Source organism: Sminthopsis crassicaudata, chromosome 1 (assembly GCF_048593235.1).
Source record: "Sminthopsis crassicaudata isolate SCR6 chromosome 1, ASM4859323v1, whole genome shotgun sequence".
In the NCBI taxonomy this organism is placed as follows: Eukaryota; Metazoa; Chordata; class Mammalia; order Dasyuromorphia; family Dasyuridae; genus Sminthopsis; species Sminthopsis crassicaudata.
In genome coordinates, this window is record NC_133617.1 from 750,466,987 (window position 1) to 750,755,344 (window position 288,358).

The following is a 288,358-nucleotide window of genomic DNA, read 5'->3' on the forward strand; positions in this document are numbered from 1 at the left end:
TGGACAAAACTTGTTGTGGCTTTTGGGAGTACAGTGAATTATGCAGGATACAAGCCCAAGGCAATAAGCAAACTGGAGTTAATATACAAATCACCTTTGACCAACTAGAAGGTGAAGGTCAGTAGGCAGACAATTCAGCACAGATTAATTACTCCATAGCAGCTTATGAGCAAATTGCTGCTGCTGCAATCAAAGCTTCGGTGCTTCCTCCTGGGTGCTTCCAACATGATTCCTCATGTTGATTCATGTTATTTGTTACATCACTACTAGCCTGGTGTTAGTATGTGTGTATGTAATTTATGTAACTATGTGTAATTCCTCCCATATTGATGGATTTATGTATACCTGTTTTAAGAGTGAGCCCCTTCAATTCAGGAGGACCCGAGTTCAAATCTGGTCTCAGACACTTAACACTTCCTAGCTGTGTGACCCTGGGCAAGTCACTTAACCCCAGCCTTAGGGAAAAAAAAAAGAGTGAGCCCCTTCAGAAGCCTGCTAATCTGATTTCCCATTTCCTTTGATGTTTTCGTCTCCCTTCCTGAGACAGGGAGGGTGTCACCTCCTTTTATGGTGTTTCCACCCCTTTTTTGAGGAATCGGGAAAGGTGTGATCACCTCCTTTTTGGGGGTGCTCATCTCCTTAAGATCAGGGAGGTCATGACCACCTACGTTCTAAAACCAAAAGAAATCGGGAGATGTTATGGGCCAGAATTTGAAACAAGGTACTGAGTGGAATTGAGGAGACAATGGTTAACTCTAGTTTAGCATTGATTTCATCCTACAACAAGTAATGGTTTCCTAGTGATATAATGATTGGTGGATACTCAGGGGGGAGCATATAACGTAGAAGCCTCAGCCAAGGAGATTCAGAGAGATTCAGAGAAAAGGCAAAGGACTGGTGGAAAGAGGTTAAGCTCTCAAAACCAAGAGGAGAAATTCAATTCCATTTTCAATCTTCCTGGTGGCTGGCCTGGACTCTTGTACTTCCCCAACTAAGACCAAGGCCAGACTGAAAGGCTCTCCAGAAAGCTGCCCAGCCCTAGGAAGGAGATAATAAAGGATCTGGACTCTAAGAAAGCTAACCGGGCCGCAGGAAAGGAGACAAGACTTTGCAAGAGACAAAGGATTTGGACTTTAACACCTGGCTGTACTTGTGGTGATTCCTGAACTGAAATGAAGGCCTCCAGAGACCCCAAGAAAACCTCAACAGAGAACATTATACTTTAGAGAGAAATTACAGGTCTGGACGGCACAATTTGCAAAAGTATACTTGTAGCTAATGTGGATTTGAAAAAAAATGGATACAGCAATAGTGTTGCAGTTCAGCACTATTTTTCCTTAATATTTTAGCAACTTCTTTAAAAGTTTAAAAAATGTTTCAAAAATGTAACGTTCCGGGGAGCTAGGTGGTGCAGTGGATATAGCACCAGCCCTAAAGTCAGGAGGACCTGAGTTCAAATCTGGTCTCAGATACTTAACACTTCCTAGTTGTGTGACCCTGGGCAAGTCACTTAACCCCAATTGCCTCAAAAAAAAAAAAAAAAAAAAAAAGAAAAAAAGAAAAAAAAAAGAAAAGAAAAGAAAAAAAATCGCAACCTTCTTAAATGACAATAAATATGTAGAAGTTCATTAGGACGGTTTTAGTGTATATGATTATTCTAGTCCTACTTGTTTAACATTAATTAGATAATTAAAAGATAATTTTATGCTGTTGTTGAAAATATAAATTTTATAATATAAATATACAATTTTATTCTAAAGCAATATTCATTCAGTATTAAACCAAAATAATATGCTGTCAATAGAATTCAAAGATGATCTTTAGTTTACATTGTATACATTTAATGGATGTTTCCTTTTCAATGATGCTTTGTATTAGCATGCTCCAAATCAAAATGACATTTAATACAATTAGCTGATCTAAAGGCCATTTCATGAAAAATTTATTCATAAATGTTACACATGTAACAAATTTTACTTCATTTTTTAGCATGGCTTTGTAATTCAGACAACTTTTATTCTTTTGGTTTTGACCAAATGAAAATCAGTTCTTTGAGAATAAGTTTTTTGTCTTTCTGAAAGTTAAATTTGGAATTTGAAACAAATGAGCAAACAATGTTTTATGTGTCTGTAAATGAAAAACACATTGTAACATAAAATTGTCACTATTATGTGGGACTATTATTTCTAAATGTTATTATTATGTGCATACAATAAAAGATATCTCTTGCAAAAAAAATCAAAAGAAAAGAAATGACAAGAAGGATACTTTCAGAAAAAATTGGAAAGACTTACCTGAACTGAGCAAACAGAAGTGAGCAGAACCAGAACATTGTACGTAGTAACGGCAATATTGTATGATGATCAACTATGATGACTTAGCTATTCTCAGCAATACAATGATCCAAGACAATTCTTTAAGGACTTATTATGAAAAAATGCTATTCACCTTCAGAAAAACAACTGATGGAGTTAATGCAAATCAAAGATTTTTTTATTAACTTTGTTTTCTTTGTTCTCTCTCTCACATCTGTTTTCTTTTACACCATGACCAATATGGAAATATATTTTGCATGACTGCACATGAGTAACCTATATCAAATTGTTTTAGTTTTCTCAAAGAGAGGGGAGGAAACAAGAGGAAAGAATTTAGAAATCAAAAGTTTTGTGAAATTAAGGTCAAATATTGTTTTTACATATAATTGGAGAAAACAAATATTTAGGGGCAGCTAGGTGGCGCAGTGGATAGAGCACCAGTCCTGAATTCAGGAGGACCCCAGTTCAAATCTGGTCTCAGACACTTAACACTTCCTAGCTGTGTGACCCTGGGCAAGTCACTTAACCCCAGCCTCAGAAAAAGAAAAGAAAACAAATATTTAATTTTTAAAAGTCCTTCAGGCTCCAATTCTTTGCATAGCCATAAGACAATGTGACCTGGATTACTTATCTGTGACATCATGCCCACATGAAATGTAAGGTGGCCAGCTGGGTCACAGTAAGTCATCCAGTTATCTGAGGTGAATGACTTAGCTCTGGCAACTTTGGGAATAGAGCCAATGAGATTTAGCAGCTGCAAATTTGATAATCTGGGGGAAGGTCTGTCAGGAAGATTGATTGGTCATGTGTTGACATTTTGGTTTTGTGACAAAGCATTGATCTGCCATTTGGAGGGTCAGGAACATAAATGATAGTGAAGACATGAAAACCAAGGATAGTACTGAGCCTCTGGGCTGTCTGCTGGTGCTACATTCTTAGAGCTGGTGTGGATGCACTACTGGCTTCTCCACACCTCAAAGGCTGCCGTGAATATTTATGGATCATTTCCCTAAATTGCACAGCATTGGTCATTAGGCCAAAGCACTGGAGGAGGCTGAGAGGATGGAGACAGAGAATGTAGCTGGTTGGAATGAGATCTTCCTGCAGATCTGGATATGTCAATATGAGAACTGAAACGAACCCGTGGGTGAGATTATTCCAGGATTATTCTGCTTGTGCCATCTGTGAAAAAGTACTGAGTTGTTTCTGGAGATCAGAGGCATTAAATATGACTTCTAAATGCAGTTTCATTACTTTGTTGAAAAAAAAGTTTCCTAATCTCTATTTGTCCAGACTTGCTTCCATATTCCAAAGTCCTGCATGCAACTTGGTTAATGTGGATCTTGCTCCCTAACAGACTGTCACAGCTACCACTCCCACCCTCAGAAATGGATCTTTGAGCAGTTCTGTGGCCAAAAAAAATCTCACTCAGATTCCAAAGGGAAGAGGAAAACGCCATCCACAGAAGTCTTGTAGAGGGGAAAAAGGTCTTATTTCTTTTTTCAAATTTAATTTCTTATAGCTTTTTATTGACAAAACACATGCATGTGTAATTTTTCAACATTGACTCTTACAAACACTTCTGCTCCAACTTTTCCTCTCCTTCCCCCCACCCCCTCCCCTAGATGGCAGGCAGTCCCATACATGTTGAATATATTATATGTTAAATACAATATATGTGTATATATTTATTTATACAGTTACCCTCCTACACAAGAAAAATCGGATTTAGAATGAAGGTAAAAAAAAATCTGGGAAGAAAAACAAAAATGCAAACAGACAACAGAAAGAGTGCAAATTCTACGTAGTGGTTCACACTTATTTCCCAGAGTTCTTTCGCTGGGTGTAGCTGGTTCAGTTCATTACTGCTCTATTGGCGCTGATTTGGTTCATCTCATTGTAGGAGAGGGCCACGTCCATCAGAATTGATCATCATACAGTATTGTTGTTGAAATATATAATGGTCTCCTGGTCCTGCTCATTTCACTCAGCATCAGTTCATGTGAGTCTCTCCAGGCTTTTCTGAAATCATCCTGATCATTTCTTACAGAACAATAATATCCCATAACATTCATATACCACAATTTATTCAGCCAATCTCCAATGGATGGGCATCCACTCAGTTTCCAGTTTCTGGTCACATCAGTAGCAGCCAGCCCAGTGCCTGATATATAGTAGGCACTTAATAAATGCTTATTCACATAGGATTCTGTAATGAGTATGTGCTTACATATACTCCATAGCAAGTAATTCCCCAATTCTAAAAAACAAAACTGTGCTCTCATGGAAAAATGGGAGAAGAGAAGAGCTCCGCAGAGGGAAGGTGCTGCCCTCCCTGCCGCCCTCGCCCAGTCACAGAGCCCACACCGCCCTCCATCCCTGCCCTCCTCCCTGGCCTCCCCTCTGCAAGCCCCAAGCAGGATCCCCTGACTGGGCAGAGCTGGTGTCCAATGAATCGTACCAGGCCTGTCCCGCACTGCTGCGCCCCAGACCGTGGGGGGGACTGCTGGAGTTGGGATGCCGTGAAACCCCAGTCCAAAAGAGGAACTCTCGGCTCAGGAAGAGCAGGCATTTATGGACCTGGACAATGTCCCTGCTCTCCCCAGCAGATCCTCAGCAGGCTGCAGGCAGGACTGGCACCACTGCCTCTGTCTCCCCAGTGCCTGGGACAGTGTCTGGCTCCCAGTGGGGGGCTAGTGGTCGGTCACCGATGGAACTGATGGCAGGAGTCGGGGCTCTGGAAAAGGCCAGAAAGAAGGGGAAGGGGAAGCCCCTCCGAGCCAGAGCGCCTTGGGTCCCGGTGGCCAGCAGAGGGCGACAGAGCGTCCTCCCCACAGGAGCCAAAGGCCCCTTGGGAGTCTGGTTGTCACTCCTTCCTCAACAAGTCCTATGGACAAAATGCAGACTTCTGTACAGCCAAGGAGCAGCTTCCTTAGAACACGGAGCCAGGATGGCTTTTCTGAGGTTCCTAAAGCCAGGAGTGTGGGTGCTACTGAAACCGTGGGAGCCTAAATGCAGCCTTTTCTCATCATCTCCCATGTCCTTTTATAAACCATCATCAGTCCTCGGGGCAAGAGAAATGAAGAAAGCAAGTCAGGGTCCAGGGTGTCATCTCTGCCCGAGAGCTGAGGACAACGGTAAGAGTCACCCACGGTTAAGGACCAGCCAGCACAGGCCCTGCTCTTGCCACAAGGGTGCTTTTGTTCTCCTCTTGGTTTGGGAGAGGGATTGCTTTAATGGGCCCAGAGAACTCCAGGATGTAAACTTCTTCTTCCCCACCCCCATGCAGAAACTCATCGGAAACTTCCTAGATTTAGGGTTGGAAAAAAACTTGGAGTCGGGTCGTCTAGCGGTCTCCTTTTGGATGAGGAAATTGTGTCCAAAATGGGTAGGAGTGACTCAGCTGAATGGGTCTGAGCTGGGTCCCCTGCTCTTCCTGCTCACGCCACCCTGCCCCTCCCAAGACATAAAGGTGAACAGAAGCAGACAATCTAGGAGCCGTAATGAGCGGTCTATGGGCATTGGGATACTCAGGGGAACGGGATATGCTCATTAGAACACAGCGAAAAAGCCCGTGGGAATCCCAAGGGCCCTTGCTTCCAGGTTGGGGCAGGGTCTATGGAGAAGGAGCAGGGCAGTTGAACCTAGAAGGACTTTACTGGCTGGGGTGGAGATGGCAGCAGTGGATCCTGGGCATCTTAGCAATAACGCAGCTGGCGGCAAAGCGGCTACAGCGCTGGTCCCACAGTCAGGAGGATGAGCTTTGAAATCTGGCCGCAGACACACACTAGCCGTGTGATCCTGGCCAAGTCACTTCCCTCCGTTTGCCTCAGTTTCTTCAACTCTAAAATTCTGGGATTCTGTGCAATGCTCTTGCCTTATGAAAGTTGGGCAAGGTCACCGTTGAAATAAGGCAAGCAAACAGGGCAGCTAAAGGCCACAGTTGTTACTGGGCTAGGGTTTAAATCCTGTGACTGTGGGCAAGTTGCTTCACCTCCATTTGCCTCAGTTTTCTCATCTGTAAAATGGGGGTCATGATAGAACCTGCCTCCCAGAGCTGTTGTGAGGGTAAAATGAGAATGTTTCTAATTAGCACAGTGTTTAGCACATTGTAGGCACTTAATAAATGTTTGTTCTTCCCCTCACCCCCCCAAAACTGTCTCCACTACCATTCCCTATCTCTCTGTCTCTCCTTGTGTCTCTCTGTCTCTGTCTTTTTTTTCCTTTCTGTCTTTTTGTCTCTCTCTCTCCTTTTTTTCTTTCTTTTTCTCTCTGTCTCTGCCTGTCTCTCTCTGCCTCTCACCTTTAATATCTCCTTTCCTATTATCATTTTCTTGTCTATCTACATGCCCCAGGCTCATGTACTTCCATAAAAAGCTCACTGAGGCAACAACTCCCCCAAACTGGCCCCTGCTGTCTCTCCTCTCTTCCTTGGAGAAACTGTGGAAAAGCTTCCTGTGCTCAGGGTGCCTGGGCCACTCCCCTCACTCCCTTCCTAAAGCCATTTGGCTCCCAAGCTCCTCACTGAAACAAAAGCCCCTCTCCAATGTATGGAGCCTTCCTGCCTTGGGACCAAGGAATGGCACTCAGGGCTCAGCTTCTTGGCCTTGGCTTCAGTGTGGAACAGCTGAACACTTGCTGTGTCTGCGTCTCTTGGGATCCCAGCACTGACTTCCTCCTGACCCTGGGCTCCTCCTCAGTCTCCAAGGCTTATTCACCAGCCCTGTCACAGCCACCAGCTGCAGACTCACACAGAGCCCCATCCCAGCCCATTTTCTTCTCCCACTTGCTCTTTGTGACCTCATTGGCTCCTGTGCGTTTGGGTATCATCTCCACATAGGTGACGTCCAGGGCTTCCCACCTACTTCTAGTCTCCCTGAGGTGACAGCTCCACAGCTCTATTCACCTCTTGGACGTTCCAAACAAGGCAGATTAGTGATAGAATGGACAAGATGCTGTCCCTGGAATCAAGAAGATCTGAGTTCGAATCCCATCTTACACACTAGTTGGATGACCCTGGGCAAGTCACAACTCCTCAGTTTCCTCGATTGTAAAAATAATAAAAAAAGAGAGAAAAAAACCCCAAAACCAAAAAACAAAACTGTGGGATCCCTTCCAGCCCTTAAATCCAAGATCCCAGGGCTGTCCCCAAGTCATTTCAAACTTAATGTCCAAAACAGGGCCAACTTCTGGTCCTGCTCCACAATGATTCTCCTTCTGAACTTCCCTGTTCCCATGGAGAATACTACAAACTCCCACTCACCCAAGCTCACAGCCTTAAGTCTTGGGCTTCCCACTCTCAGTCACTGCACCCACTTAGCCAGCTTCCAAATCTTAATCTTGCTCTCTCCACACCATCTCTCCAACTTTCCCTTTTCTTTCCCTTTTTCCCAGCTTTCCCTTCACTGACACAGCTCCCACCCCATTCAGCTCTCAGCACCCCAAGCCCTCCTTACTCCCCAAACTCTCCCCATTCCTAATTCTTCTCCCCCCAAATGTAATGATTTTCCTGAGAAAGAGTTCTGATAGCCCTTCCTCAACAGCAACAAATTGGCTCCCTATTATTTCAACTGTCACCTTTTTCTGGCACTGAAAGCTCTTCCTAATGTGTGTGAGAGGGGATCCTGTCTCCAGTCTTTCTACACTTGACTCCTCTCCTCGCAGGCTGCATGACCACAATTGCCCCTTTGCAGACATTCACCTTGCCCCTTCCCTTGCCTATCTCCCGGAAGATTATCAAACTAGAATTGCATCTGTCTGCCACCCCTCAAAAATCTCTAGTCTAGGGGTAGGAGAGTTTGAAACGCCCAGTTAATCAGCTTTTCCTGATTGCTTTTAGTGGGGAGAGTCACCCTCAGCTTGTCTTCATCAGTGCAGATCCTTCCTGTTATCCAAAAGATACACAGAGAACAGTGAATTCACCTGGTTTTTTTCCCCCAAGCAAACAATGGGAAGTGAAGTTCTATAGACGAAAATATACAAAAATACCAAAAAATGGACTTTTTTGCTATGAGCAATACAAGAAATTAAAGAGAAAGAAAGAGGCAGAGACAGAGATGAAGAGAGAGAGACAGAGAGAGAGAGAGAGAGACAGAGAGACAGAGAGAGAGAGAGAGACAGAGAGAGAGAGAGAGAGAGAGAGAGAGACAGAGAGAGAGAGAGAGAGAGAGAGAGAGAGAGAGAGAGAGAGAGAGAGAGAGAGAGAGAGAGAGAGAGAGAGAGAGAGAGAGAGAGAGAGAGAGAGAGAGAGAGAGAGAGAGAGAGAGAGAGAGAGAGAGAGACAGGGACAGGCAGAAAGAGAGACAGAGACAGAAACACAACACACACACACACACACACACACACACACAGAGAGAGAGAGACAGAGAGAGATACAGAGACTGAGATAGCCTATTTTAATGTACCTAGAGGGCAAACTGAAATCAGCAACAGGTGGAAGATCTCGTTTCTCCTCCTTGTTCTCTCCACATGTCTCTCCTGAAGAGTCTCTGGAACCCAGTGGTTCTTCAGAAACACTGGGTTGCCTCTAGCCCTTCCCCAGGCACAGAGTGTCCTCTCAGCATTCTCTCTGTCTGACTGGAGTCATGCAGCAGCGTGCAGCACACTCCAGATTTTGGAACACAGTTGGATAGAAATATAGTTTCCTACATAAATGTGAGGTCCTTGAAGACAGGGTCTGATTCATTTTTCTCTTTGTCTTCTCGCCACTTAGATCAGAGTGAATGTTTAATAAATACTTGTTGTCTCTACTGAGTGACACTAAAGACTTCCTCTGTCCCGGACGTGGCGTCCCACCAAAGTCCCCCTTTTTCTTTCAGCAGAGACGGGAACCTCCTAGTGCCAGCGTCATGTTCTGTTACAATAATATAAGTGGATTCTAGGAAAAAGTGAGTGAACTCAAATATCTTTTCTTTTTTTTTTTCCTGAGGCTGGGGTTAAGTGACTTGCCCAGGGTCACACAGCCAGGAAGTGTTTAGTGTCTGAGAGCAGATTTTAACTCGGGTCCTCCTGAATTCAAGGCTGGTGCTCTCTCCACTGCTCCATCTAGATGCCCCCTCAAATATCTTTTCAAAGCCTGCCATCATATTATTGAATATGAAGCTCATTAGAAGAGGATATATGTCCAAGGAGGAGCTCCAGAATTTCAGCACTGCCTTTCTGGAGGACATAATTTGGGAACTCAGCGTGAGGAAGTCAGCAGTGTCCAAGATATCACTATTGCTTCTTGGTGGTGTGTAATAGAAGTCTACAGGGTTTTTGTCCTCATTGTTGTTCTTGTTATTTCAGTTGTGTCCTCCTCTTCATCACTCTATTTGGGGTTTTCTTGGCAGACATATTGGACTGGCTTGCTATTTCCTTCTCCAGCTCATTTTTCAGATGAGGAAACTGAGGTAAACAGGGTTCAGTAAGACTTGAACTATGATTGACTCCAAGGCCAGCTTTCTATCCATGCAAGAACTCACTCCTACCCCAGAATAATTAGGTAACCGTGAGAAGTGTTGGGGTTGAATTCTTCCTTGTCCAGTAACTGTACCTCAAGGGAGCTCTTTCCTAGTGTCATCCTACCTCAGGGCTTCTTCCTCTGTGGTCTCTCCAGAGGTGACCTTGTCCATCGTTGGATCTCTCCAGTTGCTGCCCCAACTGAAGTGAGAGCCAAAGCATCTAATTGTGTTTGTTTAACTGAGGTTGTGTTTTGTGTCCCCCTTGCCCTGAAAGGCAAAATATAGCTCTGGCCCTAGAGATATGCATGAAAGAATACACCTGCAATTCAGAACCACTTACAGGAGATGTGGTACCCATGGGAGGGCATGGACTCTCATGTTTTTTGTTTTTTTTCCTCATGTTTTTTGCTTCTCTTCCTTATCTCCTCTCACTCGGGTGCCTTCTGCCTCAGTGTCCCCCTTCACTCCATCTCACACAAAGTGGCTTTTCTCCTTACCAGTGCTAACAAGCAATCCCATTTCATTCCATCTCCTCCAACAGCCTGCTTTCTCTGTCACTTATTTTCAATTTCCCCTCTCTATTGTCTCCTGCCCTCCTGCCTACAAACATGCTCATTTCCCCCCTTCCCATCGTGAAAAATCCCTCCGTGTTCCTTCCATTCCCCCTATCATCCTGTATCTATCTCTTCTGTCTTTTGTGATTAGAGTCCTTGAAAAGGCCATCTACAATGTGCCTCCACTTTCTCTACTTTACAATCTGACTTCTGACTTTAATATTCCACTGAAACTTCTCCCTCTGAAATGACCAGTGAGTTTTCAGGTGACACATCGAATGGCCTTTTCTCAGTTCTCATTCTCCTTGATCTCTCCTCAGCCTTTGACTCTGTTGATCACCAGCACTCTCTTCTCCCTATTATTAGGAAGTTCCTCTCTCTCCAGTTTTCATTCAATCCCTCTGTCCTCTCCTTCTTTATTGGATTCTCATCCAGATCATCCAGGTCCCCCAGCACTCTGCACTCATCCCTCTTCCATTTTCCCCTTATAGTAATTCTCTTCATGATTTAATTACCATCTTTATGTTGGAGATTCTCAAATCCACCTATCCTGCACCACAGTCTCTGCCAATCTCCAGTCTCACACCTCCAATTGCCTTCCAACATCCTGAATGGGATGTTCAAAATGGTGCTCATTATCTTATCCCTAAATCTTCACTCCCTCCCACCTTCCCTGAGACCATAAAGGGTACCACCATCTTCTCGGTCTCTCAGGCTCTCACCCTAGATTTCTCACTACCCTTCCTCACCTAAATCCAAGCTATTCCCAAGGCCAGTCAGTCTCAGCCCCTTTTCTCCTTGGACACTCCCTCCATCCTGGAGGGAACTCATCATCTCATGCCTGGATTATTGCAATACCCTGCTGCTGGCTCTGCCTGCTTCAAGCCTCTCCCCACTCCAATCCATTCAGACCCTAACGTTATTTTCCTAAAGCTCAGGTCTCAGCTTATCATGTCATCCCCCCCCCACACACAAAGTCCAGGGGCTCTCTTGCCTCTACAATCACATGCCAAATGCTCTATTTGGCATCGAAAGCTCTTCATAACCTGCCCATTCTTCTTACACCGTACTCCCCGCAATGTACCCTGATCCACTGGCCTCCTGCAGTTCCATGAACAAGAGCCTCCATTTCTCAGTTCTGGACATTTTCTTTCCTGGAATTCTCTCCTTCCTCGACTTCCCCTAGTGGCTTCCCTGACTTCTTTTGAGTCCCAATTAAAATCTCTTTACAAGAGACTTTCCCAACCCACCTTAATTCCAACGCTTTCCCTCTGTTAATCATTTCCTATTTGTCTTCTCTATGAGGACTTTGTATATATTTGTTTGCATGTGGTAAGCTATTGAGGGGAGAGACTCTTTTGTCTCTTTTGGTCTTTCTAACACTTAGCACAGTACCTGGCCCAAAGTAAATACTCCATAAATATTGTTTGATTGCTGAGTTTACATGATCTGACTCACCAAAATACACATTAGTGTTGTCACTAACATGAGTCCACCTCCTCCCAATCCTTCCTTTGCTTTCTTCTGTCTCTCCACAGCTCTCCACATAAAATCCCTCACAAAAAGTAAACCCTTTTCTGATCTTTTTGTGCAGAAGAGAGGAAGGGAAATTGGGGGTGGGGGTGGGGAATGGAGCGCAGGGTAGAAGGGGGCAATCACATGAGCAAAAATCCTTTGTGATGCTCGCTGGGAGTTTTCCTCATGATATGATGAAGTTACTGACAGCTAGCATCCTGGATGCAAATGTAGAGAGAAGCTAAAGTTCACTAAGTATGCAAAATAGACCTTCAAAGCTTGTTAGTGAGATCAGGGGCAGTAACAGCAGTAAGAGGAAGTGGAGTCGTGGAAGGACCTTCTCAGGTTCCAGAGGCACGTGGTAGATGTTGCTTCATCAATTACTTCATTTGAAATAAAAAGGTTCATGGAAAAACGATCTGGACTTCATTCTAGGTTCATAACAAGAGTTTGAAAGTAGGATTAGATTGGAAAAATCAACATCCAAATTACGGGAGTCATCAGAATCCTGCTAAGTTAGGTGCCCCAGTGATGGACTCTTTATTTTCTCAAGTTCAACACACCAGGGCCATAGCTCAGAGGGAGAGCAAGAAGAAGAGAAAAATGACATTTTGTACTGGCTCCTCTTAGCTTCCGTCATGGCTGACTCCAAGGCAGAAGTCTTTTAAGGCACTCATTGCATGCAAGTCAACAACAACATTCTATATCTTTCTTCAGCTCACCAATTGGGTTGCTTTGGATCTTGAATAAACCTGCCTCTCTCCAGTAGTTTTTGAAAATAAAAAGCTACTATCTTTTTAATACTAGTATCAATTCTGACTTTCACCCGTCCATTTGGTATCTTCGCCCTTTGATGTCTTGAAAGTCAAATCCTTCATTGCTTTTAAAACTCTGTTGGGCCAAACTAAGTACACAGGGAAGAAAGGTACATCGAGGATGACATAATTTTGAAGTCACTGGGGATTGATTTTCTTTTTTTTTTAATTAATTTTTTAATTATAATTTTTTTTGACAGTACATATTCATGGGTAATTTTTTTTTTTTTTTTACATTATCCCTTGTATTCACTTTTCCAAATTTTCCCCTCCCTCCTTTTACTCCCTCCCCTAGATGACAGGTAATCCCATACATATTAAATGTGATACAGTATAAGGGGATTGATTTTCAAGATGCTTCAACTATGAAGAAAAAAAATTAATGTAGGGATATTTGCCCTGACTTATCTTACACCTTACAAAATGTTAATTAAGACAATATTGTATGGAATTGTAGAAGCACACAAAGTCCCCCTGTCCTCTTCTTTTAGTAAAATCAAGAATTAGAATGAAAAATTTATCAGCAATTCTAATTTCCAGAGAAATGTCCTGAATTTAATCTTCTTCAAATAATTTTTTCCTGAAAACCTAACTGATTTCTAAAGGAGAAGACTGGTCATGTCTGGAAGGAATTCACTCGGAAATTGATTAAGCTAATTGACCAATCTAAAATTTTTGTTGATCTGTTTTGACTAGGAAATTTAATCTTTTTGAATCCTACAAATTTTAAGTAGAAAAGGACTTGGGTTAGAAATTTTTATAGGCAGAATGAATCTTTGTCCATTTAGATTTCTCTTTTCTTAAAATCAGATATACTTATATAACACTTAAGGGGGAATGCTTTCCCTAATCAGTCTCAATATTGACTCATTCACACTGGTAGATCTGGATTCCTAGAGATGAAACTCTTATCATATAGCTATACTCAATCGCTCACAGGGGCAAAAGAAGAACATCTTACCCCTTCTTACTATTATACCTCGTAAGCTCTTCACCACTGTGATTCCCATTTATTAGCCTTTTTCAATGATGGCACCATTTGACCTTGAATATAACTATTTACTCAACAATAAAGCCAAGGCAATAATAGTATCACAGGTACTCAATATAAAATGAATTCAGTAGTAATCATTATATCACATTACCTGAGTCATTCAACAATGCACACAGTATCATTGGGAGAAAGTGGATAGACAAATGCATATGCTCATTTCTTGTTCAGTCACTGAGTCATGTCTGACACTTCTTGACTTCAGGTTAACCCACAGTTTTGGATTATAGATCCTGATGTAAGGGTTTCCTTTAGGAATTTTTTCTATAATATTATCACTTATTCTGTAAATCACTGTTCTGAATTTCTCTTCTCTCCTGCTGGGCAAATTCTCTTTTTTATCTACTCTCAGATAAAGTAGTGACAAACTCTTTCAATTCACAATCACTCTCTCTTTCTGTCTGTCTCTTTTTCTTTCTCTCTCTCCCCTCTCTCTTATCTTATATTTTCTCAATTATGTATAAAAAATATTTAACATTTACTTTAAAAAAAGAGAGCATTCCAAACTCTCTTCCTTCTTTCCCTATTCTCCTCCTTGAAAAGGCAAGAAATATGATATAGATTATAGATTGGCAGAATTGCAAAATATATTTCCATATTAGACATGTAGCAAAAAACAAACAGCAACAAAAACATAAATTAATTAATCCCTTCAAAAATTTATTATTATATTTTCCTGTCATCTTAGCCAATCTGAGAGGTGTCTAGTGGTACCTCAGAGTTGTTTTAATTTGCATTTCTCTAATCAATAGTGATTTAGAGCATTTTTTCCTAAGACTAGTAATGGTTTTAGTTTCTTCATCTGAAAATTGTTCATATCCTTTGACCATTTATTAATTAGGAAATGGTTTGTATTGTTATAAATTTAAGTCAACTCCCTATATATTTTAGAAGTGAGGCCTTTGCCCTTGGATGTAAAATTCCCCCCCACCCCGTTTTCTGCTTCCCTTCTAATCTTGGCTGCATTGATTTCATTTATGCAAAAAAAGTTTTAATATAATTATCTATTTTGCATTTCATATCATTATCTAGTTCTTCTTTGATCATAAATTCCTTCCTTCTCCACAGATTTGAGAGATAGAATATCCCTTGTTCTCCTAACTTGCTTATAGTATCAGCATAGTATAGTATAGCCTTTATATCTAAATCTTGAACTCATTTTTACTTTATCTTGGTATAGGGTACACAAGTTTTTCTAAAACCATTCTGCACATTTCTTATAGCACAATTATATTCCATCGCAATCAAATGCCACAATTTGTTCAGTCATCCTTTAAGTGAAGGGCACTCCCCCAATTTCCAATTTTTCATCATCACAAAAAGAGTAATCTGAATATTTTAATTTATTCTTTAATTTTGATATTGGGAAGCTTATCTCCATTATAGAAAATGCTTGCTAATGGTTTTAGATAGATACCATTAAGAATGATAGTTGTCTATCAGAGAGGTTTTTGTCTAGAACAACTGAGTCAAGTTGAGGGGAGAATATGAATTTCTATTTTGCATCTCAGGTATTCAATTTGTTATATGCTTTAAAAAATACAAGCTGTACATGGTAACTGTGGAAATATGTTTAAAGTAACTGATGTTTTTAATCTCTATTGGATTATTTGCTATCTAGAGGCATGGGGTAGGGAAAAGTGAGGGAGCAAAAATTGGAACACAAGGTATTGCAAAGGTGAATGTTGAAGCTATTTTTGAAAACTTAGCTGTAGGCAATAGTGACTCATAATTTCATATACAAGCCTTTTTCTCTTCTTCTATGCTTTATTTAAGGAAATGTTAATGTTTATTGATGTTTGCAGAGTACATAATAAAAAGAAAAATTAAAATACAGTTAAGAAGCCTAACATAACAACAATGAAAGAAATTGAGAAAATTATGAGAGTAACCAATATGTGACTTGGAAGATGATAGCAAAAAGGATGAAAAAGACAGCATATATAGATAGTGTTGACTTACAAAGGCAGTTTTGTTGAGGAAGGGTCTAAAAGCAATTAAAGGGAGCAAGGACAAAGCCACTTCCTTTTCCTGGAGCTGTAAGTTAAGGGAACTAGGAGTGGTGTCCAATGGAAACAGATACAAAGGAAGGAGTGACCTTAGGGGAATTCTAGGTTCTACTTACTTTGAGAAAGTAGAAATACAGTTTTTGACTGGTGTAAGGGTGTAGGAGAGCTTGTGGAAGTTAGAAAGAATGGAACTTTAAGAGTTGGTAGTAGAGGCATGTAGTTTTCATGTAAAGGAGAACAGGTGATCAGGACTTGGGAACAAGATTATGTGAATGGTGTATTGGCAATATGGAAGAGAAATTTTTTTCACAATAGAAAAAACTCATAAGTTCCCTGAGAAGTTTTAGACAAACACAATTTTGTAATTCTCTCTAACAAAACTCGAACTTGGGAACAGGAACTTTGTGTCCTTGTGATACTTTTGTATCTATTTCATTTAAGCAGAGAGCCAGTGAAGTCTTTCACTTACTTTTCAGTCTCTTTCTCTCTACTGGTTCCTTGCCGAATTCCTACAAACACCCTCCATCACTTGATCCCCCCATCCCTGCTGACTACCATCCTATTTTTCCTACTGTCTTTTGTAGGTTAACTCTTTGGAAACAGTCTGAGATCAATGCTTGCACTTTTTCTCTTCTCATATCTCTTCTTAACCCTCTAGAATCTGGCTTATTATTTTACTGAAACCACTTTTTCCGAAGTCGATGATTTCTTAGTTGCCAAATCCAATGGCTTTTTTCTTAATTTTCAATCTCTTTCACCTCTCTTCAACCTTTGATACTGTGGATCACCCTCTTCTCTGTAATGGGCCAGAACTCTGGAGAAAGGTACTTGAAGCAAGGATTCTTACAAGATATTAACTCAGTGGAATAGATAAGACAATGGTTATCTAGTTTAGTATGTTGATTAATGGTTCTCTAATTCAGTGTTATTGATTTACACTTACAACAAATAATGGTTCCCTAGTGATATAATGATTGGCTTATACTCAGTATGATGAATGGATTTAATTGCAATAAATAGAGTATTTAAGAGGTCAGAGACAGACCCCTTAAATAGAGGACTCTAAGAGACCCTCATGGTGGCTGGCCTGTTCTCCTTCACTTCTCCACTGAGACCAAAGCCCTTCTGAAGGTCCTCCAAAAAGCTAGCTTGGCCCCAAACCAAGAAGACAGACTGTGAAGGAGACAATAAAGACTTTGGACTTTATTCCTGACTATTCTTGTGGTGATTAGTCTGCTGAGAACAAGGCTGATCCTGAGACCTCCAGAAAGGTAACAATAACATTTTACTTCTTGCTACTCTCTTTTAAGTTTTTAGGACATGCCCCACTCCTCTCCTGGTTTCCTTCTGCCTGATGTGACCTTGGGTATAGAGGCATATGAAATAAGCATTCAAATCAAACATTTATTGATAATAAATCAGAATTTCATGACTCCCACATTCAGTTGAGATACTTTGTAGTCATGATACACAGTTGAAGAAGTTGGATGCTAGCTCATACCTTATATTTGCAGGTGTTCTTCAGGATTATGTTCTGTGTTTTCTTGTCTTCTATCCTTTTCCCTTAGTCATCTCATCAGCTCCCACTGATATAATCACCATCTCTATGGTGATGATACTTAAATCTCACTTTCCTGCCTCAGTTTCTTTGCTGCCTCCAATCTCATATTTCCAACTATCTTTTATATATTTTCAACTAGGTGTCCAGTAAACATCTGAATCTCAGTACATCTAAATAGAACTCTTTATCTTTCCCTCTAAACCCTCCCCCCCCCCCCCCATCCTGCTTTCCCTATGATTGTATCCTCCCAGTCCCTTAGACTAACTCTAGGCGTTGTCCTGGGTTTCTCTCTATTTTTTACTCCCACATTCAATATGATGTCTATTGATTTCACTTTTGCAACATCCCTCAAATCTGTTCCCTTTTCTCCTGTATAGATACTCTTTGTCTCACACCTGGATCACTGCAATGGTTGCTGGTGGATCCGTCCACCTCAATTTTTCTCTATACCAATCCATGAATGTGAATTTGCTAAAACACAGGTCTTTCTTTGTCTTTACTCATATCTTTATTCAGTAAATTCCAGTGGCTCCCTATTGACTTCAAGATCAAATACAAAATGCTGTTTGGTATTCAAACATAATCTAGCCCCCTCCGACCTCTTCAGTATTCATGTACCTTACTTCCCACATGTATTCTTTGATCCAGTAACATGGATCTCTACATAAATAAGACATGAAACTATTTCTTGACTCTGGGCACTTTTTCTTGCAATCCCTCATATCTGGGGTGCTCTCCCTTCTCTACTCTATTTACCTTCCTGACTTAATTTAAGTCCCATGTAAAATCCTTCTCCAATACCCTCTCTCTGTTAATTATTTTTTATTTATCCTGATGTAACCAGCTTTATATTTGTTGCATGTTGTCTCCCCTCACCACCATTAGAATGTAAGCTTTTTGTGGGCAAGGATTATCTTTTGCTTTGCTTTGTATTCCCAGCATTTAGCAATGTTCCGGGCACACAGTAAATCCCTAATAAATGCTTATTGAATTGAATTTCAACAAGGCCTCTTTATAAGAGTTCTTGAAAGACATTACTGGGATAACCTTGAGGGCCCAGAATAATAACAAAAAACCAGGAAAATCTATGCCTGTCTGTGGTGTTTACCATTGTTATAGAACATGTCCATTGCAAAGTCCCCTAGTTGCTGAAATCTCCTATTGGAGCTCCCATTTGCAGATGGCTCTATTCTGATTGCATTGAGCCCTGGAACACTAGTCTCCTAAAAAGGATCTACAATCACTCATAGTTTAACTGTTCATAGAGGAAAAACTATAGATGAAGAATGATCATTTCCAAAGCCGTAATATTCTCTACAGTTGGATGTAAAACTGATAAAACTGGTTGTTGTATACCTCATTCTTTAATAGTTATGGAGGAGGAGACAAACAATACGGTGGGCCCATAATTAAACAGGATGTGAGGAACTCTCTTTTTTTTGTTTTTTGAGGCAATTAGGATTAAGTGACTTGTTTAGGATTACATAGTAGTATCTGAAGTTAAATTTGAACTCAAGTCCTTCTGATTTCAGGGTTGGTGCTCTATTCACTCTACAACTTAGTGCCTCATTAACGTGTCTTTAGGAAATCACAGTACTTTGAATGACCTCACACTTTTAAAACAAAGGCTCAATTTTGGCATGAAACACTGTGGGCCATCCAAAAGACAACAGAAAAAAATCATGGGAAAAACACACAATTTGCAACATTTTTCCAATGGATAAATGCATAGAAGCAGAGAAATACAAAGGAACATCCCTTTGGGTTGGGTCCATATTTCCTGCAGGCTAAGAATGAGCAGATAACTAAGCTCTCTGAGCGGTTTTGTAGATAAGATTACTAGACTGTAGGTGGGTTTACTTAGTTGATGGTGGCTTCATCAAGGTTCAGAAGTTGCTAAGGAGGAGAAGAAGATGGAAGTAGGGAGCAAGGTGATTTCAGAAACCTATATTGCATACATGTGGGGCTATGAAAAAAGGGTAGAGGTTCTGGCCCATTACAAAAGAGGAATGAAAGGAAGGGAGAAAAGGGAAGAACAACAAGGGAGAGAGTCCCACATCAAATTGATTCAAGAGGATGAGACACAGCAGACTGAGGTTTTTGACACAAGCCTCTTTCAGGTTGAAAGGGGTGGAAGAGACACAATTATCAAATAACTACAGTGACATGTAGGAATTTCAGATGAAATCAGATATATAAAGTAGATTTCTAATGGAAATGGCTATAAGGAATGTTGTGTTGGTAGGGGAAATTAAGATTTCAGTTAAAGTGAAGAGGGTATTGATTGAATGCAGAGTTTGTTGACCATAGAATGGGGACTCCAAAGAAGACAACGGTATGGCTAAAATATGGACAAACCAGATTTCGATGGAAGTGGGGAGGAGCAAATATGGGTCAGGATATAAAGTCAATGAAATCATTGAGAAAAACCCCATCCATATATGGGCATAAAGAAAGGCTTCTTTGAGGAGTTAGAATTGGAAGGAATTGGTGTTAAATTGGAATTGGTCATGAAGGAAGGATAGGGCACTACCATGAACTATGCTTAGTACTGAAAATACAGGCAAAAAGGAAACTCTGCCTTCGAGGATTTTACATTTTTTTAAAGTTATTTTATTATCAATTTTTAATCCTCCCCTCTCCTTTCCAATGAGAAAAATAAGACATCACACACACACATACATTTGTGAAAAATACTTTTCTACATTAACCAAGTTTCCCTACCTCCCAAAGCATGAGTATACCTGTTTTTTGTGTTTTTTTTCCCCCTGAGGCAATTGGGGTTAAGTGACTTGCCCAGAGTCACACAGCTAGGAAGTGTTAAGTGTCTGAGGTTGGATTTGAACTCAGGTCCTTCTGATCTCAGGACTGGTGCTCTATCCACTGTGTCACCTAGCTGCCCAAGTGTACCTATTTTCTACATCCCTTTTAATCTTTATTATTTTCCTTTTCTGGTAAGTTTGAGGTATATCACCAGAGAATTGTTTTAATTTTAATGTTATTATTAGTGATTTAGAGTATTCCATATGTATTAGCTTTAATTTCTCTCTCTGAAAATGGCCTATTCATATCCTTAGACTGTGTGTCAACTGAAGATTGATTCTTACAGTTGCAAATTTAAGTGTTTTATGTATATTTTATAAATAAGATTTTTATCAGAGAAATTTGCTGAAAAGATTTGCAACTCCCCATTTCCTGCTTTTCTTCTAATTTTAGCTATGTACAAATTTTTAAAAAATTTATGTAATTGAAATTATTCATTTCACCTTTTGTAAATCCCTATCTCTGTTTTGGTCTTCCTTTATCCATAGATCTAACAGGTAATTTCTTCTGTTTCACAAATTTGCTTAAATCTAAATATTTATACATTATCTTCGTATATGTGAAGTGTTGACCTATGCCTAGTTTCTGGCATATGAGTTTACAGTTTTTCCAACAGTAGTTTTATTGGGATAGAGATCCACTTTTATAGGTATTTGGTCATAGTTCTAAATTTTCTTTTTTTTCTTTCTGAGGCTGGGGTTGTGACTTGCCCAGAGTCACACAGCTAGGAAGTGTCTGAGACCAGATTTGAACTGGAATCCTCCTGAATTCAAGGCTGGTTCTCTATCAAATGCGCCACCTAGCTGCCCCATAGTTCTAAATTTTCTCCAAAATAGCTGGATCAGTTCACAACTTCACCAACTATTCATTAGTGTAGCTATTTCTCCCTCATCTTCTGCAGCATTTGGCATTTCAGATGTGTGTGAGATGGCACTTCAAGAGTTGTTTAATTTTTATTTCTCTAATCAATAGTGATTTAGAGTATTTTTTTTCGTATAACTATGGATTGCTTTGCTTTCTTATGAAAATTGCCTATTTATATTCTTTGGTTATTTATCAATTGAAAAATGACTCGTGTTTTCATAAATTTGACAGTTCTATGCATAGCATATATTTACGAAATGAGGTTTTTACTAGAGAAACTTGCTGTAAACCTTTAAAAATATTACTGTATTTTCTGTGATAACTTTTAGCAAAGTGCAGTTTTTTTCTGAATATCTTTTAAAATTAGATTTACTTTTGCTTTTCCTTGGTCTGAAATAATGCTTGTTACTTCTGTCTTTTTCAATCTTAACAGAAATATATTAAATTCTGCTCTAGCCCTTTAATTTAACTCCATGTATGTCTTTCTGTTTCAAACATGTTTTTCATAAACAACATATTGTTGGATTCAGGTTTTTAATTTTATCTCTAATTTCTAATGCTAATTATCATTTTGTTGATGAATTCATCCCACTCATATTCACAGTTATGATTACTATGTATTTCCCTCCCGTCATCTCAATTTTTGTCTTGTCAATAGACTCCAATGTCTCTGAAGGAGAGAGTGAAGCTGATGACTTTGCCCAGATTTGCCTAACTCAAAACCAATTCATGTGTATGTTCTTCCATTTTTTACTTTACCCTCTGGATCTAAGATACTGGGTTAGTGTTCCTTTGCAAATTTTTTGATATATCTAAGCTCTTTCCTTAATAGTCTTTTAAGTAGTCCATTAATTCTTAAATTATCTATCTTTAATCTATTTTCTAGGTCACTTGTTTTTTCCAATGAGATATTTCACATTTTCTTCTATTTTTTCATTCTTTTAATTTTGTTACATTATTTCTTGATGCTTCATGGAGTCATTAGTTTCTGCTTGCCAATTCTAATTTTTAAGGAAAGATTTTCTTCAGTGAGTTTTGTACTTCTTTTTCCATTTAACTTATTCTGATTTTGAAGGAATTTTTCTCTCCATTGAAGTAGTGACTACTTTACTATTTGGCCAATTCGTTTTTTAAATGGCATTTTCTTTAGGTGTTTTTTTCCATCTGTTCATTTTCCCCCCCATAATTTTGTTATATTTCTCTCATTCCTTTTCCATTTTTTTCCTCTATCAATCTTACCACTTTCTTTAATGCCTCCAGGAATTCTTATTTGGCTTGGATCTAATTAGTATTTTTTCTTTGAGTCTTTGTTTGTAATTGTTTTGACATTATTGTCTTCTTAGTTCATGTCTTTGCCTTCCCTGCCACTATAGTAGCTTTTTCATAATGAAGTTCTTTTTGTTATTGTTATTTCTTGTCTTTCAACTTGATGTTAGACTTGGATTCTGCTCACTCAGAAGTGGGGAGGCACTGTCACAAGCTTCATGCTTTTTCACACTGTTGTTTTCAGAGCTAGTTTGGGAGTCTGCAAGTTTTTGGTACTTCCAGAAGTATGCTCACCTGATCTGCATTCTGATCTTTATCTAGGAAGGGACTCTGATGCCCTGCAGCTGCAAGTGCTAGCATTCTCTTTTCCTTGAAACTGAGACAAGGCCTCTGATCAACAGTATTTATTCCTCTTTATCCTGGAACTGTTACTGAGAACTGTGTAGGAGCACTACAGTTGCCAATCAACACCAGCTGTGCCCAGTGTCAGACTACTTGTCTAACTTCTCCCCCAATCATCTCTGGATTGAGAGCTCTTAAAGCTTATGCAGCTACTGTTGTTGCCATCAAGAGTATGTACTCTATACAGAATTCCACTCTAATGTCAAAAATATCTCCTGTCAACCTCCCATGTTCTCTTAAGTCTGAAAAAATGTACTATTCGGATCTTTTGTTTTGTTGGTTCCGCTTTTCCAAAATTTGATGTAAGGTATTATTCTGAAGTTGTTTGCAGAGTTCAGCTGAGTTGCAGCTTCAGATCTGCTTTCTTGGTTCCAACTCACTGCTAACTTTTCTAATATCCTATTCAATTTAATATTTTAATTGTTTAATTTGTGGTTAGATTTATTTAGATCTGAAAAGGAGGTAAACTGAGATCCCTCACAATTTTGGTTTTACTATTTCCTTTTAAAATTTCCCCTTTAATTAGATATTTTCTTCAAACTTTAGTTGAAACACAATAGATTTTGCTTAGGCCTCTTATTTTAATTTTCTGTGTATCTCTCTGCTTCAAATGTGTTTATTATAAACATACTGTTAGATTCTATCTTCTAATCCATTATGCCAATTTCTTTTATGGGTGAGTTCATCTCATTTACATTCACAATTATGATTGCTGTTTATTTGTCTTCATCCTATTCTCTTCTACTTATCCTCTCTCCCTCTATTTAAATCTCTTTTTTGCTTTCCTTTTTAAAATAGTATTTTTTTCCCCAAATACATGCAAAGATAGGTTTTGACTTTCATCTCTGCAAAACCTTGTGTTCCAAAATTTTCTTTCTCCCTACTTTTTCCCTTCCCAAGATAGCAAGCAATTCAATAATAGGTTAAATATGTGTGGTTCTTCTAAATGTATTTCCATATTTGTCATGCTGAACAAGAAAAATCACATCAAAGGGGGGAAAATCACAAGAAAGAAAAAAACAAAGCAAACAACAACAAAAAGGTGAAAATACTAGATCCACATTCAGTCTCCATAGTTCTCTCTCTGAATGCAGATAGCACTCTCCATTCTAAGTCTATTGGAATTGTCTTAAATCACCTTATTGTTGAAAAAATCCAAGTCTTTCATAGTTGATCATCCTATAATTTTGATGTTACTATGTACAATGATTTTTAAATTCTGCTCACTTCAGTCAACATCAGTTCAGGTAATTCTTTCCAGGCTTTTCTGAAATCAGCTTGCTCATCATTACTTATGGAACAGTAATATTCCATTACATTCATATATCACAACTTATTCAGTCACTCTTTTTTTTAAATTAATTTTATAATTATAACTTTTTTTTTTGACAGTACATATGCATAGGTAATTTTTTTTTTTTTTTTTTTTTTTTTTTACAACATTATCCCTTGTACTTCCTTCTGTTCTGAATTTTTCCCCTCCTTCCCTCCACCCCCTCCCCTAGATGGCAGGCATTCCCATACATATTAAATATCTTGTAGTATATCCTAGGTACAATATATATGTGCAGAACCAAATTTTGTTGTTGTTGCAAAGGAAGAATTGGATTCAGAAGGTAAAAATAATCTGGGGAGAAAAACAAAAAATGCTAACAGTTTACACTCATTTCCTAGTGTTCTTTCTCTGGGTGTAGCTGATTCTGTCCATCTTGATCAATTGGAATTGGATTAGCTCTTCTCTATGTTGAAAATATCCACTTCCATCAGAATACATCCTCATATAGTATCATTGTTGAAGTGTATAATGATCTCCTAGTTCTGCTCGTTTCACTCAGCATCAGTTGATATAAGTCTCTCCAAGCCTCTCTGTATTCCTCCTGTTGGTCATTTCTTACAGAACAATAATATTCCATAACATTCATATACCATAATTTACCCAACCATTCTCCAATTGATGAGGATCCGTTCATTTTCCAGTTTCTAGCCACTACAAAAAGGGCTGCCACAAACATTTTGGCACATACAGGTCCCTTTCCCTTCTTTAGTATTTCCTTGGGATTATTCAGTCACTCTTCAGCTGATGGGCATCCACTCAATTTCCAGTTTCTTGCTATTACAAGAAAAGGCTGCTACAAACATTTTTGCACATGTAGGTCCTTTTCCTGCTTTTATCCCTCTGCGAGATACAGATCCAGTAAAGACATTGCTGAATCAAATGTCCTTTGGGCATAGTTCCAAATTCCTCCCTAGAATTGCTGTATTATTTCACAATTTCACCAACAATTCATTACTGTTCCAGTTTTCCTACACCCCCCCCCCAACATTTTCCCCCCAGTGATTCAGTACTACATTTATTTACTTCTAATTCAGTTCCAAATCTTCCCACCCCATGACCAATGAATAGACAAGGGAAAACATTTTAAATACATATAGATATGCAAAACAAATTTCCCATATTACATGCGGAAAGAGGGAAAAAAAGAAAGAAAGCAAAGAACACATGTATCAATTTTCTGATCGGAATTCACTCAGATACATTTTCTAGATCTGTATTAAAGAGATGTAAAGGGAGAATTGGATTTTTATGTTTCCTGTCAATCACTATCTTGACTCCACTTCAGTTTGAAACTTTTTAATTTTGTGAAATTGAAGCAGACTCTTTTGTCTTTTATGATCATTTCTAGACTACCTTGTTGTATATATTTTTTCTACCTTTTTATTATTATTCCTTTTTTTTTTTCTTTTGCTCTTTCTTGGTTCTTTTTCTAGATGCCTTACCATTACTTTTCAGTCTTCTTTGCTAGATCTTCACCTGTTTCAGACCTGTATCTGCCAGTGTTCCCCAAGGCATTGTCCTGGATCTTTAATTCTCCCTCTATACTATTATATTTGGCAATCACATCAGTTCCTATCATTTCAATTATCCTTTGTATAGGGATGGTACTCAAATGAATCTATCTAGCCTTGATCTCTCCTGAAACTATTAAATATTTTGAAATTGAGTTCTAAACACCTTAATCTGAACATTTCTAAAGCTTAGCTACTTGTATTCCCCTCAGAATTATCTTTTCTTTCTAATTTCCTTACTGTTGTCTAGAGTACCATCCTTCTTTCAATGTCAGGCTCACATTTTGGATGTTTTCTCTGACATCTCACTTTAAAAAAGAAAAATTTATTAAAGCTTTGTATTTACAAAGCATATGTATAGGTAATTTTTCCAACACTGACTCTTGCATAACCTTTTATTGCAAATTTTCCCCTCTTTCCCCCCACCTAGCTGGCAGGTAGTCCAATACATGTTAATTATGTTGAAATACATGTTAGATCCTATACACACACACACATATACACATATTTATACAGTTATCTTGTTGCTCAAGAAAAATTAGATCAAGAAGGAAGAAAAAACTTAGAAAGAAAACAAATGCAAGTTAATAACAACAGAGAGTGAGAACGTTATGTTGTGTTCCACATTCTGTTCCCACGGTTCTCTCTCTGGGTTTAGACGGCTCTCTCCATCACTGAATAAGGGGAACTGGTTTGAATCTCAATGTTGAAGACAGCCATGTCCATCAGAATTGATCATCATATAGCCTTGTTGTTGCCATGTATAATATCCTGGTGTTATTCACTTCATGTAGCATCAGTTCATGTAAGTCTCTTCAGGCCTCACTGAAATCATCTTGTTGGTCATTTCTTACAGAACAATAATATTCCATAACATTCATACACCATAACTTATTTAGCCATTCCCCAATTAATGGGCATCCACTCAGTTTCCAGTTTCTTGCCACTACAAACAGGGCTGCCACAAACATTTTTGCATATGTGGATCCCCTTGCCTCCTTTAAGATCTCTTTGGGATAATAAACCCAGTAGAAACACTTCTGGATAGAAGGGTATGCACAGTTTGATAACTTTTTGAGCATAGTTCCAAACTGCTCTCCAGAATGGTTAGATCCATTCACAATTCCACCAACAATGTATCAGTGTCCCAATTTTCTTATAACCCTTCCAATATTTGTCATTATCTTTTCTTGTCATCTTAACCAATCTGATAGGTGTGTAGTGGTATATCAGAGTTGTCTTAATTTGCATTTCTCTGATCAATAGTGATTTGGAGCACCTTTTTATGTGGCTACAAATGGTTTCAATATCTTCATCTGAAAATTGTCTGTTCATATCCTTTGACCATTTATCAATTGGAGTATGGCTTGAACTATTATAAATTTGAGTCAATTCTCTATATAGTTTTTAAATGAGGCCTTTATCCGATCCTTTGGATATAAAAATGTTTTCTCAGTTTATTGCTTCCCTTCTAATCTTGTCTGCATTAGTTTTGTTTTTAACTTAATATAATCAAAATTATCTATTTTATAATCAATAATGATCTCTAGTTCTTCTTTGGTCACAAATTCCTTTCTCTTCCACAAATCTGAAAGGTAAACTAATCTATGTTTTTCTAATTTGTTTATAGTATCATTCTTTATGTCTAGATCATGAACCCATTTCGACCTTATCTTGATATATGGTGTTAGGTGTGAGTCTATGCCTACTTTCTGCCATACTAGTTTCCAATTTTCCCAGCAGTTTTTGTGAAAGTGAATTCTTATCCCAAAAGCTGTGGCCTTTGGATTTGTCAAATACTAGATTGTTATAGTTATTGGCTATTTTGTCCTGTGAACCTAACCTATTCCACTGAGAAACTTCTCTTATTTCTTAGCCAGTACCAAATGGTTTTGATAACCACTGCTTTAAAATATAGTTTTAGAAAAAAAATAGATACATATATATATATATATATATATATATAGTTTTAGTACAGTTGAAGCTAGGCCACCTTCATTTGCTTTTCTCTTCATTAATTCCTTTGAAATTCTTGACCTTTTTTTCTTCCAGATGAATTTTATTATTTTTTTGTAAGTCAGTAAAATAGTTTCTTAAGAGTTTGATTGGTATAGCACTAAATAAATTAGTTTAGGGAATAGTGTCATCTTTATTATATTTGCTCGACCCATCTATGAGCACTTGATATTTTTCCAATTGCTTAGATCTGACTTTGTGTGGAAAGTATTTTGTAATTTTGCTTATATAGTTCTTGACTTTCCTTTGGCAGATAAATTCCCAAATATTTTATATTATCTACAGTTATTTTAAATGGAATTTTTCCTTGTATTTCTTGCTGTTGGATTTTGTTAGTGATGTATAAGAATGTTGATGATTTATGTAGATTTATTTTGTATCCTGCAACTTTGCTAAAGTTGTGGATTATTTTTAATAGTTTTTTGGTAGATTTTTGTAGATCTCTGGGGTTCTTTAAGTATACCATCATATCATCTGCAAAGAGTGATACTTTGGTTTCCTCATTACATACTTTAATTCCTTTAGTCTCTTTTTCTTCTTTTATTCCCAAGCCTAGCATTTCTAATACAATACTGAATATCAATGGTAATAGTGGGTAACCTTGTTTCGCCTCTGATCTTATTGGGAATGGTTTTAGTTTACATATTGATTACATATGATGCTTGTTGATGGTTTTAAATAGATGCTACTGACTATCTTAAGAAAAAGTCAATTTATTCCTATACTCTCTAGTGTTTTTAATAGGAATGGGTGTTGGATTTTATCAAATGCTTTTTCTGCATCTATTGAGATAATCACTTCTTGACACTACAAACTGCACTACAAAATAGACTTAGTGAAATTCAAAAAGGATATAACTCATTAAAAAATAAATTTGATAAAATGGAAAAAGAAAGCAACTCCCAGAAAAACAGAATTGGTGAAACAGAAAAAGAAAATAACTCCTTAAAAAACAGAATTTGGTTATTGATATAGTCAATTATGCTAATAGTTTTTTAAATATTGAATCATCTCTATTATTCCTGGTATAAATCCTACTTGGTTATGGTATAGTATCCTGGGGATGATTATCTGTAATTGCTTTGGTAATATTTAAGATTTTTGCATCAATATTTATTAGGGAGATTGGTCTATAATTTTCTTTCTTTGTTTTCAACCTACCTGGTTTAGGTATTAGTACCATGTCTGTGTCATAAAGGGAATTTGGTAGGAGTTCTTCATTCCCTATTTTTTCAAATAATTTATAGTATTGGAGTTAATTGTTCTTTAAATGTTTAGTAGAATTTACATGTAAATCCATGTGGTCCTGGGGATTTTTTCTTAGGCAGTTGATTAATAGCTTGTTCTTTTTCTTTTTCTAAAATGGGACTATTTAAGTAATTTATTTCCTCTTCTGCTAATCTGAGCAATATATATTTTTGTAGGTATTCCTCCATTTACCTCTTTAACTTCTTTATTTGTGGTTTGGTTTATCTAATTCTGAGAGAGCAAGGTTGAGATCTCCCACTATTATAGTTTTGCTGTCTATTTCTTCTTGAAACTCTCTTAACTTCTCCTTTAGGAATTTAGATGCTATACCACTTGGTGCATATGTTTAGTGTTCATACTGCTTCATTGTCTATGCTACCCTTTAGCAAGATATATTTTCCTTCCTTATCTCTTTTAATTAGATCAATTTTTGCTTTTGCTTGATCTGAGATCAGGATGGCTACCCTGCTTTTACTTCTCTTGAAGCATAATAGATTCTGCTCCAGCCTTTTACCTTTACTCTGTATGTATTGCTCTGCTTTAAATGTGTTTCTTGTAAACAACACATTGTACGATTCTGACTTTTCATCCAGTCTTAGGTTTTATGGGAGAGTTCACCCCATTCACATTTACAGTAAAAACTAGTAATTCTCTATTTCCTGCCATCTTATTAACCCCAAATTATAGATTTTTTCCCCTTTTTCTCTGTCCCTCCTTATTGTGGTTCCCCAGTATTTGAATTGTTTCCTTCTGCTGCTTATAATACTTTTTCCTTGGTCTGGTAGTTCTGAAATTTAACCACAATATTCCTTGGGGTTTTAATTTTGGGGTCTCTTTCAGGAGGCATTTGGTGAATTCTTTCAATGGTCATTTTACCTTCTGTTTCTATGATATCCGGGCAGTTCTCTTTGATGAATTCCTGACAGAATCATAGAAAGGAAATATGGAAGGTATCTCACTTCTACTTTAACTCCTTTATTTTGTAGATAATTGAGGAAGGTTAAATCATTTCCCAAAGTCAAGTGAATAGTGTCAGAGGCAAGCTTTGAACTGTGAAGATAGTGTTTAGGCTCTTTTTTCATCATTTTTTCAGGAAGCCTAATAATCCTTAGACTGTTTCTCCTAGATATATTTTCCAAGTCGGTTGTTTTCCCAATTAGGCATTTTACATTTTTTTGGTTTTGCTCGACTAATTCTTGTTCAATTCTGAATTTTAATGAGTTATTTTCTTAATTTACTTTTTTTACTCTTTTTGTATTTGTCCAATTGAATTTTTAAATGAGTTGTTTTGTTCTATGGAATTTTTTTTTAAATTTCACAAATTTTGTTTTTAAAGGAGTTATTTTCTTTTTCTGTTTCACCAATTCTGTTTTTCTGGGAGTTGCTTTCTTTTTCCATTTTATCAAATTTATTTTATTTTATTTTCCTGAGGCTGGGATTAAGTGACTTGCCCAGGGTCACACAGCTAGGAAGTGTTAAGTGTCTGAGACCAGATTTGAATTTGGGTCCTCCTGAATTCAGGGCTGGTGCTCTATCCATTGCCCCACCTAGTTACCCCCCAAATTTATTTTTTAATGAGTTAATATCCTTTTTGCATTTTACTAAGTCTATTTTGTAGTGAATTTTCTTCAGATAGTTTCTGAAACTTTTCTAAGCCCTCTTGTAAAATTTTCATTTCTTTTCCCAATTTTCTTCTAGCTCTCTTTTAAAATCCTTTTTAATTTCTTCTAGGACAGACTTGTGTGATGCAGACCAGGTTATATTGCCTTTTGGGACTTCATCTGGAGAAAATCTCTTTAGTCTCCTCAGGGTTTTAAATCAGTTCTTCTCTTTCACCATAAAAACTGTGTTCATTAATTCTTGGTTTTGTCTTGGCAGGTAGATTTCCAAATATTTTACATTGTTTGCAGTCATTTTAAATGAGATTTCTCTTTCTACCTCTCGCTGCTGGACTTTGTTGGTAAAATAAGAAATGTTGAGGATATATATGGGTTTATTTTATATCATGCAATTTTGCTAAAGCTGTGAATTGTTTCTAGTTTTTTAGTTGATCCTTTATCTGCAAAGAGTTTTATTTCCTCATTACCTAATCTAATTCCTTCAATTTATTTTTCTTCTTATTGCTAAAGCTAACATTTCTAGTACAATCTTTAGGATTAGATTATTTGATTTCCAATTAATTTTTGGTCTACTTTTTCTATAGCCCTTTATTACACATAATTTTTATTGCATCATGATCTGAACAGGATGCATTTACAATTTTTGCTTATTTTGCATCTTATTGCAAAGTTTTTAATGCCCTAATATGTGTTCAATTTTTTGTAGATGCCACATCCTATTGAGGAAAAGGTATGTTCTTTTCTATTCTCTTTCAATTTTTTTCTCCAAAGGGCTATCATAGCTAACTTTTCTAAAATTCTATATATCTCCTTCTTGTTTATTTTGTGGTTAGATTTATCTAGTTCTTATAAAAGGAGGTTGAGATCTCCCATAAGTAAAATTTTGCTGTTTATTTCTTCTTGTAACTCACTTAACTTTTCTACAAATATGGATTCCACCTCATTTGGTACATATGTCTAGCATTAATATTTCATTATCCATAGCTTTCTTTATTATCTCTTTTAATTAGATCTATTTTTTCTTTTCCTTGGTCTGAGATTAAGATCACAATTCCTGCTTTTTTTGACTTCAAGTGAAGCATAATATATACTACTTTAGCCTTAGACTTTTACTCTGTATGTATCATTTTACTTGGTATTCTACTCTATGGTTGCAAAAGTATCTCTTAGTGATTAGTCTATTATCACAAATTTTATGAAGATCTGGAATCCTTTATCATTAATGTGCCAAAGAACACAAGCTTATAATTCTGGACGACTTTAATGCTAGAGGAGGCTCAAATAACCAGACATGGCAGGAAGGAATGGGGTTGGAAATGGCACCAGTAATCATCATTTACTATTGAAGACTTGTGGATCTCATGATCTCATCACCAACCCTGTATTTTACTTATCTAAATGCAATAAAACTTTGTGAATGCATCTTCAGTGCATATTAATAGAGTATGTGATAATAGACCAATCACTAGTGTGATGAAGGAGAAGAAACATACAAGATGTGAGAATGATAAAGGCAATGTATAGTTCAAAGTAAGGTGCTGGAGTGATCATAGACCTCTCTCCAAGCTGAATATTCACATTCAACAAAAGTGACAGTCCCAAGGCAAAAAGACTACTAGAATTAATGCCAACAGATTAGAGAAGGAACAGTTTGTTGAGAACTTGGAGACTAAGTTGAGCCAACACAGAGTTGACAACTTTCAGAGATTTGACGTACAGCACTGCATTTGCTCATCTGGGTCAGAACACTTGCAAACATCAATATTGATGAAAATGATGGGGAAATTTAGATGAAAAATGAGAACTCCATAGGTTGTACTAGAAGGATAGTCCATCCATCTCTAAAAAGGTAGCATTCAATTCCATCAAAAGTAAACTACACTTGAAACTTAGAGAGATGCAGGATTCTTGGCTATTACAAAGGTAGAGGAAATTTAGTTTTAAGCTCATAGTAACAATCCAAAGTGTTTTTATGATGCACCGAGGGCTATTTATAGACCAAAGACCTCTGATGCATCTCAACTACATAGTGCTGATAGTGCCACACTGATTAGTGATAAGGACATGATCCTGGAGAGATAGATTGGACACTTCCATAGTGTTCTCAACAGACCATCATTAATCAATGCTGAACCACTGATCATTTACCTCAAGTTGAAATGAGTCACTCCCTAGCTGAAGTTCTAACTGAAGAAAGGTTTTGAAGGCCATTAGGCTACTTTAATGTGGTGAAGCACTGGATGCTTCTATTGCAGCTGAGATTACAAAGTAGAGAGTCCATTGCTCATACAAAGCTAAGATTTTCCAAATTATATGTCAAGAAGAAATTATGCCCTAGGAGTTCAAGGATGTCTCCACTGTCTATCTTTATAAAAGTAAAGGGGATAGATGGTGAGGTTCCTCACCCTTTTTAAAGCACTTCTTTCTTTTGGAGTAGTGACTGTTAAATCTTGTGTGATATTTATTATGATTCCTTAGTATCTGAATTCTTTCTAGCTGCTTTCAGTATTTTCTCCTTGACTGGAGAGTACTGAGTTTTGATTATAATATTCCTAAAAGTTCTCATTTTGTCATTTCTTTCAGTAAGTGATTGATAGATTCTTTAAATTTATACTGTTTCCTCTAGTTCTAGGATATCTGACTAGTTTTCTTTGTATATATATAATTTTTTAAAACAAGAGGTCTCAGCTCTTACTCTTCCACTCCCCAATGGCTTTCATCCAGTGATCCTTACATTGTGTGTCTTGTCTTTTTTCAGGCTATTTTCTTATGAAACATAACATTTTCTTTTAATTTTCTTGGTTGCTTGATTTTGATTTATATTTTTTTGATATATCATTGAGTCATTAGCTTCCTGATGGCCAATTCTAATTTTAAAGAAGTTATTTTCTTTAGTAAGGTTTTGTACTTCTTTTATTAAGATATTCTTTTGTATCTTCCTTCCATATCTCTTCTTTGCTTTAAAAAATATTTTAAGCTCTTTAAGTCTTCAAGGAATTCTCATTGGGTTTGTGTCCAATATATATTTTTCTTTTGAGGATTTGCTTGTAGCTATTTCCAAGTCATTGTTTTCTTCTGAGTTTGAGTCTTGACCTTCCTTGTCACCATTTTTTTAAAAAAATATTTTATGGTTGGATTATTTTTTTGTTTGCCAGTCCTTCCAGTCCTTCTTTACTTTGGATTTTAACATTGTGCCTCTTGTTTATTTCCAGGGGAAGATGTCTGTTTCTTATGTCCTTATGCTTTCATAGCTCAGTCTGAGGGCTTGAAAATTTTCAGTGTGAACCTAGAAAGAAAAACATATCAAGAAGATGACACACTAAATTTTCAATCTCTTAAAGGACCACAGCCTGGTCAGAAAATCATTATTATGAAATAAGTTGAATATAAATTTTTCCATAGAGCTGTCTTAGTAATCTTTAAAACTTTAAAAATCTTATACAAAATAAGAAGAAACTTTAAGAAAAATAAGAAGATTTACATAGCACTAGATTCTATTTTGCCCTATTTTGCTTGGAAAAGTGTGAATGAGCTCTTCTAAGGAAATAAAAATTTCTATCTTTTTCTTTCCTTCCAATTTTTGCTTAACTATTAATAGGACCTGGTTAAAAAAACCCAACTTGGCTATAGTAAATTGTAAAGAATTAGGATGAGATGAAAGGCATAATCAGATACTGTTGATGAGGCAGTGAATTGGTCAGAACGTTCTGGAGATGAATAAGGAATTATACAAGAAATGTGATGAAAACTATCCATATCCTTTGATCTGGCTACTGGGCTTCTATATCAGGAAATTCAAAGATAGATTCCAGGTGCAACAGATATAAAAACATTCATAGCAGCATGTTCTATGGTTGTATTATTAAATTGACTGTGATATAACAACAAGCAGTATCAATAAAAGATTTGAAACAAACCAAATCAGGCTAAAATTCCTGTCAAGACCTTCAGTAGCACCTTCTATACAAAAATGGATGATTTAATCACAATATTCCATGGTTATGCCTTTTTTTCAGGGCTTCAGATAACTTTAGATAGGTTCTCAACACAAGTTATTCAGCTTTTTTAAAATAAGTTTTCAGTCTCTGACCTCTTATTTCCAAATGAGGTAAGCGTATCATTATATTACCAAAGAACATTATCATCCTTGAGTATTTTCACATTAACAATGTGTAACAATTTTCATGCTCTCCAACTCCAATTAACCTAATTAGCTACGCCTCAACATCTTTATTAACCTATGAGTTACAGAACCATTCAAAAATATAAACTGGTGCTTCAAGCCATTGGATGGAATCACATGACAAAATTTATCAGGATTACTTAAAAGAATTAAGACACACTTCTAGACTGATGTATATGAAAGATTTCAGTGGGAGGGTTCCCCTAACTGCTTTGAGAGTTATAGGCTTTAGGAATGCTTTGAGAGGCCAGACCCTTACAACTATAATCAGAAGGCAGGAGGGATTATCAGCCCAAAGGAAGTCCCATTCTCTTCTTTTCAAAAGAAGTCTCCCCCATGAATCAGCAAAAGACACTAAACTTGTAGGAAACTAAGATGACAAGACAACTAGACAATGTGGAGAAAAAGCACCTTCAGGACTTTATAGGAGCACAGATCCTTGGGTACCAGCAGAAAGACATATACATCTCAGAGGATAATTATTATTAGGATTCGAACAAGGGAGAAAAGTTCTGTAAATCAAGAGCAATGAATTATTTCTCTGCCATTGTGTCCTCTAAGCCTGAGTCCACTTTCTCCTGGACTCTGTTATTTACTTGAAGGAGTACCCACATTTTTAGGGGGAGTGCCATATGCCAGCTATCTTTATAGCAGCAAATACTCCTAAAAGCTTAGCCCCCCCCCCCAAAAAAAAAAATCAGGTAGTTGACAACCAATTGTGATCACAGAAATTGGCATTGTGAGAAATAGCATTAAAAATAACTCAACCCTTTAGGTTTTTATCTAGAATCCTAATGGAACTAGACAGTTGTCCTCTAGGAAACTAACCTGCCAGTAAGAGTGGAAACTGGAAGAGTAAGCCCAGGGATGGATTGATAGCAATTAAGATTTTTTGGTATGGGAGTAGGGGAGAATCTTTTAATTAGCATGAAGAAATATTTACCCTTTAAAAAGAAAAGGTATTTGTGTTTTTCTCTATAAAAAGATCTTTTTATCCTTAAATTCAATCAGCATTTATTGAATGCATATCAAGTGCAAGACTTGGTGCTTTTGAAAAAATTCTAGATCACACATTCTTCAACTGAATTTTAATAGGTAGAAACTGGTACTAAGAAGTCCTTTATTTTTAGTACAATAAATTTTGGCTCTGCAACAGATAGTTTTCTATTTCATTTTGTCCAAAATCAAAATAACTGGTGAATATTAGAGGTAGTCACATGCCCAATCCTTCTCTATAAAGGACTCCCCTGATCTAGCTCTATTCATGTGGTCCAAATTTGGTTCAGCTCTGACTTCTAAGGTGGGGTCAGCATCCCTTTTCTCAAACTTTGACTTGTTAAATTTTCTTCCCCCATTTCCATATCCAGGGGGAAATTCTTATTTGCAGTTTAGTATCAGACTCATTTATAAGGAGTCCCTAAAATGGGAGAACAAAAAGGTGCTAAATGTACAGCATGACCCAGAAATGAAAAAAGTTATCTATTTCCTATACACAAGGGGAAGACTAAACCCAGAAGACTAACATATCCACATGTGACCAAACAAGTTTAAAATGATTCAGTAACAATTTATAATGGATTCAGTAACAATTTATAACATTTGTTACAATCTGCTGGGAGACTTGATACTTAAACTCAAAACATGAAGCAGTCTGTGGGATTGGTGAGTTTTCATTTCACTTCAGCTCCAAAATGTCCAAATATTTTCTGGTATAACAGACTAAGCTTGGACTGGTCCTCTTTCTAGAGGTCATTTGCTTTAAGAGAACTGGAATAGTGGTTACTATTGAACTACAACATAAACAATTCAGAATCTCTCTCTTTCAAATTTATAAGTTTACCTCCAAACCTGGGACATGTCCATCTCAGCAGAGGTATTTTCATCTGAGATCCAGAGAGGAGAGAAAAACAAAAAACAATCAAGGACTCAGGGATGAGTTTCTCAGTTCAGTCTCTAGCTTTAGCTAACGTATGGCTAGTAGTACCACGAAGCTGGGATGAAGCTAATTGGCTTTTTTGCAAATCCATTGGAAGTTTTCAAGTCATATGCTATTTACTTTGTCCAAGAAAGCAACATAATCAAAAGCTGGTTCTTTTTAAGTAAAATCATCCCCTACCACTATTATAATACATAGGAAGTGTAAGGGACCACTCTAGGTTTGCTATATCATACCAAAACACCAAGTCTTTTATTTGAGTTTACCTCATGGCAAGAAGCAGCCAGGTATTATCTATAGATGCTTTGTATAATACATATTTGTTGAGGAGAAATCTTTAAAATCCTTATTCTTGGCTTTCTTTTCTTTTGACCATAAATGTTTATCATAGTTGTTTTTTTTTTTGTGGTTGAATTTTTTTTTATTAATCTTATAATTTTTTTGACAGTATATATGCATGAGTAATTTTTTCTTATAACATTATCCCTTGTATTCATTTTTCCAAATTTTCCCCTCCTTTCCTCCCCTAGATGACAGGTAATCCCATGCATTTTACATGTGTTACAGTATAAACTAGATACAATATATGTGTGTAAATCCAATTTTCTTGTTGCACATTAAGTATTGGATTCCGAAGGTATAAGTAACTTGGGTAGAAAGACAGTAGTGCTAACAGTTTACATTCAATTCCCAGTGTTCCTTCTCTGGGTGTAGTTGTTTCTGTCCATCATTGATCCACTGGAAGTGAGTTGGATCTTCTTTATGTTGAAGATAACCACTTCCATCAGAATACGTCCTCATACAGTATTGTTGTTTATCGTAGTTTTCAATAGTTTTTTCTATGGTGTAGTGAATAGAGTGCTAGGTCTGGAATCAGAAAAATCTGAGTTCAGAGCTTGATAAACTTACTTCTGAGGTGACTATGGGCACATTATTTAACTTCTCTGCATTTGAAGTAACTCCCTAGGACTTACTGCTAAGTTACAAATGGAGGAAAGTCCTACATGAATAAAGTTGGAGATTTAATCACATTTAATCATGTTCCATTTACATTTTATGCATTGTCATAAGGTTGTTTTAATGTCCACTAAAGTTGGACTTTGACTTTTCAAAATTATTTGGAAGAGATCTTAGATTCTTATAGTGTGAGTACCAGTCTAGAAGGAAACAATTCTTTTTTTTCCTTTCATTCTTTCTTTCTTTTGTTCTTCAGTGCCTGGTACACAATAGGCACTTAAAAATGATTGATTACTGTCTGAGGATGAGCTTTCTCAGGCCCAGACTCACCATCAGATAGTTGGACATCAGGTAAAAGTGGTCTACAGTAAATATCAAAGCAGAAGAAAAAAGATGACAAGGCATTAATTCACAACGTCTAAACCCTGGATATTTTCAGCTTAAGTGCTTCATCCCTGAAATCAATGAGCCTTGGATATGGATCCAAAGTGTGACATAGGTAACAAGTTTTGGAATCAGACATCTTCCAAGTCAGTCATAAAGATTATCCCAGAGCAGAATATTCTCAGGAACTGATAATTCTTGGAAATTACGCATTCCCCTCTCAGTTAGATGTGGGCACCAAATTCTAACAACACTTTGAAAAGTCATTTTTTTAAACATAATTAACAAATGATGCTTCTCTTTCTATTATTATTTCATTTTGCTGCTGAAGATATAGCAAGAAATCCTATGGGCTTAGTTTCAATGTGAAGTAAGTGTATACTAGGATCTACAGCCCTCAAAGAGCAGCAAAAAGCAGAGCAAAAAGTTCTACCCTTGGAACTCATCTTCATGAATTTAAATCTGGCCTCACAACACTATATACCTTGGAACTCATCTTCATGAATTTAAATCTGGCCTCACAACACTATATATATATATATATATATATATATATATATATATATATATATATATATATATATATACACACACACTAGGAAGGATATAAGACTCTCCAAAATCTATAAAGAAATAAGAGGGGCAGCTAGGTGGTGCAGTGGATAGAGCACCAGCCCTGAAGTCAAGAGGACCTGAGTTCAAACCTGGTCTCTGACATTTCTGCTTTCTAGTTGTGTGACCCTGGGCAAGTCACTTATGCCTCAGAAAAAAAGGGGGGGGAGGGGAGAGGAGGAATAGGTGGATAGGAAAGCAAAGGATGAGAGAAAAAGACAAAAGAGGGATCTCTGGGTGGGAGGAGTTAAATTAATAGTAAGCCAAGTTATGAAGCAGAATTTAGTGAGAGTCAGAAGGGATAGGAAAGGTGTGTATGTGCCCATGTATTTATATAACTACATATGTATACATATATTTTTCTTATCTGTAGAGCTTGGGTGTGGTGGGAAGATGAAAGGGAAATGTGTATGTGTATGTATATATAAGCATATCCTTTCTTGGTGGTGGGCGGGGATTAAAGGGGGGAAAGAATAAAGTAAATAAGATGTGCAGCAAAGAATAAAATAATTTATAAGGAAGTAAAAATGAACACTTATGAATATAATTACTTCTAACATATACTTTCTTAAATTTGTTGTGATATGGGAGCTACTTTCCAGTGGCTGCTGGAGGTCTATCTCAAACCTCTAAAATGGATCTCTTCATGTGAGAGGATGTTGATGAGAGTATGTTGATGATACAAGAAGACTGAGAGGCAGTTGCTGTTCTCTGACCTCTCTCCTCTTCCTCCAATTTGTTTCATTGCCAATTCCACAAAGAACATTTGTGTTATTAAAGGCTGCTTTGGAACTCCTTCAAATGTTGTCCTGTGCAGGCTCTAGGAGAATTGACCTGCCCCTTCACCTAGGCATGGGCCTTAACAATTCCCCCTTTTCTGTTTTATGGGAGTGTGATTATTTTCTCCCCCCAGCATGGTCAGTAAGTTTGTAATCTAAGTCCACATGCTAGGGAGTGCAAACAGCACTATAGCAGGTGTTGAATCTTGTGAGATGTCATGGAGGCAAACTTTCAAACAGAGAAGAGGATTATAGTTAGAACAGGCATTTTTCTTAAGTCTCTCATCAGTCTCCTGGCTTGGCCCTTTAGATGTGTCGGCCCATTTAATCACCTTGACTAAAAAAAGTTATCCAGTCTTTTCTCCCTTTCCTTCACCTCGGGTTACTGAAGGAACTCTGGGAGGATCCTACTCATGAACAGCTCTCAAGTGCTGCTGCTTCTTTATTATGCTTCTTGTGCCCCACGTTTGGGCACCATATGTTGTGAGATGGGAGCCACCTGCCAGTGGCTGCTGGAGGTCTAATTCAGACCAATTTTTACTGTGAGAAGATGATACCAGATTGAGAGGCAGTTGCATTCTTTGATCTCCTTTTCCCTCCAATGTATTTCATTCCCAATCCACAAGGAACATCTGCATAAGAAAAGGCTGCTTTGCAACTCCTTCAGATGTTATGATTCAGAGTTCTTTTGACCTGCCCCTTCACCTAAGCATGGTCCTTAACACTTCTTGATGTTCTGCTAAACACATGACAATGTTCTGTTTTATTTGGTTTCATTTTGTTTTGTTTGTTTTTTTTTTTTTTTTGGCTTATTCTGTTTCTTCAAATAAAATACACTTGAAAATAAAAAATAAATAAAAAAATAAAGGTTTTTAAAAAATCTTAGCCTCAGATTTAAAATCACTTAACATGCCTCAGTTTCCTCATCTGTAAAATGACCTGGAGAAGGAAATGGCAAACCATTCCAGTATCTCTGGCAAGAAAACCACAAATGGGATTACAGAGAATTGGACATGACTGAAAAAAATAACAGGGTGGTCATTACTGGAATATTTTTAGTAGGGCTAACATAACAATATGGCTTTAGTCAACTGGACAGAGGATGGAGGAGTGATGAGATAAGAACATAAGTGTCAAGGTTAAATTGAGAAGCCAGGGAGAGAGAGAAAAATAGGATGTTATGAATCACCAAAGTCATGAAAGAGGAAGTTGGTATAATGACTACATGGGGCAAAAAACCCCCAAATGGGGTCATAACTGGATCCAAATGAAAAACTGAATGATTATGAATGGTTAAAAGACTCTTGCTAGATACATCTTCTTAAGCTCTCTCATAAAGATGACCACCGATAACCCTGGCTGTCCCTCAAGAGAAGTTTTATGATCTCCACCCCAGCACATTCCTTGTCAATGTAAGGAACAGGGTCTGACAGCTGACTCAGCAATTTGCAAGGCAAACCAATTTGACTCCTCAGCTCTTTTAATAACTCAGGAGGACAGCATGGTGACCTAGACTTTGGGATATGTCTTAGTTGGATACATGTGGGGTAAGCACAAACTCATTAGCTTCCATGGGTTCAATGACCATAAATAACCTTAAATCTACATATTCAGTTCTAATCCATCTAATAGATATACCACAGTTTTCATGCCAAACCTATCCCTTTTTTAAATCTGTTTCTATTCAAGGAAACCATTATTCTTTTCATCACCCAGACAGGTAAACCCGGAATATTCTTTGCCTTCGCTTTCCCTCAGCTCTGCCATATTCTGTCAGTTATCAACCTTGCTGAACCTATCCTCATGAAAATTTTCCTTCCTATACTTTTCCCTCTATTCACATAGCTTCTACATCACAGGTCAGGCCTTTATCAACTCAAATAGATTATTATACCAGTTTTCTAATTGGTTTCCTTACTCATGTTTTTTAGAAACTCCCAAGTCATCCTCTACATGGCTGTCAAGGTGATATTCCTAAAATGTTGTATCTATATTTTCTATATTTTCTAACAATCAACGGTTTTTTATTGCTCTAATGATATGCAAAATTCTCAGCCTGGAATTTAAAGTACTTTACGATCTGGCTTCCCCTTATCTTGCCAGATTTATTTCATGTTATTTCCCTTTATATATTCGTTGTTCCAGTGAAACTTGCCTATTAAATGTTCATGTGACATTTCTGCCTCTATACAAATAATCTACCATAATATTGTAAAAATAGAAACTTAAGAAACTGTAATTAATGCAATGATCAATCTGAGGACTGATGATGAATATTACTATTCACCTCCTGAGTCACTTAGGACTAACGAATAACAGATTTCCAAGCATTCCTGATAAAAAGGCCAGATCCGAATAAACAATGTAAAATGAAAATGTAGGTACCAAGAGAAATAAAGACGTATTTGTTTAATTATAAGGGGATATGTGGAGATTAACTGTTTAGATGTAATTAAGGAGAAGAAAAAACAAATGCCTTCTCAGAACTCTAATATCTAATAGGAAAGTAAAAATAATGGGTTTGATAGGTTTAGATGAAAGAAATGTGAAGGATTGTTGACTATGTTGTGGAAGAATAGAAGGGAATGATAATCTCTATCATATGACATAGGTACACAAGATAAAGAGTGAATAATCATGGAGGAAAGAGTGGGAAAATGAACAAGTATGTCATGAAACTCATTTTTATTTTTTAAAAATTCTTTTTCAGTTCCATATTCTTCCCCTCCTACCTCCCTATCTTCCCTCCCTCATTGAAAAAAATCAGAAAAACAAAGTGTGTTACAAATATATAAAATCAAACAAAACAAATTCCCACATTAGTCATTTTTTAAAAAAAGTATACCTTAATCTGCCATCTAAAACCATTAGTCCTTTAGCTAGGGACAGCATGTTTCATCATGAGTTCTTTGGAATTGTAGTTGTCTTTGGATTGACTAACATTAAGTTTTTCAAAGTTGTCTTTACAATATTGTTATCATTATGTAAATTTTTCTTCTGGTTTTGCTTACTTCACTTTGTATCAGTTCATATGCTACAAACTTTCATACAGATACAAACATACTGATTCAAACTACTCAAGTTTCTCTGAAACCATCTCCATCATTTCTTACAGTGTGATAGTATTCCCTTATATACTTGTACATCGCAATTTGTTCAGCCGTTCTCCAATTGGTAGATGTCCCCCTTAGTTTTCAATTCTCTGCTACCACTAAAGAGCTGCTATAAATATTTTTGTACATATGGCTCTTTCTCCTCTTTCTTTGATCAGACTTAGTAATGGTATGGGTTAAAGAGTATTCAGTTTTCCAGTTTTTTGGCCATCATTCCAAATTGCTTTACTAATTCACCATTCTGTGAATTACTTCTACCATTGGTGCAATATGGGCCTACCTTCCCATATTCCTGTGAGCATATATTAGTTTGATGGGTGTGAAGTGGTACTTCAGAACTGTTTTGATTTGTATTCCTTCATTAAGTCACTTTTTTCATTAGCATTTTTATAAATGACAATTTAAAACTTTTATTCCTTCCTCTAAAAACTGCCTATTCATACCTTTTTCGAATTTTCAATTAGGAAGTGTTCTTATTCTTATAAATTTGAATTAGTTCCCTATATAGCTTTGAAATAAGACTTTATTAGGAGAGTTTAAGAAAAATTTATTCTGGGGGCAGCTAGGTGGCACAGTGGATAGAGCACCAGCCTTGAATTCAGGAGGACCTGAGTTCAAATCTGGTCTCAGACACTTAACACTTTCTAGCTGTGTGACCCTGGGCAAGTCACTTAAACCCAGCCTCAGGAAAAAAAAAAAGAAGAAGAAGAAAAATTTATTCTGCTTTAAATACAAAAAAAAGTAAAAACAAATATTATGTTTTCAAATAAGAACATGATAAACATAGATATAATAAAACAAGCAAAAAAAATTATACCATAAAGGCACCAAAGATAATAAGTAAAAATTGATACTTAAGATATGTGTCCAAGAGCACAGCATCTAAATTCTTAAAGGAAAAGTTAATAGAAGTGGAAGAACATATACACACACACATAATAGGGGATCAAGGTTTTCCTATAAATCTAAAGACCCTAATATAACTATAAAAATTAGAGATGATAGATCTTTGGTAATTATTGAATGGAAGAGAAAGGAATTTAGTGAGGCAGCAAAGTAGCATACCGGATAAAGTGCTGGTGTTGGAGTAAGAGTAACCTAAGTTCAAATCCTTGTTTAGATACTTATTAGCTGAATCACTTTAATAAGTCACTTAACTTCTCAGCCTGTGTTTCCTCATCTACAAAATGAAGATAATAACATCACCTCACTATTTAAGTAACCTACTTAACCTAAGAATAAATAGAATGTTTCCATCTTGTTCAATTTATATTCATTCCCAAAGGGGGGGAAAATACCTTTTAGGACCCAAAGGATATTTAAGGAAATTCTATATGCAAAGAACAATTAATTCTAATATTATGCCAACTGTTTGCAATAATAAAAAAGCACTCATTCAGTCTCTTACTTTTAAAACAACATTTAAAATAAAATCAAGAAGGCTACACCACCACATAAGAAATCACGCTGGATGTATAATAAAACATGGGGATAGTTTAACATAAGGATGACTATAAATATAATAAATCATATTAATACAGCATAAATAAAATCTATTATGTTTACATCAACAGATACTGAAAATGGATCTGACAAAATCTAGCAGCTGTTTCTATTTTATAAAATCTAGAGAGCATAAGAAAATCTGGACCTTTTTTTAATATAGCAAATAGCATCTATTTAAATTCAGTAGCAAATATGTAATGGAGAAAACTTAAGAAGCCTTTATAATAAGATCAAGGGTAAAGCATGGATGTACTTTTTATCCACATTACTGAACACAGCACTAAAAATGATAGCTGCAGCAATAAAGAGCAATAAAAGGTAGAAAAAGGTATACAATTTTTTTGTTGTTGTTGCTTTTTTGGAGATTACATAAAGGCTTACTTATAACTAAATGATTAAAGAACAAAACTTTTAATTGAAAATGTTTTTAAAATTCATCAAAATTGCAGGCTATAAAATACATTTGCACAAATCATTAGTATTTCTGTATGTTACCAATGGATAACAATTTGGATAAACAATGGATAAAATTTGACACTATGCTTGTTGTTAAGTGCTGGAAATACAAAGTGGCAAATGACAACTCAACTTCCAGGAGCTTACAAACTAATGAGAAAAACAACATGCAAACAAATGCAAAACAAGATATACCGGATGAATAGGAAATAATTAAAAGAGGGAAGACATTGAAATTCAGAGGGTAAATTCAGAAAAGCTTCCTGGAGAAAGTAAGATTTTAGCTGGGATTAAAGTCAGTAGTTAGAGCAGAGAAGAGAGTGCTCCAGGCATGAAAGCAAGCCAGAAAAAAATGCCTGCAGCCAAAAGAGTATTTTTTGTTCATGAAACAGCAAGGTTATCAGTGCCACTGATTGGAAAAGTAGTTATCAGGAAGGTGCAAGAAGACTGGAAAAGTAGAAAGGAGCTGGGTTATGAAGGGCTTTCAATATCAAAGGATTTTGTATTTGATCCTAGAAGTAATTGGAGTTCATTTTATGTATGTGTATGTGTGTGTGTGAGAGAGAGATGTTCAGATCTGCGCTTTAGGAAAATATGGTTGAATGAAGGAGGATTGCTGCGTGAAGTGTCTTGAGACAGGCAAACCCACTAACACCTATTATAACAATCAAGTCATAAGTTGATGGGGGCCTGCAGCAGGGGTGGTAGTGTCAGAAAAGAGCCAGCATATTGGAGAAGCTATAAAGGTGAAATCTACAGGCTCTGATACAATCCTACTATGGGAGAATGGTTTTGAGATAGTGAGGAATGCAAGATGACTCCTAGATTGGGGGCCTGAGGGACTGGGAGGATGGTATTGCCTTCCATAGTAATAGGGAAGGTGGAAGGGAGGAGGGTTTAGGGGAATTAGAATGAGTTCTGTTTTGCACATATGCCTACTGGACATATAATCTGAGATATCTGAGAGCAGTTGGAGACATCAGGCTGCAGTTTAGCAGAGAAGTTGGGGCAGGAAGGATAGATTTGAAAATCATCTGTATAGAGATATAATTAAATCTCTGAAAATTGATGAGAGAATCCAGTGATGTAATATAAAGGGAAGAGGGCCCAGAGAACCATGAAGAGCACATATGGTTAGCAGCCATGACCTGGAGAAGGATCAAGCCAAGGAGTTGAAGGAACAGGTAGAAAAGTAGGAGAACCAGAAGGTCTAGAGAACAGTTACTTGCAATCTCTGGCAAAGTTCACATCCAACCCCCTCCCCCACCTCCCTTCTCTGCTCCCCCAAGTCATCTTATAACAGCTCAGGGACTGTGGTCAATGAGTAAAGACTAATTTCTCTTCATTTTTCAGTGGGAAAGTGTCACAAGCATAGACAGGTTGCACTTTTGCAACCAGCCTGAACCCTGCCTAATAGTGTATCAATTAAGGGCTACCTCATCACAACAATAATCCAAGGATCCCTGGGGCTTTCAATCTTGCAGTTAAAAATCTCTTAAGTTTTTATGAACAAGTCAAGAAGTAAGTAAATCTGAGGAAAAGCAATTAGATCTGGAAATTTAGAGATTTCTGGTAACTTTGGAAACAGTAGTTTTGACTGAATGAGGTCAGAAGCCAGAAATGCAGAATTCTGAAGATTGGGAGAGGAAGTAGAGGCACTCATTGTGGATAATTGGCTCAAGTAATTTAGCCAATAAATGGAGAAGAGAGCAAGGACAATAGGTAGTGGGGATGGTTTTAAGGTAAGTATGCTTTTAAGGATGGGGGAAATATGGATATGTTTGTAAGCAGCTGACAAGTTGCTTAATGAGATAAAGGGGGCAATCTGCTGGAGAAGGGGGATAGAGTGGGATTAACAGTGCATGAAGCAGGGCTAACCTTTGCCTCTTCACATGAGATGGGGTGAAGGAGAGAATGAGAAAAGATATCAAAATAGGAGATTATGTGGGGAGAAATGAGAATTCTTGGTGAATAGCCTCAATGGAGAGAGTAAGGACAGGGGAGCCATAGAAAGTTTGAAGAGGGATGAAAAAGTCTGAAATGAGCCAAACTTTTTGGAACAAAAATTCATTACTTGATAAAAATTACTAGGAATAAGTGGAAAGCAGTATGGCACAAATTAGGTATGGACCAAAATTGCACACTGTATACTAAGTTAAGGTCAAAATGGGTACATGAATTCACATAAAGGGTGATACTATAAGCAAATTAAAAGAGCATGGAATAATTTATCTGTTAGATTTATGCATAGGGAGGAATTAAGGACCAAAGATGTAAACATTACAAAATGCAAAATGGATGATTTTGAGGATATAAAATTATAAAGTTGTTGCACAAACAAAATCAATGCAACCAAAATTATAAAGCAAAAAGTGGGAAATTTTTGCCACAAATATTTCTGATAAAGGCCTCATTTCTTAACTAGAGACCTGAGTTAAATTTATAAAAATACAAGCCATTACCCAATTGATAAATGGTTAAAGCATATGAGCAGGCAATTTTCAGATGAAATCAAAGCTATCTATAGTTATACAAAAAAATACTCTAAATCACTATTGGTAACAACTTTGAGGTACCATTTCATATCTATCAAAGTAGACAATGTGACAAAAAAGGAAAATGTTGGATGTGGGAAAATGGGCACACACTGTTGTTGGTAGAGCTATGAACTGGATCCAACTATTCTAGAGAACAATTTGGAACTATGTCCAAAGAGCTATAAGTTTGATCCAACAATACCACTGTTATATCTATATCTCAAAGATCAAAAAAAGGGGAAAGGACCTATCTGTACAAAAGCATTTACTAATTGTCTAAGAATTGAAAACCAAAGGGATCCTCATCATTTGGAGAATGGCTAAACAAGCTGTGGTATGTGATTGTAATGGATTATTATGCTACCAGAAGGGACAAGCAGGATGACTTCAGAAAAACTGAAAAGATTTACATGTACTGATACAAAGTAAAGTGAGCAGAACCAAAGAACATTGTACACAGTAATAGCAATATTGTTCAAGGAAGAACTATGAATGACTTAGCTATTCTAAGCAATCCAATGATCCAAGACAATCCCAAAGGCCTAATGAGGAAGCATGTTGTCTGTCTCCAGAGAAAGAACTGATACAGACTAAAGCTTGCTATTTTTCACTTTCTTTTATTCAGGTCTTCTTGTACAAAATGACTAATATAGAAATGTTTTACATAATTATACGTGAATAACTTATTATCTGCTATATCTCAAGGAGGGGCTAAGGGAAGGATATATTTTGGAACGCAAAATTTTAAATAAAAATTATTTTTAAAAGATCTGAAATGGCTGTTGTAAGTAATGGCTGTTGTAAGTACAGTAGTAAATGGATGATGACAAAAGAGACTCCCTTTTTGCAGTGAAGGCTCAGCTGAGATCATTTAACCATGAGTGTGAACATCATGTCCTAATTTTCTCCAGCTCTATTTGGTATCATATGATTAATGTTAGTGTGTAGAAGTAACTCCAAGCTGGGTCTTGATAAGGCATGATGGGTGGTAATGAGGTCAAAGGACAAGAGCGAAATGTTCCCTAAGGAATAGGGATAGGGAAGGACCAAGAAGAGTGGAGCTGTAGCATGTATAATAGTGTAGGAAAGAATTGGAGAAGGGGATCTTCCCTAAGCCCTCCTCCTGCCAGTCTTCCAGTTTCATCGGCTCATTATCTATGTCCTCCTACTCAAGGAAAACTTATCTCTTCAAAGATCTAATTGTCAATTGTGATAGCTTCTCAAGCCTCATACTTCTTGGCCTATCTGCAGCATTTGACACTATTCCACCCTTTCCTCCTATAGTTATTCTCTCCTCTATGGGTTGTTAAAGATGTTATGTGTTGCTTATAAAAAAATCTTATCTGTACACTTAAAAAATTTAGCAATAAAATTCACAGTCTATTTAAATTTTTTTAAACAAAGAATTTCAATGGGTTTCGAACTAATTTATTAAAAATATAATGTCTTCAGTTTAGCTTGCAGGAACTGACATCAAAGCAAACAAAAATCTAATATCCAACAATAACCTTTACATAATTTTGCATTATGATGATGCATAATTATCAAGATGAGTTTTTTTTTTTAAATCATGATTTTTAACAAGCTCGGCTGATATGCTTGTTCCCCCAGGTGAAGCTACATATCTTTGTAGATAATTTTTTCCACAGATATAATTCTTCTTAAAAGGATCAAAATAAAAGTGAACTCAGAACCATACCTTTAATTTCTAGATCACAAAGTGCTAAGCCAAGGTTTTCAAATATAAGCATATTCAATCACACAATTCTCAGTAAAACTGGTATGTTCAGTTTTAGTGCTGCTAATACAATAATATTTTGCCTTTATTTCACCCTTTTAAACTTATATTTTTATAATGCATATAATTTATCAGTTATGTAATACTCTCACTTTAAAAAAAATTGCTGTACATTTCAGGGAAGATAGTGAAAGACAGTGAAATAAATACAAGGTCAATGAGAACTTGCTTTTTCACTTTCTCCCTCAAAAAGAATAATACTTCAAAAAGGAAAAAAAAGTTAGAACTCCTCATACAATAAAATAAAGCTTAACACAAAGGTGCTGAACAAATAAGAATTTCAATATTATGAAAAAATTAAAGCATAAAATATAGTAAAGAGAAAAATATCATAAGATTGATATATCCTAACAGTATCAGAAATTTAGAAACCATGACATAAATCCTGGGAGATACAATTGAGTAATAACACATGCAAAGAAAATCAGAAAAAACTACAACAGGCATTATAGTAGGAACTGAGTTCAGCTCCCAGTCCAGGGAGACAGTGATGAAATTTGGCACAAAATATATGGAAGATATTATGAATACTGGAGGAAAGAATGGCAGAAAGCACAGTTTAGATGGAGAAATAAATTCAGAAATAAAGTCTGAAAATAATTTGACTAGGAAGGAATGCAGATGAATCTACTAATCAAGGAAAGAAAAGCTCAGAACTGGTAGCATATTAGAAACTATCAAAGAATAATTAATCATCCCAAAAATCCCCCCAAAGAACATAAACAATAATGGTTAATTGTAGGCGTTCTGTGAGAACCAGAGAGTGACTGAAGTTTAGTATTGCTTTATTTAATCAGTGATATGCTGTTAGAAAAAACAATCATATTTACTGAAAACTTTTAAGATTAGCCTTTTTGTTCAATAAACTCAAAGACAGGGAGGCATTATGAGGCAATTGATGTGCTAAGAGATTAGGTAATTTGTGCAGAGTTACAAAGATAAACATGGGCAGGATTTCCTGATTCTAAGTGAAATCCATTTAATTTTTAGTGGGAAACAGCATGGAAAAGAGAAAAAAAAAGAGGTAAATTAAGTCAAAATATACAATTAAAAGATCATTCAAATAATCAGAGAGCAATAACTAAGAATGCAAAAAGGAATAAGATGACTGGAAAGAAAAGCACAAATTGAGAAGTGATTATGAACTTTGGTGATAATGATTAATAGTACAAAACATAGGAAAACTGTGTTTAAGTTTAGTTAAGGATCAGAAATCAAGCTCAAATCTAAAGAATGCAGCAAAGCATACTCAGTGCAAATTAATAGCACTGAATGTCCATATTAAAGAGAGAAAATGAAAAACTCCTTCAGCTGATTCTGTATTTAAAGCACTTTGAGAAAGTCAGGGAGATAAGAAATTGAAAATAAATTTGAATAAAGGAATCTATCAAAAGCAGCAGGAATAAGATGCATCACAAAGGAGAAAGAACTGGCCAAGCCCTAATAATAAAATAACATTTTCTTAGGGCTTTAAAGCTTACAAAGTACTTTTAAAATAATGACTTTGGGAGATCAGAACGGCAAGAACTACTTAAAGTTTTGGAAAGTTAGGAAATTTGCCAATGAATATATGTAGTGTAACCTAGAGGCTTCTAAGCTTCTAATTTTCAATAATATATAAGTGACTATACAAGTCACAAGCTATTTCTATTAAAGGACCAATAAGAAAAGAGAAAAAACTGAGACTAAATTAGGACAAATCCTTATGATTCAACAAACAAAATCTGCAGACTTGTGCTTAGTTTTGAAATATTCTGAGAACTCAAAAAGACATGACTGAATATCAAACATAAAATCCCCAAACTGAAGAAACAGAAAATCTCTTGAACTGGCCTATCTTAAGAGGAGAAATTATAGGGATCAGTAATGAACAACATCTGGACTTTCTTAAAATATCATTTTAAAATGTAAAAAACAAAAACACATAGGATTACAAAGGAAATAGTTATGTTTATCAAACTTTATATCCAGGTTAAGAACACTTGTTTTATAAATTACCAAGAAGCAAAGTCAGGATTAAAATAAATTCTTTGACTTGTGTTTGAACAGTAAAAACAGCTAATTCCTACAAAATGACTGTTAGTAGATATAAAGATAATATACCACTCAATTCTTTTTACCTGACAAACGCATAAGGCTGAAAAAGATAACTACAGGCCAATATTATTGAATACCAATGTAAAAATATTAGAGAATTGGCTAAAGTATAGCAACAAATAAAAACATTATTCATTTTGATAAAAGGAATTAATGGGAAATCAAGTATACTTCTACATTGAGAAAATATAAGAATCTTATAAAAAAAAATTTGATCTGGACCTGTGATTTCTTTAGGAGATTAAAAAAAAGAAGTTTTGAGAGCAGATACTCCTTTCAGTCAGGAAGAATGTCATTCCACAACTCAAGCTAAGTGTTACCCAAAGCACTGAATAGACAGGTGATTTATCTCGGATCCTACTGAGGAGCCAGTTATTTCAAAGCAGACCTTCTATCCATGGTACCACTATACACCCTCATCACAGCAACATAAAAAAACAGGATTATATCAAGAGATGTTGATAAAATGCAATGTTCATTTGTTTAAAAAAGTAACAAAAATCTGTAAATAGAGTGATTTTTTTTTCTTTTAATAAATAAACAATCTGGCTTTTCTTAATTCTGGCATACAAAGGCACTGCTTTGCAAAGTTTAGATCAAAGCACCTAATTGGTCTTAAGGAATTGACAATGCAGCAGAACTATCCACTGTCATCCCTCCTGTCTGGTATAATTTTGGGAATGTTAGTTCTAGCAAGGAGACATGAAAAAGATAGGAACAATGACGATGCTAAATCTCTACTCAATCTCTTCCTTTTACAGATGAAGATCTGAGGTGAAGCAATCAGCTTAAGGTGACAGAATTAGTAAACAGCAAAGCCAGGGTGTAGAAAGCTTTGCTGCTTTTTCACCAGTAAAATCTGGATCCCAAAGGGTGCACACTTTCGGGGGGAGTTACAATTTTAAAACAACTTGAATTTAATTAAAAGTGGGATGTGAGGAGCCATGCCGATCCGCTGTGGCTCACTGTATCATCAGAGATTTAAAACAGCCATTGAGAATTAAGTGGTTAAACTTTAACCTCTAAAAGCTATATCTTATTAAGGCTATTAGGGAGGTTGCATTACTAATTATAGCCATGTGGCAAGGTATTGGAGTTAGTTGTTATTGCATAAATTGAACAAGATTGTAGGGTTAGAATAACTGACTATAAATTTTGAAAGGTAGTACAAGGTAAACCTGTAAATACAGTGGGGTTAGTTTTTGAGTTAATCCTGCCAATACACAAGTAAGCTCTATAAAGACACATTTTTAACACTGCTGACAGAAATAAAGGAAAGCTGAACTAGAGTATCTCCAACCAACCTTTCACAAATTAAAAAATTGATGCACTAACAATCAAAATATTAAGGGACTAATGTGGGAGATGGTCTTACTGGAGAAGATTTGAAAAACACACAGTAAAAAATTCCCTCCTCCAGTTGTAGAAAGGTTTTAAACCTAGAAACACTATCAGATAGAAAGAATACAGCTCTCTGGGAGGCAGAGGGGCAGCAGAGCCTTTTGTGTCAGTTACTTTTACATCTTCTTCAAGTTTGTTCACATCCTTGAGGGCTTGTTAACCTAAGTGCTTGTATGGGACCTGGGGGCTCATTTTTTTCTTTGAAACCCAATTTTGATGTTTGAAAGGAGAAACCCTAGGAGAGGGAAGGGAAGCAGGTTTAAACCAAACAAAAATTATATAGTCTGATTCTCCTGTGACAAAATTACATTTATAGAATTAGATAATAGGAGAATCTAGCCAATTCCACTTGCAGAAAAAACCTGACTGTTCTGCCGAATTTTAACATATAACAAAACAGAACATTATCTAACCCTGAGACAAACATAAACATGAAAAGATAAAAAGGATCAGGGCAAAAACATAACTAGGCCTTGTTAAAAGGAGCTTCTGAATGTTCCTATTTCACAGTAATTTTAGAGTTCTAAGTTTTTTTTAAAATTTTATTGTTAAGTTTACAATAGAAAGCTAATTCATTCCTAAAATCCCACAACAGATGACCTCAGCCCCACGGCTGGAGTTCAGTTAACAGACTAGACCCTTCTTACTGGGGGTCCGGCTCCCCGAGGACAGCCGTGGACTCCTGCCCAGCACCTACCGACTCTCCCGCGCCTGCCCTGCGGGATTGAATCTCGGGGCAGGAGGCCCTGTGCCGGGAAGGCGCCGAGCACTAGGCGGCCTCCCGGCGGGAGGACTTCAGCCTAAGAGGCGGAGAAGGGGCTCCTCAGAGCCGCTACCTGGGGCCTCCAGGACAAGGCCAGAGGACGGGGTAGAGAACACCAGGGCGTGGGCGGGACCGACTATTCCTCCCTCTCCAGGCTTTCCCCTCCCCCCCGCCCCCTAGGGCGGCTGCGGACGGCTCCAAGCGCCCAAAGGAACGAGGGCCCATCACAGACGAGCCCAGGAAAGGCAGGGACCGCAGCGGGAAACGTAACGAGGACGAGGGTTCGGCCCCGGGGGCAGACGCGCTCTCTCGAGCTTCCCGAGGCCGGGGCGGGGTCTCTTTTGCGGCTCCCGCCCAAGGCCGCACGAAAGAAGACCGGCGCTGGTGCGTCCCTGGGAAGGGAAGCCCGGCCGGGGCGGGCCTCTCAGGCCTCTGCTCCCTTTCGCCTTTCCGACCCCGAAGGACGACTTTCTTCGGGTCTCGGGAGCCGTGGCTCCCACACCTCCCGCTCCCGCCCTGGCGCCGGTGGCGGGGCGGGGTCCGAGGGGAGGCAGCGGCCTGGGCCTCCGACCCTCGTCTTTTCCTCCCTTTCCGGTAACGCTTCTTCTCCCTCTTCTTCCCCGCCCCACTTCCCCGGAAGTAGAGCGACGTCGCCTCACGACTTCCGGCGCACGCACAAGGCGCGAGCACGCCGAGGGCGTCGACGAGGCGACCCAGAGGGCACTCGACTACTTGCCACAGCCGCCATTCATCTCCGCTTATGTGTGTGAGGTGTGCGTGCGCGCTCCCGGCGCAGCGTCCAGGCTGGGCGCGCACGCGCACCGAGGACACGCGAGGGAGCTAGGGGAGGGACCGCGGAGCCTCTAGTTCCCGCCCCTTTTCCCGCTCCTCCTCCTCATCTTCTTTCAGACAAGGGGAAGGACAAGAGGCGGAGCAGCCCGCCGCGCTAGTCCGTCAGAGGGGAGGGGCGAAAAGTGAGTCCAGGAGAAGGAAGAGTGTGTCCTGACTCTATTCCCCGGGCCGCCCCCACCTCCCAGCCCAGTTGGTCCGAAGCCTTGCCCCTCCACCCATTCCCCTCCACACCCTCCACACCCTCCCCCAACCCCGTCCGTCAGTCCATCAGCCACGCTCTCCTCGGTCAGGCTCACGCACCCGCGCGCCCCGCCGTCGCCGTGCGCGCGCCCGTCAGTCCCGCTGGGGCCGCTGCGTGCGCGAGGCTGCAGGCCGGGAGTTGTTGTCAGGCCCAGGCCTCCGAAGCCGCCGACGCCGCCCCCCGCCGCCGGACCGGGACCGGGACCGAGGCCGAGATCGGAACCGGGACCGAGACTAAGACTGAGACCGAGATCGCGGCTGAGTGGGGAGGAGCTTGAGCACGCGCGCGCGTGCGACCGCCGCCGCCCGAAGAGGACAGCCCGCCCGGCCGGCCGAGGCTCCGCGCACACTCGCACGCCCGTCCGCCCGCCCGGAGCCCAACGTCGGGGCGGAATGGAGTGAGGCGCCGGGGCCGCGGCCGCGCCACTTCCGCCTTGTGCGGCCCGAGCAGGAGCCGCGGCCGGAGGATCCCGAGCTGAGGCCACCGCTGTTGTTGTCGCTTCCGGCGCGGGCATGGCCACGGCCCGGCTGTGAGCCGGGCCCGCCGGAGTCAGAGCCGAAGCCGAAGGAGCCGAAAGAGGAGGAGGAGGAGGAGAAGAAGGAGGAGGCCGCGCCCGCCCGCCCCGCCCGCCCGCCAGCCGCGTCCGGCCCGTCCCGCCGCGGGCCCGCAGCCGCCCCCCCATGCCGAGCAGCTCGGACACGGCCCTGGGCGGCGGCGGCGGCGGGTCCGGGTCCGGGGCCGGGTTGAGCTGGGCCGAGAAGAAGCTGGAAGAGCGCCGCAAGCGCCGGCGCTTCCTGTCCCCGCAGCAGCCGCCGCTGCTCCTGCCGCTCCTGCAGCCGCAGCTCCTGCAGCCGCCGCCGCCGCCCCCGCAGCCGCCGCCACCCCCGCAGCCGCCGCCCTCGCTGCTCTTCCTGGCGGCCCCGGGCCCGGCCGCCGCCGCAGCCGCCGCCGCCGCGGCCTCCTCGTCCTCCTCCTGCTGCTTCAGCCCGGGGCCGGGGCCGGGGCCGCCGGGGCTCGAGCTCAAGCGGCTGCCTAGGGGGAAGAGGCGCGCCGCGGCCCGGCAGAAGCGGCGCCGCGGGGCCCGCGTCGGGCAGGAGGCCGAGCGGCGCCGGCTCTTCGCGCCGCAGCCCCCGCCGCCGCCGCTCCCGCCGCTGCCGCCGCCGCAGCAGCCCCCGCCGCCCTCGCCCTCGCAGCCCCCGCAGCCCCCGCCGCCGCCGCGGCGGCCGCAGGACGGGGGCGGCGGGGCCGGGACCGGGGCCGCCAGCCCGCCCGCCGCCGACTACGACGACGTGAGCTCCCAGTCGGAGCAGGGCCTGGGGCCGCCCGGAGCGCCGGGCGCCGGGGCCGGGACCGGGACCGGCGGGGGAAGCCCGGCCTCGTCGCCCGGGGCCCCGGCACGGCGCGGGGACGGCTCGTCGGAGCGCAGGCCGCGTCGGGAGCACCGGGGCGGCGGCGGCGGCGGCGGGGGCCGCAGCAAGGAGCGGCACCGGGAGCACCGGCGCCGGGACGCGCAGCGCGCCGGGGCCGGAGAGGCCTCGGCCAAGTCCCGCGGCCGCCACGGCCACGGCGACGACCGCGCGTCCGAGGCCTCGGCCAAGGGCGGCGGCGGCGGGGGGCGCCGCAAGAGTGCGTCGGGCGCGTCGGGCCGCAAGGAGCGGGACTCGAAGGCGCACCGCAGCCGGACTAAGGCGGCCAAGGAGCCGCCCTCGGCCTACAAGGAGCCGCCGCGGGCCTACCGCGACGACAAGAGCGAGCCCAAGGCCTACCGGCGCCGCCCGCGCTCGCCCAGCCCGGCCGGCTCCCGCGAGGACGGCGCCCTGCGCGGCCGCAAGTCCCCGAGCAGCCCGGCGGGCGGCGGCTCCGGGGCCAGCCCGTACTCGCGGCGCGGGCCGCGCTCACCCAGCCCGTACGCCCGCCGCCGCTCGCCCAGCTACAGCCGCCACAGCTCGTATGAGCGCGGAGGGGACGTGTCGCCCAGCCCGTACGGCGGCAGCTGGCGCCGCTCCCGGAGCCCCTACAGCCCGGCTGTCAGGTGGGTGCTCGGGTGCTGGGGGGGGGGGTGGGGGGAGGGGCGGCTCCGGACCCAGAACCCGGGAAGGGGGGAGGGGCGGGGGAGGGCAAGGAATCCGGCCTCGGCCGCCGGTGCCCTCTCCTGCGGGGGCTGGGGGAAGGAGGGAGGGAACTTCGGACCGAGCCCCACTCGGAACCCCGCTGTCCTTGCCCCGAGGTCTCCCAGTCCGTGCTTGGTCTTCCAGACCTCCTAAAGCTGGCCTCGGGCTTGGGCATCTCCCTTAGACTCCAGGGGTAGCAAAAAGCAAAGCTCTTTAAAAACGATAAAAAAGCCCCGTTTTCTGGCGCTGAAGCATCCTCAGACCTGGAGAGGCGCCGCACCGGGTGGGGACGGCTTTCCAAATATTCCTCCAAGCAGAAGAAAACTGCTCTGGAGTACTGCAGGGTCCAGTCTGGTCCCTGCTAAAGTGCCTGGTCCCCAAGCTTGGTGCTTGTTTGTGGTCAAGCATCCACATAACCCGAGCCCACAAGGTAGCGGGCATTTGTTGGGCACATACAGTGTGCCAGGAATTAGGGCAAAAAACGGCTCCAGAGAGCTCCGAGGGCTCCTGGAAGCACTGGGGACATGGTAGAGTGGGGATATTTTTAGAGCAAAGAAAGATAGGAACTAATTTTCACGGCACCTCATGGTGCCAGACACTCCCGTGAAAAAAGGTGCCCTATTGAAACAAAGTGAATCGCATTGACCAGGTTTATGCAGTCAGTAGGACTTGTGGTATTAAGTCAGTCAGAAAGTGGATTCAAGAGCCGCTGGCCAGTGGCGAGGCTTTAGATTTGTGTGAGGCTGGCAGTTGAGGCTAAGAGCTGCCCATCGGAACGGTTGCCTGAAGTTTCCCCCCTTAGGAGTGTCTTTGACTAGAGCAGTTACAAGTTAGGTCCTCGCCACCCCTATTCCTCCTGCCTTTAAAGAGAGATGTCAGTGCACACTTTGTCTGTGGAGTATCCAGCACGCGCCTGGAGGTTTGAACCTTGTGGAATGTGATTGCATGGACACTGGTCCTGCCCAGTCCCAGAACTTAAAGTCCCTGACTTGGGCCTAGGGCAGCTCCTGGCTTGTGTTTTAGATAGCGAGTCTATTTGTGGGCTCCTTACGCTTGTTCCTCTGAGTTTTAAAGAGGACGATGATGGCCCTCCCTGTGACTTTGTGCTGAGCACTGCTTGTATTCGTGGAGGGGAAGAGTCTAAGCAGTTCGGAAATCCTCTCCTCTTTAGTGAAAACTCCCAGCTCTGGAGGAGTTTCTTTTCTCTGAGCTCCCTGATTCAGTCTTTCAGGTGAGAGGAGACTGGGCGGGCTGCAAAAGGCTCTCTGGCACTGACACTGCGCTTTGCTTTGTTGGACAGTTCCAAGTGTTTATGAGGATGGCTTCTGAGGCCTGTGGTGAAATCTGCCTTTCTCTTTACTTCTGTTCTCTGGAATAATATAGAAGTGAAGTCTAGTCCTTTTCTGGAGCCGGATAGTTAAAGAAACCCACTTTGTCTTTTCTTACACTTCTCTCAGCTAAACTTACCTAGTAAATTCGTCTTTTTCCCCCTTGTTTCTCTTGCAGCTATATGCTTTTTTTAGACTTGGAAATTATCCAGCTCATTCATTTCAAAGATGAGGAAAACTGAGGCCTGTCACCAGGAAGTTAATTTGGCCAAGATCTTAGAACTAATCAAGAGTGGGTCTGGGAATGGCCTTCCAACACTGTGCCCCGCTTAGATCAGGCTGGTCACCTGACTCTGGGCACCTTCTGGTTTGCTGATGTTCTGCTTAAAAGGCAGCTGCCAGAATTGCCCACGGGCTGCCTGATTGCAGGGCAGGGATACTCTTGGTTATCTTTTGCTTTATTTGAACATTTTTGCCTTTGAGGAAAAGTAAAATGTAAAAAAGTTAAAATGGGTGAGCCATTCTCATAGCTCCAAGACAGACAGGAATTGTGGGGTACTTACCACTTCTGTCCAGGATGGCTGCGATTTCTTGGATAATTTTACATGGAGACATATATCTTGTAAGGGGGTGGGGTGGGAAGCATTTATTGATTTCCTTTAAAAAGTGACATTAATTAGGTGGGATCATCTTCCCGGGTCATCTAGATTCATTGGAGCAATGGTATAAATGGATGGTTATCAAATGATGTTGCATCAGATCTTTACAATGTTATGTCAGCTGTCAGTGTATTGACAGCTTTATATTCTTGGCCATGATTGGTCGGGTTAGTGTTGTATGTTCTGTCAAAGAATTGCCCCGTAGACTTTTGTTTATTATACCTGTTGGAAAATTAATTTAATACTATGTTTGAGCCAGAGAGCAGATGTGATTTATAATGCTTTTAACCTCATGTGAGGTTTAATGTTAGATAAATCATTAGATGAAAACTCATGAGAAAGTAGTTAAGTGAATAGTTTGTGGTTAGTTATGAAAATTTCTTCAGGGAAAATTGTGAGGGGTTTGTTGTTAAATAAGCCTTCTGGGATCCTTTTTAAGTGCTTTGCTGTTAAGTGAAAAGAATGAAGACAAATCAAAGAAATTTAGGATCCTTTCTTCAGGAATAATTGATTTCCCTAGTCCTTGTTAAATTTTGAGTATAATTTGTCACAGTTTTTTTCTTAAGTATTTGCATTTTAAAATTTCATGATAAACATGTTATTTCACACATACTGTTTTCAGGGCCTAATATGTACAAGGAAAGGTAGATTATATGCATAAGTAGTATATATATACTTGCTGGAAGCTATCCCAAGATTTTAGAAATAGTTCATATGAACTTGTATTGCCATGAAGTTTTGTAGAGACTATAAATAACTGTTTGAGTACATGCCATATGCATAAGTAATCTCCAGCTTGTCACTGTAGGTCTTATAAGTACAGCAATGTTGGCTGTGGCAAAGTGCTAATAATTGTAGGTTAGGGAAGAGAAAAAAGCACGTGGAAATGAATCTCTGAACTAGATAGTATAACAGGTACTCTATTCTGTAGTTCAGACAGAAAGTTGTTTTGAAAGTGCTAATGGTGTCGTATATTAAAGCCAAAAAGTTATAATAAAGAAGGTGAAAGTTCATCATAGGCTGGAGTTGTCAGAGATGGCTTGAAGCATCCAGATGGGGTCGCATAATTGCACGCCACTATCATGACATATTAATCAGTGAATAATTAATCAGTATTTACTGATTTTTGCATACGTACATACCTGAGGTCTTATAAAAATTTCTCAGGGGTCCTGAGTGGAAAGTGTTTAAGAAGCCCCGCCTAAGGGATCTGGCCTGGGTTCTGTAGTTCCTGGGATCCATAAACTGAAGGGGGGCTTAAGAAAGGACTGAAAAGCCTAGTGCTCGGCATGGGGCCAAATCCTTTGCTCACATTCAGTCTTTTGAAACTCTGATGACTTTTCTCCTTCCCTAACCCATAAATGTAGCAATCTCCCAAATCTCTGTCTCGTACAATTACTTAATTACTTAAGTACCTACTCTGTGCCAAGGTATCCAAACTGGGTGCTGAAGGACTTTCCCCTTCATTGGTTCTGGATGACCTTTGCTTTTTGTACATGTCCCCTTCTCTCCCTATCCTCCACTTTTAGTAGCAGGGTAACCTTGAGGGCAGACATTGTTGAATTTTGTCTCCCTGCTCTCCTGAAGGGGTGGGAAACTAGACAAATGGATCCAGGCTATTTGAGGGAAGAAGCACTAATCTCACCAGGGAAAGAGAAAAGCTATTTGGAGGAGCAATCACACAGCAGTCTCTCCAGGTTTTGCTTCCTTTGTCCCAGACCCCTCTGCTTGCCTTTGGTCCTAGAGTTTAGCTGGCAACTCATTGTACCTGGAAGGCTCCTGCTCCAATAGGAGGTTTCTGACCTGCTTTTCAGCTCCTCATCCTTTCCTGCTTCAAGTCCCTGTCAAGTTATCATAGGCCAATTCAAGCTGAAAATGTCTAGAATCCAATTTACTTTTTCCTCAGATCCATGTTCTGTTACTTCCTTATCTGTGGAAACTGTTCTTTCTCAAGTAACCACATCTTGGGTCCATTCTCAGGCTTGGTCTTTCCTGATCCCTCAGCTGCCTTGGTCACTGGTCATCTTCCCTTCCTAGATTCTTCTCTCTTCTCTTTGGACCATCACCTTTTTTCTTGATAGTAGTTCTCTTGTCGCTCTGGCTTTGCTGTATCATTATCTGAAGGCCATCCTCCGTGTTTGTATTTGAGGACTTTGTCCTTTCCTTTCTCTATTCTCAGTGATCTCATTAGTCCCATGAGCTTAAATTTCATCACTGAAGATGATTCCCAGATGCACATAGTCGGCTCTCATTTAGACACTACTCTTGAGTGCACTTTTTTAGAGCATTTTTTTTTTTTACCTCTTGAGTTTTCAAAGTGATTATTTTGTAGGCATTTCAGACTCAACATGTTTGAAGCAGAGCTTTGCCTTGCCCACCAGCTTCTCAAACCTACCCCTCTTCCAAACTTTCCAGTTTCTTTTGAGGATATCAACATTCTGCCTGTCTCCACTTATCTGACTTCAACCTAACCTTTAACTCTTTACATATTTGCTCTTTTCCCACAGAGCCAATCAGCTGTTAAATCTTGTCATTTCTAGGAATGACATATCTCTGCAAACATTTCTTCTTGTGTTTTTAAACTTGAGGTGTGTGAATTAAGAAAAAAATTTTTTTTTTGATATCTATAATTCAGTTCAATTGGTTTCCTTGGCAGCCCTTTAGATTTTGTTTTGTGCTTTTAAACTTGTCCTGACAAAGGGTCCACAACACAAACTTAATTTAAAACTTATAGGATCTGGTGGCCTCTGATCATTTGAGTTGATCATCAAATCTAGTTCCTGCCTGCACAGGCTATTTTAAATGCCACAGAGGTCCAGGCTTTCAACATGTCCACTGCGTGACTGTAGTAGTCCTTGGTCTCTCTGCCTCTGTTCTCCATATTCTGACCCATCCTCCATGTGATTGCGAAATATAAATCTCTCCATGTTATTTCAGGTCTCTACTGCCAGGATTGGATAGAAGGGCCTTTATGCTTTAAAACCCTATATAACATGACTTCTTTTTGGACCGGAACAGCGCCCTTCAGGCGTTCTTGAATTTGGCTACCCTTGAAGGTCCTCCAGCATCTCTCTTTGTTTTCCCCCCCCTCCCATGCCTTTCTCCTCTCCCTTATCCATGAATTTGGCCTCCAAGCCTCTGCCTTTTCCAGACTTAGCTCATCCCACCAAATTGGAGGGATGATTCCTCCCTCGACTTAGACTCCTTTAATTCATAGACTGTGGTTTTTGCCTTTCTTTGTATTTGGAGCATTTTGGGCAGTGCCTGCATAAAACAACCACTTAAGAATTGCTTTTTGACTGACTGAAGAGTAAATTGAGGGAGCACTGACAAGAGCTGGTTAGTAATGGCCCCTGAGGTGACCTTTGAAGGAAGCTCCAGACTTTCAAGTACAGATGGAGAGATGGGGAAGTGGAATGCTAAGCTTACTGTTGGCCAGTTAGCTGGAACAGAGAATCCCTGGAGGAATCATGGAATATGTCTAGAAAAAGTGAAGCCATATTGTGAAGGATTTGAAAATGTCAAGTGAAGGAGTTGGGGTTGTACTGTACAGTCGGTGAGGAACTTTTTGGGTATCTAGATGTAGGTATTTGTAAAGACACTCATGATGTTTTTTTGGTAGAATCACTTAAATGAGTTCAGTATTTCCTCTGTAACTTATTAATTTATCCCCCGACCATGGAGATTTGGCACGAAAATGTTTTCACATCGAGTTCTGCTTCATCTCGCAGCTCTGTCCAAGGAAATGAAAATTGGAGATGGGCTTGTACTAGTTAAAGCTCAGACCTGTATGGGATTTCGGTCAAGTCATTTTGTGTGTAGCACGACGCCTTCTCTATAGTAGGCACTATACAAATGCTTGACACAAGCCTCAAACCTACTTTTTATGTTTATTTATTTATTTTTTTTTGGTAAACTCTTTAATAATAATAATACTCTCACACATTTATGAGACTTCAGTATGTGGCAGGCACGGTGCTTAAAGATTTTACAATTATTATCTCATTTGATACTCACACCAGCCTTGCTGTTACCCCATTTTGCAGGTGAAACTGAGGCACACAGATTAAATGATTTGCTCACACACAGCTAGTAAGTGTCTTAGGTCAGATTTGAACTTGCGGATTCTGGACTCCAAGTTTGGCACTGTGTTTACCCTATCCCCTAGCAGCCGAATTTCCTTATTGAGCTCACCAAACAGGTGTTTGTTTAGCTGCATCAGGAGAGAATTTTCAAACTAGTCTAATCTTGGCTCACTCCTTTCAGGACCCCTCCCCCAGGGATGCTCTTCCAAATATTCCTTCAGGAGTATTTGCCTTGTAGCTGTTTGGAAAGTTACTGCTGATGATCAGTGGAGCTTTCACTTCTGCTGTTGGGAGTCACTTGGCCTGAAGGCTGCTACTCTTGGTAGGGCCAGAAACCTGATTTCCTGTGACCTGTACTATTCTTCCTCTGGACCCAAACTTTTTAGTGATTACTTAATTTCTCCTGCCTTTGTACTACCTTATTTAGAGACGTGGAGAGGACCATTAAAAAGTGAATTCTTCTAGGGCAAGGGCAGAGTTTTTTGTCTTTCTTCTTGATTCTATGGTTTGTCTGACTCTCATGAAGTGATGGATGATTGACCTCATACGGTTGGCATTTTTGAGGATTATTACCGAGTTTGGGCTGAGCAGGGTTTTCTTCCAGGTTAGAAATCTCAGATGATGCTGGGCACAGGGAGAAGTCTAATAATAGGAGCTGGGTGAACAAGCTGATTAGCTCAAAGGATCCCATTGAAGATGTGAGAGTAGGGCAGGAAGAAATAGGGTAACTCAGTGGCAGAGAGAGCCGAAGGCTTTAGCTGGACGAGGAATATCATTGTAATTTTGAGGTAAAGACTGTCCTTACCCCTTTCAGGGATGTTTCTGATACCCTTTGTTCCCAAGGCTGAGGATAAAAGGCTTTGAGGCTAGATCCAGATGTTCTGCCAGTATCCTCATTCCATCAAATACTATAATACTATTGGTATACCTAAATACTCACTCCACTTCCTTCCCCAGGAATTCTTTACCTTTTCAAACAATGTTGAGGGTGGGCAGGGTCAGTACTATAGGAAAAGTTGGTTGAAATTACAGTCAGTTGGCATTTATTAAGTACTTGTTGTGTGCCAGGCCCAAGCCCCATGCTAAATTCTGGGTAAAGAATAAACATAGGCTGACCAGATTTCACAATTTAGGCAGTGAGGAAGGAGACAGACTCTTCAAGGCAAGTGAGTCTAGAGGATCTGCAAGGGCCAAGGATCTCCCAGAATGTTTTGGTTGTCTGGCATATTGGTGTTAGTACTTGGGTGCACAGTTTCTCTCATAAATCTTTGCCATTTCTGGCTCCTAGGTTATCATTTTGGAACAGAGAGTGTGAACCCAAATACTGAAACAATCTTTTGTGAAAAGACTTACTGTTTTGTGAAATGAGTTTGTGTGGAGTAAAGGAACATGTGATTGTGGCCAAACTCCATGGAGTGGAGGGAAGTTGACTAGTTGCCCTCATTAGGAAGGGGCTATTGCCAAGGTCCTGCTTTCATATGCTTTTCATTCTGCCTTGTTGAGTAAAGGATTAGGGGTGGTATTCTGCCAATAATATCTGTCTTAACTTGGAGGATGAACCCAAAGAAGGGACCATTATCCTCAGGGAGGTGAGAGTGCAGGTAGAGCTTTCTTGAGCTTCTATTATTGTGGGTGAGGAATGGGGGTGATCATTACCATGAGGTTCTGTGTGCAAAGTTGGCAGCTCTGTTGAGGGTCTCTGCCCAGAAGTACCAACAGTCTTGAATGCTTTAGAAAAAAATCCAGAGCCTTTCTCATTGTTTCAACTGACATTGTTCAGCCACAAGAGGAAGTAACATAAATCTTCTTGAGCCACTAAGCTAGTTTGGTTCTGCTCTGTCTGCCAGCAAGAGATTTTCAGGAAGGGTCCCATAGCAACCTTAATGCCAGTCAAACACCTTCCTGCTACCATTAGACCAAGGTACCATTAGAGTCATCCAGAGCTCTATCATGAGATGTCTGAGAAAGGGCTGCCAGAACTTTAGCACAAGGAACCCGAGGTGAAGAGCTACAGCAAGCCTAAAGGCTTGTGGTCTGGCTTCCTTCTTTTATAGATGAGGAAACTGGGCTAAGGCCTTTGCTAGTATGTGTCCCCCACACAGATACATTCACACATACATATATTCATACATGTGTTGTTTCCCTCATTAAAATGTATACTGCTTGAGGACAGGGACTCTTTTTGCCTCTCTTTGTATCTCTACCATTTAGTTCAGTTTCTGGCACCTATTAAGAACTTAATAAATGTTTATCACCCCTCTGTTATTTACTACTTCTGTGATTTTTGGCCAATCATTTAACTTCTCTGTAAAATGAAGGCTTTGTGTTTGAGCCCTTCTGAGGTGCTTTTAGCTTTAAAGTCTAATCTTGAGAACCTTTTGCCTTGAGCCCTTGCCTTTGCATGGGTCCCATTTGCAATAAGCTTAACTTCTTTATTATGTCAGTCCCTCCTCTGGATTTTATGGCTTTTTGAGATGGGAAGTATGGAGAAAGGAACAGAGGAGCAGTAGCAATCTAGCTGGCCATTGAGGCAGGTCTTGTTTGAGGCTCTGTTTCCGATGATTTCTAGTGGCTGCTTGCTGGTTCAATAAAATGAGGAGATACCTCATTTTAGATGGGATCTGTCAGACTTTGATCAGCTAGTCTATCCGAGTTCCCTGATTCCGTCAGAAGTCTTGGGCCCAGAAGCTGCTCATAGTGCTCCTTCCTTGATGGGATTGGATGGTTAAGCTTATCGAAAACTCACATCCTCTGATCAAATCAGGCTTCAGTTGCAGTGCTCCTTGATCTGCATTGCCCTTTCCTGGACTCTGCTGCCGTACCACACTTTTAAAGACAATTCATTTAATCCAAGTGTTTCACGCAGCCAAGATTCTGGTAGCTGTAATCTGCCAAACTATAGGACATTCTCCTGTCTTTCTCTCTTAAAAAACAAAAAAAAAATAGTATTTTGTTTTTTAAAATTACATGTAAAGAGAGTTTTTAGCATTGTTTTCTAAGATTTTGAGTTCCAAATTTTTTTCTTTCCTCCTTCCCCAATACAGCAAACAATCTGACTTAGATTATACATTTCTATATTAGCTATGTTGTGTTAGAAAAATCAGAACAAAAATCTCCTTCCTTTGTCAAAAAATTCATTGCTTGATTTACAGCCTTTCCTCTTGATCCCAACTTCTATCCTCAGGGGACTTTAACTTACACATGGATACTTTTGTCTGACATCCTTCTGAGTTCCTCAGTCTGGTCTATTCCTGTGATTTATTCCTTCACTCCAATTTAGCTGCATACTGATTGACTATACCTCCTTGTGTTATTACGCAGTAGTTTTCTGAATCAGAGAAAATGAATATTTTATTGGTGCAGTATCATAATTTTTAGTCATCCAGGCACTATGGAAACTCATCTCAAACAATCAATGATGGGGTTTTAGGATCTCAGTAAATTATGTATATTTTGGTCAATTTATTTGCATCATTCCAAACGGTTTTTACAAAATGGTTGTGCTGATTCTCAACTCCACCAACATTGCGGGAGTGTATCTATCTTCCCACAGCTCATTCAGCATTGTCTCTTGTCTTATATAATTTACTGGGTGAAGTAAAATCTAAGGATTGTTTTGATATGTATTTTCCTCCCCCCCCCCCCCCCCCTCTGATTAGTGATTTGGAACATTCTTTTATATGGTTATTAATTAGTTTGGAATTCTTCTTTTGGGAACTCTTTGTTCAAAGCCATTGACTACTTATTTATTGAGGGCTGCTATTATTATATTTTCCCCTCTGCCTCATGAGCTCTAGCCTTGCTCTTCATGCTCACAGTGACCTCTAGTCTATCTCTTATACAGAGATAGTTCTTTCCCATGTCATCACCCCTGCACTGACTGGACTTTCTTCCCTTTCCTTTCTTCCCCCCTGGTGAAATAGTTCAGCCCTGCACTTGAGCCGCATGCCACATTATTCTGTTGCTGTCCATCATGTCTTGCTAAGTCCTAAGTTTAGGTTATGTCAGCCACATGCTACTTTTGCTCCTATGCTAGTCCACTACAATTTTATTTTATAATTTCTACCAGGCTAGTTGTATTAAGGCAGTCCTTGTAAGTTTCACTAATTGATTCACTGTCCCACTCATTACAGCCTCCATCCCCAAACTTTTTGTTCTCCCCTAAACTTTACTGGACACCACTCTCCCTTTCTGTTGAGAATCTTTCCCATGTTTTATTGAAAAATTTTGAGGTGATTTGCCTTATGTTACTCTGTCTCCTGTGAAGGGGTAGGCTTTCTTGCCAGGGCAAATCCTTCTACATGTTGCAATCAAGCTTATTTCTCCAGCAAATTTGTTCTTTCTTCTCTCTTATCAATACCCATTATCTTTAAAAAACAAACCATTCTCTTGATCAAAAAACAAACTGCTCTTGATCCAAGCATTCTTGCTACTTCTTAATCTTTCCTTCTAATTCTAATTGGAAACTGGACATTTGGAGTTGCTTGTCTTATTACAACATCTCAGACTCAAAATGCTCAAAGCTGACCTTATCTTTTCTCTAAAACTCTCACTTCATCATAATTACTTCATTACTCTTAAAGGCACCACCGTCTTCTTAATTTCTCAAGCTTGTAACTTAGGTTTCATCTTCTACTCATTTGCACTCATCCCAAAATAATCTAATCCATTGCTAAGTCTCTTGTCCCTCCACAGAATTCCATCTTGCAGTCATCACATCTTGTCAGGGCTACGTGCCATTGCTTTCTGCCTAGTTTTAGGCCATCCTCCACTCAGCTCTCAAAGGGATTTTCCTAATGTGCAGCTCTTTGAACACAGCGATCCACCTCCCAGTCCCTTTTCACTGGTTTTCTGCCATACCTAGCATTGGCTCCCTCCCCACCTCTGCCTCTTGGCTTTCTCCAGCTCAAATTCTTTTGTGCTTTCCTCTCCCTAGCCCACCAACCTCATCGTTAACCTCAGTTTTTAGGGTCTACATCTTACATGGATCTACTTACATAAATAATGTCCTCCAAGTGAGTTGAGCTCTTTCCTGAATGTGAAGGCAGGGATTGCTTTTGCTTCTCATTGCCATTACTTAACACAGTGTCTGACCTATAAGAAGTGCTTAGTAATGCTTGTTCACTATTGACACTAAGCAAGACAAATGGTTTTATTTTTTATTTTTATTTTATTTTTTAATTTTTAAAATTTCAATGTATTACATTTTCCCTAAGTATATGTAAAGATAATTTTAAGACATTTTGGAAAGACTTTTGTGTTCTAAATTTTTCTCCCTTCATCCCTTACCTCCCTCCCCCTCTCCCAAAACAAGTAATCTGATATAGGTTAAATATATACAGTTCTTTTAAACATTTCAATATTTGTCATGCTGTGCAAGAAAAATCAGACCAAAAGGGAAGAAACTATGAGAAACAAAGAAACAAACAAAAAAGGTGAAAATACCATGTCTTGATCCACATTCAGCCCCCACAGTTCTCTATGGCATTTCCATCCCAAGTCTATTGGAATTGGTTTGAAACACCACATTGTTGAGAAGAGCCAAGTCCATCATATTGATTATACATCTTGTTACTGTGTACAATATTGTCCTGGGTCTAATCACTTCACTTAACATTAGTTCATGTTAATGTTTCCAGGCCTGCTCATCATTTCTTATAGAACAATAATATTCCATTACATTCATATACCATTCATCCATTCCCCATTAATTCAGTTTCCAATTCCTTGCCACTACAAAAAGAACTGCCTTCTTAATAATTACTATAAATATAATTCTAGTTGGCATTTATATAACAGCTTCCATGTGGCAGGTATTCTGTGAAGCATTTTATAAATATTATCTCATTTTATTCTCATAATAGAATTTTTTGGCGAGAGTTGCTAATGTCCCCATTTTACAGTTGAGGAAACTGAAGCAAATAGAGGTTAAATAACTTGTCCAAGGTCACATACTTTATAAGTGTCTGAAGTTGGATTTGAACCCTGACTTTCCTGCTTCCAAGGCCAGCACTCTCTCCATTGTGCTCCTGGCTCCCAGGTCAAAGGAGATGATAATTGTAAAGTGTTTGGAACAGTAGGTACTATGTAAATACTAGCTATTATTAAATTTGATAATAATGGACACAATGTCTAATCACAGAGGTGTTCAGTGGTACTCTCATCATTTTATTCCTGAATGCTTTGGTTGTTTTGGTTATGAAGTTACCAGCTTGGTTGTCATATCACATTGCTTCTAAAATTGAGTTTTTAATCTAACACCCTCCACTCCACCCCAAGCCGTCTTTTAAAAACGAAAAATTGTTGCCTGTCATGCTTTCCCTATCTTGTCTGTAAGGTTGATTTCTTTAATTAGGTGTAAAGTTTTATATTATCTATGTTAAATTTCATCTTACTTGACTCAGTTCAGTGTTCTTGTCTATAAAGATATATTTGAATGTTGAAACATGTCTTAAAATCTCTAGGTGAAAATGTTTCCCACTGTTTAAGGACTGCAGGCTAGTAAAGCAATTAAGGCTAGTTAGGTAGATTTGAGATCCTTATCTCTGTTGAAGACAATGAACTCTTGGGAAATGGTAAAATTACTGAGAGAAGAATAAGAAAAGGGAGCAGGAACTTGACTTATGTTTTACTTGGACTATATTGACATATTCTGGTCTTAAGATTTGACCTGTACATTGTCTGATCCTTTTATTACAGCCCTTCCAAAAGTTTTTGCCTTTTGTAAAGCTAGGCCACTGTGGGGTTGTCTGTCACATAGAAATCTGTGTGCTACATTTGGCTTGCTAAACTTTTAGGGAGCTTATAGAGTCACACATAGTAGTCCCCAAATCTAAGTGTAAATTATTGAAAAATGTGCCAGTTTTGTTTCTGGAGCCTTGTGGGTCCAAGTTGGGATAAGAGTTAGGAAGTATCCCTGTTCCATCTTTTTCAGTAGCATTGGGAATTTTTTGACTGGTGCTGCCTAATCCAACCATAGTTTAGGACTCCTTGAAGGTTACTTCTTCCTTGTGGTAGGCACTTTATCTAGAACTGTATGCTGCATTTTAACTATTCCCCAGCTGGACCTCCAGTTCCCTTCCCATTATCAGTATTATTAAGATGTGTATGGTGCAGTTCAATCAGTGAAAGATACTGCATATGGCACCTCAATATCCGTTCATTTGTATAAGCAATTTTTTCTTGGTGCTTTAGTCCTGGGTAGCTGAATCTCCTGGTTGACCAGCACAGAGATGGTAGCCTTGCAGAATTCTTGAAAAAGAATTAGAAATCCATCTTGCTTATAGAACTAGTATTATTAAGACAAAAAATGGTAATCCCCTGCATTGGGGTCAGTGCTCTCATTGCCATCTAGAATTGCTTCCCCAACCCTTGATCCCAGACTTGATGATCTAATCAGCAGGATGTGGATATGGACCATTGGAGACTTAATGTGGATAGATACAACCTAAAAACTTTTCATCTACTTGTTTGTCTATAAATTTTCTTTATAAGAAAGCATCTTGACATTATTTCCACGATAAAAGTATTTGGAGAAAGAAAATGGAGTAGACTCAAATTTCAAATTCTTGAGTACCAAAATAACTTCTTGAATCAACAGAAAATTTCCTGTATCTGATGAAAACTAGCAAATTTGATTGTCATGGTACAGTAGTAATTGAAAATTAAGAACGTCCATTATAAACTATTTTGCTAAGACAAAGAAAGAGGAAAAGAACCTATATTATCCAAAAGCTGGAAACTGAAGAAGGTAGGTTTGCCCATCCATTGGAGAAAGGTTAAGAAAAAAGTATAATGGAACAGTATGGCACCATAAGAAATGATGAAATGGTTTCAATGAAATCTGGAACCATCTGTATCAAGTGAAGTGTGAAGACCCAGAAGAACAATTTTTATAGTTCTAGCATTATAAAGCTATAAATCCAATATTGTAACTTTGAAAGACAGTGAGCTGCCCAGTGGACTAATAAGGAAGAAAGCTTACCCATCTCTATTAAAAAAAGATAAAGACTAGAAAATAACCTTCCAGCCAGGTATAGTTTATATGAATATCATATAGATCTAGTATACTTGTAGTTTTAGTATTTTATAGATGACCACATTTTTTAATTTAAATTTTATTTTTTTCACATTCTCTTCCCATCTCCCCTCCCTCCAACTCATTGAAAAGGCACATTGCAAAGGCAAGAAACTTGATACCCATTTTACATATGCAGTGATGCAAAACATTTCCACATTATACATGTTGGGGGAGGGGACACACAAAATAAAGGAAGGAAAAAATAATCTTTAAAATCTTCACTCAGGAAGTGAATAGCATTTCATATCATGAGTCCTTTGGAGTTGCCATATTTCACTGTATTGAATAGAGTGGCTGAGTCTTTAACAGTTGATTGTCGTTACAGTATTGTAGTTACTGTGTGGATTATTCTCCTGGTTCTGCTCATTTTCCTTTGTATTAGCTTCTTTAGATCTTCTCAGATTTTTGTGAACCTATCTGCTTCCAGACCTTAAAAGACCTAGAATTGTTTGGGCAGTACATTTTTATGTTCATTTTTATAAGTGAGATTCTATTGAGGATGCCAAATTAATCTGAGTTGTTTTCCAGCTAATCCATACTACTTTTCATTAATTAAACTGATGTGTTAAGAGTTTTCTTAAATCTCTGGGTAGCAGACATAAAAACCATGCTGATATACCATCCCTTGTATGCAAATTGAATGCCCTGTTAGGGATGCATTGCACCTTTATCCTATTTTTCTTGTTCAAATTTTAGAATCCCAAGATGGGTTTTGAGCTGGAAGGGAATTAAGATTCATTGAGTCCAGCCAAAATAAGGAAACTGAGCAATTCCCTCAATGACTGTTGCAGTTTGGTAAACTTTTAATCCTTTGGGTCCCAGTATTCCATGACTTTGTCATGTCTCATAATGTCGCCAGGGAAATATTGATGTTGCTGTTGTAGGTCTTTGTTTTGTGGAAAATTTCAAGTGCATTAAAAACAGCCCTGTTTTCTACAACAGTCCAACCATCTCTGCTAGTTAATTCTGGGCCCACTTCATGGGCCATTTGCAGTGTCTGTCCAGGATGTCTTGTCCTGATGAACAAGCTCTGCCCATTCCTACCTGCTAGTGATAGACTGGACAGCAGGGCTGGCTTGAGCCCGCTTGTTTTTTCATACGTTGATAGTTGCATCATATGCTTGAGTGATTGTGGATCTCATTTAGCATGCTTTGCAGTGTTGAAGGGATTAATTGAATCAAAACAGTGTTATCTGCCAACATATATGTCAGGAGGACCTAATTTGAACTCGTTCCACAGTATTATAGCAGTAGCAAACACCCCTGAACAGCACACATCTGTTTTAAGCTTGAATTGATAGTAATAATAGAGAATTAAAAACTCTTTTACATCTTTTAAGGATTCTAGTAATATTTTAATATATGAATGGGACATACTTTGATATCTAGAATAGTACATAATCTGTATCATATTCCATAAAAGCTACCAGAAAAGCCTGGTCTTCTCATTGTGCACAAATAAACCATGCACATTTCTATCCCTATTCCTTGATTTAGTCTGCTCTGGACTGAGGCTCTTTTGTTGTCATTGTGACCGCATTATTGATCAAGTGAGGAGAAGACTTGTGGTAGTGCTGTTGAGAAGTGACAAAGGAGTAGTGCAGGGATAGCTATATGAGTGGAATTAAGGGGATGGAGGTGAAAGATGTTGTGGCAGTGAAAACAACAAGGTTTGTCAACTAATCTTTGTGTACTGAATTAATTTTTGTGGACTGAAGGAGGAAGGAGAGTTGATGATACCAAGCTTATGAAATGAGGTAACTGGAAGATTATGTAACTCTTAACAGCTGTAGGGAAAGTTTAAAGCAGAGGTGCGTTTGGGGAGAAACATTATGAGTTGTGTTTTAAACATGATAAGTTTGACATGTTTATGGGATATCCATTTTGAATTATCTTTTAGGCAATTGATGTGGGATTGGAATTCAGGAGAAGAGGACAAGAGATACAGATTTATGGAGAGATAGTAATTGAATAATCCATGGCAGTTGAGTGTAGAGAACAGAAAAATGAATCTTTTTCTGAATGGTTATCCAGCAAAGGAGACTGAGATAGTGGGATCATAACTGTGAGAGAAGTGTCATCGAAACCCAGAGAAAAGGGACTATCTAGGAGTCAGAGCCTGGTCATTGATGTAAAAGGTTGCAAATTGACCAAGAAGAGAAAGTAAGAAAAAACTATGAAGTTTGGTAATTAAGAGATCAATCATTGCTGATCTTGAGAGAGCTTTCTCATGTCTTTAATAATTTGTTTCTGTCAGCCTTGCTGTAGAGTGATTTTGTGTATGTATATATGTGTGTGTGTGTGTGTGTGTGTGTAATAGTGCTGTTATGTTATCTCTTTGCTAGTATTTTATTAAAAAGTTGCATCAGTATTAGAAAAATTAATCTAGAGTTTTCTTTCTGCGTCTGGTTTAGGCATTGACCATATATGTATGATAGAAGGAACTTGGCAGGATTCCTTCTTTAACTATTTTTTCAAATAATCTATGTAGCACTGGAATTAATTGTTCCTTAAATAAAAATCCTGGTAGAATTTGCTTCTAAATCCATAAGGTCCTGAAATTTTTTTCCTTTTGGAGTTCATTTATGATTTATTTAATTTCTTTTCCTAAGATAGGATTGTTTTAAGTATTTACTTCCTTTTTTAGTAATAAATAAAAGAGCTGGTTTAAAAATAAAATAGATAAGCAATTATCTAATTATAAGACAAAAACCAGATAATGTATATCAAAAGTGGAAAAAATAATCAGTGAGAAATAAAACAGTTATCAAGAACTATTTTGCCTAAATATGGGGTAGTAAAACTGAAGGTCTTTTTAAAAATATAAATTGCTCTGATTAATAGGAAAGGAAAAGTAATAATTTACTGCTTCCTTCTACAGCTGAACTTTTCTATTATGAATTTAGATGGTATGTCATTTGGTACATATATTCATTGGTGTGATATCTTTTATCAAAATGTGGTTTCCTTATTTATCTTTTTTAGTTAGGTCTTTGCATTTGCTTTGTCTGAGCTCATGGTTGAAGAATATTTTGTTGGATTCTGATCCATTTTGTTAATCTCCTTCCTTTTTATGAGTGAGCTCATTCCGTTTACAATTATTGCTATTGTATATTTCCTTCTGTATTCTTTTTAAAATGCTTTTCCTTCTCTATTTTGCTTCTCACTAATACCTCTCTTAGTTTATCCTCCCTCAGTATCCTCCCCTTTCCCTTAATTCCTTTCACTCCCATTTCTCGGTTGGATGAGATGTATTTCTATACCCAACTGTGAGTGTGTGTTTATACTTTCATTCTTGAAACAGTTCATATCAGAATGAAGTTCTGGTGTCACCTGCTCCTCTCAACCTTGAATAATCTCATTTATCTGAAATAATCCCCTCCATTCATGCTCCCGCTTCCACCCTCTGCCAGTGCCTTCTTTCTTGCCCTTTCCATTCTTTAGAGAATATTCAAACATAATGGCATTACATCCAGCTCCTCTGCCTAATTGAAATCCCTCTGACACTTGATGATGGTGAAGTTCTGAGGGGGATACTTGTATCATTTCCTTATATAAGAATGTAACAATGACAGCTAACATTTATATCATGCTTACTATGTATTAGGTATGTGCTAAGATTGATCTCATTTCATTCTCACAATAACTCTGGGAGATAAGTACTATTAACTTTTCTCACTCATAATAACCCTGGGAGATAAGTACTATTAACTTTTCTCATCTAATAGTGAGTCCTTGGATCTGAGGTAAAGGACTTGCCTTGTTTTATACAACTAGTCAGTGTCTGAGGCAGGATTTGAACTCTTCTTGAAGTCTTCCTGACTCCAATAGGAACCTGACACTCTCCACTGCAACATCTAGTAAAGAGCTATTAAATCTTGTGTGATCCTGACTGTATCTTCTTGGTACTTGAGTTCTTTTTTCTGTTTGTGGTATTTTCTCCTTGATCTAACCTTTGAAGCGATAACTTAATTCCTGGAAGTTTTCATTCTGGTGTTTCTTTTAGAAAGTTACTTATGGATTTTTTTTCCTCCAATTTGTATTTTGTCTCTGATTCTCAGATCTGAGCAGTTTACATTTATCATTTCTTGAATATGATGTCTAGGCTCTGTTGTTGTCGTTAGCTTTCAAGTAATCTAATGATTGGTAACTTATGTCTCAGATCAATTTTTCAAGCGAGATATTTTTTTCCTTGAGGTATTTCACATTTTCTTCTATATGTTCAGACTTTTGACCTTGTTTTAGTATTTATTTCTTTTTTTTTTTTTTTTTTTTATTTTATTTTATAATTATAACATTTTTTGACAGTACATATGCATGGGTAATTTTTTACAACATTATATCCCTTGCACTTACTTCTATTCAGATTTTTTCCCTTCCTCCCCTAAACCCCTCCCCCAGATGGCAAGCAGTCTTATATATGTTAAATATATTACAGTATAATTTAGATACAATATATGTGTGTAGAACCGAATTTTTTGTTGCACAGGAAGAATTGAATGGGAAATGAATGTAAACTGTTATTTTTACCTTCTGAATCCAATTCTTCCTGTGCAACAGTATTTATTTCTTAATGTCTAATGGAGTCATTGGTTTCCATATGGCCAGTTCTAATTTTCTAAGAATTTCATTGCATTAGAGAATCTGGGTGGTACAATGAAAAGAGTACTGGGGCTTAGAATCAGGAAATCTGGCCTTAGACCCTGTGCAAGTCACTTAACTTTGTTAGCCTTAGTTTCCTCATCTTGCCAAATGAACTAGAGAAAGAAATAGCAAACCACTCCATTGACTTTGCCAAGAATACTGAAGATGAAGTTGGACAGGATTGAAAAACAACTGAACAAATGCCGCTAAAATTTTGTTCTTTTTCCAAGCTACTAAATTTTTTGTCATTTCTTTCCTTGCTTTCACTTATTTTCCCCATTTTTTTGGTCTACTTGTCTCAATTGGTTTTTAAAATTTAAAAATAATTTTAATTCTTTAAAATTTCTGCTTTAACTCTTCTTTAAATTCTTGAAAGTTTTTCTTGGAAGCTTTGCTTGTTGTAGACATTTTCAAGTCCATTATTCCACCTTCTCTCAGTTCTCTTTTGTGTTTGTGCCTTGAATTTCTCTGCCCTTTAAAATAGTTGTTGGGTTTTTTCAGGATGGTGTTATTTCAGTGTCAGGTATAAATGTTTTCAAATTCTTCGTTTTTTATTAGAAACATGTAGTCCATGTGAAAATATTCCTGCAAAGCAAAACACAAAATATACCTATTTTTTTTTTTTTTCAGAAATACATGGAACTTTATTGTATCTTCTTGGAAGTTGTTTACTTCCCCCCCCCCCCCAAGCAATTGGGGTTAAGAGACTTATCCAGGGGCACACAACCAGGAAGTGTTAAATGTCTGATCAGATTTGAACCAGGTCCTCCTGATGGTAGGGCCTGTGCTCTTATCCACTGTGCCACCTGGCTGCCCCAGTTGTTTACTTTTGAGATTCAAATATTTGTCAAATTTTTTTTTTAAGTTCATAGCTTCATCTGATCTTGATATCCCTAATAGCAGAAATATATTTTGTTTTATGTTGTGAAAGAAAAAAGTGATTTCATAGATTTTTTTTTTTAAGTTAATTGAAGCATTGACATGTTTTGAGTTTGAGGAATCCTAATGCTTGTGAAGTTATTGTTTCTTATAAAAAAATTTAAAAATTGAATATCAAAAATATTTAGAGAAGACGCTTAATTTTATTAATCTCAAAGTTTCCTTTTTGGACACAGTCAATTACTTCCAATTTATCCTGAATATGGTTTATGCATAGCTGTTTCCCTGTTGTCTCTCCCATATGATTGTGGCTGTCTTGAGAGCAGAAACTGTCTTTTACCTATTAATCTCCAGTGCATAAACAGTATTTGGCAAATAGTTCGTATTTAATAAATGTTTATTGGCTGACTGGTTATTATACTCAATTATTGTTTAATATTTTATCCTTTTTTTTTCCCCAGAATACTTAAAAAAGAATCTCACTTGATTGCTGTTTCACTGACTACTTTGTATACTTTCATTTATTTTCTAACTTTAATATCAGTTTTCCAAAAGATAAGAAAATTTTATACTTGTTGTAATTTAGGCAAGAACTTAGTGATAGTCTCTGGCTGTATTTGAATGCATTTTTCCTTATAACTATGAAAATTTTTTTTAAAAATTGGCACTAACTGGGTCAATTCTTTTAGTAAATGCTTTTTGGGGTTTGTGATTTCTTTGGTGAAACTCCTCTAGATCACAGATTACACCCCACTTGTGCTTTCTCAGCCTCTGTTACCTGGTAATCGGATTTCTACAATTTCTTGGTACTAGTGGCAGAGATTGGTTTGGGCTACCCTGCCTTGGAAGCTTTCCTTCGGGACTTAAAAACATGAACCAATTGAGAGGAAGGGTAGCGTTGGGAAGTGGAGGGGTAGGGTTGGGAAGGGGAGGAATCAAACATTATATAAGTAAAAGATGGTTTACTTTAAATTGCTTTTTGGCTTTTATTTGTTTTGAGGAGGAAACCTAAAACATTCCATTCATCTGTTGTAAAAATTAGAAATAAGAAGCATAATCTCCTTGTTAACAATCAGTGGTGCCACATTCTTTTTAGAAAGACTTCCAGGTTTTCAACCTCAGCTCTTTATTTTTCTTCATATGAAATAATAAACCACTTGTCAAATCTTGTTACTGCTATAAAAACTTTTATATCCTATAACTTCTATGTAGCCATTATCAAAATTCAGGACTTTATCATTTCTCACCTCTACTATTGAAATAACTTTTTTAAAAAAAAGATTTATCTCTCCAATTCCTTTTTTTTTTTTTTTTTTTTTGAAAAATTTGTTTATTAAAAACAGAAAAAACAGAAAAGGAAAATAAATCAAACAAAAATATCCTAGAACATTGTCATATGCCATGCCCAGCAGAACATCAGGGAGGATTCAAAATATATAACAATAAATTATCAGTTCAAGAAAGGATATATAATACCAGAAAAATTTCACGAGTATCCATCTTTTCTTTGGTTACTTATTTTGTTCTCTGCTGCACACTTTTTACTTTATTCTTTTCCCCTCTTTCATCCCCCTTCACTTTTCCCAAACAGGCTGTAGTTAATCACAGATATATTTATATATACATACAAACATGTACATCCTCCCCACACATATACCCTTGCCCACACACATATACATTCACGCCCATTCACAGACCCACACACATAGCTATATATACACATATTTCTTTCCTATCCCTAACTCTTCTACTTTAATTCTGCTCCTTAACTTACCCTATTTCTTGACCTACCCCCACCCTTGGATCCCTCCCTTGGCTTCTCCTGGCTTTACTTCCCCCTCCACCCATCCCTTCCTCTTATTTCTTTATAATTTTGGAGGGTATTATACCTGTACAATATATATGTAGTGTTAACAGTTTAATCTATTCCAGGTTTTCAGATCTAGGAGCTCTCATTTCCCCCTCTAATGCTTCTGTGTATATTCTGTGTATATTCTTCCTCTGCACCTCATTTGTATAGCATGATTACTATTTTTACCTTTTCCTAGGCAGGTTTGCTTTTTAGAGTCAGATCATAGTCAACTCTCCAACAGTCTTTTTTTTTTTTTTTTTTTTTTTTTTAACTACCCAGTCAATTTTAAATGTATGGTATAATTTCCACATAAAAAAGTCCATGTTAAGTTCCTTGAAATTAATCTTTGATATTGGCTCTAATATGTTAAATTTTCTATTTGGTTGAAAGAAAGTCTGAAAATTTCCAAGTTTGTTGAATGTCCTTTTTTTTCCCCCCATTCAAAATTATTAGTAATTTTGCTGGATATGATATTTTTGGTCATAGGAGTCCCAAATCAAAAGCTCCTCCCTAGGCAGCAGTGCCCCTGCCCCTGCCCCTGCTGCTTCTGCACCCACAGTGGCCCCTGCAGAAATCTGTTCAGCAAATTTGGGCCTGGTGGTTCCTGATCAGCTGAGGTTCCCTCATTCTTCCAGAGTCCTCATGTGGTCTGGGAGGTGAAAGTTTCTATGATTGCTCCAGCCACACTCAGCTAGCTGGAAGGGTTCCCAACTAGCTAATCTCTGACCTTCCTCAGTCTTGGGTGTTTTCTATGATTGTTCCTGGAGGACCCTTGTTCTGGTTCAAGTCTTCTTATTTTTCACCAGTCTTTGTTTGCCCTGATGCAAATTTATTCTGTTTGTGGGGGAAATCTGGAGAGCTTGAAATTTACTGTTCTACTTCATCTTCCCAGTATCTTCCTTCAAAATATTAATTTGTCATCTTTCTTTAGGTTTCTTCCCACTCTAATCCATCTTTGTCAGTTGCCAAAGTGATTTTTCTAAAGCACAAGAGGGGATCAAATATAAATTTCTCTATTTGAAATTTAAACTTTTCATAATTTGAGTCCACTTAACCTTTCCTACTTGTAAAGGCCTCTTCCCTTCATGAATTCTATGAGTCAGCCAGTCTGGCCTCATTGTTTTTCATCTATGTGTTTCCATATCTCATCTAGATGCACTAAAGGCCATCTCCAGCCATGCTGAGCTATGTCTTGCTGCCATTTAAATGGCTCTGGAGGAGAAAGCTAGTCTGGAGACTTTGCATAGTCCTTTCTCACTTAAATCCATGTCACTTAGATGTCATGGTATCACTTCCCTAATGTCATGGTCCCTCTTCCAGAACAAAAGACAAATAACAAGGATGTTCTCCACAGATGGAGTTCTCCTTCCCTTCTGCTTCTTAGAATCTCTAGTTTCCTTAGATTTTAGGCCAAGTGCTCCCTTCCACAGAAAGCCTTTCACGGCTCTTCCAGATGCTGGTTCTCTCACTCAACACTTTGTATTTAATTTGTCTCCACCTGTATTTGTTCTGTTCCTCACTTAAAATGTGTGCTCTTCCAAGGTGATTGAATGTTTGTATTACTACTTTCTAGCACAGTACTTGGCACATAAGTAGACAACTAGTGATTCCTAAAACTGACAAATGTAAATCTTCTGTTTGGGGAAGTTCTTTTAAGAGGGAATTAAAAAAGAGAAGATGAAGTAGAAAGGATAGCTATTGACCAAATATAATCTAAAGCAAAAAGTCATGCAGAAATGGTTAGTTTTAAAATAAGGATGTCATTATGGTCCTTTTAAATCAATGCTATGTTTGCAAATTAAAAGTGGTATTCTACAAAAGTAAGCATTTCCTTAGTTTCAGACCCTTGACAAGGGATTGGAGTTCCAATTCTGGCTATGCCATTTATTTTATGCTTTTTAGCAAATCACTCTGTCCCTTATGATTAAGTTTCTGCATCTCTGAAATGTAATACCTACCTTAACCATTTCCCAGTCTTTTGTTAGTATAAGAAAAATAATGGTTGTTAAAATATCTTGAATGGCTGAAAACAAATATGTTGCCTTTAAAGATTTTCTAATAATTCTGTTGTTATTAAATGTTTAATTATTTTTAATGCCTTAGATGTTAATAGAATGCTAATTTGGTAAGAATCAAATCACTTTATTTTGTGTGTAATTTGCTGTGCTGTGTGTGCTATAAGATTAGTTTAGGTGCTGCTTAGACAGGGATCCTTTACTCTGTTCACCAAGAGAAGGCAGATGTAATTGAACTTGAAGTTGGTGTGGTTGTTTCGCTTTGGCTGCTACTGAATTTGATTACTACTGTAACCTTGTCTTGCTTGGATTTCCTGAGGCATCATACTTGTCTCCTGGTGGTCTCGTGGCTCTTTTATCTATTACTTTTTTTCCCTCTCAAAGACTACCTCTGCCTTTTATGGGCCAGACAATCTTGGGAAGCCTGGGCAATTCTATTCCCATGACTTCTTTAAATTCTTAGTCAGTAATTACACTTTGTATTGGTACTTTCTACTCTTTGTTGTTGTTCTGTGTATATTTTTGTTTCTGTTGTTGCTGTGGCAGAGCTAAAATGTTTCTGGATCTCACTTTCTATCATCTGTGAAGTAAAGCAGCTGAACTTGAGTTCTGTGCTATAACCTTGCATGTAGAAATTCCTGGTCTTACAATAATTCTAAGTGGAATTGGTAACTGTGTTTCACTATACAGTTGGGGAGTACGTAGTGGAATTTGAATATCAACCCTCCCCATTCTTATTCCCCCCCAAAAAACCCAAACCTGAACATTTGCTAATGCAATCTTTACTGTTTTTCAAGCAGGCGATCTGCCAAGTCGCGAAGCAGAAGCCCTTACTCATCTAGGCATTCGAGGTCCCGCAGCAGACATAGATTATCTAGGTCCCGGAGTCGCCACTCTAGCATTTCTCCTAGCACCCTGACTCTGAAAAGTAGCCTGGCTGCTGAGTTGAACAAGAACAAGAAAGCCAGAGCCGCGGAAGCAGCCAAAGCTCACGCCAAAGCGTCTAACACCTCGACGCCCACCAAAGTGGGGAGCACTGACCCTGCAGGTGGCAGCGCGCCTCAAGCCAACCATGTGAAGGAGCTGAAGAAGCTCAAGGCTGAACACACACCTTCTCCCACAAGTGGCGGGACTCTGAAAAATGACAAGACAAAAGTAAAACCCTCTCTGCAGGGAGCAAAGGTAGAAAATAATTTGATTGTAGACAAAACCAAGAAAGGCATTGTCGTGGGCAAGGAGAGTCAGCCGACTGTGGTGAAGGAGGAGCCGGCAGTACTGAAAGAGAAAAGCAAACCACGTACCCCAAGCTTGGGCACCAAGGAGAAGGAGCACCATGGACCATTGGTGACTTCCACTTTACCACCTTTGCCTTTTCCTCCTCTGCTGCCTGAAGACAAAGATGCTGACAGGTGAGTTCTGAAACTTTTCAAGGTTCTGGGGGGAAAAAAAGGATGTTCTGTGGGGAAAGACTGAGCAAAATGCAAGTTGTAATTAATGCACTCTAAGGAATCAAATTGCTTTTTACTGTCTACATTTTGACAACAAATTAGTTATTGCAGAATTATCGAATAAAAAGGAACATCAGCTAGAAAACTGCCACACAAATCCATTGTTAAGGGCCAGAGTTTTGTGTAGTTAGAATGTCGTTTAAGCTGTGCTGCCTAGGTCTACACATCTCCTGAAAAAGACTCCCAAAAATGATGGGGTAGGCCTGGCCTGGTCCATCTGGGACCATTGACCTTAGCTTCTGGGAGTAGCACTGGGTATGTTTTGTGGGAGAACTTTATTGTCCTCAAAGTGTGAGGTATGGCTCCCAAATGTCTCTCAGATGTTCCTGTCTCCATAACAGTTTGTGATAGTCCCTGTGGCTAAGCCTCCATGAGTCTGTGCTGTATGTTAAGTTGATGATGACTGGGAGATTATCATAGTACTTGCCTTGCCAAGTTGTGAGACATTTATATACTTGGAATATATTGCAAAACTTCAGGCACTAGAGAAATGTTAACTATTAGAATTATGATGAATAACAATTACACAAATTTCAGGGAACCTCATTGTTGATATTTTATAGAAATTTCTTTTTTAATGAATATTAAATAAGTCATAACAGAATAGCTTTAAATGTAGTTGAAACATGAGAATGAACTGAAAGATCTGTTAGGGTGTTTTCAAGGGATCTTTGAGTATAAATATAGAAACTTAAGAATGTTTCCTGTAAGGCCTTTGCTTCCATGAAGCAGGCAGGCCATTTGTTGTCTTTCTTGGGTCCTTTTTAACAGTTCCCTTTTGTGATTTTTTATTTTTATTTTTTTATTTTTGAAAAGAAGCCAGAGCTTTGTGATTCTGTTCCTGTGCTTTATATCCTGTTGTCCTTCCTTATTCTCCCCTTTTGCTCCCTCTCCACCTTTTCAATTCGTTTCCCTTCCCCTTTCAGTTTTTCCAGTCTAATCTCTTTTCCAGAATGTGAGTGCAGGCTGCACAAAAAAAAGTCAAATTTTGTTTCTTGGTCTTCATACCAGTCTCCCTTTCTGTATCCAGATTGTTTCTCTGTGCTGGCCCTCCTTTCCCCTCTCCATTTCTGCCTCTCTGCCTTTATTCCTTTTTTGTTTTTCACAATACAGAATATCCTTTAGGGAACACTTCTGGAGAAGACAAGATGATTGTGTTCCATTAGTGAATATGCTTTGGACCAGCGATTGCTTTACCATTTTTCAGCAATTTGTTCATTTCAAGTGCCATCAATTAAATTGATCTTCATTCTCCAAAAAAAGTTTTTTTAGCTGCTACTAAATTATTAAATTTTAATTTGTCTTAACTAGAATAATAACCATTTAAATCTTTTAATTGGTTACTGTTTTCCCCTTTTATTTTGGGAAGCTGATGAGGTCACTACCCCACTGCCTAATCCCTCCTTTTCTTGATATCTTCAGCATTGAAAGTTTCAGCTTTTTTTTTTTTTTTAAAGGATAACTATTTTATGCCATAAATTGATTTGAAGGGACAACAAAGAAATAGGAAAATGACTTATGTCTCTTGTCTTTTTGATTAGAAATCATACATCCTTTTGGTTTTCTCTTTCCCAGAATCCTATGGGTTTGTATGTGTGTTTCTCTTTAATAAATGAAGCTTATAAAGAAAAAGGACTGTAGCGTTTTTTATAAAAATTTTCTTTTCCCTCAGAAGTTTGGCTTTGACTAATTTTTTCATGTTTATCTTCCTTAAAAGGACTTTTCTTCTCTTCCTTTTCTCCCCCTTCATCTGCTTTGGATTGATTATGTGTGTGGAAGTTGGCGGTATCATTAAAAATAAAGTGCTCTTTAATTCCATGCTATGATAATTTGAGTATTTTTCTTAAAAGCCTTTCAGTGAGGAGCATAGATTTGTTCTCTGGTTACAGGCAAAGCTGCATAGACCCAGATTCTGACATATCTATTTCATGGGGATCCACTTGGAATGTTTGTGATCAAGTTCTTTTTCGTTTCTCTCAGGAGCCAATTAATTAAACACGTTGAAATATTTTTTATTGTGATGATATTTTAGGTTTCTTACAATTTTAGTCAATTTTATAACTAGATTCTTTATAAAGGGAATGCTGTAGATAAAGCTTAATTAAACTTGTAGCAAATGAAAACATTTAAGTGGGGAGCAAATGAATTAAGCATTTACATAGCCCCTCCTATGTGCCAGGCATTGTGCTAAGTGCTTTATAACTATTATCTCATTTGATCCTTACAGCAGCCCTAGGAGGTAGATATTATTATTATCCTCATTTTACAGATGAGAAAATGGAGGCAGACTGAGGTTATAACCTGCCTGTGGTCATATGGCTAGTAAGTTTGTAAGGCCAGATTTGAATTCAGGTCTTCTTGATTTCAGTTCTGCTGTTCTGTGCTGTGCCACAAGTTATCTCCTTATTGTGCCAGTCATTGTGCTGATAGGTGCTAGGGATTCAGTCACAAAAGCCAGACAGCCCTTGTTTTCCAGGAATTCATATTCTAGTAGGAAAGATAGCACAGATTAGAAATTTTAGCTTCAGGTCACACGGAAAATCTTCATGATTTTTAAGAATGAATGACCAGGCTAATGGGGAGGCCTCTTCTTTAGTGTAATTTCCACTGATAAAACCATGTTTGTTTCTGACATTGAACCGTTGGATAGTGTCAAGGACTTTGGTGAGAAGAGCTTGGTTTTCCTGGTCTTGAGGAGCTGAGACTGGTGAGGAGGCTGGGGTCGCAGCTCCACTTTTCTCCCCAGGATGGATTCCTGGGGTGGTGGCTATCAGGGCTGCACTGGAAGAGAGCCATTGGTTTGGCTCTGAAGCTCCTTCCAGTGATGAAATTCAGTCTTTCTATGTGTATATTTGAGAAAATATTCATTCTTGAAGATGCTGAATGCTTTTGATCACATATTGCTGTGGGGACGATATGATTTCTTTACTATTGTGCCAAGAAACATCTTTCCCCTGCTCCTCCCCTCAACTTTGCTGAAATTTATCTTTTATTTTTAACAGTAATTTTAAAAATACTTTTTGAGTTCCAAAATCTCTCCCTCCAGTCTTTCCTACCCATTGGGAAGGCAAGTAGTATTGGTATCAATTATAGGTGTGAAATCATGCAAAACATACTTCAGGAAACATTCTTGACACTTTAGTTTGATATAAATAATTGTAACTGAGTTTTTAAATCCTCCATAAAATTGAGAATTCATTTCCTTTCCTGAAAATTACTTAATAAGTGTGATTTGACTTTCAGACAAACTTAAGAATTGTTAGCTTGCTGGAGCTTGGATTACAAAATGAAATTTGGCAGAAGGAAGTAGTAGCTGCCAAGGAACTAATATTATATATTAAATAGACATTGAAGCTGAGAAATAAACATCATGAGGTATCAGTGAGAACCAGAGAAGTTACAAATATACCATCCATTATGTTCCTTGGACCATAAATCATTTCAGTAAGAGTTCTTTGAAAAAACATGTAATTTAAAAATTAATTACTTTACCCTGTTTTCTTAGGATCATTTTTGTTTTAATGAAAAAACAAACTGGTTAGTATGGAAAAAGAGAAGGAAAATGTGACAATATTAACAAAATACGCTGATTATTTTTTTAAATTGTAAAATAACTTAGTCTCTTCAATCAGAATGAAATCAAGTGCTTGGTAGTCTGCTGGCAACTCAGTGTTCTTTTTACTTGGAGCTTGTATGTTTGGGGTACACATTGTGGGGTGCCGCCATTCCCTGCATGAAAGGTCAGTAGTAGGAAGTGCACCATCCAGGCAAGTGGGCGTGAGTGTGACATTCACCTATGACCCTTTCTTTTCTAGTTTAAGAGGGAACATTTCTGTAAAGGCGGTGAAAAAAGAAGTGGAGAAGAAGCTGCGCTGCCTGTTGGCAGATCTGCCCCTGCCCCCCGAGCTCCCAGGTGGGGATGACTTCTCGACCAGCCCTGAAGAGAAGAAAACCTCTACCCCGGCGCACAGTAAGAGAAGGCCCAAGTACGTGCCGCCCAGCTCCGGGCCTTGCTTTCTGCCTGCTGTTAAAATTTACCTCAGATATTTCTGCTTTATCCAGAAAAGTTGAAATGTAAAGTCGGATTTTAAAATTAAAACAAAAACAAAAACAAAAACCAACTCCCCCAAAGAACCTCAGATCCTTTATGTTAGCAGCTTAAGTTTTTAAATGCGATTTTTAGTGTACTAAAATAATTAAGATTACTTTCATAATTACATGGTGTAATCTGTCAGTGAGTTCCAATAAAAAAAGAAACCCAACAAAGCTATGAATTGCTGTCACTTGGAAGAGGTATTGGACTTTTTTGCTTGGGAAGAGAAAGCTAGGAGCAATGGGGGAGGGGGACAGTTTCAAGAGGCAAATGTGACAGAGAAATGTGTCTTCAATCAGTTAGCACTGTCAGAAAGAGAGGTGGGCTCCTTGTGTTCTTCCAGGACAGGTTAGAGCAGTCATTTGCATGATGGGGGAGCATGGTTGGGCTGTTGATGCTTTCTAACCCTAAGATTCAGTAGTCTTTTTATCTTGCTAATTTCCTATGGCTCCAGTAAATATGATAATATTATTTTCTGTATAGGATATTCTAAACAAAATAGAAACAATAAGACTTGGAGGCAAGGAAAAGTGTTTATAGTCAGCTCTCAGTGAAACCACCCACTGTGAATTGTGGGAAAGTCAGTACATACCTTTGCTTTTAGTTTCTGATTCTTTTTTTTGGCCTTTGATTATCTCCCGTGTATTTTGTTTCTAAAACAAGAACTGGAATTTAAAATAGATTTGAAGTCTTATCCTAGTGGCTTCAGTGAAATAACCGAAGGAAGTCTCCCTGCAGCCTAATTTAGTCTACAAACATAGTTCCTCTTTCTCATGGCTTTCTTTCCATCAAGGGAATTTATTATTTAGATGTGAACTAAAAAAGTAAAACATTCCTTAATATTAATTGAAAAAGTATCCCTTTAATAGCATAACTAATAGCCAGTTTCTCCTTCTTTGAGCATTAATAGGTGATGATAATATTTCATTTAAATAGCTGTAGGCATTAAGACTAACCAAGCATTTCAAATAGAGAATATAAAATTGTTCTGCACTATTCCTATATCTAACTAGAAAGAAAGTTTGGGGGTGGCTAGTAGGGTGGCTAATGGAGTTGATTGAAATGAAGAATTGCTTATAATTATTCCCTGACTTTAAAGTTGAGTACTGATGTGTACATTTGTCAGTGTAAATTCCCAGGGACAAAACTCCATATTAATTTCCAAAGTCCAATAATTAACAAACACTTAGCATAAAGCTTTAACTTTATGAAAAGAGATGTGGTTGATAACTGAAAAGAAGGGAGCCCTTTTCTATAACAGTGAAGGCTTAAATCATTTGGGTTTTTTGCCCATGAATGTTGATTCTTTGGCTTTACTACTGTTTTGAAAAAACTTTCATGGAGCTTCTTTCTTCTTATTCTTTTTTAGTTTATATACAAAATGAATAAACGTTCTGGGTGATCCAATGACTCTGTAGCATTATTATGATATAGGGTCCCAAACCCATTTGTCATTATGAAGATGGGAGGTGGGGTGGGCTAAAAGGGAGGACTGGTTTTTTGTTTTGGGTGTTTAGTATTAAAGTAGACTTGCTTGACTGCATATAAAACTTCAGAACTATATTTACTAGAATATGTGGGCCTCGCTATGGTGAAATAAAAGAAAAGGATATTGACTGGGGAAAACGCTGCGTGGATAAATTTGATATCATTGGAATTATTGGAGAAGGCACCTATGGGCAAGTTTACAAAGCCAGGGATAAAGATACAGGTAAGAGCTCATCAGATGTGCTTCTATTGGGCTGTGCTGTGGCTTGGTTTCATCTTCTAAAAACAGTTTGAGGAATGTTCAAGCATATAGTTGATGTAGAGGGAATAATTCTGTCCTAATCATATCAGCTTCTTTTGCAACATTGTGATTCTTAATGAAATCAAATGTTTCTTATTTGGATTTTTTTTGTTTTTAGAGAGAATTTTCTATACATTCATATGTATATATTTCCTTTGTTAGCCTTAACCATAAAAGTATTTCAGCCTTAATGGTTTTGGTTAAGTATCTTTTTTATGAGTTAAAAAACTGTAAGCAATTTTTTTTATAGAAAAAGATGAGGAAAAAAAGCTTGCACAGGATGTTTTTATGTAGCAGATTTTATTGTAGCAAGTTCGGCAAAGTACTTTTGCTTTTTATTGGCAGTGGTCCAGTTTGAGAAAATACTTTTTGATTATTTATGGCCAATGTTTAGAAACATTTTATTTACATAGTAACTTTATGCAGTCTAACCCTATGGAGGTGAGGTGTTCCACAGTCAAACTTTGGAAATGTAGGTGGGACTCAGAAGTAGGCAAGAAATGATTGGAGCATTAAAGGATAAGAGCAGGTTACATGGACGGAAAAAAAAATGAACAGAAAAATCCCTAAATGGTTCCAGGTCATTTATTCTGTTCTATTTTCTTGTCATAGGCTCTGACCACTTCATCATCTAGTTAAACAATTAATATTTATGATTCCCTGGAGTCATTAGTCAAGCGTGACATGGATTTTAAGATGATTAAAATACAATACATGAAGCAAGTATACTCTAAATGAAATTTTGGTTATAACAATATTATAAATTAGCATATATGTACATTCTAGTAGTTTCTTTACACACGCACACCTCTGAAAGGAGAGAAGACTACAGTGTACTTTGTGAGCATATCCTGTTGATAAACTATAAAAAAAAGAAAAGAACCCAAATTAGATCATTTACTTTTTAAAAAATCCTGTATATCTCCAGTTACTTGTTTAATGCAAGATAGAGAATGATTCCATTTTCAAATTGGAGCAAAAGAATATGGACTAATTATTTTTAAGATTCATCAGTTTGAATTAGAATTTTTGACTATAATTTTCTTGGATATAGGTTATCTGGGTCTCATTTATGTATAAATAATCTGATAAAGAAAATATGTGACATTAATTGTGGGCTGGAACTTCAAGTAATAGGGATTAAAAATCGAATTAAAATTTAAAATTGAGAAAAAATATATCTGGCTTGCCCAGTTATGACAAATTGTGATTTGTTTAATTTTATAACAGGAGAAATGGTGGCCTTAAAAAAAGTCCGGCTAGATAATGAAAAGGAAGGCTTCCCCATCACAGCCATCCGAGAGATTAAGATCCTTCGACAGCTTACCCACCAGAGTATTATCAACATGAAGGAAATTGTGACTGACAAAGAAGACGCTTTAGATTTTAAGAAGGACAAAGGTACGTGATGTTTATTTAAAATACTGGCTTTTTTTTTTTTAGTGATAGTGACACCAATTTACAGATCTAGTTTGTCATTTGATTAGAAGTACATTTTTGGGGAGACAATTGGCCTTTTGGTAGTAAACAGTTAAATGAGAGCCTGTTAACCTAAGGAAAGCCCTTTATTTAGAATGTTAGTGAAATTGAAAATGCTTTAGTATTTCAGTGGGTCACAAGCCATCCATACCTTCTCATTGTGTGCCATTCTTCTCCATGTCCTTCCATGAATCTTTTATTTTAGGTTCTAGAAAACCTTCTTTGTGCTGTCATACTATCTCATTGATACCAAGAGAGCATCCTCCATTCCGCCCTTCCCTATTTATCTCTTCTCCTTTGTTCCAGCTCTGGGACTAGCCCATCTTCTTTTCTGGTCCTACATTGCCTTAAAGGATGTCTTTTATCCTTTTCCCATCTAAGCCATAATCTGGAAGTTTCCTGCATTCTCTTCCCAGTATACATCACTGCATTGCCCTCTAGATTCCTGTAGGTCTTCTGGGATCATGGTGGTCTGTGATCCATAGCCTTCTTAGGATTTTATCTGTTTTAAAAAGATACTCATTTGAACAGCTGAGCATCCTGCAGCCAATGAAAACACTACTCATTGTCCCAGGTATTGTAGCCTACCCTCCCCGTCCTGTTTTCTGAGTCTAGTTCTCTGTCACAGAGAAAGGCACTGATTGATTCATTGGGCTACCTTGCTTACTTCATTCTCTGTGTTGGATTATATGCCTTTTTTCATCCACTTGGTTTTTCCTGTGTGATTTGCCATCTTGTTCAAGGAGTTTGTGGACTCACTGAGGAGGCTTGTGGTATTCAGGGGCTCAGTGTATTCAGCACTATGTCATCTGTAAGCAGCATCTGTACAATTTGATAAGAAGCTTATTTCTTTTTAGTGGCTTCTTTGCGTCGGCTAAATAAATAGCAGGCACACATATAGTGTATGTAATCTCTTCAGTCTTAGAGCTGTATTTTCAAATCCAGTTACCAATTTGGACATTGCTTTTAAAGATGAAAAAGCTTTTGCTAGAAGGCTGCTTTGGGAATTTATGTGGGCAGATCTTGGAATAAAGGCAAATGTTTTGCAATTAGCTCTGTATATCCCAATTTTACTGACCTTTAAGAACTTAAAATAACAATAATAACCTTCAGAGCACCTTTGTCCCTCTCTCCCCAAAAGAACTGAACAACCTTCTGAAAATGGGTATTGACTGTTGAGTCCCACTGAGTGGCTTGTTGCAGGTCTTGACGATGAGCAGCAGAACTAACAGTTCTCAGCTCCTATTGGGCTGGAACTGCTTCCTCTCCATGTGGGGAAGTGTGTGTCTACATACTGATTCTCTTTAGTGACAGTGTAAGTGCTGAGAATGAGATGGAGAGAAGAGCCGGAGTTTGTAGCTCATGATGTGGGGCACTTATGTTGAAAGAAAAAAAGAACTTATTTGAAAGCATTCTTATTCGGCATTCCATTCTCACATGAATATTTCCAGTAATACTGCTGGATCCTGCTCTTCCATTCAGAAGCCTTCTCTACAAAAGGAGATAAATCTGTAAGACAGAAATTAAAAAACTAGTTATTATTTTTTTCCCCTTTTTTAAAAATTAATTTTATAATTATAACATTTTTTTTTTTTTTGGACAGTACATATACTTAGGTAATTTTTTTTTTTTTTTTTAACAACATTATCCCTTGGACTCCCTTCTGTTCCGAATTTTTCCCCTCCTTCCCTCCACCCCCTCCCCTAGATGGCAGGCATTCCCATACATATTAAATATCTTATAGTATATGCTTGGTACAATATATATGTGCAGAACCGAATTTTATTGTTGTTGCAAAGGAAGAATTGTATTCGGAAGGTAAAAATAATCTGGGAAGAAAAACAAAAAAAAAATGCTCACAGTTTACACTCATTTCCCAGTGTTCCTTCTCTGGGTGTAGCTGTTTCTGTCCATCATTGATCAATTGGAACTGGATTAGCTCTTCTCTATGTTGAAGATGTCCACTTCCATCAGAATGCATCCTCATAAGTATCATTGTTGAAGTGTATAATAATCTCCTAGTTTTGCTCGAAAAACTAGTTATTTTAAAAAATGCTTTTCCTCTTTGTGAAAGTTAATAATAAATTGTTTTTTAAGCTCTCAAACTTCTGCAGCTTCTCCATTGCTTATACGTTAAAATCTCCGAAGTCCTTAGCTTGACCATTTCCTCAGTATGGTCCTGTGTACTTTCTAACTAGAATCCCAAAACTTCAGGGATCCGCTAGTTCAACTCGTTCATCCCTTTCCCTCATAGCAGCTCCTTCCCCAAACTGATTTGTGTACATTTTGTATTAGCTTATTCAGCTGCATTCAGGGAACTCCTGCTCTGGGTTGAAGGGCAGTCTTGTCTTTTTTTGTGTTTGTGTCAGTAGTCCTCAGCCCAGTACCTAGTGCTTCAGTTACAGCCGTGGAATAGATAGTTGTAGATAGATACTTGAGGGCTACACAGTCAGCTGGGAGCCCAGCCTTTACTAAGTGAGGAGCCAGGTTACATTCTTGTGTTTGCTGGTCTGGATCTAGTCAGGAGCCCCAAACACCTGTGTTCTGAGTTTGATGTGTATTCTACCATGATATGATGTGGGAACAGAGATGGCACCAAGTGTGAGTTCAACCTTAGCCCTAAAGACCTAAATCACTAGGTATCACTTGGCGCAAGAGCCTCATTCCCTCCAGTGCCAGCTCCTTTGTTTTAGGGAAGAGAAGACCTTAGTACAACTACTATGCCTATATGCTTATGTGATACTGGACTGGGACCTGGTACTTCTCCTATCCAGTGGATAGCAGACCCCCCAAAATCTGTTTCCTGAATTGCTGTAATTCTGAGTTGTACATTTCTGTTTAGTCATTAAACCCCACTTTCCCTGCTAGCTCTTGTGGTTCTGTCTTCGTTATTCAATGTAGCCCTGTTTCCCCAATGTTTCCTTTGATTGTGCCCCGTAGATCTCTTCTTGGGACATACTCTCCAGCTTAATGCTCTCCTGGGGACTGCTGACTCCACCACAGAGTCCTCTTTCCCATCTCTGAGCTCTTTAACTCTAGTCCTATTTTTGGTGTTTAATAATCTACATAATTCTGAAATAGAAACTTAAGGCCTTAGGAACTAGTCTAATTTATAACTGAGATTCAAACTACCATCTATGACATTGCTTTGAACTGGCCCCTGAAGAATGGGTATAGGACCTAAAAGAATGATCTGAGATATGGGGAAGAGTGAGGAATGGAGTATTTTTCTTAAGGAACAAGTTGGGGAAAACAGCATGTGTTTGAAAGAGAGAGGCAGTTTGTTGGGAGCTCTGTTGCAAAGTAATGGGAGGTTGAGTTTGAGTAAGTGTGATTGTTTGGGCCTGGAGACAATTAAGACATTTTTCTTAGAGGGAATGAAAGACACTGAAGGGCTTTGAGGAAAATTGGTATATCTGGGTGATAACAGTGGCACTAGAAGGGAGGATCAAGGAACAGGACAATGTGGCAGAGTGCACTGGTCATAATAACATAGATTGGGGAAATCCTGGTTTGAAATCTGATCTTTAAGGTTAAGAGTGAAGCTCCCTGACAATGGGGGATGCATGGACTTCTAGGGAAGCATAGGCAAGTCGTCATTTTATCCAACCTTTGATCTCTGTAGGCTGGGTGTATTCTTAGGTCTAACACTGAAAGGGTGGGAAAATATCAAGTGCAATGTTCTCATTTTACAGACAAGGAAATTGAACCCCAGAGAAGTTTCCCTAAAGTCACACAGGTAGAAAGTGGCAGACTTAGTATTTAGATCCAGCACCATGGCCACTGAAGATCTTTCCCACCAAGAATTAGGAGTAAGTCAGGTCAGCTCACTCATGCCTTTATTATTTGACAGAATTCTAGAAACTCCTTGCAGGCACCAACTGACTGTCTTTTTTTTTTTTTTTTTTATCCTTAAGATATGGTAGGCACGTGATAACATTGATTGGTTGAAATCAGCTGTAGTAATAACAATGTAAAGAATTTTTAGATAATGACAGTTTCTTTAGCATTCTTAGGTGAATCTACAAAAAAATGAGGTGATTTTAGCAAAATAGCAGAAAAAAATAGAAATCCACTAGTCATTGATTTTATTCTGTCAATAATGAAAATCAGAAAGTGATAGCAAATTACTAATTGAAAATAATTCATTGTATTCAGTATCAAGAGATTATCAAGATATATGCAGGATTTTTGTAAAGATTACTATAAAACACACCATTGAAATTAAGGAAGAACGACTTTCATTATTTGCAGCTATCACAACCAAATATGGTAAAGATCCCAACCCAACTTAATTGATAGATTTATTACTTTAAAGATCAGTAGAGCTAATATAACTTTATCAAGATCACACATCAAGGGGGCAGCTAGATGACATGGTGGATAGAGCATCGGCATTGGAGTTGGGGACCTGAATTCAAATGCGGCCTCAGACATGCATTTTGTGAGCAAGTCACTCAACTCTGATTACCTAATCAAAAAATCAAATTAACAAGCAAACAAAAAAAACCCCCAAAAGATCACAGATCAGGCCAGGGTAATCAAAATCCTTATTTTGACCAGATTCTAAATTAATAGATCCAGCTGTGTTTCAAACTTATAAAGTTTTACAAAACATTCTAATAGAAATATTGATCAGAATGACTTTAATGAAACACTTAAATATTTTTTTAAAATCTTTTTTATTGTTTTTCTTTTGAAAAAGTGTCTTATTTGAGGCTTTTGTTTTTATGTCCTCTTTAATTCTTTTACATAATAAGTCATTAAGTGTGTAACAAAGTTTAAAAAAACCCACAAAAATCAGTAGAGTGAAACAAAACTGAACTTCATGGTATATGACAATACAGCCACTGGTTCATACCTATAGTTTTCCCTCATGTAGTGAAGGGAGAGAGCTATATTTTCTTTTTTTTTTTTTTTTTTGCTTTCCTTTTTAAACAGTGTTTTTATTGTAATCTTTTGTTTTTTTATATATCATCTTCATTTATACTTTTCTTCCTCCCTGTTCCCTTATCTGGAGAGTCATTCTTAAAAGAGAAGAATGCAGAAAAAGGGAAAAATGCGTGTTAGCAAAACTAACCAGCATGTTGTCTTTATCAGTCCACATAAATCTTCACATATTTCTCTGAATTCTTTGCATAATCCTTGTTTCTTATGGTATAGTCATTGATGTGATTTCCCTGTTCCTTCTAGGTATCATGGATTTTTATTTTTACTATATCTGATAAGTATAATGACAACTTCTGTTTTCATGGAATCATCCAGTGTGTAAAGAATTTGATTCAGTTGGTTTTCTTTCAGTTATGTGTCTTTATGTTTTAGATTTATATTTTTGGTTTTTTTTTTTTTTTTTAACCTACTTTGCCATTTTTTCCTAAAAATTGTATAAACCATTCACATTTATACTTAAGCATGTGTTTTCCTCATTGAATTCCCTTTCGTGTTATTGTTGTTGGTTTTGGTCAGTATTTTGTCTCTGAAGTTATTTTGGCTTATGCTGCCTTGATGCTTGTCTCTTCAAAGGTTCTTCCCTTTGTTTCCTAGTCCTATTCCTGCTCCTTTAATTTACTTAAATTAATTTCTTTTTTTCTCCTTTTAAAATTCTGTTTTTCCCTGTCCTTTTTGCCTTTGTTTTCCTCTTCATTTAAGCTTGCAGCAAACTCTCTCCCCCCAAAAATTACTTCCCCTTCATCTATTTCTAGCAAGCTTTTCTTTATTTAGTTCTTTTCATTTCTCTTTTCTTCTTACCTATTCTAAGTTGTTTTTTGATTCATTTGCTACATGCTTTTTACTTTCTGTGCCCCCAGAGTGGAGCTTCTGAAGTACTAATTTTGGCTTTTCTTCTCTATTTCATTTCTTTGTTATTGTTGATCTTATTCTGTTCAAACTTTTTTGCTTTTCCTTAATCTTAGAAATATTAATTCATGGGGGATGCAAATGGAAACATTATGTGATTAGAGTTATTCCCCATTCTTACCATGACTACTTGATTCAAAATAATGGGTTATCTGATTTCTGGATCTCTGTCTGAATGCTAGCTACCTTTAGCCTCACATATCTCTTCTCCTTTGGTTGGTCAAGTCCTGGCAAGGATGCCCATTTTCGAAGGTGGTCTTCAAATGTGCAGTTTTCTCTTCCTCCCCCAACCCCCATGGAATGCACTATAGGGTTTCTGTCTCTTACCACAAGCATATATCTTTGCCTCATACAAATATCTTTTGATGACACTCTTCCCTTTTTCCCTTTGGGACAACATTTTTCCTTCTATTTCCCATTCCCCCATCCCCATCACAGTCTATTTCTATTTAGAGGTGAAAGAAATTATTCTTTGTTCACCTATGGACTTGTTGGGGATTTATCTCCCATCTCCTCTCATAGTCTTCCTATTCTGACCTCTCACAATCACAAAAAAAGTTGATTTACTATTGTAGAATGGGAGGAGACACATTGGGTATTGGGGGCCACCTCTTTTCTTCTCTTAATATTTAAAATTCTCTTTAACATTTTAGTTCTTTAGGTCTTTTTTGTCCCTTGATTTTTTTTTTTATCTCAATTAAAATCTTTTGAGTAATAGGATATAAACATAAGAAATTGATTTCATTATTTAGACTTGACAGTTATACTTATTGACCTTTCTTTAATTTGGAAATCAAATATTCTGCTTATGTTTTTTTAACTTTTTGTAGGAATGCCTCAAATGTGTCTGCTGAGGGTTCTCTTCATTGTGTCAGTTTTTTGTAAAAAATTAATGTTATCTTGGATTTAATTTGAACTTCTGTGTTTTTTGCAGAATATATTATTCTATTCCCTTTGATTATTTGAGAATATTCTCTTGACCGCTTTCAGTGTCTTATTTGTTGTTGAATTTAACCAGTAAATGCCCTGCAGTTTTAAATGTTGTCCTCCCAACACAACCCTACCCACATTCAAAGAGCCAATTAATTAGTAATTTGTCTTTATTCAAATGTCCTAGGTAGTTCATTTGTAATTTTTCCTGCTATGTTATATTCGTTTTTTTGATGTATCATGTTTACCTGGCAGATCTTGAAGTTATGTCAGTACATTTTGTTAATCAAAGAAAATTCTGTGATTTCTGAAGAACTCATGTGCCCTTTCAATATTCTTGCCTTTTTCTTTCCTTTTGTCAAATTGTTTCTTTTTTCTATCCAAAATCTGTCATTTGCCCTTTTCATATCTAGAAATTGTCCATTCTAGCCAAAATGTTCTATATCTTGTAAAAGTCTGATTTCTTTGCCCCCTTCTTTCTATTGAAAGTTCTTACAGCTAACCTTTTTTTCTAACATCTTTTAGCCTTATTATTTGAAACCTTCTGGATTCCTTGCTGTTGCTTAATGATCTCTGAAATGTCCCCAAATGCTTTCTGATAGAGGGCATTTTAGTTCATCTTGTTTTTTTGTTTTCCATGTTTTAGTACATGTGCATAGTGTTCAAGCCTTTCTTTGAAACTTATCCTTGTATCTTTATGAGCTCCTTTGTTGGTTTTCCTGTTTGAGTGATGTTTTTGCTCATGGGGTCTCCCTTGATTTGTTACATTTTTCAGTCTTTCTCTTATATTTCAAGTCGCTTGTCTGATTTCTCACCATTTACTTTCCCACTGTTTACAGTCTTGTCCAGTAGCAGATGTAGAAACCTAGCCTGAGTCTTTAACCAGAGTCATTTCTGATTGGGAAAGTGCTGGCTCTAGGTGGGTTTCTAGTCCCTTCTTCCTGAGCAATAGCTCTTTCTCCTTTTTCCCTTCATATGGCTGTATAGAACCTGAAAATCTGGCTTTTTTTTTTTTTTTTTTTTTTTAAAGTTAATCAGGGCTAATTGACTTGCCCAGTGTGGTACTACTGGCAATTGTCTGAAGCTGGGTTTGAAATCAGGCTTGGTGCTCTATCCATTGTTCTACCTAGCCATTCCTCTAACTGCCTCTAGTTGGACTTAAATGCACATGCTTTGAAGGTTGTTTTTGTATTCTTTGTATTGAGTGAGGGCAGGGAGAGATGGGGAACTACACTGGCTCCATGACTTGAGAATTGTTTTGTTTTGGTATTTTTACCATTTTCTTATGATTTCAGTTTTGTTTACTCTGATCCATAATTCTCTTTGTGCGGAGATTTTGAGGTTCCACAAATTTTCAGAAAACAACTAATTTGCTATATTGTTGAGCATGTGTTTTGTATTTACTTAAATGTGGGCAAATCATTTGAGAATATCTCATGCTTTAATGGAAAATAAGGAGAGTTGTGGGCTAGATGATAGTACAGTTAGGTGGCTTTAGAGCTCACTGAACAACCCTATCTAAAGAGTAGTATTGATAGTTTAGTGTTTTCTTGGCAGAGTATCTTGCATGGCATTCCCTGATGATCTGTGCCTTAGCATTCGTATAAAAGTTTTTAATAAAATCATAGATGGGATGACTCGACAGGCTGGAAGACGGCTAGAATTTCCTAATAAGTTTTTCACAGAACATTAGACTGAGCCTAAAAAGATGAAATTTCATGGGAGAAATTGTAAAACCTTGGGGTTTTAGAGCTGGAAAGAGTTATCCGGTCCAGTGTTTGCATTTTACTAGTGAGCTAAAAGAAGGTCAGAGTAGGTAAGAGACATTTGCGGCCTTTTGGATGACTTGCAGCTTTTTGGAGATAGTGTGCCATAATGCTGAGTCATATAATGTCATCAGAAAACTTGTGATGTTAAAATGAGATGGCCCTTTGTTCATGGAGAAACTTGGGTGGTTAAAAGCACTCTGGTTTTCTAAAAGGCATTCCTGCCAACTTTCATCCCTTTTAATTCTGGACCCAGTGTCTTGTCTATCAGAGTGCTGAAAGACCAGCTTTATGAGCTATTTGGGTTAAAAACACAGTTTTGGGGGGAAGACAAGGTGCGATTGCAGTTCATCTGAGAAAAAGGGGAGGGGACAGTTGCCTTATGTTCTTTATTGTCTGACATTGATTTGATATCATTGCCAAGAAAATGAAGGTGATTATAGGTTACATTGCTAGCTTCCCTAAATAAGAAGGTGCTCGTTCTGCGGTAGTTTGCCCTGGTGTGAGCGCTTCTGTAGAATTCTATTTCATCCTGGGGATTTAAATGACTTCTGTGGAAAAGTGATTAATCTTGTTTCCTTTGGCTACAGAAGAGTCATGGGTGGAAGTTGCAAGAGTCAAATATAACTATGTTGTCAGGAAAAACTACCAAAAAACTCAGGTAATTCAATTAGTTGAATGTGATGGAAGCAGATCCTCGGTGAGCATCTCCAAGGAGTAACTTTAGACCATTTGTTGGACTTGTTATAGAAGAAATTCCTTTTTGGATATGGAATAAGCTAGGTGATTGCCGAGAATCCCTTCCAGCTCTAAGATATTGTCATTTTGAGATTTTCATTGGATAATAAAAATCTCTGCTGGTATGACAATCAGATAATCAGCATGCATTTTGTAAGCACTGATTATGTGCCAGGTGATATGCTGAGCATTAGGACTACAAAGAATGGCAAAAAACCAGTCCCAGCCCTAGAGGAACTTTTGAGTTTAACGAAGGAGATAACATGTACATTTCCACGTACATCTAGGACCCATACTGAGAAAATTAAGGTAGTGTTGAGGAAGCAGGCTAAGGATTCTGAGAATGGCTTCCAACAGAAGGAAAAATTGGAGTAGACTCCAGAAGGAAACCAGGGTGACTGAGAGGCTTCCATTGCAAAGACATGGAGAGAGAAGGTAAAACAGCATGTTTGAGGAATTGAATTAGGTGATTATAGTAAAGATGTAATTAGACTAGAAAGGTAAAAAGTCTAGGTTATGAAGACCTTGAAATGCCAAACAAGAGTTTTAAGTTTGATCCTGGACAGTGGTCCTCAAACTTGTTAAATAGGGGCCAGTTCACTGTCCCTCAGCCCATTTGCCATAATCTGGCGGGCCACATAAATGTCCTCAACGGGCCTCATCTGGCCCGCGGGCCGTAGTTTGAGAACTTCTAAACCTGGAAGTAAGAGAGAGCCACTGGAGGTACTTAGGGGGGACAGTAACATAGTCATATGTTTAGAAATAGAACCTTGCCAGCTGAAGTGAAAGTTGGCTTGGAATGTGGAGAGACTTAAGGAAAATCAATTAGAATGGTCTGTTATCAGCTGTTCTTTTTTGTAGAAAAAAGGGTAGATGATTATGCCTTCACCTTTGGAGATATTGTGTTCCAGGTGATGGGAACCATGGAAGTGGAAAAGTGGTCAGCCAGAGGAGGGAATGAGAACTGAATATTGAAACGAGAAGGGTAGATGGAGGAAAAAAATTCATTCAGGAAGATGGGGAAGATTGGTTCTTAAGCTAGGAAGAGAAATAATGGAGTGTGTGATGTGCTTAATAAGCATAAGTAGGAGACATGGGGATATCGCCTGTCTCATCTGCCAGAGAGGAAAGAAGCAAGTCTTTTTTAAGGCTTCAGTGGCCTTTGCCAGGACTCTCTTCAGATGAAGCAAATTTAAATATTAGTTGAATCTAGTTTGAAGGACAAAAAGCCCTTAGAATTTGGCTAGGGAGACCACTGTTAACCTTGGAGAGTACATTGAAGTTGAGTGGGCTTGGAAACCCTACCACAGGGTTACGCAAGGAATGGAAGGCAGAGAAATGACTTGAGATAAGTAGAGATCAATTTTTTTGAGTAGTTTAAAAAAAAAAAAGCTTTCATTGATGTTGAATAGGTAACAAGATGATGTACAATATTTCTTCTAGACTGAGTGCTATCGTGTATATAGTAGAAGGCTGGGAAGGACGCGAAGCCAGCTAGAGGGAATTAATAGGGGAGGGTTTGAAGTGAATCCTGCAAGTAGGAGGGAGCGCTAGATGAAGTCACTGGCTATTCTCTTGGAGAAGAATGAGAGAACTGTTATGGCCACCTACAGCAAAGGCAAGAGTGAAAAACGGAACCTCCTCCCAGTATCCTCAGAACCATCCAGAAAGGACACAAGGTCCTTTCTGGCCCAGGGGCCACTGGGAAAGTATTTCTTCCTTGAAGCTTCCCATTGTAATAAGGTGTGCCTATTAGTTGAGGAACATTTTGAGTTCTAGTAATCAGCCATCAGCAACAGATAAGATGTGTGAGAGCCTGAAGAAGCCTTAGAGAGCATATGGTCCAGATCCCTTATTTTACAGATGAGAAAATCCAGGGACCCTTTATAAGTCATTCAAGTTTTGATTAAATCTCAGAATGTGCATTTCATCCTCTGGTACTAAATTGCTATTAGGTTCCCAGGTTAGCCCAGAAAATGGTCTTTTTAAGCAAGCTTTGGTAAATATTTCAGTGTATTCCTCAGTCTGGATATGTGGGCAGCCTGCCTCTTTTCACATTTCCTTGTCTCCTGGGCTACCTCTGGCATACAGACCATTGCTGGTCACATATTCCAGCTCTCTTCCCTGCTGCTCATTTTTTTCCATTCTTTTTTGAATTGCTTGTAGTTGGATTTTTAAAAATATGATCCATGATTCCTAGCAATTGAAGGAGGGATCAGTAGTCAGGAAGCACTTGGAAACATGGGTAACTCAAAGGGTGGTGGGACAACTTTGGTAGAAAGAATTACGGAGGAGGGAAGACGAAGGGCTGTGCTTTGAACATTCTGAGTAAGGGATGCCAGTGACATGCCCTATGGAATGAGAGATGCTGGGGGAGCACAGAAAGGACCTAGTCCTAGCTCCAGAGAGGGAGAGGGAACTTGCTGAAGGTTACCCTAAACTACGGAGCTGGGGACGGGGCAGGTCCTAAAGGGCTCCGCTGGGTGGCCATGCAGTCAGAAAAGAGTCAATTACCCAGACCAAGAAAAAGCTATCAGATAGGAGTGAACCAGAGAGAGAGCAGGGCCAGGAAATAAAAATTTTAAAACATCATAATTTTTTAAAAATCCAATTTTATACATATATGCACATGTATATATTCAAACATGTATACATACACATATTTCCCTCAATTACATGTTAAAACAACTTTAAACATGTTTTAAAATTTTTGAGTTCCAAATTTTATCCCTTCCTTTTCTCTCCCTCTGAGACAAGCAACTAGATCTAAGTTATCCATAAGTAGCCAATATAAAACATTAATAATAGAGAACTCAATCTTAATACTCTTTATTAAGCTACAAAGGGCACTTATTTGATTCACCTACATAACAGTCTGAAGAAACTAAATTTAAAGGGACAATAACCTTTGCGTGACTTGTCCTGCATCTGTTGCTATCTGAACTTTATCAAAAAAAAAAAAAAAAAAAAAAGATGAGAACAAGATGATGAACAATAATAATAACAGACATTTATATATACCAGCGGTTCTCAAACTACGGCCCGAGGGCCAGGTGCGGCCGCTGAGGACGTTTATGTGGCCCACTGGGTTATGGCAAATGGACTGAGAGACAGAGACAAAGTATGAGCTTTTGTTTTTACTTTAGTCCGGCCCTCCCATAGTCTGAGGGACAGTGAACTGGCCCCCTATTGAAAAAGTTTGAGGACCACTGCTATAGAGCTTTTGCAAAGCACTGGCTCCTTATTGTCTCATAATAATCCAGTGAGGTGTAAGTACTCAAGATACTATTGTTCCCATTTTATATATAAGAAAATTCCAACCCATAAGTTAAATATGGTCTCAATGCTTGTAAATATCAGACAGAAATTTGAACCCAGCTCTTCCTGACGATAGGCCAGTGGTTTATAGGTTCCCTTCGGTGCCTTTCTTGGGTAAGAACTCAGGCAGCCACATCCAGAGCTGCTGAGAGGCCAGGAAGGCTGGACTTAGTATGGCCTTGAGAGCCTTGGAGAGAAAAGTTTCAGCCATAGTGAGTGAGATGGGAAGCTCATTGATAAGGTGGAGAAGGCAGAAGTTGTATATTGATGCTAATTTTTCTGCCATTCTTCCTATTCCATTCTGGCTCTAACTCCTCATCTCGCTGTGTTTCTTCTGCATTGTTTTATTAACTTAGATAAACTGCTCATCCCGGTGTGCATCTTAATTAGGGACATTGCCTGCTTTAAGCACTTGACTTCTCCCTGCTGACTGGTGAACTTGGGAGTGAGTGCTCGTGGGTATTTGAATTATTACTGTGACATGCTTAAGCTCTGCATTCCGCACGATGTGACCTGCAAACATTTCTTTTTGCGGGACATTTCCACTCTTTAATGTACTTCTAGAGAATACCATGCATAGCAAATCTCACTTTCATCTGAATTGTGGGTACGGTGACTTTCATGTCCCTAGTAAGTAGATAGCCTTGGTGCCCATGTGTTGTCCTGGTTTGTGCCCCACTTTGATAACGACAGGTGTGTTTATTTAAAGTCCTGTGATTGCATTAAAAAGTAATTGATCCCTGTCTCCTTCCCATTTATATGGGAGACCCATTTTTGGCAGAAAGCCTTTTAAAAGTGGTATTTTGCTTTACCGAATAAAATGCTGTTTAGTCTTTTAACCCTCCGAATAAATCACTGTAGGATTGTGTATCCCTACCTTTTCCCTCTAATTATTTGCTCGAATATGTAAATTCTATAGAGACCTGTGTAAGAGCAGCATTCAGCTGATCAAGCACATGGAGGCCATTCTCAAGTGTTGTACTGAGGGGAGGAGGAGCCAGGCTCCTGGAGCAGTAATTGATATCTTTTCATTCACTTCTTAGGGGGTAATACCACCCATGTTCTTTTTCACTCTTTTGGAATTTCCCCCTCCTTGAGATGTATGGCAAGGCCTTCCCAGAGTACTTTGACAACTGTGTCTCCAGCAGCCCGGACCTCCCAGGGTCAGCATGCCTTTTGACCATCACTATCTTGAGAACTGTTTCTGCTTCCCTCTATCTGTGGCAGCATCTGAGAACTGAGAGGTAGCAGTAGCAGTGCCATTGTCGGGGACAATGAGGAAAGAAAGAAAGCTTAAATGTGAACGGAATCTCATGGTCTTTTGGCCCCTGATGAGTTTAACCAGAATTTTTCTTTGAACAAATGCTCACCAAGCTTGCCTTGCACATATGTGTTGCTCTTTGGTGAAGTGTTGTTAATCTTTTCTCCTTTTTATTCTAAACATTTATGTTTAGCTACTTTATCTTTCTGCTTGGTAAAGTGACTAGGGTTCATTGGCTTGACCTTCTTGTTAGGACAGTTGTGTTCTGGTGTTTGAACTTGCCCTGGGAATGAATGAGAAGCAATTCGAGGAAATGCTAAGTAGTTGACTGTGCATAAAGGGTTAGGGAAGGATTTGTGCCTCAGGTGGTGAATGAGCTTCCTGTTGAGGGAAGGGAAGGATTCTTGGAGGTGTGGGCGAGGGCAGATTGTACCCTGTCTGGAGGCTTGGCCCAGGCAAAGAAAGGCCCAGCTAACCTGCGGGAGAGAGGTTCGAGTCCAGTGAAACTGGGAAGATGACTTGAGACCTGCTTATGTTGAGCTTCTAAAGCTAGATTTCATCCTAGCCGCACTCAAAGAAAGGATTAAAGAAAGGATGGTCTTAACCTTTGGGCAGCAAGCTGGTTTGGAAGCTGGCAGAGCACAGAGGAGGCTATTGTAGTGCTGTGGGCCAAAACGAAGGAGATGGCTGTATGAGGAGAGAAGGGGCCGGCCGGGAAGAGATGTCCAGGTGTAGATGGCAAGATTTGGCAGTTGTTTGGATGTGCATGGATTTGCTCAGGTTACAAACCTGCAGGACTGGAAGAATGGCATGTGATTGGCAGAAAAAGGAATCTTTGCTAAGAGTTTGAGGAAAGAGATGACAGCGACTTATAGAGTTTGAGGTCTTCTACAACCCGGTTTGAAATGTCTAGGACTCCTTTGATGATGAGTGGAGCTCATGAAGCTGAAGGTGATTAGAACTAGATGCATGTACATATATTATCTCTGTCTGTCTGTGGGCTGTCCTCATAAAAGGAGGTTATCTGGGGGCCAAAGAGCAAAGGCCTGAGAAGGGACCTTTGCTGGGATGTAATGTGGGTGAGGAGCCAGTGAAGAAGTCAGAGCAGCAGAAGGCGAACCAGGTGATAGTAATATGGAAACCCAGAGAAGAAGGGGGGGAAAGTGGCAGAATCTGCAGATAGTTGAGAAGAATAAGGTCTGAGAAAAGACTGTCAGATTTGGTAGTTGAAAGGATTTTGGTGGCAAATCCAGGAAACTGTTTGCCTCTTGTTTTCTCACCTGTTAAATGGAAATCATATTACCTGCTTGTCCAGGAGAATTGTGAGGATCAAATGAGATTTTTTTGTAAAGCGCTGGAAGCACTGTGCGTGGTAGGTCTTTTGTATTTGCGTGATTTATTGAGCGCTTATTCATCTCCAGCTTCCTAAGGATGGATCTCTTGTGGTTGCCCCCTTGGATAGCACACATGCCATGGTGGGCCTGGAATGCCTCCAGAGCTTGACCTCCAGCAGCTTTTGGTTACTAAATGCAAGACAAAGAGCGCTAAGCAGGATGATGGATCTCTGGTAGAGGCAGAGCCAGGAAAGAGCCAGGGTTGTCTTTGGAAGTTTGAAAATTACATTTTGTTTTTCCATCTCCTCCTTACCTAATAACTTGTATTCCCAGGAATCTTGATTATTCCAAGCCACCCACTTCAGTGCCTCAAGTACATGGCAGTATTCTTCAGAATTTGTCCCATCCTCCAAATGCTGTGACTATTCCTTTTCTTTCCCTCCCTCAGCAGGATGCCCATGTCTTCTCGGCAGTTATTTTCCTCCTGATGGCTGATGCCTGTTTGAGTTCATTAATTTTTTAATTCTAGCCTCTTAAGTTTCCCATAGGTGTTTGCCATTTTAAAAAGAGACTTCAAATTAATTTTTTTACCTAATGAAACTTCAAGTACTATTTTTTTTTTTTTTTTTAAAGCTTAGAGGAAAAATTCAAACAACACAGAAGAGATTTTGTGGGTAGTCCTGCCATGTCTAGAAATTGCCTATAGTTATCCTTAAATTAATCTTGGCTGAATGACTCTGGAAAAATTACTTAACTCTCCCTCAGTTTCCTCATTTGTAAAGTGCTTAGTATAGTGACTAACATATAGTAGGTGCTTAACAAAAATTTATTTCCTTCCTTCTGGCCACTGGAAGTCAAGGATGGAAAACAGGTTTGATGAGTCTTTTTTCCCCCAGTTTAATCTGTATTATTCACATTTCCCATCAATTTCTTTTCTTTTCTCTCTCTCTCTTTTTTTTTTTTTTTTTTTTGATGATAGTCTTCTATAATCTCATGAACATCTGTATTCTTTCACATCTCTGTATAGTATAAATAATCTTCAAGAACTAATTTTGTTAAATTAGTCAGCATGTATTAAGAACCTTCTGCAAGCACCACCCATACTTTGCATATTGGGTGGTAGTATTTTATTTCTGAGTCTAAAATTGAGGAGGAGGTGTTATTGGGAGTATCTATCAGGTAGCCTTTAACCTTGGTTAATACTAGTTCTTTAGCCTTCAGGCCCACCAAGAAGATCAGGGCTTTGTGAGTTCAAAGGTTTGTAGATTCAGAAGGTTTAAATCACAGATCTTCTCTTGACAAAGTAACTAGAGAATTTTCTTGCCTGATGATTCAGAACAGTTCAAGTAGAAGCTAGCAAGGGGTCCATCTCCTTTCTCCTGCCTGTCCCGTTGGCCGAGTTGTACAGCAGGTCCTGGGAGAGGAGCAGCCCTTGTTGGCTTCCTGTCACACTTCCCAGGTCACCACTCGCAGTGGATCCCAGTGGCTGTCCCCAGCTCTTGGTTTTACTTCAAGTGACCCACTTCTAGTGCTGAAGGGTTTTGTTACGTCTCTGAAGGATTGGATGGAAAACTTCTAGCAGCAGACTCATGACTTTGGCTCAGGGTTCGTATTGCTGTCTTATCTCCCAGGACTGCCTGGTGCTAAGGACCCGAGAGTCAGGCCCTCCAGGAACTTTAGACAATTCTCTTTTCTCCCTGGCAGGGGGTTGTGAACCTTCAGAGGAACAGGCTGTGTCTGCTGGGCAGCTGTTTATGGAGCTCCTACAGATAAATGGCCTTCTCCATATTCTGAGTTCAAAATTAGCAAAATGTGGTAGTTTATTAAGGAGTGGGAATTTCACATAATTGGCAGGTTATCTTCAAAAGACCAACCTACCAAAATAAGGGCCTCGCTCAGAAAATAAAGCTTTCTTAAATCATAGAATCTGGGGATTGGCTGGGAATTTAGAGAGTGCATTTACTCACACGAAGAGACAGATAAAGAAGGGAAGTGGCTTAAGGCATCATACTCGAGGCTCCATTATCACTCCCAGCTTCCAGAGGCAGACTCTCTTGGAAAATGGAACTGATGCAAACCTTCACTCAGTCGGCAGACATGCATTTTAGGGGACTAAGCAATGAAATCCAACGTTCTCTATGAAAAGAGGCAGAAGACGATTCTTACTCTTGGGGGAGCTTATGATCTCATGATGGAGACAACATTCAAACAAATATATGCAAAGCAAGGCAGAGACAGGAAAAATGGGAAGTAATCAAAAGAGGGAAAGTGCCAGAATACGAGGGATCAGAGAAGCTTGTGGGATTCGGAGTTTTCTTGGCAGAGAGGCTAGAGTGGTTGGCCATTTCCTTCTCCAGCTCATCTTAGAGAGGAGAAACTGAAGCCGAGAGGGGGTGTAGGGGGGGTGCCTTGCCCAGGGTCACATGGCTGGTCAGTGTCTGAAGCCCCATTTGAGTTTGGGTCTTCTTGACCTCGAGCCTAGTACCCTCTGCACTGTAGTGCCCCTGAGCAGCTGGAAACTGGGGTTTTAGTTGTGACTAACAAGGAAGCCCTTGGAGCTCAGTAGTCTGAACAGAGAGTATCGCAGGCAAGGGGGCCGGCCCGAGGGAATGTTTGTGGCCGAGAGATGGAGGGGCTTATTTGTGGAACAGCCGGGAGGCCAGCGCCACTGGATGGAAGAGGACATGTTGGGGGTAAGGGGGAAGAAGGCCACATTAGGAAAGGCTTTGAATGTCAAGCAGAGCATTCTATATTTGATCCTAAGGGGATGGAAGGTGACATAGACTAGTGTTTTAGGAAAGTTTCTTTGGTGGCTGAATGGAGAATGGTTTGGAATGGCAAGAGTCTGGAGGCAGGCAGCCCCCTAGCAGCTATTGGTGGTAGTCTAGTCTGAGGTGGTGTGTGTGGGTGTGTGTGTGTGGGTATGGGTGTGTAGGTGTGTGTGGGTGTGTGTGGGTGAGAGAGATTTTTTAAAAGTTTAATTTTAAAAAGATGCTGAAGCTTTAGTTATATGAAACTAAAAGAATCTGAGATGCAGGGAAGACTCTTTTAAAAAAAAAAAAACGAAGAAAACAGATCCTAATCTAGGGGAGAATTTGTCAGTGTCTCTTTGAAACAGGGTGGATCCCAATGCTGGCCCCCTCCCCTTCTCCCCCAAGCTTTAAGGTTCATTGAATTCAGGATCAGTTACTGAGGGAAAGGTGTTGGGGAGGGCCCCACACCCACCTTATTAGTAGTAGCTAATAGTGCAGGCAGCCACAGGTGGCACCAAAGAGCCCGGCGCCAGTGTTGGCCTGACTCAGTGCCAGTTTTCCAGAATATGAAATATTTCTGTTTCCACACATTCCTCCGGGTCACTCCTCCTGCTCTCTCCTGTGGCGCTTCCTTCTTTCAGAGGCAAACTTTGGGAGGGCAGGCCACACTTGTTCCCCTCTACGTCCTCAATGTTTGACCCTTAGAAACCTGATTTCTTTCCCTGCCAATTACCTGAACCTGTCCTTTCCAAGATTGCTCATGATTTTTTCTTAAGTTTTTAATTGCTATGACAATTAATTGCCAGATTGATTTTTTTTCCCTAAAGTGTAAGTCTGACCCTGTCATCTGTAACCTTCTCTCTTCCCTCCCCTCCCAAACTCCAGTGGGGTTTTTTTTCCCCTCCAGCATCGAATACAAAATCCTTTGGTGGCATTCAGAACCCTTCCTCACCTGACTCTTCTACCTTCCTCCTCGGGGACTGTGATCCAGAGCTCCTGCTGGACTGGTTTTTCCTGACCCAGAAACTCCCTCTTTTGGTTCTGGCTGTCCCCCATGCCTGCAGTGCTCTCCCTCTTCATCTTTCTTCCTTAGTTTCCTTGGTTTCTTAAAAGTCCCCAAATAAATAAAATCCCACAATTGACAGGAAGCCTTCCTCCGCCCCTCTTAATTTCACTCTCTCTGTTAATTATCTCCTATAGATACTCTCCATTGCTTGTTTTATTTATATTTATTGCATAGTGTCTCTCCCACTAGAGTGTAAGCTCCTTGAGGCCAGGGTCTGTCTTTTGCCTCTTTATGTTTGCCCAGTTTTTACCATGGTGCCTGACATATAATTTGGAGTCAGCACATAGTAGGTACTTAGTAAAGTTTGAGGGACTTTTATATCATCTTCATTTCTGAATAAATTCCTTCTCTTTCTCTGACCTGTGAGCCATCTAACAAAAATGAGAAAAAGAGAAAAACAGTTTAAGAAAACCGACCGTTACCAGTAGTATATGACAGTCTGTGCAATATTTTACACCCATCTTTGGAACATAGGGAGGGAAGAACATTTTCTCACCTTCTCTGATCATCAAACATCATTACAGCATGCACTTGTGTTCATATTGCTATTAGCTGTATAATTATAACGATCTTTTAATGACCAAATCCATTATTATTTTCTGATTGTTCTTCACTCCTGCAAATTTTAACAGTGGCTATTCTTTCCTTCTGTGTGCACTGTCCTTCCTTGGCATTCATGACATTCTAATCTGTCTGACCATCATATTTCTGTGTCATCCACGAACTACCCCCAAGTGTACTTGTGTACCCAGATTCTCTCTATACTTCGCCCCTTGTGGTCTTGTCACTTCCCATAAATTCACCTGTTAATAACTCCCTAGATTACATAATTGGCCCTTACCTCCTTTCAATACTTGCCAAATGATTAGTTATAAATTCCCTGTCCAAAATGAAGCTCATAATCTTTCTTCCTAAACCTGCTCCTTCTCTGACTTCCTTATTTTTGTCCAGTGCCCCACAGTGCTTCTAGTTAGTAGTTTGTAAATAATTTTAGAACCATAAGACACTAAACTTCAGTGGCCATTTAGTTAAACCCATATCCAGAAGGCATTTCTATTATAATGTGCTTTATAAGGTGTCCTCCATTTTTGGCTCAAAAGATCTCTAAAGAGGCCAGCTTATTCCACTTAAGCACCGTTCTCGTTATTAGGAAGTTCTACGTATCATGCTTCAGTGGCTCTTGGTTCTGTCTTTTGAGACCAATCGAATCCCTCTTCCATGTGATAGATTTTCGGATGCTTGAAGGTGTCTTGTATGAGTCATCTTGTCCAGGTTAAGCCTCTTTGGCTCCTTTAGCCTGCCCTTATGACATGTTCTCTTTCCTCATCCTGGCTGTCCTTAGCGAGGTCCTCCCTAAACCGTGGCACTCAGAAACAAGCAGATTGTTCCAGATGGAGTCTGACCAGGGCACAGCAGAGCCCCTACTCTGGCAGTTGTGGCCCCTTGGCCGTCCTCTCTTGGCTACCAAGTCCCTCGGCTAGCTCATCAGCGTTCCCTGGGCTAGTCTGGGGTCTTGGCTTCTGCTTCCTTGGCCAGAAGGGCAATTTCCCCAGAAATCCAAGTCCTGCTCATTGGCCTACGGTTTTCAGACAGATGATGGGGCGTCTCTTAACCTCCTGGGACCTGAAGCATCCCCTCTGTCTTCTGTGGTTACTCAGACAACACTGCCAATGGCTGAGGGTGTAGCTAATCTGGGTCAGATCACTTGAGCTCATTAAGAGCAGTTATATTGCTCCTGTTAGACATTTTTATTCTGTCACTTGCAGTGTGAAGGTCCTTCTCCCATGTATGGAGAAAAAAAGGAGCAAAGTAAGAACCTTAGCATTCTATCCCCCGTAGCATCCTTTTGTGCTGATCCAAATAACTAAAAATTCAACCAAATGAAACTTCCTTTTTATCCCATTCTGAATGCTCCTGTTGTCATAGGCTGATGTCATGTACGGAGGTTAATTCTTAGGCACTTATCCCATCTCATTAGGCTTGAGGTCAGTTAACTTTAGTTTTGGTATTCAGCTCCCCTGCCATCTTTCCTCGGCGTCATCCTCACTTCACCATCACCCATTATTTCTTCTTTCCAGTCTGCCACCAAGTCCTATTGATTTCCTTCCATATGTCTCCCCATTTCTTCATTTTTCTCCTCTCAGATGGCCACCAGTTCTTGAACCTTCACTGTATTTTTGTTTGTCTCTTTCCACTTCATCCCCTACCCCTGCCAAATAGTGGGCCTGGAGCCCAGGTGAGCCGTCACATTGCCGCCGGCCCTCCCTCCTCGAGCAACCCCTCTGTTGCTTTTAGAAGAAGACAAACTCCTAGACTTGGCATTTAGAGCCACCTGGCTGCAGCTTCCGTTTCTAGACTCATTTCACATTTCTTCTCACATGTTCTGTAGTCTAGCCCACCTGAATATCTTCCCTCCAGGCGTTTCTGTTCTCTTCAGGCCTGGAATCCTTCCCTTCCTTCAAAGCTTGGCTCAGAGTGCCATTTTCTTTGTGAGGGCAATCTTGATTCTTTTGTGTGACTCCTAGCACCTGTTCGTGTGTCCCCCACTCTGCTTCTCCCCTACCGATTTTACTTATTTGTGTGCATGTTGTATCATTCTAGTAGAATATAAGCTTCTTAGGACAAAAGATAGCTTTATTTTTGTATTTATAATCCCCGCGTCTTCTACTAAACATCGAGAAATGTTTGTTGGCTAGACTATATAACACAAAAGCCTCCTGTGCTTCTAGCGGATCTTAGTTGTTCTGAGCAGTCCATCCATTTTTCCTGTAGTGAAATTCCTTCTAGTTGCTGCAGTGCTTGGTACATAGTACTTACTTAATAAATATTTGTGAGATGTAACATTGTGAAGACATGGGTAAAACTGAATAACAAGATTTAAAATTCTCTTGGATGAATAAGCACTTTTGGGGCGGGAGGGGGCGGGTGAGAGAGAATAAGCATTTATTAAATCCATACTATGTGCTAGGCACTGTGCTAAGTGCTTTTATGTATATGATCTTATTTTATCCTTACAACAACCCTGGGAGGAAGGTGCTTTCATTCTCTCCATTTTATGGTTGAGAAAACTGAGGCAATCATGAATTAAGTGGCTTGCACAGAACTACCAACTGCCTGAGGTTGAATTTGAACTCAAAACCTTGCTGAATCTGGGCCCAGTGCTTATTAAATGTTGATCAAAAAATTGTGCTCAGGTTGAACTTGAAAGTTGGAAAAGGAAAGAATGAGAAAACTTTCCTGTCACAGACTTTCAGGGTTGGAAGGTGTAGACCACCCCGTCCTTAGAGGGGCTTATGTACATCAGTATGTGTGGACTTCGCCAGCGACTGTGCCCGGTCTTCTTGAAGACTTCTTTCTCTTGAGGCCGCCCACACTGTCTTTTGATGAGTTGCCTTGATTCTGAGGACATTGTTCTCCATCTCCCCTCACTTCCTCTCTATACCTTGTACCCAGTGTTTCCTGTTCTGTTGTCCGAGGCTCAGGAGAGTCGATCTGATCATTTCCCCCCTGCCTTTGTTCAGACACTTGAAGCCTGGGCCTGTTCCCCCTAAGTCTTCCCTTCACAGCTGAGGGCCCTGGCTTCCTTCCCCTGCTCTTCCCGTGGCATAATCCATAGGCCCGTCACCACTCATTGGCACTCTTCTGTATGTTCTCCTGCTTCTCACTGTCCTTCCTACCGTGGGTTCCCCTTCATCTGGCGCGGCCCGACCGGGGCAGCATGGAGCGGGATTGCTGTGTGCCTCATCTGGGAAACACTTTCAATATAGGCTGGGGTCACCTTAGCTTGTTACCTGTCATGTCATACTGTTGATTCATATTGAGCTTGTAGTCCATTAAAACCTGTAGATCCTTTTCAAATTGCTTCCCGGCCATGGTTAGCCCACTTAGTGTAAGAAATTAAATTTCTCCCTAGCAAGTTTCATCTTATTAGATTCAGCTTAACATTTTAGCCTTTTTGAATCTTTCTCAGTACGGCCTCTGTCATGTACCATGTTAGCTCCCCCTCCCAGCTTTGTGCCATCTGCAAGTTTGATCAGGATGCCATCCATGCCTTTATCTGAGACATTCATAAAATTGTTAAGCAGCACGGGGTCCAACACCACATCCCTGGGGCCCTCCACTCAAGACCACCTTTCAAATGAGCATGGAACCATTAAGTAGTCTTTGCTTCTAGCCATTCAGTGAATTTTGACTCCACCCAACTGTATGATTGTCTAGCCCACATCTCTCCATCTTTTCCACAAGAATAGCCCAAGAGACCTTGTCAAATGCATTGGTAAAATCTAGGTAAATTATATCTACATCATTCCCCTGATCCACCAGTCTAGTAACACTGTTTAAGAAGGAAATAAGGTTAGTGTTGCATGACCTATCCTTGATGAAGCCATGCTGGCTCTTTGTGACCACTGCTTCTTCCTCTTCCTCCTTCTTGCTTTGCAGGGCTCCCTGCTTCAAGGAACCAGCACTCAGGCAAGTACAATTTATATTCTAGTTCAGCTTTGTTAGACACGAAATAGGCTGGGACATTGCTTGAGGTAGAGACCAATAGAACGTTCTTTGTGTTAATCACGATGATATTGAAAGCGTTGATGATGTCATTTGTATTCTTGTCCTCTACTATAGTTACCCTACTTAGAACTGGCCAGAACTAGGGGAAGGAATTGGGAAGAGTGGTTTAATAAACTTTAATTGGAACAGTAAATTGAGGGTGGGGGGGAAATGTGGCTTTGGGGAGGAGGAAGGGCATTCACAGGTGTGTAGGAGATAAGCTTGCTCCTAGCAGTCCAGTGTACCCGGTGCTGATGAGCAAAAAGGGGGGCAGTAAGTTGGCCAACTAGAAGCCCAGAATCCCAGTTCTAGTTAAAGGTCTTAAAGCTATTAAAGTATGCGTGTTTTTATTTAAACGTAGGTTAGACGTACGCAAACACGTTCACTCCCTAACATTAACCTCATTTCCTTTTTTGACAGGGTCACTATTACTAGTTGGTTAGAGGAGAGGAAGGATATAGACATAGTATGTCTGAACTTCATCTGGATAAAGTCTCTCATGATATCCTTGGATGGTGTCCTAATAGGGAGAAATGTTTGCTGGATACCAGCTGGATACTAGGTGGATTTGAAACTGGTTGGATGACTCTCTCCTTAGAGTATCGATTTAATGGATTGTTTTTTAACATGGAATGGAGGTGGGGGAGGAGGTCTCAAGTGTTGTGCTATATGCCCCAGTCTTTGGTCCCAATATGTTAAAATATTTTTAGCAGGGACATTGATTACTTATTGGTCAAATTCGTGGCTGACAATTCATTGGATGAGAGAATCAAGTTGTAATAAAAATCTTGATATGTTGGAATGTTGTGCCAAATTAAACAAGAATTTACACAAGATTAAACGTGAACTCTGCAGAGAGCAAGTCACCTTAAGAGGACTACAGGTGTTAGTTGCCTGCAAACATTAATAAATGCAACATGACTGTCAGCAAGCTCTGATGTTAATCACTTAGGCTGCACTCAGAGAAGTATAATGCCCTTACCAAGTAAAGAGTCGGGCCATCTATGGATCGCAAGGGCTGTTGTGTTTTCCATTTTAAGTGCCATATTTTAAAAGGAGAATTGACAAGATGTAATCCAACCAAAAGAAGGTGACAAAGATGGTGAAACAATGTAATTTAAGGAGTAGTTGAAGTAACTGGGGATATTCAAATTGGAGGCAAGAAGATGCAGTATGAACGTTACTGCCTTCAGTCACTGAAGGGCTTTAGGTGGAAGAAGGCACTAGTCTTAGTTTTTCTGATACGACTCTAGTGGGTTGAAATAAGGCCAATGGCTAGAATTTGTACAAAATCAGATTTTTTTTTAGTCAACATATGTTTGAAAATGAAATGATTTAATTGCTGGAGTCTCAATGATTTTTCATTTTGGTCTTTGTATGTTCAGCACTTAGTACAGTGCCTTGCACATTATAGGCACTTAATAGGTGCTTGTTGAATTGAATTATATTGAATCTGGAGGGCAGGGAGGTTTGCCTTGCTTGAAGTAAGTGTTCAGTTAGTCGCTGCCCAGGTGCAGGTATTGGGGAATAGTTGATGTCCCGTGATGCCCCTCGGAACCCTAAGCTTCTGTAGCCTTAATATCATATACATTAGTGAAGCAGTTATGCCGAAAGGTTATAATGGTTTGATATAAGTGAATTTGCAAGTCAGGAACAGGATAAGATTTCTAAAATCTTGGAACAGTAAAAAGAAGGATGGACTCAGAATCCAAGAAGTCAAGTTTGAACCTGGGATTTGCCACTTATTTAGTCTCGGACAAGTCATTTCACCTCTGACCTTACTTCCTCATCTATAAAATGAGGTGATTGGTCTATGTAATTGCAGCAATCCTTTCCAGTTCTAACCCTGTGGCCCTGTGACCCAGGGATAGTAAAGACATTGAGTAGCTTTTCTCTGTTTAGCTGTCATCTTTTGGGGGAAAGCTTCTGGTATTTCTTTGCTATAAATAATGCTCTTGGTTTCAGAAAGATTTTCTTAGTAAAGGAAGGTTCTTTTATTCAATGAATCCTAGTACTGTTGAACACGTATCAATGCTATATTTTATTGAAGTGTTTTTTTTCTTTTGATCTCTTGATATTATGATCATGTCATTTTAAATGATTGCCATTAATTATGTGATTTATTATGTTTATGAAATTTCAAATGTTCAACTATCCTTACATTTCTGTGTAAATCCAAATTGTTTATAGTGAATAATTTATAAGTGAATTGCTATTGCTTCTTTGCTAAAGTCATTCCATATTTTTATATCAGTATTAATTAGTTGCGATGGCTGTAGTTTCTGATTGAAACTTTGTTTTGGATTGCAAAAATGAGTCTTCTCATAGGAGATTGGTAAAGTGTCTTTCCTTTAGACTCTCCTCTCCCCCCCAAAAAACAGCAACAACAAATCCAATCCACAAAAGCCAAAACCAAGCCCAAGGAACATAGGAATTTCTTGTGTTCAGGATGCTGCTTTGTCATTGGCCTTCTCTGAGCCAAAGTGATTTCTAACATCTCTTTTAACTTTCACGTTATGATCCTGTGACAGTTTTATTTCAAGGATCTGTTAGGTTTAATTCATGATCATTAAATTGACATTTAATACAGTGATCTAATCACTAGGGAAATGAATTTTAAGGAAAATTGTGTTGGGAGTTTTGAAAGTTTTTCACCATTTTGAATGTCAGCTGTAACAGGTTTGCAGCATCCCAGTTTGTGTCTTATAAACACATTCTCTTATTATTAGATACTGACTTTGTAGTTGTGGTTGTCATCCACAGTGATGTAGCCAGAGCTGGTAGGAGCTCACACAGTCCTTTAGTCCAGTCCCCTTAGGTGGTCGGTGAAGGCATTGACACCCAGATCAAAGTCATACCAGTGCTAAGGAGGCCGGATTTGAACTGAGGCCTTCTGTTTCCAAATCATACTGTAGTTTCCTCCATCCCCCAAACCACATCATTTATTTAAAGTGCTCACTCCATACAAGACCAGATTCTGAGTATTTGAAAGCAAACAATGCCTATTTCAAAGGGCTTATATTTTATTGGGAGGAGATCTAGTATGTATTCACACAAGTTACCATCAGTTTGATAAGGATAATATTTATAATTGGGATGTTCAAGAAGATCTCATTGGGAAGATAGCTTCAGATCTGAGCTTTAAAGGAAGATGAGACTGTGCAAAGGTGAGGAAATGAGGTACAAGTAAAGACCAGTCATGAAGAATGGTCTGAGAAAGGGTCAGAACTGGGAGAAGCCTAGTTTGGTGGCTTGTAGGTCAGTCTGGCTGGAAAGTAGAGTAGACAAAAGACAGGGATGATATGAAATAATCTAGAAAGGTAGGTTGGAGTTAGACTTTGGAAGACCTTTTTAGGTTAGGCTTCTGGCTGAAGAGTTGGTGCTTTATCGTAGAGGTAACAGGAAGACATTGAAGTCTTTTGAGCAAAGGAGATCTGACCTGGTTGGGCCTGTGCCTTAGAAAGGCTAGTTTGGGAATTATGTGAGAGAGAAGATACTGGAAGCAGAGAAGCTCATTTGGAGTTGAGGTGAGACGGGATGAGGGTCTGGATTTGGGTACTGCTGGTGTTTGTGGAGATAAGGGGATGGATACGAGCTTGTGATGGTGGAATCATAAGATGGCAAAGGTTTAGATTTAAGAGAGATACATAAAGGAATACACCAAACTTGACCAGCTTTGATGACTGGAAAGATATCAGTGTCCCCAACAGAAATAGAGATGTTTGGGGCAGGGATAAGTCTATAGAAAAAGAAAATGATAGCGCCATTGTAGACCTATGAGTTTGAGATAACCAGTAGGACATCTTTATGGAAATGTCCATTGGGCAATTGATCTATGTGGGACTGTAGTTAAGAATACAGATAAATGCTTAAATGTTTAGCTAAATATTTAAACTGGAAGTCTTATGCAAAGAGATAGGAGGCAAGAGATTTTAGAAGGAAATAGGAAAACAGGATGAGGAATAAGCAAAGGCCATTAGATTTTTTTTTTTTTTTTCTTTTTCTGAGGCTGGGGTTAAGTGACTTGCCCAAGGTCACACAGCTAGGAAGTGTTAAGTGTTTGAGAGCAGATTTGAACTCTGGTCCTCATGACTTCAGGGCTAGTGCTCTATGTATTGTGCCACCTAGCTGCCCCGCCATTAGATTTCACAGTTAAGATATCACTGGTAAGCTTTCATTTCTGGAGAGTGATTGGGCAAAAGGCTGATACTGATTGAAAAGTGAATGTGTGACTCACTTTTTAAGTCAAGGCCATAAGAGTAAACTACTATTTTAAGTGTTGGGCTGTGAACAGGAAGAGAGCAGTCAACAAGCATTTATTAAGTTCCAACTGTGTGCCAGGCTTTGGGATATAGAGATCCAACTGTGGGAGGAGAGGCAGTGTCAAATGTTTGAAGGACTGACTTGTTTATAGGCCTCCCTTAATCTAGTAGAAGTGAAAAAAGGATGAAAGGATTATTTGGGAAATTTCTTTGAGGAAACAGGAGAAGAGCAAAGGGCAGAAGGAAAAATAGTGAAAAGAAAATGGAACATGGGAGTGGAGCCCTCTGGGAAAGGAGCCTTTCTAATTTTGCCTTGATGTGGGTGAAATGAACTTAAAAGTGTTCTGAGAAATTGAGATGGATTGACTGTGGGATGAAAGGGAGTGACATTTGGGACTAAGGAGAAAAAAGGAGTCTGGGGCTGATTTGGGGCAAGAATCCGATAAATCAGGGAAGAATTGCTGTGCTGGGAAGGCCTCAGGGAAATCTGCTGGTGTATATTTGTAGGTGACCCGATTAGCAGGACTCAGCATAGGGACAGCTGGTTGGGGGGCTCCGTGTGGGGATTGACCGGGCAGGAATGCTAAGAGAAACCTGGGGACAGGGCGTTCTGTGTAGTTGATGGATTGTGAGGTTTCCAATTAACTCCATAACCTCCACTCAGCACGGGGCCCATGGAGGCGATCGTTCCGGACTTGGTGAACTTGCACTCCGCTCTTGTCTTCTGATCTTCTAGAGACCCCCAGGGGCGCAGGCCTTCTCCCTGAGGAGTCAGGTTTCTGTTTATCTTCTTCCACGTCTGTCATCTTCCTCCTCTCAGACTCCCCCTTTAACATTATTGAGACCTCCTTTCTCTTAATGCCTTCCTGTTCTCACATGGCATCCCACCCCTTGTGACTTTATTTCCCTCCTTTGCAATCTTGAGCTCCTCACTGGCCCTTTCAAAGAGGCCTTGCCTCCTCCCTTGGCTCCTTGCTTCTCTAGCCCTTCTTTTGTTCATTCTTTGCTGATCCCCACCGCTGAATGTTCCCATCTTCAGGGACGAGCAGACTTGCTTTATTAGGGTCTCCTCCCTTGGGGGGGAGCAGGTAGCTCACCCTGGAAGGATTGTGTCAGGACAATGGCAGGGCATTAGGAGGTCAAGTTCTTAAGAGACGTGGATCATAGACAGAGCAGTGCCCTGAGCTTCTGGCCGAGGTAGCAGGGAAATGTCTCCAAGAGAAACACCTTCACACACGCCCCCCACCTCCAAGCACTAAATATTGGTCTTAAGTAATCACAGTAGAATCTGCCCTGGATATGTTGGTTGTGTGACCCTGAGCAAGTCCTTTGAGCTCTCAGCCTCATAGAGGAATAATTTCTCTCTAGCCCCTATAGGGTTTTTAATTCTAAGCCCCAGGTTTACTTCATGCTGCCTGCCTTCTAGCCTTCTGGACCTAGAAATTGAAATGAGGGGAAAGTCTTTGATGGAATGATCTTTCAGTCATCTGCAGCCTCTTTCTCTTGGCTTGTCTCCCCTCCCACCCCCCATCTTCCAACTCCTTACATACATATTTAGGCAAAGGATTGTGTTAGGTGAACTAGATTTTGCAGGACATTTCTGTAGATTTGACCATGCCATTCCCTCATGCACAACTCCACTGACTTCCTCTTGTCTCTGAAATTAGCTGTAAGTCTCAGCTTAATTTTTAAAGTCCTCCTAATCTGGCTCCAGCTCCTGACTCAGGCTCTCTGGGCTGTGGGGTCAATTGATCTTCTCTTCCCCACCAGTTACTCCCATCCCTGGGCCTCTTGTTTGGAATGTACGCTTGCCTCAAAGCATCCTTTTCATAGAATCACTCTTTGAAGCCTCACCTTTTATGGGAAGCCTGGTCACCAGCCTGCTCATGCCTTTTCTCCCAACACCCCCTTAATGAATGACTTGTATTTATTCAGTATATGTATGTCTCCTTGTGTGTCTCATCTATTCTTACTCTGTCCCTCTGTTCCCCTCCACCTGGAAAGTCCTATACATTTTCTCCGGCTTCCTTTGTAATATGAGTATAATGAGAACACCTACCTCACCCAGGGATTAAATGGGGTTACGTAGATAAAGCATTTTACAGACTTTAAAGCAATATGTGGATGCTTTTTATTATTATTATTTATTGATTGATGGAACTATGACTGAGTCATTATTTTTCTGTAATTTAAAGTAATAAGAATTCTTTAATGAAATAGCTATGTAGTATTCTAGCCCTCTTCTTGTCTTTCTCTCCCTCTTCCTCCTTTCCTCCCTCCCTTCCTTCCTTCCCTTCTTTCCTTTCATCCTCCCTTCACATGCCACGCCCCCATATCTCCCTATATCTATATCTCAGCCCCTCATTCATGTCTTGCTAGAAATCCATTCTCGAACCACCTGCACATTTCCATTTTGTACTTCCTGGGTACCAGTGGAGTACTTGGGGCTGGGCCCAGAGAGGCAGCGGCTATCATCGTTTACTGATAATGCCTTTCTTTGATGTTATTCTTTGTTGCTTCTTTCATTTTGGGTAATCATTAGAAACCTAGTGTGTTCGTGTCCCTTCATTTCCCTTAGAGTCACCGATATGGTGCTGTAAGATTCACCATCATGTGCTCATGTTTCAAAGATGGATCTTTGAGCTGGAGAGCAGCTTGAGGCTTTTAAGTAATAAGTCGAAATCTTCCTTCTCTTTAATCCTGGGCCCAACTTTCTGTCCATCTTGCACTGCCTCTCTCGCATATATGGCTGCTGGCCAGTAGGCACTTTTTGTGTATTACTCCTACGCCTACTCTTTTTCTTTCCCTCTGTCCTCCTCCTCCTTCCTCCTTCTTTCTCCTCCCCTCTCCTTCCCTCCCTCCTCCTTTCTTTCTTCTTTTTCTCCTTCCTCCTCCTTCTTTTCTTCTTTGCCTCCTTCTTCCTTCTTTGCACTTTTTTTTTCTTCCCTAATATATTTTTAGTGTGGAATGGTTCTAGGTCTCCCAAGAAGAGGGAAGCCTTGCAATATTTCTGGGGCTTGGTTCCAGATGTTCATGGTCTAGAGGGAATCTCTGTTCCATTTGGTCCCTGCCTTAACAAATCTCTTAAATGTCGCTCTTGTTTTATGCTTCACAGGAATACCAAGTACTGCTACAGACAAGTCTCCTTGTCTGCATTTATCAAAGAGTGTAATGTGATCTTAACATATAGATGAGGAGTATCTTACTCATAAGTGAATATATTCTGCTCTTGTTGAGTTCTCTCTATTGAGAGTCTGTTCTAATCAACAAACACTGCTGGGTAGTAACCTTGGGTCCTCTAATACATAACAAAGTGCTCTTCTCTGAAATAATCATTTGTAAAATCCTTTCTCTTTCCTTTGTACATTTTCTTGAAGGACTGCTTTGATATGCGCACTGATTATTCTTTGGGGTTTTAGAAAGATTAGAAAGCTGGTGTTTTGGTAGTTACTGCTTTTTGTCATTTAGAGTTTTCTTCCCTTTTGATGTCTTCACCTCCCTGAAATTTCTTGGAGAAGTGTTTCTCAGTGCTTTGAGATAGATAGCAACCTGTCTTTGCTATGTCCACTCATGGTTCAACTATTGCTCCCTGGTTGGGCATCTATGTTGCTGGTTTTCACTAGGTATAGAATGTCCAGGATTGCATCTGAAGGTCCAAACACAAACATTTTCACTCCTTTGTGAAATATGATGGCAAATAGATTGGTATGGAAATGCTGATGATCTCACTGTGCTCTCCACTTTGTCTCTTGAATTGTTAGTAGTACTCAGCTGGAGTCTCAGGGCAAGTTCTTTTTGCACTTATTTTTACTTCTACTGCTTTTCCTTGCAATGGAACAATATTGCTCATTATTTTTTTCTCCATCTCTTTGTACTTTACAAATTTGTTTGTATTCGGAACTAGTCCTTGGCTTCTCTTTTATTCCCATTTGGCAGAAAGATCATATGCTTGCTACTCAAGTGGGTTTATTGGTTTCTTTGATCTTCTTGCTCTGGTAACGGTTTTCTTTTTTCTTAAACTTTAGCAAAAAAAGAAAAATCACAGTGATTGTAGGATGTTTTTGCTTAACATCAGTAGCATGTTTAAATAGATAGGGCTCAAGCTCTTGTAATTTTTCACATTGGTTTCTGCCTACCTTTATCTCTTCTTGAAATTTGATAATGATTTTTGACCCTGGCTTTAAATAGTTGATGGTTTTAATGTAGACATTTCTGAGACGATTCTTATATCCAAATAAAACATTTCTTATGCTCAAATAGTTTTCTTTGATGGACACTGTTATATGCCTTCTGACTGTCTTTTTAAAGGAAGTAGTGATTATATATCTAGTTTTGAGAATATTGTCAGGGTCTTTGAAATTTTCAGCTTCTTTAACCTCTGCAATCAATTTTAATATGTAAACTACAGTTATCTTAATCTTTTTATTTGCATTCATCATGATTACCAAGAATCTCTGGAAAGATGTTCCTTGTTTAGAGATAGATAAGAAACCAATTCTGCTCAGTTTCTTTGTTTTGTTTATGATGAACCAATGAATCATCCTTCCATTTACTTTCGATATCCTTTTTTCTTTCATGTTGAGAATACCAGTAATGTGATTTAACTACTCATTTTTATCGAGTTTGACCTTTAGACAAACACGTAAAATTTAGGGTGTCTGAAATTTAACTAATATCCTGAATGGATATTTTAAACTCTTAGTTCCCTTTTCACTCAGCCACTATCACGTGGGAAGCTCAACAAGCCATTGTAAGAGGGGGTGGAGTGGGGTACTGAAGATGTCTTTGTATATTTGGCATTTTTGTGGCTAAGTGTGGCCCCAGACTATACCAGTGGATGGCCACCTCTCATTGGTGAGCATTATCTACATGCACTTGGACAGTGCCATGGGTACAGCCTTAAGGAGTTCAGAATCACTGTTGTGTCTTAAGGAGTACTATAGAAACAGTGAAAATGTTGGTAATAAAAGGGAAATTAGTATGCTGAGACTTTTTACAATACCTTTCGGGTGATTTTTGGTGTTTTATCATTGTCATTTCCTGATAAACCATTTTGGTCCTCTTTTCCCCAAACCTGGGAACACTTTCCTCATAATAACACTAAAAATCCAACAATAGCCAGTTAACAAAATCAGCTGATAGCATAGGCAACATTCAGAGCTCCCTGTGCCCTCCTCCTCTCTCCTTTCCTCCTATGCCGAGGTTGAGTTGTCAGTAAAATCTTCATATATTGACTTGACTTTACTGTTATTTTTGTTTACATTATTATAGTTCTGCATTACCTCAAATAAGATTTCCCATGTTTCCCTGAAATCCTGCTGTTTGAATTTTCTTAATAGTTCCACATCTGTTAGATTGTATTCCATAGTTTGTTCAGCCATTCCTTGGTCAATAAGCATATAATTTGTTTCCATTTGTTGCTCCACAAAAAGTGCTGCATTGAATCTCTTTATCTTTCACCTCCTTCTATTCTATCCCAGCAGGAAGATTCTGGTTCAGAGTATAGAAATAGTTTGGGGCTATTTTTCTTATAATTCCAGATAGTTGGAGCACAGTTCATTAGTAAGCCTGTATTTCTATATTCCTTCCCACATACACTGTTTTCATCTTTTGTAACATTTGTTGGCTGTGAGAGGAAATCTCAGAGTTGGGTTAATTAGCATTTTTGTGTGTTGTGGAGCAGTCTTTCATATTGCTCACAGCAGTTTGAAATAATTGTTTTGAAAACTGTTGCTATCCTTTGGGAGTATAACTGTTGCTGAATGACCCTTGATCGCTCTTTCGCTCTCTCCCTCACACACTCCCACATCCATTCGCTCACATACACACGTGCACCACTTCTGTTTAGATGTCTTACATATCAGAATTCTGTCACTGGTATTTAGCACTAAGACTTTTTTCACTCTGTTCAGTTTTTTTTTTTTTTTTTCTTCCTTTTTTCTGGCTGTCCTGGTTTTGTGTGTATCAAAATCTTCTCATTTTATGTAGTTGAAATTGTTAGTTTTCTCTTTTTATTTTTCCCTTGTTAGTTGTCATATATTGAGACATAGAGTAATTGGTATTATAACCTCTTCTTGCTTATTTTCCCTTGATAAATTAATCATTTCAAACATCTATGAATATTAATGTATTTGGTAACTTTACCTTGGCCTTTTTGTCTGCTGTAGAACCCAGTCTGTGTTCCTGCTTTAATGGTGTCACTTTGGTTTGTGGGGGATTGGGAGCTATTCAGATTTGACCTGTTCTTGTAAGGCCTTTTTATCCAGAGTTTATTCTGGTGATGCATTTCAGGTTCCTTGTCTATGTCTCTATACTTACTCTTGGTGGAGATGCAATAGTTTGCTTTAAGGCTGCTTCAGTGGGCACCCCAGACAGATGAGGAAAATAGACTTGCAGTTCTTTTGGTGTGCGATCCAGAGGGATTTAAAGATGACATGCTTCTCAGTTTTCTTTTTCATAAGTGAACATAGAAATTTTTTTCCCAACATTTTTTTTTATTAAACGGTATGGAGAGTCTGCTCTGCTCAAAAGACTTTGAATTTTTGCCTACTACAAACTGAGATTTGCTTTTCTAGGACCGGCCTCATTAAGTGGACAGAGTCTCCACTAGGCTGACTGGAAGGCAATAAATTCTTAGGTATTGGTAATCTGTGAAACAGAAGAATTTAGAATGGCCTTTGATTTTTGTGTTCTATTCGGTTTCTTTCCTGGCATTGGTGGAAATGCTGACAAGTATACCAAGAATCCGTTTTTTACAGACTTAAATAAAAGTATTCGCTTGGAAATCCTTTCCCCAATGACCTGTGAATAGACATATTTCTGGAGGAAATGAATTATATTAACTCTTAATATTAGTCTAGAAGACAAAAGATAATTTCAGCTCAGGAGAAGGATAGACGGCTTGTGGATTCTTTGAGGAGAATAAACACAAGAGTTGGCTGAGTAGACTTTATCGTGTGTCTAAAGACAAGTAGAAACATGATTTCCTGGGGCATGTGGTCACCTTGATTCAGAATGCTTTGAAACAGTAATTGCAGAAAAGCTGCCATGGGGATATTGTCTATCTCAGTATCTGATGCAGAAGAACGGGAAAGAAAATCTACAAGGAATTTTAATGCAGTGCTCCAAATTAAGAAATTTAAATTCTCAGCCCCTCACATAGGCACTTAAGAAATGCCTGTTGTCTTGATTTTGATACTTGTTGACCTCATGAAGAGGGAACCATAAGGTATTTTGAAAAATACTTCTTTGGAAAAGACCAGAGGCCTTTTGACTATAAAAGTTTCATGCCTACTCTCTCTGTGTACTATATCCTACAAGTGTCATCTACCCTGTGCCTGCAGATCTCTAGAAAGGGGAATCCACTGCCTCATTCTATCTTGGGGTAGCTAACATCTGTCCTAAATCTACCTTTTTGCTAAATCTCCCCAGTGTTCCTAGCTCTGCCTTCTGGGTCCAGGAATACACTGTGTTGATTGTTTAACTTTAAGAAAGCATTTACTTTGGTAAAGCGAAATGTTTCTTTAAAGATTTTTTCTGTCACAAAATATATGGCATTCATATGTTAAAAATCATACAAGAAAGATTCTACACCAGAAATAACTGGTCATCTTTTGGTTAAAAATAGCAAAGGAAGCTTAAAACAGGGACGTAGATGGTGGAAAAAGTTATTGGCTATAATCATGGAAGATGGCCAGTGCAGAGCTTGGATTGAAGAGGGCTTCCTTCAGAAACTCCATTTTAGAAATAAAATTGTGCTGATTGAATCAAGTCTCAGAATATTACTGAGCCTCCTGCATGCGATTTAGAGCCACATAAGAGCTCGGTTAACCTAAATATCTCCACAGAAATCAATAAATGGATAAAGAATGCCTCCTCTTGCCCTACTCTGCATTTGGAGGACAGCCCCTCATGCTGATCCTTCAGTACCTCATCTTTCGAAAATTGATATTTTATTTGAAAAGACACTTGAAAAAATTCCTAGGCTGCTCTAAAAATAAATATCCCGAAAACAGTTTTGGATTGTTAACAAAGAAAAAAGGTAGTCTTTTATTTCAATCAGGTGGGGTAGTGCTGATATTGACCTTTATATTTGTTTGGATTTTAGTAGTTCCTCATTGTTGATTTCATTCATATTGTGCAGCCATTGATTATATTATTCTTTGTCCATACGTTGATGTTAAGTTGGCTTCTCAGCTTTCTCTGAATTTCTTAACTTTAATTATGGGGGGAAGGCAGAGGCTGTGCGGTTTGGAGAGAGGAGGCCTGGTCCTGGTGTCAGGATGGTGATTCAGAGCTAACCTCTGATGTGGCAGTGTTGGCGGCCACTTACTTTATCTAGCCTTAGTTTATATTAAATGAGTGAGTGAGTTACATGTCCACTTGATCACTGACCATTTCTTTTTGGATACTTTTCATTAGAGTTGGTGCATAACCATTATGCCGTCATCTCCACTATTATTTGATGTAAAGCAAAAAATGCTGGACTATAAAAACTCAACAGAAATTAAGAAAACTAGCGCAAACAAGATAACTCTTACTTGCAGGGCTGACAGTCTTACCTAGAAAATGCCAAAGAGTTGAGGACACAATTTAATCTAGACAGGGTCGGGTCTTCTGTAAAATATGAGAATACAGAATAAATTCACAAAAATCCAGTGTTTGTTATATATCACTATCAAAGCTTTAGTTGAAAACGTAGAAAGAGAAATTCTATTTGAGATCACAAACTGCTTTAAATGTTTGTTAGCCTGTCAAAATGCAGCTCTTACCTCAAAATTTTCACAGAAAATTGCAACAAAGATCAATGTTTAAATTTAAAAGTTAAAATTTTGGGGGGTGTATTGCAAAGATTAGTGATGGAATTGTTTGTCCGAAGATACTTGACTTGGAAATAGATAAGGAGGTTGAGACCCAGAGGTAACCTGATTTGCCCAAGGTCATATAATAATAAATATTAGTAGCCTTGAATGTCAAATTTGGCACTATTTTCATCAAACCATTCTGGCGGAAGCAGGGATTATCAGATCCCAAACCATTTTACAAAATTCTCGTACAGGGTAGGGGGTGGGGTGCAAAAAATTGTTGATGGAATAGATTAGATAAGTAAGATCTAAAAATTAATATGTATAGAAGTCAATATCTTAGCAGCTTACAGAAATATGACAATACATTCCAAATGAATCAATAGCCTCAATAAAAATCTACCATAAGAAAATTAGAGAACAAGGGAGGGTTATTTATTTCCCAGCTGTTGATTAGTAAGGGGAAATACTCATAGCCAGATGTGTGTCAGAAAAGTCATATATATATATATATATATGAAATTCAAACCCTTTGGACAATTAAAATCAGTGCTGTAAGAATTTTTAAAAAAATATATACTGGGGCCTAATTTTTCTCTAATGAAAACTTGACATCCAAATTCTCAGATTGACACAAACCTAATATATTAAGAAATATTCTTCAGTAAATGGGGTCAAAAAGCGTTTTAAACAGTCATTTAAATATTTTTTCTAATAGCGAAAGTAGTTAAGCACAACATTGTAAGTAATAAGAGTAAATTGATGAGAATAATTCTGTGTTACAAAACACAAAATGAATAGTGTCTGCAACCTTCTAATACATTGGGTGGGATAGACCCCTCTCAGATTTGGGAAAACTGTCCCTTAGCACATGGGAACATGGAGTCAGAAAAGTAGTAGTTAGCCCTCTTCTCCTTTTCCTTGCAGCCACTCTGTTCTGGGTTAACCTTGGGACAAGCTCTGCACCTTATGTGGCTTTCCTTGGGTTGGATTGTTTGAGAATATAGGAAGCATCCTTTGTCTATTGTTAGCACAGGATTTCCCTGACCTCTTACTGCTCTAGACTGACTGTTTAGTTTATAGTTCGAGAAGTTTAGTTTTAAGTTCAAGTTGATAGTTCTGACAGTGGTCAGACTGCCCCTTACTTCTGGATTTCTTATCACTTTTATCTCCCTTTCCAGGGTGCTCCCTTTCTCCAGTACTTCCTTTTCTCAGACAGACTTGTTAAATATTTTTCTTGATAATTCTTATTTTTCTATCACCTTATTTCCTCCCCGACTTTGAGAGCTGTCATTGGTTACAAAAAAATAAAAGGGGAAAACAATGAAGAAAGAACTTCAGAAAGATGAAATAGAAGATGTCAGCCAATATGTCTTGGACAGACTGCCTGTGGTGTGTGAATAGGGCTGCCCGTTGATGCAGGAGGATGAGAGAGTGGGCTGTATACCCTCTAGGAAGTGGTGCAGGGCTTTGAGCTTCTCTGTGCAAGAAAGGATAGGCTTGTTTAACTGAGGTGTGAGGCTATGGACCCCTTCAAATCGGAGTTCTAGACTTCCGGGAATTAAGGCTGTGAATGACTCAAAGGTCAGTGACAAAATGAATGATAAGTGTACATTTCAGGATAATATCCCTGAGTTCTTGTGTGTGACAAAAGTAACCTGAAAGCCCTTGGTGAGGAGATGGTTGACTGGAAGGGAAGCATGGCTGATGTTGTATTGAGAGTAGCAGAGAAGCCAGTGGCCGACCTGCGTGAATACTTTGGTATCCATGTGAAGTCACGCTAACTAGGGGAAGGCATTCCTCATGCTGGATAGATCCCCTGTGGAGCATTTGTGAGAGGGCGTGAAAACGGGGACAGATTCCAGTCTGCCTCAGTGGAAGACATGTCCACATCAACAAATGGCCACCACCGTCCTCTTCATAGCTCACATTGACAGAGTGCTTACTACTCTGTTCCAGGCACTGGGCAAAGCATTTTACAGATATCTCATTTGGCCTTCCCTACAATTCTGGGAGGTAGGTGCTATTATTATTCCCATTTTATAGGTGAGGAAACTGAGGCAGAGGTTGAACGATTTGCTCAGGGTTACACAGTGAGTGTCTGAGGTTGGATTTGAACACTGGTTTTGTTTTGTTTTGTTTTGTTTTGTTTTGGTTGTGTTTTTTTTTTGTTTGTTTTTTTTTGGGGGGCCCCGGACCCAGTGTTTTATTTACTGTGCCAGCATAGCTGCTTGTGTGCCTCAGTGGTCAAGGAGATCATAGAACCACCTTTGTGCCTTGTTCACACCTCTGTGCTCCCCTGCACTTAACATAATGCTTGGCACACTTATTTCAAAAATCCTTATTAATTGATTAAGAAAAAGTAGAAAGTTCTAATGCAATAAAAATATTTTCTATTTGGCACATAGGTTTTTTATTTTTATGTCCATCGCCTCTAGGCTTCCAGTAGATTTGTCAGGGAGTAAACATTTCAAACCTTGTCTGGGGCACACACGTTCTGTGCCAAGTGTGGCCCCGGGCTCTGTTTTACACATCTGTCCGTCAGCCGCACTGTTTGGCAGGAGATGACTGAATACAGTTATTTTTCTTGGGACTGCCTCATTAATGCGATAGTTAATGGCCAAGATAGATGCTAGTAAGCACTTGGCAAACTTACAAAGCTCGACGGAGCTGTTACCGTTCTGTATTCTGTTCATCTTTCGCGTGTTGAAGGCCTTGACCGTGTGCAAGTGGGGGAAAGTGGTGGGAGGAAGAAGCTGTAGAATCTTACTGCGGCAGTTGTCCTCAGTACATTGTTCATACTTTATGGATATGAAGTTCCCTTCACAAATCAAGTGTATTCCCATCATTTAGCATGGTACCTGGCACATAGAAAGCACTGAGTAAAAAGTATGCTGAGTCATCGATAGGCTAATATGTTAGGATCTGATTATTTTGGTGTGGTTATTTTTACCACAGGTGCAGATTGATATTATTAGCCTTTTAGAGCTGATGTGGGTGAAATCATCAATAACTTGTACTTAGTGATAGATTTCTCTGAATTGAGTTAGGCTGGACTATGCTGATATTTCTAAAGTTCTTTGCACCTGGTTGCATCTGCTTGCCCACCACCGGCATTACCTTTGAGAATCCAAGGCATTGATTGACGCAGCATGGTGTTCCGTAGTCAGTCATAGCATCATGCAAACATATAATTGAAGCTAAACTATCATTTAAAAAGAAAAAAAAAAAAACTTTTTAAAGTTTTTAAAAAAGTGTCTGGATTTCAGGATGCCTTGTGGGAAAATTACAATATATCCATGTGGACTAGATTGGAGATATAAGCTGGAAAAGAACACAAGAGGCTTGGTTTAGAACTTTTGGAATAGCTAGATTGAGTGGTGATTAATAGGTTGATGTCAACTTTGGTGGTAGGAAGAGGATGTACTGTGCAGTTCTGTGGCTCTCTCAAGAGAGAAATAGCCTGTTAATCTTGCCAGGTTTTTGTATTGTTATTATTTTTGTTGCGTTGTTAAGATGCGATTTTTCACCCTTCAAGGAACTCGCAGTGTGGAAGGCCCCTCCTCTGTAACTTAGGGTTTGGGAAAGTTACCCTAGGGCACTGGATGTGGCATGTGTAGGATTTTTAACCTATTTTCCTGGTTTCAAAGCCAGCCCCTGTACACTCTGCCACTTTACTTTTCTAAATGAAACTTATTGAAGGTTAAATGCAAATTCCTGTACTCTGATTTTTAAAAACAAAGTGTATTAACGATGGAAATGTTGCTGAACCGTTCCCGTGAAATGCAAAATGAATGTGTCAACAGTGTGAGGTTAGCCAAGAAAAGTTACTGTTAGACTGTGTTTGTCAAAAGCTTTCATTGCCTCTGGATTGAGGGAGCTAACACTTTGCCCTGTTCAGAATCATTTGGGAGGAGAAGGATCTTGAGAAGCCGAGGGGCATCCAGAAGAGGGAGATCTGGGTAGTAAGAGGATGTCAGACAGATAGCAAATGAGAATCAGATGTAGGAACTAGATATGAGAGTGATTTTTGTCTGTAACTCCAGCAGCTAGCACGGGACTTGACATGTTATGTGTACTTACTGAATGTTTGTGGATTGATTGAGATGATTCCAAACTTAAACAAGTAACACTTTGTTAATTCTTTCCTCTTCTCTTAGGTGCATTTTATTTGGTGTTTGAATACATGGACCATGACCTGATGGGACTCCTGGAATCAGGCCTGGTTCATTTTAATGAAAATCACATAAAATCATTCATGAGACAACTGATGGAAGGTTTGGATTATTGCCATAAGAAGAACTTTTTACATAGAGATATTAAGTGTTCAAATATTCTACTAAACAATAGGTATGACTGAATTTTTTTCTATCTATATATTTGTGTCTATTCATTTTTGGGGGTGGGGTAGGGAAGCATGTTTTTAAAATAGCCAAAAGACAGCACCTTCAATATTGCTCCACATGATGCTATTAGTCTGATTAAAACTTGATAATTTATGCCGGCTCATAGTACTGACTGAATCTGATCAGAATTAAAATGGAAACATGTATTTACATATTTAATTCCTTGCTTAATAAGTCAAGGCAGGATACCTAAGTAAGCCTTGTTACCCAACATGACATATATGCTGTTATATTTTTCAAATAATAGATCTACTTATTTCCATTTGACTAGTGAAAAGACCAGTAGGTCTTTGATGCTTTTCATTTAGATCATTATTTGCAAATTGTGCTAGTCTCAGTCTTGTACCTCCCACTTCTGGGAGGAAGCCTCCAGGCTCCATTGACGTCATATAGACTGAACCTTTGGAGAGGCCTAACTGTGCGAAACCTTCTGACTTCCTCCGTGGCCAGGCCTGGGAATGTCTTGCAGTCTTGGACCTCATTGTGAAAAGCTGATGAAAACTGAGAGCTGCTTCTTGGGCCACCAGAAATCTCCTAAATTCCTGAGATGGGTCTGGGCCGGGAGTGTCATTTTTATGACTGCTTATTGAAAATCAGAGCGATTTGTCCAGATCAGCTTACATTCAGACTTCATTGTCGGGGTCATCTTCTTGAGATCCCAGAATTCCGGGGGACTTTCTTCTACATGTCCGCAAGGCCATTTGTGACCAGTATATAATTATCTGACTTAGGCATATTTCATATAAGGGGACACTATATGTTTTTTAAACTTTTCATTTATTATAGCACTCCTTCCTGAGCTGCTATTCTATACGTAAGGCTACTTGCTCATTGCTAAGAAGTGAAATAATGGAACTTAATTGATTTTATAAAAGGCTAAATGAAAATCTTGCCTTAAAATTAAATGAGTTCATCTTATCCCTAAATCTAAGGTGTGTTATTGTTACTAACTTCTGAAACATCACTTGTCATTTTTAGTTTGTATTAGTGTTTTATTGTTTGTGATGTATGACATCTGAACATGATCATGATCGACACAGTAAGGACAGATGGCACTGAAGGGAAGTAGAAAAGAATAAGGAGGGATTGGGTGTAGGCAGGATTTGGGCTTTACACAGAATACCGAGTTTCTTTATTTTGAGGGTGGGGAAAAAGAAAACCCCAGATGTGCTGTTTCCTGGTTCATTTTTTGATACTTTGGGCAGTTTTCACAAATTTGTTTTGACCATATTTTCCTTTATCAGGAATTGACGTTGAAATTCCTAATTTTTTTCTCTTCTTTTCCCTAGAGGGCAGATAAAGCTAGCCGACTTTGGACTTGCTCGATTATATAGCTCAGAAGAAAGGTAAGATGCATCAAATATTGTAAAACTTAGCGGCCCCATTCTAAAAGTCCTACTGATAAGTTTACATTCAATTACTGAGAGGCATGACATGACTTCCTGCCTAAGCTCATGGAAGAGTGGCTTGGGTCATCAGGTGGTCTTGTCATGTGTAGTCATTGACTCCTAATAGTACGATTATCTTCATTCCCAGACCTCTGCAGGTTCTAGCCAAACCTTGTTGCTTTGACTTTATAAAGATTTGGTCCCCTGTTGGGAAACTGTTTATTCAAGTCAGTATAATTGTAACAAAATGCTTTATACAGGTTGTCAAAATAAAGCTGACTTTCAACAAATGAAAACAAATTTAAGTTTACATTTATTGTTTGCACATGTTATCTGAATGATGTTTAAATGAATAAATGTAACATTTGTTGGTTGATATATTGTTGTTCCTTGTGTTACTGTAATGAGAATTAAATGTATCCACTTAGTCTTTTCTAGGACATGCCCTTAGTGTGGGTTTCCTAAAGGGTTCAGTTTTTGTGTTTGGCTCACTTTTCATAGGGACATGTGGAGGATTATTTTTGACCCTTGATTCTAACTCATGGCGGGAGGTGATGATGGTGGTAGTGGGATGGGGGTAGGTTTGCTTGTTAGTCTACATTTTGTGCAGACAGCTGTAAACACGGGAGATTTGGGACAGGCTGTGGTTGCGGGCCATCCCTCTCCCTCTCCCCCTTTAGTTAAACCCTAAGGATATTCAGTAAGATAGTGTTTGATTTATAAGATATTTTAATTTAATTTTAAATCAAGTGAGTTTTCCTTTTTACTTCTTCAACAAATAAAAAGTAATTCAACACAGTCTCTTCTCAGAAATGACATGGTTTGCAAAATAAAACTTTGGAAAATCCACAAGGATAATGAATTACAGATTTTTACGTAAGCAAATAAAAACCTCTTAAGCCATAGAATAAATGCTTCTTGGATTGAATTTAATCATAAAGTTTGAAAGGGGCCTCTTGGACCCATTAAACACAACCCCTTGTTCTCATAGTCTAAGCCAGTTTGGATTTGATTTTAGCGTCTTTTTCTTTTGGGTTATTGGGGAAAGCAGTTTAATGTCACTATAATTTGCATTGCAAAACTTCAGCAGTTCTTAAGTAGCATGTGCTTTAAAAGAACAAAACTGATCCTCCATTTTGAATTTCACAGTTAATGAAGATTTTTTTAAAAGATGCCTTTTTTGAACTCTTGTTAAAATATATCTAAAAGATAGTGTCATTTTTCTGATTTCTAAGAGGAGGATACTGAGAATAATTGGATTCAGAATCTTGCAGTGCCTGTTATTCTGAATATGTTCATTCTTGGAGATTACAGACTATTGGAATTGGATAGGACCCTAGAGATCTTCTAATCTACCTTCCAAGCACCCCCTTATTTTACTGCTAGGAAAGCAGAGCTTTTTAGGTGGGGGTTAGGTCTGGCTCATATAGTTGGTAAAACCAGAGGAAGTCTTATCCATGAGATCGCCTGACTTTTAAGGGATGTATCTTTTGGACTGTCTTCATTTGAAACTGGGAAATGGAGTTGAGTGGGCCCTTGTCCCAAGGTACTCTGGGACATGGATACTCTGCTGTTTCCCTCTGCTGCCTGGGCTGTTGAGTGGGGGAGAAATATGTTTGTAAGGAGGACTCATGGTTGGGCTCCCACTGGAGACTTTGGCTAACTCACTCCTTGTCCAGATTCAACCACTGACTGAGGTCTTAGGGAATTTAAGGAACTCGCTCAGGTAGGTATCAGAGGGAGGCATTTGAACCTTGAGCCTCTTTTTCCAGAGTCATGTTCATTGTTAATTGAAATTACTATAAGATTACCGTATTTTCTCAATATTAGGCTGTTTTTTTGCTTGAATGGAATATCCTTTTGTGTTGTTTTGGTAGAGATGAAAATCAACTATGAAGTAATTCTAATTTTCCATTTAACAATTTCTACATATTTATTGGTCTAATTAGAAAAATATATTTCCACAGTTAGAGATAAAGCAACTAGGTATATCCAACTTTTTTCCTTTTTTCAGTTTAAAATGGGAGATACCTTGAGCACGAAAAGCTGGAGGTTATAGTGACACGAAGGACTGAACTGGAGAGTTGTAAGGTGGGAGCTCAGAGTTCTGCTTCTCCTCATTACTCTCCAGGTGACTGAGCAAGTCACCGATCTTCTCTGAGATGGTTTCCTTGTTGAATTAAATGTACATTTGTTTACCGCTTACTCTGAGGAGGGCCCTGGACTTGGGGTCCCCAAAGAAGATAGCCCCCTGTGCTAGGAGGACTGGTTTATGGTGGTGGGAACCTCACAAAAATAAAACCACGAGCAAAAATGATCTTAATGTTGGAGAGTCAGATAAATAAAGCTGAGAGATTCAAGAAGAGGGCAGATTGGGAAGAATGGAGAAAGTAATGTCAGAGCTGGGCTTTAAAGGAAGTCGAAGTGAAGGGGAGTGGGGTGGATGAGGGCAGAGAGAATGCTGTTCCACAGATGTAGACAATTGTATTGAAGGGGCAAGGAAATGATAACAGCCTTAATTTGTCAGAAAAATAGCATAGGGAGAGATGGTGGCAGGAAAGAGTTCTGCCAAGGCGGGTTGGAGCCAAATTGTGGAGGTCCTAGAACGATAGGATGTGATGTTCTCAGTTTCTCTGGAGGGAATACAGAATAATTGAAGAAAGTTTTCAAGCATGACAGTGAAGGGAGCACATTGGTGCTTTAAGAAATTTATGCTGGCTATATACTACCCCTTCATAGTTTTTACAAAATATCTTATAAACTATTAAACATTCTATAAGTGTGAGCTTATAGCTTATCTATATCTATCTATAGATGTATAATCTAATTCTAGTAAAGGATAATTGATTTTAGGGAAGCAAGAAGTTTAACTTACAGTGTTATGTGCTTAGGTAACAATGACTTTCTTTTTTGTTGGATCATTTGCAGACTATAGCAACATTGCATGTTCATTTTCCACATGACAGTGCCTATCTTTAAGGATCAGAATGCTCCTTCAACTTTCCCTTTTATGGGCTAGTCATACCAACTTTTGTAATGATTAATTTGCAAAGGGAAAAAAAAATTTTTATACATTTCCTTTCAAATGTAATTGTCCTTCAGGAATCTTTTATCACCACCTTGATTTTTAAAACAATATGGTTTCAGTTATCTGGGAAATTTTCCAGTGTAACCATGGAGGATGTACTTTTATTTACAGAATTCTCTATTATTATTATTAAATTACAGCCTCCTTCACTTCTTCAATTTTCAGTCAGAAATTAATGGAAATGAAAGATGACCATTTTCTGGTTATATTCTCTTTCTTCCTCCCACTCTCACCCAAGATATTTTCAGTTTTCTTTTATTTCTATCTCAGGTGCTGAAAGGCAGAAAGCTTCCACCATCATGGGAAGAGATTTACTCTAGACAGTTTAAAAATATGGGGCAGTGCATTTTTCTGTTTTCTCTTATTATAAGACATGAGAAAGAGAAATCTTGGAGTCTTTGTTGACTTTTCCATAATGCATTGTAGTTAATAGCAGTCTATAAATATATATTAAGTTAGGTAAAGACAAAATTTAGTAACAGGCAAAAACCATTAAATTACAATAAAACCAAATTAGGAAGAAAATTAGAAAGTCAACATGAATAGGAAATGACATTAATCTCTTCAGTCTCTAATCTCTAGCTCATCCTGGAGAATAGAATAAAGTGTCCCTCAAAAGATTGGAAGAAATGCTTCAAAGGGAGCCCAGTGAGGCTGGAGGCCTTTGATGCTTCTTTCCAGAAGTTCCAAGGGAGAAGAATGTGGAGGAACCAGAAGGCCCCAAGAATTGCTAACCCTGGGCAGTCTCCTGCAAGTCCCGGGCCTGAGCCGTCCCTGGCGCTGCTGGGGACAGAGGATGTTCCCTCCAGGGCTGATCAGGGGGAAGGGAGAAACGAATGGGACAAGATTGTCTGCTTCTGCTTACTGGCATCATGGCGAATGGTCACAGTGGATCCTTTTGGGCTAGCATTTGTGCAGCCAAGACTTGTCAGACTCCATGATGGACGTGGTGACAAGGGTGAGAACCGATGCTGTTGCCTGGCAGAATATCTGAAGTGAACTCTGGATTGGGATGTTCTGGGCTACAAATTCAGAAGCTTCAGGGCACCGATGGGCCCCTAATTATGGCTGTTGAAGAAAATTTTTAGAAGGCAATAATTGGTTAAGAAGATGGTTTTGAGAACCTCAGCACAGAAATTGTACTCTTGGCTCAGAGAAACCGGCTAAAGGACACCTTCAATTAATTAAATAACTATATATGTTTGCATGGAGATTTAAAGATCCAATGAAAAGGGATTTAACTGGAAATGGAGGGAGACTGAGAACATTCCACATTTTCTTCAAAGACAGATTTGAGAGAGAGGCAGGGGGCAAACTACTGATGGAGACAGTAATTCATGGGAGACGTTATCCAAGAACTGGTGTGTTAATGATGACTCCCATATATCAGGCAGAGAATGTGGTAGAGAAACTGCTGCACTTGGGGAAAGGAGACACATTCTTCTTCATTACTATGAGACATGACTAAAATGCAGAAATGGCCCGTTTTGCTTTACGTATGAGACAGATTAGATAAAGTTGCATTACATCACAAAATGTGATGTAATGGCACGAAGAGGGAGCCGTCATATTATGATGGATTCTATTTTGGTGATGATCACTGGAGCGAGAAACAAAGGATTTTAGTGTGGGAATCCACCGTAGATCATATTGACTTGGAGGAACACCATCATCCGGCCTTGCTTGCAAGGTGTAGTTGTGATAGTGGGCACTGGAGCCTTCCTTCTTTCTGCCACAACCAGAGCATCTGGTAATTTTCTTGTACTGAGGACAGCGTTATTCTTCAGAAGGTGAGGAACTGGTCTTGAAGTGGTGGTAGGAACCTTGAGAGGAAGCCACCCTTCCTTCTGGGGCTCAAGTGTCTGAGCCAGGCTTCTGAGGGGTCAGAGAACAGGGAGTGGAATCCATCTACAGAAACGGATGCTTACCATTGTTGCTCTGTGGGAAGGGGAAGTGGGCATAAAATGCAATTTTAATAACAGTAAAGGATTTTCTTCCCATAGAGCTTATGAGGAAAGGCGAGGCAAACTGTAGCAGTTTTCAGGTAGTTAGATTTATTGTTTTTGGCCCCAGGGAAGAGATATAGGAGCCGTGGGAAATAGAAGAGAAGCAGATTTAGGTTCATCCAAAGGGAAAACTTCCTAGTAATGATGGCTGACCCCAGATGGCATGAGCAGCTTGGAGGGCTTTCTTTTACTAGTGAACTCAAAATGATGTCTAGATGGCCACTTGCAAGATATGTTTTATTTCTACCCACCTGTCTTTGTTGTGGTCAGGCTGGAATTTTGATCTCTGAAGTCCCAACGGAGATCCTGTCATCCCACTGCTTAAAATCTTGTAGGAGGAGACCTCCCAAGAAGATAGAATACTTTGAGGAACAAGGATGAGTGATAAGGATGGGATAAAGAAAGGGAGCTGTCTGCAGAGACCCTGGATGCTCAGGAATCTACTGACCAGCTTCGCATCTTTAAAGGTCATAGGTAACTTCAGAGGAATCCAAGAGAGATAAAGTCCTGTAATAACTGATTCAGAAAAACTGAGGCTTGGAACAAGCTGAACTTGGCAACAGCACAAAGGAAAACAAGGCTTTAAAAACTGCCTCCTAAGGACAGTGGTAGAGGAAGCTAAAGGAAAGTAGAGATCTAAGCTGGGGGGGGGGGGGGTAGGCAGAGGAGGGAGGGAAGGCAGAACTACTCAACTCTGTTTGAGAAAGTGATTTATCCAGAAAGATGATCATAAGAAGGAAAACAGGTCTCAGCAGAGAAAGGGAGAGCCTTGGCTCGGGCCTGGTCCTGCACAGTTCACTGCTCTCCTGCTCAGCAAAAGAGGGTGTTCTTTATTACTTTTATAACTTATTGTGATTTCTAATAAACTTACGAAGTTCTTTATATTTAGGATTTAATGGATATATCCATTTATGGTAGACAGATAGGAAGAAAAAGGGAGAAATGAAGATAAGGGTGAGACATGGGAAAAATACAAATCTCTCCCCCACCTCCTCTCCCTTCTCCTTTAGTAGTCAGTGTACATGAGCCATTTCTCTAGGTATTAGACATAAAAGTTGGAGAAGTTCTGTCCCTATTCTGTGATTCTCTCTAGCTCGGCAGCCTCTTTGAACGCAGGAATAATGCTGCTCCCACCTTCCCTCTTGAGGCATTGTACTGTAACATCAGCTGTGATTGGCTCACTGGCATGCTTCCTGCTGGCTCTGACTGATGGGTATACCACAGGACGCCCCCCGGGAAGAGCCAGCCCTTTGATGCCAGTTAAGTTGGGGAAGATGGTGCCCGAGGCACCCCTTCACTCTGACCATCCCCGAAGGGAAGGCTAGAACAACCTGGTGAATTATTTGTTTCTTGTCCCCTGTCCTCCCTTTACTACTGTGGAGGTTAGCGGTCTGAGCAGGATTAGCATATGAGTGTATTTTAAAAATTCTTGTGTTAAGTATCTGGGAATGTTTGGAGTAGACTTCAAAGTGAGACTTTTTTTTTTTTTTTTTTTTAATTTATCAGATTCCACATTGACAAAGCTTTTTCTTCAGCATCCTAATTGATGGCTAATGTTGGAGACTCTGAAATTGTGAAACCCTTAAATGATCCCATATCTTTAGTCCTAACGTTTTACCAGGGAGGGAAATAATTGAGGGGGGGGTCCTGAAAGTGAAGAATTGGAAACAAGTGTTATGGGAAGACTGGAGAGGCTCGTGTTTGGGCAGGGGCTTTGGGGCCTGGAAGGGGAGGGAGGGGGTGCCGTGACCCAGGAGGAAGGGAGAAGGCCTCCCTGCTGATCAAGGAGAAATGAACACTGGAGCCTCGGCCTCTGAGTGCCAGGATCCTGGTCAGAATTCAGCAGGAGATCCGCCTTGGCTGTTGTGGACCAGCACTGGCAGCCACTGCATTGGCCCTGTAAAAGTGATGGTTTCCTGGGTACTTCTTGTTGTAGGAAGATGGCGCCACCTCGTGGGGTTTAAGGATATTTCCCTTGAAATATCTTGGCAACTATTGGAATAAATGGGCCTTCAAATTTGGGATTAACGATACTGGGGTAGATCGCCATTCTCCTCAGACAAACAGGGTGAAGTGACTTGTTACTAAAATGTCTGAGGCTGGATTTGAACTCACAAAACCGAGTGTCCCCACAGTGCTGCCTTGCTGCTTCTGTGTGCCATGTGTAATAATCTCTTTTCCCTTGGGTGGTCCCACTTTTCTTCCTTTCCACCTTGACTTCCTTCCCCCCAGCTCCCAACACACTCAGTCCCCACCCCCTAACATCTGCACGGTTTTCCCTGACTCTTCCACTCTACTCATCAACCAGTGGCAGCTAAAGCAGACTTGGAGAAAGTCCTGCACGTGTCTCAGTGGATTTATAATCATCTCTCCTCACTGGGCTCGGCACACACTGGCTCCTAATATTTCCATTTACGCTATGAGCTGTTCCGCTGTTGCCACTCCGGGCCTGCTGCCCCGCCACAACTCTCCCCACCCTTCAGCACCATTCCAACTGATCTGGGTACCGCTCTGGTCTCTCTCTCTGCTTCTCTGCCCAAACCTGTGAAAAATGGGCTCTGGGAAAATAGAAGTGGCTTCTTCCAGGGTGGCATTTGATAAGACTCAAATCTCTTAAGACCTTCTACCTCAAAGGCACCTTTTGCCAAGTCTGCTTTTAGCTGCCACTGATTGATAAGAAGAGCAGAGAGTCATGGAATAAATGTGCAGGTGTCGGGGGTGAGGGCTGAGTGTGTTGGAAGCTGGGGGCGAGGGAGGTCATTTTGAAGGGGAGAAGAGGAAGCTCCTCTCCCATCACTCAGATGCCTTCTGCCCCTCTCTGATTTCATGTGATGTTTTGTTCCTTACCAAGGCTGCCCCCTCTGCCTGTGCAATCCATCCCATTCCTTCCCCTCTCTTCTAAAAGATTGCCCCCTGACATCTACCCTCTATTAATACTTAGTTTCATTTCCTCCTGGCTTATTCCCTATTGCCTAATATGCCCATACCTGCCTTATTCTCAAAAAAGGCTCACTTGATCCTTCGTCCCCGCAAACTGTCATCCTATTTCTCTCCTGCCCTTGGTAGGTAAACTGGTCTCCGGCTGCCTATTCTGGCCACATCCACCTTCCCTTCTCCTACTCTTGTCTGAACCCCTTAACAGTCTGGCTCTTTAACCTTCCATGGAAACTGCTCTCTTCAAAATTTCCTATTTATCTGGCAAATCCAGTGGCTTTTTCTTACTCTTCATTCTCCCTGGCCTCTGTGCAGCCTCAAACAGCATTAAGAATAAAAATGCTAATGTACAAAGAGCACTTATATGTGCCAGGTGCCGAGCACTTTGTAATTATGATCATAGCTGACTCTCAATAATACTAGGCGATAGATGCTAGTATTACTATTGTGATTTTACAGAGGGGACAATGAGACAAACAAGTTAAACTACTTGTCTAGGGTCACACAGCTAGTAAATGATGGCGACCGTATTTGAACTTGGGTTTCTGTGGCACCGCCTGGCTGCCCTAGCCTTTGATGTGGTTGATCATTCTTCCTGCATGCTCTCTTTTCGGGTTTTTAGAACCATCCCTTTTACTCTCCTGATTTTCCTCCCTCTTAATTGCCAAATCCAGTGGTTTTTTTCTTTCATGTTTGTATGTGTATATATTTGTTTTCCTTGGTTAAAATGTGCAGTCCTTGAGAACAGGGACTGTTTTGTTTCGGTCTGTGTCTACACATAACGATTCATAAATAAGTGAGGGATAAGAGCCCCGTGACCTGGGCCATCCTTGGAGTGACTGGGAGATGATCGAGCACTCTCAGCTAGTGACTGTTTTCTTCTCGATGTCCATAGTGATGCTACCTTTCACTTAGGTGCTTCAAAGTATAACACAACTAGAGTAGGCTTGCTATAAAGCTTTTCCTATCTGGTCTCTTATTTTACAAAGAATGTACATTTACTCGATTACTTGAGGCTTTTTCAAAATGGAATTTTGGTGTTATAATTAATTCACCTTTGTTTTTTTCCCTTAATTATTGCATTTGTATTATTACTTAAGTAAAACCATTTGCCTTTCAAGTTGTCTCTAGGTGTTTGGGAAGTTTCTGTTCCTAGAGTATAAGTTCCCTAATTTGGAAAAATAGATTTCGTGTACTCTGTCATTTAAAAAGAGGACCGAGTAAAGACGTAATAGTTTTACATGGCATTAAACACAGTGCTTTCCTCATTTAGTTTAAACCCTAAAAATGGATTCTTTGTTCATTCTTTAATGGAGAAAATAGATGAATTTGTGGTCCTAGACTTGCTGACTTGCCATCCCTGGCTTTTTAGCAAATTTATCCTCAGTTCAGTCTCTCCATCACTTCAGCTTCTGCTCTCAGATCTCTGGGTTGTTCTTTGCCAAGTTGTATAGTGGGGCTCTGGCTTACCCAGCTCCTTCAGCCCTTCCTTTAATGGTCCAGACTTAAGATCTCCCTTCTTTTGTTTGGCCCGCTCTGGGACATCTCTGCCTCTTTAGCAATACCATCAGATAGACAACCACAAGGGTGGTTCTGGGATTAATGAGTCTTCTTCTGGATACATAGATTTCTAGTACCTCGGTCATTACCCATGCTGTAGAAATGTTCTGCTCTAACACAGGTTGGTTAGGCAGAAAGGAGGGAGGGAGCAAGGAAAAACAGTGATTGTGGGCTATGCTAATGGATGTGGCCGTAGACCCTGGATCTCCCTCAGACTCAGTTTCCATAGCTGCAAAATGGGCCAATAATTCTTCCAGGTTCTGCTTCATGGGGTTGTGAATGAGGATTGAATAAGATGATGATTACAAACCACCTTATAAATATCTACTTATTCAGAAGAGATAATTGAAAAATTTAAATGAGACACCCATTTCCAAACTTGCTGGCCATTTTCTTTCAATATGTTAGACTGAATCATGAACTAAATTTAAGGTGTAAATTGGTAAGTGGTAGTAAGGTTCCAAGTTGGTCCAAAGTAAATGAACTCCTTTAGAATTGATTGGATGTAGGAGGACTGTGCAAGTGCAGAGCTGCAGCAGAAGCTGTTGTGTTGCTTCAGACCCGTTGCTTTTTTGCCTGCAGTTTGACCGAACTCCAGGCCTTCGGGTCCAGGACTTTATTGGCGTGGGCTATGAGGAAGGAGGAACAAACTGCTCTTCTCTATTTGCAGAAAAACAGGGTACTTTCCCCCCAACGTGTTATTTTGTTTATTTGCTTCTGACTCTGTGATCTCATTTAGGGCTTTCTTGGCAAAGGCGCTGGAGGGGGTTTGCCATTCCTTCAGCTTTATATATGAGAAAACGGAGGCAAATAGGGTGAAGTGACTTGCCCAGGGTCACATTAGTGTCTGAGGCAGGATTTGAATTCAAGTCTTCCTGGCTCTAGACCCGCCATTCTAGTCACAATATTTGGAATGAAATTTAGAGCATTTGTCAGGAATGAATGTAAATGCAACCAGCTGAGTCACTTGTCCTACTAGCTCTTAATCAGGTGTTTGTGATGGGTATTGGTGGTATTAAATAACATTTAGAACCGATTTTTAATACTGAAATATCCAATATAGAAAGCACTCATGTGTTATATGTGGGAATGAAAGTGACTTTTAGTTTAGAGAGTGGGAGGGTGGTTTTAATGAGCTAGCAATGTATGTTTGTCCTTTATGTTGTCCTCAAGAAATCAGTCCCTGTTTTATGACAGATTAACTTTAAAAGATGTTTTCTCTGTATTTCAGTCGGCCATACACCAACAAAGTGATCACTCTATGGTACCGGCCTCCGGAGCTACTTCTAGGGGAGGAGCGCTACACCCCCGCCATTGATGTATGGAGCTGTGGGTAAGAAATCTTTATATTTCCTGTTGGAGTTTACTCAGTTCTACATTTTGAAGCAAAATAAAGCCCTTCTGTAATAATGAATATTTGTTTTCCAGATGCATCCTTGGTGAACTCTTCACTAAAAAACCGATATTTCAGGCAAACCAGGAGCTTGCACAGTTGGAACTGATAAGGTAAACCTTTTAAAGGGTGTTCTTATTGGAGAGGAAAGTCAAGTTGTCTGTAGCATTGGTGCTGTGGAACCTGTGTTTAAATCAACTTTGGGGAGAATGCTGTTTCAGCTAAAGTCCTGTTGTCTCAGAGCATTGATGTCTGTGGAATAGAGCTGAAGGTCAAACCCACATCACTTGGTAGTTTGGTCCAATAAGGTATAGAGCCTGGGAATCCGGAGATCACCTTGGGAATATGTAAGGGGATTTGAAAATTTGAACAGATGGAAAGTTTGTATTGGAGGGAGCAGAGAGAAGCAACTTCTTAAGAATTAGCAAGGGGGAAAAACAAAAAACATATGGATAAAGAAGGGTAGAGTCAAGAAATACTCGTGGCAGTGACCTGTTACGGGAGAAAGCGAGATTTATCTACGGAAGGAAAAGAGACATTTCAGGGGAGGGTCCTTGAAATATGTAGGCCAGCATGATCTTAGGCCAGGCAAGCTTTCTCTAAACGTCAGAGGTTGGACACCAATCTTTTATTTTCTTCTAATTAAGAAGTAATTCTCGTATATGCAAACACAAGTTGCCAATATTAAGAATTTGAAAGGTTCAGAATGTTAGAGTTAATTCTTTGTCATTCTAAGAAAAATGCCCTTTATTGGGAAGAAGCCATATAGTATGGATTATGTATTTTTGGCTGCATACACTAGGTGGCAATACAGTTTTATCTTATTATTATTATTTTTTTTTTTATTTTGACTCAGATTTAACTAATGGAAACTTGCATGTATTTTGGAGACTTATTCTTTTTTTTTTTTTTTTGCTGAGGCAATTGGTGTTAAGTGACTTGCCCAGGGTCACACAGCCAGGAAGTGTTAAGTGTCTGAGACCAGATTTGAACTCATATCCCCCTGACTTTCAGGGCTGGTGCTCTATTGATGGTACCAACTAGCTGTCTCGAGACTTAATCTTGTATAAATTTCTTAGTAAATGAATAATTCTTAATAGCCTTTAATGTCATGTCATGACATAATCATTATCAGAACAATTATCTCATTTTATTAGACCTTACATCTTTTGTTAAGCAGAGGCTAAAAATCACTTTTAGTCTGATTTGCCCTAGCGGGCAGACCTTGCTCTCATTTCTGCTTCCACATCAATTTCAGATTTTTCAGTTAATTAAAAAATTTATGGCAAATGGGTCAATAGATTTATAAGTTTGACAACTACAAAAACGTTCTTAGTGCGTGATCACCAGTGTGACTGAGGCCAGTTTTTAACCTGGGGGAGATGATCTCCCCACCCCGATTATTTTTATCTGTGCACAAAGGCCATCTTTACTATGTAGACTGACAATTTCTTTCCTTGTTGGCAAAGGGTGCCAAGTTAATTTAGGGCAAATAACAGCTGGGCACAGAAGGGGTGGAGTCTGAATAGTTTAAGTGCCATCCTTGGAAACTAGTCAAATGAAGAGGGTTCTGAACTGTGTGTGGCCCACACATGAATTCTGGGCTCTGGGCAGAGGGCCTGTAGGAGCAGAGTGGGGGGGAGAGGTAGGGATTCCTAGGGGCCCTCCAAAGCCCCATGAACTTGACAGTAATTCTCAGTTATTATTTGGAACAGGCCGAACTCCACACTGTCACTGCTCCCTACTCCCCATATCCTGTTTCTGTCATGGCAGCCTCTGCTCTGATTGACTCACCCTCACCCACTCTGCTGCTGCAGGGTCTCCCTGCCTCCATCTTTCCTCTGGTCCATCAGGGTGATCTTCATGAAGGGCAGGAATGAGCCTTTATCCCTTACTTGATTGATTTTGGGGCCTCTGGTTAAGGCCTTTCATAACCTGGCCCCTTCTAACTTGTGCATGTGTTCTTATATCTTACCCCCTCCTTTGTACTCACCAGTTATTCTGCTATTCCTGGCTGTTCAAATTCTGCCTTCGACACAGACTAGATCTATAATTTTAGGGAAAGTACAGCACTTTAGTTTCCTCATCTGTCAAATGGGGATAATAGCACTTATCTCCCAGAGTTGGGAGGATTAAAGGAGATATGTGATGGGCTACGGGAACCTCCTCTTATTATTTATCACATAGGATCACCAATTTAAAAGGGAGGCCCTTAGAGGAGTGCAGGTATCTGTTCACAATCAGCCACACAGAGTGAATAGCAGATTTAGGATTTGAACTCAATTCCCTGGCTCCCATTCCTGCGCTCATTCCATTGCACCACCCTTTGAAAGGTCAGTACCCAAACAGATAGGAAAGGAGTGAGTCCTAGCCTCCCCGCTGCTTTGCAACCTCGACCGTAACCCAAATTCCTTACGTGCAAGTTTCCATTAGTTAAAAACAAATTTTTAATTTTTTTTAGCAGAATTTTATTCCCTTATTCATCCATTCCTCATTCCTCATGAAGCAATAGGTGTAATTATTCCACTGACTTATTTACTTAAATGTGGTTTATTCCCTACTAGCTTTAGGATGTTGCATCTGGCTTTAACATACAGTCTCTTAAGGGGGTGTTGATTTTGGGACCCCATAGGACTAAACTGTTCCCTGGGCATGTACCTTCGCTGTTAGGTTGGGAAGGGGATCAGTGAGCCTAGGGCAGCCACGAAGGAACAGAGGGCACCACCTTTCTTGTTTGTTCTTCCTTCACTGCCCTTTCTGATCCTTGACCGCTGCGTGACATGTCTGCCCCGTGCACCAGGCAGGCCGAGGCTGGGCATGGCGGGGGTACTGGGAGAGCAGGATTGTGGTCCCATTTTGGGTAACTCCTTTTTGCATGTGTTGTTTAGCCGAGTATGTGGGAGTCCATGTCCTGCGGTGTGGCCAGATGTCATCAAGCTTCCCTACTTCAATACGATGAAGCCAAAAAAGCAGTATCGCCGGAAACTTCGAGAGGAGTTTGTCTTGTAAGACTGGAGTGAAAGTGTGGGGCACGTGTGTGTGTGCGCATGTGTGCATGGGGCATGTGGGTTCGTGTGCACTGTGTGCACATATACTAGCATGGGGCGAGGGCGAATTGTTCTGGGGAGTTTGTTCTCTTCTGAGCTGCTTACCCTGGGTCACGGCTTCTTCAAAGCTCCACGTTTTGTTGAATTCTGTGCATCTCATTATTTTGTAGCAGTGTAACAAGTTTGCTCTGAGCTATGATTTTTAATGTGCACTAGTCAGTGAGAGTGGAGAAGAACGTCAATGTACAACCATGTTAGAAGCAATAGAGAAATATCGTAGTGCCATTTCATCCCACATAGTTTCCTTTTGTTTTAAGAAAATGGCCTCTTTCATTCTTGTAACTCTAAGCCATAGATTATCTGTGGAATTGTGGAAAATCACAGTTCAAAATGTAGGGCGATATAGAACATTGTTTATATAATCGGTACAAAAATAACTACCTACCTTATTCAGTGGAAAATATGTCCAAAGAACCATTTACTGAAACACACAGTATTGTAAACCGTGCCGTGAAACGCTGCCTCATTTTGAGCAGGTTGTAAAGGAGCGCCGGGGACTCCCAGTTTGAAACGGCGGCAGAAATAAATGACTTCTGTACTTGTCTCTTTTTGTGGCAGTATCCCCACAGCTGCACTAGATTTATTTGATTACATGCTGGCTTTGGATCCTGGCAAACGCTGCACAGCAGAGCAGGCCCTTCAGTGCGAGTTTCTGCGAGACGTGGAACCCTCCAAGATGCCGCCCCCAGAGTAAGTACTAGGGTTCTTTGTTGAGGGTGGTGAAGTGAGTCGCCCAAAACCACTCCTATGACTTCTGGCTAGAGCAAGAGACTGAGGGTGTTGCCACCGCCAGCCCTGGAACCCATTCGCCCCCACCCCAAGTCCGTGTTAGACGTGAGGTCACATCCTTACTGGGCTGCTTCCCTCGGACTACTTAGGATCTCTTGGTCTCAGTTTCCTCATCTGTAGAATGAGCTGGTTGGAATTGCTCTCAAGCTCTCTTGATGTAGGACACTTGGATTCCAAGACACTGAGCTGTCCCAGGGCCCTAGGATGGACTCAGTCCTCCTGTCATTCAAGAAGTGATTGAGGGACTGGAGGGAAGGGATGGAAAAGAGTCCCTACTGCAGGCAGGCTTTCCTGGGGGGAAGGGATCAGTGGCCTTCGGCTTGGCCACGGGATGTCACTAGCAAAAGAGGGAGCTCACCCTGAATGATTTCTGTCTTTTCTGTAAAGTAGGAGGCAGCCAGGGGGACTGGGGAGTGAGAGTTTTAAGTGGGTGGGCGGAGGAATGGGAAGATGAGAGAGCGAGCTGATAAGGGAGGCACAGAAGGATCCTCTGGAAACAGGGAGGGCCTGGTGGAGGGAGTGGCCCCTGATTCATGGTAGACCCTGTCAGAACAGGTGGGACTTTCTCTGCTGCTCTTTAGCAGCATATGTGTAGAGGAGCCAAGCAATAAATAAAAAAAATGGTCCAAGACCGAAGCTTGGCAGGGCACAGGGGGAGATATGGGAGCCTGTGGGGTATGTGGGGATGGCAGGGTGGAGGGGAATGGGCGTGATGTTGTGGGAGGTTTAGGGGAGAGTCTGCCCCAAATCAGAATTGTGGAGTTGGCCAGCTTGGATGGAATTCCCTCCTTCATCCTGCCCACTCGGGGGCTTTCTGCCCAAACACTTCTCATCCCCATTCTCTCACTCATTTCTAGCTTCTCCCTCCCTGCTGGCTCCTTCTGGCTCCCACCCTGCAGTGATCATCCTGTATCTTTTCAGCCCTTTTAGCTAAGCTCCCCCTCGGGTTCTCCCCCTGCCCTAGGACCTCATTGTTCCCCTACAGCTCTGTTCTCCCATGTTTTCTTAGTACCCAGCCCAACGGCTTTTCTCCTCACCCTCTCTGCAGCCTTGGTCCCTGCTCCCCTCTTCTCTCTGACCCCTCCTGATTCTCCTCCCTCTCTGCTGGCTTCATCTTTGGCTCTTTTGCCAGATCCTCTTCCAGATCAGCCCCTCTAGTCACGGGGGCCTCCAGGACTCGGTCTGGGGCCATCTTCTCCTGTCTTCTCCCTCCATATTACTTCACTGGTGCCTATCAATTTAGTTACCATCTCCATGCTGATGGTTCTCAAATCTCCTCATCCAGTCCTCACCACTCCACTGACCATGAATCTGAAAGTGTCACACACCTTGACCTGAATGTCCGGTGCACACGTCTAAAACCAACCTCCTCCTCCTCCTCCTCCTCCTCCTCCTTGCTCCTTAACCCTCGGCCCTCCCCCCCCAATCCCTTAGGCTCATCTCCACTGTGCCACTCCTTATTCTTGCACAGCCCTCCCTCCTGTCATCTAGCTGTTGCTTTCCCAACATTTCTTGATCACGCTCCCCTCTCCCTGATGCTACCCCGAGCCTGGTCCAGGCCCTCATCACCTCAGTCTTGGACTTTGGCCATAGTTCTGGATGGTCTGCCTGCTTCTGGTCTCTCCCCACTCAAATCCATTCTTCATTAAGTCACCAAAATGATTTAATGATTGTTGCTATCCAGGGGGATAGTGGAGATAGCCTTGTGCTACCCTCAGATACCAGTAGAATGATTCCTTTGTGGTGCACTTAAGTCTCTTCTGTTTCCTTATCTCTTAAATGGGGATGATATTATGTCTTTTATATTATCTGAGATGAGATGTAAAATGTTTTGTCAGCCCTGCAATTGCTTTTTGATTAATTCAGTGATTATGGACTAGCTTTCAGTCTGCTTTCAATTGAATACATATTTTTTGCATAATATGGATGTAAAAGCTATTTTAAACTTGCATCTATCTAATCATTAACCTTGATAACAGGTGGTTACCACATAATAAAACTAAATTGAGATTTTATTAAGAATACAGAGAAAATGAGTTTCAGATTTTCTAAATCTGACTTAACTGTTTTAGATTAGTGACCTTTGACCCTGTGGCCTTTTTGCTACCAAATATTGTGGGCCCCAAGTTGGGACAGTTACCAGCAAAAGAAAACAGCTGATCTTGACCCTGGTGGATCAGTGAGCCAGGCTGGAAGGTTGGCCAGAGAAGAAAGAGCAGACTTAGGGTATCCCTTGTGTTAAGAAGCTCCTTTTCCTAAGGCAGGGTGGTAGGTAGGACACCAAGTAGAGTCTCCAAGACTTGTTTTGAGCATTGCTTGGTTCAGTATTTGCTCAGAATGACGTAGTCATGTGCATGTCAGCATCCTGGTACGTGCGCTGCCATTCTGCCTCTGCACGGAGCGGCCTTATTTTCCTTGGGACAAATTGTCTGTCACCAGTATATGAATTTTAAATATCTAATTTCTTGTTCTGTTACTCGGCATGCTGTCTCAGTGTTGTTTTAATTGATTTGGTTTGGTCTCCGTTAAGCATGGCCTTTGGTTCTTGATAAATCACAGCTTGCTGACTTAATCAGAAGTTGCTGTCCAGTTGTGTTCGTGTGACCCCATTTGGAGTTTTCTTCTTGATAGAGATCCTGGAAGTGGTTTCCTTCTCTAGCTCCTTTTGATGAAAAAACTTGAGTGGGGTTAAAGGGCTTGCTCAGGGTTGCACAGCTAATCATTGTCTGAGACCAGATTGGAACGTGCTCCATCGTCCATCGCCTGGCTGCCCGATTCAGAGATGCTAACTGTGAAATGATCACTAGAAAGGAAGCCTTTGTGTCACTGGGAGGGAAAAGATTTTCTTTGGAAAGATTTGTGGAGCTTCAGTAGGCCTGGAGTTTTGCGTTGAGTAGTTTAAAGGGTTTTCTAGAACTTGTAACCAGTTGACAGCATTAAATCCTCCCTATGTTTTCTCTTTTAGTCTTCCTCTATGGCAAGATTGTCATGAACTGTGGAGCAAGAAACGTAGAAGGCAGAAGCAGATGGGAATGACGGAGGACACGTCTTCCACTAAGATTCCTAGGAAAGATCTTTCTCTGGGCCTGGATGACAGCAGGACCAACACCCCTCAGGGGCTGCAGGCGAATTCACAACTCAAATCTCAGGGCAACACCAATGTAGCACTTGGTCAGTAACATTTGTTTGCTTTTATTTTTCTTCCTACTTTTTCTTTGGAAATGATTTATCAATTTAATGCCATATGATAGGTACCTTGTTTCTAAACAATTCATCTCTAAAATTATTGTTCTTTCTGTAGCAAACTACAGAACTAGGTTTGGTGCACTTGGTGCACTTTGCCGTAGTCATTAGCATTATGAGCCTCATTGCCATGGTGTCACAAGGGATCCAGGGCAAGGTAATTCTCGAGGCTGAAGCCCCAGAGTTTTTTGGAGATACATGGCTTGAAGAAAGACTACTTTGCGTCTAAGTTTCTTAATGCTGTCTTTTTTCAGACTCCCGATTTCAAAACATTCAGGATATAATTTTTCACATGACACCTTTCTTGCTTCCTGAGAATTAACATCCTAGTCATGACAAAATTGAGCCATGATAATTCAAATTTTAAAAATTAATGTCTTTCCGTGTAAATAACATTTGAGATTAGGCTTTTTCCTTGCAAAGTGAGTTTCTTTAAACATTTACTTTCCATTCTGTTGTGTAGTTATAAATGAATGGGATGTTATATAGGCTTTTGGCCTTATCCTATATGTGGCATAAAGCATTTTAATCTGCAGCTTCACCTCTTCAAAAGATTGATGGAAAGAAATACTTGATAATGCGTGAAAGGCCATTTCACTTATTTGTTGCTCGTTGTTTGGGGAAACAAAAGCACTCTTGTCTCTAGCTGAGCGTTGAGTTTGAAATGTAGAACTAATAATCTGTTACAAGTAACCAGCCTTATCTGAGGATATAGGAGTAGGAATTATTAGAAATGAATGAAAGGTGCATGTTCCAGCACTGGGGAAACTTAGATACTAGTTCCTTGACTGCCCGGGGCCACCACCATATCTACTTGAAGTATGGTTCCCAGGGTCTGCTTTAGGAAGGCCTTTGATAATCAAGATGGGGAGTCTTGGGGTGATGGGACTGAGGGCAGTAATGTGCCCCTTACCCAGTGATGCTGAAGAGCAAGGGCCAGAGTGGAAAAACTCTGACTCAAAACTCCTGATCTTCTCATTGGCACTGTGAGTCCCATAGAGCAGGTTGGGGAAGACATCCAGTGCCTTTGGTTGCTTTGGGGCCTTGTGCTCAGAATGGGATTAGTTTGCAAGATGAACAAAAGGACTGTAGGGAGTTATGTAGGTTTAAGTGACAGAGGCAGGAAGGGGGAGTTTGGTCCCCTGGAGTCTTTGTCTTTCCACCTACCCCCTGCCTCTGAGATGAAGTGCCAAGGTTAGATTCAGTTGGCCACAGAGAATGGATTTTTAATAGGAAGAGAGTATGGAAATTGATGATCTCCCCAGTCCATTTATATGTAGCAGGCTGCCCATTTCTCCTGGGGAAAGCACACAGCTGAAGAGCGCCAGATCATCCTACTGGGGACAGGGGCCTTCTTAGTGTTTACGGACTATGGATCTGATCCAGAGACCCAGAAAGGTGTCTTTTGCCTCAAATGTGTAAAAAATGGTTAATTTGGGCAATTACTGATTCCTGGAAAGGGTTGCAAGGGAGCAAAAGCTCCTGAGAAAATGGAGCAAAAAACATTCCAGCGTCCAGGCTGCTCTCTTGCTTCATCCCCATTGTAATCCTCGGGGAAGGCTCCCCAACGAGCCAGAGCAAGTAGCCTAGAAGAGACGTTTTCCCTCTTCCCCTTGATGATGATGCAGTAAGGTTTTTTGGAGGAAAAAGTTCAGAGGACAGATCCTGTTTCCAAAGTTAGGAAGAGATTTTTTTTGGGTGGATGAAGTAGGGAAGGGAGTCAAATAGATAATATAAGATTTGGGGAAGAATTTGCCTCTCAAAGTTAACTCATTTAAATTGAACATTGGCTCTAATTCTTCTCTTTTCACAGTAATACATTTTAACTCTTTACAAATGTATAATTGCACTATTTGAAGATTGTTCTTAGGACTGTTTGAAGTCTATTTCCCCTAGCATGTTCCTTTTTAAAAACATTTTTCTTTTGGTGTTATGATATAAAATTCTGCTTTGCTGCTTAAAAGCCTTCCTGGTCTGATTTGGACTTTGATATTTGAATGATGACAGTTCTGATTAATAATAATTGTTTAAAATTTTGTCTTTAGTAAAAACAGGCACTGGACAGCATTTAAACCACAATGAATTGGCAATACTTCTAAACCTACTACAGTCTAAACCAAGTGTTAGTGTGGCTGATTGTGCCCAAATATTGAACATTAAGGTAAATCCTGAGCCTCAACAGCAGCTAAATAAAATAAACCTTCCTGCTGGAATTTTGGCAACAGGTGAAAAACAGACAGATCCACCAACACCCCAGCAGGAGTCTTCCAAACAGCCTGCAGGAGGAATGCAGCCTTCAACTCAGCCTGTGCCCCCTAAAGTTGAGACTGATGCTGCCCAGGCAGCTGTGCAAAGTGCGTTTGCAGTTCTCTTGTCGCAACTAATAAAGGCCCAACAGTCTAAGCAGAAGGAAGCAGCCATGGAAGAGAAGGAGAATGGAGCAGGCCACGAGCTGTCCCTGCAGCTGCGGCAGCCTCCGGAGCCCAGCCCTCCTCTGCTCGGTGAGTGGCCCACAAGACTCCCACCATGGGAGGGTGCGTTTGGGTTTTCCATGGCAGTTGTGAGCTCCCTTTACAGAGGAGGAAACGGGGCCAAGGCAGCCCGATCGCTCTGTATCTGGTGCTGGGGGCAGGGAAAGAGTGCTGTCTTTGGTTCTGAAGTCCCGGCCCAGCCGGGATCAGTGGGATCTGGGACAATCATTTCCCCTCCTTGGATCACTTTGCTTCTCTGTAAAATGGGTTTATCTTGAGGCTGATGGCCCTGAGATCCCTTCTAGCTCTAGGGTTTTTGCTAGAATATGTTCCTGTGATTTGGTGTTGAGATAACTCCCACCTCATGGAGTCCAGAGAGCATGGTTGGGTAGGATTTACTATGATCTTGATGTTCTGAGGTATAGAGAGGTTGCTTAACCAGAGCAGGGTCTGGGAACCCCTTTACTGAAATCACAGACCTTTCAAAGGCCTGGAGAAAAGGGATCTGAATTTCAGGTCATCTGCACGGGGTTTCTGTTTGCATTGTACGTTTCCCAGGAGTCCAGTCTGGCAATTGCCTTCCACTATTCACAGAACTTTTCACAAGCTTAATTTCTTAAACAAAGCAATAATTATTGCTTCTTTTGGTTATGTTTATATTGTTATTTGCTATACAGAAAGATGCATTTGCCTTCCAGAATTATTCTTGTTACCCATGAGTGTAAAACAAGAGAATAGCATAAAAGGGGGGCTAAGAAAATGTGCTCCTCAGCCTCTTCCTTCACAGTGTTTGCATAATTATGCACGTACATGTATGAAACTTAGATTCACATGCATAAAGTTCCTGGCCTCTTTCCACACTTTGCTCCAGTGCCTCAGTAGTTTAGATTCTAGCAGTAAGTATAAAAGTTTATCTTCGTGAAGAGTAGGGGATGGCAAATAAGATGCAGCTAAACTTTTGGTGCTCCATACTCATACCAAAAAGTGATAATTTTGAAATCACTCTTACTCATTGCATCCTGTGTTTGCTCTTCACCTTAAATGACACGGTCAAAGCATCCAATGGAAAAAGAACGTTGGAAAGACTGTTTTTGGCTTCCAACTAGATTGTGTCATTGGAAGACAAGACAACCATTATTTTGTGGTTAAATGTATTGAATCATTAGCATGCCCTGAATTCTTTCTGACATCCCAACAACTCCCCCTCCCCCAACCAAAAAAACAACAACACAATGCTCTTTCACTGAGCCTGGGATCCCCCTGGTAATTTTTGTGGAAAAGAGTTCACATTTATTTTTAATGTAAGGGAAAGAGAGCTGCAGATTTTAGAAGAAAAACTAGATCTTTGGAAAGTAAATTCTTTTGGCAACCTTAAGACAGGGAGACTGTCCCATTTGAATAAAAAAAGAAAAAAATTAACAAGTCTCGGGAATTGGTCCAAGAAAGTCCTGTTAGATACAATAATCCCTCATGTAAATATTCCAATGGATATACAACTCCCAAAAGTAAGACACTGAATAGCACACACAAATGATTCTATGTGACAATTGAGAATATGGCTTACATTCATGGAAAGCAAGTAAAGAGAAAAGTTCTTCTAGTTGCTGGTTAGGGGAAGATGGCATTTAGGGAAAGGGGCGCTTGAGCTGGGATTTTGAGAAAGAAAGGATTTCAAAAGGTGGAGATGTGGGAGGATTTTGTTTTAGGGAAATGGGAGACAGCATGAGCACATGCAGTGATCCTTAAAACATTGAGGACATCAGGGAAGAATCCTGGAAGGAAGCCAGGCCTTGTAAGTTAATAGGTTGGGGTGAATTAGCCAGTAGGGACTGTCAGAACGGCTTCCTTTTCTTTAGAGAGGGCAAATTAGGGGATTGGCTTTGCCAGCTGAAGTTCTGTTTCTAGTGCACAAAAAGACTTTCTTGCCCTAGTAAGCTTCTCTCAGGATTTGGGGCCTGTTATATCCAAGTATATAGACTGTTTGGCAGGGCTTCTCCCCCTTTCCTCCTACCTCCTCACTCCATGTCATCTCTCTCCCTCTCTCATCCATCATCTTCGTTTCCCATTAACCTTCACTTTGCTGCCAGATTTTCAGAGCTCCCCATTCACAGCCCATTTATAATATAGTAGATAAATATTTGGAAAGGGCCTTAAGTTCAGAGAGTTTTTCATAGTCTCACAGCTCTATATGTCAAAAATGGGATTTGGCCCTTGATCTTCTACCCACTGGGCAGCTAGATGATAGAATGCTGGGCCTAGAGTTGCAAAAACAACCCAACAACTTCTATCTACTAAGCCATGCCAGCTCTCCAGTTTTACATTGAATTTTGGAGTCTCCTTTTTGTCTGATAATGCACCCTTCTAATTCTAGATTGTAGATTTTTTCCCTAGCCCTGATGACATTTCTGGACAGTTCTGTTATTGGAACGTAACCCTTTCCTTAATTGTGATATTATTCTTGTAGCGACTATCCCCATAGGCTGCCTCTATTGTACCTACTGAGATATTTTCATCCTTGTACCACTTGAATACAGGGATAACTGAAATGAGGGCTTGGTTTGTTATTGAACTAAATGGGTCCACAGATTTGGCTAGTGTGCTGATTGTTATGTCTTCATTAATGCCGTGAGACACTTGAAATGGGTAAGCTTTAGCATGTCTTGTACTAAATGACTTCAGAAATGGCAAAGCCATTTTTGAATTGGCTTTCCAATAGTCAGTCCAAAGGTTCTTAAAATCTGATGAAGTTTATGTACCAGTTCTTCCTTAAAGATTTAAAATAAAATGAATAGGATTACAAAGAAAGCCAGTTTATTATTATTATTATTTTTAATTTAAAGATATACACACCCCACAACCCCTAATACAAATTCATGAACCCTTGAAATCTATCCATGGACCCTGCTTTAATGTCTGCAGCAAGCCCTTAGCTGATATTTATTCATATACTTGTAGACTAGATCCAGTTTTTGCTGTTTCTTGTCTATTTCTGTCCCTTAATCTCCTGTTACATTTTGCCCAGTTGTCAGAGTTACTTCTGATCTTTGCTGATGGCTTTTTCTGCCACCTTTGGGGGGATGCTCTTTTCTCCTATTTTTTCCTTATTTCTTGTCATTCATCTTTTATGCTAATAGGGCTTCTTTTAAAGCTTTCACTAGCCAGAGGAGGGAGCTCTTTTTCCTTTTTGACCATAGGGGGCCATTTACCTCTAGTTTGGGGTTGTTGGCTCTTTTCATTATTGCTTGCTGCTCAAGGGCTTTCCTTAATCCTTCACCTCATACTGAGATGATTGAGCTTCCCAGAAATTAGATTTCCAGGTAAGTTTTATGTACTTAAAACATTTAGTGTGGGAATAGGGATGAAGATATATGTGTTTCTTTTGATTCCCATCCTGCCCCCCAAATATGCTGGTTGTTCACTTTTCAAAGAAAACTTAAAAACAAATGAACCTCAGATGTTTTTAAATGATGATAATTGTTGCTTTAACATGTAAATCAATCATAATTTTCTTCTTTCCTTCCCAGATATTTTATAATCCTATTTTGGTGTCCTCCTTTCCCCCAGTACTTTGAAGCTGTGCTTATAAGTTGTTTAGAAAAGTTGAATCCTTAGGGCAAGCAGTAATTAATTTCCCCCCTAATCCTCATACTCAGGTAAACTAAAATGTTTGTTTTCAAATAATGGTGGTAATTGTAACAATAAGTAGTACTTCTATAGTGCTTTAAAGTTTGCCAAACACTTTACAAATATCTCATTTAATCTTTATAAGAACCCTGAGAGGAAGGTGCTGTGGTGGGTGAAAGATGAAATGACTGAGGAAACAAAGTTGGAGCTTCCAAGTAAATTGATTTATTAAGTAGTGCATGCCAGTTACCTAACAAATTAGGGCCAGGCCCCCTCCTCAGCTTAAAAAACATTAAAAGGATTTATTACTAGGTAATCTGATGTCTAATTGGATAAAAGATTAGAGCCTTTCTAAGAGGGGAGGAGGAGAGTGACTAGGTGGAATTCCCTCAAAATTGGAAAAAGAGGTCCCACCAAGTCTCTGTATGCAAGCAAAAGAATATGATCTGATCAGTATGTGGCCAGTTTTCAGATAAGGTCATATGAGCTGCTTGAGCTGTATGATTGTGAGAGAACTTGCATCACTCTTTATATCCAGCTGTATTTCTGGTCAGCATTGAGGAGTCTCTAAGTAGCAGTAGAGGCCGTCCAGCGTCTGAGCTATAGGGCTGAATTCAAGTGATGCAGTAAAGTTTTCTCACAATTCCTTAACTGAAAAGTCTCACAAAATAGTAGGGTTCACTAAGTTCCCTCATATTATAGATCAAGAAAATGAGAGCAGACAGGTTGAATAATTTGTGTCTGATAGTGATATGAACTCAGGTCTTCCTGGCTCTAGGCCCGGTGCTCTGTCCACTGTGTTGCCCCCTAGACACCTCTAATAGAATGACTATTTCAAGTTGTTTGGTTTGGTTTGGTGTGAAACCCTGTGATCTTTTCCCTTCCCCAATTCACCTAGGGCAAGATGAACACATCAAACATGCAGAGATGAGGATGCTGGAGCGAACGCCAGAACCGGAGCGCCCAAGAATCTTGCCTCCAGACCAGCGTCCCCCAGAACCCCCCGAGCCACCGCCCCCTTCCGAAGAAGATCTGGATTATCGGACAGAAAACCAGCATGTGCCCACGCCTAGTTCTTCATTGACTGACCCTCATGCTGGAGTGAAGGCTGCTCTGTTGCAGCTTCTTGCTCAACATCAGACCCAGGATGAACCCAAAATGGAAACGAGTATGGATTATCAAGCAGGCGATACCTATGTTCCAGGTTCAGACTACAAGGATAATTTTGCATCCTCTTCTTTCTCTTATGTTAATGACGGTTTAGGAAGTGGATCCGTTCCAGCCCTAGAAAGACGAAGCTTCATTGGAAACTCAGATATACAGTCTTTGGAGACCTACAGCACGGCTTCATCTCATTCTGGGGGCCCACCTCAGCCGCCTGCCTTTTCAGAATCCTTCTCCAGCTCAGTAGCTGGGTATGGAGACATTTACCTCAACACTGGTTCCATGTTGTTTAGTGGAGATAAGGACCATAGATTTGAGTATAGTCACGGCCCAATTGCAGTTCTGGCCAATAGCAGTGACCCTGCCACTGGGCCTGAGAGCACTCATTCTTTGCCAGCCAAGATGCACAGCTACAACTATGGGGGCAATTTGCAGGAAAGTCCAGTGGGCCCTGGTCTTCTGCACGGACAGACTTGGCCTTCCCCCGCCCAGGGCCCTGGCTATTCTCAAGGCTACAGGGGACACATTAGCACATCTACAAGCAGAGGGCGAGGCAGAGGGTTGCCGTACTGAGTATCTGTTTTTCCTCAGGCACATCGTTTTTATCTGGAAAGACTTTTCCTAGCTGCAGTTTCAGGCAGCAGTCCAACAGACTTGAATAATGTTAATTCAACAACAGCTTTATTTTTTATGTGGAAAAGGGTCTTGCATACAATAGTTTAAAAAAAAAAAAAAAAAAAACCTCACACACAAAAAACCCACCTTGGCTTAAATTCATGCTGTTCTGAAAACTAGATCTCCTGACTGTACATCTTCAGATTCTAGTTAGCAATTTTATTTTGTATTTTCGCAGGTATTAGTGTATGCTAAACTTGGGGACACGAGCATTTTATGACCCTATTGCAGATCTTCTGAACTATGCACATTTGTGCTTTTTTTTGTAAGTTTGGACCAACTTTTATGTAAAAAAAAAAAAAAAAAAAAAAAAAAAAAAAAAAAGTTTGCCAAGAATCAGAAAGGGCACTGATTTATCGGGTATTTTTCTTTTTACAAAGCTACCTTTAGCCCAAGGTCACTGTCAGTCTTTGCACCTGCTTTCAGTGTGATTGTGAAAGGTGTACTTTGTGCTCATTTCAGAAAATAAAACACAACCTTTCTCTTGATGCAACAGTTTTATAAAAAAAAAAAAAAAAATGGTCAATGTTATTTTTCTTTTGAATTTCCAAATTACTGCATAGCCTAGCAAAATACTAAAATGAAACAATGGGTTTTATATACAAAATATGTTGGGGTGGGGAGGGAAAGTAAGTGCCTTAACAGGTAAGCTTAAAAGTTTGAAACAATAGCCTTTACAACCCATTTTTTAAAAATAAAAGGAGATTGGTGCCCTGAACAGAAGAGTGCCCACTCTCGATTCACATTAACGCCCACCCTCCCCCACCCATCACCCCTCATTCTTCTCCCCCTGGCCCACCCACCTGTCTGCCTTTGGGTTGGGTCCTAGTCATTACCACCTCCATTAAAAAAGGGTGAGACCGAGAACAAGAGAGGATGATGACGCGCCTCTCGGTACATTTTGCTCCTTGTCAGAAATTCTGCTCAAAGAGTTTTTATGAGGGATCTGGCTAAAAGCATCAAAGAGAAGGAGGATTTTTATTTTATCTGTGAAGTTCAGTTATCCATGCTAACCCCATTCCCATGGATAACTGAGAGTTGATGGTAGTAAAAGCCAGGGTCAATAACAGAATGGGAACAATCCTATTAGAACGGGATAAGAGACAGAAACAGCATTGTGAATTTACCTAATTGCCATTTATTCATTTCCTGTCAGCCTGCTCCACGTATTTCATTGGTTTAATGAGAGCCATTGCCCAGAATGATTGCAGAGGTGGCAAAAGAGGGAAACATTCTGAAAACAGATCCCCTTTACTCCCCTTCTTCTAGATAAATTTTACATGACTTGTCCTGAGTTCTTCTGCCAAGTGTTTATGGAATTTTATTTCATTTTAACATCGTTTTTCTTTGTAAAATAGAAGAGAATGATGGAATAATCCTTGTTTAAGCTGCAAGTGGTACCAATTTTAACTCTTTGCTCACAAAGAATCATCATTTAAAAGGGTAGCCAAAGGTAAATAACTAAGTGTTTCCATTATAACTCAATACAAAATGTGGAATTAGATTTGTGCCATCCAGATATTCTGATGATAATTCAATGCTTGATTTGGAGTTTTAAATTGGAAAGATTATTGAATCCAAACCACTCCAGGTGTAATTTCTATTTCCAAATATGCTCCCTCCACCCTTAGAACCTTAGGCCCTCTACTTTAGGGAAAAAAAAGGAAAAAAAAAAACTTGAACCCCATTTCATGGAAAATGATATCAAAACATGTGGAAAGAATCTGATAAATGAATATAACTGTTATAACTTAAGGCACATTCTTTACTTTTGTAAGTGGTAAAAATTTCCATTTCGCAACTATGAAATGAGTTGGTATCAGTTGGCTTTTAATTTTTGGTGGAGTTTTTTTTTTTTTTTTTTTTTTTTTTTTTGGGAAAGGGAGGGATGGGGTAGAAGGAAAAAACCCCAAAGTTTTATTTGAACTTTGAGTTACTAACAACTTTATAATTAATTACTACATTGCAGGGAGTGAAGAAAAAAAATCTGTAAAATTAGCAAAATAGGTACAGTATTCAAGTATCTGAAGTTGAGTACGGTGAGTCTGGTAGCTTTAGACTTTGCTATAAATGACAGTATCTAAGTTATTCTTCATAGTCACACTAGAGAATCCTGCTGCCCATGAGCAGCTAACCTGGAAATGAAGATATTTATGTGACATGAATAGCCTGTGTTTAAAAAAAATTAAATATTTTATATAAAATTGAACTGTGTTTGGATAGTTCTTCCTGGTCAAACATGTCAGCATCTCTATTCATGTTGTGGGCATGGTGGGGGAGAAAGGAAAGAACTGTGGTACACTGACTTTGAGCATTTCAGTCATTTCTCTGGGGCAGATGTGTGCTTTAAGGCTTATGGGACATTTAATGTATCTATCTGATCTTATTTGAGCCTTAAAACAGCTCTGTGATATATGTAGTAGGGCAAGCATCGTCACTGGCCCCATTTTACTCACGAGATGCTTGAGCTGTTAGGACTTGGCCTCTCAAATACAATACTGCTTTCTTGGAACGGAGCCCTCAAACCCAACATGGTGGCAGCCCTATCCTAGAGATGCATGCATTGGGGGAGGGGGAGGGAGCATTGTAAGCCCAGTGGTGGCAGAGTTGAGCAAACTAGGTATGGAGAAAAGGACCCATGGGTGAGTTTCTTAAGAAGCAGGTGAGTCTAACAGCAACTAATAAATTAAACGAAGACAAAAGTTTAAGAATTATTTTGTCAGTTGACCAGGATAAGACGGAAAGGTTTTTCTTTCTTTTTTTTTTTGCAGTTCTTTGCCCAGGGTCACACAGCTAGGAAGTGTTAAGTGTCAGGCCCCATTTGAACTCAGGTCCTCCTGACTTAAGGGCTGGTGTTCTATCCACTGCGCCACCTAGCTGCCCCAAAAGGTTTTTCTTCTTGACCTATTTTGCAGAAGACACTTCACATTCTAACCATATTTGTCCGTGGTAGTCATACCATGTTTGGGTTTACCATTTGAGGCCATTCCCAAAATGAGATTCCATCTTATGCAGAATCATTTCTATTTCAACATGACTTTAAAGGAAAAGAGATAGCTAGCTGGTGCCAAATATCTGGGGAGGTGAGTTAATTATTGCACTTGGGCCCTGTACAAGTACTCAAATGAAGTGATTTTCTTTCCTCATCTCCCCCCTCAAAAAAAACCCAACAGCAACCACTGGATTAACATACATAGCAGGTATTTTTCACATCTGCCTCAAGCTTGATAATACTAAGAATTTACTATTCTTTTTGCTGTTTCGGTTGCTAGCTTTTAAAATTGCAATCATTTTTAGTCGTGTCCAAGTCTTTGTGACCCCATTTGGGGCTTTCTTGGCAGAGACAAATGGAATGGTTTGTCATTTCCTCCTTCAAAGCTCATTTGATTGATAGATGAGGAAACTGAGGTAAATATATAACCAGGCTCATACAACTAATAAGTATCAGGCCAGATTTGAATTCAGGGAGAAAATTCTACCTAGGTAACTACAGGCCCAGGACTCTACCTAGCTGCCTAGATTTAAGGCAGGGATTGATAAAAAGATCTTTGCAAAGTTTGTTGGATGATTAAAATAAATCCAATGTGATGATAACTATGAATTTCTGACCCAGGGCCTAAAAAAGAGTTTAGGACTTTATTAAGAGTAAACTGATAATTACCGTGAAGCTTTTAATAAGATTAGCCCCCTAATGTGTACTTGTCATGAATGAGATATTGAGTACATGTGGGTTGTAGGGATGCTACAGATTGGTAAGTTTGAAGGAAGTGGAGCCACAAGGATAGCTTGGCTCCATGAGGTAGAGGCCAGGCCAGGGGAATATCTACTGATTGTTCTTTGTTTTCTCAGATGAGGTCTTTTGGCAAAATGCATTTTTTATTCCAGCATCACTGCAGCATTTGTAGACAGCTTTTCACCTCCACATTCACATCCTTTCCTTTACAGCCACTATTCACTTAATAATCATGGTAAAGGAATAACGATTGCTACTTAACTTGAATCTCTTAAAATTTTTTATTAATGCTTCTCTTTTTGCATTATAATCTTCCAAGAATTCTCCTAGTTTGTTTTAATCTTGTTTATCCATGTGACTAGTAAGGATGCCTGTGATTCATATCCCAGTTCTATTTAATACCTATGTGGCTTGGACCACTAATTTCACATCTGTCACCCTCCAGGTCCTTCTACAGAGATTCATAAGCACCCTCTGAGCTAACTACTATATGCCAGACATTGTGTTAGGCCCTAGGGCTCCAAAGACAGACAAGAAGGAAACAGCCCTTGCACTACAGGAGCCTGTGAAGCTCAGGCCTGTAATTATACAGAGTAGTTTAGAGAAGGGCACTAGCAGTTAGGCAGGGGAAGGTAAAAAGCTTCCTATAGGGGGTGTTTGACCCCTCAGATAGGAGGGAGCGTCTACTGGACATGAAGGATGGTTCATACAGGGCCAAGCTTAGAGGAAAAGGGAATTGAGTATAATGAAGAGTAAGTGAGGATGAGCTTTCAAAAGCCAAAGTGTTTATATTTCATCCCAGAAGCAACAGGGAGCCACTGGAATTTACATAGTGGAGGCACGAAGTCAGACCTGAACTCGAGGAAAATCAATGGCAACAAACTTCTTTAAAAAGCCAGAGGTTTGCCCTAGAACCTGTGTGACATTAGGAAACTCACTGGCCATCTCTCTCTGGGCCTCAGTTACCTTCAGTACAAACTGAGGTGGCTTCTCAAGTCCCTTCTAACTCACTCCACGTGATGGTAAGTAGATGATGATAACTTGCTCTTCATTTTCCAGGTGAAGGAACAGGCTTAGGCAAAAAACTTCCCAAAATCGATAATTCATGGCAGAATCAAAGCTAGAGCCGAGGTTCTCCTATCTTCTTTCCATGCATCCCTCCTCCGCTCCCCCATCCCATTTAGAATTTACTGGACAGGCCTGGGAAAGTGCTGTGGCTGGAAAATCAATCATCATCTTTTTTCTCTTCCCAGTCTTCTGTGGAGTGTGGGTGCTGAGTGGGCAAGTCCTCCCAGGAGAGTTTTGTCCTTGGAGTGTTAAACCCAGGGGCAAGAACCCTAAAGATACCTTTACGGGGTGTGGGGGGGGAAATCAACATGAAACTTGACAGTCTGAACCAAAGAGAGGCTCATGGGATAGATCTGAATTTGGTGGGGGGATAGGAAATAGAAGATTCTTCTTAAAAATATGGAAGATATATGAATCTGAAACTCAAAGAGATCTTTCCACCACACTTTTGTTTTGGGAAGTTTTATATGTCTAAATTGGGTCATTTCCAAAAGTGAAGGATGAAAACAGTCGTCAGTAAAAAGCAAACTGGTCCTGCACTGTGTGGCTCGATCTTTCTTTGGGCTGTGGCAGATGATAAATGGTGATTGGTATTTTGTGAATTGACTGGTTGAGATAGCCTGCTGCTCTGCCTCCCCAGGCCCGCTTGTTCCCCTGACTCAGCAGCGACAGTCCCTTAAAGAAATTTTCTTTCCATTAAAAAGTCGGCTTAGCCGCTGGAGCAACTTTTTCTTTACCTCACCTGTGGCTGTGACACTCCTAACAGGCAGCACAGTGGACAGTAGTGTAGTTCCATGGAAAAAGCAGACTTTGGAATGAGAATCTAGCTTCAAATCCTGTCCAAATCCTGGTCCTTTCTTTCTGGGACTCAATGTTCCTGTCTGGAAGATTGGGAAGCTGGACTGGATGGATGGTTTCTGCGGGCTGCTGAGACGTTTGTAAGGATGTGTCAAAATGGTAACATGCAAATATGCATGCGTTCTCAGAAAGGATGCTGGATTTGGAGTTCCAGAAGGGGACCTGCTTTTGAATTTCTGTTCTAATTAATACAGTGACTTGGGGAGATTACTTAACCTGTAGAGGTTAATTTCCTAATCTGATGAAATGGGGTGATTGCCAAACTCCTGGATGCTTCCGAATTAGATTAAAATAAATATAAATACATGTATATATTTATATATATAACTATAAATAAAACAAACGGAAATCATAAAATGCAGTAGAACAAAGATCAGATTAATATGTAGTTTTCTAAGTCAACTATGCAGCCCGCAGGAATCCTTACATATGGTTTAGTGGCCTATGGTTTTATTTGTCTTCACTAGGATGACACCTAGGGCCCTTTTCTGCAGACAGGTTTTTTGCTTAAAGTCTTTATGTGGGTTTATAATTTTAAAACTGCAGCGTGGTCAAATCCTCTTGTGGCTCAATTGTCTTTTTGAGGATTGCAAACATTAGCATTAAGCTAATTAAGAGATTTTATTAAATCAAATATATTAGCAATCTACCTTTTCTCTTTGCTCTTTTAGTATAATTTTCCCTCTTTTTGGAAAGACACGTAATGTATTGCCAAACAAACACTAAAGATTAAACATTTCCTTTTTTGGTGTCTCAAGAAATCTTTTACAACTTTAATACAGCTATAGGAAAGGCCTCATTAAGAATTTTGATGTTGAATGTCTTTGTTTTCCAGATGAGTGAGCCCTTTTCCTATTAAGGTTTTTTCTGCTTTTTAAGGCACATCAACTAGCATTTATTAAGAGCCTATTATGTGCCAGGCACTGGGCTAAATGTTGGGAATATAGAGAAGGGTAAAAGACAGATGTTCTCCTTTCCAAGAGATCCCAGTCTAAAAGGGTTCATGGAAACATAGAAGAGAAAGACAAAGGAGTGGCTGTCTCGGAGGAAAGGAGAGCTGGGAGAAGGGGGTGGGGCGTAAGGAAGCCAGAAGACTCTTCTCAGCAGCAGAACTGGTGTGAGTGGAGCATCTGTATGTTCACAGGTAAGATTGATCCCCTCGGTGTAGGATCAGTTGGAAGTAATGTAACTGCATCCTTCAATGACTTGTTTGGGGAATTAAAATGAACATCTGGCTTCTAACTAAATCAAGTACTGGTTCTGCACAGATTAATGTTGATTTGAGGAATGGACTGTTAAGAGATCAGATCGGTTTCTTCTAGCATTTGGGAAGTCAGTTTGCATGGGTTTTAGTATTTTTAAGTAATAAATACTGGATAATGAATTATCTATAAAAATTTAAAAATAAGGATTATTAAAAACGAATTCCCCCTTTCTAAGGTCAAGTATCCCCAGATCTGCATTTAGAGTATGTGGTCTCTGCTCCCTGCAGAATGCTTCCAACAAAAGGAAGCTGAGGGTAGAGAGGTGCTGGAGGCCTGGGGCGGGAGGGGAGAGGCCCTGGGCATCTAGGGTGAGCACTGGTTGGCTGGGTTGGGGCCTTTAGAACTTTAAGAACTTGGAACAGATTTGTGTCTGTGGCTCATTTTCCAACCAACTGATCTCTATGTTCAATTATCTAAATGATCGATAGCCAACAGCAGAAGAATAAATGGAGAAGAGAAATAGAAATACCTTTTTTTAAGCTTTCAGGCACAAAGCTGCTACTCAGGTGCCCTCCTCTCCTCCCCCAACTGCTGAGAGTCTCCTTGTTTGCTTTCCCCAACTCATCATAGGCCCATTCTCCCTGCCTTCCCAGGAACAATTAATCATTAAAAGGACAAGGTTGCAAAGATACATATTATTATGTACTCCTCATGCACATGAGAACTGTGCATGTCTCTGCACGACAAGTCCTGTCTGGAGAGAATTATTAAGTTTCATTATTAGTTGGTCCTGAGCTTCTGGAAATTCAGATGACTGAGTAGAAGGGAACCTGATGAAATGATTCTCCCCTCTGCCAAAGCCTGTCTCCATGTCTCTTGATCATCCATCCCAATGTACAGCTTAACCTCTAACAACATGGCCCATTGTCCGCTCCTTTCCTCTTCTAACTGGCTCTATCCCTGTTGCTTACAAACCTAGTACCTCCTTTTAAAATCCTTTCTCCAGCTGTCCAATGTGTTCTTCCTTTAGAGGCCAAACTCTGACCAAGCCTTTCCATCTCCTTTGGAAGATTCTTTGCTGGCTCCTCCTCTACCTCCCAATGTGGACCCACAGGTGCCTTCTTAGCTTTCTCACTTTACACTCTGCTCCTTTTTTTTTTTAATTTATTTTTTATTTTTTTATTTTTTTTGCTCAATGACCCTGTGAAACGGGCCTTTTTATAGCTCATTACACACCCAATGGTTTGTATCCAGACTTGCACACACACTTCAAGTGCTCATTACTTGTTATATGCTTGACTGACTCCGGTAACATGTTATTTCTAGGCAAACAACTTTAAAAAAAAAAAAAAAAACCTAAATACTTAGCCCTAATCTTTCCTGCAATAGGCCTGTATTACCAACATTCCTTCAGGCATCTACATGAATGCCCTGTCAATACCTTAAATCTGAATTTCTCATTTTCTTATCCCCATCTGCCTGTCCCTACATATTTCCTTGTATCTGTAAAGGGCGCCAGAGTCCCCCTCATCTCTCACCAGGGACTCTTACTGGTTAGCCTCCACAGCACTTCTCCCACCTGTCCGTCCATGCATCCATCCCACCTCCAGTCAGGCAGTACCCTGTGTCATGCCCTCAGAACCTCATCTCTAGCCAATGAACTAGATTCTAATGCATCTCTTTATTCTTCGTCTTCTCCCTTTCTAAACATCACAGTAGCTTTCTCAAACTTCTATAATAAAATATAATCTCTTGGAGTGGCAAAGGGGGAACAAGCAATGATATCGATGTGCCAGCCCACTGTGCCAAGCGTATTTAAAAAAAAAAAAAAACAAATATTTCATTTGATCCTCACAACCCTGTGAGGAGGGTACTCTTATTATTGCCACTTTACAGTTTAGAAAACTAAGAGAAATTGTGAAATAATCAAGCATCTCACAGGTAGTATAGGGGCCACACTTGGAACAAAGGTCATCCTGGATCCAGATGCAGCAAAACATCCCCTGCTTCCAAAGCTGCCTTTTTTCTTCTTCTGTCCCCCTCCCCCTCCCTTTCATGCTCTGGTTCCAGACACATACTTCTCCCCTAAACCCCAACTCAAAAGCCCATTTCTGTCTTCTGTTCCCTATATCTGCAATAGCCTTCCTGCCTCCAAATCCTCAGCTTCCTTCAAGGCTTCCTTCAGGCTGCCAACTTCTAGGAAGCCTTTCCTGATTCCCCAGCTGGCCAAGACTCTTTTCAAATGATCATGCGGAACCCCATCTGTTTGCAGTAGAATGTTAGTTCTGGAGGACAATTTTCCCTCGTTTTTAAATCTCCTGGTCTCCCCACCAAGTGCTCAACATACATAGGTATTAAATTCTGAATGAGTTAGACCAGTGAATTCCATTCAGTTGCAAAATAAGTAATCCTAATTCCTCAGACTCTACCCCTTTTGGGGGAAGTCCCAGAGTCTGATGCCTGGCAGAGGCCTAATGACATACTTATTACAGGGCCCAGAAAAAGTCCAAGCTCCAAATTTCTTGGGAAAAGACATCCCGAGTCTTTTTAGAAGATGTCACCAAAATAGGAATAGGATGGCTGCTGTGGTTGGCCAATTCCTTCAGTATGAATCTGGTCCAAGGAATGGAGAATTATTTTGCTACTTGAGAAATAGCAAAGTTTAAAAGTATGACTTGAGGATGCTCTAAAGAATCTGGCGATTTACGGATCTGTTGCTGATATCCACCTTTAGTCCTTGGAAATTTCTTAAAATTCATGAAGCCACAGGACAAAACATATACCTAGAAGACGTGAGCATTTCCCCATATTTTTACCCAGAAACTGAAGAATTGGAGACCAGGGCTCTATTCAACCTTCTCATTGTATCTGGAGTACAGTCATTATTATGAATCCACTTGATAACTGAGGCTCTGGGGTTAGTCACAGAGCTGGGGTCATACTCAGATCTTTCTGACTCCACATTGCCCTCTAAAATATCCTAAAACTTTTGTGTCCTAAAAGCTGTTCGATGTCAGGAAAGTATTGTTTTCCCAGGGATTTGCCTTCATTTGGGTCCAATTTCTCATGATTACATTCTAAAGTAGCTGTTGCTTTGCCCTTATTCTTGTCTCCAGAAAGCTATGGACAGTCTGCTTTAAATTCAGTATTGACAGTAGCTGTCACCCCCTGATTAAGAGGGTTATTTAGCATCATCCCATGCAAAAGATGACTGGCCCCACAGATCTTTGTAAAGCATAAAAACTGATGCCAAAGAGATTACAGACAAGAGAAATCATATTTAGTTCTAGAAGCCTTAAGGGAAAAAAAAAAACGCCCAAACTAAAATTTAACAACCCTACCACTATCTAGTCAAATAATAAGCATTTATTAAAGGCAAGCCTATTGTGCATCATTTACTGTATTTATACAGAGTACTGCACTCACAAAGGAAAAAATACATCCAAGGTTTGCAAGAAGCCAGCGATGATTCAGGAGAAAGGACTATAAATGTACATAATTTCAATTTTAAGAGCGACTAATACCTTTCTCGCCACTTTTCAGTTGAAACACATCTGTATCAGTAAATTTAAAGACAAATCAAAAAAGTTGCAAATATGCTGACAATGTCTCTATTCCATGGACAGACTAATATTACCTCTTGGCTCCAACTCCCACCTCAAAAAGCAACAGGTTCCAGAGAACAAAAGTGTTTTCAAAGTAAATTTGCCATTTGATATAAAACAAATGAGATTACAATCATTCTTGCTGAACTATAATTCCAAATTAAACATAATCTAACAGATGTGGGCTAGTAAAATAGTAGCAACATTTTTTTCCATTCATTTATTGTTAAATATTATATGCTTCTATACAGGATGGCCAAATAGACTGGAAACATTGCTGATGATGCCTAATTATGAAAGCATGAATTTTGAAGCAAACAAAAAACCAAATGAACAAATAAACATCCAAATGTACATTATGGGTTTAACAATTTAATTTTCAAAAGCCACAATAGTTCTTTCTGCAAATGGTGATAAGTAGGACATATTGTTCAAATTACAAAAAGACATGGTACAAAGAATCACATGGCATATTTTAAACAGTATGACAGTTACAAAATAGGCCATTTCATGAACTCCAAATCCTGCTGATAGAACATCTGAAAAACTTTGTGAAGAAAACATTACAAAACACGCAGTTAGAAAGCTCATACTACAAATATTAAAAAAAAAAAAAAAAAAAAATGAGGGGCAGTAACTAGTCCACAAGAATAGTTGAGCACAGTCCATACAGGGCGTGAAATCTATCAAAATCTCATTAAATCAACTGCTGGTGAGTCTTCAGATAGGCAGCATTTGCATCCAGATTGGCAGTGGACTTCAACTTTGTTTTTTAAAATAAAAATGACATCTCTGACAGAGTTCCATTGGACTTTTAAGAACATTTAATTAAAATATCTCCCCCTTTTACCAGTAAATACAGTTTGCTCATTGTTGTATTTCTGGTTTACATCTGTTACAGAAACAGGTTCTAGTCCTGCCCAGGGGTCCTCAAGCATTGAAGGTTTGAAATAGTTTTCCACATCATTAGATATTCTTTTCTCTTTGCCCCGCGCTGAACCAAATGGTGTAGATGTCCTGGGTGAACCCTTTGGAGAAAAATCATCAAATAAGGAAATATTCAGCAAAGTAACTTAAAGTGTAAATAATTTTTTAAAGAGAAAAATGGAAATGTAGCTTCTTCTTGAGACTTTTCCAGAAATTAAAACCTTAATCAATCTACATATTACACTACATATCAGTCAAGTATACTAATATACTAATAAGTATACTAATAAAAATGGTTAGGATCTACAGCCACGTTCCTCAAACCTTCCTGTTCATATACTACTTAAGCAAAAGAGATTGAGGGTTACCATTCCATTGTTAAATAAACAAACCAGGGAGCTTTTGCCTGTGGAAAAAAATAACAGTATGTTGGCCACAATTTTAAATGTTCATCTTGGTGCCTGGTAAATGTAGATATCATCAAAAATAACCACTCAGTATTACACAGGGCCTCAGGCAAAACTGTAAGGGCCTGGAGGGATCATCCTTCCATGAGCCACTGTGCCCATAACTTGACTCAGGACTGGAAACCTTGTTTCTAGACGTTATCCCCAAATTTAGGATTCTCATGATTTCTTCTTTTAGATAAACATACACCATAGGAAAAAAAATAGGGCTTTTTTTGTTGTTCAACAGTGGTTCTTAAACTCTCCATCACTTTACTGGCCTTCCCTAAACACCAAGTCAGAACAGGGACAGTACATCAGACAAATCCAATAAACGTTTCCTGGGATGTCTGCAATGCTGCTTGAATCAAGTGAGGATACACACTTTAATTTTATTGGGATGGGAGAAAAAAAGTGTGTCAAAGGCAAAAATGAAGTGCATTTTCATAAATTTCTGATAAAAACACTTTGGAAATACTAGGTACTCCAGTGATCTGAAGTTTGCGATGAAGCTAGACTCAAGATAACCAGGACTAATTTAGATGGAGGCAATTAACTTCCTTTAACTCTGTCCAGTTGTTTAGATGGAGACAATTAACTTCCTTTAACTCTGTCCAGTTGTTCAAATTAACCTGATATAATAATCAAACCAGTTGCTTAAAAGAAGGGCTGGAATAATATGGATGTCTTTTCTTATCCCTTTTTTACTTCTTCCTCTTCACTTAATATCCATTCTCCACCCTTTTTTTTTTTTTTAACAAATCAACTCAATGACATTAAATACCTAAAAACAAAGTCCTCTTAAGTCAGAGGGTTTAGGTCCTTTGTTTTTAGTTAGTCCCCCCCCCCCAAATTACAAAGTTCCAAATGATAACCACTTAACAAAAAAAAAAAAAAAAAAAAAAAAATCAAAAAAGTGCCTTGAAAGAATAGTAAAACCTAACTTAGTATATGTAAATGAAGACTAAGCAGAAAAGTATAACCACCCAAAAGGGAACAGTATTAAGAGTATATCAACAATGATGGACAGAATCAGCTGCACCCAGAGGAGGAACACTGGGAAATGAGTGTAAACTGTGAGCATTTTTTTGTTTTTCTCCCCAGGTTACTTTTACCTTCCGAATCCAAGTCTTCCTTAACAACAACACAATTCGGTTCTGCACATATATATTGTACCTAGGATATACTATAAGATATTTAATATGTATGGGAATGCCTGCCATCCAGGGGAGGGGGTGGAGGGAAGAGGGGAAAAATTGGAAACAGAAAGGAGTACAAGAGATAATGTTGTAAAAAATTACCTATACAAATGTAGTGTTAAAAAATGTTATAATTATAAAATTAAAAAAAAAGTATATAAAGAAATTGCCCGTGCATATATCTTGTAAATAAAAAGATATCTTTAAAAAAAAAAAAAAAAAAAAAAGTACATCAAGAGCTCCTGGTGCGCTGATGGCTTTCTCAGTACTGTATTACAGCCAGCCTTAAAACAATCTAAGAAGCATCCATAAGGTTTTAAAAATCCCAAACCTCACTTCATTTGGAGATACTTTTACATTCTATATCCACATGGCCTTCAGAAGAGGCTTATTATGTAAACACCTTTACTACTTCTGGCCTCCAAAGTGTGTGTGTGTGTGTGTACATACAAACATATATACATACATATACACATACTATATATGTATGTATACACACAGGAAGGGAAATGCTCATAATGGTCATTTAAAAAATGGTTTTTAAATAAAGCAACAGCTAACGATGACAAGAGCTAACAATTCAATAGCTCTTAACTGTGTGCTGGGCACCATGTGTAGTACTTCACAAGGATCTCATTTGATCATCTCAGCAACCCTGGGAGGGAGGTACTATGAGCACCCTCATTTTATAGATGAGACAGAGGTGAAGGGACTTGCTAGGCTTACACAGCTAGAAAGCTTTTGAGAGCAATTTTGAGCTCAGGTCTTCCTAACTCCAGGCTTTGAACTGACTCCACTGTGCCTAGCTGCCCCAACTGCAAATTTAAATGGCTCTGAGGTACCACCTCCAATCTATGAGGTTGGCAAAGCTGATAAAAAAGGGAGGGGCTGGCTTCAGAGAAAGCTGAACTGCACCAACTGATGTCTAATGAGGTAAGCAGAACCAAGAGAATAAATTTATACAGCACTGTAAACACAAGACATCTTGAAAAACTTTTTACAGAGAGCAAACTGAGAACTGCTATCACCGTGTGTACATGGATTAGGGTTTTTATTCTTTTGGGAGGAAGCCCTTAAATGAGAAGACTCACAGAGCACATGAAAGCATTTCCACTTTGCCTTTTTCCCTTTTATAATCGAGTTGTAAGTGCGGTTAAATTAACTGCTCTATTTCTAAATGTACTAGTATGATTAGATCTTAGAGAAGAGCCGTCTGGACCAGTGATCCAAGGGTTTGGATTCATGAACCTTCCCACCATTATCTCGTTATAATCCTCAATGTACTGTACAAAACACTTGGATTTCATTTGTTTGTGCCACCTGAATATAAGGAAAACCACAGGAGCTATTTCAGTGCCCTTCTAAGAACTAAAACTATAGCCTTGTAAGAAAATGTGTTTGGGGACACTTACGCCTGGACAGACAAATGTGGAGAAAGACTACAAATAGAATCCCAACAATTCATAAAACACAATACAAGAGGCCATCTCTCCAGGAGATAGTGACCTTAAGTATGTGCATAGTCATGACTCATCACGCAAGTCAAGTGAAGTCACAATGGCAAAATAGAACAGACTTAGTGCCGTTTTCTACAGAAAAGCAAATTTAGTTATAAAACACTTGAAGCTAAGTCTCTGGGTTTGAACAAAAACTGCTACCTTAAAAAAGGAAGGCAGTGACAAAAATAACCAGTAAAAACGGATGTGGTTCAATCCGGAGAGAGTTCACTTTTACGTGCTTCAAGAACAGTAACTCAAAGTCTTATTTAGTGCTTTGATAAAACCGTCACCTGTTAATATGTTAAAGTCCTGTTTTTCCATACTACTCCATCTGAATTATTTGGTCAAATCTTTCCCCTACACAGCCTAGGGGCAGGAAACAACTGTTTTTGACAATGAATTTTACTGCAGAAGAAACCAGAAGCTTAATTAAAACTTGAAAAACCGTTATTTTCAGTGCATTTATGAGACTGCCCTTCTCTTGGACCCAAATGTAAAGGCGGCAGCCTCCCAGGCCCGCCCAGAGTCAGGACTCCGAGCTGCGGGAGAACGGGGCAGCCTCCTCGGCCCAACTCGCTCGAGTTTCCGGCCAAGTTCGGAGTAGCCCCAATAGGCGTCTGCTTCCAGTTCATCCTTCTCTCCTTGTCCTTTGTACAAAAGACTGATTTGTGTTTGGAAATGGGAGGAAAAGGAATATTAGAAAGGTGGAGAAATCTCTTCTCAATTTACAAAGTCCAGGCTGAAGGACTGACCACGAAGCTCTCAATGCCCGTGACAGCAAACCTGCTCCGCCTCCGGAAAGCGCCCAATGTTCCCGGTACTACAGAGAAACAAGTGCCGTTCGGCGGCTCCAATCGCAGCGCGGCTGGGGCCCACAAACACCTGAAACCCGTACACCGCCTCGGCCGGGCCTACGCAACACCGCGCTGCGCCGGAGGCCATCAGACACGGACCGTGCGGGATGGCTTTGGGTCCGTCCAGGAAAAAGTGTTTAAACGGTTAGTTTTCCTGCGAGCGCGTTCGCGTGGGAGACGGGCACCCTCTGCACTTAGGAGACCGGGATCTTCGGGGCCGTGGGCGGCCCGGCCCCCGCTCCCGACCCACCTCCGCCCCCGGGGGGGGGGGGCGGCCAGGAACCCCCGATCTTCTTCGAGAGATCGGGAGACGCTAGAAACGGCAGGCGTCCTCCACTCCCGCTTCCTTTTCCTCCTCAGCACTACGCGGGCGGTAAGGACCCCGCCTTCTGCCTAATTATTCGACATACATTTAAGTTCATCTAACGCTTTCGCTCGGAAGCGCCCCAGGCACTCACCTTCTTCCTAACGCTCCCACCTCGAAGTCTCAGCTGGGGGAGGGGCGGCTTTATAAAAGCCACGTCCTTTAGGGACCGAACGGGGTACGGGCTCCCAGGGCGACAGCCGGGGAAGCCTGGGGGACACTTAGGGCGACTGGAGACAAGGGAAGCCCTCCGAGTGCAGGAGCCTAGGGCCTGGGCCCGGCGGGCTTTCTCGCCTGCCTCTCTCCTCCCCCACTCCTCCCCCCCGAAGAGGAGCCCGCGGCTCCGAGCGGCCCCCGCACGTACCTGCAGCAGCCTGGGCGGCTGGCCAGGGGAGAAGCCGGCCGGAGGGCCCGAGTAGCCGGGGCCAGAGGCCGGAGAGCCGGAGGGGGGCGCGCGGGGCCGGGCTCGGGGCCCGAAGGGCGGCGTCTGGTGCGGGCTCCCATAGCCGTCCCGGGGGGAAGGCGGGAGCGGGCCCGAGGGGCTCCGGAAGCCGCCGCCGCCGCCTCCCCACGAGCCCGGGCCAGGTCCCGCGAAGGGCGGCGTGGGCGGGCGGAAGCTGGGTCGGTGCATGCGGGCGCGGAGGCGGCGAGTCGGTGCGGGTAGAACTGGACCGCCGGCCGAGCGCGACTGCGAGGCCGAGACTGAGGCTACGCGCGCCGCGCCGCGCCTGCGCTCTGAGGCCTCCCTGCGGCCGCCGCCACCGCGGCGCTGCTGCTGCTGCTGCACCAAGGTTCCGGGCGCCCAACGTTCCGGGTCCGGAGTGCGCCGGGAGGGGGAGGGAGCAGGGGCGGGGGCGGGAGGAGGGGCGTGGCAGGGCGGGGCTCTGTGCTGGCCCCGCCCCCTCTGGTCCTGGCTGCTGGCGTACTTCTCCTAGCGGTCCTGCACCTGGGCTGCCGAGTCCTAGTTCTCAATCTGGATCTCTGGAGCTCACCTGTCCCAACTCTCCAGCCCGATTGCCGCGAACTGGGCTCGGGTCAGCCCTTGCCCGACCTTCCCTGAGTTTCTCTGCTTTTGGGGGCTCCCGACAGCCCCTGCCCGAGCTCCCTGTGCCCGTCTGATCTTCGGGACCCCCTGCAGCGCCCCCCCCCGTCGGCCTGATCTTCGGGACCCCCTGCAGCGGAGCGTCCCCTCCCCCCGTCCGCCTGATCTTCGGGACCCTCTGCAGCGCCCCCCTGATCCGCCTGATCTTCGGGACCCCCTGCACGCGCTCCCCGTGCCCGCCCCCTCAGCCGCCCCGGGAGGAGGCCAGACTCCCAAGGACTCGGCTCCGGTCCCAGTCCCGTCGGACCGCGGCTCGAGATGCTCGCGGTGGGGCTCGCGTCTCGGCGCTGCTGGCGGAGGAGCGGCGCCTGGCGGATCGGTCCCCGGACAGACACGAGGCGGTTCCGCAGCGGCTGCCCGCGCCCAGGTAGTCGGTTTTTTCCAGACCCCCCCCCGTCGGGCCTGTGGGGGGCAGCACCCGTGCCCTCCCCCCCACCTCTCCTATCTAATGCAATCCAGGGGGGGGCCCCCCCGCACCGGAGAAGGAGCCGGGCGCTGACCGCTGGGGCCCCGAGCTCCTGCACCCCCAGGCCCCCTCGGTAGCTTTAGGAAAGAAGGAAGTTGGTCCGGGGACATCCAAGACCCCTCCCCCTCAGACCGAAGTCGCCCAACCTCAGGGGAAAAAAAAAAGAAAAAGAGCTTCGAGTTTGTATTTCTGGATGAGGAAATAGTAAAGGGGGAAAACCTCGGTCCTAAAACAATCGTTATTAAATACAGGAGAGAAATGACCATTTCTCTCCCAAAGGTGCTCTCGTCCGATCCTCACAACCACCGTAAGAGAGAAGCGCCGCTATCAGCCCCATTTTACAGTCAGGGAAACTGAGGCGGAGGGCGGGTCCGGCGGCCGCCTCTGCACCAGCTGCAGAGGCTCCTTTACTGTGAGTTGCCACACAGCCAGGGTCACACAGCCAGGAAGTGTTAAGTGTCTGAGGCCAGATTTGAACTCAGCTCCTCCTGAATTCAGGCCCGGTGCTCTATCCACTGCGCCCCCTAGCTGCCCCCAAACTGGAAACTCTTTACCACGTGCTTCTGTTCTTTGCTAGATAGAATTTCCCTCCCCCCTCCCCCCTTCCCCTTCCCCTCTTCTCATAAAACCCCCTCCTCTTCCTAAACCCAGGCAGAACTGTTTCCCTTTAGGTTTGTTTTTTTCTGTAAAGAACAGACTGGAGATTGGGTGAAATCCTGGCTTATTTTGGTGAACTTTGGACTTTCCCCTTTGCTCCTTGGCTCATCCTTTTACTGGAAGCTTCCTCTAGGGGATCCTGCCTGAGCTTTTTTCTTGCTGAGCATTTGATTACTAATTTTACATGGAACTTTCCTTGCTTGCCCTGCGTCAAAGGCTTGAATGTTAATCAGTCCTGGGTCCTGAAATCCCATTTTCCTGTTCTGGCCCAGAACTCTGGACTTGAAACAAAGCATTCTCACAAGGCGCTAAGTCAGTGGAATGGATAGAGAGGACCGTTAGCTCATTGAGCGCGGTTCAGTGTGGCTGATCCGACCCTACAAGGAGACATCACGGGCCAGAACTTGAGACAAGGCACTGAGTGGAATTGAGGAGACTGTGGTTAAACCTAGTTTAGCTTTGAGTTCATCCTACAACAGATGATAGGTCCTGATTGGTGTGCACTCAGTGCGGGGCATACAAGCTGGCAGCTCTCAGGGCCAGGAGGACAAGCGCCCTAGAAGCTCTCGGAGCCTCAGCCAGGATTCAGAAGCAGAGAAGGCAGGCGGGAGCTCAAGCTCTCAGAACCAAGGAGAGAGACAGGCCTCTAAGAAAGCTAACCGGGCCCCAGGAAAGGAGACAAGACTTGGAAGGAGAAAATAAAGGATTTGGACTTTAACCCCTGGCTACTCATGTGGTGAACTGAAAGGAAGGATGCTCCCAGAGACCCCAAGAAAATCTCAACGAGAGTATGACCTTTTCCTGCCTGCCTTTGTGGGAAGGCCATCTGAGGTGCTTGGAGTCAGAGCCCTGGGGGATCAGATCCCAGCCTGCCCCTAACTGCCCGAGTGACATTTGGCCAGTCTCTTTTCCTCCACTGGCCTCAGCTTGCTTGCTTAGAAAAGGAGATGAGGATTTAGGAACATTTAAGTTCCTCATCTTGTGTTTAATCAAGTTTAGCCTCTAACCTACCTGCGTGCATTTGGCCACAGCTAGGTGGCGCACCGGAGGAGCCAGGAAAACTCCATTAAAAGCTGACATTTACTGGCTCTGTGACCCTGGGCTGGGCAAGTCCCTTAATTTCTGTCTACTTCCTCCTGTCTAAAATGGGGACAGTGATAGAAGCCAGCTTACCGTGTCATTCTGAGGGTCAAGTGAGATAAAATGTATAAAGTGCTTTGCAAACCACCTTTAAGGTATCTAAATGTCAGCTTTCTATTATCCTCTTTTTTCAAATGAGGAAACTGAGACTAAGCAGTTTTATTCAGGGTCTCCCTGACTCCAGGTTTTAGCACATTGTTGATGTCATCAGTGAGTCAGGATTCTATTGAACTGTGAGCTCATTGAGAGAAGCCATGGGGCCTTTTTATTTCACCTTTATGTTTCCATGCAAATAGTAGGTATTTAATAAGTGTTTGTTGTGTTGTACTGGATTTACTCAAACTCTATGGAGGTGTTCATCATTCTAGACTTTTGTTAGACAGGAGGCAAGAAAAGTTCTGTGTAATTTTCACGCTTCCATTTTGTTTTCTATCTCAGTTGTTTTTTCTGGAGCTGATTTTTCTTAGGTATACATATATTGGATTGAACATATTTTAGCATGTTTAACATGTATTGGATTACCTGCCATCTGGGGAGGAGATGGGGAGGAAGGTTTTGCAAAATTTTGAAAAATTACCCATAGATATGTTTTGTAAATTATAAGTTTTATTTAAAAAAAAGAAAGAAAAAAATGTAAATAGAACTTTATAAAACTTGTAACAGACTTAAGTTTTACCCGCTAAATAAAAGCCAAACTGCAAGCAAGAATTGTTATTTGAACGAGTGTTTAAACCTATTAGATGAAATCTTTCTTGGAGTACCCTAATTTATGATCTGTCTCCTTCCCTCCCCCCATCCTTGGTTTATCAATCCAACTCTTAGAACAGTTGATAAAGCCCAAACTTGTTTCCTCTGTCCATTGTGCTGGAATAAATGACATACTATAATGCAGGAGAAAATAGAAAACCAATTATATTTCTTTTACATTTGTTTCTTGGCTGCCACATATCCCTAAGCGGTGCCCCTGGGGTTGCTGAGCTCCCCAGAAACACCCACTGTCCCAATTTGTAGACAGAACCGCAGAGCCGAAGTCCGGGAGCCACAATCTGGAGCTTTCCCAGACTAGTGGCTGCTTTTGTCACATTTGTGGCAGAGTGGGTATGAAATGTATCGGAGAAGTGACCAGCCTTGTGGTTGACCGAGGCTCCTTCAGGCCAGCTTTCTTTTATGTACCCACCCAACGTCCCTAGAAATTCCCAGGCTGCATTTGTGCCAGGAGATGGAGAGAATGTACCTTTAAAAGTAATTCTTCATGTTCCCTTCCACATGACAGCCCTTTGAATGCTAACAGAGAGCAATCAAAGCTCCGAGTCTTGCTGGACTGAACAGTCCAAGTTGCTTCAGCTGATATTCAGATGCCCCTGTCCTTTTCCGTCCTGCTTCTCCTGCTCATTCTCAATATCCTTCCTAATCTGTGGCTCCCAGAACTGAACCCATTGCTCTAGATGGGGTTTGACCTGGGCAAAGTGCCAGCCACCTGGAAACTATCTTTGTTCATGCACTCCCAGATTAAGCCAGAGGCTTCCACATCACTTGACTGTTCCAGGTTTAATTTGCAGTCTACTAAGATCTCCCTTATTTCCCTTTATGACCTCAGAATTTCATTCCTGAGAACCTGACATTGCTTACTAAGCAACTGATCAAGGAGACCCAAGGCAGACTCCCTGCCCCTTCCCCTCAACAAAACACTTTTACAGAACTTTTTGTGATAGTGAGGAAATGGAAACATGGAAGATGCTCAATAAACAGAGACTAGATAAATTATGAGATGTAAATAAATTGGAATATTACTGTGTTATAAGAGCTGGGTGAGTGAATGAAAAAAAAACATTTATTAAGTACTTACTGTATGCAAAACATTGTACTAATGAGCATGGAGAACACAAGTAGAAAAGCAAGCTAGTCCCTGCTCTCAGATCTCACCCTCTAATAAGAGAAGAAAACACAGGAAGTTCTGAGGACAAGATCTCACCGTTAGGGGGCAGCAGCAAATTTTTTGGCTGGCTGGCCCATCTCCTCCCAGAGCTCTCCCAGAAGCCCATAGGGAGACCTACATGAACTGAAAGAAGGCTGAAATAAGCAGCTAAAGGAAAGCAAACTACTTTGACTATAATAAATGGGAAGAACAACAGCAGTCATAGTAATAACCAGCTAAATAAAGCACTTACTAGATTCTAAGCACTGTGCTTAAGTAAGTACTTTATTCCATCTTTACAACAACCCTGGGAGATTGGTGCTATCATTATCCTTTTTTTAATATACGAGGAACCTGAGGCAAACAGAGGCGAAGTGACAGATACTTAAAATCTGAGGCAAGGTTTGAACTTGGGCTTTCTTGCCTTCAGTCCAGAGCACCGTCTCCACTGAGTCACTCAGCTCCTATTTCCCTGCTGAGTGCATAATTGTGAATAACTGATTTCATCAGAACTGGGCAAAGGAAGGGAAAATGAGCACAGTATAGAAATATGTGCCCCCCTTTATGATTATTATACCATGCCTTTTTGTCAAACTTTTTTTTTTTTTTTTTAGGCTGGGGTCAAGTGACTTGCCCAGGGTCACACAGCTAGGAAGTGTTAAGTGTCTGAGACCAGATTTGAACTCGGGTCCTCCTGAATTCAGGGCTGGTGCTCTGCCCACTGCGCCACCTAGCTGCCCCCCTTAAACTTTTTAAAAAAAGTATTGTTTGTTTCATTTCATCTCCCAACATATCCCTTCCCTACTATCCAGAACAAACCTCTATAATGAGGGATTAACAAGGGAAAAATATCTCAGCAAAGTTAACCAACCCATCAGCCAAGTCTGCCGGTGTAGCAAGGGTTCCAGGCTCAGCTCCAAGTTTTTCAGATTGGGGGGAGGGGAAGGGAGTAGTCACTTCTTAAGTTTTCAAATTCAAAACTCCCCCCTCCAGTCATTTCCATGAACACATCAGAACATACAAAGACTGCATATGAATTGGACATCTACTTTCATACTGCTTGCCTTTAATAAGGTGTATGATAAAAGTATACATGCTACTTTCAAAATTGTCTTCCATGTCTTTGCTTCCTTTTGAACTTGTTTTCTGTTCTTTTCTGTTCATTTAAAAAAAGTTTCCCTTTTTAAATCTCCCTCTCCCATTCTTTCCCACTCTTTTCCCTTCCCTTTCTCTCTCTTTTTCCCTTTCCCTACTCTTTGATTCTCTCCCCTTCAATTCTCCCCCACTCTTTCTTGGTCTTCCCCCTCTCTCTTCATCCCCAACTCCTCCATTCCAACTGAAAACTGAGAAGAAAGGAAATCATGACAGAAAAGCAAGTGAAACAAAACTGATCCCACAGTGGCCATGTCCAAAAGTATACGTCTCTTTCTGCACCCTGAGTCTGTCTGCTCAATAGATGGTTAACCGACTTCATTAAAGGTACTCTGGAGATATGGTTGGTGGATCCCCAAGAGTGGTGTTTCTAAATTGTTCTGGTTCTGTTTGCTCCCCTCTGCGTCAGTTAGCATCCCCCAGGATTCTTTGATAGCGTCTCTTTTGGTCTGCCTTATGTACAATATTCTGTTATGTTCATATTTGCTTTATATTCCATTATTCCCTTTTTATTTCCTTTCTCACTTCCATTCTAGGTCTTTTTCTTCTTTTCTTTTTAATGTCCTTCTTCCTTTTTAAGGCTCCTAAAGTTTGGTTTGAGACCCTTTTTTCTGTTTTCATTCTCTCAACCTTCATTATCCCAATTTTTTTTTTGAGTCTCGTATATTTCTATAGCAAATTAATTTTGTGCATGAGTGCACACGTGTGTGCATGTATGTACATGCAATGTGCCATAGGTGCAGTGTACACCTATGCTCTGTGATGCATTATTCCATGTGCATGTTTGCACATGCACATGTGTGCATTGTGCTGGGTATGTTTGCATGTATGTATCGCTGTGGCTGTGTATACATATGTGTGCATGTGTGCATTTGTGAGTGTATGTGAATGAAAGTGGGTGTTGGAAACAAATCCTTCTTATCTGTAGGTTAGTCTCCATGCCTCGAGTCTCTTCTCAAGTCGGTCTTCCACTCACTTATCAAAATGACCTTTCTAGAGTCCAGTTATTAAGTGCTTGGACAGGTCAGGTCTGACCATGTCACCTTCCTGTTCATTAGACTCTAGTGGCTCCCTGTTACCTCTCGGATCAAATAGAAACTTCTCATTTAGCTATTAAAGCCCTTCGTCACTTAGTTGTTTCTTATCTTTTTAGACTTCTTACTCTTTGCTCTTCCCTCTCCTGAGTGAGTGAGATTAACCTCCTTGTTGTTCCATTTCAGAACTGGGCATTTTCCTTGACTGTCGCTCATGTCTACACTCCTCTCTTGCCTTGTCATCTTTTTTTCCCCCTGAGGCAACTGGGGTCAAGTGACTTGCCCAGGTCACATAGCCAGGAAGTGATATGCCTTGAGGTCAAATTTGAACTCGGGACCTCCTGACTTCAGGGCTGGTGCTCTATCCACTGCACCACCTAGCCCCCCTCCTCATCTTTTGACTTCCCTGATCTCTCTGGTCTTAGCTAAGATCATGATTTCTGCAAGAAGCTTTTCCTGAATGCCCTTAATGCTAACTTCTGCTCTGAGGTCACTTCCAATTTATTCTGCAGTTGCACATAGGTCCATCATTGTTTCCATGTTGTCATTAGAACGTCAGTTCTTTGAGGACAGGAACAGTATTTAATCATTCTTTGCATCTGGGGTGCTTAGCTTAGTTAAATACACACATTCACACACACACACACACACACACACACACGCTCACACACACCCTTACACATACTCACAATACACGCTCACACACACCCTTACACATACTCACAATACACGCTCACACACCCCCTTACACATACTCACAATACACTCTCACACACACCCTTACACATACTCACAATACACTCTCACACACCCCCTTACACATACTCACAATACACTCTCACACACACCCTTACACATACTCACAATACACTCTCACACACACCCTTACACATACTCACAATACACTCTCACACACACCCTTACACATACTCACAATACACTCTCACACACACCCTTACACATACTCACAATACACTCTCACACACACCCTTACACATACTCACAATACACTCTCACACACACCCTTACACATACTCACAATACACTCTCACACACACCCTTACACATACTCACAATACACGCTCACACACACCCTTACACATACAATACACTCTCACACACACCTTTACACATACTCACAATACACTCTCACACACACCCTTACACATACAATACTCTCACACACCCCCTTACACATACTCACAATACACTCTCACACACACCTTTACACATACTCACAATACACTCTCACACACACCTTTACACATACTCACAATACACTCTCACACACACCCTTACACATACTCACAATATACTCTCACACACCCCCTTACACATACAATACACTCTCACACATACCCTTACACATACAATACACTCTCACATACACCTTTACACATACTCACAATACACTCTCACACACACCCTTACACATACAATACTCTCACACACCCCCTTACACATACTCACAATACACTCTCACACACACCCTTACACATACTCACAATACACTCTCACACACACTCTTACACATACTCACAATACACTCTCACACACACCCTTACACATACTCACAATACACTCTCACACACACCCTTACACATACAATACACTCTCACACACACCTTTACACATACTCACAATACACTCTCACACACACTCTTACACATACTCACAATACACTCTCACACACACACTTAACACACACATATACTCACACTCACACATATTCAGAGTAAGCACTTACAATGTGCTTGTTCACTGATTGAGCTTGAATGTTCCCCTTCAGAAATCCAGTTCAACAAATTATTACATGCCAGCTGTGGGAGAGGTCCTTCGTTTGGGACTTCAGTAATCTCACATGGACATCTCTATCCTTAAGGAGCTTATATTCAAAGGATGGGATTTTGATCTGGATATAGATAAACTCCCAGGAAGTTTCTTGAAGGTTCAACTCTGTGGTAAAAATCAAGCCAATAGTTTTCCAGAAACTTTCTATTCTAGTCAGAGGAGTTTTTTGCATATCAATGTCATTTCACCCTGTCTCATCCAAGAAGTCCAGTTATCCAGAGCAAAGGGATCCGTTAGCCAGATCCAATAGTCCCCTGAGGGAAAGGAGATGTGCTTCATACTCAGTCTCTGGAGGTAAAACTGACACAGAGGACTGATATGAATTCTAATGCTGTTATTAGTATTTTCCTTTACTTTTTGGTGGGTATAAATTTCTCATATTCATTGTCATCTCTTAGGATACAATTATTTTGTCTAGCTATTCCATCATCACTAGGCACCTACTTTATTTCTATTTTCTTAATTTTCAGATACTCCAGGGAAAACGTGATCTCTTTCAATTAGGTATACCTTTGAATGATAAGTTTGCCCCAGGCGGTTTGCTTGATAGGCTGGAATTATTACTTTATTAAATTAATAAAATTAATACGTTAGTTAGTGTTTTGTGATATAACCAATAAAAGAATCTGAGAAGGGGATGTGGAGTAGTGTATCTCTAAAAAGTTCACCTTGGAGTCAGGAGAACCTGGGTCCAAGTCCAGACCCTGAAAAACTGACTCTATGAGCCTGGGTGGCCACTCTCCTTTCAGTGCTTAAAGGCAGAGAAGATGCCAGAAACCTGGATGAGCATTTGTTTCCTCAGATGATTTGTTGACAAATTGTTATTATTAAGTAAGTGCGTGTGTGTATATGTGTGTGTGTGTGAGTGTGTGTGTAGATGTACACAAAGTTTTGGGTATATATATATATATATATATATATATATATATAAAAGTGTTAGGAATACAAGGTGAGAACTCAGGTTGTCTGGACAGTGACAAGGTGAGAACTCAGGTTGTCTGGACAATTACAAGGTGAGAACTCAGGCTGTCTGGACAGTGACAAGGTGAGAACTCAGGTTGTCTGGACAGTGACAAGGTGAGAACTCAGGTTGACTGGACAGTGACAAGGTGAGAACTCAGGTTGTCTGGACAGTGACAAGGTGAGAACTCAGGTTGTCTGGACAATTACAAGGTGAGAACTCAGGCTGTCTGGACAGTGACAAGGTGAGAACTCAGGTTGTCTGGACAGTGACAAGGTGAGAACTCAGGTTGACTGGACAGTGACAAGGTGAGAACTCAGGTTGTCTGGACAGTGACAAGGTGAGAACTCAGGTTGTCTGGACAGTGACAAGGTGAGAACTCAGGTTGTCTGGACAGTGACAAGGTGAGAACTCAGGTTGTCTGGACAGTGACAAGGTGAGAACTCAGGTTGTCTGGACAGTGACAAGGTGAGAACTCAGGTTGTCTGGACAGTGACAAGGTGAGAACTCAGGTTGTCTGGACAGTGACAAGGTGAGAACTCAGGTTGACTGGACAGTGACAAGGTGAGAACTCAGGTTGTCTGGACAGTGACAAGGTGAGAACTCAGGTTGACTGGACAGTGACAAGGTGAGAACTCAGGTTGTCTGGACAATTACAAGGTGAGAACTCAGGTTGACTTGACAGTTCTCTGGCTCAGACCTTTGGTTCGGGCCTTTAAAGGGAGTTTACACCTTAGGAATTCTAAGAGGAGCAAGTTCATTGGTGGAAGTATTTCCCCAAGCCCCGTTGAGTTCTTACACGCCCATTCTCTGGGAGGATAAAAGAAGGGCAGCATTGGGTCTGAGAGAATCGACTCTGGGATAGAGTTTTGACTCCAGGCAGGCTGAAAGGAGACCAGTCTGATTTGAGGAAGGACAAGAGCTGGAGGAGATTCAGAGCTCCCAAGAAACCTGCGCCCAGAGGAAACGATTTTACAGATCTCCTCCCAGAGAAGGATTACAATTGACCAGTCCCTCACAATTCAAGAACTTTACATATAAGCATAAACCATTTTGCTGTATCAGATTCTAAACTGTGAATTGCTGGAACCACACAAAACAGGAAATGGATCTATGTTATAAATATTCTTCAAAGATAAAAAAGACTCAGGAGTGTATGGTGTTTATTTAAGGTTCTTGCAAGAAATAGGTATCCATCCAGGGGCAGTCCCTGGGCAGATCTGCCTTTATAGACCCTGGAATGAGACTTTTATCTTCTGTCCGGAAGCTCAAGGTCCCTCTTTCGTGAGCCCAATTGTTTGGGAATGATGAAATTAACAAATTTTTTGGTCCTCCCATTGCATGTTCCTCCTTTGATATGTTTCCTCTTCCTCATCATCTAACCCATGTTCAAAAATGGCAGAAACTCCCGCTTTGGGTGGATGTTAATTAACTCATTAAGCATGCACACTCATTGCTTGCACTTACCTTTCACCCGCTCCTTGTTTTGGGGTGATTTTTTTTTATCAGTTTGTCAGTCGAGCAGCTCAATAGCTTGTTTTGAACAACTAATTCCGTCAGCTGCCATGACTTTTCTCTAAGCCTTTGTCCCTATTTGGAAGTAAACTCTACAGCCTAGGGACAGGTTTTATAGTTCAATGTAATGGATCACTTTCAGAGTGAGGAATACAGTTTACAAGCTGGGAGTTCTCCTGGACCAGAGACCTTCCCCACTGGAGGTAAAGTAGAGATTTTATCCTTGAATCATAAGTGGGAAGGGAGGGCCAAGGTGTTTTACAATACCATCACTCCCAGGGTCTTAGTGGTTCCCATGACAAGCCCAAGAAGGGAAGACAATATAAGTCTTCAAACTTTGGGGGTCATGTCCACCCCCTCCCCAGGGCACAGAACCAGGGTTCTGTGATAGGATCAGCTTTTTGTAGTTCCAGATTCACTTCACTTATTGTACAGGCTACAGTACAGCACAGGAATGTAGCCATTGTCAGAGTGGTTGACAATTTTAAGCCGCATTGTGAGTTTCTCATTCCCAAGCTCTGAGAAATCACAATTATCACTATATTCATTACCTATATCATATCGATTAACATGAAAGCCATAATAATTTTTTTTCACAGGGAGACGACAAAGAAGTGTAAAGATTTATTTTTGAAGAGCTTTCAGCCTAGGGAGGTAGTGTGGCTTAAGCCCAGAAACAAATCATCATCTAAATGTTTACATATTATCCATAATAAACCAGTCTCATGACTGCTTTACCTCCATATGTAAATGTACAACTTTCTTGAGCTAAGGAGAACTTACTTGGGCCTTGTTAAGTGTGTGGGAAATTCCCTCCCACTGATGAGGATCCCGAGGAAGCTTTAAAGAGTCAGCCTGTCCTACCAGTAGTCACTTTGGCACTCCTTGTATTTTGTCTCCTGATTGAATATTAATCTCTCCCTGAATCTCTCAGCTAGTTTTCTTTCCTGTTTCCTCGGCCCCTTCACACTTTCTAATGCAAGGCAGCTTCCCTTTTTAGTTAATGTTTACTTACTTATCTCCTATTTGGGACCCTGTGTCCCTAAGGCAATAATTGCCTTTTCCTAGTTTACGTAGGTGGTTTTCTCTGTGAGCCAAACCTCAGACCTCTTGGCAACTTGGCCTAGCACGTGGATATACAGAGCATGCAAAGGATCATGGGAGTCTTAGGTAGGGATGAAATGGCTAAAGGGGTTTAAAATACTTTATAAGTCTTTAACGTGCTATGTCAGTGTCAGGTAAGGTAATGGAAATTCTTCTTATGGACACAGCAATGCCCGTAGGAATGCCAAGATGCCTCTGCATGGGTAGCTACACAGCCCTCGTGATCTCTCTTCAGAAGTTCTGCAGTCACTGGAATGAGAACAACCTTTGAACCCCATTCCAGAAACCTTCTTTCTTCTGAATGGGTGCTTTAGGAAGTCTCAGCTGGGAGAGAAATTCGTGGTGTTCCACTGCCTTCTCTCTGCTATTAGAACAACTCTAAGGGGGTGAAGTTAGTCTCTCTCTCTGTCTCTCTCTCTGTCTCTGTCTCTCTCTCTGTCTCTCTGTCTCTCTGTCTCTCTCTCTCTCTCTTCCTCCTTCCTTCCTTCCTTCCTTCCTTCCTTCCTTCCTTCCTTCCTTCCTTCCTTCCTTCCTTCCTTCCTTCCTTCCTTCCTTCCTTCCTTCCTTCCTTCCTTCCTTCCTTCTTCCTTCCTTCTTTCCTTCTTCCTTCCTTCTTCCTTCCTTCCTTCCTTCCTTCCTTCCTTCCTTCCTTCCTTCCTTCCTTCCTTCCTTCCTTCCTTCCTTCCTTCCTTCCTTCCTTCCTTCCTTCCTTCCTTCCTTCCTTCCTTCCTTCCTTCCTTCCTTCCTTCCTCTTTCCCTCCTTCCCTTCCTGCTTCCCTCCCTCTCTCTCCTTTGTCTCTCTCTGTCTCTTCATCATCTCTCTCTTACTCTGTCTTCTCTCCCTCTGCCCCGGGGAGAAAATATCGTATGACTCTAAGCTATCAGAAAACAGCTGGATATAGCATCAATCTTGATACCATATTTGACATATTCCACATGCATCAGAGACTAAATAATATTCTACTCTGACCTGAAAGCATCCTCTAAACTGCCTCAGAATTAGAGTACTAAAAATAGAGCTTTCCAAATACATTTTCTAAAAAACAAACATCTCAAAGAACCCATTATTCCTGTAGGTTGGATTGAATTGGAAAAAAAGTCAGACTTTTCTTCTGGGAAGGGCTCATTTGGAGAGGTGAATATTCTCATGGAAGCAGCAGCTAGAAGGAAGTGGGTTCAAATCCCGACATTTCTCCATATAGTAGGTGACCTTGAAGTCCCTTGTCATCTTTGAGTTTCAACTTTTCTCATCAATGAAGTGAGGAACTTATACAAGGTGATTCCAAGGTGCTTCTTCAGTTTAAATTTAGGATCCAATGAGAGCTCCTCACACAGGCTAAAAGAAATTACACAAAGTCACTTCATAAAAATATTATCAAAAATTCAAATATTTCTTTCAATACAATTTTTTTTCAAATAGTTATTTATCATTATTTTCATTTTGTTGTTCTCCACTAGGATCCGGGTTTAGGGCCACACTGGTTTTTCACACTCAGCTTTGGAGAGGAAGGCTGACCTAAAAAGGGTTTGGCTGGTCTGCGGCTGGGTGCAGAGCAGGCAGGGGAGGGAGAAACCTGGCAGCTGGATTCTGGGAATATGGCCTGGACCCATATCTTCTGCTCAGCAGCCCCATCAACACTTCCCCAACTAACAAGCATTTATTAAATGCCTGCTGTATGTGAGGTACTGAAGATACAAGTCCTTTCTCTCAAGCAGTTTACATTCTACTAAAGTAAAAAGAATGTAACCTAGTAACCTTCATGTTAGTAATGAAAGATGAATTGGTTGTTCTTCAGTTATTTCAGCCGTATCGGATCCCATTTGGAGTTCTCTTGACAAAGATACTGGAGTATTTCTTCTCTAGCTTATTTTACAGGTGAGGAAACAGAGGCAAACAGTCACAAAATTGACTTGCCCGGGATCACACGGCTAGAAAGTGTCTGAGGATTTAAACTCACCTAGATAAGTCTGCCTGACTGGCAGGATGCTCTGTGCAGTGTGGCACCCGTGGCTGTCTAGGAAGGAAGGAGGAGAAAACTTAACTAGATCCCTGTAGTTCTGCCTGATGGGGATTCTTGGAAGTTGAGCACATCTCTCCAGAGCTCTCCATAACCTCGAGAATTCTGGACAGGAATCTTTTAAATTTTAAATTTAAATTAAATGCGTGTTTAATCTTGATTATTATTATTATTTTTTACAACTATCAGGTATTTCTCTTTTTTCCTTTCCTTTTTTTTTTTTCCATCCAATGGAGGGGAAACATGGAAAGAAACACAGAGCCCTTGTAATAAGCAAATTCAAATAAAATATAGTAAGGATTTCCACTAGCCTTTCCCTTGTGAGTCCCACTTGCCCCAGCGTTCTAAAGTCAACAATATTCATAGGATTCCCCTGTGATCTGGACTTCTCTTGGAAGGGAAATGGACTTGAGGTTGCCAAGAGATTGATTTTTCAGCCCTCAGTGAGTCCTCCTTTCTGTCATCAAATACGGAGTCTTATGATACCGTCCTGTGGATTGGACTGAGTTGGAAAAAAACCCCTTTGGAATCCTGGGTAGGCAACACCTCTATTTTGGCGAGTCCCAGTTTTACTGCTGGAGATCTCTACAAGCATCCAGGTGCCCTGGACTATCCCTGGGACTTGCTCAAAGTTGGGGGTGCCTGGAGAGGCCATCCTCTTTCCCATTGGCCTTACACTGCCCAGATGACTCACAATCATAGTGGAGGGCAAAGGTTGCATCTTTTGTTCTTCCCTCTCCTGGGGGTCCAGCTTTGGGACCATGTACACCACATTTTCTCTCTTTAAGACCCTGCTGCCCCCCTGCCACTCTCCTGGGTCCCTGCCTCTAAAACTAGGAGCTGCGAGACTTATCTCCTACTTATAGAAGGTGATCCCTTGAATGTGAGTGGGTGGCCATAGGGCTGCTTTTTTGCTTTCTTTTCAATATAACTTTTATTTTACTTTTTTCAATTGCCAAACATTTATGTTTTTTCTTCTACTTCCCCCTCAATGAAAAAGAAAAAGAAAACTTTTATAGCAGATAAGGGGGAAGAGGCATTTATTAAAGACCAATTATTATGTGCCAGGTACTGGTGCTAAACACTTTTTATAAATATGGCCTCATTTACTACTCAAAACAAGTCTTCAAAGCAGTTGCTATTCTTTTCATTTTATAATTGAGCACACTGAGGCAGACTGAGGTTAGGTGATTTATCTAGGGACACACAGTGTTTGAGACTAGTTTTGAACTCTTCCTGATCCAAACCCAATGCTTAATCCACTGTGCCACCTAGCTGCCTTTAGGTAAAAATATGACTATATTACTTTTTTTTTTTTTTTTTTTTTTTTGAGGCTGGGGTTAAGTGACTTGCCCAGGGTCACACAGCCAGGAAGTGTTAAGTGTCTGAGACTAGAATTTGAACTCGGGTCCTCCTGAATTCAAGGCTGGTGCTCTATCCACTGCGCCCCCTAGCTGCCCCCAAATATGTTATATCTACATACATATATTGAAGATAAGGAAAAGAGGACAACAGATAATGGGATGGATGGAATCACGGAAACAAGGAACATGAATTTGGACAGGCTTAGTGGAGAATAGAAAGGATTATGGTCCATGGGATGATGAATATGACTGAACCACAATACACACATCTACATTTACAAAAGCATAAATTCACACAGGAACATATTTATGAATACAAAATATTTAGTAATTTATATCGATATATCTTGATATAGTCAACCAAAACAATCCCCATTTTATCGTTTCCAAAAACGTAGGTCTCCTTCTTTTAGGAAGTGGTTGGGAGGGATCATTTTTTGTGCTTAACAATTGAACTGCTCAAAGTTCGTAAGGATTTCAAAGTAATTGAATAATCAATTTTTCCTTCAGATGTAGTTAACAGAAATATTATTTTCATTAATAGTTATTAAATATTAATATTTTAAAATATTTTAAAACAGTTATTAAATGTTTTGATAATTTTATATTATATTGTTTGATTTTAAATACATTTCTGAATACACATCTCTTTTTCTTACTCATAGAGCTTAACAGAGTTAAAGAAAAAAAATCTATGTAAAACCAACTAGCAATATTACCTGTGTTTGCCGCACTCCACACCCAGAGCCCCCCACCTTTTCAGTGGAGGTGGATTTCATCTCTTCTCTAGGAACTGAGCTTGATCATTGTTATCACAGAATTCAGTGTGCAGCTTTTTCATCCCATGATTCTAAATGGCAGATACCCAGAACCGGCCTGTTTGCCCTGGCTTGCCCTGTTGGAGTCGTGGGGCAGAGGGTTTCCAGAGGGTCCTAGATGGGCATGTCTGCTTACCTGCCCCTTTGGCCTCTCTTCCTCCACCTGGAAGTTCGGTTTCACCTTGGATTAGGTCACTGGATGCTCTCCCCAGTTCTCTCCTCAGATCAACATTTTTAGGGCTTTGGGGCCCATATGGGTCCATTGTTTGTGCTTCTGTCACCTGACCTGTTCACCTATTGGTTCTAGGCCTCAGCTAGGTCTTACAAACTTTAGGTTTTAAATCCCAAACAGACCTCTTTTCCAGGAAGATTACAATAGCAAAAATTGTTTCCCATGCCTTCCACTTCTAATTTCCAGAGGAGAGAATTTGAAATATTATTTAGAAGCCCAAGAAAAGAAATGTCTTTTTTTTTCTCTAGATACAGAAAATACGAAGCCCCTGGATGGTGTGAAAATTCTGGATCTGACCAGGTTTGTCTCCGTGTGTCTGGTTTGGGGTGGCCAGTTTTGAGAACAAATAGCAGGTGGACCTATTGCTGGAAGGCAATGGATTTATTCATCCATATTAATTATTGCAGAGTCCTGGCAGGACCTTTTGCCACAATGAACTTAGGAGACCTTGGAGCTGAGGTGATTAAGGTGGAACGACCAGGTAAGGGGCCCTTTGTTTTTAACCAATGAATGAATGAATGAACACACCAGCTCTTTGTGGGGTTGCGCCACACTTTTTGGTCCAATTAGACCACATGGTCTAATGGAAACACACAAAGGACCTGTCTTTTTTCTCTTGATTTGGAGACCTGCTCTGACTTCCCTCACCCATTAGAAGTGCCAAAGATCAGGGCTGGGATGCAGCTTGAAGTGCCCAGCCTCAAACCAAATTCTGCGCAAAGGACCTGGGAATGAAGCCCAGAGCGGAGGGCAGATGGGTTTAGAGTCAGACTGGGTTTGAGCCTTCGGCCCAGATCATATACCAGGCCTTGGTGGCTGAGCTTGAGTATTAGAAAGAGCCCTATAACCCTTGGGAGAAGCAGGGGAGAGGTGGAAGTAATTATGCAAAAAAGAAAAGAAAAAGAAGAGCAAGAGTGGAAGAAGATGGGGAGAGGGAAAGAAGAGAAGAGGAGAAAAGAGGGGAGATGAGGAGAGGAGAGAAGAAAAGAGGAGGAGAGGAGAGGAGAAAGGAAGAATGAAAGAGTAAGCCAAGTAAGAGAGGAGAGAGAAGGAACCACTCTGGAACACTGTGCATTGCACAGAACGCATGGGTGAAAATGAACAGCCCTTTCCGAAAGAACTGAGATGCTTCTAATCCTGCTCTCTTTCTTTTACTTTTCTAAACACACAGATTTTCTTTTTCTTATTTTGGATTTAATCAATATTTATTAATGTGTATAATGTGCCATTTTTGTGAAAATGATCCATAAGAGCATCTTCCTCAAAAACAATTAACCCCCTCAGACATTAGAGGATTCATAGTAGGCAGCAAGCTGAGGGGGGTGAGATCTAAGGAAGCCCTCCCACAGCCCTGGCCTTGGGGTCAGAGTATGTGCCAACACTGCCGCTGGAGAGACCTGCCACAGGTCCCTTGAAATTTCCTCCGCTGTGAAGTGAGGGATCTCTTAAGATCCCTTCCAGCTCTGAATCAATGGTCAATTGAAAATAAAATCCCTGGAAAATCTTGACTTATGCGGTTCATGATCTTTTTTTATCTTTCAACAGTATCTCTTCTTCCATTTTCCCTATTTTCTCTCCTCCCTCCCTCCCTCCCACTTTCCTTCCTTTCTTCCCTCTCTTCCCCCTTTCTTTTCTTTAATTTCCTTTCCTTTCCCTTCCCCCTTCCCTTTCCCTTTCCCTTTTCCCCTTCCCTTTTCCCTTTCCCTTTTCCTTTTCCTCTTCCCTTTCCCTTTTCCCTTTTCCCTTTCCCCTTCCCTTTCCCTTTCCCTTTTCCCCTTTCCCTTTCCCTTTCCCTTTTCCCTTTCCCTTTTCCTCTTCCCTTTCCCTTTTCCCTTTTCCCTTTCCCCTTTCCCTTTCCCTTTTCCCTTTCCCTTTTCCTCTTCCCTTTCCCTTTTCCCTTTTCCCTTTCCCCTTTCCCTTTCCCTTTCCCTTTCCTTTCCCTTTCCCTTTCCCTTTCCCTTCTTCATATTCCCAGGGCTTAGAACAGCATCAATACATAGTTGTGCAAGATCTCTGAGGACAGAGATTTCTTGATTTTGCTGGTGTATGTCAGTGCCTAACATAGGTTCTGGAATACTGTAGGTGCTTAACTGATGCTTGTTGGATTTGGTGGAAGCAAATCAGTGAAAGGAGGGCTTACATTGATGAAATCCCAGTTCCTTGAAGCATTGAAGTTTGAGAAGCCAGAGCTGGGCGGAAGGGCTCCCCTGGGTTCCAACTCTCTAATAAGAATTCTTTAAGGCCTCTGGGCTGGAAGGGTGTTCAGGTGTTTCCACGTGAAATGTTGAAGATCATGAGAAGACTGTTTTGAATTCTAGGAGCTGGTGATGACACTCGAGCGTGGGGGCCACCTTTTGTGGGATCAGAGAGTACTTATTTTCTCAGTGTTAACCGAAATAAAAAGGTAAGCCAAAGGGAGGCTTTATTTGACTTCCCCCCAAGAATGCATTTAAGATAATGAAATCTGCCAACTTGGATTATTTTTATACAGAATCATAGGACTTCAGAAGTGCAAGGGCTCTGGTATCTTCCAGTCCAACCTCTCTATTTTATAGATTTGAAAATGGAGGCACTGAATGATAAAAGGACTTGCTCAAGCTTGTACAGCCTCCATCACTTTTCGTATGTAAATAGAATTGACAAATGAACGTTAATTTTTTAATTCTAGTTTAAGATTATTGAGAATAATGAAATCAAAGGTCCAGTCTATAAGAAAAACCTCCCTTGACAAAATCTAATTCTCATGAAATTGGTTTTAATGAAGAGATTCCCCTTGCTAGGAGAAGACTAGATCACTGAGGAAGCTGTAGATAAAATGGAACTCATTCTGGGTCAGGGTTTGGCTAAGCTCTCCATGTTTGCCTCATGGATCATTCCATTTTCTCTTCAGAGCATCGCTGTCAACATTAAGGATCCGAAGGGGGTGCAGATCATCAAAGAGGTAGGGGAGGGGCTCTACGGGAGGCAGCGGCTTATAGATGGCCTTCATTTCTAGCTGTTCACCCCAGGGCAGCGTTTGGTTTCTGGGAAAGATTATTGAAGGGTGTAACTGGCCTCCCAATGACAGTCAAGGGCTGGGAGGGTGTGTGTGGCTTGTAAATATGACGCCTTTCTGGTTTGAATCATTCTCCCAAATCCCAGATGACTTTGCTGACTTGGAAAATCTCCTTTTAGGGAGAGAACAACAATAACAACAAGAAAAGCAAAGTTCCCCCGGTAGCCAATGACCAGCACAACAAAACCACATGAACTGGGAGAGTCTTGGGCCCTCCAGCCTCCCTGGCTTTGCTGACACAGCTGTCCCTCATCTTCCCCAACTAGTGCTATTACAGGGATTTAGCGCAGGGACTGGACCTGCGAGTTTGCTGATACAGGGAACTCCCAGATGAAAAACCTCCTTCTCCACGTGTGGTTCGCCCTCTTGCCACAAATTAGTTTCCTGGAGCACGGAATGGTTAAATGACTTCTCTGGGATAACAGAATCAGGATGTGTCTGGAGCTGGATTTGAATTCTCTTCTGAATTCCAGTTCTGAGATGCAATCCCGATCCACGGTGCCACAATTGCCTCTTTAACTGTTGAATGGATAATAACTGAAGATGATAAAGCCTTCAGTTGTTTCCATGAATAAATATGGACTCAGTGCTTCCCCATTAGCACCAGTGCGCCAATATCAGCAAAGTCCTTACATTCACTCCTTGTGACTGGCTGCCCGTTGCTCCTGGCCTAGCCAATGCGATCATGCAAAGGATCAGGCACAAGTTTAATAATAACGGTGATAAGGATGATGACATAAAATTCTTAATACGGTTTTAAATTATGTTTTAATAGTTTGAACAAGATTAAAACTGTATAATTTTTTTCCCCTCCTGAGGCTGGGGTTAAGTGACTTGCCCAGGGTCACACAGCTAGGACGTGTTAAGTCTCCGAGACCAGATTTGAACTCTGGTCCTCCTGAATTCAGGGCTGGTGCTCTATCCACTGCACCACCTAGCTGCCCCTGTATAAAATTCTTAATACAGTTTTAATCTTTAATAGTGTGAACTTCAATACCTACTAAAGCTTAAAATTGCACTAAGACTTTTGGGACTTGGCAGCTGGCAAAGCACTTTTTATGCCTTTTCTCCCTTGACCCTCATAGGAGGCTGTGACAGGCATCCAGATATGAATAGCCCCACTTTACAGAAAAACAAACTGAGGACCAGAACAGTAATGTGAATGTTGTATGTAAGCAAAGCCAGGGCTTTCCTCACACCAAAGACTACATTCTTTCTATTATACTACCTGGGGGCCAGCATCTATTGAAAGCCATTCTTATTTTCCTTGTTCCTGAGCTTCTTGTTCAAAAAGCTTAAGATTATCCTTTATATGAGTAGTTGGAAGTTGCTTTTATTTCCAAACAGAGCTCCCTTTTGGTCAGCCCAGGAGGGGAGGCCAGTCTCTGGCTCACTGGACCACCAAAGAACGGACAGCAAGAGCTGAATGGATTGATGCGAAAAGTTTTTTTTTTTTTTTTTCAAAATTGTTTGTTTCTAGGAGAAAAATAATCCAAAGGAAATGGAAGCATCAAAAAAAAAAAAAAAAAAAAAAAAAAAAAAAAAAAAAAAAAAAGAAGAAGAAGAATATTGATTGAGGGCATATGTTTGTGATTGGTACAGATACTTAATAAATGTTACTTGTTGTGGCGTTGTGGGTAGAAAGCCAGTATCAGGGAAGCCTAGGTTCAAGTCCCTTGCCTGATCCATACTGGCTGTGTGACTCTGAGCAAGTCACTTTACCTCTAAATAATGGGTTTGGACAACTATTAAAAAATGTAGTTTGCACTGCACTGGTGGAGGGTGTTTCTTTATCTGGGAGTTCCTGATAGTGATGAAATGGCAGAGCCATTCAACTATGTTATGATGCAATATGATGCTTAGAAATATTGTGAGGTGATGTGGACCTGGTGGATCCACCAAAGGCAGGGACAGACAGAGAGTCTGATAACCTTTTTTTTTTGTTTGTTTTAAATAGAGAACAGCTTGTTTCTTCTCTTTTCCATGTGTTAATTAAATTAAGATTCAAGTTTTTTTTTTTTTTTTTTTTTTTTATTCCAGAAAGAAAATCTCTTAAAAAGGCAAAAGTAACCTAGGCATTTTTCTTATTTAACTATTGAACTGAGGTCTCTTTAGTACCATGGGCAGCTAGGTGGCAAAGTGAAGGTGGCATTAGCTGGAAGTTAATCTGAGTTCAAATTTGACTTTAGACAGTTTCTAGCTGTGTGACCCTGGACAAGTCACTTAACCCTGTTTGCCTCAATTTTATCATCTGTAAAATGAGCTGGAGAAGGAATCACAAACCATTCTAGTTATCTGCCAATTTTACAACAAATGGGATCATGAAGAATAGGACATGACTTCAGTGACTGAACAACAGCAAAATTTAATATGATGGTATTAATAATAAACATTTGCTTCCCATGAATACTTTTGTATTGTCTTCAGGGCTTTTCTTCTTATGTAAGTTTGTTGAGATTGTCTTCGGTCATTTGTTTGGTGAGACTATCACAATTGGCTTTAAAAAAAAGACTAAAAAACCCACTGTCAAGTTGAGAATGCAGGGAATGGTTTAGATGTTCGTTCAATTCATTCGATTCAACATATATTTGTTCAGTGCTTGCTAAGTCATAGATTCATCAACTGAGTGATGGAAGGGACCTTCAAGGTCATTTAGCCCAAATCTCTCCATATACAGTTGAGGAAATAAGTGGCAAAAGTGAGGTTTAGACCCAAGCCTTCTGGGTCGAGGGTGCCTTTCTCTAGCACTCCACTACAAGGAACAGTTCTGGGGTCTGAAGATTCAAAGACTTAGATTGTGACCCTCACTGCCAGGAAGGATGGCACATCTCTCAACCCAAATAGGGAAATGTGAGTGTGGGAAGGTTTGTTGGGGACAGGGAAGAAACTACTGAGAGCTGGTGGGTCTTGATGAGTTTGTAGTGGCTAAGGAGCAGTTAGCTGTATTTGTCATTGCAAATAGATGGGAAGGCCTAGAGCTGGGGAGAAAGACAGGGGCTGATTCTATCAAACTGGGAGTCATCTACCTAAAAGTGATAAACTCATGGGACTTAATGAAATTAAGATGGAAGAGGTTGGGAGGGTGGGGAGAGACAATGGCTAGCACCATGCCCTGGGGGATTCTGCCATTTAGTTGGTACTTTGTCCACATGATAAGACATCTTTTATAAAAGCACTTTATTAGGTTCTGAGAATACAAAGAAAAAAATGAAACAATCCTTAGAAGAATTTACATTTGTAAGAAGGTTTTAGAGTTGACTGTGATCATATAGAGCAAAGATAGAGTGGTTATGGGTCAGGGTTAGAGTGAACCCTAATCATGATGTAAAACAAGATTAACCTGTGCTCCAAGGTAATGAAGAAGTGTTTTCTGATATTTCCATTAACCATTAAATAACCCTTGCTCATTTTCCTTATTCATTCTTATCCTGGTCCTAAAGCAGGCCTCTTAGGTGGAGGTCCGTGAATTTCTTCTTTAAAACAAATTTTAATAACTGTATTTCAATACAAGTATACTTGTTATATTTTATTTTATGCACTTAACATTATTCTGAGAGGTGATTCTTAGACCTCAAAGATGGCAAAAGGTTATGGGTCAGGGTTAGGGTTAACCCTAATCATGATGTAAAACAAGATTAACCTGTGCTCCAAGCTAATGAAGAAATGTTTTCTGATATTTGCATATTAATTACTCAAATCATGGAATCTTTAATGAATGAATCACTTCTATGTTCTCATCTTTGTTTATTAAACTGGAGAAACTGTTCCCATAAACATTTACTCATTTCTATCAATAGTCTTTATCTTCTAGGTTAAAAAATATCACATCTTATGGTTACACTATTTATTAACAATATAACAAACAATAAAAGACAAATAATTGTTTACAGTATATCAACTGTGAGAAAGATTATATCCAAAGTCATCTTTAATCATTACTACAACTGCAGCCTTTTAATTTTGGAAATATAATAACAATATCCAGTTCTTATATTCTAAGAGGATAAATATTTAAATCTCTAGTGAAAAACTATCTTCACATTTGCTCCCGAGGTAAGATTCATACTCAGTTTTCTCAGGAATTGAATTCCTATAATCCTTTTTCTTTGTCCTCTCCTCAGGTATCAGACCTAAACTGCCTCCACAATAACAGTTAAAACTCACCTCACAGATTCTACATAAACCCTAATTCCCCAAGCCAAATGTAGTTAAACTGGGGTTCGAGGTTTTGTTGCCTCTTAAACATAAAATAACAGTAATTAGAATCTCTGTGGGCTAGAACATTAAAGTTGGTTATACTCTCTAATAGAGACTAAAACACTTATTCCATATAAGAAAATACAAAGTATATATTTAGAAAGGAGAGAGAAGTAAGGATATCGGGCAAGGTTTTCTGGAGGCATGATCCCTGTGTTTTAACCGAAGCTGGGGATTATGGGAGAATTTTATTTGAGAGTGTGTAATAGTGGCCAACACTACAAATCAGGGCTTGGTTTATTGTTTCATTGATCATCTAGACTTAAGAAAGTGATGGAGAAAATGCAGTTTGAATTGGTAAGTGTGTCCTGTACACTTTGTTTTTTCTTCTGGAGAGCCATTTGCTAAATCTTTGTGCAGAAACATAGGGATGAGAAATGTAATGTCATGTATAACAAACAACTGTCAGATCAGTTTGGAGCAGAATGAATTAAGGAAGGATTATGAAGTAAGGCTGGAAATGCAGACTTCCAGATTGTGGAAGGCCTTAGATTCCATACTGTCCATTTTGCTTTTTATTCTATAGATACCAGAGAACCCTTGAGATTTTTAAGTGTGTGTGTGTGTGTGTGTGTGTGTGTGTGTGTGTGTGTGTGTGTGTGTGATAGGATCACATTTGTGTGGTACAGGGTTTAGAAATGGAAGGTACAGGGAGACCAAGTAGGAGGTTGTCATAGTAGTGCCAATGGGTGATGAGACTAGTCAACCAACAAGCATTTATTAAGCACATGTTGTGTGCAAGGTACCTTGCTAGGTGCTGGGATGCACAGAAGACAAGAATGATCTCTGCTCTCAAGGGTTGACAAATTAATGGATGTGGAGGCAGAATGAGCAGTGGAAAGAGAACTGGACTAAAGTCAGAAGACATTAATTCAAATTTCACATGACACATTAATAATTGTGTGACCTTAGGCAAGCCACTTATATATTTTGACCTCAGTTTCCTTAACTGAAAATGATGGCACCCACCTCATCAGGGTGTTGTCAAGATCTTGTCACAAAGCAGATGCACAGGACTTTGCAAACTTTAAAGTGCTATCGAAAGGTTTGCTTTATGGGTTGTGAAAGAGTGAGCAATGTCCAAGAGTTGGGAAGAAGGTGGGCCCCTGAACAGAAATCGGGCAGCTAGGAAAAGGGGGGGGAATTGGGGCAGAAATAGAAATGTGTTTCTTTTTGGACACATGGGCTTGAGATGCCATTAAAATGTCTCACTCATCTGCCTCTCCTTTCAGCTTGCAGCTGTTTGTGATGTTTTTGTGGAGAACTTTGTTCCTGGCAAACTGGGCAAAATGGGTCTGGGCTATGAAGAAATAAGCGAGATCGCTCCTCATATTGTCTACTGTTCCATAACAGGTACTTCAGTCATTTATCTAATATTGGGATTCAGGGTTCCTCAGGGAGGAGGATGAAGAGTCTTCAAGGAGGAAATAAGAAGCCTCTGAACAGGGATGGTTTCCCCTAAATAATTTTTTTTTCTTGACCAGTTAAGCCTAGAGAGAGATGGGGCCCTTTTTAAAAAAAATTCTCTTCCTATTATACTCTTAGTAACCCACCACAAAAGTGAGCATTGGACTATACAAACAAGAAGTTTTGAAAACAAGGCTGCGTGCGAAGCTGTGAAACTTTATTTGCATTTATTTAGGGGGGAAAGAGTAACAAAATGCTATGTTTGCCCCCCTGTCCCTTTCTGAACTGATTTTCTGTGGCTTTTCCTGGGTTTTGTGGGAGCTGTTTTCTTTCCTTTCCCAGTTGTGCCAGTGTCCATATGGTCTTTAGTTTTGCCATTTAGCATCTCGTCATTTATACCTGCGTTTTCTCATTTGTTTTGGGGCCAGAGAAAGGGCTTTGGTCCATTTGAGGAGAGATTGTTGAGGGCACAGACTACTGGGAGGCCGGCACAGGATGTGGACACAGGAAGCTCCTCTGATTGGTTCCCAGTGATTGGAGCCATTTCTAAGACAAAAGTCAAAGGTGGATGGCCAAAAGTCAGGGTGGATGGATGGACTTTGGTTGGAAGAGCCCCTATAAAAAGCAAGGCGATTGAGCCATCCCTTCCCTTCTTTCTTTAGTAGGAAAAACACCTTGTGAGCTGCATTTCCTTGCCCAGGTGGCCGTTTCTTTGGTTCGTGGCCCATCTGAAGACTTTTGCAGCTTTAAGGGTGGTGAGACCTGGGAGGGCCTATGATGGCAGCTACCAGTACTCCTGGGAAGCACCCAGAGCTGCTCCCATCTCCGGTCCCCTCTCTCCTTCCCTTCCCCCCCAGGCCCCCTGCTGTTGGGTGAGTGTGGGACTGTCCCATGCTGATTCTCATTCTGAGTTTTCCAATTACTGCCCAGTAGCACCCCCTGGTGGTTAAATGTAAATTGAGGTGAATAGACAATTGTAGTAAAAGTCCAGCAGGACAGCCAGGTGGAAGGCTTGGAGAGGAGGGACACGGGGCCTGAAGTCATACTCTGATTGCTCTAGTCCGAGCACTCACTGACTTTACAGGTGAGGAAACTGAGGCACCGAGAGAGGTCAGGTGCTTGCCTCTACTCCCACAGGAGTGGTATTTGGACCCAGACCCCCCAGCATTCTTTATACCATCCCACATCACCACCCATTTTGAAAACACCAGCGGATCCTATAAATGTCAGTTTTTATTATTGTCCCTCATCTATGTGCCTTTAATGGTCATTGCTCAGTCTTGGACTGCCGGGGCCTTAGCTCCTTCACTTTACTGATAAAGGAAGCGAGTCACTCATCCGGGGTTCTGCAGCGAGTAAGCAGGAGAGCTGGGACTGGAATCGGGTCCTTGGAAAAGAGCATCTCCCTCCAGTCAGGGTCTGCCGCAGGGTGGTCCGGTACAAAGCAAGCTTACCTGGCTGCTGGCCCTGCACCGGCCTTGGTGTTTGATTAAAAGAGGGCAGATCTCGCTGCACTTCCCCTCCCGGCCCTCCCCTGGTCTCAGAGAGAGCAACGGGTAGAACCACCCATGCCCAGTGCAGCACTGGGCTCGCCCTGGTTACTGGGCACTGCTTTCCCCTCACACTTCTTCCACGTGAGCTCCCGTGAACACACATTTAATTGTCAGTGTTACTAGAGACCTAGAGGTGAGTGATGTCAGCAAAATTGGAGGCAAATGTAGAAACAGAATGAATCCCCTGATCCATCAAAGCCCTTATGAAGCAGCGATTATGGTGCTAAGAGTTGGGGTATACTCAGAGTATCAAAAAAGAAGCCCCCACTATGTGCAAGTCATGGTGTTAGATGCTAGAGAGGCAAAGAAAGAGGGGATGGGAAAAAACACTTATTAAGTGCCTGCTGTTTGCCAGTGACAGTGAATAGTGGCAGTTTGGAGTCAGGCAGACTCATCTATCTGGATTCAAATCCACTTACCAGCTGTGTGACCCTTGGCAAGTCACTTCACCCTGTCTTCCTCAATTTCCTCATCTGTAAATTGAGCTGGAGAAGGAAGTGGCAAACCACTCTTGTTTCTGGTCAAAAAAATTTCAAATGAGGTCATGGAGAGGCAGACATGATTGAAACTGCTAACTGCTTTACAGGGTTGTGCCATTTGATCTCAACCACAACCTTGGGAAGTAGGTGCTGTTATTATCTCCCCTTTTCAGTTAAGGAAGTTGAGGCAAACAGGCTAAATGACTGGTCCAAGATCACAGAGATCACACAGTATCTGGGGCTGGATTTGAACTCGGGGCTTCCTGACTTTGTGCACTCTGGAATCTCTGAGTGACCTTGAGGTAAAATGGGTCTTTTATTCAAAAACACGTACTCTGTGCTATGACATGTAGGTATTACACAAATGTGTTTTGTATAAAAAGCATTATTACATTTCATGTCGAATAGATACGATGGGATTTTCTTGTACCTTGTATTTTCCCAATTATATTCCACACTCATGTTGCAGTTCTCTCTCTGACCTTGTCCGTGGGTATAGGCGACAAGGAGTGAGAGACTTTCCCCCTCCGTGGAAGTGTCCAGATGAGAAATGCTCAGGTCGATGGGACACTATCTTTCCCAGCAGCCCCCTCTCCCAGCCACCGTCCCAATGGAACCTTAAGTTTCTAGAGGGCCGAGGAGGGAAATCGCCCCCTGCTGTGCCGAGGGGCAGGGGATGCTGGTCCCTATCTGCTCGGTCCTTTTTCTCTGCTCCGTTTACTGAGGTGGAAATCATCAGCAAACTTGCCAGCACGGGGCTGTGAATTGCGTGTTTTGGAGAACCCGAGGTCACGTGTGGCTGCTGAGTTCAGACACGGATGAAGGTCCCTTCCAGAAGGCCGGCTTCTGGGCCCTGAGCTGGGCTTTTTCCCAGGGGCACCCCCAGCCTGCCTGGGCCGCCGGAGTTCCGGATGCCATCTCCACAGCCGGTGGGCCCCAGCCGGTCTGTTCTCACTCACATGTTGGCTTGGGGGCTGATAAGGGTAATTCTAGAGCTGGTCCAAGTTTTATGTGTAATCAGTTCTGACAGCTGCGCGCTTGGGAGCTGGGAAGAGAGCAGACAGATACTCTGTTCTGGTCACGCGGGGGCATCTGATCCTGGGTCTGGGCCCGCCGGGCGGTCAGCCCAGAGCTCTATTTTGCAGTGTCCCTTCTGGAGCATGGACTTTAGGGGGCAGTCTTGAAAAGGACATTGTTGCCCCAAGGCAGATTCCTGGGAATCACAGCGGTTTCCTGGACATCATTAGGTGGGAGACATTCTGAAAGGAGAGAGCTGGGTGCTCCGGGAGAGCCCTAGGGGTGGTGGAGACCAGCATCCAGCAGACGGTTTTCTCAGTATCCTCTGCACTGTCTTGGGAGCCTGCCATTTCATTCCTGTAAAAACAGGGGATGGAATCGGCCTCTTCACAGATTTTGGCTCGTCTGTCCCTCCCTTCTTTTGGGAAGGGGAACACGTGAGCTCCCGAGTCACAGAATCACAGATGGACCTTTTATATGACTGAGGCTGAAGGCCTCCTTTGACAGAAGAAGAGACAGCCCCTGCCCCCCAAAGGGAAGGGAATTGTCTAAGAAGGTGCAGCTAGTAAGTAGAAGAGCTGGGATTGGAACTTTGAGAGAGAAGGAACTTTGAGAGCCCAAGCTCACCCAAGAAACAAGGGGCAGAATCGGAACTGTAGGCCAGATCTTCTGGGTTCAGTTCTGGTACTCGGGTGAGGATGGGGAACACAATACATAGAGTCAGAAAGACCTGAATTCAGATCTCACACCCCACAGAGTAGCTGCATGGCTCTGGCCAAATCACGTAACTCTGCTACCTCAGTTTCCTCAATTATAAAATGAGCATCACAAGAACACTTCATTACAACATCAAACAGATCATAGTTATACCTCTCAGCGCAGTGCCTGGCACCTAGGAGATATTTAATAAGTTGTTTCTTTTTTTTCCTTTCTTTTTTAAAAAACATCTTCTAAAGTGTCTTTTTTATTTTATTTTTTCATTTATGAAACATTTCTATAACATGGAACAATAAAAAGAGATGATTGTGTAGATCAGCGATGTGCAACTCGCTGTCCCATTCAAACATACAACAGAATGATCATGTACATTTCTTTACATGATAACTTAGAGAAGTTAACATCATTCACAAATAGGTAGAAAAAATGTCAAATTATTCTACCCAGACTTCTATTTATCCTTTCTTTCTCTGTAGGCAGACAGTGTCTTTCTTCATATGTCCTTCATATTGGTTTTTTTTCTCCATAACATGGTACAATAAAAAATGTGATCACACACGAAACGGCATATCTACTGTGTACAACTTGCTATTCCTTTCAAATATACAACAGAATTATCTTATAAATTTTTTTTTTTTTACCTCTTTCTGTCCCCCTCCCAAGCGATGGCTAGCATTATACACACATGTATTCCCACATGTATGTAGAAATGTAAAAATTATTCTATAAATCCTTCTATTTATCAGTTCTTTCTCTGGATGCAGAGAGTATCTTTCTTTACATGTCAATTAGAGATAATTTGGATATTTATAATAGTCTTTTTCACTCACAGTTATTTTTATTTTTTATTAAAGCTTTTTATTTTTCAAAACATATGCGTGGAAATTCTTCAAATTGCAAAAGCCTGTGTTCCAATTTCCCCCTCTTCCCCCTCCCCCTCCCCAGATGTCAAGTAGGCCAAGATATGTTAAACATGGTAGGGATATAGCAACCATTTTTTAAAACAACACGTATCCAATGTTCTCTTGATTCTTCTCATTTCACTCATTATTTCACGCACGTCTTTCCACTTAAAACAAATATCATTGAGCTCATCATTACTAGTATTCCATCACAATCCTACGCCAGAACTTGTTCGTCCTTCCCTGATTGATGGGCATCTCTGCAGTTTCCAGTTCTTTGTCACCACCAAGAGAGCTGCGGGAAACTTTTTAGAATCATCTTGGGAAATAGACCTAGGGGACATTTAAAAAGGTTTGAGGGACGTAGTTTCTGGCTAATTTCAGCATTTTACTATTAAGACCATCTGGTTATTAATAAAAAGATGTCATTTTTCTTAGCCCCAGGGTCCCTTCCTTTCTACTATATCACGGTGTTGCCATCAACAAGCCTTTTGGAAGTACTACTTTATGCCAGGTTTATGATCGGAGATAGAGATATTTAAAATAAAATTCTCCCAAATGGAGAATGGAAAATTTGTAATTTGGATATAAATGGATTGATTTTTATTCAGGAATATAGTTACCAGTAAACATTGCTATAGTGCTTTAAGGTTATGCATAGTTTTTTCATTATATCCTCACAATAAGGTAGGTGATGTCATTTTCCTTTTACAGATGAGGGAATTAAAGCAGAGGTAAGGGGCTTGAAGCTCTCTGAGGCCCGATCAAAGTCTTCCTGAGTCCAGACCTGGAGCTCCATCCACGGTAGCTCCTACCCAGCAGCCTTGGGCTCAAACGGCTAAATCGCCTGGCTACTCAATAATGCTTCCAATTGCCTCTTGGGGCCAAGCTGCTTCACTCTCATGACTGTGGAATCCTCCAAGGGCTTCTCCCCGCTTTTTCCTTTGTGTTTTTTCCCTCTCCCTGCATTTCATGGTTTTTCGATATTTTCATGAATCATTTCACACCGACGGCATCGTGTGGTATTCTTTCTCCAGCCTGCCAGGGCCTGGGGATGCGTAATTCTTTCTTCTGCCACAGGCTTTAGATCTTGGTCATTAACACGGATGTTTCCTGTCTAGAAGTGAAAGTTCTTGGAACTCTCTCCTCATGGAGAGCCAGCTTTATTCTTTCCCAGGTGAACAACGAAGGTGAACCTGGATTCAAGAATTATAGAGATACTAAGAACAAAAATTATAGATGGCAAGAAGATAACAGAAGTGGTCGAAGGTTGTGATACTGTTGTGAAGAGGCAGGAGAGAGTGGAGGAGAAGGGATGTGTTCTCATCTCTTCTTTGGTGGGAATGTTGATGAAATGGCTTCAGTTTCCTTTCGGAGAGAGAAAAAGCCATGCAGACAATGGTAATAGAGGTGGTGATAGTAGTAGTAGTAGTAGTGTGTGTGTGTGTGTGTGTGTGTGTGTGTGTGTGTGTGTGTGTGTGTGTATTAAGGATAATCTCATTTCCATTTGTAAAGAAAAGTGTTATATTCTTTTTTTATTATGAATTATTGGCAGTTCTAATCAGCATTTGTGGACCATCTACTCTGTTCCTTGTGTAGCACATAGAAGCTCTGGACTCACTTTCCCATGTATACCCCGACAAGGTCTTCAGACTAAGGTCATTGTTCCATCAGCCTCAGGGGTAGTTCTGAAAGACTATAAAATTCTTTTAAAAACTATGGTCTATGAGGAAGCAAATGGTGCAGTAGACAGAGGGCTGGCCCCGAAGTCAGGAGGACCTGAGTTCAAATCCAACCTCAAACACTTAATACTTTCTAGTTGTGTGACCCTGGGCAAGTCACTTATCCCCAATTGCCAGAGCAAAAACAAAAACTAAAACTAAAAACTATGGTCTATGATTCACTTTCTGGAGTGGATTCTCCCTCCAATTGCAGTTGACTATTTACCACATCTTTGATACCTTCTGATATGATCTATTATCAGTTTGTCTCTCAATCTCTCTTCAATATGAATTAGCATAAATTAGCTTTCACCAGTGGATTTTTATTGAAATGACAAATAGCAAGTTCTGAATTACCAAAGCCTCTCTGACCATGAGGCCCTTTTCCTCTGCCATCCTTGTTCTTGGAGAGAGGGGGCTCAAATTTCTATGGCAACTTCTCGCCATGTTTATCTCCTGATGCAGATGCATGGTTTAGAGAGGAGGCCCTTCCTTGCTAGCAGCACCTGCTGTCTCAGTTGCCAGTCTGATACCCTGCTGGGCAAGGGGGAGCCAGGCTTGATCTCTTTCACTTAGCTACTGGTGCTTGTGCCTAGTTTCTGTAGACTTCTACCCTTGGCTGTCTATCGGGGTGCTCTTTGGACCTTTCAGAGCTCATAAGCTCATTCCCTCTCCTACACTCATTCACCCTGGATCAGGAAAGAATGAACCGAACCCAGAGTAAAAACCCAAAAGGGTCAGTGGATACTAGGTAGGGGAGAGCTCCCCCATCCAGACACTTACAGGATTTTGTCCCTCTTAACTGAAAACTACAGAGAGTACTCTTATGCGGTAAGAGATGAGGAAAGGGATGATTTCAAAATGCCTTGGAAAGGCATCTGGACTGTTGCAGAGTGGAGTGAGTACAATCAAGAGAATAATTTACACTATCAATATTATAAAAAGGACAAGTTTTGAGGTTTTTTTTGTCTTAATTTGCATTTCTCTGATCAAGAGTGATTTGGAATACCTTTTCATATGACTAGAAATAGTGGAGATGAGTCTTAAAGTAAAAGGGGGACTCTGAGAGAGAGAAGTGAGCAGGAAGTATCTGTCACGCATGAACAGCAGCCAGTGCAAATATTTGGAGTTGGGAAATGGAGTGTTGTTGGGCCACCATTTCTTTCAACATGCGCCGTTGTTGGGTATCTACTTAATTCCCCATTCTTTTACTTTATAAATATTTGGACCTTTCTTGGGAGTATAAATATATAACATATATATATATATATAAATGAAATCTCAAAGTCAAAGCTGATGGACATGTTAGTCACTTTTTGGGAAAAAGTATAACTTCAAATTGTTTTCTCAAAGGGTTAGCGCATTCACAGCTGTACCTACAATGACTTAGTGTGCCCGTGTTTTCACAAAATTTCTCCAATACCGAGTCTTTCCATCTTGTCATCTTTTCCAGTGTGTTGGGTTTGAGGTGAAACCTTAGAGTTGTTTTGATTTGCAACTTGGCAGAATCTTTCATGTAGCTGCTAACAGGAAACAAAATTCAAAGGGTTCAGGAAAAGCATCCATAGGATTCCTTAACCCCAAATTCTCTAAGGTAGTGGGGTCCAACTCAAGTAGATATGGATCCTTGCCAGCCATAGCCTGACTTAGAGATGCAAAAACTTTCAGAAATATTTTCAAATCTTAAATTAAAAAAGCATAAAAACAAAACCACAACTTACTATTTATGTTTTACTGTGTTTTTTTGGGGGGTAAATTTTTTCATTATTTTTTAACCTGGCTTGCCCCTCACCCAGGGGTTTTATGGACCATGTGACCCTTGAGCTAAACATCTGACGCCAATGCTCTAGGTCAAATTAGCCCAAGGGAGGATGGAAAGCTCTCAAGAATGAAATGAAATAGAAACAGAGAGAAGCAATTCTCGTGAGGAAGAGGAGGGAGAACCATGTAAAGAGACTGAAGTAGAAACACAAAAAATGTCATTGACCCATTTAACTTAAAAAGACATTTGCATTAGATGAAAACATCTCAGTTTTTGATAGGTTGAAAACAAAATGGAATGGTGCTGGAGGAAGAATGTTCAGAGGGCCCCAGCTTAAAAGAACTTGAAGCTGATGAGAAAAGACCATGTGGTGTCTCTCATTGGTCTCTGAGGGTCACGGGCGGGGATCTGGGATCAGTTCTGGGAGCGCCGCAGCTAGCTAACCTGTTCCAAGGAGTGCCTGATGACCAGCATGGAAGTCTTGTGTCTCCAGGCACATGTTTTAGGAGGTGCCTTGTAAAGAGAGACCTTTAAAGAGGGAGCTAGCTGCTGAGAAACCCTTGGTCTCTATCATATAGGAATCCTTTGAATAAACTAGGGATGGGCTTCAGGTCCAATAGGAGAAAAATGGCTCTCTTCTTTTTTTCTCAAAGAGGCAGCTCCTCACAGCTTAAGAAAATGTTCAAGGGGGAGCTAGGTGGTGTAGTAGATAGAGCACCAGCCCTGAAGTCAGGAGGACCTGAGTTCAAATCTGACCCCAGACACTTAACACTTCCTAGCTGTTTGATCCTAGGCAAGGCACTGAACCCTCACAAAAGTTGCCCCGCAAAAGAAAAAAAGATATAGTAAGAAAATGACAACTGCTGAACTCAATCCAATCCAGTACAATGTAATGTCTTATACCTGGATTTAAGAACTGATTTCGCAAGTCAACACTGGAAGAGCTAGGGCTGGACAACAGTTCTTGTCAAAAAGATTTCTAGAGTTTTAGGGGACTGTAAAAAGTTAACCAGACACTTATTAAATGCCTATTATATGTTCCAGGCAATGTGTTAATAAAAAATAAGCTGTAGTTTTTGCCTTTAGTTTATATTCATAAGCAGAATCTACAGGGTCAATTAGGAAGGGCCTGTTGATGGGCTTGGAAAGGGGACAAGGTGATGACTCTGTGAAGCTAGGGTCTACTTTTAATACTGCCTCTGATATTTATGTCGTGTCAAGGTTTGCAAAGAGCCTTACAAATATGGTTTCATTTATTCCTCACCACGGCTCTGTGGTATCCCCATTTTATAGATAAGAAAGCTGAGGTAGAGAGGTTTTAGCCTTTGACTACAGTCACACAGCTGGTGAGAGCTGAACTCATCTCTCCTAACTCCCAGTCTGGCTCTCTCAAATTATAGCATGCTAGCATAAGATCTCCAAGCCCCTCAGCTGATCTTGGGCTGCTCTGGGAGCATGTTTGGGCAGGGCATGTTTGGTGAAGAGTCTGGTCAGGCGGCCAAGTGGTCGGTCTTGCCTTGTGGATTTTAGGAAGGTCATTATAACTGGAAAATATTCCGGGGGAAGCAACTAGGTGGTGAGGGGTCCTTGGTCTATACCACATGAGAATCAAGGATGTGAAGAATTAGGGGCGCCTCGATGACCATCTTCAAGGTTCTGAAGGGCCTTTATTTGGAAGAAGGGCTGTATTCTGGTTTTGCCTGAGGGCAGACCTAGGAGCAATGGGAAGAGCTTCAGAGAGGCAGATTTAGGCCAGAAAGGGGGAAAAAACCCTACCTGACATGTGTAGAATGGGCTGGGACGGGCGGAGTGGGTCGCCCCTGACTGGAGGGATGTCTTTAAGCAAAGGCTGGCTGGCCATGGGCCAGGGACATTGTAGGGAGGCTTGGATATTCATGGGTGCCTTGGATCAGTTGGCTTCTAAGGTCCTGCTGAAAACAAGAGTTTGTGGCCCTGAATTTGACTTCACAATTTCTTTTGGAGACATTACTGTTCATCTAGTATCCCGTGTGTAAAGCCTGAGCATTGCACGTGGCTCTTCTGTCTCCCTCCCTCCCCTCATATAGCCAATTGATCACCAACCAAGCACTTCTCTTCTACCTCAGGAGCATCTTTTGTATCTCCCTTGTTTTTTTCCCCACTGCCACCACCTTAGAACAGCCCTTGTTGACACTCCTTGGGACCACAGCTATAAAGTTTCCTGCCTCCATTTTCCTCCCTAAACCCATTTATTCATCCCGCTGCCAGACTAGCCTTCCTCATGCACAGATCTAGTCCTGGTTTTTCATCTCGGCTCAAAAATCTTTACTGGATCCCACTGGCGATAACAAGAAAGCTGTATACTTATTGTACACAGGTTTTGTATTCTGCTTGCAAAACCTAGTTAGCTAAAACACTGTATAAGTTCCCTGCCTTGGTTTATCTGGGCCGAAATGCTTTGGACAAGAATCCTATTTCGGTTGGCTAGCCTAAACTCTCCACATTAAAAGATTAAAAACCAATCTCTGTCTTGCCTCAGTTTCCCTGGAGTTACAATATGACTTTGAATCTTAACCCGGATTCTATGTGAGTGGTCTTGGGTCCTTCTGCTCGCTTCATTGGGTTTCAGTTTCCTTAGAGATTAAGTGAGGGGGAAGAGATAATTTTCCAGGTCCCCTCTACCTCCAAATCCTCTTAGGACTTCAAGTATCCTAGACTTGCAGAATTCCCAAATTGGAGGGAATTTCGGTGACTGACTCCTCCACCCTTTCTCAGCCAGTGGGAGGAAACATGGCATTGTGGAAAGTCTGCTGAGTTGGGGGGTGGCAGACCTGGATTCAAGTCCCGACTCTACCCCTTTCTACCCATGGGACCTTGGACAAGGTCAGTAACTTCCTGAGACTTCAGGTTCTTCATATCTTAAAAGGAAGGGGCTGGATTCATAGCCCCCACCTTCCCTGCTGGGGATCATCCATCTTTTGTTTAAAGATCTCAATGGTGTGAGGCAATGAGGCTCAGATTTCACCTTGTGGAATAAAGCTTCCAATGTCTGTGTTTACAAAGTGTGAGAAAAGCACAAGTAAATGCTCAGGAACAATCTAAATATGAGCTGTTGTAATCGCTGAATTTCACTCCTTTGTGGCTCCATTTACCATTCAGGCCTTCCTGGGGAAATCAGTTACCTCCTTGGGACTCAAGTCAGATGTTAGAAAGTCTAGCTCTAAACCGAAATGGCCCCTTCCCCTGGGCCTTATAGGATTACACTTTACAACATGTGTAACATCTCCTAAATACACTAAAATTCCCAGGATTCACTGCAGAAAGGGCCTGAGAAGGATGACTTTCCCTATAGTCAGGTTTGGAATTGGTGTTCCCAGGACGCAAAGATTAGAAGTCTTTTCACTATTTTTGGCCCCGCCACTGTCTCTCCGAAGAACATTCTCCCAAGATTTCATGGTTGGGATTCTCCCTTCTCCTTTCTCTGGTGGGAGAAGGATCAGTTAAAACCATGGGAACTGGATCTTGGCTGCAAAGGACACCTCTCATTTTATAGACTGAAGCCTCCTGCCCTGTGAGCTTTGGGGCAGGTGAATATTGCTCTGGAGACGGATCAGCAGGGTTCTTGCCATGGGTACAGACCTGCCAAGGGAAAGGACATCTCATCCCTCCAAAATCATGTCTGACTTTTATCGAGTGCTCTAAGTTTCCACAAAGCAGATATCACGTCATAGGAAGGGCACTAGACTCAGGGGATCTGGCTCAAATGGCATCTCTGGAGACGATTTCCTGAGTGACCCTGGGCAAATCACTTTACTACTTGGGCCTCAGTTTCCCCTTTTGAACTCCTTTAATTCCCATTGGCCGGCTCCCTGAGTCTCCTCTCCCCTCTGACTAGGGAGCTGGAGGCTGGAGTACCAAAGTCTTCCCAATGCCTTCCTTTACAGGAGTCAGAAGCTGGACTCTCAGCTCCTGCTGCTCTGCCTGATTTTGCCTCCACTCTGTGCCAGATGTTCCCTCCATCTTTCTCCCTCCCTTTAGATGTTGTCTTCTCCCATTAAGATTAAAAGCTCCTCTTTTATTAATTGTAGCCACAGAAGGTTCAGCACAGAGCTTGGCACTTAATAAATCTTGATTGGATTGGAACAAGAGGCTGTCTCAGATGGAGTTGGGAACACTGCTCTGCCTGAGCCTGATGCTACCACAAGGGGCCACACTGCTGGGCACTGGGGTGCCAGGCACCCCTTCTCATTTGTGCCTGCCTGCTGCCATTTGTCCTGGCTGGGCTGCTGCCTCCTGGAGGCCCCCCTCCAATTCCCAATTCTGCTGCCCTTTGGCAGGAGAGGAAAGGAGTGGAGGCCGGGCCTTTGTATTCCTTGGGGCCTGGTTTCTAGTCTTGTTTCAAACTGGCAGGGGAGGAAGCCAAGAGTATCTTCTGGCAGATGGGGCTGGCTTCCACTTGCCAACATGATCTGAAAACTGCTCCTTTAAACCTTTGGCTCCTGGTGCAGGAAATAGCTATCTCGTCTCGGAGATCAGCAATAAACGTGTTTATTGCCCTCAGAATGAGGAGCTGGGCGCATCTGGCTCTGGTTGGCCATGTCCCCTTTTGGTCTCTCCCCTCTCGATTTATCTCCCACACCACTGCCAGATGGATATTGCTAAAACACCAGGAGACCGTTTCTGTCCCCGGGCTCCAGTGGGTCCCTATCTCTAGGACAAAACAGAAAATCCTGTCTGACGCTTAAGGCCCTTCATGGTCTGGCTGTGGTGCTGGTCTGCAGTCATACCTATTATTACCACTCACCCCTACACATCTTGACTTGTATTTTCCATCTTTTCCTGACTCAAGTTCAAGATATCCTTCCATTAAAATATTGGCCCAGTTGTGTTTGAGTCTCCGTGGCCTCATTTGGGATTTTCTTGGCAGAGATACAGGAGTGGTTTACCACTTCCTTCTCCAGATAACTTTACAGATGAGGAAACTGAGGCAAACGGTAGAGTGCAGGATCACCCAGCAAGAAAGCATCTTTGGGATTTGAACTTGGGACGATGAGCCTTCTTGACTGTAGACCTGGTCCCCCAAAAGGGGTCATGAAGAGTTGGACACAAATGACAAATGACTGAACAAGAACAAACATTTTCTTTGCAAATAATATATATCCCTAGAAGTTTGCATTAAAATGGGAGTTCACAATATTTTTGCCTTCCTTTTTATCCCCAAGGTTTGTCACAATACCTGGCCCAAACCAAGTTCTCTATGAATGGTTGTCTGTTGGCAAGTTCCACACCCTGCCACTCTCATCAATATTGTCACCAACTGTGATAATTATCTGTATTATATAACTGTGTATATATAATATGCATATTATATATGATATCATATAACTGTAATATTACTAACTGTGATACTTATCTGTTTTATATAATTGTATATATATAATATATATTATATATAATATGTATCATATAACTAATATTGTCACTAACTGTGTTAATTATCTGTATTATATAACTGTATATATAATATGTATATTATATATAATATGTATCATATAACTGTGTTATTATCACTAACTGTGATAATTATCTGTATTTTATAACTATATATATATAATATGCATATTATATATAATATCATATAACTGTAATATTATCACTAACTGTGATACTTATCTGTTTTATATAACTATATATATAAAATATATATTATATATAATATGTATCATATAACTATTATCACTAATTATGATAATTATTTGTATTTTATAACTATATATAATATATATTATATATAATATGTATCATATAATTCTGTTATTATCACTAATTATGATAATTATCTGTATTTTATAACCATATATATAAAATGCATATTATATATAATATGTATCATTTAACTATTATTATCACTAACTGTGATAATTATCTGTATTATATAACTGTATATATATAATATATATTATATATAATATGTATCATATGACTGTATTATTATCACTGTGATAATTATCTGTATTTTATAACTATATATAAAATGCATATTATATATAATATGTATCATATAACTGTAATATTATCACTAACTGTAACTAAGAAAAAAATGGACAATTATTATGGAGGATATGTGTCAGTAATGTGACATCATTAAAATAACTCACATTAATAAAAGAATGAGTATTATTATTGCTGTTTCCACACTTGTTCTCAGGTAGAGTATATAAGATTTTCAGGACGGAGTGTCTCATTTTCTCTTGATGTCCTGTTCCAGTCTAGCACACAATAAGCATTTAAGAAATGCTTGTTTGGGCACCTTCATGTTGAAGTTGCACAGAACTTATTTGTCCAAATGTCTCTTGCAAGTTTCCGATAATCCGTCAGCTTGGGGGCTCCAGGGCGCTGACTCCAGCCCCACTTGCAGCTTGCCAAGGCCGGGATTGATCGGCGGAACCAGTGACATCGTTCCAGAGGCCTCTCATACAATGCAGGGTGACCAAATCCTGCTGCTATTTCTAGAAAACCTTGATAAAACTGCAGACAGAATCGGTGCTGGGGAAGACTGGCTGTCTGGGGCAGGCCGGGGTCAGAAGCCTCAGTGACTCTTGGATCTCATGGGAGGGGAATGTGAATGGAATTTCTCAGGAAACAAATCAAGTTCAGTGTCTGTGACTTAAGGCCTACGTTGTTTTTTCTCAGAAAAATTTCCCCAATTCACATTTCCCGGAAGTAAGGCTGAGGAGGAGACAGTTATTGTAACCGGAGTCCGTACGGAAGGCTAAGGTTCCCCCAAATATTTGCAGGTTCTAATCTGCCTGGGCCCTGGGCTGGCTGGGCTGGTTCAGGGATTTTTGTTTTTGCAAATCTCTGTCTCAAGGGGCCACCTACAAAGGGAATGGGGGGGATTTGTGAAGGCCTCCTTTGCTGTCATTCTGAGGGGGGAACGTTTTTGTCTGCCCTCGTGGCTAACTTGAAATAGCTAATCCTTGAAGAGAAGCAGTTTCTGAGATTGGGAGAGTTTCAGTAAAGGATACCTCAAGCTTTTCCTGAAATTGTTGTCTGGAGGGGGTATCACCAACCGGGAGAGAGGGGTCCCAAGCTCTGTGGGGTGGAGAAAGAATTAGTATGAAACAGCACCAGAAATCTATTCTAAGTATAGTTGTTGGTACTTTTAAATCTAAGACATTCAAGGACCATAAGGCTGTGATACTAATTGCTAAGCTTGGATGGGCTTTGATCCAGGGGTCAGTTAAAGTCATAGAGATTTAAAGTTGAGGTGCTCAAAGAACATCTGGCCTCCTCCTTGCATGTATTGCCCCTCTTTTTAACAAATTAGAAAGTACTTACTGAATGCTAGGAGGAAGAAGGGATACAAAGTTTAGCCAATGTGGGGACCCTGAACTCACTGTGGAGGAGAAAGAGCTGTAAAGTGATTAATCAAATGGATCTATTCTCTCATCAGTCCCATCATTCCCTCTGATAAAACTGTTCACAACTGGTCATAAACCACCCATGTTTGTCCATGTTGATGGACTGATGACTCTTCCGTGTCTTCCCAGAACTTTGCAAGCCCACGCTCCATGTTGGAGGGCTTCCTCACTTTCTCTTGGTTTTGAGGGGACACCGATGGAGCACTTGGTGCTCTCATCCTCTACCCCTTATCAGTTTCCCTGATGACATCTTTTACTTCTGTTCAGATTCACCTACTGGTTATACACTGTAGCCTGTTCACAGCCACCTTGAACATCCCCATTATCTGCTGTGTGATACTAATTTTCCATTCTTCAAATCCTGTAGTCTTCCATGTTTTGCAGCTTTGTAATTGCCTGTCTTGAACAATGTATTAAAAAGCTGGGTCCCCTTTTTCCCAGGAGAAAGCTTGGGGTAGTTAAGATAGTTTCTAGTTTCCTGAAGGCAACAAAGGAGCTCTCTTCCTTTACTTCAGTTCTGGGTGCAGCTTATTGTCCATTTGTCCTGTTGTTCCCGGGTAGACACACTGGTATCCAGCCAACTGCAGACATATGCATTCATCTTGATCTTTCTGGGTTCTGGAGCTAACCCCAATAACCGATGTTCTAGAATTATGGACTCACAGAATTTTAGAGTTGGAAGAAACTTCTGTGGCTTAATCAAGTCTTTTCTCACTCCCACCCTCTGAAAAAGTGATCTTCCTAAGCCCAGTCTGACACTTCCCTCCTTTTCCTCCCTCACCCCCATTCCATCCACTCCAGAGTCAAATAGAAACTTCTGTTTGCCTTTTAAAGCCTTCCCTAGCCTGGGCCTTTCCTAGGTTTTCAATTTTCCTAAACCTTACCCCCATAAGCTCTGCAATATAGTGACCCTGACCTCCTGCTGTTTCTTGTACCTCCCAACTCCAGCCATTTTCACCCCCTTTCCCTCCTGTCTCCTCATCTGCCCCCCTCGATTCCTTGGCTTCCTTCAAGCTTCAGCTAAAGTCCTAACTCCACGAGAGGCCTTTCCTGTGCTCCTTAAATCTTAGCACCTTCCTTCTGGGATTATCTTCCGTTTACCTCCTCATCCACCAAGAAACAGTCGCTCTCACCACAAATCCTCTCTGAACATCACTGTCCGTATATTGTCTTCCTCATTAGACCCTGAGCTTGTGGAGAGCAGATTGTCTTTCACCTTTTTTTGGATCCTGAGTGCTTAGCTCAGTGTCTGACACAAAGGAGGGGCTTAATCTATGCTTAATTACTGTGGACTGATTAATCTTATAACAAAGTATAGGATAAGCCTTCAGCTGTAAAATGGGGATAATCATGGCACTGGTCTCTCAGAGCTGTTCTGAGAGAACTCGGAGAACTCTCTCAGAGTTGTTCTGAGGATCAAATGGAGTCTTGTTTGTAAATCACTTAGTTCAGTGCCTGGTACTGTCCGGGCCCCCACTCCCCACTTCCATCTCCCATTTCTATGCCTTTTTAAAGGCTTCCCCCCATGCCTGGAATACACTGTCCTCCTCTGAGAATCCTTAGGCACCTTTAAAGCCAACTGAGGTATCACCTCCTCCTGGGTCCCCTCCTTGCCGCTCATTCCCTTTGGAATTATTTTGGATTTATTTATCAGCATGTATTCTGTTTCCACCCGGATGTGAGCTATTAAAGGCAGGGATGGTTTGTTTTTCGGACCAAGTTTTAGAGGCCCGTCACACAGAGCCATGCATAGGGTAGGTTTTTAATTTTTATTTGTTGAAAGGGATTATTTATTTCATTAATCTTTATTAAATAAAGACCCGGGATGGCCTCCATTGAATGTTTTCTTCTTGGCAGGAGAGTGAAGCTAAAGGTGTTTCTTGTTTCTTTGTCCCTCCTCAGGGATCTCCATTTATCTGGATTGAATTGGAGATGATGTTTTTATTCCTTAATTGCAGCAAGGTCTGATCCAAGCCTTTTTTTCTGTTCTTTACCCCAAATGTCATTTCCCCAGCTGACGTGGGGCTGCTATTTGCAGTGTGGGAATGTAGCTATAGGAAATGAGCTGGTGTGAGAGTCTGGCCCCGCTTTTTGTTTTCTTTTCCACCCCTAGAATGGATTTTATGTTTCTGTCATTTACATTTGCTGCTGGATGGCCAGGCTCTGCAGACATGGCTGTTCCCTGATCTCCGCATGGGGAGCCTGTCACCGTATCTCCTGAGCCAGAGAAGAAATGGACTCTTGGTGGAGGGCTCACGTCAGCTGCTGCTGCTGCTGTCACATGGTTCTCTTACAATGGAGAAAGCCTTGAAGGCCAGCTCTGCTATTTGTTTTCACTGAATGAATCTCTTTGATGCAGCTCGCCTTCCCCACTGGTTGAAATCCCAGAGTTACTTGAACTGTGTCTGGATGCATCTCCTCCCAGGCTCGGATCACTAACTCCTCCTTTCGCTCCCATTTTATTTTGGTCACACTGGCCTTGAGCCCTTTCTTCTGGGTGAGCCCAGTGGTCAACGAGCTGGGTCTCTCTCCTTTGGGGCACGTCTGCCTCTCTAGTCACCACCTCAGTTTCTCATTCCATAGCGTTTCCTTTCAAACCCAGCCACGCTAAGGATTAATGGCTGCAGCCCAACCACTTCTGCTTAGCCTCTTTTACTGCTCCTGACTTGTTTTTGGGTCCCCAAAGTAATGTTTTAGAGGCAGCAAGATGGGGAAGTGGATAGAATATTGAGCTTGGACCCAGGAGGGTCTGACTTCAAATTTCACCTCATACTTACTAGCTGTGGACCTCAGATCTCTGTGTACCTCAGTTTCCTCAATTGTAAATGTGGATAATAATAACTCTTATCTCACCCGATTATTGGGAAAGGATCAAATGAGATCGTATTTGTAAAGAGCTTAGCATAATGCATGGTATATATATATATATATATATATATATATATATATATATATATATATATATATATATATGTGTGTGTGTGTGTGTGTGTGTGTGTGTGTGTGTGTGTGTGTGTGTGTGTGTGTATGTTATTCAGGGCTCTGCTCACTCTTCTTCCTACTTCTCTCACCCTCCCGAGGCCAGAGGTAGGAGGAGCAAATGGAAAGGGCAAAATTCTTCAGTGGAGTCAGGGAAGAGACTCTGGGGAGTTTCTGTTCTAACTGATAGACTTCCACGTCTATCTCCTGATCTCCTTATCCCTGGTGCTGAGCACAGGGCCCAACACATATTAGGCAACTGATAAATGTTTGCTGATTGATCGATGCACATAAAATCTGAGATCCGAGAGTTCTGCATGCTTCCCTTTGGTCAGAAATTTTAGAATCATTTGCACAATTTGCTGCTGTATACTTTCAGGACTGAAATACACAAAATCTCCCACAACCCCCTTCGCCATCTTCCCTTCCTGGCTCATACGAGATCTGGTCACAGATCTGAGATGCTGGTGTAGTAAAAGCTGTTAGCGCCCTTTAAAGAGCAGCAACTTCATTAATGGAGTCAGAAAGGGCAATCTCTTTGGGTGGGCCACAAATTGATAATATTCCTGGGAAGTTTAAATAGATAACTCCCAGAACCAGCTAGCAGTTTGGCAATCGGAGACGGTGTAGACATGGACAGTCCCCTTCTCAGGGGGAGGAGAGGAGTTTCTCTTCCCACTCTCCACTGGCCTTGGCGTCTACAGCAGAGTGATTCACTCATTTGAAGTCAAGGTCAAGGGGGTCTGAGGCCCAATTGAAGGAGCAGAGCCATATATTCTAAAAAGACAGAAACACATGGAGAGAGAGACAATCATTCAAGGCTATAAACATCTTTAAGAAATGTGACCCTTGGCAAGAAGAGAGCTGGAGAGAAGGCTGGCCTTGATATTGAAGAGCTGAGATGCAGCCAAAACTCCACCAGGAGAGAAAGGACTTTGAGGCCCTGAAGGGCCGGTGGAGTGAGTAGCCCGAGTCACATGTGTTCCTTACCAACTTTGTCACCTAAGTTTGTACCTACTTTCTCCATGGACTCTGTGTTCTTTGGCAGGGAATTGTGCCCCAGGTTTATGGGGCACTGTGCTTAATATATTTTTGCTAATTCCTAACTTTGTCTACTCAATTGTAAATGGGAATCCCATCAGTAGAGAATGGAGACTTATAGTGGTAGGAGTTTGGATCAACACGGTACCTTAGAACCTTGGGGACCCAGCCGATGAGTATAAGGTCAGGGTGGAGGAGTATCACAAATGGGTTCTATGTAAACCCAACAGCAAAACAAAAGTAGTAACATAGAACCATGAATTTAAAGCTTCAAAGGGTCCTAAAAACTCTCCAGTCCAACTTCCTCATTTTCCCAATGAATTCCTAATCCTTTCTTGAGTGGTCCTTTATCCAATATAATTTTAATTGGATTGTGGGCAGTCAAGGATGGGTTTAATATTTCTGCTAATCTGCATATGTTTATGAAGTTGTTACATCCTAATACGTAGTTGCTTTTTGTAAAGGTGCTATAGTTCACTGAGAAGTATGTATACTCCTTTCTGGTAAGTCTACGTCTTCTTAATTTAAGTTCAGCACCTTGTCCACTCTGATAAGTAACTTTGTTTTCAACTTAAAAATCATCTTTCATATTAATATTATTATCAATTATTACATATTAATATTCATATGAACAAATATGCCTAAATCGCAGCACACAAAGACAAATAACAAAACGGGGCATAGTTAACACAAAAATGTTCCCATAATTCATGCAACCAAAACAGCAGTTTAACATGAACAAAACATTAAACAGGAGCATATTTAGAAGATGCAAAAATTAAAATGTTCATCAGTGGATATTATTATCTGACTGCAATCTCCAGTTTCCTTAAGTAAAATAAATAAGTCAAGTGTGATTATAGATAGAATAGACTACCCCTCTTCTCTGCTGGTGATTATTGTGCCCACAATTGGCCCTGGGCTAAATGATGGTGTGGATCAGTCACAGAGACATCACACAGAATCCCAGTTCTGTATTCCTACACCTGAACTTGGAAGGCTGAGAAAGGCTATTTGGGGTGTTTGTTTACCCTTGGAGTCTCTGTTAAGCAGGAATGGTGCTCCCTCTGGTTTTAGTCCACTGTCCTGGGAAACAGAAGGCTATTTCTTTTTTAAATTTTTTTTATTATTTACAAAACATATGCATGGGTAATTTTGCAAAACCTTCTGCTCCAATCTTTCCCTTCCTTTCCCCCACCCCCTCCCTTAGGTGGCAGGTAGTCCCATACATGTTAAATATATTAAAGTGTATGTTAAAGCCAATAAATGTATACATATTTATACAGTTATCTTGCTGCATAAGAAAAATCAGACATAGAAAAGAAAGAAAAAAAAACCCAGAAGGAAAACAAAAAGCAAGCAAACAATAATAGAAAGAGTGGAAATGCTATGTTGTGGTCCACACACATTTCCCATAGTTCTCTCTCTGGGTGTAGCTGGTTCTCTTCTTTACTGAACAATTGGAACTGATTTGGTTCATCTCATTGTTGGAGAGGGCCTCGTCCATCCGAATACATCCTCATACAGTATTATTGTTGAAGTATACAACGATCTCCTGGTCCTGCTCATTTCACTCCGCATCAGTTCCTGTAAGTCTCTCCAGGCCTCTCTGAAATCCTCTTGCTGATCATTTCTTACAGAACAATAATATTCCATAACATTCATATATCATAATTTACCTAACCATTCTCCAATTGATGGGCATCCACTCAGTTTCCAGTTTCTGGCCACTACAAAAAGGGCTGCCCCAAACATTTTTGCCCATGGGGGTCCCTTTCCCAAGAAGGCTATTTCTGAGATGCTTTGGACAGCACAAAAAATGACTGATCATGTGTATTTAATAATCTGAGCAGATATGCATAATTTCCATCTAGCTGAAGAGAGTTCAACCAACCATCCTACCAGAGGTAAGCAGTTGTGGTGGATTGTTTTTCTGGAGCCTCCACCATTGCCTCCAACTGTAAACAAAGATAGTTGTCTAGGCTCTACAGACCAGTGGGAGGTTCCATTTTTGGCTTGCTAACTTTTTGACTCCACAAGTGTAAGGGCCCTTTAAATGGGCAGCATCACAGTGCATCGGGAGATTGAGGCCTGGAAGTAATTTCTGTGGATATTAGGACTGCCCTTGGGTGGGATCTTGGCCACATTGAGATAGCTTCATAATGGGTGACTCTCTCGCTGATTGGCTGTGTGTGTGACCTCACAGGCCCTTTATAAGCCCACTGCAGGCAGCAGTCGCGCTCTTTACCCTGGCTCCCTAGCCTGGGTGGCCAAGCCAAGATGGGTAGCCAAAAGAGGTAAGGATTTTGCTAGTGAACATGTGGGTCTTCTGAACAGGTGTTCACTAGGGAACCAACAAGTCAGGGCATCAGTCAGGGCATGATGTGAGTAGGTATAATAAAGGCTTTTAAGATTACACGTGGCTGTTCTTGAGTGCGCTACCGGTTATTAAGCTATAGATCCAAGAGATTGTGGCCAGAGACCTTTGAAGGCCTCAGAGGAGGCGAGCTGGGTAGAGTTCACACTGCAAAGGTCAGTGGTCAAAGGTGCTCTGTTGGGTCTAGGACAGACTAGTAATTGTAACTGCCAGGAGAGCACGTTACACACGAGCACCAAAGCTTTTCAGAAAAACCTCTTTGTCCTTGCTGAAAGGCTTGACAGTGATGGCAGACATTGTTCCATCCCTTGTTTTTGACAGTTCTTCTGAGTTGTCCTCTTGCCTAGGTGCTTAGCTTCTCTCTCTCCTGAGAAGCCATGATGGTGGGGTGGGGTCTGTGGTCTCCCACCCTCTGAGTCTCTAAAGCACAAGTCACTAGGCTGTGGCTCAGATACCAGCAGGAGGGGAGCCTATGGCATTGTTCCTGGAGGAGTTATGGTGACCTGCCTAGGCCACAGAGCTCTCACCTACTAGAGACAGGATTTTAACCCAGGGCCCTTCTGAAAATAAGTGGAGCACTTTCCTCATTGTACTACACTGCCTTTTATCATTACAACACAATTAGAAACTAAGGAAAACTCTTCCCATATTCAAAGTATCTCCATATGAATTAATTACCTCCAGTCATTCTGGATATTCTAGACCCTTATTGTTTTTTAAAAGCAGAAGAGCTGGATTGATATTCTAGACCCATAATGCCTTTTAAAAGTAGAAGAGCTGTGATCCATAGGAATCAGGACCTTCGGGTGCCTCTTCCCTCCCCGTCTCCATTTTCATTAGGGAAAGACCTGGACTTCTCTCAGAGGAGGCGTCTGGGCTTGTGGCCAGAAGCCTGGAACGGCCCCGATTTGTCCCCTGCAGGGCTTCTGAAGATGTCACTCTTCTTGGAGATCACCTGTCCTAGAGCAACATCATTTGGGTGCTGGGCAGAAGGTTTCCCAGCCTGATGGGGCAGCCCCCTCTAGGCTCCTTGTTGGACATCATATGTTGGTGACTGCATGGAGTCTCCGTGTGGTCTCCATGTGGTAGAATAGAGATCTTGGAGCTCGGAGGCTCCCTTGGGAGTTCCCACCTGCCCACACTGCCCTGGGAGGCCAGACTCTCTCTGTTTCACTGTTCAAGACCCATGCTTTCTTGCCCTCCCCTCTGCTCTGACCATCACCTCTTCCAGAATGTTCTGAGCTTTTCTAAAGGGCCGCTTTATTATTTCTCTTTGTTGCTGACTTTCTCAGCTTTTATGTGGAAATCAGCCAGCAAACTCCCCCAGGGGATGACTTGGTCTCTGAGTCAGAGATTGCTTCTGAAATGAGTCATTTTAAAATTTTCCTTAATTATATTTTATTTTTATAAAGTGATATAATTCTGAGCTCTGTGAACCTAAAAATTTTTTTTGATGATCTTATTTCAATGTAATTAGTTTCCTTTATCACCCTATGGACTTTATGCATTTAAAAATAGAATTCTGAGAAGAGGTCCATAGGCTTTGTCAGATGGCTGCCAAAGGGGTCTGTGACCCAAGGAAGCTTAAGATCCCCTCCTGCAAAGGAAGAAACTCATTGGGAAATTGGAAAATTTTTGATATAATATTGTTTCTAAAAGAGTTCTGGGTATATTTACCACTACATGAATGAATGAATGAATGAGTGTGTGTGTGTGTGTGTGTGTGTGTGTGTGTGTGTTGTGTGACTGTAAATGTGCGGATGTGTTAGGGAAACATGAAAGAGTGGATAGAGAGCTGGTCTCTATCCAAGTCTTGACTTGGATTCAAATCTTACCTTTGGCACACTCTAGCCGTGGGATCTTGGTCAAAGATTTAATACACACCAATTAAAGCACAGATCTGTAGGAAAAAATTGTGTTTGTACCCCAAGAAAATATTAAAAAACAATCCAGTAAGAATAAGGTCATGAATTAATTAATGAATCACGAGTAAAGAAAAATCACTTATTAAATATTGACTTTGGGCCAGGCACTTTGCTAAGCACTATTAATAGAATACAAAAAAGCCAGGTGGTCTGCCCTCAAAGAGCTCATTCAATAAGAGAAGCCAACACATGGAGGAATTGTGGCCAGAGAACTGTGTTATTTTCTGGGAAGTCACAGAGATGGAGATAGAGCTCAAGGGAAGTCACTGGGGATGGAGCTCAAGGAAAGTCACCAGAGATGGAGCTCAAGGGAAGTACTGGGGATGGAGCTCAAGGAAAGTCACTGGCGATGGAGCTCAAGGGAAGTCACTGGGGATGGAGCTCAAGGAAAGTCACTGGTGATGGAGCTCAAGGGAAGTCACTGGGGATGGAGCTCAAGGAAAGTCACTGGCGATGGAGCTCAAGGAAAGTCACCAGAGATGGAGCTCAAGGGAAGTCACCAGAGATGGAGCTCAAGGGAAGTCACTGGGGATGGAGCTCAAGGAAAGTCACTGGCGATGGAGCTCAAGGGAAGTCACTGGGGATGGAGCTCAAGGAAAGTCACTGGCGATGGAGCTCAAGGAAAGTCACCAGAGATGGAGCTCAAGGGAAGTCACCAGAGATGGAGCTCAAGGGAAGTCACTGGGGATGGAGCTCAAGGGAAGTCACCGGAGATGGAGCTCAAGGAAAGTCACTGAGGATGGAGTTCAAGGGAAGTCACCGGAGATGGAGCTCAAGGAAAGTCACTGGCGATGGAGCTCAAGGGAAGTCACTGGGGATGGAGCTCAAGGAAAGTCACCAGAGATGGAGCTCAAGGGAAGTCACCAGAGATGGAGCTCAAGGGAAGTCACTGGGGATGGAGCTCAAGGGAAGTCACCGGAGATGGAGCTCAAGGATGGAGTTCAAGGGAAGTCACCGGAGATGGAGCTCAAGGAAAGTCACCAGAGATGGAGCTCAAGGGAAGTCACCAGAGATGGAGCTCAAGGGAAGTCACTGGGGATGGAGCTCAAGGGAAGTCACTGAGGATGGAGTTCAAGGGAAGTCACCGGAGATGGAGCTCAAGGAAAGTCACTGAGGATGGAGCTCTAGGGAAGTCACTGGGGATGGAGCTCAAGGAAAGTCACCAGAGATGGAGCTCAAGGAAATTCACCAGAGATGGAGCTCAAGGGAAGTCACCAGAGATGGAGCTCAAGGGAAGTCACTGGGGATGGAGCTCAAGGGAAGTCACCGGAGATGGAGCTCAAGGAAAGTCACTGAGGATGGAGTTCAAGGGAAGTCACCGGAGATGGAGCTCAAGGAAAGTCACTGGCGATGGAGCTCAAGGGAAGTCACTGGGGATGGAGCTCAAGGAAAGTCACTGGCGATGGAGCTCAAGGGAAGTCACTGGCGATGGAGCTCAAGGAAAGTCACTGGCGATGGAGCTCAAGGAAAGTCACCAGAGATGGAGCTCAAGGGAAGTCACCAGAGATGGAGCTCAAGGGAAGTCACTGGGGATGGAGCTCAAGGGAAGTCACTGAGGATGGAGTTCAAGGGAAGTCACTGGGGATGGAGCTCAAGGAAAGTCACTGGTGATGGAGCTCAAGGGAAGTCACTGGGGATGGAGCTCAAGGAAAGTCACTGGCGATGGAGCTCAAGGAAAGTCACCAGAGATGGAGCTCAAGGGAAGTCACCGGAGATGGAGCTCAAGGGAAGTCACTGGGGATGGAGCTCAAGGAAAGTCACTGGCGATGGAGCTCAAGGGAAGTCACTGGGGATGGAGCTCAAGGAAAGTCACTGGCGATGGAGCTCAAGGAAAGTCACCAGAGATGGAGCTCAAGGGAAGTCACCAGAGATGGAGCTCAAGGGAAGTCACTGGGGATGGAGCTCAAGGGAAGTCACCGGAGATGGAGCTCAAGGAAAGTCACTGAGGATGGAGTTCAAGGGAAGTCACCGGAGATGGAGCTCAAGGAAAGTCACTGGCGATGGAGCTCAAGGGAAGTCACTGGGGATGGAGCTCAAGGAAAGTCACCAGAGATGGAGCTCAAGGGAAGTCACCAGAGATGGAGCTCAAGGGAAGTCACTGGGGATGGAGCTCAAGGGAAGTCACCGGAGATGGAGCTCAAGGAAAGTCACTGAGGATGGAGTTCAAGGGAAGTCACCGGAGATGGAGCTCAAGGAAAGTCACCAGAGATGGAGCTCAAGGGAAGTCACCAGAGATGGAGCTCAAGGGAAGTCACTGGGGATGGAGCTCAAGGGAAGTCACTGAGGATGGAGTTCAAGGGAAGTCACCGGAGATGGAGCTCAAGGAAAGTCACTGAGGATGGAGTTCAAGGGAAGTCACCGGAGATGGAGCTCAAGGAAAGTCACTGAGGATGGAGCTCAAGGAAAGTCACCAGAGATGGAGCTCAAGGGAAGTCACCAGAGATGGAGCTCAAGGGAAGTCACTGGGGATGGAGCTCAAGGGAAGTCACTGAGGATGGAGTTCAAGGGAAGTCACTGGGGATGGAGCTCAAGGAAAGTCACTGGTGATGGAGCTCAAGGGAAGTCACTGGGGATGGAGCTCAAGGAAAGTCACTGGCGATGGAGCTCAAGGAAAGTCACCAGAGATGGAGCTCAAGGGAAGTCACCGGAGATGGAGCTCAAGGGAAGTCACTGGGGATGGAGCTCAAGGAAAGTCACTGGCGATGGAGCTCAAGGGAAGTCACTGGGGATGGAGCTCAAGGAAAGTCACTGGCGATGGAGCTCAAGGAAAGTCACCAGAGATGGAGCTCAAGGGAAGTCACCAGAGATGGAGCTCAAGGGAAGTCACTGGGGATGGAGCTCAAGGGAAGTCACCGGAGATGGAGCTCAAGGAAAGTCACTGAGGATGGAGTTCAAGGGAAGTCACCGGAGATGGAGCTCAAGGAAAGTCACTGGCGATGGAGCTCAAGGGAAGTCACTGGGGATGGAGCTCAAGGAAAGTCACCAGAGATGGAGCTCAAGGGAAGTCACCAGAGATGGAGCTCAAGGGAAGTCACTGGGGATGGAGCTCAAGGGAAGTCACCGGAGATGGAGCTCAAGGAAAGTCACTGAGGATGGAGTTCAAGGGAAGTCACCGGAGATGGAGCTCAAGGAAAGTCACCAGAGATGGAGCTCAAGGGAAGTCACCAGAGATGGAGCTCAAGGGAAGTCACTGGGGATGGAGCTCAAGGGAAGTCACTGAGGATGGAGTTCAAGGGAAGTCACCGGAGATGGAGCTCAAGGAAAGTCACTGAGGATGGAGCTCTAGGGAAGTCACTGGGGATGGAGCTTAAGGAAAGTCACCAGAGATGGAGCTCAAGGAAAGTTACCAGAGATGGAGCTCAAGGGAAGTCACCAGAGATGGAGCTCAAGGGAAGTCACTGGGGATGGAGCTCAAGGGAAGTCACCGGAGATGGAGCTCAAGGAAAGTCACTGAGGATGGAGTTCAAGGGAAGTCACCGGAGATGGAGCTCAAGGAAAGTCACTGGCGATGGAGCTCAAGGGAAGTCACTGGGGATGGAGCTCAAGGAAAGTCACTGGCGATGGAGCTCAAGGGAAGTCACTGGGGATGGAGCTCAAGGAAAGTCACTGGCGATGGAGCTCAAGGAAAGTCACCAGAGATGGAGCTCAAGGGAAGTCACCAGAGATGGAGCTCAAGGGAAGTCACTGGGGATGGAGCTCAAGGGAAGTCACTGAGGATGGAGTTCAAGGGAAGTCACCGGAGAAGGAGCTCAAGGAAAGTCACTGAGGATGGAGCTCTAGGGAAGTCACTGGGGATGGCGCTCAAGGGAAGTCACTGGTGATGGAGCTCAAAGGAAGTCACTGGGGATGGAGCTCAAGGGAAGTCACTGGGGATGGAGCTCAAGGGAAGTTGGTGGGAGCTCAAGGGAAGTCAGTGGGGATGGAGCTCAAGGGAAGTCACCGGGGATGGAGCTCAAGGGAAGTCACTGGGGATGGAGCTCAAGGGAAGTCACTGGGGATGGAGCTCAAGGGAAGTCACTGGGGATGGAGCTCAAGGGAAGTTGGTGGGAGCTCAAGGGAAGTCACTGGGGATGGAGCTCAAGGGAAGTCACTGGAGATGGAGCTCAAGGAAAGTCACTGAGGATGGAGATCAAGGGAAGTCAGTGGGGATGGAGCTCAAGGGAAGTCAGTGGGGATGGAGCTCAAGGGAAGTCAGTGGCGATGGAGCTCAAGGGAAGTCACCGGGGATGGAGCTCAAGGGAAGTCACTGGGGATGGAGCTCAAGGAAAGTCACTGAGGATGGAGATCAAGGGAAGTCAGTGGGGATGGAGCTCAAGGGAAGTCAGTGGGGATGGAGCTCAAGGGAAGTCAGTGGGGATGGAGCTCAAGGGAAGTCACTGGGGATGGAGATCAAGGGAAGTCAGTGGGGATGGAGCTCAAGGGAAGTCACTGGGGATGGAGATCAAGGGAAGTCAGTGGGGATGGAGCTCAAGGGAAGTCACTGGCGATGGAGCTCAAGGGAAGTCACCGGAGATGGAGCTCAAGGAAAGTCACTGAGGATGGAGTTCAAGGGAAGTCACCGGAGATGGAGCTCAAGGAAAGTCACTGGCGATGGAGCTCAAGGGAAGTCACTGGGGATGGAGCTCAAGGAAAGTCACCAGAGATGGAGCTCAAGGGAAGTCACCAGAGATGGAGCTCAAGGGAAGTCACTGGGGATGGAGCTCAAGGGAAGTCACCGGAGATGGAGCTCAAGGAAAGTCCCTGAGGATGGAGTTCAAGGGAAGTCACCGGAGATGGAGCTCAAGGAAAGTCACCAGAGATGGAGCTCAAGGGAAGTCACCAGAGATGGAGCTCAAGGGAAGTCACTGGGGATGGAGCTCAAGGGAAGTCACTGAGGATGGAGTTCAAGGGAAGTCACCGGAGATGGAGCTCAAGGAAAGTCACTGAGGATGGAGCTCTAGGGAAGTCACTGGGGATGGAGCTTAAGGAAAGTCACCAGAGATGGAGCTCAAGGAAAGTTACCAGAGATGGAGCTCAAGGGAAGTCACCAGAGATGATGGAGCTCAAGGGAAGTCACTGGGGATGGAGCTCAAGGGAAGTCACCGGAGATGGAGCTCAAGGAAAGTCACTGAGGATGGAGTTCAAGGGAAGTCACCGGAGATGGAGCTCAAGGAAAGTCACTGGCGATGGAGCTCAAGGGAAGTCACTGGGGATGGAGCTCAAGGAAAGTCACTGGCGATGGAGCTCAAGGGAAGTCACTGGGGATGGAGCTCAAGGAAAGTCACTGGCGATGGAGCTCAAGGAAAGTCACCAGAGATGGAGCTCAAGGGAAGTCACCAGAGATGGAGCTCAAGGGAAGTCACTGGGGATGGAGCTCAAGGGAAGTCACTGAGGATGGAGTTCAAGGGAAGTCACCGGAGAAGGAGCTCAAGGAAAGTCACTGAGGATGGAGCTCTAGGGAAGTCACTGGGGATGGCGCTCAAGGGAAGTCACTGGTGATGGAGCTCAAAGGAAGTCACTGGGGATGGAGCTCAAGGGAAGTCACTGGGGATGGAGCTCAAGGGAAGTTGGTGGGAGCTCAAGGGAAGTCAGTGGGGATGGAGCTCAAGGGAAGTCACCGGGGATGGAGCTCAAGGGAAGTCACTGGGGATGGAGCTCAAGGGAAGTCACTGGGGATGGAGCTCAAGGGAAGTCACTGGGGATGGAGCTCAAGGGAAGTTGGTGGGAGCTCAAGGGAAGTCACTGGGGATGGAGCTCAAGGGAAGTCACTGGAGATGGAGCTCAAGGAAAGTCACTGAGGATGGAGATCAAGGGAAGTCAGTGGGGATGGAGCTCAAGGGAAGTCAGTGGGGATGGAGCTCAAGGGAAGTCAGTGGGGATGGAGCTCAAGGGAAGTCACCGGGGATGGAGCTCAAGGGAAGTCACTGGGGATGGAGCTCAAGGAAAGTCACTGAGGATGGAGATCAAGGGAAGTCAGTGGGGATGGAGCTCAAGGGAAGTCAGTGGGGATGGAGCTCAAGGGAAGTCAGTGGGGATGGAGCTCAAGGGAAGTCACTGGGGATGGAGATCAAGGGAAGTCAGTGGGGATGGAGCTCAAGGGAAGTCACTGGCGATGGAGCTCAAGGGAAGTCACCGGAGATGGAGCTCAAGGAAAGTCACTGAGGATGGAGTTCAAGGGAAGTCACCAGAGATGGAGCTCAAGGGAAGTCACTGGCGATGGAGCTCAAGGGAAGTCACTGGGGATGGAGATCAAGGGAAGTCACTGGTGATGGAGCTCAAGGGAAGTCAGTGGGGATGGAGCTCAAGGGAAGTCACTGGCGATGGAGCTCAAGGGAAGTCCCTGGCGATGGAGCTCAAGGGAAGTCACTGGCTATGGAGCTCAAGGGAAGTCACCGGAGATGGAGCTCAAGGGAAGTCACTGGGGATGGAGATCAAGGGAAGTCACTGGTGATGGAGCTCAAGGGAAGTCACTGGGGATGGAGCTCAAGGGAAGTCACTGGCGATGGAGCTCAAGGGAAGTCACTGGGGATGGCGCTCAAGGGAAGTCACTGGCGATGGAGCTCAAGGGAAGTCACTGGGGATGGAGCTCAAGGGAAGTCACTGGCGATGGAGCTCAAGGGAAGTCACTGGGGATGGCGCTCAAGGGAAGTCACTGGCGATGGAGCTCAAGGGAAGCCACTGGGGAGGAGTTCAAGGGAAGTCACTGGGGAGGAGCTCAAGGGATATCTCGGGGCACATTCAATCCAGAAAGAAGGAGAGCAGACTTCCTGTATCTTAAATTACCTCTTCTCATATTTGGCAAAATTTTCCTTTTAGGAACTTGGAAAGGGATAGTAATGTTCTCTCTGCTCAGCAGAGCCTACTCTAAGGAGCGACAGCCTCAAAATTCCACCTAGATGGATTCTGCCAGTGATAGCTAGACTTGTGCCCTAAGAACCAATATTCAAGTATTGAGTTTTGCAAATATAATGGTTTTGGGGGAAGTGTTTTTATGTTCCAGTATGATGCAGCTCAACGGGCTCTGGAGCTCTGGAGAGTTAGGTTCGTGTCCTAACTTGGCACTTACTACCTGGATGTGAACTTGGGAAAATGAGACTTCATTTCCTCACTTATAAAATGAAGCGCTTGGACCACCTGATCTCCGAAATCCTTTCTAGCCCTAGGTCTGTGACCTGCGACCTTTGGGATGGGGATCCTGATACAGCAATATATGCTGAGATTCTTGGGTGCATGTGTCACGGGAGGGGGGTCTCTCTCTCGGTGAGCATGGTGTCTAGAGTTCTAACACACCTCCTTTCTGTTTCAGGTTATGGTCAGACGGGCCCAATGAGTCACAGAGCTGGCTATGATGCTGTCGCATCTGCTGTTTCTGGTCTCATGCACATTACAGGGCCAGAGGTAAATATCTCTTCCTTATTGCTACCTTGCCCAGCCACACTTGGTTTATGTTACTTTACGGAGGAGGTAAAAGACAAATGAGAACCTCCTTTTTCTGATCGCACCATTAGAATGGAAGCTCCTTGAGGGCAGGGACTAATTTTTGCCTTTTTTTGAATCTCTAGAATTTAGTACAATGCCTGGCACACAGTAGGCAATTAATAAATGCTTGTTAACTCACAGCTGTCCAGAAGTCAAATGGGCTACCTTGGGAGGTAGTGGGTTCCCTTTGTGGGAGATATTCAAGTGCATTTTGTGTATATTGTAACAAGGATTCCTTATTTAAGTATGGATTAGATTAGTGACCTCAATCAATCCCTTCCAACTCTGCCATTCTGTGATTCTGGATCTGTGACTTGCCCATACTTTAACGGGCAAATACAGATGTCAGTAGTGGGATTTGAATTCAGGGCCTTCCCATCTTGGGGCTCTCGCTGATTGGCCACAACGCCTCCTTTATGTACCAGATTTTCTGGGTATAAAAGCATGAGTTGGGGCTCCCTTGTTGTTGTTCATATTTTGCTCTTGAAGAAGACCAAACACAGTGCTCAGAGAAGGGTTTAATGACCACTTTTAGAAGGATTTCCCAGAGTCTGCCTGGGCCAAGCAATTCCAGACTAAACTCATTCCCTGCCCTTTCATGGACAGGGTTGCTATTGGACGTAGCTAGATAGGGAAGGGTAGCCTGTGCAAAGGAAAGACAGGAAGTAGTTTGTGGGGGTCAAGGAAGCCAGCTTGCCAAGACTCTCACCTACAAGAGATGATGGACAGGAAGGTTGGAGAATCCGCTCGGGCCAGGCCCTGAGGGACTCTCGGAACCAGAGGGTCATTGATTGAGGGCTGGAAACAACCCCTTGTCCCTGTCCAGATGCTGAATCATACTCCTATGGCGTAGACTTAACTGGAGAAAGGCCCAAATGGACCTTCTTTAGATTGAGGTAAAATGTTTACTAAAAACTTGCTTTCTGTCAGACTTTGTTCTAAGATCTTGAGATACGAATATAAACAGGACAGTCCCTACCCTCAAGGACCTTACAATCAGAAGGGGGAAATAATCCACAAAGGGAAGCAGGAGCGGGGGGCGGGGAGGGTCAGGAGAAGGGAATGGGACACCAGCAGATGCCCAGGGTGGGGACATCTTGTTCTGTGAAATTGAAACTGGGAAGATTTGGAGCAACTCCCTGCGAAGTTTTGGGGACCTGCGTGGCTTGGAAGGGCCCGTAGAAGCTTCTTGTCCTGGTCTGCCCTACCCACCAGCAGCATAGTAAGCTCTCAGATTTGTTTACTAAAGGTAGAGGTTCTAGTGTGAAAACCTGGGGTCCCGAGCAGCTCCGTGTCTCCGGGGCCGGAGATATGAAGTCAAATCCATTCGTGGACATTTGCCAGCTGTGTGACGTTGGGCAATTCACTTAATCTGTTTGTCTCAGTTTCCTCATCTGTAAAATGGGGATGATATCTACGTCGAAGGGTTTTTGTGAAGATCAAATGAGATGATATTTGTATAGCACTTAGCACAGTGACTGGCCCATGATAGGTGCTTAATAAGTGCTTGTTCCTTTCTGTCCTTTGAGGTGATTTTTAGTAGTGCTGCTCCCACTGGGACAGGCTATCAGTTCTGCTACCCAGACTCCTGAGGAATAGCTCCTACCCTGCCACCCTCCTACTCCCATTGAACCATGTAGTGGAGGCATTTTTCTTACCCTCCTGTGGACTTAAGCTCCCAGCCGCAGACTCGGCCAGGAGGGACAGAGGATTGGCGGTGGGGACAGAAAGGTTCTGCCTGTGTCATCTTTCGGAACAAAAGCCTGAATTTGCCTTGGCATTTTTATACGTCAGGGTGTCCTAGTTTTTTTGGTGGCTTCTTCAGGCCCACTGGAGTTGAATTAACACAGACTGGGGGTGGACATGAGCCAAGTTCAATCCTTAGGCAGGAGTCCTCCCCCACCTGTGGCCACTCTCAGAGCTGGGACCATTCACCCAGCAGGGCCCCCTGAGCCTGCTTGCCTGCTCAACATGGGGGTCCTGAGGATCAGCAGGGGGCAGTAAATCCTTGTAGCTTGGCCGAATGCCCCAGGCAGGCTGGGGCTCTAATGCACTGCACACTCGGCGATGGGAGCCAGCAGCCCAGAAAGCTGATGGAGGATTGGGCGATGTTGGGTGATGGGACCTTCCCCAAGTCCCCACGCAGAGAACATGAGTTACTGTGGTCAGTTGTCATCAACTCTCCCTTGGGGAAGCTGGCTTGGAGCTGCCTATTATTTTTAGGGTCACTTGTTTGGTTCTGAGAGTCCCTCAGGGCCTGGCCCTAGCTGGATTTTCCCACCTTCCTGTCCATCATTCCTTGTAGGTGCCAGCCTTGGCAAGCTGGCCTCCTTTGCCCCCACAAACTACTTCCTGTCTCTTTGCCTTTGTACAGACTACCCTTCCATACCTAGGTATGCAGAATTCACTCTTCATTCATTCCCCCCCCCAATATCTGGTTTCTTCCAAAATTAGTCTCATTGCTCACCTCCTTTAGGGGCAGCAGGGGGCTCATTGCTCACCTCCTTTAGGAGCCTTGGGGGGCAGGCTCATTGCCCACCTCCTTTAGGGGCTGGAGGATGGCCAGGCTCATTCTCACCTCCTTTAGGAGCCTTGGGGGGCAGGCTCATTGCTCACCTCCTTTAGGGGCTGCAGGGGGCTCATTGCTCACCTCCTTGAGGAGCCTTGGGGGGCAGGCTCATTGCCCACCTCCTTTAGGGGCTGGAGGATGGCCAGGCTCATTCTCACCTCCTTGAGGAGCCTTGGGGGGGGCAGGCTCATTGCTCACCTCCATTGGGAGCTGGAGGATGGCCAGGCTCATTCTCACCTCCTTGAAGAGCCTTGGGGGGCAGGCTCATTGCCCACCTCCTTTAGGGGCTGGAGGATGGCCAGGCTCATTCTCACCTCCTTGAGGAGCCTTGGGGGGCAGGCTCATTGCCCACCTCCTTTAGGGGCTGGAGGATGGCCAGGCTCATTCTCACTTCCTTGAGGAGCCTTGGGGGGCAGGCTCATTGCTCACCTTCTTTGGGGCCAGGGACATTGCCTGGCCAAGCAGGTGATACGTCATAACATTTCCAAAAAGGAGAAATCAGAGAAGGTCCCATGCAGAACGACAGAAATTGTCTGGTGGCTGAAAAAAGTCCCTTTAAGCCTGGAGCCCTTTAAGCCTTAACCTGGGCTTTTTAGGTATCTTCCCAATAGTCTTTCCACATAATTGCAATCCTTTGTAAGTGTACGGACTTTATTTTATGCACTTAATAACACGACTCTGCAGAGAGAGCCACAGCGTCCGCCAACATGGGGAAAGGCCTCAGCTCTGCCGAAAGGCCGAGGGACTGGATTTGTTTAGCCCAGAGCAGCCTGGGAGATGACTTGATTTCTATCTTTAAATGTATAAAAGGATTTTTATAGGGAGAATGTGGAGCAAATTCCTTTTGTTTGAGGAAGAATGAGCAAGAGGAAATAAACTTAAATTAAAGAGAAGATATTTGGTCTGGACCTTAAAGAGGCCGTCTTGACCGTTGGAGGGGGAAGCTTTGGAATGGCTTCTGGGGGCCAGTGGGGAGGCCCTGGCCTTGGCAGCCCTCGAGAAGAGGAGACACAAGTCTCCTTCCTGTTGAGTTTGGGGATGGACCTGCCCCAAGGCTGGGGCCCAGAGCATCTCTGTCCTGCATATGTGCTGTATTTATTCAGGAAACTTAGCAATAAACAAGCCTTTTTAGAATTTCCCAAAGGGGAAGATTGACCAGACCGATTCTCGGATTCATGTTTCTGGTCTGTGCTGGGACGGGGCAGAATCAGGACCCAAACAGTTACTTTCTGAACTGCAGACAAGCTGCAGAACCCTAAGGGAAGTAGGTGACTAGTAAATGCAAGCTCCAGGGGCTTGGGGTGGGATGGAGGGGCTCGGACAGATCAGGCTGTGGGCCTTCCCTTTTCCTCCCTCTGCCCCCATCATGGGCAGCCTGAAAGTGGGCAGCTGAAGCTTGAGGAAAGGAGAAGGAAATCAGCATTTCTGTAGAGCCTACTATGCGTTAAAAGCTTTACCAATATCATCACTGAATTCTCTCAACCATCCTGTCAGGTTCGTGCTGTTGTGACCCCACAGGTGAGGAACCTTCTGAGGTCACATAGGAACTCAGATCTTCCTGGCTTCTTGTCCATCGAGGGACGGGCCACTGAGGACTCGGGCCTTTGAGCACCGCTGGGGGAGTCAGCCTGGACCTCTTCTCTCTAATCATTCTGCTAACTCTTGTTATTCTGGCCTCCACTACCCAAAAACAGGGAGGTTACAGGTCACCTCCTGTCCAAGGTTCTCCAGTCCCTGTAAGGAGGTTAGAGGTGAATTAGACTTTTGCCCCATTTGGCTGTTGCCCCTACTTTTCCAAGTGGAGGGAGAGGTTCCCTGGGCCCCAGGTCCATTTAACTGGATTAACTTATAAAGAAATGTTTACTTGGAAGGGTAACCAGTCACAGGAGCCTATCCTCACCCACTCATGTGATTGGGGCACAGGGTGCCCCATGTTAGACCTGGAATGCTCCAGAGACAAGAAACTTCCCCCGGGATCAACTCCAAAGCCAGCTCTGCAGTGTGCTGCAGTGGGAGGGGGGTCAGGCTCCCAAGGCAGAGCCCCGGGTTCAAATGCTGCCTCTGCCACTTACTGCTTTTGTGACCTTTGACACAGAGCTTCAGCTTGGACAAATGGGGCCTTTGTAGAGATTGCTATTCAATTTTATTTTCAGTCAAATTCAATTTTTTCAAGTAACATACATTTATTTTCTCTTGCTCCTTTTTAAAAAGCCATAACAAGAAAGGAAAAAAACCAAAAAAAAGGAGCTCCTGGGAGCAAACGTGCATGTTTAAGCAAAACCAATCACCACACGGATCACTTCCAGAAACATGGGCCTGTATTCCGAGGGCTTCAGCTGGGAGCTGGGGAGTGTCGTTCCTCTGGAATCACCGTCGATCTATGGGCCAGAGGTCTTGGGTCTTCCAAGACTGTTTGTTTTCGCAGTGTTTTTATTGTATAAATTGTTCTCCTGGTCCAGCTCGTGAAACCCTTTTTGGATGTGGGCACTGTTAGGCAGGATGTTTATCTGTTCTGTGCAGTTTTTATGAGTGTGACATTTATGCTTTTCTCCAAGCCATTGATAAGAATGTTTGAACAGCAGAAGAGCAGAACTAAGCAAAAGTTTTGAGAGAGAACATTCTCCTTTCGGGGCTGTAAGATAAAGCCGGCCTTCATTCCTTCAAGCCAGATTAGATCAGAATCTCCAAACACGGGTCATAAAAACCCCCACAGGAAGGCTAAGTGGGGCTCATTCGGGTATATTATCGCAAGCCTGCTCGCTCATGTGATAACCTGGAGATTTTTAGTTCAGCAAGCCTTTAGTAAGCCCCTACTACTGCCAGGGACTGTGCTATGCATGGGGCACATAAAGCCGACGCAGCAGCCTCTCCCCTCACGGAGTTTACGTTATTCTAAATAAGAGGATCAGGAGGGGCCGGCAGAAAAGCTCTTCAGGGCTAAGTATGGGCCAATGGGAGGGGTCCCATGTTTGAATTCTGGCTCTGCTGAGAACTACCCGTGTGGGTTTGGGCAAGTCACGCCCCCTCTGGGGATCTCGGTTCTCTTATCTGCGAAATGAAAAGTTCCGATGAGACAGGTGCTAAGGTCTGTTTCAGTTCTGGGTCCAGAAGAACCATCTAGCTGAACTTGTGGTACCATCTACCCAGGACTCCTTCCCACAGCCCCTTGGACAACAATGGGGACTCAGCCTGGGGAAGATGGCATAGGGAAGGGCTGAGCATTTGTGGGCTGCCGAGTGTGGGTACTGCCCAAGGCTGCCAATGGGGAGCCTTAAGCTCTAGCTGGCAGAGGGGGCACGGATGGGCCCTGGGGAAAAAGGCAGATGGGAGACAGGAGCTTTGCACTCTGGTTCTGACTCCAATCCTTATTCCCCCAGCAGCCCTTAGAGGTTTCCTCTCAGCTTGAAGGCCCGATGGTGGGCTAGCTGGGTGGTATGGGGGCCTCCCCCCTCCGTGGGAAGGAGTTCAAAGGTATTTCTGAGAGAGCCACTGCTTAGGAGGCTTTGAGAACTTGGTGAGTTCCCAAGGAGTCAATTCCTGGAATCAAGGGGTGAAAAAAGTTTGAGTTTATGCTTTTCGGAAGGGGGGAGGGCGGCTGCGTGGATGTGGGGAGCTGCTCCCACTTGAGGGCTGATGAGTTTGGCAACAGCCGCTCTCTTTAAGCAGGAGTGTAACGTGGGAACATCCCGCAGCCTCACACGGATTTTGTCCCTCTAGTGGTCATTGGAAGCGTGACGCGGGGTCCCCTGCACCCCCTGCCTTCCTTCCTTCCAAGACCTTGTACAGGCCTGTTCTAGGGGGCTGTGGGTACACATCTTGGCATTTATTCTCACAATTCTGCCCTTTCTCCTTGAACCTTTTCATTTGTTACCAGTGTAGAGAGTGAGCATTTTCTGCTTAGTCCCATCATGGGAGGAAACACACATAACTTACTCTTGCCAAGTTTTTTTTATTGATGTCATTTGATTTCCTGATATCACTTCTATTGAATCTTCCCTAATATTTTAAAAAATATCTTATTTACAAGGGATAGATATTGGAACTGTTATTTATTTTCATTATTTATTTATTTATTTATTTATTCATTCATTCATTCATTCATTCATTCATTTATTCATTTGGAACTATTATTTTAAAGAAAAAACCGATACAGAGAAAGACCAAACCTGTGGTGTATCACAATTCACACCCATAGTCCTCCCCTTCTCTACTGAGAGGATCAGTCTCCCACCTCATCTCGGTATCTGGTCTTCCCTACCTTCAAATCCATCTAATCGCAGTCCTCCCTTCCCGCTGGTGCCTTCCATCTGGGATTGTCTCCAATTTACTCTGTGGGTAGCTTGTTTCTACCTAATTGTTCTCAGGTGGTCTCCCCACCGGAAGTGAGATCCTCGAGAACAGAAGCTGCTTTTCCCTTTCTTTGTGTCTCCTGGCACATAGTAGGTATTTAGTAAATGTTTGTGATGGACTGATTGATAGTCACAATTAAGGAGAGTTGGGCTGCGTTGGGTGTTCTTTCATTGACATTATTGGGCTTGTGTATATTGTTCTCAAGGTTCTGGTTGCTTTGTATAAATCTGTATATGTCTTCCCTGAGTCATAGAAATGGAGAGTTGGAGAAGACCCTGGCAGCCAGATGGTCTACCTCAAGGCTAAAGAAATCCCCTCTGGGATATACGTGACAAAGTGGTGGTTCAGCCTTGTCTTGGACACTTCCAAGAAGGGGGAAGCCAGCCCATTCCTCTTTGGCTGGTTCTTGCTTCCCTGATCCTTCCCTTCTGGCTTCTCTCTGTTCTAAGAAACATTCGTTGAGTAATCTAATGGGCCAACATCAACAAGCATTTATTAGGTACTTACCATAGTCCAGATACAAGGACAAAAGGGCCAGTTCCTGCCCTCCAGGAGCTTCCATTCCAGTAGGAGCAATGGTAGGTGTCTTGAAAATGAACTTTTTTTTTTTTAATAATAGTTTTTATTTACCAGATAGATGCATGGGTAATTTTACAACATTGACAATTGCCAAACCTTTTCTTCTAATTTTTCCCTTCCTTCCCCCACCCCCAGAGGGCAGGTTGACCAATACATGTTAAATATGTTAAAGTATAAATTAACTACAATATATGTCTACATGTCCAAACAGTTGTTTTGCTGCACAAAAGGAATCGGACTTGAAACAGTGTACAATTAGCCTGTGAAGGAAATCAAAAATGCAGGTGGACAAAAATAGAGGGACTGGGAATTCTATGTAGTGGTTCATAGTCGTCTCCCAGAGTCCTTTTGCTGGGTGTAGCTGGTTCAGTTCATTACTGCTCTATCGGAACTGATTTGGCTCATCTCATTATTGAAGAGAGGGCCACGTCCATCAGGATTCATCATCATATAGTATTGTTGTTGAAGTATACAAGGATCTCCTGGTTCTGCTCATTTCATTCAGCATCAGTTCATATAAGTCTTTGAAAATGAATTTTTAAGGGAATACAAAGTCATTTCCAAGGGGAGGCCCTTAATGGGGCAGGCAGTCAAGCCAGGCTTTTTGGAACAAATGACCCTTGAATTGAGTTTGGAAGGAAGTGGGGCAGAATGGCTAGATGGGAATTAAGATCTGAATACGGAGCTGCTGTCTCAGTATGCTCATCACTTCTGGGGATGCCCTGCTTGCCTACCACAGACCTGGGGAGGGTCCTGAGATAGGAGAGGGGGAGTTGATAAATTCTGAGGCAACTCAGTGATGCAGTAGCTAGAGTGAGGAGTTTGGATGTTAGGTCCTACCTCAGACCCTAGTTGTGGGATCTTAGCTAAGTCACTTAACTTCTCAGTCTGTTTTCTTATCTGTCAAAATGGGGATAATAATAGCATCCACCTTGCAGGGTGGTGAGGATCCACTGAGCTAACATAATAAAGTGCTTTGCCAACTTTAAAGTGTTATATAAATGTGAGTTATTATTATTAGTCATTTTTTATTAAGCACCCTTTAGAGGCACCCTCTGGGGTGATGATAGGGAATAAAAATATAGTATGGTAGTGATTGGGGAAATCCAAATTAAATCACTCTGAGGTTCTACAGTTGACAAAAAAAGAAAATATAAATATTGGAAGGGCTTTCGGAAAAAAGAAGGAGAATAAGGTTAAGGAATTAGCATTTATGTAGAACCTATATTTGCCTGGCGCCGCACTGTTGTTGGAATTATAAAGTGGTCCAGCAAAGCAATTTGGAACTGTGGCCCCAAAGTTCCCCAGTTGTACGAATCCTTTGACCCATCCGGTGTGCTTTTAGGCCTATTCTCCAAAGAGATCAATGGAAGAGGAATAGGATCCATATGTAAAATAATATTTATAGTTTTTTTTAGTGGCAGCAAAGAACTGGAAACTGAGGTGGCGTCCATCAGTTAAAGTATAACTGGACAAATTATAGCAGGTGAATGTTTTTGTTGTTGTTCAGTCATTATTTCTGACTCCTTCATGACCCTGTTTGAGATTTTCTTGGCAAAGACACTGAATTGGCTTGACATTTCCTTCTTCAGTTGAGTTTTACAAATGGGGAAACTGAGACAAACAGTTGACTTGCCCAGGCTCATGCAGCTAGTATGGGATGCAAACTGGAATTGTGCTGTAAGAAATGATGAAAGGGATGGTTTCAGAGAAACCTCAGAAGACTGCTGTGAACTGATGTACATTGAGGCAAACATAGCCAGGCAGACAATTTGTACGACAACCACATCATTGAAAGACAAACAACTCTGAGAGACCAGAACTCTGATCCGTGCACTGACAACACAATGACCCCCATGATTCCAGAGGGAATAGAACGGGACTCCGCTCTCCTGTCACACAGACTGATTGAGACATCTGATTTTGGGACACGACCAATTCGGGAGTTTGTTTTGCTTGACTATAAATAACTTTCTCACAGTTTTCTTCTTTTCTTTTTCTTTTTTAAAATGGGGTGGGGAGCTAGTAGAACAGAGAGAAATAAAGAAACAAAATAGACGGCGTCCATCATGGGCAGTTACTGATTTTCATGAGGGGAACGCCTCACGGGCTGTAGAGGAAAGAAGGCTGGCTTTGGGCCGGAAGACCTGGGGTCACGTATTAGTTCAATTGAAAGTGTTTTTCAACATAAGCAATGCAAAATGTTTCTGAAAGAATCCTGGAATATACTTAAGACGTTAGAAGGGACTTTCAAATTCCCTTCCCACTCTGAATCTTCAGTTTCCAAGTTCTGTGATGAAGAATATGTTCATCTTTACTCTGTCCTTCTCTCCCTTCTGCAGGATGGAGAGCCGGTTCGTCTGGGGGTTGCCATGACAGATCTTGCCACTGGCTTATATTCGTACGGCGCCATCATGGCGGGGAGAGGTCTCTACATTGACTGCAACCTGCTGTCATCTCAGGTAAGAGCCGAACAACAGTGTTCCATTTCGCAGAATGGCCTAATGTGAATGGCCGGATTCCCTTTCCCCATACCAAGCCATTTCATCTTTCCAGACACTAAGGATGTATGTTTTCTTTTGTTGTAATGGACTTTTTTGTTGTATTGGCTATTGATTGAAGTACTTAGTCCATTGCCTAGGACTTGAAGGAAGTATTCCCAATAGTGAGATCACCTAGTCACTGAGATATGGAAACAATACCATTGGTGGATTTTCACTGTCAAGGTGTTTGTTGTGATATATTGTGACCCGAATTAACCAGGTTGAATTTCTCTGCTTGCTGAGATGGGGTACAGTTGTTACATTTTTGAGACTCGGTCACTTTCTTGCACTCTTGGTCATCTGGGACTTAAAAGAGTTAGCTCACCATTAGCTGGACACCAGCAGCAAAATGGCTCTATGGATAGACCTCTGGGTCTGGAGCCAGGGAGAGTGTTCAAATCCAGCCCCAGATATTTACCTGGGCATATGATCCTGGGCAGTCTGCCTCAGTTTCCTCAGCTTAAAATGGAGATGAGATAGCACTTAGCTCCCAGGGTTTTTGTGAAGATCAGAGGAGATATTAGAAAGACCTGACACAGAGAGCAGGTGCTTAATTAGTGTTTGTTCTTCCTTTTTTCCTTCACTGCCACTACAAGGACAATGGGGCACTATGAAAGGGCCCTGGCATTCATTTCCGGAAAGGCTTGATTTGAGCCCTGACCTCTGGGACTGCTTGGTTGTTAGCTCTTGGGGTTATTTCATGTGGTTTTCACTGGGAGCTTCAGGTCCACCCTCCCAAGGGAGAGCAAAGTAAAATTTAATTTGTGAGAGGAGACATTTCACTGTGGGAAAATTGCTTTATGGGCTCTGGGGGCTCCGGCTTGGAATGTCCTACTTGAATGCCAAACATGGGCAAATCGTAAACCTAGAAACATAGTTCTGATGTCTTTCTTTCAATGATTGGGAAAAATTGTGAAGGCCATGTTGCTACAAAAAAAAAAAAAGAAAGAAAGAAAGAGAAAATAAGGAAGAAAGAAAGAGAGGAAGGAAGGAAGAAAGAAAAGGAAGAAAGGAAGGAAGGAAGGAAAGAAGACAGAAAGGCAGGAAGGGAGGAAGGAAGAAAGAAGAGAAGAAATGAAAAAACAAAGAAAGGAAGGAAGAAAGAAAGGATGAAAGGAAGGAAGGAAGAAACAAAGGAAGGAAGGAAGAAAGAAAGGAAAGAAGGAAGAAAAGGATGAAAGGAAGAAAAGAAGAAAGACAGAAAGAAAGAAAAAGATGAAAGCATAGCAAGGAAGTCAGGAAGAAAAGAAAAGAAAGAAATAGGTAAGTTAAAGAAGAAATCTTAGAGGTTTGTAATAGTTAAGGGCAGGCTCTGGAGTCAGAGGAGGAGAGTTCCATTCTGACTCTGCCATTTGCTCCTTCTGTTAATCTGAGGCAAGTCATGTAAATTCTCTAGACCTTATCTAATTCCTTATCAGTAAAAGGATATATTGAGGTCCCTTGCTGGTTTAGAGCCATAATTTTTTTTTTTTTTGCTTTAAACTTAAACAGAAAAGCCATTACAAAAAGGTTCCCAAATTCCTTTTCCTTTCAAGGCAGTGAAGAATTCTAGTTGACTGGAGTTGCAGAGGGGCCTCCCTGAGCTGAAGCCCCCAGTGCCGAAATGATCTGGCAGAGGGAATGCAGGGAGTAGGAGGTGGTACAAAATTGACCTTGGTGTCATAAAGACGAATTCAAATCCTACCTCTGTGATGTGCTCTAGGACTCGGGGCCTTAGGCAGCTTTCCAAGATTCTAAATTATAAAGGAATTGAAGGCCTGATATTTGCATCTCAAAAATAAGCATGAATATATATATATATATATAAAACTTTATCTATATCTATACCTACATATATATATGTGTGTGTGTGTGTGTGTATATATATGTATATACATTTTTTTTTCCTGAGTTACGAGTCTCAAAAGCTCATGGGGATGTAGTTTTTGAGCTGGAAGTGAACATAGAGTTAGTGACCTCTAATCCAGCAGCTCATTTTACAGAAAAGGTAACTTGAGGCACAACCAGATCTATGGGCTACCCAGAGTCACCTAAGCAGTAAAGGGGTAAAGATGGAGTTTGAACCCTAGACTCTCTGATTTGAATTTTAGGTGTGATGTCCAGAACCTGTGTGAACTTCAACGAATCACAGTCTCTTGGGGTTGGCTTCCTGCCCAGTAGAGTCATGGATATTTATCCCATTGACCTTCTAAGTTTTAAGGGCTGCAGTCTTCATCACAGCAGGGACTGTCTGGAGTTCCTAGGCTTTCTGAAATAGTTTAGTATCTTATATTCATTTAAGAAGAGTTTGCATTTTCTTTTCTCAATGCAAAAATATGAGTGACATATTTTACATATGCTTTAAAAAATATTGTTCTTCAGTTGTGTCCAACTGTTTAGAGCCCTTTGGAGTTTTCTGGATGGAGATGCTGGAGTCGGTGCCATTTCCTCCTCCAGCTCCTTTTACAGATGAGGAAGCTGAGGCAAATGGAGTTAAGTGATTTACCCAGAGTCACACAGCTACTTTGAAGTGAGATTTGACTTCCTGACTTCAGCCCCCATGATCTATCCATTGCACCACCTGGTTGCCCCTTAAAAAAGAAAAAAAAAACAACCCAAGGCATTCCATTAGTCTTTCACCTACCTTTCAATTGAATTCTTTTTTATTTTTTGGTGGCAGGAGAGGGTCATATTACTGTATAAAACAATAACTTCCTATGTGACCTGTACCCAGATTAAAAGCCGAGACTCCCAAGATAAATAAGTCAAAAAGGATTTATTACAATCTGTTGAGAAAGGGCAACTCCCAACAAACAAAGTGTCAGTTGAGGAATGCAAAGAACAAGCAAGCTGCAAACACAGGATTATAGACCCTAGCAGAGGCTCTCCTTCCCCTTTTCTCCCATTAACTAGTGAATTTAATTCACTCAGAGACTAAATATCAGCCCCAGAACACTTTACCTTTTAGGTACTTAAATACTAATGAAAAGGTGAGGGTGGTGGGGAGACAGGAGGGAAATGTCTGCTTATCTAAGATAATCGAACCCCTACAGCTTTTAGCTATGGTTCAACTTGTTATTGTTGTTCTCACGGGGGGGGGGGTGTCTTCCCCCAGTTTATCCCATCCACGCCCTATTTCTGGAGCATAGCCTCATTGGGATGGTCTTTGGCCAATGGGGGCTCTTCCTTTTCAGCTCTCTATCCAGCTGCCTTATAGCCCTAATATCTTAGGATTTAAGATCTGAATAAGTTAGTGAATAAATTAGTGGATTTAGTGAAGTTAGTGAATGATTGACATTCTGTAGTTCACATGGGCCTTTGGTTGACGTTAGGTTAGTACCATTACCAGCACTGAGCTGTCAATAAAGGAACATTTCCATGGCAGCTGCTGCCCAGCGAAGCCCCTTGGGAAAATTGTGCCCCTTACAGGCTGTGAAGTAGACTGAGGCTCACTCTCACTTTAAGTACTTCTGTATCAAAGGAGTAAGACAAAATTGAATTAATCACTGTCCTCAGGAAACTTACAGTCCAAATAACAGCAGAGAAAAGAAAAAATAAAGTAGATTTTTTTTTTTTTGGCAGGAGCCATCATAAGTGGGGGATCAGGAGAGAGCTTGTATGGGAGTACATCGGTCATGTGAACTGAAATTTGAAGCAAATTTAGGATTCGGGGCCTGAGGTGAGGAGGGAGTTCAAGCTCGGTGAGGAGCACAGCTGATGCAAAGCCCTGGAGGTGGGAGATGACTTATATAGGGACAGTAACAAATAGGGCAGTATGATGGAAATGCCGAATGTGTGAGGGAGAGTAATAATGAATCATTAACTCCAGATGGACACAGAGGTGAAAAATTATTGATACCAAAAGAATGAGTTTGATTTTAAAGTTTGATTTAATTGAGCAATTGGAAGCTTCCAGATTTTCTGAGCTCTGCCTTAGGAATAGTGGTTGGATCAGAGAGGGGAGAAGCTGGAGGGAGACCAAATAGGTTATTGCAGCGCTTGAGGCAAAGGGACAGTTTCCTAAGTACCAATAGATGGGGTGAGACACCGTGAGCTCATTGCCCGGCCTCCACCCCCATCGCACTTAACCTCAGCAGTTTTCCAGGATGTCCCATCTCAGCCAGCCTCCCACGGCAGCCTTGATGTGGCCTGTCCCACGCTGGTTAACGCTTAATGGCGCCTTCCTGGCTGGGCTTCTGGGGGCAGGACCCCATTCCACCCTCGTCCTTTCATTTCCTCGAGACCTTATCAATCGTTTCCTCTCTGGGATCGTCTCCAATCAGATTCCACCTTCGTGGCACTTGGTCTTCTCCAGTCCTATGTGGGGGATTTGTTCTTCATCTTTTCTTCACCTTCCTCTATGTTATTATCTGCTTCTTTTGTATTTTTTTCCCCCTAAAATCAAGGGGCCTTTCCTCCAGCCGCTGAATGTTACTTATCTTGTAACTGCAATTTTCATTTGAAATTAGTGAGAAAAAATACATGTGGAAAATGGAGGATGGTTCAAAATGGATCACTAGAGAAGGGGCGAGTCTAGGGCTTGCTTTATAAACAGCCTCAAGAGGCACAAAATAGTGCCTTTGCTCGTAGATTTAGACCTTCTGGTCACAAGGCTGGCCCGCACCCAAGCAGGGATGCTCTCCGTAGCTTCCCTGACATGTGGGAATCTGCTTTCCTCTGGAAGACCTCCAGGGCTGCCGATCGGGGCCGCCCCTTCCCCTTGGGGAACCTGTGATCAGCCGCCCTGGCTCTGCTGTGTGGGACGGTGCAAGTGGCTCCGCACTGAATGCTTCCATGTAAGAACCTAACCGCGCCCAGAGAGGGACCAAGCCTGAGTCTTCTCCCCAGGCTAAACAGCCTCAGGTCCTTCAGGACCATTTCCCCCTTTTCTTCAAAGTACTCACAAATCGTTCCGTCAGCAGGGCACGTCAGGAGGAATGGAACATAATAAAGTCACGCTCCCTGGCCTGTCATTGGAAACAGCCATCTTTTTTGTTTTTGAAAATTTGAATGATGTAGAGAAACAAACAAACAAAAAAAAACCAAACCCCCCCAAAACCCCTAATGCACTGCTGGTAGAACTGAGAATGGATCTGACCAATCTTTAGAGCAATCTGGAATTACATCCAAAGAATCATAACCCCCTGCCTAGGTCGGTGTCCTAAGGAAGTCAGGGAAAAAGGAGATTCTACGATATGGAGAGCAGCTCTTTGTGGGAGCAAAGAACTGGAGGCTGGGCGGATGCCCATCAGCTGGGCAATGGCTGGATCAGTGACGTCCGGGATTGTTATGGAATGTTATTGTGTAGAAATGAGCAGGGTGATTTTAGAGAAGACCCGGAAACATGAAATAAAGAGGAGAAACCAAGTGAACGTTGTGGATAGAAACAGGAGTATCGTTCAAATGATAACGTCAATAACTCAGTTATCTGAGTGTCGTGAATGCTCAGGTACAAAGGGAGGCGCTCTCCGGCTCTGGACTCCGGTTCATGCTTATGGTCCGGCTTTCCACGTTTCTGTAAATCTGTGCCAAGGGGGGCCTCCTCTAGTGAGGGAAGGAGGGGGGCAGTTTAGAACCCAAAATGAACCAGGAAAATTAAGTTAGAAAAAAGAAGACTTGAGGTCCTTGTTGGTCACCAAGCTTGTAGGCCCTCCTTTGTTCTCCAGGATTATTCCAAGATCCCTGTGACTGGGATATCACATCTGGGAATTATTTATTGACAGCTATCTTACCGTCTTTGCATAGGAAATGAGTGGACATAAAGAGGGGAACGTTCTAGATGGTGTCCAATTTCATAAAAAATCAGTGGTTAGATCATTTTCTCCCTGGGCCTGTTTTTTTTTTTTTTTTTTTAATAAGATAAGAGGGATTTATTAAGCACCTACTATGCGCCAGATATTGTGATGAGCACTGGAGATAAAAACAAAAACAGAAACAAGAACGGGTAAAGCCGGACCCTTTACAGTCAGATCAGGGACACATGCGATAACGCGCCAGGGCCAGCCGCACCTGGGAGAATCTGGGAGAATCGGGCATCGATAGAGGGACAGCCCGGCCCGAGGGGGCAGGGAATGGAGAAGGGGGCCTTAGCGGGACCCGAGGCAGCCGGAGGCCCGGCCCTGGGACTTCGGGCTCCGGAGGAGGAAGGGGGTGGGAAGCGCTTTAAAAGCCAAGCCGAGGAGCTGACGGTGGTCTTGGGCACGGATGCTGAAATCCCTGGCGGTCTGGGATGAGCCGGATGGAGAACGGGCCGAGGCTGTAGTGGGGTCTCTTCGGCGCCAGAAATGTCCGGAGAACAAAAGGCTAACGGCCGACAGCCGGGGTTTCCACGGCCAGGACCGCGGCCTTTCCCAGGGCGGAGGGAGCCTTTTTCCCTTCAGCCTTCGGGAGCTCAGCAGTCTTTTATGCACGTGCTCTAGAGTGCTTCTAGACTGTTCTGGCGCCCCGCCCCCCCTTGGTGCACGCTTGGCGTTCATTGGCCCTCCTCACGGTGACGTCTCCTGTCACCTCCCCGGCTCCCTCACTGCCTCCTGGGATCCCTCCTCCCATGGCCCGGTCCCCGTGTTAGTGCTCCGAGGGAGGACGTCTGATGACGTGTCTGTGCATGTTAGCGCGGTCTATACTTTGCATTGACTTGACCGCTCACGCGACGTTTGTCCTGAGTAGAACGCCGTCTCCTCGAGGGCGGCCGCTGGCTCCTTCCGGGGGCTTCCCTTCCTACCAGTGCCTGGCGTGCAGTAAGCGCTTAATAAGTGCTTATTCAATGAGCGAGGAACTCTAAGCTATGTAAACATGGGGCATCTTAAGTGGGGGAGGGGAAGATGCCCGACGCGGTTTCCCAGCGTTTCTCTAAGGAAGGAAACTCCATGCTCGCGGCCGCGCCTCCCGGGTGAACGCTTGTTCGCCTTAGCACCTTATCGTGAGGAGGAGAACCACAGGAAGGGGCGACGGCGGAGGATCGGGAGCTGCGGCCAGAGAGGAGGCCGCGGGCCGGCAGCCTCGGACCACCCGGCTCCGAGGGCGGGGAAGGGGCGCTGCTTCCCCTTCCCCAGAGTTCCGTACGGACACCAAGCCACGGGGCTGGCCTTATTTCTGTAGTTTTACTTATCTGTGCCTGCCTGTGCCCTCACTTTAATGAGGCTCCCTTCCTGCGAGCCAGGGGCAGCGCGTCCGGGATTTATCCCGCGGAGAATCTGGGGGAGCAGCGGGAGGCGGGGACACGTCTAGAGGGACCAGTGCAGACTTCCGGACCGAGCGCCTCCACTCGGAGCCACGTGGAGACTGAGGGCAGGGACCAGCGTCCCTTTTCCAGCCGGGACCCCCCAGGGAGGGAGAGCCCGGAGGTGAGGGCCTCACTGCAGGGGGGGAGGAGGCAGCAGCCAGAGGATTGGGAACTGAGGTCCTCCGGTGGTCCTGGGCCCCCGGGGCCAGGGTGCGTGAGTGAGCCACCGGGCACTGAATGCGGCATCCTAACGGGAAGCCTGTGCACGCAGCGCCCGGCCGCCCTGGGCAGAGCTGGATGGCAGCTACGGATCTACTTTGATGATTTGTGGGCCCCAGTGGGGCCCGGCTGGGGCAGCCCCAAGAGGAGGCTTGGCTCCTCCCCTGCTCCTGCATGGGGCCAAGGGTGCCCACTTCTTGTAGCTTCTAGAGATACAGTTTTAGTCCTTGTCATAAAGGGCTTTTGAGACATCTATCATCTGTCCATCAGTCTATCCGACCGTCCGTCCATCCATCCATCTCTCTCTCTCTGTCTCTGTCTCTGTCTCTGTCTCTCTCTCTGTCTCTGTCTATCTATCTATCTATCTCTATCTCTCTATCTGTGTGTCTCTGTGTCTCTGTCTCTGTCTCTGTCTCTCTCTTCCTCTCTCTTTCTCTCCATCCATCTCTCTCTCTCTCTCTCTCTCTCTCTCTCTCTCTCTCTCTCTCTCTCTCTCTCTCTCTCCCTCTCTCTCTCTCCCTCTCTCCCTCTCTCTGTCTATCTATCTGTCTATCTCTGTCTCTCTATTTCTCTGTCTATCTATCTCTATACATACACACGTATATTTGGTCTTAAGAGGATTTACAGTTGTCAGCTTCAGACCTTTGAATGTCAGCATCTAAACAGTGCCCTGTAGATGATACTGGTAAATAAGGAGGAAGTGGGTTTGGATGTGGTTTCAATTAGGCTGTGGCTCCCCTTCCTCTGTTGTGGCTTGAAAAGAAATCTCTCTTGGAAGTTTTAATATCCTTCCTGTGTTTAATTGCAAACAGGCTCCTGACATCACCACCACAATGGGTCAGTTTCTGGAGAACCGTGTTTGTGTGTGTGTGTGTGTGTGTGTGTGTGTGTGTGTGTGTGTGTGAAGGGGAGGAGAGGAAGAGAAAGGGGGAGAGAAAGAGAGAGATTGAGAGAGACACAGAGAGATAGAGGCAGAGACAAAGAGACAGAGACAGAGAGACAGACACACACCCCTCAGGGCCATTTGTGGGGTATCCCTTTTTCATGTGTGAGAGAAAAGGGACCCCTTTAATTCTTGTGATTTCTGTAATAAATTCTCTGAGATCTGTGGCAGAAATAGCTTTGGAAAAAGCACAGTGATCCCAGGCACATAATTTTTCTCAAGACACACACCTGGATTTCTCTAAGCTTGGGTTACGGATTTCGCTGCAGAAGATCAGAGACACCTTGTTGCCATTCAGATAAGGGAAGTGAGACACCGGTCATCGGAGAGAGGGAATTTGCTGAAAGTTGGGGGCTCTTAGACTGGAGCTGAAAAGGACCTCAGGGATCAAACCTTCTCCTATTTAAAGGAAATTAGGTGATCGCAGACACGCAAGAGAAACACAAGGGTGAGATTTGAACTCTAGAGCAAACAAATATGGATGTAGGCTTTGAGCCCAGCATCCACAGGAAGCCTTCACCAACCTCTCTGAATTCAGGCCTTCTCTCTGCTCATTATTTGCTATTGATCCTACATACAACACATTTGTGCATATTTGTTTGTACGTTATTTCCCTGTTAGACTTTTAAGCTCCCTGAGGACGGGAACCATCTCTTGCCTCTTTTTGAATCTCCAGAATTTAGCACAGTGCCAGATAGACAGTAAGTACTTAATAAATATTTATTCATCAGTTCTATTATACCATATTTCTCCTCGATTGCAGTGTTGGGTAGTTTTAAATTTTAAGTTTATGCAGGGAATGCTTAATTATCCTCGGCAAATCTTCAGTCTAGCTGTTTTCTCCTCCCTCCCCCATCTATCACACACTTTCTGGTACAAATTAAGTAATACTTAGATACTTCAATGTATCTGTAATACCACTGAGAGTGATTTAAGGTCCTTTGGCATCCAGGTCAAGTGCTTCTGGACCCCATATGTAAATTGTTCTTCCCAAGTTCTCCATCCCACCCATCTCCATCCATTTATTTCTTTACTCTGCTTTTCACTTTCTGGACTTCAGAAAGCTATCTTCATTTTCCCTATTCCCCATTCCAGCTGCCATTTTTGTGTGTGTTGTCTTTCCCCTTTAAAATGTAAGCTCCTTGAGGGAAGGAGCGGTCGTTCTTTTTTGCTTATATTTGTATCCAGAGGATTCCACATAGAAGCTGGTTCATAGAGTCATAGTGAATGCTTGTTGGCCAGTTTCATTTTTAAAAGATTTAATTCACCAGTTTAATTCTTAAGATACTGTAGCTCATAAGACTCTCTTTTTATATCAATAAATTTTAATTATGGAAACTCAGTCATAATCCCCAGTCAGCTACAAAGGATTCACGCTTTGAAATAATTGCTCATCATTTTTCTGTCTGAATGGGCAGTCCAGAACTACCCCAAAGTTGGTTGACATATTTTTGCAAAGAATATAATAAAACCCTAGGATGCTACTTATTTTTGCCAGAGGATGTGACTAGCCCATCACTGGATTCCTTCCTTCCTTCCTTCCTTCCTTCCTTCCTTCCTTCCTTCCTTCCTTCCTTCCTTCCTTCCTTCCTTCCTTCCTTCCTTCCTTCCTTCCTTCCTTCCTTCCTTCCTTCCTTCCTTCCTTCCTCCCTCCTTTCTTCCTCCCTCCTTCCCTCCCTCCCTCCCTCCTTCCCTCCCTCCTTTCCTTCCTTCCTTCCTTCCTTCCTTCCTTCCTTCCTTCCTTCCTTCCTTCCTTCCTTCCTTCCTTCCTTCCTTCCTTCCTTCCTTCCTTCCTTCCTTCCTTCCTTCCTTCCTTCCTTCCTTCCTTCCCTCCTCTCTCCCTCCCTCCTTCTCTTCCTTCCTTCCTTCCCTTCCTTCCTTCCTCCTTCCTTCCCTCCCTCCTTCCTTCCCTTCCTCCCTCCTTTCCTCCTTCCCTCCCTCCCTCCCTCCCTCCCTCCCTCTCTCCCTTCCTCCCTCCCTCCCTCCCTCTCTCCCTTCCTTCCTTCCTTCCTCCCTCCCTCCCTCCCTCCCTCCCTCCCTTCCTCCCTCCCTCTCTCCCTTCCTTCCTTCCTTCCTCCCTCCCTCCCTCCCTCCCTTCCTCCCTCCCTCCCTCTCTCCCTTCCTTCCTCTCTCCCTTCCTTCCTTCCTCCCTCCCTCCCTCCCTCCCTCCCTCCCTCCCTCCCTCCCTCCCTCCCTCCCTCCCTCCCTTCCTTCCTTCCTTCCTTCCTTCCTTCCTTCCTTCCTTCCTTCCTTCCTTCCTTCCTTCCTTCCTTCCTTCCTTCCTTCCTTCCTTCCTTCCTTCCTTCCTTCCTTCCTTCCTTCCTTCCTTCCTTCCTTCCCTCCCTCCCTCCCTCCCTCCCTCCCTTCTCTCTCCCTCCCTTACTTTCTTTTCTGCCTCCCTCCCTCCCCTCTCCCTCCTTCCTTCCTTTCTTTTCTGCCTCCCTCCCTCCTTTCCTTCCTCCTTCCTTCCTTCCTTCCTCCTTCCCTCCCTGGATTTTGTTGCTCTGCATATGAGAGGGTCTATAAGGTATATAGAATAAATTTTTTTCCCACTTAGTCATTTGCTTTTGTGATTGTGGTCTGGCTTTTTATCTATGGCTTCATGCACAGGGAAAGAGGGAGTCTCAAAGTAGCTGAGTGATGCATAAGTCTATAGGATTCTGGGGAATATTGAATTCTGTACTCTACAGAACATGGTCTTCAAGGCTGGATGTCTTTGGCTAAGGGTAGAATGTTTCCCCAAGATTTGAGGGCTTTTAAACATATCCTCACCCCCAATTTAATATAACTTAACATGGATTCTCTTTGTCCCATCACCTTTGTAAGATTTTTTTTTGGTTATAGAATCAATCAAATGTATAAATTGGGCATGATTCATTCCTAGATACATCTATTTAATCAGCCAATCTAACATGCAGATTAAATAGAGACTAAATGAAGGCAGAAAATCAGAAATGTCTTATCATTGTTTTAAGAGAATCAGATGTATCTCCCAAAGCTTGAAGACAGTAACAAATGGGTTTAGAACCCAATATTTCAATTGTGGGCCATCCTAATAGAGGAGAAGTTCCAGCAAACACTTGAGCGAGCTCTCCTTCTCTCTCCCTTGACCAGGAGATGACTTTGTGAACTCCAAAAAAGTTGGAAGATTTGCACTGCTCATTGTAATCAGGAGTGTCCTTGTAACAGCAGTAGTTGATGGTAGCATCTACAATGGGATCTGAGGGAAGAGGAGACATACCATGGAAAAGCATCCTCAGGATTCTACAGTCAGAACTCTACAGTCTACTGTCAGAACCCAAAAACAGTCACTAAAGGGCGTGCCCCAGGGGAAAGGGACTTCCATTCAGCCAGGAGCTGGGAGTTATCCTTTTGCCATTTATGCTTTCCAAGCTTAAGTCTTACTTCTCTTGGATTCTATGTTCTTGTGAGAAAGAAAAAGTTCTTGTAACTTAGCTTTTTCTTATTTATATCATATTGTTAGTAAATGCCCTTTTATTTTATTATTTTTTTAAATTCATTTTTCCAAATTATCCCCTCCCTCCCTCCACTCCCTCCCCCCAATGGCAGGTAATCCCATACATTTTACATGTGTTACAATATAACCTAGATACAATATATGTGTGTAAATCCCATTTTCTTGTTGCACATTAATTATTAGCTTCCGAAGGTATAAGTAACCTGGGTAGATAGACAGTGGTGCTAACAATTTACATTCGCCTCCCAGTGTTCCTTCTCTGGGTGTAGTTATTTCTGTCCATCATTGATCAACTGGAGGTGAGTTGGATCTTCTTTATGTTGAAGATTTCCACTTCCATCAGAATACATCTTCATACAGTATTGTTGTTGAAGTGTACAGCGATCTTCTGGTTCTGTTCTTTTCACTCAGCATCAGTTGATGTAAGTCTCTCCAGGCCTCTCTGTATTCCTCCTGCTGGTCATTTCTTACAGAGCAATAATATTCCATAACCTTCATATACCACAATTTACCCAACCATTCTCCAATGGATGGACATCCATTCAACTTCCAGTTTCTAGCTACAACAAAAAGAGCTGCCACAAACATTTTGGCACATACAGGTCCCTTTCCACTCTTTAGTATTTCTTTGGGATATAATCCCAATAACAGCAATGCTGGGTCAAAGGGTATGCACAGTTTGACAACTTTTTGGGCATAGTTCCAAATTGCTCTCCAGAATGGCTGGATTCTTTCACAACTCCACCAACAATGTATCAGTGTCCCAGTTTTCCCACATCCCCTCCAACAGTAAATGCCCTTTTAAAATGCTAGTTAATATCGGCTGGCTTGTTGTTGAGGAGCATATTGGATGGGGGCAATAATATTAGAAACTTCTGAGGATTATCTTTAGAATCCTGAAGAAGAAAGTAGCACCCATCAATTGGAAAACCCAACCTCCTATTGGAAGTTGGAGGAGTAGCCGTGGAAAGGGTCCTATGTTTGCATTGTCCTCTTGCTCATAATGGCCCTTAATATGTAAGAGGTGTGAAGAGAGATGTATCTTTGGCTGATCCTCCAAGAAACTGAGAAATTCATTCTACTAAAGATCAGAATAAAGATGGAAAATACAAGAGTCATAGAATCTCTGAAATCCAGGGGAAATATTATTACAGATAATGTAATTTCTTCCTGAATACTTCCAGGAAGCACCCAGAAGCCTTTGCCATTTTTGAAAAGAATTTATTGTTTAGGAAGTGTTTTTCTGAGTCTGAATTTAAATTCACTTCCTTGTAACTTCCCCTATTACTTTTAGTTCTGCCCTCTGAGGCAAATTGAACATGCTTAATCTGTGTTCTGGGATGTAGCCCAGTAGATATTTATATGAAAGTTGTCACATCCCTCTCTGGTCTCAGCTTCTCTCGATGAAGCATTCATTCATTCCACGCATTTCTTGAAGACTTCCTTTCCGAGAACATAGGAAATGTCAGCTTACTGTCAGAAGATTGTCTAAATTTCAAGTCTTAGAGCTGTCTGCTTTACTCTTTTTTAATCCTTAGCTTTTAATATAATATCTAGAATACAGTAAGTACTTAATTACTGCTTGTTGACAGCCTTGCCATAAAACTCTTCTTGAGGAGTTTTATCAAGACTTTTAAATATTAAATGTAAAGAACAAGGAAGGTTCAGAGCAATAGGAAAAGTTGCATGAACCTGGAATGAAATAATCAGAATAAAGAAGGTAATATATACAATACCTACCACAACATTTTAAGAAGTTGGCATGGGTGCCAGATTTCAAACTGTAGTACAAAGTGGTCATTAATAAATCACTCCGGTATTAGTTAAGAAATATAGTGATAGTGGATGAGTGGAATTGATCAGGTACTCAGTACAGAGTTGGAAATAACCATAGTAATCTTGGGTTCGACAAACTTAAAAATCTCCGTTTTGGGGACAAGAAATTACTACTTGACAAAAATTACTGGAAAACCAGAAAGCAGTTTGGCAGAAACTAGACATAGAAACAACATGCCACACTGATACGATAAATGGGTACATAATTTAGACATAAAGGGTAATACCATAATCATATCAGAAGATCATGGAATACTTACCTGTCAGATCCATGAATAAGGGAAGAATTTATGACCAAAGAAAAGATAGAGAGCATTACAATATTTTGATTATATTACATTAAAAAAGCTTTTGCACAAACAAAACCAATGCAGCCAAGATTAGAAGGAAAGCAGGAAACTGGAGAATTTTTATTTTTTATAGCAAATGTCTGTGATCAAGGCCTCATTTCTTAAGCACAGAGAAAATTTATTCGTATTTATAAGCATATGAGTCATTTTCCAGTTGATAAGTGGTGAAAGGATATGAACAGGCAGTTTTCAGATGAAGATTTTGTCAATCCCCCCCAAAAAAAGCAGAAAACCATCTCAGAGAAGCAGAAATGAACAGGGAGTAAATCAGTTGTCCTCCTAGGACAATTAAAAAATTACTTAATGGCATATTATTTTTCTAGTTACAATTAAAGATGGTTTTCAACATTCATTTTTGCAAGGTTTTGAATATTTTTTCCTCCCTTCCTCCTTTCCCTCCATTCTCCCTGATAGCATGACAGTATGTACTTGGTATATACATATATGTAAAAATCAATCTAACACCTCTGTATGTGTCATGTTAGGAAAGACAAATCAGAAGAGAAAAAGCATGAGAAAATGATAACAATAACAATAGCAACAATAAAAGGTAAAAATAGTATGTTTTGATCCACATTCAGTCTCCATAGTTATTTCTTTGGATGTAGATGGTATTTTCCATCCAATGTTTTTTAGAATTGTCTTGGCTCACTATATTGCTGAAAAGAGCTAAGTTCATCTCAGTTGATCATCACATAATCTTGCTGTTTGTATGTACAATGTTTTCCTGGTTTGTTCACTTCACTCAGCATCAGTTCATATAAGTCTTTCCAGACTTTTCTGAAATCAGCCTTTTCATCATTTCTTATAGAATAATAGTATTCCATCATATTAATATATCACAATATTCCCTAATTGATGGGCATCTTCTCAATTTCCATTTCCTCACCACTACAAAAAGAGCTGCTATAAACATTTCTGCACATATGGGTCCTTTTCCTTTTTTATGACCTCTTTGGGACATAGATCCAGTAGTGGTACTGCTGGATCAAAGGTTATGCATTTTTATAAATCTTTGGGCATTTATCCAGAATGTTCTCCAGAATGTCTGAGCCATTTCACAATCCCACCAACAATGCATTATGTCCCTGTTTCCCCCCCCCACCCCCACATTCCCTATAAACATTTGTCATTATCTTTTCCTGTTATCTTAACCAGTCTGCTGGGTGTGAGGTGTGAGATGAGAGGTGAGAGTGTTTTTTAAATTTGCATTTCTTTAATCAATAATGATTTGCATTTCTTCAGATGACTATAGACTAATTTTTCCATCTGAAAACTGCCTATTCATAGCCTTTGACCATTTATCAATTGGAAATGACTTATAATCTTATAAATTTGACTCAGTTCTCTCTATATTTTAAAAATGAGGCTTTATCAGAAACATGGGCTGTAAAAATTGTTTTCCAGCTTTCTGCTTCCCTTCTAATATTGGCTGCATTGATTTTATTTGTGCAAAACTTTTTTTAATTTAATGTAATCAAAATGATCTACTTTACATTTCATGATGTTCTCTATTTCTTGCTTGTCATAAATTTCTCCCTTCTCCAAAGATCTGACAGGTAAACTATCCCTTATTTTCCTAATTTGCTTATAGTATCACTCTTTATGTCTAAATCATGATGAACCCGTTTAATCTTATCTTGGTATAGGTTGCCTCCTAGAACAATTTGAGAAGACCTCAGAGAAGAACTGACTTCTAGGAGTGGAGATTTGGCCTAAATAAAGCTCAAACACCCAAGGCCAACTCACAAAATCAACAAATAATACGTTGTGGGGCACTGGGTTGGGGGGGACAGCCTCAGCCTTAGAAACTTTCATCTCCCAGACAGTGTGGGGGTCTGAGACTGAATAGGAACAGGCTGAAGTTCCTTCCACTGATCAGACTCCTCCTGAGCTGTGGCTGCAGGGAGGAGCTAGCACACACCTGGGGAGTACAGTAGCAGGGATGCAGTGACCCTGTTGATTGTGGGCACTTGCAGAAGAGTAGAGTCCCTGGTTTTAGATCCAGGATAGAGAGGATAGCTGCAGTTTGCAGCCATCTGAGGGACCATAAAAAGCAAGATGATTTGTGGACTTGTATAGTTGGGTCCCTAGCTGTGACTTAGGAGTGGACCTTGAGACAGGTCTCAGAAAATACTAGTAAGAAGGACTTGAGGCTAGTGCATCATTCTCCATACTTCCAGACTACAATTTAATTTTACTGATAGCGGCTAAAAACAAAATAAGACAAACCCAAATGAGTAAACAAAGAGGAAAGAACCCACCCTAGATAGTTACAATGGGGATAGAGGATCTAGGTTCAGATTCAGAGGAAGATAATGGAATTTTTAAAAAGCATCAGTTCTCTTTTCAGTGAGAAATGTCAAATGGTCTCAAGCACAAAAAGAGTTCTTAGAAGAAATTAAAAAGGGCTTTAAAAATCAAATAAGAGAGATTAAAGGAAAATTAGAAAAAAGAATAAGAAAATCTAAGAATATCCTGAAAAGAAAGTCAACCAACTAGAAATGGAGAATCAAAAACTTAAACAAAATGATTCCTTACTGAATGTGGTTCACTCTTTTTGTTGTTGCTTGCTTGCATTTTATTTTGTTTCTTCTTTTTTTTTTTTACTGGTTTGATTTGATTTTTCTTGTGCAGCACAATAATTGTATAAATACGTATGCATGCATTAGATTTAACATATATTTCTACCATGTTTAACATAAAAAAAGATTCCTTAAAAATTAGATTTGGTAACTGTTTGGACATGTATACATATATTGTATTTAATTTATACTTTAACATATGTAACATGTATTGGTCAACCTGCCATCTGGGGGAGGTTCGTGGGGGGAAGGAAGGGAAAAATTGGAACAAAAGGCTTGGTAATTGTCAGTGTTGTAAAATTACCCATGCATATATCTTGTAAATAAAATCTATAATAATAAAAAAATAAATTAAAATTTAAAAATATGTAAAAAAATTAGATTTGGGCAAAGGGAAGATAATGATACTCTAGAATACCAAGAAATAATAAAACAAAGAAAAAAGAATGAAAAAAAATTCAGAAGAGAAAGTGAAACATCTCTAAAGAAAAACAACTGATCTGGAGAACAGATTGAGAAAAAACATAAGAATGGTTACACTACCTGAAAACTATGTTTAAAAAAAGAATGTTGATACAATATTACAAGAAAGTACAAGGAAGATTGTCTTGAAGTTCTAGAACAAGCAGAAATAGAAAAAAAATCTACTGTTTACCTCTTAAAAGAGATCCAAGGAGGAAAGTTTACAAGAGTATCATAGCCATGTTTCAAAGCTCCCAGGTTAAGGAGAAAATATTGGAAGCAACCCCCTAACAATTTAAATATCATGGAGCTACAATAAATATTACACAAAACCTAGAGCTTTTCTGTTGAAGGACCATCGGTTTTGAAAAACTATATTCCATAGAGCAAAAGAGCTGGAGTTATGTCCAACGGCAACTCATCCAACAAAGTTAAGTATAATCACAAATAGAATAAAAAAGACATTTAAGAAACTGAAAAACTTTCAGGTCTTTGTGAAAAAAAAAACACCTCAGAACTTAAGGGAAAATTCAACATATAATATCCAAGATAAATAGTAAGTAAATATTAAAAACATTATAAAGGACTGAATATTTGCAGTACTCTTTTGATTGTTTTCATTTTTTTGTAGTTTGAAAGAAAGGCTTGGGCAGAGTTGAGTATGATGGAGTGATTCTTTAAAAAACTGTATAAAGAGATAAAAAGGAATAATTATCTCATGCAAATGGGGCACAAATAAATACGTAAGAATCTAATAGGGGGAGGATGAATAACGCTAGAACCTTACTCATAAAAATGGGTTAAAGAGGGAACTACATACACATGTACATGTGTGTGTATGTGCACATTAATGTATATCTAGAAGAGGGAAAGAGAATATAAGGGAGGGACTTTTAGAGGGGTGAGAAAGGAATAGGAGGGCAAGGTGGTGGGTAAAAGTAAAGCAGAGAAATGAGAATAGGATAGTGAGGAAAAACAGGAAGGAGGAAAACACAGAACAGGGAATTGTAGCTTAGAGTGTGAATGGCACAAATTTATCCATAAAACAGAAATGGATAACAGATTTAAAAATTGAATTCAACAATATATAGTTTTTAGGAAATATAAAAATGAGAGATACACATAAAGATAAAATACAGGGCAGGAACATAATAAACAGCATAATGTAAAAAAAATCAGAGATAATCATGATCTCGGACAAAGTTAAAATAGATGTAATCAAACGAAAAAATAGAGAAACTACACTGTCTCAGCAATATTATTCAATATTATTTTAGACCTTTAGAAATGCCTAGACAGCATAAAATAGCTGAGCATATACTGGCCAAAATAGATATAAGAAGTACATGAACATAAACATAAAATACTTTTTATGAAAATAATCTCAGGTTTAAATAATTAAAGTAATATTAATTGCTCATGAGTAAAGCAAAGCCAATATAATTTTAAGAAATGATAATTTACCTGATTAGTTTATTCCATGTCATTTTGTTAAATTATTAAAAAATTATTTTACTGAGAAAAAATAATAAAGTTCATTTAAAAGAATGAAAGGTCAGGAACTTCAAAGAAACCAGGGGGAAAAGATAGAAAGAAAGTAAGCAGGATCAGACCTTAAAATATATTATAAGGGAGAACATTGTCGAAGTGTAAAAAGGATATTTTAGGGGCATCTGGTAGTGCAGTGGATAGAGCACCAGCCTGAAGTCAGGAGGACCTGACTTCTGGCCCCAGACACTTAACACTTCCTAGCTGTGTGACCCTGGGCAAGTCACTTAATCCCAATTATCTCAGCAAAAAAAGATAATTTTGATTATTCTAAAATAAAAATTTCTTGTATAAATAAAATCTATATAGTCAAGAATAGAAGCAATGCAGAAAATCAGGGGAAAACTTTCATAGACAGTCTCTCAGATAAGATGTAATTAGATTGGAATATTGCTGTGGTATGGGAAATGATTGATTTAGAAAAAAAGTGTGTATGTGTGTGTGTGTACATATATATATCTATATATGCATATATATGTATATACACATATATATATATGAGTGTATATGTATGCTTATGTCAATGCTTATAGATATCTCTATATATGTGATATATGTGTGTGCGTATATAAATGCTTACTTGTAGCCTTCTTTAGGATAGGCGAAGGGGGGAAATAAAGTTAAAAAAGTCCCGAAGAGACCAAAAAACCACTAAGAAAATCTGGGCAGCTTTGAAAACAAGGGGCAGTATTTATTATATAGGTTTTCTCGAAATAGAAGGTTTTTGTTTTAGATGGAATCCTCTCTTACGGTCTGCTGTGTACATGGCAATTTTTTTTCTTATTTCGTATTTGTTTAAAAAAATCCCCAAATGAGAAAGTTGTAGTAAAAACACAGGTGAAGCCTTTGCCTAGATCACTGTCCATTTTGGATAGAATGTACAGGCCGAGTCACGGAGGGAGGATCGACCAGTGTTGAAGACTGGTGTCGGGGCCAGCCGAGGTTCCCTCTGACTGACACCGGATGGCACTGTTGCCCCACCAGTGATTCCAGAAAGGGGAGCTCTTGGGTGGCTAAAAAACTCCAGTGAAATGCAGGAGAAGGCTCCTCCTCATCCCTTATGTGTGTAACGATGCTTGTGATCTCCTGCCAAGTATTTGTTCTCCCTGTGGTCCGGTTCTGAGCTCATCATTTAGTTGGTGCACATGTGGGCGGGTCAGTGACCGGCGGGAGGACCACTTTTTGGGCTGGATGCGGATGGCGGCATCTTTTCTACAGAGTAGTAAACTTCAAACCTTCTACACTTTAATGTTAGTGATAACAACAGCTCACTTATAGAGCACCCACTGTGGGCCGGCGCCGTGTTAAGTGCTTTACAATTATTGTCAAATTTGATCCTCACAACTCCGGGACGTGGGTGCTTTTAGCGTCTCAAACTTTACAGGTGCAAAATTGAAGCCAAAAACCCTTGGAGCTTTCATTTCCCTCCTGCCTGTGTCTGACTTTTCAGAGTTTGACCCACCGTAGCTCATCTGCCCTCTGTCCCTGGAACTTCCCTTGAACCTGGGACCTTTCTTGCTCTGACACCTTTTTTTTTTTTTTAATTTTTTAAATTTAATTTTTTTTTTTTATTAATGCTGATCTTTTTATCCTGTTGATGGTTCTTTCCAGGGTTCAAGTTGCTAATGCTTCCTTCCCCTTCTGATAATATGCTGATTCCTCAGACTTTGCCATCATTTCCCCAAAAGAGACCTTTTCTTCTTGCCCAGTCCCCACTTTTTTAGCTCTCTTTTATGTGGTATCTTTTCCCATGAGAATGGAAGCTTTTGGAGAGCAGAGTTTACCATTTTTTTTTTCCTGCTGAGGCAATTGGGCTTAAGTGACTTGCCCAGGGTCACACAGCCAGGAAGTGTTAAGTGTCTGAAGCCAGATTTGAACTCCCAACTCTAACCCTAACCTAACCCTCCTGGCTTTGGGGCTGGTTCTCTATCCACTGTACCAAATAGCTGCCCTTCCTTTTTTTGGCTCCTATTTGGAGTCTCATTCCTTAGCCCAGTAGCTGGCCCATAATAAGCACCTAATAAATGCTTATTGTCTAACTTCTTGGAACTCCCGAGGGAGCTGGTTCATAGTCCATCTTGTTCAAATGGAGGTTTGCACCTTCTCTAACTCAGATTCAAAAGTCCCTTCCAATTCTGAACCCTGTGCCAAATATTTGGGGATAAAGAGTGAGAAGGAGTGAATTCTAAAACCAGCAAGGTCCCTCATTATGTTGATCTGCTCTCTCTTTTTCATGGTCCTTAGGGACAGTGGCAAAGTAGGGCATCATTTCTCTACTTTAGTGTCATTTCCACTGATGAAATCCAATGAGTTTTTTTTTTTCTATTGACCCATTTAATGAGACAAAATGCTTAGTGACTAGTCCTTTCTTTCCTGGCTGTGGTTGCAGCCCCTGCTGAAGGAGGAGGATGGTTGTCGGCACTAGGCTGGGAACATGGATTTGGGTTCAAGACCTTGGACTGTGTCCTGCAGGGTCTGGCTAGACTGGTTGGTTTAACTTGCCAAGACGTGATCCCCTCTGTCTCTCAAGGTGTCTTGCTGCCTTAGCTCCCTGACTTGCCTTCCCTGGAGAGAGCATTTGGTGGGGATGGCTGGCTCCTTTCCTATAGCCCACTGTGGCTGCTTGCTGTTAGGTTTGGGATGGAACAAGGACTTCATGTGATTCCTTCTCTATACTGGCTGTGACCTCTGGATGCTTTCCTGATTAAAAACGACTCACTGCCAGAGAACGAATTTACTAAACACTGACTTTGTACCAAGCATTGTACTTGGAATACAAGTTACAAAAGCAAGATGGCTCCTACCCTCAAGAACCTTGCCTTCTCGTGAGGGAATACCCTAATTTGTATAGTGCTTTAAGGTTTGCAAGGCTCTTTGCCAATAGCTTCAAGGGCAGCTGAATAGAACAGTGGATAGAGTGCTGGGCTTGAGTCAAGAAGACTCCTCTTCCTCAATTCAAATCTAACTACATGACCCTGGGCAAGTCACTTCACCCTATATGCCTCAGTTTCCTCATCTGTAAAATGAGCTGGAAATAAAAATGGCCCACTTCTCCAGTGTCTTTGCCAAGAGAACCCTAATGGAGGAAAATAGAATGAGACATGACCAAAACAACTCAGCAATAACAATATTATGAATATCAGGGAAAGGAATAAGTATTTTACTAAGCACCTACTATACTCTAGGTCCTGATATTAAACACCTACTATGTGCTAAGTACTTTACAATATTATCTCATTATCTCAACTGCCCTGGGAGGTAAGTGGTATTATTTCCCTCCCTTTTTAGATGAGACAAATATGAAATAACTTGCCTAGGGCCACATAACTAAAGTAAGTATATGGTCCAAATTTAAACACAGGACTTCTCTCCCGCTCTAGTGTTTATTCACTATTCCACCTACCTGTCAATATAAGGGAGAGATGGTCAATCAAGTGTGTTTTAGTTTAGAAAATCTTAGGGATGATTCTGGAGAGCAATTTGAAACTATCCCCAAAGGATAATACAAACATACATATCCTTTGACATATTAATATGGCCAACAGAGCTGTATCCCAAGGAAAAGTTAAAAAGAGAGAAAGAGATCGTCACGTACAAAATCTTCCTCGCAGCTGTTTTTGGGGTGGCAAAGAATTGGCAATTGAAGGATGCCCATCAACTGGGGAATGGCTGAACAAGTTGTGGTGTGGGAATATAATGGAATACTAGTGTGCTCTAAGAGCAAGCAGATTTCAGAAAAACCTGGAAAGCCTTCCGTGAACTGATGCTGAGTGAAGTGAGCAGAACCAGGAGAATGCTGCAGCGCACAGTAACAGTAAGGTTGTGCGATGATCGGCTGTGATGGATTTCGCTCTTCTCAGCAATCCATCGATCCAAGACAATTTCAGGAGACTCAGGATGGAAAATGCTATAACTGTTGTAGTCTGAATGCAGATCAAAGGATGTTTTCACTTTTTCAATTTTTTTGATGTTTATTCCCTTTTGTTCTTTTACAACGTGACTAATGTGGAAGTGTGTTTTACATTATTACACACGTGTAACCCGTATCAGATTGCTTGGGGAGGAGGGGGGAGAGAGACAAGATAGGGAGAAAAAATTGAAACTCAAAATCTTTCAAAAAACAAATGTTAAAAATTGTCTTTACATGTAATTGGAAAAAATAAAATGTTGTTAAAAATTTCTTGGATCCTATATGAAAAAAAGAAAATCTCAGGGATGATGGGTAGAGCCATTGTCCTTCCAGGAGCAGTAGTAGTTTTGATTGGATTACAATTCTAGAAGTGGAAGGGAGGGGGATGACAAACTAGGTCATGGTAGGATGGCTCGCTAGATGGGATGGGTGATGTGACAGACACACTCAGGAGCCCATCATCCAGCCAGATGTAGTCCGACCAGGAATTGTCATCATCTCCTTGGTCCCAATCATGATACCTGTGTTAATAAAATCTTAAAGACCATGAAGTTTTTAGGCTGATAAAGTCATCCTCTTGATTCACCCTTGGCTTTTTCAACCCGTTAAAACCCCCAAATAATCTCCTGACCAGTCATTGGGACTTTAAACCCGCAGCGGCTTGAAAATGGAAATATTGGGGTAGGAATTGGGGGGGAAAGAGGGATAATTTGTTTTAATGGCGCCTTGAGGTAGAGGTTCTTGCCAAGTACTTGTAATGCTGAGGTTGGTGGTCAGGAAGGAAATTATTTTTCCCCACACTGGCAGCTCCTGGAAGTAGAGCAATTATTGAAGATGAGAATGGTCTGATTCCTTTTTGAAAGCGATGTCCGCCTTGGTGTTCTTCAGCACTGGGAACTGGAGAAAAGCGGTACCCTATAGTGAGGATGCTTGGCCCAAAGTCAGGCAAGACCGGGGATGACACGGCCTCTGATACCATCAGTTTGTGGAACACTCTGGAAGACTTTTTTTCTAAGTATAGCTGGTTAGGATCTCCTGGGATGGGTGCGGGAACCTCCCATATCTGGAGAATGACCTGTTCTCAACCCGTTAACATTAACCTCCCGCCAACCTCTCCTTTTGACCCTTTCGGGAGTTGAAGGGATAGAGACCCAGGGCCCGGGCACAGAAATCAGGGCTGTTATCTTGGGAATTCCTGGGCAGTGCTGTCAGGGTCCAGTCATCGGTATGCAAATGTGCTTAATGGGACATGAAAGGGAATTTTGCTGCCTGCCCGGCTCTCCGGTTACGAGCTCAGACAGTTTTGCTGAGGCAGCCATTTAATCTGGGGCTGTCTGGGGCTCAGGTTTTGAAGGTTTCCAGCAGGCAGCCATATAAGAGCCGCAGACAAACCAAAAAGCTTGCGCAGTTTTGAGGAGCGATCCGGCTTTTTTTTCTATCAGAAATAGAATTCCTCCACCCTTCACTCTTCTGTTGTTTCTAAGCCCCCCGATTTAGTGCTTTTTGTTTGTTTGTTTGTTTTTGTTTTCCAGAAGACTAATTTTGCCAACAGCTCATGCTATGACCAGAAACTAATTTTGTGATGGATAAAGAACGGCTTTTACTCAAATGTCTATTTACTGTATGGATAAATAACAGTGAAAAAGTTGGGCGAAATAGGGATAACAATAGACTTACCTTCCAGGATAGTTGTGAGGATCAAATGAGATGTTTGTGTGTTCTAGAAATGTCAGTAAAAATGTCAGTGATCTGTGATCCCCTGATTTCTAGGGAACTCTCTGTGTGGAAATTCCCTCCACTGAGTCACCTCGTTCCGGTGTCTCTAATAATTTTAGTGAACTGGGGGAGGGGCAGGGCACTAAATCCCTGGGTAGCTTGGTCAAGGCCGTTGGGATGAGTCAGAGGCAGGGCTGGAGCCAAGGCCTTCCAGGGCTAAGATGGATTTTCTAGCCGTTGGTCCCAGGGCCCTCCCGTTAATTTGTAGAAACTTGCCTCATCTTCATAATAGGAAAACAGTGTCGGGCTAAGTGGGACCCTAATTCTTTGTAGATTACGAGGCCGTTCCCCAAATCTTGTGCCGTTTGGAGGGGGGAGGGGTGTCCTTAAGGGTTGTACGGTTAAAGCCGGAAAGGTTCACCTCCCGGCCCGGAACATACTTAGTGATTACCTGGGTCACAGGAGGACGATTGGATTTAAGGCTTATTAACTACCCAAGGGTCAAAAAACATGACACTCATTTACTAAGACTAGAAAAGGCAAAGCAACAACTCTCAGGAAACTCGGGCCCCCAGAGTTTCGTTATTTGGGGAAGCCCCACGCGGGAAGGCCGGGCCCGGGTCTGCGCGGTTCGGGCTGGGAAGCGGTCTCGGAAGCGGTCTCAGAGGCTTCCTGCCTGTGTGACCTTAGACAATCCCCAGTGTCCTCATCTGTAAAACGGCTGCGTGATGGGATGGCTGAGCTCTCCAACCCCGACTAACCACAAAGAAATTTCCTCTGGGAAATTCCAAAAGTCCGTCCAAAAGCATTTATTAAGCGCCTCCTGCTTACCCGGCACCGCACAAAGGCAATGAGTGAGACAGGCCGCCCTCTCCTCGGAGGGGAAGGCAGAGCATCCTCCGGAACTGCGATTTTTGGGGGGACACCACGATTTTAGGGGCATCGCGATTTGGCGGGCACCGTGATTTTGGGGCATTGTGATTTTGGGGGCACCGCAGTCGGGGGTGCGGGGTCCTGGACCAGGAGGCGCCCTGCACGATGACAGCCGAGTGACTTGGCTGGGTCAGGGGTCACGCCGAACACTGGGCCGGTGAGTCAGGACAAGGCTGGAAGGGGAAGCCGGGCCTTTGAACCCGACACCTCAAGCTTCTTCCGCGCCCCTCCCCCCCTCCCCCGTGGTTACCGCCTGACGTGTTCCGGACTACAAAGACGCCGCTGGCTGGCAGACCTGGATGGGAATCCACACAACAAAGCGGCCCCGCTCCTCCCCGCCCCCTCCCCCCACGGCTCTATCCTGTTACAGCCCCGTGTCCGAAAACATATTTGTGGGCGGGCGGCCGGGAGCGGAGATCTGTGCAAGTGTGCGCGGGAGGGACGTGAGAACGGCACCGGGCCGGAGCGCCAGCAGGGGCGGCGGCGGGAGGGGGGAGGGGCGCTCCCGAAAGGAGCCCCAGGTTTGGGTGCTGTGGGCGGTGGGAGGCGCGGGACTCCGGCTCCTTGCACTCGGGCGAGCGGGTGTGGATGCTGCGGGATCCCACCCGCCCGCGCCCTCCCCCATGACTCCCGCCACCTGCTGGGACGCTCCGAGGCGTCTTTGCCTTCTTGCGTCCGCAAGCACCGTCCCAGGGGCCGCCAACCTTTAAAGTTGGAGAACATTCTTTGCGGCCGCTGGGATTGTCCCGCCTTCACTGTGACCCCTGACCCCCGACCCCACCATGGCCCCCTGGCCAGTGCCCGGTTTTAACTCTGGGGATGACAGGGTTCTCCGGGCACCCGTTGGGACCCGGCCTTTTGCCAGAAGCCTTCTATTCGTTTTTTTAGACTGTTTCGGTCTCTCGCCGTTTTCTGGTTGTGCTCCCGCCAGCGTGTCAGCTCCTCCTGGGCGGGGAACATCTGTTAACTTCTTTTTTTTTTTTTTGTACCGTCAGCGCTGAGCCCAGCGCCCCGCACACAGTAGGGCCTCTTCCTCGCACACTCACAGATAGTGTTGGTATTGACAAGGGGGCGGGTCTTCCTCAGGAGGAGTTTGAGTCACTGAAGGAGCTTCTCAGATTCCGGAATGTTCGCAGCTGCCTCTTGTTCTGTCCATTTCTGGGTCCAGTTTATTCCTCCTCATGATACATACACGTAATCGGGTGAATAAGTGCTCACGTGATCCGGCCACGGGCCTTTCTTCCGCAGCGGGCGGTTCCCGGCACCGCAGGCTGGGACGGTGAGGGAGAGGTGGCCGCAGGGGGCCCAGGGCCGGCGCTGGAACCAGAAAGCCCCGAGCTCAGATCTCGGCTCAGACGCTGTGGGCCCTGGAGAAGTCACCTTACTCTGCCTCAGTTTCTTCTTTTGTTAAATGAGCCGTGGAAGGAGATGGCGGCATCTTGTAGGGTCATGAAGAGTCAGAGAAATGATCAATAACAGCAGTGAGAAGATGGAGGGAGAGCTTGGATATTCACCCAAATGCAGACTTGGAGGCGGTGATTCTGGTCCCACCGCCGCCGTTACACAGCCAGGTGATGATGGACAAAGACGCGATCGTTGTAAATGTTAACCGTGGGATCATCTACAAAATGGGAACAGTCATCCCTCCAGTGCTCCTCACACTTTTTAAACAGGGGGCCGCGTGAACGTCCTCCGCGGCCGCATCTGGCGCGCGGCCGCATCTAGCGCGGCCGCATCTGGCGCGGGGCCGCATCTGGCGCGGGGCCGCATCTGCCACGCGGCCGCAGTTTGAGAACCCCTGGTCTAGCTCGCACCTCCGGGCCTTCTTGTGGGGTCCCACGAGATCGCGTGTGAAGTGCTTCAGAACTGCCCAGAAATGTCCGTCTGTTCTGTTGTTTCAAGCGTTCCCAAGGACCGGAGCGGTTTCCAAGTTAAGGGGAGGACTGCGGGACGAGTGGGAGCCGGGGCGGGCGCTGCCTCCGCTGGTTCAGACTGCCGCCGCCCTGCTCACGCCCCACACCGGAGGACCGCGGCAGGGTCTTCCCACCTCGGGGACTCTCCGCTTAACTCAGAAAGTTAGATTGAATTTTGAACATTTAAAAGTTAGGGTTGTATTAGCGCAGGCTGAGACTTTCCCGGCCGAGCAGCTGCCGAAGTCACGCGCTTCTTGGACCGCATTCTCTGCAGCCGCGGTCACGTGCGTCAGTAAGTGCTGCTCCGAGCGTCGTACCCGGCTCCGCAGTCTTACCTGGCCGGTCTTTGGGGCGCTGATGGCGCCTGCATAAAGCCCTAAGTTTTGAGCCTCTCATCTGTAGAATGAAGCTAAAGAAGTTTCAGAGAAATGAAATGATGGGGCCGCCAGGTGGCGGAGTGGAGAGAGCAGCAACCCCGAAGTCAGGAGGGCCCGAGTTCAAATGCGGCCTCAGACACTCAACACTTCCTGGCTGTGTGACCCTGGGCAAGACACTTAACCCCAACCGCCTCAGCCAAAAACAAACAACCAAAAAAAAGAAAAGGAAATGATTTACGCAAGATGGCGGCGGGGGAGTGGAATCCAGATTCTGCGGCCCCACTTGCCGGACCTTCTGCTGTGCTACCTCGGATCCCCACGATTCCCGAAGTCTCCCCCTGATCATTGTGAACGACCCGCCTTCGTTTGGATTCCCATCAGTGAACGACCCCACAACGTTTGCTTCTTTCTTCCCCATTTTCCTTCCGAAGACCGCCCACGCCAGCGGAGTTTAGGTGTTTCTGAGCCATCCCGGCCGCCCGGGGCCAGCGCTCCTGGAGCAGAGCCCAGTCCCTGTCTGAGGTGGTGGGGATCGGCCAAGAGTGCAGCGGCTGACGTTCGGGGCCCGGGCTCTCGGCTCGCGGTCCGGAGCCGTCCGGCAGACTCGCCGTGGGACTGAGCCACTGACCACCAGGCTCTCCCAGCCCCATCGGGAGCTGGCCCTGCGCCTTCTTTGTCAGCGCCTGCCTCGGATTCCGCCCGCCCCAGAGCCGCGCGATGAACGGCAGCCTCCTGTGATATTCTGGGAAGGTTTTCACGGGGAAAGAAAAACAGGACACTTGGAATGAAACAAGTGAAGGCCCAAAGTGGTCCGGGGTGAATCCGATTGTGGGCAGCCAGGTTCACTCTGGGCCCTGGGCCGGCGGCAGATGCGCGCTCTCCCTACTTCCTGTGCCCGGATCGGAGACTGACGCGCTCCTGGACAACCCCCTGGCCCGTGTGCTCCGGCCCTCCTCTGCAGAGTGGGAAGTCCTTCCCAGCTGGACCTCCGGCCTCCTGGGGCCTCCACAGGCGGGCTGAAGGAAACAGGGTCAGCTGGACTGGAGCAAAAGCTGGAGGTGGAGGGGTGGGGGAGCTGTTTTCAGATATCTGAAAGATATTCTGGAGACCCCGGAGGGCAGGACCAGAGCAGAGAGGCACTTTAGGCTCCGTATGAGGGAATCCCCCCAAGAGGGATGACCGGGCTGCTTCCCTGGGCATGGGGGTGTGTGGAGGATCTGTGGCCATGCTGTCCCGCTGCAGTGGGGCCTCCGAGAGTGACCGGACTGCGTGAAGCTCAGAGGCGCCGCCTCGGTCTGGAAATGCAGTATCTGCTCGATTGTATTTCGACTTTGTCAATATTTCCCACTTGTGCTTAAATCCAGGCCGGGCCACAGGTCTCTCCGGCTGGTGGGGTGCTGCTCCCAGCCCGCGTAGAGGGAATCTCGGTTGGGCTGGCGTTGGACTGTCTGGCCCCTTTCGCGTTCCTTTCAACCCGGCCGTGATTCTCTTTGTGAGTCGGGAGGCGCCATTTCAGCTTAAAAACAAACATCTCCGTCTCTCGACCTTCATTTCTAAAACTACCGTCCTCTCTTCCCGCCCAGAGACACATCCTTTGTAAGGAAGAACCCAAAAGTCTGGCAAACTCTGCCCGCCCAACTGAGCCCGACAGCGCAGGGATCGTGCTGTGTCCATCCCCTTACCTCCTCAAAGAAGGGAGGAGAGAGAGGAGGCCCCGGGCTCAAATCCGACCCCAGACACTTAGCACTCACTAGCCGGCTGACCCTGGGCACTTACTTAACCCCAACTGCCTCAGCAAAACCTCCCCAGGCCCCAGCCCCAGGACAAGGGAGGGCACTAGTAGCTCCGAGGTTCCTGGGGGATCCTTTGGAGGTCTCCAGGCTGCTATGAAAGCCAGTTTCGGGGTGTCCGGAGGAGAGGAAGGAAAGCTTTCTGGGTGAGTGAGGAGTGAATGGGGAGCCACTGGTGTTTACACTTTGGAGAAAAGACCCCCTCATCCTTAAGCCTTAATAAAATCATCCTGAAGACGTTTTGGAGGATCCTGGGGAGGAGGGCTGGGGCAGGGGAACCAATGAAAGACTATGGCAGCGTTTAGATGGGAAGTGTTTGGGCCTGAGCAGTAGGGAGGGGGACATCTGGGAGAGAGACTAGGAGGAGGGCTCAGAGAAGCCGGGAGGACAGGGTCTGGCCATGGATCGGCTCTTTGGGATTAGTGAGAGCAGCGCATTTAGAATGGCTGAGACCATAAATTTGGGTGATGGGGCAGGGGGCGCCCAGGGAAGCATCCTGGGGAGAGAAGCAGCTGTTTATCATATTAATTTCCCCCTCCTGTGATGATGTTTCATTCTCAAGAGCCTCTGTCTACCCTCCCTTCTCCCTGCAATCCTCCATGGGGATGACGGAGACTCTTCTGACCTCAGTGCTCCTTCTTTTCCATTTCTCCTCCTATCTTCCTTTCTGCCTTTGACTATTGATTGCTCATTTCCTTCTCTTTTTACAAATGAAATTAAAATTTTTAATAAAGGCTTTTGATTGAAAAGATGTTTTCAACATTCATCTTTGCAAAACCTTGTGTTCTAAATGTTTCTCCCTCCTTCATTTCTTCACCTCCCCTAGACAGCAAGCGATCCGATTTCTGTGGATTCTCTTAGTCCTTGGATGACCCTCCTGGTGCTCTCCTGCTTCTGCTTTCCTCCCTTCCTCTCCCACATCCATAACTGGTCCCAAGATCCTTTCCTTCCTCTGACTTCTCACTTGCTGATCTCTCAGGGAATCCCCCCACTCCCTTCTCTAAATTCGATTCCCTGGATCTATTCTGTGCTCATTTCCTTTAGGAAATCTCCCCTCGGCCGCCCCATGATCCTGTTAAATGAATGGATTGTGGTGTAGTTTGAAGGATTCTAGAGAGTTTTGATCCAAATCCCAGGTGAGATTCTTGCCCACTGGGTCACCACGGAATTGATCTCTGGATCCTTCGTTCCCGCTAGGTCTCTTTGGGGTGAAATCTTGACTTTATGTAGCTTAGAGATTATAAGGATGGGGGGGGGGGAGATTTCAATGTTTATCGATTGGTTGAATGCTGAGCTGGCGAGGCTCACCAACAGAGTTGTCAGTCACTTATAAACAACTTTGGTGACACTGTCTCTCTACCTTCTCTTTTTTTGTCCCCCTGGAGTGACTTTCCTTTCAACCCAAGCCCCCCAAAATGACATTTATTTGCCCCAAAACCAGCCCAGCCATTTGTTCCTTAGTCATAGCTCTTCACTTGCTTGAAGAAGACTCTGTAAAAGTATTGTCTCTGCCTTAGCTCAGTGTAAATAAACAAATAAAAAATCATTTTCCTTTCAATTTCTGACCCCCAGGCCAAGATCTCACTCTGGCAAAACTAGAACTCTCTTTGGGTTCTTCCAGTTCTCCCCATTCACTAGTGTATTCTAACCATAAGACAACCAGTGTCGCAATGCAGGTTGTTAACGGCCTTTTCACATTTACTGGCTTAAGAGACAAAATAAATGTTTATCCACAAAAGGGTAAACACACTTTGGAGAAATTAGCATAAGTTTCTAAAGATCCTGAGGGAGACATCAGGCTCAAGCCCCCTTTAGGAAGGGGGGGGGAAGAGGAGAAGGGAAATAAGGAGTCAGTACCTTTATTCTACAGCTGTGGTGGGTTCTGATAAGGAGGGATCCTTTCCAGTGTGGCTGGTGACTGATTCTCCCCCACTGCCCTGGGGAGAGAGCCCAGCCTCTCATTATTGTAGTCACCTCCATGGCAGCTGCCCTTTCGCTGCTTCCTCTTCCCAGAATTCCTTGCCTTCTTCCTCCTTCCTCTTACAATTCTAAAAGATGGGAAAGGATTGATTTTGGAGTGCAAGTTAGCTTCTCTGCCAGTCCAAGGTGAGGGCAAACCTTCCTAGAAGAGGAGGATGCCCTCTGAAACCCGAAGTCACCTGACTTGAGTGACCTAGATGATGGCCAGTGTCCATGTGGCCAAGAAGGCACTGAAGGAGTCTTTGAAATGGTGAACTGTGAAACAGCCCTCCGTAAATTTTTATGAATTAAAACTGTATGAATTAACAATAAATAATAAATTATGAATGAAGGAAGAATGAATTATGAAATAATGTCTGGGCGGTTATAGGCAATCCTGTTAGTCTGTAATATTAGTCCAGTTCCAGGGCCATAAATTATTGAATTTTCAGAGGTGTTTTGAGATCACTAGTTAATAATATTTATATAGTATGTGCTAGCCACTGTGCTAAACACTTTACAAGTATTATTTCATTTTAATTATCTTCATTTAAGATGAAAGTAATATTATTATCTTTTATGATTGGTAAAACTGAGGCAAATAGTGGTTAAATGACTTGCCCAGGATCACACAGCTAGTAAGTGTCTGAGGATAGTTTTGAACTCAGGTCCCCTGCCTCCAAACTCAGCTCTTTCTCTACTGCATCCCTTAGCTATAGTATAGAGCTTTGTCATCTTCAATCCATGAATGATATTGAGCTTCTGATAGATAACTTTAGTCACTCAGTCGTATTTTCTTGGTACTCAGTAAATGTAAATTATATTTTGCAACATATAGTGATGGGTTACACAGCTTTTACCATTTCTGTGTATAATTGGAATGGACCATTAAGCCTGGACCTTTTTATTTTATTTTATTTTGTTTTATTTCTTTTTGCCAATAACCTTTCTGTAATTCTGGTGATGATGACATTCTCTTGAATGGATACCCTAAAGTCCTCTGTTTCCTTCAACAGATTCTTGCTTCTTTGTCAGTATATTCATGGGTGGGTTCCTGTGGCTGTTGATCATGGAAGGCCTTGTGATTCATAAAATATTTTGGATTGATCACCTCTTTAGTTTGGAAGCCATGTTCTTTTCCAGTTACCAAGGATGGTCGTGAGCTTGAGGCAGAGTGAAGTCCTTTATGACTCCATCAAGAAACATTTATTAAGTGCCTACTATGTGCCAGCCTGAAACGGCAGCACTCTTGCCTTCTTACTGGACCTCCCCCATCTCCCAACCAGAGAGGGAAGGAAGGGTGGGCCACGAGATCAATGGTTGGTTATTGGGCTGACTTTAAGCACATTTTATATAGATTTTCCTTGACATTATTGTGTTGGTGGCATGTTTTACATAAAAAAGCATTTTCAATGTGGATAACAGATGCCTTAGTGTTTTTACTCTATAGTTTATAGATTTTCAGTATGCGAATAAGCCATAAATGGGGACTTAGTCAAAGGCTTATTATTCCTCTTGCCCTCCTCCTGGTCCCTTTCAGCTCGTAAGTTGTGATCCTATGGTTGCCCAGCACACTTCAGTTTGCTCGGGGTAATTGCTACTGTAATTTTGAGAACAGCAGCTCTATCTGCCTTCTGAAAAAGTGGGGTGCCCGGTGCTTCATTCGGATCCACCAGGCGATGGGCTCTTTACATTTTTCCTCCCATGAGGATCATGATGAAGAAACCAGGTTCTCTGACACGAGACCCCGTGTTCGATAAGAGCTTTGGAAAGGAAAGTGGGCCCGCTGTAGGGATGCAACAAGAAAACCACTCCATTGACCCGTCTTTCCACTTACTCATTGGTGTTTTTCCCTGTGATTCACGGTACCCTCGATTGATTGAGGAGGCCATGGTTCATTGTAAAGCAATTACATTTGATGTGCTATCTTAAATCTGCTTTTGAAACTTGCTCTTTCTTTACTGTCTGGTCTTACATTCTGGCATTTAATTTCAGGTTTCCTCATCTGTTCGATTTTCTGATTTAACCAGATTGGGCCCAATTATTCCGGGCATTGTGGGGAATCTGTTTTCCTCTTGACTTTTGGATGCAGAATAAACATTGCAGGGATTTTGACATCCTTGATAATAATCTAAAGGGATGTGCATGTGAGTGTTCCTTTTATTGCGTTTAAAAAAATGGGTGCCCTGAGTGATGGAGAGCCAGCTAGCATGGCGAACGAAGGCAAGCTGAGATCGCTATCATGTTATTGGAGCGGGCCCATCTACAAATGTCTACAGGTGAAGACAGGCCGGCTTTGGAATTGGGTTCTCATCGTCCCAGAAAGAATCTGAGCTCTATTTTTGCTTAATGCTAAACTGAGAGTTGAGTGGACTCTTCTGAATGGTGATGGGAGTACGGGAGTCTGTGGGTCTCCAGCGTGGGGGTACAGGAAGAATATGTGGGGATATGGGGCTCTTGGAACTGTGGAAGGGAGGTGAGAATAGGGGCTCATTCTTCTTCTATTGGAAAGAAAAAAGGATCTCCAAATGATGAACTATCCTTCTGATGATCTCCTGCTCAATCACCTTTAAAGGCTCCCGGTGACTTCCAGGATCAAATATAGGTGGCTCTTTCTGGCATTTAAAGTTCTTGACCATCTGGACTTGTTCTTCCCTTCCAGGTTTATGAGATATAACTCACCTTCTGGTCCCCTTGGCCTTTGGGCTGTACCTCATGCATGTATCCCTAATCCTGTGCATGCCATAGAGTAGAAGAAAGACTTGGTAATTAAATGAATAATAAATGATGGTATTGATTATATTGACATTTATAAATAAGACGTCTAATGGTGTAGGGAGGTTAAAACCAACTGTCTTTTTTTCTTCCTTCCACCAAACAATCTCCAGAGCTGGAGGACTCTCCCAGGAAAAGGCACCCCTTCTACTGCAGGTGAATCTGGTCTGAGAGAGCCCTCCTTTCAATGGCTCCTGCCCTGTGGCCTTCCTGGGATTTGATTCTGAACGTACAGGAGGACCACCTGAAGCCTGCCAACCAGAGTGTTTCACATACAGAAGAAGGAGGAAATTAGGGATCTTAAAAGTCGCTTGCAAAACAAGACAAAACAAAACAAAACAAACACAACAAAAAACAATGCAGAAGATTCTTTTAAAAATCACTTACCAAAAAAAATGCAGAAGACTAAAAAAAAGTCACTTAACAATACTTCAAGGCCTATTCTCAGTAGCTCTGGCAATAATATGATTAACTTGGTCTAGATATGTAATGAGGGTTATCAAGGGATCCTCCAATGATTTGATGAGGCCCTCAAATAACTTAATGAATGTACAGAAAAGCATTTATTATGCAACTACTGTGTACCAGGTGCTCAGAATAGAAATAGAAAAGTGAGAAGGTCCTTGCCTTTCATGGGACTCATATTTGAATTGGGGGAGATAACACATAAAGATGGATTCAGCTGCAGGGTGCTTAGAAAGGTCCATGCTTCCCTAAGAAGGAGTGGCCATCAGATGGCAATTTCTGGGATTCTGGAGGGCGTGAAGGGAGGGCAAATGGTAGGATGAGGTCCAAGTCAAATAGTGCTTGTAATCCTTCATCTTATCCTAGAGATTGTAGATGGAGACTCCATTTGATGAGTGGCCGTGGATGAGAACCGAGGGGGCCCAGCTCCCTCTCACTCAGGGAGTGGACCAGAGGGTCAGAGAGGAAGGGGAGGTCACGGCATTTCCTCCAAAGGGCTTAGTGGAGCCGCAGGGTTGATCATGCAGTAAGAGGGAAGGGGGAAGTAGGTATTGGCGGGAAGATTTGGGGGGAGAGGTCTCTGTAGAATCAGCTTCCCTTTTCTTCTTCCCCTCTCTTCCTTACAGTACCCAAGAGAGCTAGGCCTGCGGGAAGAATTCTGAGAGGAGACTGAGCAGCTGAGACACAGAGATTTCATTCAGAAGATCTGAGGAGACTGCTGGGTAGACTGATGGTGTGCGTGCATGTGGTTGTGGTAGGAAGGGTAGGGAAGGATTTGAAATCCCCTAGTCAGCGGGAGCCTGAACTTTAGCCTTCTAGCCAGACAATGGGAGTTTCTTGGGCAGCACCAGTTTTGGGAAGCTGGCTCATCAGTAACTCCCAAGGTTGAGAATTCAGGAACTGGCTTTCGAGAGGGAGAAAATTTCCCCCCAAAAATGTTTCTTGGTAAAGGAAACATGACCCCGGAGCTGAAGGACCAGAGCCACATCACAGAGTGGCGATTACTTTGATTTCCTTGGACAATTCGGGTCGGATGTGAAGAGGGATTGTTTGAGTAACGTTCCCCAGAGTGTGTGGATTTTCCTGGAAGAGCACAAACCGCAGGATGGTAGGATGAGCCTTGCTGGGATTGTGTCAGAATGAAGGCCTTGGGACTCTGATAACAGCTCCACATTCAATGCCCTCCCAGGAAGAAGGAGCTGGCAGTCTATTTGTGTGCATTATGTCTCTCTAAATCTATTATTGACCCGCACCGATCTTGGATCTTTTGTGTATTTTCTGAGTGAAATAAAAGCTGTCTCATGCTCTATATGTATGCGTTATCCTGATTGCTTACATGGGAACCAAAGACTCCTTTTACTCTAACATCAGCCCATCCTAAGCTCTGTTTTGAAGATTTCTTAGAGTGCTTCCAGGCGCAGATAATAAACCAAAGAGACTTTAGGATTAAACCTGGTCCATGTGAACTCAAAGGTCTTTGGGAGAGGGGGAAGGAGTGGAACTCAGACCCTGGGTCATGAATTACAGAAGGCAGCAACACAAATGGATGATCTCTCTAAATGTAAAATTTGAGGAGGGAGACCCTTGGAAAGGATGGGGGAGGATCTTTGAACTCTAAAAATTCTCTCATTCTGTATATAGATCTAGGGTTGTAGCCAAATAAAATGGAGGAAAAACTTATTCTTGTGCATCTTTAAAATGAATCAGTGGTAAGCGTTAGAGGGGGATTAGAATTCCCAGCATCTTCCTTGGTCCAATTCTCATCTTCTTTCTACATCTGGAATAGTAGTTGAATGTAGAGTGGGGCCCCCATCACTCAGAAGAGTACACGCTTGGTTATATGCACAACCCCATCAAAGGCAAAGAGGACATGTTCTGGGGCAGAGCTTTATTTATCCCTTCAGTTTTTATTTGACAAGAGCCCGGCTCATTATGACCACTGGTTTATTTGCTATCTCCTCTGTTATCGATGGTTCGCCCACCACAAACAGTTAATAAGGATGCGGTGATTCCATTTGATTCCAAACTCCTCCGAAATCTCTATTTTGCTTCTTTTCCCCAGGGAGAGACTGCCCTGGAGGTCGGGGGTCCAAATCTGGGTTTGCTCTGTGGCTTTGGTTACGTCACTTCATCATTCTCTTGGGATCTCTGCCTCCTCCTCTGTCAACTGAAGGGTCCGTGCTTGCCAAATCTCAGCTGCTTTTTAGTTCCAGTTCTGTGATCTTATATGAATACTCCCCAGGAAATTGGACTTGTTTTGATCCGAGTCCCCGGGAGCCCCCAAATCTGACACATATACAACCCAAGCATAACTCGTAATTGTGTTCTTTCCCTCTGTAGATATGTGGGTTTTTCCTGTCAAAGACATTTCACTGAAGGGATGTGCTCTGTACTGTGTTCTGGCCAAGGAAGTCCTAAATCTGAATGGGTGAGGAGGAGATTTGCCTCTGGGTTGACCCTCTCTTTGCCCTTTAGGGAACTTCTGCTTTGAAGATGGAGACTCTCTAGCCAGGAGCACCATTTCCTGAGGGCTCCTCCACTTCCAGACCTCCAAGGAGGGCCTTGTGGTTGCTCCTCCGTGCTTTGGATGATTTCACAGAAGCCTTCCTATGTTGTGCTGAATGCCCTGTATCACTTTGTTTTTGTAAGGCAAACGGGGCAAAGTGACTTGCCCGTGGTCATAGAGCTAGTAAGTATTAGGCTGGATTGAAGCAGGGTTCTCCTGACTTCAGGACCGGTGCTCTATCCACTGCACCACCTGGCTGCCCCCTCCCATCACTTCTTAAAGCACCATAATATCCTTTTCTTTTGAGTGACGTCGTCTGAGTCTTTGTGATCCCAGTTGGAGTTTTCTTGGCCCGATTCTAGAAGGCTTCACCCATCCCGCTTCCTTTGGTCATTCGTTCTCTAGTGGATGAACCCGGAGACACCTGTTTTATTTCCTGCTGGTCCTTGGGGGCCTCCTCCTTGCAGCTCCATGGGGCCATCCTCCTGCCTGTCCATTCCATGCTTCACTGGAAAGAGCAAAAGGAAGCGGAGCGGGTCTCACGTCAAGGGCGCCGGCCTGGTGGCCAAAGGGCCGGTGCCGGCTTCTGCCAGGCGGTGCCCTCTGATTTCCACTTTGGCCTGCCCAGCCATTCTCTCGCTGAGCCCAAGGCAGGCTGGGGCCCACTCTGTTGTCTAAAACAATGGTTTCACTGTCACAACAATTACTCTGAAACCAAAGCTGGCTTTTACAAAGAAATAATACCTTGTAAAAAAGCAGCATTCTAAGAAAATTACATAGCGCCCACTTGATGGAATAATGAGCCCAAGCTTGGGGGACGGCCGCCATGACCTAATGCAATATTTAGCAGGAATATGCTGTATGTAGTTATTAATGTAAAAAGTCACATCCTGCATTCTTCTAATTTGTGGAAAATCTGTCATGAATTGCCAAGGAACCTCTGATTTTTGTACATAACCACATCAGAGATGGGGACTTTCTCTCCCCCCCCACCCTCCCTGCGCCTTAAAATACATTCTTGTAAATGCTAAATTACTTTCAGACGTGTGATGCCCCTTTAAAAGGTTGGCTTGCTAAGTTTAGCAGTGATGCCTTTTAGAGAATTAACTTCCCCCCCAACTTTGCCTCTGAGGAGGAATTGATAAATCGCTCTTTGTTTTGGGGGGAGTGGCTGGTTTGGGAGGATTAGCGCTTGGGGAACATTGGGGCCCATAGAGGCAGGAAGGAGGGAAGGATGTCCCCATGCTTCTAGGGGACAGAGCCATCCCAGGGGAGGGGGCCTTGGGGACCAAGGCCCTTCCCCAGTGTGGCTGTGGAGAATGGTCAAAGGAGGCTCCGTGGGGAAAGCATTTCCATAGCATTTGCTGTCTGCAAATATTATCTCACTTGATCGGGAGCCCCACAGAGCGTCAGAACCAAAGCATTATGGCCCAATGGAAGAGCACTAGACCTGAAGACCTTGGGTTCAAATTCAGTTCGGAGAATCACAGATCTTCAGAGTTGGATAATACTGCAAGACGATCTATTTTACCTGGGTCAGAATGAAAGTCCCCACTTGTCCACACCCAACAAGGGGCCATCCAGCCTTTATTTGACGACCTCCAGAGAGAGGCGAACAGACATCTCTGACTCCTAAGAGGGTTCCCCATGAGGGTCCGGAAGGGGAAGACCAGTAGCCTTCAATGGAATGTCCTCCTGATACTGCCATCCTCCTTTTCTTTGGATATAAAGATTCTTGACTTGGAATTGGGGGGGGGGCAATCTGTGGGATTTCTCTTAGGATGCTGAAATTTAGGGGAGCTCTGACAATATATTTTTATCATAAAATAGCTGAAATTTAGGGGGGCTCTGACAATATATTTTTATCGTAAAATAGCTGAAATTTAGGGGGGCTCTGACAATATATTTTTATCGTAAAATAGCTGAAATTTAGGGGGGCTCTGACAATATATTTTTATCGTAAAATAGCTGAAATTTAGGGGAGCTTTGACAATATATTTTTATTGTAAAATATCTGAAATTTAGGGGGGCTCTATCAATAGATTTTTATCGTAGAATAGATGAAATTCTGACAGTATGTTTATTATCAGTAGTATAGAAATAAGCGGGCACTCAGGCAGCAAGAATAAGTTAACAGCTACAAGATGGCACCTCTTCCCTCTTGCTGATGGCCATGTCCCAAAGGAACACCTCCTTGAACCCTCATCTTCCAGCTGGGAGATGGTATGGTTGTGCCCTCTAGTCTGAAATGCTCTTCCTCCTTCCCTCCTACACACACCTCCACTCTTCAATCCCTCTGAAGGTTTGTGGCTTGCCCTGGGCCCCGGAATATATTATTGGTTTTCCCAGCTCCTTCCTGTTCTTGTCTCTAGCATCCAGGTTCCTATGCACTCAAGTTCATATCAAAAGGCAGCGTCCTTGCTGGTTGAGTCCAGACCTCGGTCCACTGGCCCGGCTCTAGGAGGTCACTCAGGCCTTTGTGACTTGAAGCTGCACTGGTTGCAGCTTTTAGCCAGGAACCCAGCCTCAGGAATAAAACTGGAGCTCCAATGACTGTACCTTAATGATAATAATAATAATAAAATGAATAATAATTACACATATCTAGAGTATTTTAGCTTTTGCGAAGTAATTTCTTTAAAACACCTCCATGAAGTTGATAAAGAGAGTTGTTTTTACTGTATAGATGAGAGGAAAGAGGGAATGAGCATTTATTAAGTGCCTACTATGTGTCTCTTAACGTTATGCTAAGCTGCTTACACATTGTATTTAATTTGGTCCACACAACTACTCTGGAAGATATTCCCATTTTACAGTTGAGGAAACTGAGGCAAATATGTTAAGTAACTTGTCCAGGGTCACACCATTAGTAAGTAATCTGGTGTATTCTTTCCTAGGGCACTGAGGTGGCCCAGAGGATAGACACTTACTACCTGTGTGATCCTGGGCAAGTAAATTAACCCTGCCTGCCTCAGTTTCCTCATTTATAAAATGAGCTGGAGAAGGAGATGGCAAACCACCCCAATACATTTTCCAAGAAAACCTCAAATGGGGTTACCAAGAGTTAGATACGACTGCAACAACTGAACCACAAATGTTCTTTTATATGGTTTTTTAAAGTTTGCAATTTTTTTTTTTTTTTGGAGAACTCTTTATTCACATCCTTTGACCCTTTTATTGGGATGGTTTTATAATGCTGTAATTATTATGTAAATTGTTTTCTAAGCTCCACTAGCTTCCCTCAAGCTAAGTTCATCTGAGTCTTCCTGTTTCTCTGAATTTCTTTTCATCATTTCTTATGTCCTAGTGATATTCCATCACACAGCTAGGAAGCTATTCCTCAGTGGCTGGCACACTTTCAGGTCTACACTACCTCCAAAACTCCTGCTAGGAATATTTTGATCTCTGTAAGACCGTGCTTTCTATCCTTGTGTATCTCCAGTGGAGAGATCACTCATTCAAATAGTTGGAACATTTTTTCTTTCCCCACTTTTTTGGGGGGAGGGACAGAATTCTACACTTGTCTTCACACTAGTTGGACCAATTCACACATATCATGCATGTCAAAGCTTTTCACTTTAATATAATCGACACGGTTTCATTTGTCTTTTGTTATTTCCTTTATTCCTTGTTTGAGTTCTTTTGCTCTGGAATAGTAGTGGAAGGTGCATCCTTTCATTTTTTATTTTTTATTTTATTTATTTATTTTTTTTAGGCAATTGGGGTTAAGTGACTTGCCCAGGGTCACACAGCTAGGAAGTGTTAAGTGTCTGAGGCCAGATTTGAACTCAGGTCCTCCTGACTTCAGGGCTGGTGCTCTATCCACTGCGCCACTAGCTGCCCCTGCATCCTTTCATTTTTTAAGTGATGTTGGTTCTCAGGCTGTTTGAAGGTTATCATGGCATGTGGGATAAGTTTCTGTTTTAAATTATTTTTTTCTCTTCCCAAATGACTTTCCGGCTTGCCGGGTAGTTCCTGATAAACTGAGATCATTCGGATATTTCATCCTTTGTTTCTCTTAGAACCTTGGTCTGAGTCCTGGACAACTATATATCCTCTTCCTTACCTTGAATATCAGGTTCCTATTGGCTCATTGCTTAGTCCCAGGGGGCACAACTAGAAGCAACGGGTAGAAGTTATGGATGACATTTATGCAAAAACATCTTCATGATTAGAGCTGGCCACTAACAGTTGTGTGGTTCCCTCAGGGTGATGGGTTCCTCCTCCCAGGACATTTTCAAGTGAAGACTGGATTATACTTGGATGTTGTACATCCAGTGTGCATCCAGGTGTACACAGGATGTTGTAGATCCTGGATCAGATTAAATAGTCTGGTTGTGGGATATTGCTTGGATTTGAACAGGTACAAAAGGTAAACAAAGGCATTTTAAGTACAGAGTCGACTTGAGGAAACCACTAAATTGAAAATGGTGAGTGGTCTATTTTGGCTGAATCGGGGAGCAGACAGTGGAGACTAAACTAGACAAGTAGCTTACTTAGTCCCAGGCTTTGGAGACCCTTGAAGGCTGACCTTTGTTTGCATGTAAGAGGAGGGATTGCAGAGCTCTGAGTGGATGACATGATCACTCTCACATATACATAATCTTAACTTTCATGTCTTGCATTTTGGGTTGGGGAGTTTCTGTATATTTTTGTCTTCATCATGAACCGAAAAGAATATTCTCTGAATCCCATCCGCTGGGAAAAGAGGCTGACTCTGTCTTTTCCCCCTCAGGTGGCCTGTCTGAGCCAAGTGGCAGCCAATTATCTCATTGCTGGAAAGGAAGCCAGGCGCTGGGGCACTGCCCACGGCAGCATCGTCCCCTACCAGGTGAGTGCCAAAAGATGCTACCTTTGGGTGCCCCTCGGGTCCTGCGGGGCATAGCCCAACGAAAGGTCGGCCGGCCCTCCCGACCTTTAGAGTGTTCCATAACGTGCCATTCTTGGGCAAATCAGATTCCCTGCAGAGCCCGAGCCGGGCTTGTTTCTTCAGGAGCAGATCGGTAACCAGAGCCTGCCGGGGATCAAAGGCTCCGGCTGAAAGGGAGCCACTTTGGAGCTCATGTTACGGCCTGGCCATTTTTACCCAAGGGAAATTCAGCCTCAACAGATTTATGAAAAAGTGATTTGTTTCTAAAAATACTTTGTGAATGTTTATTATTTTTATTTTTAGCAGCACTATAAGGCTAGATCCGATAGAACTGACCCAAGAAAAAACACCGAAGCAAAACAAACTTGCATGTCTGTCCACATGCAGTGCAAGGGCCAGGGGTCTGCGCCCTTTCTTTAGGGGCCATAGAAATGCGCTTCCCCTTCAGCTTTCTGGAGTCCAGACGGGGCAGTCTGGGACTGAATTCGGAGGTGTTTAGGGGCTGGGCTGTTCTGTCACACGCAGGGTCGCAGGCATCTCTGAGTTCCTCATTTTTGTCGTTTCTTTTTGCCCAGTAAGATTTCCAAAGATTCGCTGGTGGTTTGACCATTTCCCAGCCTACGGGCAGAAGTCAGAGTCAAAGGCATTAGTGATGGGCTGCATGATGTTTGGCTCCGGATGGGGCCAGATGATTATTGTTGTAGGGTGTAACTGTACCTTGGAGAAAAGAAAAGGGTCTGAGGGTCATAGATATAGACTCAGCTCTTCTCTTGGCTTAGAGGTATAATTACCATTAACTGTGGCACCATGACTGGGGAGCCGGGCTTGGAGTCAGGAAGAGCTGAGTTATGTCATTTAGTCTCTTTTTGCGTCAGTTTTTCTGTCAAATGAGGATAATAATAATTCCATCTCCCAAGCTTGTTGTGAGGATCAGATGAGACATAAAAAGCTCTTAGCCCACTGCTGGGCCCGTAGTAGTGTTCCCTTCCCTCTTGGGTCTGCCTTACCTTTGCTCCTCTAAGCAAACATGAGAGGTGGTTTTGGAAAATAAATCAAAACTCCCAAGGGCCCTCTCTGAATATTTTAGAGTCAACACGTGGGTGATTTTGGCCTTTGTCCCTCATTATTTGTACTGACAAATGAAGAGCATCTTTAATTTTTATGGATCCCACATCTTTAGCTTTAGGCAAGTATATCCTCTCCTAGGGCCTCAGTTTCCCCCTCTGTAAAAGGGAGAGGAGCATTCTTTCTGTCCACAGAGGACCCTGAGGAGCTGGGGGGCAGTCTCAGAGGCTGAAGTTCTGGCGAGGGTACCCTCACAGGATAGCTGCCTGAGCACCCTGTATGGAGAAGGCCCCAGACCCAGGCGGATGCTCTGAAGGCTTGCCATCTTCCCTCAAGACAAAATAACAGTGAAATTCTATGACTCTTGCATTGATAGAGGAGAGGAAACTTCTGTATGGAAATGCCCTGCGTCCTCCCCAGTGGCACCCGAACTCCGGCAGGGATGGCTCTCTGGTGGAAAGAGTGACACTCTGTGCTGTGTGGGCATGGCGTCTCTCCCTTTACTTTGAGAAGAAAATAATCCACTCATTCAATTAAGAGACAATTATTAATCTCCTACCATGGGGAGTGATGTGGTCTGGTTGAGCGAATACAAGTCTTGTCAGAAGGTCTGGGTTCAAATGCTGCTGCTCATACTTCCTAGTTGTGTGATCTTGTTGAGGTTCAAAAGGAGACCCCAAAAGGCTGGGTCGTAGATCAGTGTTGCGAGGTGTCTCAAAAGAATTTGCAGACTTGAACCCCTCTCTAAGTCAACGGGCAAAGTTTATCACAATAAATACCGATTGAAGCAGGCTAAGTTCCAAAAGGATTTAGCAAAGAACCAGGAGCAAAAAGATGAATTTGTAGGAAAAGACAGAGATCTAGTTCTGACATGCTAACTTTATGGCTTAGAGACAGAACTCCAGAGTGGTCTGGGCTGCACCTCAATATTGAATTTTACAGTTTAGAGGTGGTGTTAAGGAGTGGTCTGGGAAGCACCTCACCATTTGTCTCAGGAACCCTGTTATTATTGACCAAGAGATTGTTATCTGGCAGCCACCAACCAATGGTTCTGGGACTATAATACAGTATTCCTAAGCCAGGAGACTTTTAAGATCATTGACAGACAGATTGTTAGAACAATAGCACTTCTAAGGTCTGGGGACCTCAGGATTACTGCTATATTTCTCCTAGAAGCTGCACTCCCATCAGTCTTGGACAAGCCATCTCTGTCTCATCAACTCAATCTCAGATGGGCTGTAAGCTCTGCTGGAGAAGGCTTTTCCTTCCCCAACAAAACACAGGGATGTTAGGGCCTTCTTCAGTTCTGGACCAAGCTCTTTGCCCACCTGTAGCATCCTTCCCAGATCAATGAACCGTTGCCCAAGCTCTGCTGATTTTGAACGTTCAGTCATCGGCTTTGGACATTCATCTGTATCTATTTACATATGAAGGGCACCGGACTGGACGCTGCAGGGGATATGGAGCCCTTGACCTCTGACAAAGTAGAGGAAGAAGCCAGAAACTCTTAGACTTGTTTCTTCTTAAAGATAGAAACATCGGCTCAGTCTCCTGTGCTTGTGGACGCTGGGCTGGTTTGTTTGGAGCTTTATTATCTGTGAGGAACAAGAGAAGGTTTATGAGGGTCTTACTGTAGGAGGCCACAATCATCTTGTTTCCTCTCTGAGGGGACCTGGTTAGGGCGCTGTGATTAAGGGATAAAGGCAGATTTGGGCTGACTGTAACTTACATACCAAGATGGGCTCAAGATATGTTTATAAACCCTGGTCTGTTTCCAATTTTTAAAATAGATTTGGAGACTATTTTTATGGGTGAATGCCAGGATAATTATCATTCCAATTTTAATAATAGAAACAGTTTAGTACCTAATCTGACTTGTCTGTATTTTGAGCTGAAAGCCCAGAGCAGATGACTCTTGGGAATCTCAGAAAATTAGGGCAAAAACGGGTTCTCTGTTCATCTCCTTGGACCCTCATTAAACCCCTCTGAAATTGTATCCTTATTCATCTTATTCCTGTTAAAATCTGCAATGATACACTGATTATAGGGTATTAATGGACTGAATGTAAATTCCTGAAAGGTAGAGATGCTTGCTTTTCCCAAAATAGCCAACTCCTTATTGTTCGGGAGGATTATCCAATTTGGACTCTGATTCTTTCTTCTCTTCTCTTTAGTCACCCAATTTTTGAATACTTTGCACCTCATTTATCATTTTCCTCAGGGATATAAAAACAGATGAAAATCCCAAGCAGGCAACTTTTCTACTCCTTAGCCACCTTGTCTTGAATTTTCCCTGAGATAGGCCGAAATTAAAGATTATAAAATCATTTCAAAGACTTTTTACTTTTGGATTATCTATGCAAACTTGATTTCTCATTACCATGAAAATGGTGGCCAGGTTTCAGCTACCATCTTCCTTTTCTACTCAGCTAAGTTGATCTCTATTTTATCCAGACTCCTCTGTTTACTTTTAAAGCCCAACACCACCTGGCTCCCCACTATTTTTCCAGTATCATTGGACATTACTCCCCTCTGGTGTGTACTCCTCTCATGTGTGATATCTATCCATTTGCTTATTCATCTATTTGCTATTTATATGGCATACATTTATATGCTTATTTTAAAATATTTATTTGTATGTTTTTATTCACTGTGGTCTCCCCCATTACAATATAAACTTTCTGGAAGGAGAGATTATCTTTGTACTTATATCCTCAGTCCTTGGCACACATAGGTGCTTAATAAATGTTCATTGTTAGGTATTCATCAAGTACCTACTATGTGCCAACTCTCTGATGACTATAGGACCAAAAGGAAACATCCCCATTTTTAAGGAGCTTACATCCCACCATATACGAGTATAGTCAAGAGAAATGCAATGGAACTTTTGAGGCAAGTTACCAACCTAGCTGTTGAGGCATGGGGAGAACCCACATGGACAGTTGTACATGGCTCAGAGTGTTTCCTTTTATAACTTTCTTTTCTTTCCATGCTTAAGTGTAGAGGTGTGCAAAGGAGAGAGAGCAAGTTTGTGCTTTCATTTTGTTGAGGAAATTCCCTTCGTGACCCAGATAGACATTTTCTCTGCCATTTTTCTGAGAGGTGAAGGGACCTGTGGTGTGGGAGAGCCTGAAGTGGGGACTACCCCTGCCGGCACCAACAGTATTTTAAAAATGGCATTTTAGTAACAGAGAGAACCACAAAAAGGAGAAACTGAAAATCCAGCTTACTCTGGGGACATTTTTGGCATCCAACTGGGGAACCACAACAAGGAAACATTCTTGGTGGCATTGGAGGAAGGATGAATGTTTGGTTTGATTCTCCAAGATTTTTTTAAAATAGTATTTAATTTTTTCCAATTACACGTTAAGACAATTTTTAACATTCATTCTTTTTTTATTAAAGCTTTTTATTTTTCAAAACATATGCATGGACACTTTTCAACATTAGCCCTTGCAAAACCCTGTGTTCCAATTTCCCTCCCCTTTCTCTATGCCCTCCCCTAGATGGCAAGTAGTCCAATATATTTTAAACATGGTAGAAATATATGTTAAATCCAATTTATGTATACGTATTTATACAATTATCGTGCTGCACAAGAAAAAAAGAGAAACAAAATAAAATGCCAGCAAACAACGAGAAGAGTGAAAATGCTATGTTGTGGTCTACACTCAGTTCCTGCAGTCTCTCTCTGGGTGTAAATGGTTCTCTTCATCACTGAACAATTGGAACTGGTTTGAATCATCTCATTTGACATTCATTCTTAAAAAGTTTTGAGTTCCAAACTTTTTCCTTCCCTCCTTCCTTTCTTCTCCCTCCTCTCTAACATAATAAGCTATGGGTTATATATGTGCAATCATGGAAAACATAGTTCCATATTAGTCATGTGATGAAAGAAGAAATAGACCAAAAGGAAAAAAAAACTCATGAAAAAAATAAAGTGAAAATAACATGCTAGGATCTGCCTTCAGAGTCCAGAGAGCATTTTCCATCATGAGCCTTTGGATGTTGTCTTAGATTGCGATGCTGAATCATCTCACAACGTCACTGCTCCCGTGGACAACGTTCTGCTGGTTTTGCTCACTTCACTTTCCATCACTTTGTGAAAGTCTTTCCAAGTTTTTCTACAATCCATCTGCTCATTGAGTATTCCATTGCATTTATGTGCCACAACTTGTGTTGATGGACATTCCCTTAATTTCCAAATCTTTCCCAAACAAAAGAGCTCTTATATTTTTATTCATGTAAGTCTTCTTTCTTTTTCTTTGGTCACTTCAGGATGTATTTTTGGATCAAAGGACATGAAGTTTGATAGGCCTTTGGGCATAGTCCTAAATTGCTCTCTGGAATGGTTGGGTCAGTTCACAATTTCACCAATTTTCTCCAACATTTATCATTTTCATTTTCTGTCATATTAGCCAATTTGATAGATGTGAGGTTGTTTTAATGTATATTTCTCTAATCGATGAGGACTTGGACATTTCTTTAGATGACTATAGACACTTTAATTTCTTCATCTGAAAACTGCCTGTTCATAGCCTTTGACCATGTATCAATTGGAGAATGGCTCATATTCTTATAAATTTGACTCAGTTCTCTATATATTTTAGAAATGAGGCCTTCATCAGGGACACTTACTGTAAATACTGTTTTCCAATTTTCTGTTTCCTTTCCAATCCTGGTGCATTGTTTTTGTTTGTGAAGACTTTAAAATTTAATGTAATGAAACTTCTCCATTTCTTATCTTGTAAAAATCTCTTGTTTAATCAAAAATTCTTCCCTTTTCCATAGATAAGATTTTTCTAAAGAGTTTAGATATGGTTAGGGAAACTGGAAATAACACATATGTATATGCATAACTGTGCATATATATTATATATATATTTATGAAAAAGTTATAGGACTCCAGTCTAGAACTGTTTGACTATTTTTTCTGGAAAACTTTTCATTCTGCTTGAAAACCAAAGATGATCATTAAGAATCAAGAGGGGAGGGCTTCGACTGACAAGCTAGGAGCTGCCCTCTTTCCTCCTTTTTCCTCCTTTCCTGAGAATTGCCTTGGTCCGTGTTTAATCCAAAACTGTAGTTCTAGGCCATGGTTTATGATGAAATGAATGTTTCTAAATGTAGAGAACACTCTGCTTCTCAATTCCTACTGAGAGACAAATATGTTCTTGATCTTCAAACCTGGTAAAGAGGGAGTTGCAGAAAGAATATCAGACTTTGTTCTTAGTTTTTTGGTTTGTTTTTGACATGACTTGTTCAGGCTCTGTCCCCGGTGCAGAAAACCCGTCCCTTCTGCAGATGG

The 288,358-nt window shown here is 41.8% G+C and overlaps 3 protein-coding genes and 1 long non-coding RNA gene across 9 annotated transcripts in view; 2 read left to right on the forward strand and 2 right to left on the reverse strand.

Annotated features, from left to right (window-relative positions):
• Positions 1 to 29,197: 29,197 nt before the first annotated feature.
• LOC141552079 (uncharacterized) lies at positions 29,198 to 53,582 on the reverse strand. Its single transcript, XR_012485051.1, has 2 exons — positions 52,804 to 53,582; positions 29,198 to 33,633 (listed from the first exon to the last, which is right to left on the reverse strand). It is a non-coding gene; the product is annotated as an uncharacterized LOC141552079 (long non-coding RNA).
• A 228-nt stretch (positions 53,583 to 53,810) lies between these two features.
• CDK13 (cyclin dependent kinase 13) lies at positions 53,811 to 157,456 on the forward strand. Of its 4 annotated transcripts, none has more exons than XM_074284497.1 (15): positions 53,811 to 55,994; positions 80,416 to 81,024; positions 84,939 to 85,109; positions 86,788 to 86,927; positions 88,236 to 88,406; positions 111,947 to 111,976; positions 129,281 to 129,470; positions 130,816 to 130,872; positions 141,734 to 141,835; positions 141,931 to 142,008; positions 144,784 to 144,900; positions 145,561 to 145,692; positions 148,757 to 148,962; positions 151,080 to 151,535; positions 156,028 to 157,456. In XM_074284497.1, the coding sequence occupies exons 1-15, from the start codon at positions 54,643 to 54,645 to the stop codon at positions 156,864 to 156,866; spliced, it is 4,650 nt and encodes a 1,549-aa protein (XP_074140598.1). In that variant the 5' UTR covers positions 53,811 to 54,642; the 3' UTR covers positions 156,867 to 157,456. The 4 variants fall into 4 exon arrangements, with proteins under 4 accessions (XP_074140598.1, XP_074140599.1, XP_074140600.1 ...); XM_074284499.1 differs by having other exon boundaries at positions 53,816 to 55,994; positions 151,260 to 151,535; XM_074284498.1 differs by lacking the exon at positions 111,947 to 111,976 and having other exon boundaries at positions 53,813 to 55,994.
• Positions 157,457 to 167,793: 10,337 nt separating this feature from the next.
• On the reverse strand, positions 167,794 to 173,540 carry MPLKIP (M-phase specific PLK1 interacting protein). The gene is made up of 2 exons (XM_074284504.1): positions 173,091 to 173,540; positions 167,794 to 168,465 (listed from the first exon to the last, which is right to left on the reverse strand). The coding sequence occupies exons 1-2, from the start codon at positions 173,355 to 173,357 to the stop codon at positions 168,262 to 168,264; spliced, it is 471 nt and encodes a 156-aa protein (XP_074140605.1). The 5' UTR covers positions 173,358 to 173,540; the 3' UTR covers positions 167,794 to 168,261.
• The window catches only part of SUGCT (succinyl-CoA:glutarate-CoA transferase), a 579,062-nt gene continuing 463,018 nt past the window's right edge, over positions 172,315 to 288,358 (forward strand). Inside the window, exons 1-9 of one of the 3 annotated variants that reach the window (XM_074284502.1) lie at positions 172,315 to 172,506; positions 190,304 to 190,355; positions 190,463 to 190,536; positions 192,374 to 192,459; positions 192,946 to 192,996; positions 198,600 to 198,720; positions 229,936 to 230,027; positions 239,949 to 240,068; positions 281,851 to 281,946. In XM_074284502.1, the coding sequence (XP_074140603.1) occupies positions 172,470 to 172,506; positions 190,304 to 190,355; positions 190,463 to 190,536; positions 192,374 to 192,459; positions 192,946 to 192,996; positions 198,600 to 198,720; positions 229,936 to 230,027; positions 239,949 to 240,068; positions 281,851 to 281,946 (729 nt within the window). In that variant the 5' untranslated portion in view covers positions 172,315 to 172,469. Of the gene's footprint in view, positions 172,507 to 173,593; positions 174,196 to 190,303; positions 190,356 to 190,462; positions 190,537 to 192,373; positions 192,460 to 192,945; positions 192,997 to 198,599; positions 198,721 to 229,935; positions 230,028 to 239,948; positions 240,069 to 281,850; positions 281,947 to 288,358 lie in introns of those variants that run through there. The other 2 variants (XM_074284501.1, XM_074284503.1) reach the window with 2 other exon arrangements.

What these genes read in the sequence shown, in the direction of transcription:
- CDK13 (XM_074284497.1), top strand. Translation starts at nt 54,643, where the DNA reads ATGCCGAGCAGCTCGGACACGGCCCTGGGCGGCGGCGGCGGCGGGTCC. An exon ending in TTCAAGGAACCAGCACTCAG is followed by an intron (nt 111,977 to 129,280) that starts GCAAGTACAATT and finishes CTCTTCTCTTAG; the next exon opens with GTGCATTTTATTTGGTGTTT. An exon ending in TCCAAGATGCCGCCCCCAGA is followed by an intron (nt 145,693 to 148,756) that starts GTAAGTACTAGG and finishes TTTCTCTTTTAG; the next exon opens with TCTTCCTCTATGGCAAGATT.
- MPLKIP (XM_074284504.1), bottom strand. Translation starts at nt 173,357, where the DNA reads ATGCACCGACCCAGCTTCCGCCCGCCCACGCCGCCCTTCGCGGGACCT. An exon ending in AGCCGCCCAGGCTGCTGCAG is followed by an intron (nt 168,466 to 173,090) that starts GTACGTGCGGGG and finishes TTTTCTCCAAAG; the next exon opens with GGTTCACCCAGGACATCTAC.